We start from the raw sequence: 217114 nt of genomic DNA on the forward strand, positions 1-217114 counted from the left end.
GGAGAGTGTAGCACTTCTGAATTGACGAAGAGGGCCAAGACATTCACAGTGCTCAATTTCACTTCAAACGCTGGGTTAGTCTTATGACTGGTCCCATTTTCTTCCCTGTTGAGTTTAAGCTGCAATTACTCCACAAGCAAGGTACACATGCTGGTAGAGTTCACTGGGTTGTTATAGGTTCTTTTGATCAGCTATTTAAAATACTGTGACATAGAGTGTATAGAAATCACATTCAAAGCTCCCATTTAGACAGCTGTGGAATGCACTTTAGAAGTTAAATTTCTCCAGTAGTTTGATCTCTGGAAAAAACGGAAGAAAACCCCTAATTTACAGTGAATTGATTTTATCAGAATAAAATGTTTAAACCAGGCCTGCACAACATGCGGCCCAAGGGCCGCATGCGGCCCGCGTGCGCTCACTGTGCGGCCCGCATGGGGTGAGTAGGCAAGCGGCGGGTGAGGGAAGGGGGCTGAATAGGCGGGCGGGCAGTGGCGGGGGGTAAGTAGGCGAGCCGGAGGGGATGGGGGGCTCAGGAGGTGAGCGGGATGGCAGTGGCGGGGGGTGAGTAGGTGAGCCGGGGGAGGAGGGCTGAGGAGGCGAGTGGCGAATCGGTGGCTGACCTGTTCTACTGACCTGGTCTGGCTCCCATCCCCTCTCCAAGGGTTGCAGCTGTCTGGAGGTGCCTGCCTTCCATGCCTACCTCATTCAGTCAACAGGGCAACTGATTACAAAGTGGGGGGAAGATCTTATTCTACTTCTAGCAAAAAGACATTTTTCTTTTACCTTAATTATGCTACCTTAGGGGCCCGCTATAACATATTACCGAGGTTCAATACTGCTGTTTTGGTGGGGCGGCGCTGGGGAAGGAGGGTTTGTTTCCACGGGGCAGGAGGTTGTTTCCGTGGGGGGGCCGCGCTGGGGGGGGCGGGGGAGGTGGTGTGTTTCGGGGGGGGGGTTTGGCCCTCAGCTGTTTTCTTCGGAGTAATATGGCCCTCGCCGCTTTACGAGTTGTGCAGGCCTGGTTTAAACCATTAAACTAGCCCAAAGAAACTGTGAACTTGGTATATTTCTGCTGAAATTGGTTATACAACCAAAAGGGTGTTGGTTTTGCTCGGTATGGGCCCAATCCTGTAACCCCCTTATCATGTGTACAATCTTGCCCTATGCAACTAGTCCTAATGAAATGAGACTACTCCCATGACGGAAAGGCTGGAAAGTCAGGCCCTAACTACGGGCATCTCCACACTTAAAACGCTGCAGTGGTGCGGCTGTGCCACTTTAGCACAGAGGTTACTATGCCGATAGAAGAGCTTCTCCCCTCGATGTAGTTAATCCACCTCCGCGAGAGGTGGTAGTTATATCGACGGGAGAAGCTCTCTCATCAACGTAGCGTTGTCTACACTACGGGGTTAGGTCAGCATAACTGCGTTGCTCGGGGAGGTGGATTTTTCACCCCCCGAGTGACGTAGTTATACCGATGTCAGTTTATAGTGTAGATCTGGCCTATGTAATAAAACTCTAGTATCTGAATGTAGTGTGAAAATAAAGTGGGGAGACAGGTGGAATCAGATGGAAAAACGTGCCCAGCTCGATACACTTGTGTAAACATCTCGGGCTAGTTCTTCAACAGAGCTCCACACTCAGCTACCATCTAGGCACCTGAATTAAGGGGGAGAATTTCCAAAGAGCCCAGCAGCTGCCGTAAATGTCACTGGAGTGCTACCTCACCCACATATAAAATGGCCAAAAGTCTGGGCTCCGCAGTGCTCAGAAAATAGCCCCAGAAAATGTAACGTTTCAACATTTCACTGGGGCAATGTCTCCTTGTATTATATAGCTTGTCTTGGTGACTAAGGCCTGGGCTACACTAGCGGGGGGCGGGGGCGAGGGGGGGGATGTTGAACTAAGATATGCAACTTCAAGTTGAAGTATCTTAGTTCAACTTACCTGGCGATGAGTCGACCACCGCGGCTCCCCCGTCGGCTCCGCTTACTCCTCCTGCCGAGGTGGAGTACGGGCATTGATTCGGGGATCGATTTATCACGTCTAGACGAGATGCGATAAATCGATCCCCGATACATCGAACACTACCCGCCAATCCAGCGGGTAGTATAGCTGTACCCTGAGTTTGTTTATCTGTAGATTGACAATAATTGAACGCCCAGAATAATAAAGCCTTAACTTGTATGGCTCCTTTCTAACGTCTGGAATAAATAGCTACAGGTGCACTGTCTTTTACTTTCTTTTGTAATTGCTTTCTCTTAGTTTTTAACCAACTTTTACAAATTTTTATGGCGAAAGAAAAGTAACTTTTCATTTTCTTTTCAATCCATTCTCTCCCTGAAAGAGTTGCTGCTTAGGGCACATTCTGTATCTCTAGAGTCCTCTCTAGTCTGAGGTAGTGGGAGTTTTGCATGTATGCGGGGGCAGCTTTTAAGTTCTGAAAATTGCAGCAAGTCACATTTAAAAAAAGAATAGAGTACCCAAGTGACTTAGGGCTCAGATCCTCAAAGGTATTTAGCATCTCACGTCCATTGACTTAGGAATTGACCCTAGAACTAAATGGGAAAGTAGAATTATTTATAAAATTCAGAAAACGCCATGAATTGCACTGTTATCGAACATGAAGCCCCCAGCCCCTCTCCGCCACATAGCATGAAAGGCAAAGCCTAAGTTTCTTAAAGCCCTCACTTCTTTCATTAAAAGAGTAGTACAGGTACTTAGCTTTGATCCGACTTAAAGTGCCACGTTCCTTCACATTCTGAGCTTCACTTGCACTGACTCAAATAGGAGATGCGGGGACTCAGCACCTCAGAAAACTGGCTGCTAATATTCTCACTAAGTTAAAATGAGTAACACAACAAACTGCATCACCAACACTGCCATAGGCTGCATTAAACAGTCCCATTGCCAATGCACGCACCGTCACGCATTTGGAGTTGTTTGATGTGTTGAGCACAGTTGGCGCATGGCTTCTGAAAATGTGCCAGGTAATAGGTTTTGTGGTGTGGCTCGTTTTAACAGACTGGAATTTTTTTTAACAAAAGTGAAAACTTACGGAACTGCCTCCGTGTTTTCTTGTGCCTCAAGATAGTCTCTGACATGTCCAGAGGGCCCAAGACCTACATTTTACTCTGAAGGTATAAGTGAGACTGAAGTGGTGCGTAGGCTTGTCCTGAACGTCTGCACTGAGGTGAATCTCACTCCTTGTGGTTAATTATTTGAAAATGTAGCCCATAGGATTAACTTGCCCTATTAAGCAGATCAAGGTGCTAAGGGCTATGAAAGGAATTAGAGCAGGAATGTTACAAGAAATCCCTCTGCTGAGCTTGGAAGGGCATCTATGAAAGGGAGTAGGTAGGACAGATGTTTGAACCAGCGCAGACCTCCAGTTGGGGCAGTATAGCCGTCTGAATGCAAAGAACCCTAAAATTCAGGCTTCTGGGCTACTGAAAGATCCCAGAGAATCTGTAATGTCAATGAAGGACTCAGTTAACCATCTATATACAGTAATACAGTAGGCCCTCGTTTTCAAACTTAGCATTGTACACAATGGTACACAGCTATGTACGGTGTAACATTTAGTTACATATTCCTACCTTGTTCACGCAAACACGGAGAGTGTGTGCAGATAAAGTATCTGTACTCACGTGACTGGTTAGGCAGCTAATTAGCTGATGTCCATGCACAGTCTACTGATTTATGTGTGTGCACTGGCTGTCTTCACTTCTGTGTTAGGCTTACACACATGTATTTGTGCACCTTTGAAACCTGGTCCATTAGATCCCCAATTAGCTGTGTCGTGCTTGCTTTTCTGTTTCTGCATTTAGGCAGGGGTGGGGGGATGAATCTGCTTTTCCTTTTCCTATCACCATTCCTCAAATACTGGGTCTGACTCTCATGGAGGGGGAGGGATCTGACAGATGATTTCTGAACGGTTGAGGTCGGCAATACCTGAGACTTTACTTTTGTTCTTTAATGAAGTGAACAACCAGCTAAGAAGGAACATTTGGATTCAAAGTACTTGTTTGCTCTTTGGGTGAAAACACACAATAGGCAACAGCTTTAGAGGCATGAACAGCTCACTGGGGAACCCCCGCCCCCAACAGTGCAGAGTGTCCTTTGGGGCCTGCGATAGACCCCTGTGATTCTGGGCATCTGGAAGAGTTAGGGATTATGGAGCAGTGTAGTTAAGGCTTCAACTAAATTTCTGTTTAAGGCTGAATTTTGCATCCTCTGAAATCCATAAAAACGGTCAAGTCAGTCTATACATTGGTAGGTCTGGGGCTGGGGTAGAGTTTATGGTGAAAATCTAGGGTCTATTGAGACAGAGCATCGTAAAAAGGAGGCATTTGCACAGTTGTAAATGTTTTTTAATTAGGACTGTCAAGCGATCAAATTAATCACAATTAATTGCATGATTAAACAATAATAGAATACCATTTATTTAAATATTTTTGGATGTTTTCTCCATTTTCAAATATACTGATTTCAATTACCACAGAATACAAAGTGTACAGTGCTCATTTTATACTTATTTTTGATTACAAGTATTTGCACTGTATAAAAACAAAAGAAATTGTATTTTTCAATTCACCTACTACAAGTGCTGTAGTGCAATCTCTTTATCATGAAAGTTGAACTTAGAAATGTAGAATTATGTAAAAAAAAAAAACTGCATTCAAAAATAAAAATGTAAAATTTTGGAGCCTGCAAGTCCACTTAGTCCTACTTCTCGTTCAGCCAATTGCTCAGACAAACAAGTTTCTTTATATTTGCAGAAGATAATGCTGCCTGCTTCTTGTTTACAATGTCACTTGAAAGTGAGAACAGGCATTCTCATAGCACTGTTGTAGCCGGTGATGCAAGATATTTACGTGCCAGATGCGCTAAAGAGTCATATGTCCCTCCATGCTTCAACCACCATTTCAGAGGACATGCGTCCATGCTTATGATGGCTTCTGCTCAATAACAGTCCAAAGCAGTGTGGACAACGCATGTTTCATTTTCATCTCAGTCAGATGCCACCAGCAGAAGGTTGATTTTCTTTTTTGGTGGTTCGGGCTCTGTAGTTTCTGCATCAGAATGTTGCTCTTAAGATTTCTGAAAGCGTTTCGCACCTCGTCCCTCTCAGATTTTGGACAGGACTTCAGATTCTTAAACCTTGGGTCGAATGCTGTAGCTATCTTTAGAAATCTCACATTGGTACCTTCTTTGCATTTTGTCAAATCTGCAGTGAAAGTGTTCTTAAAATGAACATGTGCTGGGTCATTATCCGAGACTGCTATAACATGAAATATATGGCAGAATGCAGGTAAAACAGAACAGGGGACATACAATTTTCCCCCAAGGAGTTCAGTCTCAAATTTAATTACCGCATTTTTTTTTAACGAGCGTCATCAGCATGGAAGCATGTCCTCTGGAATGGTGGACGAAGCATAAAGGGGCCTATAAATGTTTAGCTTATCTGACACCTAAATACCTTGCAAAACCAGCTACAACAGTGCCATGCGAACGCCTGTTCTCACTTTCAGGTGACATTGTACATAAGAAGTGGGCAGCATTAATCTCCCATAAATGTAAACAAACTTGTTTGTCTTAGCGATTGACTGAACAAGCAGTAGGACTGAGTGGATGTATAGGCTCTGAAGTTTTATATTGTTTTGTTTTTGAGTGCAGTTATGTAACAAAAAAAATTACATTTGTAAGTTGCACTTTCAGGACAAAGAGATTGCACTACAGTACTTGTATGAAGTGAATTGAAAAATACTCTTTCCTTTGTTTATCATTTTTAAAGTTCAAATATTTGTAATAAAAAATAATATACACTTTGATTTCAGTTACAACACAGAATACTATGTGAAAATGTGGAAAAAACATCCAAAATATGTAATACATTTCAATTGGTATTCTATTGTTTAACAGTGCGATTAAAACTGCCATTAATCATGATTAATTTTTTTTAAGCGTGATAAATTTGAGTTAATTGCATGAGTTAACTGCGATTAATTGACAGCCCTATTTTTAATTATTTTTTTGTTTGTGCAAAACGAAGCCTGTGGCAGGCGACATGACATTTATGCCACAGACTCCTTTTGCTGGGAGCTAGTGCCTGGCATGAAAAACAAGGTCTAAAATTTGAAAAGTTCTTTGACCTTCATTTTGGAATGACAGAGTTGGCTGCCGTAGTGCAGGTGACCCAGGAATGGACTGGCAGTAGTGCGCACCCACACTGCTTAGCTGATCTGAACTCCTGACACAGCTGTAGCTACCAGCACTTCCCATTTAGTCTAACAGGCAGCCTGGAGGGGATAGGGAATGGGGAACTGGTGCTGGTGTCTCACGATCTCAGCTAAAAACTGGACTCCCGCTGCAGCTTCAGGGACAGGTCGTCCTTGGGGGGGGGGGGGGGGGCAGTGAGAGAGGGCGTTAGATCCCTGAGCCTTTCACGAAAGTGACTCCTACAGCTGTGGATCACCCGCAGAGGGAGTGCTGGGCTGGCAATCACAGGTGCCTCCTCAGCCAAGCACTGCCCGGGACATTTCTTGGTGGGGGCCAGCTAGGGTGACCAGGCAGCAAGTGTAAAAAATTGGGATGGGGGGAGGGGGAGGGTAATAGGAGCCTATATAAGAAAAAGCCCCTCAAACTGGGACTGTCCCTATAAAATCAGGACATCTGGTCATTCTAGGGCCAGCACTGGGATCATGGCCGATATGGGGGCAGGGAGATTTTACCCTCTGGGACCCCTCACCTGAACGAGTCCTAGAGCGCTGAAACTGCCACGCTTCACAGGGTACCTTCTTCAGTGTTGGAGCTGCCCTCTGGCGTAGCCACCTGCTGCTTGCCCTCCCTGTCCACCACCCAACCTGCAGCTCTAGGGCATCCATGCATTGGGAGATTCCCCACCCTAGCAGCCTGAGGGGCATCTATCCATAGCCCCATGCTCCCCCCTCACCCCACCTTCCCCGCTGACATCCCCTACATCCCTATACAGTCCCTGCAGGAGGCAATCCCTGCCTGCCCAGTATGCCACCGGCCTGGAGGGAAGTGATTCCTTGCCTCTTCATCAGCACCTGTCTGAGCAGCCTCCTGCCGCTCCTCAGACTCCACCTCCTTGCTGGCAAACTTGGTAGGTAGCTACTAGAGACACCTACGTGAAACTGCCTCCATTGGTTTGCATTGTGCATCCCCAGGGAAATGGGCAAAATGAACAGGCAGCAGAACGTTAAGTAGTACAAACTGGCCCCCACCATTCATGTTTACTAATCTAAGATGGTGTCAGGGATATGAATAAGGCACTGTTTGGGGTTGGAGAGCTTTCCAAGGTGACACTGTCCCTTTAAATCACTTTCCAGCTATAGCTAATCAGCTTTTTGTAGCTAAACCTGAACTTTTGCATGGCTACTACAACAAATAATCAGTAGTAAATTAGGGCAAACAGGCAACAACTGGAGCGACAGCAGCAGCAAACCTACACTGTGCCTTTTGAGAAGATCTTCATTGAGCTCTCTGGTATCACCTGAAAATTGGGGGGGAGGAAGAGGGCAGAATAATTTGATAACAACTCTTTTATGGTTACTGATAATAATTGAGCGATTCAAAACATTATGTACCACTAAATAATGTTTAACTTGGAGATAAGGCAAGGATCTTTCCAAGTATGCAGTATCCCTACATTGACACTAGGTGTTGCCCATGTACTTTAGAAGCAGAAAGCACATGATATTAGGAGAGTACCAGGCACATTGCATGCTGGCAAGGGTTTGGAGACTAATAGTCACCTGAATACAAGGTATGTGGATGTGCTAGCACTATCTCTTAAAGGCCTGGTCTACACTAACCCCCCAATTCGAACTAAGGTACGCAACTTCAGCTACGTGAATAACGTAGCTGAAGTTCGAAGTACCTTAGTTCGAACTTACCTTGGTCCACACTCGGCAGGCAGGCTCCCCCGTCGACTTCGCGGTACTCCTCTCCCCGAGCTGGAGTACCGCAGTCGACGGCGAGCTCTTCCGGGTTCGACTTATCGCGTCCAGACAAGACGTGATAAGTTGAACCCAGAAGTTCGATTTGCTTGCCGCCGAACTACCGGGTAGTGTAGACCTACCCTTAGAAACATTCCAAGAAGCATTTCAAAAAGGCACCTTCCCTGACTCATTTTATTTGACACCTGTTTTTCTTGTATTTGGCAGACTAACCTAACCCCTTCAGAAATGTGAATCTTATCTACAGAGAGTACTTCTAAATTGTCATCTGAAAATATTTGCTAAATTGCTTAATAGATCTATTGAAAGTAATCCGGGTGAGTTAAACTAAAATCAAACTAATATGACAAACGCAAGCAAACAGAAACATAAGAACTCAAATAAGCATTCAGGTCTCCAAACAACCCACTTAAGCCTTGCTCTGCCTTTCCCTTGTCCTTCTTTGGGGTGTCATGATTTATTTAAGCCATAAACTCTTTGGATCAGGGAGAAAGTTTGTAGTTATGGCACTGACACAGGAGGTCTAGATGCAGTTCCTGGCTCTGGCACAGATTTCTTGTATGACTTTGGTCAAGTCACTTTCTCACTTTGTGTCTCAGTTTTCCTTCTTTAAAAAGGAGTTAATATTGCTTCAAGGATATACCCTTAAAGCTGTTCAGATACTAAATTGATAGCAGCCACATAAGTACCTAGATTGTGATTAGCATATTTTAGCTGTTAAATAATAGATAAAAACCATCTGTATTTATGACAGGAAGTTTCACATAGGGTATTCAGTACTCTATTATATGCAATGGACTCAGAAGGAAATTAATTACTAATGTGCAATATTTGGCCATTGATTTCTTTTGAATATAGGCTAGACCACTCCCCCACACCTTGTCAGTGAAATCTACACATTCAGTTTATCTGCTAAAAATTCCAAACATTTCCCCCCACTTCCCTTTTAAAGTCCTGTGGAGAGAATGGAACCACATGTGCTCTGGATTCCAGCCTGACCCGCAGCAGGAGTCAGGCTGGCTGTTTCCCCATGAGACTGACTTACAGACACCCCTGGCTTCCCATTCCCAACATGACAAGAAGCTCCTTCCACTCTGATCTCTCACCACCCAATCCCAGTCCTATCGATTTCCATGACAAGGAATACATTTTCTTCCTGATAAACTGAGATGTTTACACATGTGGCTATTTGTTTTGTTTTGATGTGGAGTGGTACAGGAGTGCATATCAAATGAAATCACAGTGGTGCCAAACACAGCCTGTCTGAGAACTGTAATTCTAGAATTACACCCTCAGGGATGCTCCAGGCCTCCTCTATAGTCTATAATATATGAATTTCTGCAACTAACAGGCAAGACACCTCTAATATCTGCTCTCCCCCACCCCTCCCAGCAGCAAATGGAAGCAGAGATATGGGGTCCATGTCTCTTGGCCTATGTTATTACCGCCTCACTGTTGGTTTGGATCTCAGACAGGAAACCAGCGGGATTCATAGATTCATAGATTATAGGACTGGAAGGGACCTCGAGAGGTCATCGAGTCCAGTCCCCTGCCCGCATGGCAGGACCAAATACTGTCTAGACCATCCCTGATAGACATTTATCTAACCTACTCTTAAATATCTCCAGAGACGGAGATTCCACAACCTCCCTAGGCAATTTGTTCCAGTGTTTAACCACCCTGACAGTTAGGAACTTTTTCCTAATGTCCAACCTAGACCTCCCTCGCTGCAGTTTAAACCCATTGTTTCTGGTTCTATCCTTAGAGGCTAAGGTGAACAAGTTCTCTCCCTCCTCCTTATGACACCCTTTTAGATACCTGAAAACTGCTATCATGTCCCCTCTCAGTCTTCTCTTTTCCAAACTAAACAAACCCAATTCTTTCAGCCTTCCTTCATAGGTCATGTTCTCAAGACCTTTAATCATTCTTGTTGCTCTTCTTTGGACCCTTTCCAATTTCTCCACATCTTTTTTAAAATGCGGCGCCCAGAACTGGACACAATACTCCAGCTGAGGCCTAACCAGAGCAGAGTAGAGCAGAAGAATGACTTCTCGTGTCTTGCTCACAACACACCTGTTAATACATCCCAGAATCATGTTTGCTTTTTTTGCAACAGCATCACACTGTTGACTCATATTTAGCTTGTGGTCCACTATAACCCCTAGATCCTTTTCTGCCGTACTCCTACCTAGACAGTCTTTTCCCATTCTGTATGTGTGAAATTGATTTTTCCTTCCTAAGTGGAGCACTTTGCATTTGTCTTTGTTAAACTTCATCCTGTTTAACTCAGACCATTTCTCCAATTTGTCCAGATGCGGGATGTCTTTTAGCCTCCTGATGCTGCAGGGCTAAAATCCTCCTTTCCTTCGCAGAGCAAATGGGAAGGAGTGTGATGGCTGGTCCCACTCAGGCCAGCTCCAGAATAACATAAACCTTCGGCAAAATCCCCCCCATTAGCCCGAAGAAATAAGGAGGATGGGAAGTTTCTTTTGGGATTCTTGTGCTAAATTAATCTATTTAATGTTTACAAAATAGCATTTAAAAAAAATCACCGTCGCAAACGGCTTCATTGTGTTCATTTGGATTGAGTGAGTTTGTCGCTTTCTTTCTTGGAGCTGACAAACCTCCACCAGAAAAGCAAAGGTGTCCCTGTAAACCAGGTGTCCCGCGTGGGCTTCAGGGGCCAAGCTTAGGCACGGGGCCGGGGTTACCAAAGCATCGAGGCACCTAAAGGTGCAGCTAGGAGCCCAGTGGGATTTTCAAAAGCCCCTAAGCAGGGGGGGCAGTGACCTCCCCCCAGGCACGTCTGACAATCCCACTGGCTCCAACTTTAGGGCCTAAAGACCTTTAAAACCTGGCCTGGCCCGGCTCGAGCAGCCCGCACGTGCTGGGTGCGAGGGGGCACTGGGCTGCGGAGACCCTGCTAGCTGCACTGGGGTGAGCCGGGGGCCCCAGCCTGTATGCAAATGACCTACGTAATACATGCAAATATCACCCCGCATTATGCCAACACAGGCCTCGGTCAGGTCAGTGAGCGGCGCGGCGGGCAGGTGGTTTGACTCGCCCCAGCGCGCGGCGGGCGGGCGGGCGGGGCCGCCATGGGTTGAGGCGAGCGGGCTCCCGTTACCGTAGCGACCGTTCGCCCCGCCCCGGCCTGCGCGGGGGCAGCTGGGGCTGAGGCGTCGGGGCTGTTGCCGGGCGACAGGGCGCTCGCTGGGACCGGAGCCGCGAGTCTGGGGAGAGAGTGAGTGAAATGCCGCCTCCCGGCGCCAGCGGCTGGGACCCCCAGGAACCCCCTCGGCGGGACCCCCCCCGCATCCCCCGCCCGGGACCCCCCCTGCATCCCCCCGCCCGCCCCGCGACGCCCCCCTGCATCCCCTCGCCCGCCCGGGGACCCCCCCTGCATCCCCTCGCCCGCCCCGGGACCCCCCCCTGCATCCCCCCGCCCGCCCCGGGACCCCCCCGCATCCCCCCGCCCGGGACCTCCCCGGGACCCCCCCTGCATCCTCTCGCCCGCCCGGGGACCCCCCCCCCGCATCCTCCCCCCTGCATCCCCCCGCCCGGGACCCCCCCTGCATCCCCCCGCCCGGGACCTCCCCGGGACCCCCCCTGCATCCCCCGCCCGCCTCGGGACCCCCCCCCCCGCATCTTCCCCCCTGCATCCCCCCGCCCGGGACCTCCCCGGGACCCCCCCTGCATCCCCCGCCTGCCCCGGGACCCCCCTCCGCATCCTCCCCCTTGCATCTCCCCGCCCGGGACCTCCCCGGGACCCCCCCTGCATCCCCCGCCCGCCCCGTGACGCCCCCCTGCATCCCCCCGCCCGGGACCTCCCCGGGACCCCCCTGCATCCCCCGCCCGCCCCGGGACCCCCCTCCGCATCCTCCCCCCTGCATCCCCCCGCCCGGGACCTCCCCGGGACCCCCCCTGCATCCCCCGCCCGCCCCGGGACCCCCCTCCGCATCCTCCCCCCTGCATCCCCCCGCCCGGGACCTCCCCGGGACCCCCCTGCATCCCCCGCCCGCCCCGGGACCCCCCTCCGCATCCTCCCCCCTGCATCCCCCCGCCCGGGACCTCCCCGGGACCCCCCCTGCATCCCCCGCCCGCCTCGGGACCCCCCCCCCCCGCACCTTCCCCCCTGCATCCCCCCCCCCGGGACCTCCCCGGGACCCCCCCTGCATCCTCTCGCCCGCCCGGGGACCCCCCCCCGCATCTTCCCCCCTGCATCCCCCCGCCCGGGACCCCCCCTGCATCCCCTCGCCCGCCCCGGGACCCCCCCCGCATCCTCCCCCCTGCATCCCCCCGCCCGGGACCTCCCCAGGACCCCCCCTGCATCCCCCGCCTGCCCCGGGACCCCCCTCCGCATCCTCCCCCTTGCATCTCCCCACCCGGGACCCCCCCAGGACCCCCCCGCATCCCTCCCCCCGGGACCCCACCTGCATCCTCCACCCACCCTGGACACCCCCCTGCCTGCATCCCCCCGCCCCCCGGCTGGGATCCTCCTACATCTCCCAGCCCTGGATTCCCCTCTGCATCCCCCCTCCCGGGAATCCCCTGCATCCCTCTGCCCCCTGCTAGAGACCCTCCCTGCATCCTCCCGGACCCCTTGAGACTCCCCCTGCATTCCCCATCCAGCCGGAACCCCCCCTACATCCCCCGACCGGGAGTGACCGGGACACCCCCTGAATCCTCCGGCCGGGACCCCCAGTTGGGACCCTACCTGCATCCCCTCGGCTGGGACCCCCCCACATCCTCCCAGCCCCGGCCGGGACCCCTCCCACCTCCCCCCCGAGACCCTTCTGCATCTCCCTGCCCGGGACTCCCCCCATCTCCCCATTCCCCAACCAGGAGCCCCCAGGGCACCCCCTGCATCCCCGCACCTGGGATCCCCCTGCATCCGCTGGGCCCAAGTAGCTAAACAGTATTTGGGGTCTTGCTGGGTTGTTTCTGAGAGGAGGAGAAATTGATTATATGAAGCAGGTATTGCTTTGGTGCAAACCTGTGTATTTACAAAGAATGTACATAAAGTCCAATTTTTCTGACCACGGTAGGAACAAACAATAGCAGGGAGTTTCCTTGCTCACAGTTTCCAAGCCTGCCTCTCTAGCAAGTCCTGTGCCCCCAGGAGCTCTGTCCCTCTGCTTCCTCTGAGGGTTTCTCTCACAGCTGCTTCTCTCATTATCTGCTGGCTTTCTGCCTCTCTCAGGCACACAGCTTATCAAGTGCCTCTGTGGATTCACCAGTCCCAGGGAAACCCCTCAGACCATGCGGCTTAGCCGTACTCAGCTTCTCCAAGCAGCTCCTTGGGCAGTAGTTCCTATTGACTCCAGCTATTTTACATTAAAAATGGGCTTAATTGCTCCTCCCATTTAGCATGAAGGAAGGGGGGTTAGTACACCTATCAATTTTAACCAGGTCTGTGATTCAGAGAAGCCATTAATACCTTCTTCCAGCATAGCATCATTATTATTACTGGTATAATGCTACAGGTGTGCATGGTGCTTCATTTGTGTAATCCCCATACCAGGTTGGTGGTAAATCCTGCGTTTCAAGAGGATCATACCTTCCTTTTTCCTCCTCTGCTCTATTTGAACAAAGGAGAGAAGTTTCTAGTACTTGCAGAAGAGAAAGTTAAGGTGGAATTCCTGGCTTCCTCTACCCTGATATAACGCTGTCCTCAGGAGCCAAAAAAATCTTACCGTGTTATAGGTGAAACTGCATTATATCAAACTTGCTTTGATCTGCCGGAGTGTTCAGCCCCCTCCCCCCCCGGAGCATTGCTTTACCACGTTATATCCGAATTCTTGTTATATCAGGTTGCGTTATATCGGGGTAGCGGTGTATTCCCAGCAGGAAATGAACAGCTGCCACTCTTAATACAGTTTTCTTTAATGAGAGCTAATGTATTTGGGGCGGGGGGGAGGGAAGGGAAGGGAGTGGTAAAGAAAACTTTCCCACCACTACTAGAGGTGAAGAATTTGAATTTTTTCCAAGATAGGACATCTCTTGTTATAGTGAAACTGATTTATAAATTGCTATGTATTTCTCCTGAAGGGTAGTAGTGCAGAATTGAAATCCGACTCTTCTTCTCCCTTAGTTTTAACTTTTAAAATAAATTTGTAGGGTTTCCAGTTCTTGTGCTGTCTCCACTCTGGTAAAATCCATGGAAAACAGAACAATTTGAATTTGCGTAGGACTGGGGTTCTTAGCTGTGTTATATTTGCAGTACCAAAACTATAGACACTTTTCTCTTTCCACCTCATTTCTTTTGTGTCCATATTTCAGATGTCTTGAAGCTGGGTAGGTGGAGTGCTGGAAGTGGAGTGGGACAAAGGCTGTGGTCTGAGGGAGTGAAAAGAATGCTGTTTGCTTTATGCGGTCCTGCTCACACCTCCACAGAACTGATGGGTGGGGAGGAGGTTACACCAAAAAACATAGTGCCCCTGAATGCATAGAGCCCTGGAAATCTGCGGATATCCACTTTATATCTGTGGACCATGTTTGTGGATCGCAGATCAGATGCGGATACAAATTTTGTATCTGCACAGGGATCTATGAATGCATTCCAGCTCTATTCAGTTCCCTCCGGGCTCTTGGCAGCCACAGCACCTGCTGCAAGGGAGTTTGAGTGAGTTAATATCAATTAGCTACCGGTGATGACTCATTAATTTATTTATGTAATCCCTGCTGAGGTTTGGGTAGGAGAGAAATATGTTGCCATGGCCTCAGTCTTGTTCCTCCTCTTGTCCAACACCTCCCCGCCATCAGATCCTAATATCTGTGGACCTGCCAAGGGTGGTCTTCTGGTGGACCAGGAGATAAATAATGTAGGCATGGCGGTCTGCCCCTCAACCCCCCTGCCCTTGATCTTCTTGAGGAGGAAGGGGGAGGCTCTTAATAGTGACATAATTTAATTAGAATAATTCCAAAAGTCCTATACAAATGTATCTGACTGATAAAGAAGAGGAAAGATTTGGAGAGGAAGAAAATTGTAAAATTAGAGGTACACGTAGCCCCTCCACTTTCTACTACTCTCCCTTTTCCTCCTGAAACTGTTGGATATGTCTTTCAGCTAAACACATTCTCAAAATGCTTTGATGCTCACTCACTGCTTTTGTATGTAATGTAACAACCAGATTAGTATCTGCCCTATTATTTTAATATAGTTTGTTACAAACCTTTTTCTTTTCTTTTTTTGAGATAGTTGGTTAATATCTGGGCATTTTAAATTCTACAACAAAATGGATGTAGATTTGTAATACCCTCCTTTGTTTTACTTTAAAAATTATGTATGTTTCATTTTTAGGTAACTATGTCTAAGAAGCTGTCGTTGCCTTCTTTAACTACATCATCATCCACTGTAAATGGCAGAAACAATGAATATACAAGTGCAGAACGTCCTGCTTCAATCACTAATACCAGTAAGCTGAGGGAAAGACTAGTTTGTATGGCTCCAAAACAGATAGCAGCAAATCCTCAAGGTCTTAAATTCATACATAGCACAAAATCGCAAGAAAGAACAAGAAAGAGACAGCAAGCCATAAAACTGGAACCTTTGGTAGGTTTAAGAGAAATACGATATTTAAACTGATCTGTAAATGGGAGCTATTATATTTACAGTATAATAAAATGTTGTCCCATAGTCATTAACTGTAGTAAGATGTATATGCCAATTCTTCTAAAAAACTAGAAATGCAGGCCCAGATCCTCAGCTGATGCAAACTTGTAGCTTAACTGAAGTCCCTGGCACTGTAGTGATTTACACCAGCTGAGGGGCTGACCTGCAGTTTTTCATATAGGTAATATTAAGTAATCCATGAAGCACAACAGCTTTCTTTAGTTTTTTTTTTTTAAAGAACATCTTCAACTAATTAAAATGCTGATTAGCAAAGGTATTTTCAGTCCAAGTTTATATGCTGAGAGGAAGAACCAGGACACCAGAAAAAGCTAATTTCCACACAGTCCCCATTTGGTGTTACAGGCAGAGGAACATTGTGACATCATAGGTAACTCTGCTAGTCATCACTCACTCACTCCAGTTCAATTGCATACTTTAACCTCATTGTTTGAGTCAGCAAATGAAACTGCAGGTCAGGACTGAGTTGGTGGGTACAGGGGGCTCAGGATTGGGATAGCAGGTCTGCTTCTGGTCAGGAGCTCTATACGTTGAATAGGCATGAGGCTGCAGATTTGTTTCATGGCTCCCTCCACACTATACCTGGCTCAGGCAAGATCATTGACGTTTGCCCAGTCAACAGTTCCAGTTCATCTAAACGGTGCCCATTTGGGGCTGCAGTGAAACTCTTCTGCCTACAGCAGGAAACGGGCAGTCAAGGGGAGAGATGACCAAGACAGGCAGCAGTTTTAGGGTTAGGGTTTAAAGGTACGGTTAGGGATACTGGAGAATATGAATGCTGACTGGCTAAGTTACTTCTCATGTCACAGTGGTACTACTCAGGGTCCTCTGCCTGCGGCACCAAATTGATACTGTCAAGGGGAAGTTGTTATTGATATGAAATTGATAAAACAATGAAGAGGAGGAGTGGTTTAGGTGAATGAACAATAAATTTTAGCTTTAGTGTCAGTAGCCTGTAACATTGCACATTCACGTTCCTGCCATTCCTGCCAGCGCAGCAGCGAAACACGCAACTCTCTGATATAAGACTATGCAATTTTACTTTTGGATTCCTTTCCTTCAAATTAATCATTAACTTCCTCTATTTTTTTGTATTTTTTTCCTCCCCCAAGCCTGTGCTAAAGGTATATCAGCATCATAAACAGCCTGAATACATATATCAAAAGAACAGAGAGCGTTTATTAGCTTGTGGATTACTGCAGCCTTCTCTCTCAGCAGATAAAAGAAAACGGTCTGCTTCCATGGAACCGATGGCATCCTATGCTCTTTTAGCTGAGCTTCCAGAGCATGTAAGAGAAAAGCAGATATTGAATAGTGACCCTGATCATGAACTGTTACGGACCCCCACTCCTGTACTTCTCATTCTGTTGAAATCAGTGGAGTTTCTGTGTAAGGAAGGAGTGCAGCCTTTTAACATGAGATAATTACATTGGCCCAGGTTGATCCTTTTAGAGAAATCTGTGGGAGATAGCCTCAGGGAGAGGGAGACAAGTTTTCCTTTGAAGGGGCTGCGAGAGACCCTATGGAGTTTGAAAAGGTGAAGGCTCCCAGCCCCACAGGTCTCCAGGGAGGACACCTCTGCTCTTCCCTGCCCCATCCCCTTCCAGAACTTACAAAGATAGGAGCTGCCTGCCTTTAGCCGTGGAAATCTGTCTGACCCACAAGGAGCAGTGTCATGGAGCTTGGCCAGTCCCATGTTATGACTCCACAGCCCTTCGTTGTACTTTTGAGATTACTTGAAAACTCAAGAAAGGGTGATCACTTTTGGCCAGTCTTCATCAGGATGAAAAGAACCGGTATATAGAACAGTGCTAGTAAGGTAGAGGGAGCAAACTCTGACGCAGGCTTTAACAATGAGAAAAAATACTTGTATTTCTTCTGTTCATGGCTTTGCCCTTACAAGCATCTTTATTGAGAGCTATATCCGACAATAGCCTGGATATTCCTTTTCTTAATGGATTGCTTCCTTCTTTTCTTTCCCCCCAAATTCATTTCCCTGGGCTCTGATTTTATATTTAAATATTAATTTTGCAATTGTTAATATCCTTGAATTAAGAAAGTTATAAAAGGGCATTGTCATGACATAAGGATATTTTGCCATGTCTGATGTATTTTTTCTGTAAACTGATATCTAATTTTGCTTTTATTTTAAGGTACAGCAGCAAAGCCCCAGTAAGGTACTAACTCCTACTCCTCCCAAACAGCTCCGTACTGCTCTAAAGCCAAGTGCCTGTAAACCTTCCACCTCTCCACCTTCTTATGTTTTTAATGAAACAGAAGATGTAATTAAAGCTAACATTACAGATCCTCTGAAAATCATTAAAATAATATGTGAAAACAAAAATCTTGGATTCCTGTACATGACTCCAGCAGTTCCTAAGTCATCCATTAAATACGATACTTTTAATTTGAAGTGAGTTATTTTTTTCAAGCTGTTTATTCAGATTATGCATCGAAACTTATTGTTAAAGTTTATAACGAGCAATGTTGATGTATTATCTACTTTTTAATGCTGGCTAATTGTCTTGTGTTTAATTTTCCCCTTTATATTTTACCATTTAATTCTTTGAAAATAGTTGATATTAGAACTGTTACTTTTTAAGAAAGTTGCTTCATATTTTTAATATAACTATAATTGGATATAAAAAGAAAGTAGGACTATATTCTTTAGAGGTTATCAATATAACATGAAGTGTGCTAGATAAAGAGATGAGCACCTGTTTCAGGAGTGTTGTCAAGCACAAGACCAAGAAGTGCATATCTTAATGACAATCTGGCTGCAGAGTATGAGTGATGTATTGGTCCAGGTAAATTGGTATATACCTGCTGAGGATCTAGTCCTTTATCTGGTACCAGTAATATGGTAGATACAAGGAAACCATTAAGGACGAGAACAGCCATCTTGCCACAAATAGTATCTCCTGTTAATCACAGAGAGGATACTTCCTCCAGTAAAGCTAATAAAGGCACCATGAGTTGGAAGAAATTTCAAGAGGTGCCAGATCATCTGACTAAAGGCAGAAAGATTGAGACAAACAAGCAAAAACAGAGTCAGAAGGAGATAGATAAAACAATAGAGGAGAAAGTTGGGTCAAACCACTGTGCTAATGGTAACATTTTAATTTCTGGATTCTTTGGCTCCTTGTGCTAACGTTACTATGGAGTAGGGTGACCAGATGTCCCGATTTTATAGGGACAGTCCCGATGTTTGAGGCTTTTTCTTATATAGAAGCCTATTACCCCCATCCCGATTTTTCACACTTGCTGTCTGGTCACCCTACTATGGAGGCAGGCCACTGTACCTCAGGTGTGATGGGAGAGCTTTATATTATTCTGCAGAAATCCTTTTGGCTGCTATTGAAAAACTTGGAAAAGGAGTCATGTGCAGTTCTTCTCAGTAGGATGGTGGCTGTGATGCTGAATCTGAACTGAAACATTGATGGATTGCCCTTTAATACTCTGGTCTGAAACTAAATGATGCTGCAACATCCCTAACCTCTCACCAGAAGTTGGGAATTAAAAAAAACAAAGAACTCACTAACCTGTGTGCTGCCTAGAGAATTGATGCTAAATTAAGCAAACGTTCTAATTCCAGTTTCAGATTGAATCCACAGAATTCTGAGCATGTAAGAATGTACTGAACGCAATGTCCATGTGACAAAATCATCTTGGGGCCATATCAAAACATGTCCAGACCAATTGGCAACATTTGTGTAACTCTTTAGATGCCATACTCACTGCTGACCTAGGTCTTGGACCTTCGATCCCATAAATAAATGCATCATGGGTGTGCGTTGAAAATGTGATGTTACTGTGGCATTCACAATGTTGTTGAGGCCTTTCTGTGAGGAAATGAACGTCTCTTGAGTAATGAGTGAATGATGTTGCACTGTTAGTGGCTAAGTGATCATTGGGCTTGGGAAAAGACTAGAGTTAAAGCCAGAGACTACAGAGCTTGCTATCCAGCCAAACCTCTAGGGCATACATAATTCATCTCCCACTACACAAGTGGGATTGTGGAGGATGAAATCGACCTCCCTTGTCCGTCTGAAGGCAGGGTACAAGGCTGAAGACTAGACGATCTATGGCTACTTTTCGAGGACTCAGTCCTGCAAGGTGTTGAGCATGCTTTTCCAATCCAGAAAAGCACTTTCGTATGTACTTATTTTAAGCATGTGCATAGGCCTATTAAAGTAAAAGGGACTATCAGTTGATCAAAGTTAAGGTCCCATGCTGATTAGTGATGTCATAAGTGCTGCAGCCTTAGCGGCTGCTCTCTCTTTGCCTCTTGGAGAGTTACTCCAGTTTTAAAGTGATGTTACAGTGGAGAATCAGGCCCTAAAAGTGGGAGCTGAAAAGACAACCGAGAACAGATTTTTGGCTCCTGCTGCAGCTTGTGGCACGATGCAGTCACAAAGCCATCTTAATGGGCCTACTTCCTTAGGTTTTTTTATAGATTTTACTGGAGATCAGTGAATTCATTTGTATCCTATTAAAATCAACTTTGCATTTATTTTTAGAATTGTAAACTATGACTGCATCAACAAAAATGACTACTACACCATTAGCCAGAAAGCAGTTATCCACACATGTGATGGAGAAGTTGAATTCATGCAGCTAGATCGCTGGGAGCAGGAATATCTGTATCACAAAACATTTACTAAGATTCCCATATTTGCTATCTTTTGCAAACTGAAGTCATTTACAGAGTGGAGGAAAAATGTCCGTGCCAAGAAAATCAGTGCGTGCCGTAAAGCTTTGCAGGAGAACTTGTTCATCGTTAATGCTGTACGTATTTGCTAATGATGGTATTTCTGAAGGAAGTAGAAAGCTAATGTCATTGCTAAAATAGGGATGCGTCCTCTCAAATGGAGTTCTGGCCTAACGTATTTTCAACTAGTAGGAATCCTGTACTGTCTTACCAAACATAAAATCAGATACTAATGTGATTTTCAAAAAGTCGTAAATCTAAGCCTTTGTTTGGATTTTAATTTGTAAATATCTCTTGATAAACTATTCTTATTATTTGGCAGTCCTTGCGGCCTGCAGTGCTTAATGTTCAAGAAATGTGTTACCGAATCAGTGACATGGGGCTTTGTCGTATTGAGAAAGGTTACACGTACACCCTGGAGGAATTTAGAAGCACTCAGTTCAAACAACTGGATGAGGTGAGCTGTTTTCATTGGTTCCAAGTTCCTGACATGTTCTTTTAGAGATTAGGTTTACATGGTTCTTTATGCGTACTATCATTTTCAGGTGGCAAGCCGTCTAGCAGAGTTCAGGGAGCTAGCGAAAGAAGTTGTTAGAAGTGCTTGTCGAACTGCCCTGCTTGAATCTGGATTCACTCCTGATGATTATTTTTATGGACCAGGCAGTACAGGTATGAAAAGAAACTAAACATTTAGGAAATGACTGCAGGACATGTGGATCTTTCCTGTGCATTTTGTCCTATATGCCGGGCCACTGAACTGTTTCTTGAATGAGTCTAGTATTTTCCCCTTAATCTGGTAGGCATGGGGTTACAATTTTGAATATGTATTCTATTGTGGAAAAGGTGCATCTTTTAGGATTCTCTTCTTCCATGTCTATTTATAGTCCATTTGATAATAAATAATGTCTAACAATTCCCATAAGAGGCCACCTCAAAAACTATAATGTTAGCATCCAGCTTTGACTGTTTGGGTTAGGCCTCCATAAACAATTGATTCATAGATTCTTATGATTCGTAGATTCTAGGACTGGAAGGGACCTCGAGAGGTCATCGAGTCCAGTCCACTGCCCTCATGGCAGGACCAAATACCGTCTAGACCATCCCTGACAGACATTTATCTAACCTACTCTTAAATATCTCCAGAGATGGAGATTCCACAACCTCCCTAGGCAATTTATTCCAGTGTTTAACCACCCTGACAGGAACTTTTTCCTAATGTCCAACCTAAACCTCCCTTGCTGCAGTTTAAGCCCATTGCTTTTTGTTCTATCCTTAGAAGCTAAGGTGAACAAGTTTATTCCCTCCTCCTTATGACACCCTTTTAGATACCTGAAAGCTATCATGTCCCCTCTCAGTCTTCTTTTTTACAAAACTTGCGTTCTGTTCAAAATGAGGAGGAACACGGGCTCATTCTAATCTCCAGTGGCAGGAAGTTCTATAGCTAAACCTTAACCCTGTGAGCCCGAGTCGGCTGACTTTGGCCAGCCATGGCCATACCACAGGTCTTTTGTTCCAGTGTAAATATACCCTGAGTGCGCTGCACCACTAAAATATGTGCTTAATTGTAGCATATGAGTAGTCCCATTGAAGTCAATAGGGCTACGGACATGCTTAAATACTTTACTGGATTGGGGCCTAAATCAAGAAGAGAACCGTAACGATCAGTCATATACATATTTTCCACTTTGACCTCCATTAGATCCCAGTATGTAAACTGATAAAGGTGCACTCAGGATTTTATTAATAGGCTCATAAGTTTTAAACCCAAATGTGTGAGTAATTTTTTAAAAAGCAAAAACTATTTGAAAAGGACTACTTGTTTAAATGCTATGCATATTGCCAAAACCTCAGCTGATGCAAATCAGTGTTGCTCCATTGGCTTCCACAGCATTATACTGGTTTACACCAGTTAAGGATCTTGCCCATACTGTAAAATATTTTTTTTTAAAAAATTTTGATTACTTGTCTGTAATGTATATATTTTAAATTATTTAATTAGAAAAGAATAAGAAGTCTGAAGTACTTGTTGAAATGCTCTCCATTTGCTGCTGCTGACATTGCTACTTCAGGATGTTTAAGGGATGTTCTTTGGCTTGTTACTGTAAGGTTTTAAATTTAGTGGTGGGGTTTGGCAGTTGATTGGATCTCCTTGCTATCTTCTGCTCCTCATTACCTCTGGAGCTGCTTGGGCCCAGTTGTCATAGAGCTACCCAGAAATCTGCAGTGTACATTTAAATATTTATGTTCGCTATACCTTGTTTGTGTTACCTAAACAAACGGAACTGGGCCCCAGCGAGTCTAACGCTGGTCCTGCTTGGTAGCCCCCCTGAAACCTGCTCGCAGTCCCCCAGAGGGCCCCGGACCCGTGGTTGGGAACCACTGATCTACAGGGTTTGGGAATTGAGCTCTCTGCTTTCTCTGCAGGGGTTGGGATGAAGGGGGGATTTCCTATGAACCCTTCCATCAGGGAATTTCTGCACAGTTTCCCTGGTGGAGTTTCTTGGGTACTGTGCTGTATTTTTCCTCCCCCCCCCCCCCCCCAAATGCCCTTTGCTTTTGACTCAACTCAGACTGAATTGTTTTAGTGATAGTTTTATGTAACTATAGAATTTTCAGTTACACATGCCGTTGTACTTGCAATATTTTCATTAACGTGTTTGCATATCTTCCATACAGAACAGGTAACTATGGTAACTGGATTAGCTGCTTCAAGTCTCCTTGTTGTTCCTCATTATGAAAGAGAACTTTATGGAGAAACAGCTGAGAAAATGACTTACACAGAACAGGCCAACAAAAGGTCTCATTGTAGAAGGTTAACATGGTTAGTGTCTGTAGCAAAAGTTGTTCTTATGCTTTCGTCTCACATAATCACATAATAGTTAAAATTATACAATGCAGTGTTCCTTACAAACAATGCATTAGTATATGTTGGACTGATCATAAGCAAATAATAACTGCATACCAGATCAAGTCTATCAGTTCTTCTAATATATGGAAGGACCAAGTATCAAATGCTTCAGTGCATGTTGTTGGTGCTTAATAAATAACATCTCAAATAATATAATCATAAGAGCCAGATTAAAAAAAAAGGCAAAAAACCTCACAAGGCATCCAGCCAGTATTGCAGTGCTGTAAATAGGATGGGGAGTGGAAATCTGTCCTGATTCCTACAGGCAATCATCTTAGGTTTCACTTTTACAATCAAATTCTAGAGTTGCCTGACAAAACTATCAGTTTTTGTAAATGCCACTTTTAGCATTTATGTCAGTGCTGTTCGGTGACTCAGCTAATAAGGGCTGATCCTTGAGAAAAAGTTAAGATGTCTTAAGAAGTTAATAAAAAGCCCAGTTATACTGCCTGACTTTGAGAGATTCCTATTTTTTGTTATGGCAGAACATCCCTGCAGTTGAGGCTCTGTTGCTGAATTCACATAATAACATGTTTCTTGAAGTAACATTGCATTTTTCTAGATGAAACCAAGCTATCACTTGTGTAAATACTGCTGGACCAGATTTGCCAGTACATTCCATCAGCTTTCCGCGAGTGTGGCGATACAAAACCTAAACCCAGAGCAGCACAAAGCAGCTCCAATGCACTGGTGAATCTGGCTCACTCATCTTTGTCATAAACTGTTTCGAGTTTGATATGAAATATGAAGTAATTCAGAGTTTGGTCTATTATTTGTTCTGAAAGTCTATCACAAAACCATCTCTCAAAGTTCTTTTCTTCTGTATATTTATGCCTGCCGTGCATATTAGAGTAAAGATATTTTTCTGCTTTCTGTTGGAGAATTGTTGGCCCAAATCCTGAAATCCTTACTCATTTTTTACTCTGTTTTTACACGGGCAAAAAAGTTCCAGTAAGGTTAATAGGAATTTTGCCTGAGTAAGGAATGAGTGAGGACTTTAGGAATCAGCTCTTTGAAAGTATAATATACAGTACACCTTTCCGTAAAAATCAAACGCTCTTATCACAGAGACTTGTGGTATTCACAGAAAGTGACAAAGTATTGCGCTTCCTTCTTCTGTCCCTCAAGCTTTATCCGTCTTGCTGACTACCTAATAGTGAACACTATGCATGTCCTGGCAGTAAAATCAGTCACTACTCTTTTGAACTACCTTTCTGATAAGTTGAAAAGGACACCTGCTGCAGATGTCATACAGAAGTGGAATACAGAGGAAAAAATTGAAGTCTCTGAAAAAAAGGTAATTGTGTTTCAATGAAAACTGAGGCCAAGTTTTTTAAAAATGAGTGCATAAAATCCCTTTGGTCCATAATGAGGCATATCAATAAATGGCGTGATTTCAAAAATGCTGAGTACTCAGCAAGACCAATGACTGCAATCTTAGCCTACATGTAGCATAGTTTTCTGTTTATAGGTTGGTTTAAAAATGAAGCTTAGAGGAAATTTTTGTTAGGAAAGTTTACATTCTTGCATTATTCTCATTAAGAGGTGAATCTATGCTGATTATCACTTTCTTAGAAAGAGCTTCAACTTCCATTGTCCTGCAAAAGTGACTGTTAGGAAAGTAGTGCACTGTTACGTGTAATCTATGGCTGCTATAGTATTTACAGAGCAGTAAAGAAACAAAAATTACACGTTTGTAATCCTACTTTCCCTCCCCATCCCATTTGCAAGCAATATGTGCCAAATTGGCCTTTGCAAAGAAACTTATATTTAAATTCCTAGAACTGGAAAAATTCCTGTATATCTGAATGGAGATCTCAGACTTTAAATGGGATTTCTCTTCTTCCAGACTTTTTCTTTAGTGCCCCGTTTACCCTTTAATATAGTCACAAATTCTCGGCCTTTGATATGGTACCAAGGAGCAAAAGCATGCACTTACATGTATATATGGAGGCAAATTTCTGATCTGTAGCAAGGGGTGCAAAAATTGCTGCTATCTGACAAAGGCTTGATTCTGATCTTGCTTACCACAGTTTTACACTGATGTAATTCTATTGACTTTGACAGAGTTAATCTTTATTTATACCCAATTTAATTGAGATCAGAAGAATCTGTCTTTGCAAGTTTGTTCACAAAGAGTTTAAGGCCTGGTTTGGCTCCCGTTGAAGTAATGGAAATTTTGCCTTTCATTTCAGTGAATCCAGGATTGCCCCCTGACATTTATTTGTTGTATCAGACTTTTTCATTCTTCTTTTGTCTGCTTAAAAGAAATGTGCAGGGTCATAGAGAAAAAGTGATGTTTATTTTTCAACCAAGATTTTTAAAAATTTCCTGATCTTTTGAAATTTGTATTGTTTTGGTTTCATTGTTTCAGGCTGTGTCAGGGACTGCAGGGCAGGATGAAGAAGAATCATTTCTGCCCATGTTTCTTACAGAGTTAATTTTGGAGATCCATGCATTGTTGTTTGCACCATCTTTGGATGACTTCCAGGTCTGTTGTAAGAAAGTATCAATTTATCTTTTCCTTGCATGTTTTAATCAGTTTCACTGAACAGAAATGTCAGGATTGTGGGCCAGATTCACTGGTTTGCCCCGCTTGTTTTTATGGAGTCCAGAGACACAAAGCAGCTGCAAATCTTGTTTTGCTGCCTGGTCACTAGAGTGGTGCAAAATAGCTATAGCCTCCTAGTGAATCCATCCCTGTATGTTTGGGATCCACGGCTCTCTCGCTATGAAAATGGAACTGATTATGTGCTTTGAATCTCAAAGCTACCTGTATGCATTAGGGATTCATCCCACACTCACAGGTGACATCTCATATTTGTACATACTCTCTACCTGATCGTCTCCCCCTGCTGCCCTTTGGAATACAGACCGCTGCCTAATACAGTAGCCACTCAGGGGATGTCTACACTGCAGCGGGGAGTGAGCCTCCCAGCCCAGGTAGACAAATGTGGGCTTGTGGAGCTCACAATAGAGCACTAAAAAAGAGCTGTGTGAACACTGCAGCACTGGCAGAGGCTTGGATCCCGTGGGTAGGATGGGCTTGAACTTGGGTGGCTAGCCCAGGTCTCTGCAAGTGTCTCAACCTGCACATAGCTATTTTTAATGCAGTCGCACAAGCCGGCTACTGCATTAAACTGTCTACCTGGGCTAACTGAGTCCGCATACCTTTCGTCAGCTCTTCCTCCACATCCAATGGTGCAACAGTGATATTCTGCATCAGCTGTCGGTGGGAACAAGCTCTTCTCTACAAGAAGAGTGTCTTCTGGCTCCTACTGTATCTTTTGTAGTGGGGAATGATGGTTTCCTCTGGGTTCTCCCTGTTTGCTCTTCCTATGAGGCTCCATCTAGTATCTTATCTGGCAAGAGCAGTATTTAGCAGGTTGCCTCTCCACTACTCCCCATTCCTGCTGGTCTGGAAGTGAGACATATTGATAGTCTGCCGTAGACCTTTGTCTGCGTATGAATGCACTATATTTTGGAAATGTTTCACACCTAATTTGTTTCACAATTCAGAAGGATTCAAAGGGTGTTAATGATGTTTTCTGTTGTCTAACAGGAAGGTATTGCAGATATTATTAATCAGTTTCAGGCAACTGTGTTGTCTATTGCTAATCTTGTACCTGATCAATACTTTGATGCCTTTACTCGTCCTATTATTAATAACAAAATTGAAGAAAAGACTTGTGGTGAAGGACCAAGTTTATCAACCATGTTTAAAGATGATAAGCATTTGCAAGCTATCATCCAGCAAATAAAGGTATCAAACAGTTTCAATTTCAGATTTGATTTTTTTTGTTAAACATTAATTAATCAATACCACTGTGTGCCAAGTCTCTTCTGAAGGTAATGCCCCTAGGGATGGCTAAGGCTGATACAACAGGACCGTTTGCATGCCTATCCAATCTTTGCTGAAACTGGGCTAATAGACACCAGTTATGTTCATGGGCACCTGTCCACAAGGAAAATGGACTGACACTACCAAATATTTTCAACCAGGTCACCAAATTGACCTTAGATGGCAATGAATTTGATTCACCATTGATCTGAGTTAGATGCAGACTGGCGAGCTAGAGATAAAAGACCACTATTCCATTACCAATCCACTGAACCTTACAGTTCCTCCAGAAATTTTCTTTTAAAGTACCAAAAAAGAAGAGTCAATATATCACGTAGAATTGTTTTCATTTCTTCTATTAGTTTGCTCCAAGCAAATTCTTATGTACAATGACTTTTTTGTATAACATTTAGGAAACTGTGTATTCAGCATTTGAAGCAGCCAACTTATATGCAGACACTTTTGAACAGTTTCGGTTATTTTTCAAAGAAAATGAAAGTCTTGATTTGGAAGCTCTGAAGCAGCAGGAACATGGTGAGTTGTCTTTTTTTCTAATTTTTAACTAAGATTCTTGCAGATAGTAATATTTCATTGTTTGTTTTCTGTGTTATTGCAGCAAATATCTGCGGTATTTACTCTTGATTTGGTTATAAATGTTCTCTAAACCAATTTCCAGCGGAGTAGTGCGTTAGTCATGGGTTCAAATATTTATTTACTCTCACACAAAATCATCTGTGACTATGTGTGCACACAAGATAACATGGAATGAACTCCATTTGTATCTGCAACCGTGGAAAAAGCTGTACTTAAGCCCCGATCCTTCAACTGGATCTGCACAGGTGGCCTCTGTGGAATCCTTTTTAAGTCAGTGCTGTTCCATGCAGGGGTCTATGTGCATCTGATTGTGGGATCTGAGCCTTAATTTGCACCTTTTGACTTCTTATCTGTTCTGTCAGGACTACTCTGAACATCGATAGGCACAAAGCTGTTTTTACTCCGCTCCCATTTTCTTCTCTGCTCTTCTGTGCCAGCAGTGAAAGGGGTTGTCAGGGATAGGCACATATGAGCCCCTCTGAATTTTGAATTCTTTCTCAAGTGATTGTCTACATGCATTCCACTGATAGTGAGCATGCACCCCATGCATGTGAGATCAGCTTCTTTTGGCCAACAGTGGGCCCCTTGCCATCTTTGTGTCTCCTGTAGTAGGGTCCTTGGTGGGCTGCGTGGCCTAGGGTTAGGGTCCACTCAGTCATGGGATAGTGGTAGGCGAGCGTGGGCCCATCCAAGCCACCTGACTCTGACCCAGGGCCCTAGGAGTGTCAGTAGCATTGACCCGTGGAGTGGGGAGTGGAGCTTCTGAGTTACCCTCCCTGGGTCACTTCCTACCACTGCTCCTTCTGCTTCTGGTCCCAAATAAAGAAAAATCAAAAGGAAACCAAACCATCAGCCCCAACGGGCTCAGCATACAGTCCTGGTGCTTCAGGGAGGCATCTCTAGTCCCTTTTGGCAGGAAGCTGCAGGGTAGGTCTGTACTCCTCCCCAACCTCCCACCTTGTGAGACAGTTGCTCCCTTTTCAACCCTGCCTCCAGTTGGAGCATGCGCTGCAGGATTGGAGGGGCAGGGCTAGATGGGCCCAGTACTGTCGTTTAACGCCTCCCATCCCAGTGTGTTGTGTGTATACCCCATCACGCACTACAAGGCATAAAGTGCTAAGTGGACCAAACCATCCTTCAGTTCCTTGTTACCACCTTTGGCAGTCAGATGAACACCTGCAGTGTCCTCCTGCTTCTCTGCTCCTCACTAGCATTTGTTAGGCTAGGTCTACACTACGGGGGGGGGGTGAGGGGGGGTCAACCTAAGATATGCAACTTCAGCTACGTGAATAGCTGTATTTTAGGTCGATTTATCTGGCTGTGAGGATGGTGGCGAGTCAACCACTGCCGCTCCCCCGTCGACGCCGCTTCCGCCTCTCGCTGCGATGGAGTTCCGGAGTCGATGGCAGAGCGATCAGGGATCGATTTTATCGTGTTTACACTAGACGCGATAAATCGATCCCCGGTAGATCGATCGCTACCCGCCGATCTGGCAGGTAGTGAAGATGTGCCCTTAGTAGGTAATCTTATTCCTTAGTTAGTTGTTACTTCATACAGTTAGTTCTTTGCCTGTTAGCTATAAAACTTTGTATATAGAAAAAATAAATATGTCTTAGTTAGTTTAAAGGGCAGGTCTACATGGCCGGGGGAGGAGGGAAACCAGCAGTAGCTCGTGCACACTGGCTACTTGCACCAGCTGCCTGCATGGACGCTCGTACTTCACATGAAAAGTGTCTTTGTGCACAGTATCTTGATGCACTTTGGGCGTGTGTTAAACTAAACTGCACAGTAGGAATGTTTGTATGGGGGGTTAGTGCAGAGTAGCTAGTGTGCTTTTAATTGGCACCCTAGCTTACTGCACACTAATTTCCCCATGTAGACAAGCCCTTAGTCTTTAAACTAGACAACCCCCAGCCCTGTTCAGGGGCTCTAGCAAAATGGCAGAAGTGAAATCTATGGGTTCAAAACCTTCCCCTTGTGCAGAGCTTCAGTGCCACTTAATGATGGGAACACTTGGTTCCTATTTTGCCTACAGGAAGACATTCCACATTTCACTCCTCCAAGTATACTCAGAAAACTTGTTTCTCTCCCAGTGCTCAAGGCAAGCCTCCTTGGACACTGAGAACAAGGATGTAGCTAGACCACAGTCCTCTGGTTAGCTCCTCGGACCCTCTCTGGGAGTAACTGTTGAGCTGTAATTCCACCCTGAGTTCTTGGCCTACATCAACTAAGAAGACCCCAGTCACCTGCCTCCATTCTGGTGCTGACCTCCTCTGACAAACGCAGAAAGGAGCACTGTTCCAAAGACAGGCCAGGGTACAGGGCCCCTTCTCTGGTGCACCAGACTTCTGACTCATCTCAGGCTCAACCATTCAAGGGCAACCATTCAAGGGGGAGGGAGAGCTCAGTGGTTTGAGCATTGGCCTGCTAAACCCAGGGTTGTGAGTTCAATCCTTGAGGGGGCCACTTGGGGATCTGGGGCAAAATCAGTACTTGGTCCTGCTAGTGAAGGCAGGGGGCTGGACTCAATGACCTTCAAGGTCCCTTCCAGTTCTAGGAGATAGGATATCTCCATTAATTTTTTTTTTTAACTTGAAAAGGGCCCCTCTGGCACTAAGTACTGAATACTAAGAGAGTTACAGCAGTATACACTAAGCCTGCAGATCGCGTTTCTCTCAGTACCTGTTCTTCAGCCCCAACCTCAATACCCCGCATCTCGGTACTGAGAGCACTTCCATACTGGTCGCCTTGGAACCATGTTCCATATTACCCAGTGCATCAGTACCTGCTGTCTTGGTTCCCAGAGCTTATACAGTAATGAGAGATTTAACTGTGGGCCTTGTACCAGAGGTTGAGGGTGATGATATCTAAGCAACCATCTTCTGAGCTGTTGGTAGAGCCAGTAAAGGAAGTATCTCCAGTACCAATTTCATCCCTTCAGGGGGTAATCATGATTGTACAGCCCTCCTCCTCATCCCTGTCTGGACATAATAGAGAGTCAATTCCTATTCACCCTCCTTACCCCGCTTTGTAGCAGAATTGAGGTCAGGAGGGGACTCTAGGGAGGGTTCTATAAGGGACAATAGGAATTGACCTGGACTCACAGTGCACATCCCTCCTTGTACCCTCCTATACGTTCCCTATTCCAGTACTTGTATCCCAATCCTAGCCCTACTGCATGCCCTGTAGTGTGCAGTGTGTTCACACAAGTGTGCATCATCTGCCCCTTCCACAGTCCCTCTCCCCAAAGAAGCAATATAGACTATCCCAGGTAGGTCAACTAGTGCAATCTCAGATCCTGGAAAGGCAGGAGGAGGAAAGCAAAGAAGAGTATTGAATGCAAGGGGAAGAACAACTGGTTCCCATGGCAATCTGCTCATTCTTCACTGATGAGACAGTAAATTCATCTGCGCTTGCCGTAGTGGATAATTTTAAGGTGTCTCAGGACCTCATCAAATGCATTACAGAGACACTGGATATACCACTAAAAGTAGTGCAGGAGAAATCTCACAAGCTCCTGGAAATCTTGCAGCCTTCCATGCCCAACAGGCTCTGCATGCCAATAAACGAAGGACCGTTAAAGCCTGCAAAGGACCTATAGCATACGCCAGCATCAATACTGACCACATCCAAGTGAGAAGACAGAAGGTACCAAGTCTCTTCCATAGGATTTTTAAATACCTTTATTCCCAGCTGCACTGGGATCAGTTATAGTAGTTGCACTACAGAAAATGTCAAAAAACCAGGGACCTCCCAAATTCACACCTAGAAAGAAGGGCCGGGAGAAACTCAGCCTCTTCAATTGCAAATTCGTCTGTCATCCTCCCTGGCTTATTACCAAGTATTACCTCATTTCCGAGTATGATTACATGAACTGGGGATAAGCTGTCTCAGTTTGTGAACAAGCTACCACAGGACTACTGAGGAGAACAAAACCCATCACGATTGAGGGACAGCTGATGGCTCACATGTTCCTGCAAGCTGCAGTGGATGTATCTGATGCTACAGCATGTATTATGGTCACATAAGTGGCAATAAGAAGGTCTTCCTAGCTCCTGTCCCTGTCCCGGGATGTCAAAACTATAATCAAAGCCCTTTTTTTTGAGTGTAATGAACTTTTTAATTCTAAAATGGACAAAGTCCTCCATTCATAAAAGGAGCCAGGGTGACTCTGTATGGTTGGATCTGTGTGTTCCTGTCCCAAGACAGGAAGCAAAAAGACAACAAACTTATTTCAGGCAGCATCCCTCTGCCCAGTATCATTACCAAGCCCAGAGGCCCTCAGAGCCACTGAGAAAGAAGAAGAGGTTCCAGTGATGACAGCCCTGAGCCATCCGCTGCTGCACAGTCTGGACACACACTAGACAAAGGCTGGAGAGAGAATCTGCTGGACACTTGCCCACCCAACAACTGTGAGAGGGCCTTGCTGCCTTCTGCTGGATTTAAAAAAATCTTCACTGTTCAACAGCGATGTCACGAGAGGGGAAAGTATGAGAAAACTACCGTGTCTTTAAAAATTACTTTAGCCTTCTCTGGGGCCACAAGCACTAATGGCCATACAATTAGGCTTAAGCCTATTATTACATGGTGTCACTACAGCCAAGAGTTAAGGTTGTGTCCTTAGGTTAAAGGTGCCTGAACTGTGCCTTTCCATTCCTCAGTGTGCCAATTTCTTTGAAGTTTAACCTTAACTCCGAATTTTCTAGTTTTTGTAATGTTTGGGTTTTTTTGTGATAATTATAACATCCCTATAATGTGTGTTACCCTAAATTACTTCTATGTGATCTCAACTTTAACTCCAAGTTAGTGTGGTTCTTTGTCTGAGAATAATAATAATTAAGAAGACAGTTAAGGCAAAGAAAGAAATGGAAGTTTCACATCTACCCTTGAGAGACACTCAGTGGTCTAATGCAGTGGTTCTCACCCCGGGATACATGTACCCTTGGGGGTAGTCAGAGATCTTCCAGGGGGGATATCAACCCATCTAGAGATTTGCCTAGTTTTACAACAGGCTACATAAAAAGAACTAACGAAGTCCGTACAAACTAAAATTTCATACAGACAATGACTTGTTTATACTGCTCTATATACTATACACTGAAATGTAAGTACAATATTTATATTCCAATTGATTTATTTTATAACTATATAGTAAAAATGAGAAAGTCAGCCACTTGTCAGTAACAGTGTTCTGTGACACTTCTGTATTTTTATATCTGATTTTATAAGCAAGTAGTTTTTCAGTGAGGTAAAACTTGGGGGTATGCAAAACAAATCAGACTCCTGAAAGGGGTACAGTAGTCTGGAAAGGTTGAGAGCCACTGATCTAATGCCTTAAAATCCTTCCAACATCCAGACCTCAAAAGGATCCATCTACCCAGGGTGCATGCTCTTCTGATGTTTCAAGCTGACATTTGTGGTTTCAGAAGTGTTGATGCCAAAAGGAGCTCTGATACAGTACAGTCTCATAGAGCGGTGACCCTGGTGTACAGTCAGATAGTGCTTTGGCGTTTTGAGTATTTCAGTGTTTCTCCGGTGTGCTAGGCAGGTACTGATGTTTACCTGCACCATGCAAGGGCCACTGCCTCCAGCAACAGTGCACCTTTGTCCCTCCAGTAGATGGTTTCTTCCCTCGGCCCTGGCACAGCCTCTCCCTACCCACTGCCCTTTCATAAACCAGAGTAGGTCCCCATTCCCTTTATGTTTATTTACTCAGTGAGGACAAGTGTCATGCCTTTAAAAAGAAAAAGTTAATCAAACTTTATAGAACTTAAATTTCAAAAGGCTTGGTTTTAGCTTTGGGCGAAGGTTGTTTTATCCAAATTGAATGGTCTGTGTCTATCTCTTAAAACTGAACCTTAGAGTTGAAACACTGACACATAGCTCTGTCTGTAGTTTCAGTACATTGTTCTATTGAATAGCAGATGTTTGCATCGGTTTCTGTTTAGATGATCAGAGTTCTAGATATCTTTTGTTCTGTTTACAACTCTCTAATACAATTGTGCATACACTTTTGATAAAGCAGTTTTCAGACAAAGTGTCAGTTATTATTTTTAGTTTGACACTGTCATTATAATACACAGGTGTCGATTTCTTTGCGGAACAACTGGAGAAATATCACAGAGAACACAAAGATGCTTTGGCTATAAAGCAGAAAAGAAATTTAGGCTTGTTGTTTATAGATGCTAGAAAACTGAAAGAAAAATTAATACCATCACCAAAGCGCTGCTTGGAGGTAAGTCTACAGGCAATAGCAAGAATTTATTCCATTTCAGTTTTGCTAAGGTCAGTGACTGCCTAGCGATGCAACTGGACAAGCTGGCCAGTTCCTTTTGTTTAAAGTTCTACTGTTGTTTATATTCTAGTATAAAAATGTTATGACCTCTCCAGCAATATCGTGGGTTCATCCTGTTTTTAAACTCAGTTCATACACTAATTTCACAGGTACATTGCAACATCCTTTAAGAAGTACTGCAAAATATTACAATGTGGTATCTTGATTGTAAAGTGGAGTATCTTGCCATGAGCACACAGTGCCAGTGCTTTGGGATCTGTACTGGCTGCCTGTTTGTTATAGGATCAAGTTTAAAAAAATTATCTGCTCTGAAAAAGGCCTAATTGGCCTGGCACCTCCCTAACTGAGAGAGTTCACCTCTCCCTATGACATACTGCCACAGGTGAGATCAGTGGAGGGTCTCGAGCTGGACTCCGTTGGTTAAAAAGAAAGGAGCTGCCAGCAGAACATTCTCCATGAGGGCTCTTCATCTTTAGAACTCGCTGCCATCCAGGCCAAATTAGCATGAATTTATTGACCTTTCACCTCCAGCTTTAAGAATATTTTACACAATCTAGTATTTCCCTTTGCTTTCTAGGTCATTAATGATATGCTTCCAGTTATTGGGAAGAAAAAAGTGACTGACATTATAACTGAGGCACAAGATGCCAAATTTAAACTTGAGTTTCTCCCATCCACAACTACAGAATATGTGAATAGCCTGATATTCCTTGATGAAATTCAGGAACGAGTAAGTACATTCTGTCTTTCTGGAGATGGGGGGAGGGGCCACTGCCTTAGGAATCTGAGAGTATATTTTATATATGTAGTTTATTGAAAAAGGTGGGTAAGGAAGACCATATAGTCACATGCTGCAGACCCCCGCAAAAGTAAAAAATAAAGTTTGTACATTATCATTTCTCAATGGAGCATCACTAGAAATTATAAGACTGGATCAGAGTTAATATCAAACTTGTGTTATATTTTTTTGCTTATACGCAGTCAGTTCATTAGTCAGGAATGGACTACTGAGCTCACCACTCCCATCACGGAGATGTCTCATATCACATCACAGAGACAGCACAGTGGTGAGGAGTTTGGGTGCCACATTTCCCTCTTTATAAAATTGGGAACTGTGTCTCAAGCCCAGTGTTATGGTAGAAGCAGCTCAAGAAGAGAAGAGCTCTCTCTGCTCAGTTTGCTGTTGAATGGCTTTGGTCACTGGCTATGTCTGGAGTTCTTTTCCCTCCTCCTCACTCCTCTCCTGGCAGGCTCATGATGCACAGAGCTTAGTGGAGGATGTGACTAGAGAAAACAAGCATAGTAGGGCCACTATCTATGAGTATCCTCCTCCTCTAGCAGTGGGGTACTATCTGGCAGCCCCTCCAGCTTCTGAGACTGATGATTTTCTGTGCTGACACTGCATAGTGGTAACTCTTACATGTAGAGCCTCTTCAGATGCTCCTCTTGTCAATGGCCAAGGTCCTTGGACAACTAGTTCACCTTCCCAGGTTCAGTCCCTTAGCCTTTAAAAAGGTGGTGCAAGATCAGAAATCTGACACAGGAAAGGTCCTAGTTAGCAGGATCAAGTTGATATGCCTCCCTTTTAGGCTAGGGTGCACAAATAGAATTTCACTTGTGCCATGGGAAGTATTCGTACACAGTACAGGAAGAGGAACCTAATGATATCAGCTGCTTCTGTGCAGGGTATGATCAACGGCCAGGCCAATTGGCTTAGTCATCAGACACTCTCCCCTAGACAGTGAGGGTGTTGAACAGCAAATGCTTCAGTTGGTCTTCCTGGAGTGGGGGAATCCACAGATTGACTCAAATGGCAACAAAAGTGGTATCTCTTCTGCTCCAGGGAATGGGAAAGCAAGGCATGGAAGATAGATGCCTTCTCTTTTAGTCTGTCCTTGTTAGTGTTTATGGTCATCAAAGACCTCCTGGTGCCAGGAACACATGTGCTGCCATGACCAAGGCATAGTTTAATTGACAGCCTAAAACTTGGAAGAATGAATTGTGAATTTGGTCATCCCAACAAGCTGGAGAATGTTCTCCTTCAGACTATGGGAGACTCTACATCCAAGATTTGTTACCATATCTTCAGAACCTGATGTATTGTATGCAACATGGCCTCAGTGCTAAATCAGTTTCAGCCAAAACCTATATTTGGTTTTTGTTCAATCAATACATTAAGAATCCAAGTGGCTGTATTAGGAGCTCTCATGATTCCTTCAGAAGAGAGACGCTAATTTCTCATCCTACTGTGCTCAGATTTACGTATGCTGTGACAAAAATCTATCCTTCTAGCCAAACACCCATTGGCAGTCAGAAGTTGTTCTTGGATTAGCTGATGCAACAGTCATTTGAACTGTGGAATACAACCTCAATGTTTTTTTCCTCTTCATTTAAAGTAGCTTTTCTTATACCAGTCACCTCTGTGAGAAGGAAGTATTTTAATGTCTGATTAGTCATGGCAACGTGGTCCTACAGACAATCTTGGAATTCCTTTCTAAAGTTGTCCCTTATCAACTGCACCAAGAGATTTCTTTTTCATCCTTTTTGTACAAATCTTTCTTACCTCACTGAGAGAAGATGGCAGCTTCTGGACATGTTGTTAGTTGTTTCAGGGTCAGAAGCATTGGAAGTTGTCTGCTGGGCTTGTGATGCAGTTTACCAAGCATATGTAGGGGGAAGCTGTGATATTAGAAATCCTTGGCAGTGAGCTGCCTCTGCATGCTCATGGTGGTGTGGCCAAACTAATAGTCCATTCCAGACTAGAGGATTTCCTTTTATGAGGAGACAACTTCACAGGTAAGGACAAACCTGCCTGTTTTCATTTTCAAAATGTTTCTAATTACTGCCAGCTGAAAAATGTGTACTTATTGCATTCACAGGTGGTGACTGCTGCTAATAACTTTCTCAAATTCCTTTTAGACTGAAATTTCACACTTTTAGTAGCAGCAAAATCCATCTTCTCCAGAACATCCAGAAATAGACTGACTTGCAACCAGCAAAATAAAGCAAACTGAGAGAGTAACTATATGTGCCACTGCCTAATATTTTGGTATCAAAACTCTCTATAATGGAATAAAATGGTAACATAACATACTGTATGCTAAGGAAGGGTACATTGAAGAAGATGCCACAAGTCCAACCAAACATTTCTGTCTTCTCCAACAGCCTGGACATACTCTATTTTCAAACAGTAGTGAGATAAGAAACGAAAAAATTCAGGGACATGATTAACCTGTTAATTTTAATAACATAAAAAGATAATCTTTGGCTAGGACTTGTTTTCTTCCCCTTGTTAAAATTATTTTACTGTAATAACCATATTTTGATACTGTCAGCAATGTAACTAAGATTAAATAATGGTAAGGATTACTTACGAAAACATGGTTGATTCACAATAGTTGAAGTATGACTATTTTTGCAGATTGAAAGCCTTGAAGAAGAAGGAAATGTGGTAACTCAGATGTATCAGCTTATTGAACAGTACCAAGTACCGACACCTCCTGAAGATTTTGCTCTTTTTGCAACTCTGAAACCATCCATTGTTTTGGTTCGCAATGCAATTGACAAATCAGTGGGTGAAAGAGATTCCAGCATTACTAAATTTTGTCAACTTTTAGACCAAGATGTTGTAGAGCTAAATGAGGAAGTGAAAGAAGTGAAACAGCAAGCCCAGGTTTGCAAAGAGCAGTTTACATTATTTTTATACTGTATATTATTTCTGAAATTGTGTTTTAATAAAACAAGACAACTGAGCAGTAGTAAGGACTATAAAGTTATCAACAGTCTATTCACCAATGTGAAGTAAGGTGTGATCTGTAATCCGATGCCAATGCTCACATTTTAAATTGTGCTGTATGAGTTGAAGGGTTGCACAGTATTTCTGAGGGCAGGATTTGGCCTTATGGATCTAAACATATCGGACCAAATTGTATCTTCTGCACCCAAACAGAGCAGATCTTATCACAGTGGGTCACTCAGGGACTGGAGGGATGAAATCCTTCTCCCCAACCTATCTCAGAGCTTCAGCAATGTCCCCCATACGTACTGCCTCTGCATGTGATGGGGTTCATCAGCTTGGCACTTGCTCCTTCACCTTTCTGCCCTCGGACCCCACTTGGAGTCCCAAAATCCTCATCTTCCTACCACTGGCAAGGGAACCACACCAGTTCCATTGTAACCAGGGTGCTGTGGATAGAGGGGCAGGATTTGATCTGTAATGCTGAGACATATTTTGAAGTGTACATGTTTTTAAAAGTGAGAAGTAATTCTTTTGCTCTACTCTGCGCTAATTAGGCCTCAACTGGAGTATTGTGTCCAGTTCTGGGTGCCACATTTCAGGAAAGATGTGGACAAATTGGAGAAAGTCCAGAGAAGAGCAACAAAAATGAAAACATGATCTATCAGGGAAGATTGTAAAAATTGGGTTTGTTTAGTCTGTAGAAGAGAAGACTGAGAGGGGACATTATAACAGTTTTCAAATACATAAAAGGTTGTTACAAGGAGGAGGGAGAAAAATTGTTCTTCTTAACCTCTGAGGATAGGACAAGAAACAATGGGCTTAAATTGCAGCAAGGGAGGTTTAGGCTGGACATTAGGAAAAACTTCCTAACTGTCAGGGTGGTTAAGCACTGGAATAAATTGCCTAGGGAGGTTGTGGAGTCTCCAGCATTGCAGATTTTTAAGAGCAGGTTGGACAAACCGCTGTCAGGGATGGTCTAGATAATACTTAGTCCTGCCATGAGGCAGGGGACTGGACTAGATGACCTCGAGAGGACCTTCCAGTCCTGTGATTCTATGATTCCATGATTATGGGTATAAAAGGGACCATGACTTGCCTGACTGCAGGTTTTCCTCACAGATGTTGCCATAAGCAATCAGGTCCTGGAAAGATGCCCTTAATGTGTAGCTCTAGCCATGGCATAGTGAGGTTCCATGATCTATTCAGTTAGGGAGCTAACCTTCACCAACTGTTGGCAAATTGAAGATGGCGGGGAGAGAATATATTTTTCATTTATAAAGAGAAGAGATTTGATCTGGAATCTTTGATACTGGATAACTTTTCCATACCTATTTACATTGGTCATTTAAAGTAGATTAAATCTCATCACACATACGTTATGCTATACATTTGAATATTGAAATATTGGTTGTATATGTTACTGAGTTTAAAACTTATTTCCATTAGCCTGGAATATAGGATGTTTATCTCAACCTGGACTAAAAGCTAAATTTAACAAAGTTGGTTTTGCTAAACAGGACCCACAGATTTTGGATATTGCAGCTGACCAAGTCAAAGTAAAACAAACTCTAACAGACTTGCAAACCATTCTAGATGAGCTACAGAAACGGGCCTTCCAGTATAAATCCTACCAGAAGAATTTTAAGGTAATTTTTTCCCAGCTCTTTGCTGGACTTTTATGAAACCTGAATTGAACTGTATTTTTTGCAGTGTTAAACAAATGTTTCTGAATAGCAGAACTTTGTAAAGCCAATGCCCTGGCTAGTATCTTTTTGGAAATAGGTATTTCTTGCCCAAACCTGCTCATGCACAAGTGAAGGCTGGATTGAGGCTCCTTTGAAAAATTGTGTGTGATGTCCTAATTAAACCAATGGATTTTGTAATCTTTGTAAGCATTTTAAAGAGAATTTTATGAAAATCACAATCTTCATCAGCTACGTGTGGGGGAGTGGGAGTTCAAGGGACTAACAAAGACCCAGCTAGAAGTCTGGGGATTGTTTGTGGCTCACTTCCGATAAGGCTCAGCTAGACCCATGTCCTATTTCACGTTTACTGGTATATTGTTTCCTAGTCAAACAGGCTCATGAGGGAGTCCACATGTCCACACACTGTACCTTCTTTGATGTGTCTGCATTGAAGGAGCTAATCCACTGAGGAAGTACCTTGATTGATTAGAATTTTCAGATAATACCATGGAGCAGCCTATGGCAGCCACCTGGACTCCCCCATTGGCCTGTTCAGCTAGGAAAAAATGCACAAGAAATGTGCAGTAGGGAGCAATCCTCCATTGGCAGGGAGTTGGGCTACGTCTTTTAATAGATCTTTTTCCTCTTTAGAGTCTGTGAATCCGTTGGGCTTTGGGATTCCTTATAGGCTTGGAAACCAGAGTTCTTCTGGAGCATAACCCTTGTAAGAGCTACATTAAAGAAACAAAAGTGACAAACACTGACTTCATTTGTACTATCTATGAACCATCTGTTTTCTGAGGGCCTCATGAGCGTTAGATGAGAGCTTTGCCACCAAGCCTGGATGTTTGTGTGGCTATAAATGTAATGCTGATGAGGACTGCTGATGACAGGTAGTTTGTAAGCTTTGGAAGCATTCACCTTACAACTTATTTGCCGCTCAGAAGGTATCTACATTGCTGGAATGGCCACTAGAGCTTGTAACTTCGGTCGGTACAATATCTGACAGTACAACAGCTGAGACTTCTTTCAAAGGTTCCACTTCTAGTAGTTGAAAGCACTGTGGGTTACACAACTGTATGTCATAACTCCTGAGAACTATATTGAAGGAGGCTTTAATTTCCATGGGGTTGGAAATGTGCGTTAAGTGGATACATATGTACAGTTGTATCAGTAGGTTTAGAGGGGTAAGTAGCACTAGCGTGCTGTTGGAAAGAACAGACTTTTTTGGAAGATGTCCATTTGCTAGTTACTAACCTAATGCCATCTTTGGGTAGCACCTGGATCCTCATAATATTTAGGTGGCCACAATACCATCTGAAAACATGGGCAGTTGAGTTATCATAAATTTGCTTTGGTTATGGGTGATAAATTGAATTATTGCAATCTGTTATAGTGAGAGAGCTCCTCTACCTGTAATTAAAGGGAATGTCACTGATCCTTCTCAGGACTGGGTATACTATGGAAATCAAACAGAGCTGTTCCAGCTGCCTAAAGCATATCCTTGTTTAGTGTTGAATATTCAGCACAGATGGAGAGAGCTGGTTTAATGCAATGTATGTGCCTTGGCAGTTTTTCACAGAACTGACTAAAAATTATTCAATAGACTGCAGTGTTTACCGACTGCAGTAGATAAAAGGAGTCAAGACAACTGCATGGAGTTCACAATAATTTCATATCTTTTGCACAAAAGTATTTAAGAAGAAATATGGTTTAGAACAGATTATTTGCTCCTAAAGCAATATGATAAATTGGTATCCCCACTCCCTCCCCAATGTTAACTGTAGAATTTGGCAAATGTGAAGTGGGTATTTTTAAAAATATACAGTAGATTGTTTAATAAGAAATTATTAAAATGATTTTTTAAATTTCTCTTTTAAGGTGGAAATTTCAAAATTTGATGCTTTGGAGGAAGTTAGTGCAGAACTGAAACTCAAACAGCTGCTTTGGGATTCTTGTTCTGAATGGGAAATACTCCAAACAGAATGGATGGAGGTAAATTAAATGCTCTGATTCCTAAATGACCAAGTATAAAAATGATGTTTATACAGTAATACAGTTTATAATATAAAATTCTAGTTTATAATATGTAGAAAAAATACTGTTTCTTTTATTTTTCCAAAATAGCATTATAGATTTTTGCATCACAGAGCTTTAAAAGATTACTATGCAGCTAATATTTTTGTAAGTTATTCCAGGGGTTATGCTTCTTGAATTGCTCTATATATTATCTTGTGAGTATTGTGAAGCAAATTGTAAAGTTTGAATAACATGGCAGGAATTATGTAGATAAGTTTTATTCTAACCATTTAGAACAAACATTTGGGTTTTGAAGGCTACTTAATCTTTCTGTGTCACTATGGATATCTGCAGTTACTAAGGCTACTAAAGTAGAAAAAGAAAAACAAAACAAAACAGGATAGAAATAGTCTGCCCTTAGATAAAGTTTCACTTTCCTTCATTTGGCTTTCTTCAGGCTTCTCTTCAAAATATACATGAGTTACTCCCAGGGAAATTCTTTGCTACTGCACGTGCGCGGAATTAATGTCCCTCGCAGATTTCTTTGCTTCCCCACAGAAAAATGACTTTCTCATGCGTCCCTCCCCAGCAGTATGTTTCAGGTGTCCAGGGCAGCCAGCAGAGAGGTAAATGATTGTGGGGCAGGAGATGGGACTGGGGAAAAACTGGCTGGTGTCTCCTACCCTACACCAGGCTCCGCTGCTAGTCCCGGCTGGGCTGGGGAGAACGGGACTTCCTCTTCCCCTGCATGGCATCCGGGGCCGTGTCAGACACACCGCCAGATTTCTCCCCCAGCTGTAGGACGCACTGCAACCCTCCCCCCCGCCACACACACACTTCCTGCACCCATCGCTCCTCAGCTGCAGGGGGAGGGATCCCTGTACAGGGAGCTGCTCCCCCATCCACCCAACTCCCGGGCCTCCATATCCCTCATACCCAGACCCTCCCACCAAGCCTCAGGCCCCTGCACCCAGAACCCCCCCTCCAATGAGCCTCACTCCCCCTGCACCTGGACCACCCCAACGAGCCACCTGCACCTGGATCCCCACCCCACTGAGCCCCACTCCCCCAGCAACTGCCCCCTCCACTGAGCCCCCCTACTGCCACGCCCCTTCCGAGTGCTATCCCCCCACGCCCTCCATGCTGCTCCCCAGCCACCTTCACCTGGACCCCCCCTGCAGAGTCCCATTACCTTTGCACCCTCCAACAAGCCCATGTGCATCCAGATCCCCCCTGCACCTGGATCCCCCACTGAGCTTCCCACACCTAGATTGCTCCACACCTGGATCTCCCCATGCTAAGCCCCTCCACACTTGGATCCTGCCTTGCTGAGCCTGCCTGCCCACACCTGGCGCATCTGGCAAAGAGGGGCAGGCCCAGTCCTTGCGCTGTGTCAGGGTTGGGTGCAGCCTCTCCGCTGAGTCCGGGTCCCGGGGCGGGGAGCTGCACAGTGATCTCCCACCTCTGTGCAGACAGTAGCCTGTGCTCCCCAATGCCATGCTGGAGCCTCCACATTTATTTGACAAATACAATTTGCAGAACTTGACAGAATTTTAAAATATAGTACGCAGAATTTTTAATTTTTTGGTGCAGAATGCCTCCAGGAGTAATGAGTTGGACCTTGCAGTGGTCAGATGACGCCGCAAAGCATGAGTTTTGATTACTCATGTCTTGGCCAACAAAACAGCTAATATTCTTCTGGGTTGTAAAATTCTTTCACCTCCTCTTCACATCCAGCTATAGTTTTGGACATTCTGATTGCCTGCAGTAGTAATTTCCACAGGATGACTGCATGATTTGTGAAGAAATTTTTGTTTTATATTTACCTGCCAATAATTTAAACATCTCACTGATACCTTCTGTGTTCTAACCACCAATTGTCTCTCTAATAATATCCATAGATTGGAAATTGTTTATGGCCAGGGCCATCTTTTCATTAGATGGTGTACAGAGCCTGGCACACTGGGGTCCTGCACAATGGCTCTAGGTGCTCCTGCAGTACATATAAATCAATAAATAATATTATTATGAGACAGCATATAAAGCCTCAGTCATTATAGTAATGCCCCATTCTTGTGTGTGGGTGGGTTCCCAGTGCTGTACTGGTGGGAACTGCCATGACTTTAGAGGTTTAGGGCGGCCAGCACCTCCCCTCCAACGGATGGGATGTTCTCTTCCTGTTGAGGAGATGAACTAGCCCTTAGTGCCTCTAGCTGTCAGTTCCTGTTTCACTGCTGACTGGAAGAGGGGCTCCCTATCAGTGCTGCTGCAGCTGCATTCGTCAGAAAAATCAACATTTTATCTGCTTTGTGCTGATTTTTTATGAGTGTTTCCTCAAGGTATATAGTAATGTATGCAGCTATCTTAGATTCTGTCAGTGAAAACTAACAAAATAAATGGAGAAGAAAGGTTGATTTTGTGCTGCGCGAGGTGTCTCATACTTCTCAATACTAGTGTTTTGTAATTTCTGCCTCCCCCACTACTTTTAGTCTTTTCTGCTCGTTTAGATCAAATTTGGCTCCATTTGTGCCCTCCTATAAAATATTGAGGTGTGTTTCCTATTGTATATCAGGCTGCCATACACCCTAAGTGGGAGCCTTCTTCCACCAGAGCATAGAGGGATTCCGCATCTGAAAGGTATATGGTACATCTCACCCTACCTCTTGTCATGGTATGGTAGTTGGTGTCATGGTGTATTTACTTGCTGTATATTAATTACCTACTAGATGTCTGTGTGTGCTGTATAGAGATTTAGACAAGGCTTGGTCCCTGGTGAAAACAAGGCAGACAATGCTGGGACTTGAGTTGTGTGGAAACCTGTTTGTGTTTGTACTTTGTTGTTGTGCAGTTGTTTAAGAAAGACTGTGGTCATTCCATATATTGTGGCTAGGATGACCAGATTGCAAGTGTGAAAAATCAGGACAGGAGGTGGGAAGTAATAGGTACCTATATAAGAAAAAGCCCCAAAATTCGGGACTGTCCCTATCTGGTCACCCTAATTGTGGCAGTGGAAGACTGCAGGCATCAAAAGTGCCATCTTTGCCTATTATCAAACCACAGTAGAGCCTTTTCTTTTTAATTTGCAAAATTCACTGAGTCTCCCTATCATTAGTGTTCTATTGTAGTACCTTTCTTTTACCTGTGTTTAATGGATTACATGTATATAATAGTGCTTTGCTTAAGAATATACTGCCTTTTGAAGCCTTTGAGTGCCCAAGGATTGCAGGATCTGACCATATACTGTAACTGTTGGACGCACTGTGTGTCAGATTTTGCTATCCTTACTTATGTTGAGTAGTGCCTTACTGTATGAGTAGTGCCATTGATTGCAGTGATTTCTTTGTGGAGTGAGGTACTATTCAAAGTGAATGTGACCATTAATTAATATATTTTCTCTGTTTGGTTTCCACAGTGTAAATTTGATAGCTTGGATCCAGAATACCTGAATTCTCAGGTTTCCAAGTACGCCAAATTTGTGAATCAATTGGAAAAGGGTTTGCCACCCAATAATATAGTGCCCCGGCTCAAGGGGAATGTGGAGAAGATGAGAGAAAAGGTAAAATAGCAACTTGAAATTCACTTTCCAAAAAGCTTTTTAGAAAAACATGAAGTTAAAATATACTATTTATTTTTCAATAAACTTCAAAGATTCCCTCATTTTATATAACTCGTCCAGAGGCAAAATGGAAAAGGAGTGAAAAAACAAAAAACTGAAAACTTCAGTTTTTGAAAACTAAACGATTTTGTTTTTTGCCAAAAATTTCAAACAAAAAGAAACTGGGGGGAAAAGGATCATTTGTTTCTAAAAATTTTGATCAAAAGTCTTTTACAAGTTCTACTTACAAGCTCTATTTAAAAGATGGTGCTTTGAGAGAGGTCTAGGGTTGTAAAATACGTGAATGAAAAATAAATATATTGTTTGTTTTACTTTTCCAGCTTCCAGTTATCTCAGACCTAAGAAACCCCTTTTTGAAACCCAGGCACTGGGCAGTTTTGGAGCAAATAGTTAATGCACCACTGGTGGACGTGGAATACCCATTATCTTTGGCTCGACTGGTTGAGCTCAGTGCTTTTGAATTTTCTCAAGAAATTCAGGATGTTTCTGGACAAGCTTCTGGAGAAGCTTCCTTAGAGACCATTCTCAAAAAGGTAACTTTTACAAACAAACATTTGTCTTTGTTTTTGACAATGTGCTGAAAACCTTGACCTTTTTACGGACGACTAAGAATGTGTCTCTCAATATATAAGTATATACACAGTATATAAGTACCACATTAATGGTAAGTAGAATTTTTATATTTGAGCGAAATATAAAGCAGAAATACATTCTGTCATAATAGACCTCTGCCCTTCCAAGGAGCATGTTCTTGGGGGCTTACAAAGGCAGAGACTGATGCTGCAGGTGCACTGCCCACAGAACTGTCCTTGGCAGAGAATGTTGGGCCCACAGAACGTTCTGTGCCTTCTCGGCTGCCTCTCCAGTAGCACATACCCCCTGATGTCAGCAAGTCTGTGTTGAAGTCATGTTTTGGCTTGAAGAGTCTCTAGGCAAGTTGACATTATTGTAAACAGACAAAAACCATGCTTTGTTTATTATAGTTTTATGCAAAATAAGAAAAAGGTTGATGCTTGTTAAATGGAAAAGGACAAAATCAGCAGAGATTTTTTCCCTTTTTCTTCTGAGAAGAGAGAACAAACACCACAAAGTAAAACAATCATTTGACAGTGTCTGTTTAGCCCCATGCATCTGAAGAATTGGGTGTTTTACCCATGAAAGCTTATGCCCAAATAAATCTGTTAGTCTTTAAGGTGCCACTGGACTCCTCGTTGTTGTTGGGGTTTTTTTAGATGAAAGGGCAGTTTTTTCATTAGTTGGAATTAGACTTTCTACACTTTACTTTGTAAAACCTAAATGTTTTAGTATTTGTAAGTAGATTTACAAGGTTTATAATTTTCTCAACCAGGTGGAGGATTCTTGGAAAACAACTGAATTCATTGTTCTTCCTCATCGTGATTCTAAAGATGTTTTTATCCTTGGTGGTACAGACGACATTCAGGTAAGTCACTGCTTGTACTTAATAGACAGCTGAGAAAAGTTCAAGTGAAACTAGCAAAAATTCAGATGAAACTAGCAGTGGCAGGTTACATTTATAAAATTCTGGCAATGACCTGGTAATGGTCTATGTTGATGGAACATTTTATATTATTTTAAACAATGTATAAACAAAATATAAATTCACATTTTTTTTGCTTATCCATTTAATAACAAAATCTTTTCTCAAGAGAGTTTGTAATTTTTCATAAACATTCAGTTCTTCTTCGAGTGCTTGCTCATATCGATTCCAATTAGGTGTGCGCGCGCTGTGTGCACGATCGTCAGAGAATTTTCTACCCTAGCAACACCCGATGGGTCGGCTGGGGAGCCCCCTGGAGTGGCGCCTTCATGGCACTGGATATATACCCCAGCCGACCCAGCGCCCCCTCAGTTACTTCTTACCGCCCGTGACGGTCGTTGGAACTGTGGAGCGTGGCATAGCTGTCCTCCACTCTCCCTAGCTTTCCTTGTTAGTTATTGTTGTAGTTAGTTGTTAGTTATAGATTTAGTATAGCTTAGTAGTTTAATAGCTGTTACAGAGTAGTTATAAGTAGTTAGCGGGGGTAAGGGGGTTTTCATCTCCCTCTTTCCCCCCGGCGTGCAGCTGGGCTCATGCCCAAGGCTCCTGGTTTTAAACCATGCGCGACCTGCACTAAGCCTATGCCAACGGAAGACCCCCACGATTCTTGTCTAAGGTGTTTAGGGGAGTCTCACCAGACCGATAAGTGCAGGATCTGCAAGACTTTTCGGCCCAGGACCAAAAAGGAACGGGACTTTCGTCTTAAACAGCTCCTTATGGAGGCGGCACTTACCCCAGATCCTCCTTTGGCATGCCAACCTCCGGCATCGAATGCCTCGGTGCGCAGCGCCCCGGCGACGGCCTCGGGTACTGCACCGCGAGGAGACGCGGATAAGACCCCACGGCACGATCCTCCATCGGCATCGCGTCCACCACAAGCCCCTCGGCGCCGTTCCCTGTCTCCGGGTCACAAGAGACCCCGTAAAACACAGGAGACTGCCACGCAACAGCAGGCACCGGCGCCCCCCGCACCGGCTGCGGAGTCGCGTCCGGCATCGGAACGTCCGAGGTTACAGGCGCCATCATCGACACCGTTGATTCCGGCACCGGTAGTAGGGCCATTGAGTCCGGTGCGGACTGGCTCACCACCCCGTTCCGTGGTTGAGCCGTGTCTCCCGTCTACACCGGAGATGTTTGCGATGGCGAGAGACCTCATTGCCCTCACGGAACCGGCAGCGTCTCAGACCGCGGCACCGCATCCGCTCTGCACGGTGCAATCCAGGGGCAAGCCTGCCCTGCTACGCCCTCCATCTCCGAGCGTGGATTCTCGGCACCGCTCCTGATCTAGGAGCAGGTCCCGACGCCGCTCGCAGTCCTGGCACCGGTCTTCATCACGGCGCCGGTCGTACTCGCGGCCCAGCTCTTCCTCCTGGCACCGGTCCACCTTTCGGCACCAACCCGAGCATCGGTACTGCTCAGAGTCCCGACGCAGTTCCTGGCACCGGTATGAGCGCTGATCCCGTTCGAGAGGCCGCTCCCGGCACCGATTCTACAGACGGTCTTCTTTGCGATCCAGATCTGGATCCCGGTACCGGTATGGCCATCAGCAACGTTCTCGCTCCCGGTTCCGCTCCCCGGCATCACGCAGAGACTGCTCTCCTGTGGACTGGCACCGTTCGGCACCGTTCCAGGAGGAGCCAGGGCAATCACGCTCGGCATCGCCCTGGCCCTCAAGATCTGCGTCTCGCTCTTCTGAAGGTGTCTCCCGCTCAGCCTATCCTGCTCAGGGTCAGGCAGCGGACGACCTGGGCCATTGGCAGGATGGGGCAGAGGACCCTAGACAGGACCCTGCACATTGGTCTTTCTGGACCCCATGGGCATATCACCAGGCACAAGGGGCTCCACCAGCGGCCTCTCGCTCAGCACACTCAGAGCCCAGGGTACTGGAGGCCACCATTACCCGTCCTCCCCCAGAGGGTATTGAGGCTCCTGTGCCAATGCCCACGCAGGCCCCACACCCCGGTACAGGGGATCCTGGACATCAGGGACCCTCGGACCCAGACCCACCTCTGGATCCTTTACCCCCTGAGGCATCTTCCTCATCTTCCCCAGATGAGGCGGTGGCGGGCACGACAACCTCGGGCCCACCCCGATAGACTTCCGTGTCCACCAAGACCTGTTACGTAGGGTGGCACAGAACATGGATCTACAGGCAGAGGAGATGGTGGAGGACCCGGTGGTGAGCATCCTCTCTGTTGATGCCCCATCCCGGGTGGTGATGCCCATCATTCGCACGACCCAGGCTAACGCCAACACCATATGGCAAACCCCTGCCTCCATCCCACCCACTGCCAGAGGGGCAGAGAGGAAATACTTTGTCCCCTCTAAAGACCATGAGTATCTCTACACCCACCCTCAGCTGTGTTCACTAGTGGTCTCCTCAGTGAATGCAAGAGAGCGCCATGGTCAACAGGCGGCAGCGCCCAAATCGAAGGACGCCAAGCGGTTCGATTTGTTCGGACGCAAGATCTACTCGGCAGGGGGTCTGCAGCTCATAGCCGCAAACCAACAGGCGCTCTTGAACCGCTACGATTACAACTCATGGAACTCCATGGGTAAATTTAAGGAGTTGGTCCCGCAGGACTCGAGAGAGGAGTTTGGGGCCCTAGTAGACGAAGGTAAAAAGGTCACTAGACATAGCAGACTCTGCCTCTAGAACACTGGCGTCAGGTGTAGCCATGAGACGCATTTCCTGGCTCCAGGTGTCTGATTTGCCGCCAGAACTGCAACAGACCCTACAGGATCTATTTCATGGTCAGGGACTGTTCTTGGACAAGACGGACTTCCGGTTGCAGAGCCTAAAAGACTCTAGAATCATCATGCGCTCCCTGGGGATGCATGTCCCAGGACCCCAGCGCAGGCCCTTTAGGCCCCAGCCCCAGAGGTTCTACCCTCCTCCTCCTTGTCCAAGACAGGACTTCCCCAGAAGGCGTAGACGAGGTGGTAGAAGGAGGTCGACCGGCCCCCAACCCGGTCAGAACCAAGGCCCTCCTAGACCACCTTCAGGGCCTAGACAAAATTTTTGAAGGTGCGCTCGAGGATGGCATACTAGCCACCACTCAGGATCCATTCCCTTTATTTCGGGATCGCCTCTCCCATTTCCACCGTGCTTGGTCCCTTATAACCTCGGACCGTTGGGTTCTTCGCACGGTGGAAGGGGGATATGCTCTCCAGTTTTCTTCATCCCCCCCCTTCTACCCTCTCTCCCCGTCCCTCTTCAGGGACCCTTCTCACGAGCAACTCCTTACACAGGAGGTTTTTACGCTCCTTTCTATGGGGGCGATAGAGGAGATTCCATCAGAGTTAAGGGGCAGGGGGTTTTACTCCCGCTACTTCCTGATCCCCAAGACAAAAGGGGGTCTTCGACCCATTTTAGATTTACGCGGACTCAACAAATTCATGGTAAAGTTGAAGTTCCGCATGGTCTCATTGGGGACCATTATCCCTTCCCTGGATCCTGGAGACTGGTACGCCGCCCTCGACATGAAGGACGCATATTTTCATATAGCAATCTACCCTCCGCACAGGCGCTTCCTTCGATTTGTAGTAAACAACGTACACTACCAATTTGCCGTCCTTCCCTTCGGCTTGTCCACGGCTCCGAGAGTGTTCACCAAATGTATGGCCGTCGTGGCAGCATACCTTCGTTGACAAAGGATACAGGTGTTCCCGTATCTAGACGATTGGTTGGTGTGTGGCCACACCAGGGAGCAGCTTCAATCCTACGTCCAAATCACACTACAAACATTCCACAAGTTGCGCAGCTTTCTCAACAAAGAAAAGTCTACTCTGGAGCCAACCCAGAGAATAGAGTTTATCGGGGCAGTCTTAAACTCCAGACTTGCCTGCGCTCTTCTGCCAGACCCTCGGTTTCAGACCATCGCAAACATCATCTGCAGCCTCCAGGGCTTCCCGACTTCCACGATAAGGAAGTGCCTCGGACTGTTGGGACACATGGCTTCTTGCACTTACATAACCAGGCACGCCAGACTTCGGCTCCGCCCGCTTCAGGCCTGGGTGTCATCGGTGTACCGTCCTTGTCGGGACAGCCTGAACATGGTGGTCACGGTTCCGAATTCGGTCTTGATCTCTCTCAACTGGTAGCTGAACCACAAGTCGGTGTGCGAAGGAGTGCTGTTTCACACCCCACAACCCTCCCTGTACCTGGTCATGGACGCATCATCTCTCGGTTGGGGCGCTCACCTCGGGGAGCACCAAACGCAGGGCCTGTGGACTGCATCCGAACTAGCTCTGCACATCGATGTTCGAGAGCTGATGGCAGTGCGCCTAGCCTGTCAGGCGTTTCACGGTCTCCTACATGGCCGTTGCGTGGCAGTCCTCACAGACAACACCATGGCCATGTTCTACATCAACAAGCAACGGGGAGCCTGATCGTCCCTCCTATGCCAGGAGGCCATTCGCCTGTGGGAATTTTGCATCGCCCACTCGATACATCTCATGGCATCGTTCCTCCCTGGAGTCCAGAACACTCTAGCGGACCGTCTCAGCAGGTCCTTCCAAACGCACGAGTGGTCGATTCGCCTAGATATCATCCACTCCATCTTCTGGAGGTGGGGATTTCCCCAGATCGACCTATTCGCCTCACGCGCCAACAGGAAGTGCCACGTGTTCTGCTCCCTCTAGGGGCGATCTCCGGGCTCCCTGTCAGACCCTTTCCTGCTACCATGGAAGGACCAGCTGTTCTACGCTTTCCCTCCATTTCCACTGGTCCACAGGGTACTGCTCAAGCTACGCAGAGACAAGACACATATGATTCTAGTCGCTCCAGCTTGGCCAAGACAGCACTGGTACACCACGCTCCTGGAGCTGTCGGTACAGACTCCGATCACGCTTCCATTGTACCCGGACCTGATCTCTCAGGACCACGGCTGACTCTGTCACCCCGACCTGCAATTGCTCCACCTTACAGCGTGGATGCTGCATGGCTAACTTGGGCGGAGCTACAATGCTCACATTCCGTGCAGCAGGTTCTGTTGGGCAGTAGGAAACCCTCTACACGGGCCACTTATTTGGCCAAATGGAAGCGCTTCTCCTGTTGGTGCGAGCAGCGGGCCACGCCCCCCTTGCAGGCGTCGATCCCACTTATACTTGAATATCTCCTATCCCTAAAACAGCAGGGCCTGGCGATATCTTCGGTCAGGGTGCACCTGGCTGCTATATCGGCGTTCCACCCAGGAGAACACGCTTCCTTGGTCTTCTCTAACCCGATGGTCGTCAGATTCCTCAAGGGCTTAGACCGCCTATACCCACAGCTGCGTCAACTGGTTCCGGCGTGGGATCTTAACCTGGTTCTTTCCAAGCTCACGGGGCCCCCGTTCGAGCCATTGGCTACCTGGTCACTCCTTTACCTATCTTGGAAGCCATCACTTCAGCAAGGCGTGTTTCTGAAATCAGAGCGCTCACGTCCGAACCTCCGTATACAGTCTTCCATAAGACAAGGTGCAGCTTCGCCCCCACTGGTCTTTGGTTAATATCAAACATTAGAACTAGAAGAACTAATATCAGCTGGATGACTGCATAAAACCTATCTAGAACCCCTCTCCTGCAACGGTGTACCCTTTTTGCAGGCGCTTGGGTCTGTTGGGGGTTGGACTAGGTGACCTCCTGAGGTCCCTTCCAACCCTGATATTCTATGATTCTATGATCTGTGCAGAGCCATTGGCAGGATCAGGGCCTAATTTCTGTGATTTGGAAAATATGTTATGAAATTATAGCATACACTTCAGCCAAAGTTTGATTCAACTAAAACTTTAGGCAACAAACCATTTGTATTGAAATAACCTACCTTCATCCATTTTATTTTGATCATTGCTAGTGGAGAATCAGGTCCCCAGACAGTAACTGACAGACTGTGTACTTCTTATTTAAGGTTCTTCTTGATGACAGCACTATTAATGTAGCAACTATAGCCTCCTCACGATATGTGGGCCCTCTGAAAGCACGTGTTGATGAATGGCAAAAGCAGCTCTCCTTATTTAGTCAAACATTGGTGAGTAGCAAACAACAAAACAGCTTCTTAGGACTTAGCTTGAGTCTCAAATAAAGGACAAAGTGGCGGAGTTCTAGTTTATTTTATAATACTGAATATGTTGAAATTGCTTGAAAGGAGATCTTTTTTTTTAACCTAATTTTACAAGGTGCTGTCACAAAGTCCCCATTGATCTTATATTTGTTGGGAAAACCATCATTCAGAATGTGTCAGTGACTTACACAGTCCAAATAACAAGCTTATATTTGTTTAACTTTCACCCTGGGAATGCTATCTAACTGGCAAGTGAATGGCTTCTGCAAATTGGAAGTGTGTGTTGGCCGCAAGCAGAGAGAAGCTAGGGTGCATAGTAAGAGCGTTCAGTGGTAGTGGTATCAGATCTCTCCAGGTCTTGGTGTGGGTGGTGGGTGGGTCCAGCAGCCTATGGGAGGCAAGGTCCAAGCCCCTTGCAAAGTGGGGTAGCTGGTGCCTTGCTGCTGGAGTGGGAATGACAAGGTCAGCTTTGAGTTCTTGACATGAGGCACTTCTTGCCAGAAAGTGTGATAACTGGGAGCGATTCTGGGTTGGGTACATGTAAGTGAGGGAAAATAGTGGCCAGTTCATCAGCTGTGGGGTGGACAGGGCTAATGTCATGGGTAGAGGAAGGGTTCTGCACTGAAATAGTGGCCAGTTTATCGGCTGTGGGGTGGACAGGGCTAATGTCATGGGTAGAGGAAGGGTTCTGCACTGAAATACTGCAGATGATCAATTGAGGATCAATATACAAAGCCCCGTTGGCCTAAATAATACTTGAAGCATATGGACCTAAATTGAAATGCCCGTAGTATAAATGATTGGAAAATTATTCAAAATATTGAAACTAAAGGAAAATGTGAATGTGTGATTTTAAAATTAGCAACAGTAAAACATTAATATTAGAAAGAGAAGCAACACTGGCCAGCTCTCTTCCTCTGCAGACGTAGCACTGGGAGGGGCTCACACAGCACTGGTCAGAGCTGGGGGAGTTTTTTGCAACAGGAGAAAACAAGAGGTCCTAAACATGCTCAGGTACGGGAGAGGTAGCCGGGTCCCAGAGCTTGGGCTGCGGCCTGAGCCTGAATGTGTACACTGCAATTCAACAGCCCCTTAGCCCGAGCCCTGCGATCCCAAGTCAGCTTGCACGGGCCAGCCACGGGGTCTAACTGCAGCGCAGAGATATCCCCAGGGGCCAGTATCACCTGGAAGCGGGATTGTGCCTATTCTGTGTCCCCTTTGTGCCGGCCTAGCTGGTGCAGAGAGGCTGTAGGGTAACAATGAACAGAGCCTGAGGCTTATTTCTCTATAATTTCTCACTGTTGCTACCACCACTGCAACTCCACTGATCGCACCAATAGCTGCCGGTGCTCTGTAGACCTACTCTGAGCAGGGTTAGGGGACATGGTGCTGAAAATGCTGGCAGCCTGGAGCTCTGCTTACACCAACGCTTCTAATGTTGCTACCACAGTAGGAAGTTTGGGGCAAAAAAGCCTTGTGGAGATACCACCTCATAGTATGACATCTTTGTGCTGCTGGAGAACCTGATTGGCCTGCAATATCCAGCACCATCCTGTTAATCTTCATGCAAGGGAAGAAGGCAGCAGACCTGCAGTTAACCCTTTGTTTCCTGGTGGCCAAGTCAGTCTCTTGCAGCCTGTCACATGTCATAAAATAAAGGTTCTTCCCAAGCAGCATATATTATATCCTTTATTTTCTCCCTTTTTAAAAAAATAAATCACAATTTAAGAGAGAATCTGACAAATGTCCAAGAAAATTTGCCAGATTTTTCAAAGCAGCCTAGCATGTTATCAAATAGAGTTTACTTGGTGAGTGTATTGGAAATGTATGTTCTTCGTGACCATACAATTTGCCATGTAGAAAATGATCTTAGGAGATCTTTGGAGGGTGGGGGGCAAAGTGCACACTGTCTCATCAAATGTCTGATAGTTGAGCCAAAGGGCTAAAATTGTGTAATGAATATTGAAGTTTTGACAGGCTAAGGGTGGATATCTGAAATCTTATGGAGGATTCATGTTTAATATTTGTGGATTTTCTTCTGCTTCCTAATTTTAAAATTCATACTGTATTTCAATAATTCTCCTTTGTAAGGATGGGGACTAATTGCTCAAGTTTTCCTTTTTTTTTCTAGGAAGAGTGGTTGACATGTCAGAGAAACTGGCTTTACTTAGAAAGTATTTTTAGTGCTCCTGATATACAGAGGCAGCTACCTGGAGAGGCAAAGATGTTCTTACAGGTGGATAAGTCCTGGAAGGAAGTAATGAGAAAAGTTAATCGTCTGCCAAATGCTCTTCGTGCTGCTACTCAGCCTGGTATAAAATAATGGTGTATTATCCCAATCAATGTATAAGCCATTGTGGGTGATGTTAATCCTTATTCAGCACTTGCTAGACTAACACTTATGTCTGTTAGTAGGATGAAAAATACCTGTACTGCTCCTCCCCAAGGCCAATCCCCCTGCAGCGTAAAGGAATAAGACAATTGTGTCCTGTTTACTATGTACTGCATTTAATTGCAATATGTTGTCAATCAACTTTCTGTTTAATATATATTCAAAATGTGACTTGCTATAGCTCATTTGCTCTCTTTATGCATTCTCTCCCTACTTTCACTCTGCTTTCTCTTCTCTTCCCACTCATAATATATATCTTCCATTATTGTTTTCAGTATCCTGTCTCCTTTTTACTTTCTCTCCTTGCAACCGTTCTCTATATTATGTTCTCTACCTATTCCCCTATATCTGGTGTCTTTCTATCAATCAGTTTCCCTCACTGTCATCAAGTGGCCTTTCTACCTCCCAACCACACCCTGATGGCTTCAAGAAAGCTCTGCACACAGCCCATTGCCTCAGTTTCCCCTTTCAGAGGGCTCCTTAAATAAACTCCATACAGGCTTTTTTGTCCAATAATGCTCCTGCATCCAAGGGTCTGCATCTACTTGCAGATGTAGAGCACTTTGAGTTAAACCAGCCTTCGGAGAGCGAAAATTGTCCATGCATGCAGACCTAACCCTGCTCGCCCCAAGAGCCCGCACCGAATAACTTCCTTCCCAATATAAAAGCTGCTTACTGGGCACGTCCTCTGGTGTTTGTCCTTCCCCAAGCACCGGCCGCTGCGACTGGCTACCTTCCTCCTGGCTTGAGAACAGCTCCTGGCTGCATGCATCTAGAGATGCCGGGGTGTCTTCCTTCTCCTCAGCACCCTCACTCCTGCTTTCCTCCTCCTCCTCCTGCCTTGTTGAACTGGGCTCTGAAGTGTCCATGGTGGTACTCGGAGTGGAGGTGGGGTCGCCCCCCAGTATTGCATCCAGCTCTTTGTAGAAACGGCAGGTCGTGGAGGCAGCACTGGAGTGCCTGTTTGCCTCGCAGGCTTTGCGGTAGGCATTCCGCAGCTCCTTCACTTTAACCCTGCACTGCAGTGCGCCCCTTTCCATCATGTCCCTTCATATCTGCCCAAAGGTATTGTAATTCCTACGGCTGGAGCGCAGCTGGGACTGGACAGCTTCCTCCCCCCAAACACTGATGAGGTCCAGCACCTCGCCACTGCACCATACTGGGGATCGCCTGGCGTGTGAAGGCATGGTCACCTGGAAAGATGCGCTGAGAGCACTCCACGCCTGGCTGAGCAAACAGGAAGGGGATTTTCAAAATTCCCAGAGAATGTAAAGGGCGGGTCTGACAGTTGGTCACCAGAGGGCAGCGCAGTAGAGTTCAAAGTGATGACCAGAGTGGCTAGAACAGGCATTGTGGGACACTTCTGGCAGCCGATCAGAGCGCATTAATAGACCAGGGCGTTCACACTGGCGCCGCGGTGCTCCAGCAGGGGTGCATCAAACGTTATGCTTCTCGCCGAGGTGGAGTACCAGGAGCGCTGTAGCCGTGGAGTCAGAGCACTCTATGTGCCTTGCCAGTGTGGACACGTCGTGAGTTAGAGCGCACGGGGCTGCTTTAATGCGCTCTAACTCGCCAGTGTAGCCATGCCCCATGTCTAGTTAGTTTATTGATATAAAGCAGAAAGCAAAAATCAGTCTGGAGGCTTCTCTCCTCCCCCAAGTCTTTTCTTTGCAGCTCTTCTCTGCTTTGGCAAGCCACTTTCAATTGTACCTGGCTGGAGTCTTTTCTTACTCTTGTATCCAGTACTACCCTCCTTGTTTTATCCACAAACCAGTTCAATTCCATGCATTTAACCAATTATCAGGGTCCTCCCAGGCCTTTCGTGCCTGTAGTCTCAGACATGATCAACACTAGACAATTAAGTCGGCTTAACTACGTTGCTCAGGGGTGTGAAAAATCCACACCCATGAGCGGTGTAGTTAAGCCGACCTAACCCCCAGTGTAGATAGCACTGTCCTCTGTCAATCTAGCTACTGCTTCTCAGGGAGGTGGATTGCCTACACCCATTGGCATAGGTAGTGTCTACATTGAAGCATTACAACAGCACAGCTGCAGCGGTCCAGCTGTGCCACTGTAGCATTTTAAGTGTAAACACACTGTGAGTCCCAAGTCTTTCTGTTAGAGCCTGGTGACTCCCAGCAGCCTCTGATCTCCCTGAGCATCCTCCACTCAGCTTCCTGTTGCGCTTTATAGCGGAACCAGGCGATCCTTGTCACAAGCCACCCCGTTACACTCATCTTTCCATCTCTCCCCTACTTCACTAACCTGACTTGTAAACTCTTCCTTAAGGGCTTGATCCTGCAAATGCACACAGGAGAGAAGTGCACAGTGGGAGAAATCATTACCATTCTGATTATGAACTATTTAAAACTCACTTTGAATGGTGTCAATGACTTCAGAAGGTGCAGGGCAATGGAAAATCAGACTCAAGGTTTTCCATGTTAAGCATTAAGATCCAGGTACTAAGTGGCACCGGACACTAACTCTTTCATTTGCCAGGGTAGGAGAGTTCATTTTGGATTACAGTAAAATTTGCAGCAGCCAAAACATTCAGCTTTCTGCTGCTGAATCCACTTTTGTTTGTAGAATGTTAGGACCTTTTTACTGGTTTTTAGACTTCTTTGGTTGTTTGAATCACTTTCTGTCCATTGACATTTTTCATAGTCTACAGAATGTACAATATTTTAAGAAACAAAATGGATACTTGCTGGATTTTATGAAATATTTTCCTGCACAAGGCATCCAAGCCACAGGCAGGGGATCTCTCGTATTCACCACTGAGTACTGCTCGATCTTGGCTTTTTCCAGGGTGGCACAGAAGGATAGAGGGGGGCAAGGCGCGCTGGAGCCATAAAATGGCGCACATCCCTGTGCCTGGGTAGCTCATAGCCACTATTACAGCCCAGTGGTTGGAGTAGCGGCCAAGGAACAGCTGGGTGGCTGTCAAGTGCCCTGACTATGTTGTGAAGGATGAGTTCTTTCACCTATAACCCTGAGGCAGGATCCTCTGTTTGTTTACTCAGGCTTCATGTGAGGGATAGGAGTTTTGCCCATGTAGCATTAAATTGAAATGAGTTCAGTGGGTGAAGCAGTAATTGAATATGTGCCCCGGTTTCATAGGTGAATTCTTTGCAAGCCCTAAAATGTGCATTGAAATTATTAAAACGTAACAATATTTAGTTTTATCTGGTGAGAGGGTTTCAGCCATAGCTTATAAAAAACGGAGTTTTTCCTTGCACTTTTAATCACAGTATTTCTCTTTTGTTTTTTTATTCTCACTACACTGTTTTCTCAAGTAATCTTTTTTATCTTCATAGGCCTCTTAGAGACTTTTCAGAATAACAATGGGCTACTTGATCAAATTCAAAAATGCCTAGAGGCTTATTTGGAGTCCAAGCGAGTTATCTTCCCCAGGTTAGTAAAAGTCATTGCAAACAATCCGTGCAATCTGATGATTGACATCAATAGAAGGCATATATTTGATTTAATGTTCTACTGTGTGCTACTAATACAAAAGGCAAGAATCTTTAGTTATACTATAAAATTCTTCCAAATTGTACTATTTTTAGCTAACATGAGAATGTTTGTGGGGTTTTTTTTTTTTAATTTTTGTGTCAAATATTTTGCATCTAAAGTTCTTTTGTTTATCAAACAGGTTTTACTTTTTATCAAACGATGAACTCCTGGAAATCTTGGCCCAGACTCGCAATCCTCAAGCAGTTCAGCCTCATTTAAGAAAATGCTTTGATTCAATTTCTAAACTAGAGTTTGCCATGATGACTCCATCTGAGGGAGAAGAAAAGGTTTTTACTAATGATATTTTAGCAATGTTGTCGCCCGAGGGAGAGAGGGTAAGTAAATATTTTGATTACTCTTCTAATCTGTTTCCAGTAAATATATATTTTCCATATATACAGTACGTGAAAGGAAAAAGTTAGAAACACAACTGTTATATATGAATAAAATACAGAATAGGCCAGATCCATCACTGCATTACTCCAGGTTTATAAGGCTAGAGCTCCTTAGATTTCAGTGGCATTACACTGGCATAAAAATGATAGAATCACGGGGCTGGAAGGGACCTCGAGAGCTCATCTAGTCCCATCCCCTGCACTCATGGTAGGACTAAGTATTATCTAGACCATCCCTGACAGGGGTTTGTCCAATCTGCTCTTAAAAATCTCCAATGCTGGAGATTCCACAACCTCCCTAGGCAATTTATTCCAGTGCTTAACCACCCTGACAGTTAGGAAGTTTTTCCTAATGTCCAACCTAAACCTCCTTTACTGCAATTTAAGCCCATTGCTTCTTGTCCTATAGAGTAGTACACTGGTGAATCAGACTTAGTATTTTTTTGCTGTGCCATCAGTGATCCTAGAAAACACCTACAGTATCAAGGTAGGAACGTATAAACCTCAGAGGAAATAGTACCTCCATGGTTAACACAGCTTTTGATTGTAGGTTGGCTTAGGGAAAGGACTTAAGGCCAGAGGAAATGTAGAAGACTGGCTTAGTAAAGTAGAAGAAGCCATGTTCTCTTCTCTTAGACGCCTGACTAAAGCTGCTATTGCTGATTATCAAACCAGAGTGAGAATGGAATGGGTTGTTGCTGGACACCCATCTCAGGTAAGCCACACTAATTGTTGTGTGATCTTTCTTGCCTACTGTGATAGAATACACCCCTGTGTTCACACTTAAAGACATATAACTTGCTGACCAGTAATAGCATGGTAAAATGTGTCTGGCAGCTTTATGCCTAAAGTTATAAGTTTCCCTGTATGACATTAAAAACCCATGTTCAGAGTCGCGTAGCACCAAACTCGTCAAACATACCTGTCTTGAAAAAGGAGAATATGCTTGTCTTAATTTGGGTTTAAGCAATAAACAGAGTCATCAAGGGAGAAAATAAGGAAAGCGCGCACAGGTGAAAAAGCCATGCAGGAAACATCCTTCCTCTAGCAGACTGCCTGTCTCTTGGTTCTCACTGGAAATGATTTTCAAAGAGGGACTAAAAAACTATAAAAAGGAGGGGCAAACACCCCAAGACACCCTTTTCTGTCTCCCTGCCCACCCCATTCTCTGCACCTGAGAAGACAAAGGAAACAGCCATTGGACTCTGTGGGAGGGGTCCTGACTCCATGAGTTTTGTCAGTATTGCTACTAGAAGCATGTGGTGAGAAACTTTGTTTGAATCTAATATAGTTTGTTAAATTAGGCACTAGAAAGTGTTTTCTCTTTATTTTCTTGTAACCATTTTTTATTTTTATGCCTCTTTATTTCTACTTACTTAAAATCTCTTTGTAGTTAATAAACTTGTTTTATTATTTTGACTAATCCAGTGTGTTTGAGTTCAAGTGTCTGGGCAACTCTAAAGTAGTAAGCAGCTGTGTATTTCTTCCCTTAAAGGAATAATGGACTTAATATATTTGGAGTGTCCTTGGGGAAAATCCAGGACTGGGAGCATGTTGGGGCCACCCTGCAGTATAAAAGCCAGAGCATAACCCTAGTTACACACAGACACTCAGGGTGTGGCTTACATGCTGGACGGTTGTTTGTGGGAGCTACTTCAGCAAGGCATTGTAAGGCACCCAAGGTTGCAGGGCAGGGATGGCACAGCCCTCCATTGGTCTGCATAGCACCCTGGTATGTCACACCTATCCACTTACTTTAGCCTTGATCCTGCAAACATCTAAACATATGCTTAGTTTTAAGCCCATGAGTTGTCCAATTTAAGCCCATGCATGCTTGCAGGATCACGGCCTTGCTTATTTATGTGACCCCATCATTATTGTATCTGAGTTCCTACTCTGCCAACTTCTCTAAGACGTATCGATGGTATTTTTATGTTTCCTTTCTACAGGTTGTCCTGACTGTTTCCCAGCTCATGTGGTGCCGTGATCTGACTCAGTGCTTAGAAGGAAAAGATCATGATCACTTACAAGCTTTAAGTGACTTTGAAAAAATAAATGTTGATGTGAGTTTGTATGTGGGGTTTTGGCATCAAATGAATTTAACGTTTTGTTTGCCATGCTTGAAAATTAGTTTTGAATTAATTTTTAAAAAGAAAGTAAAATTCTGCTAAGTGGCTAAGTCTGTGTATCCAGTCCCGTTGTGAACCAGCTGATGTTCACGTGCCTGAGCCACCTTAGGGCGTACTCCACCAGGGGAATAGTCGTCTTAAGAACAAGTATAGAGATTGTGGCTTCAGCTGAAATCGGTAGGGCTTGCTGCATGGAATTTTGTTCATATGTTCACAAGTCACTGTCTGCTCGACATGACATCAAGAGCAGATGCTGGTTTTAGAAATGCTGTGCTGCAGTCACTGTTAAACTTGCCAGGTTCCTCAGGCCACTATCTCGGGGAGGTCAGTACTAACTAGCGTCCTGCAATAGAGCTTCACAGAAGCAAGATCATGAAGGAGAATCTTGCAAACAGTAACTTGTTCTCCAGCTGCATTGCCTCCATCAAGCCTCACTGACCCTTCATCCTTAACTCTGCTTTGGAGCCCATCTCCAAACAAGGCTTCTGGTGGCAGAAGAACTGAGGGATGGCTTGAGGGGCTGGGTATTTATACCCTGCTTCTATGGAATGATAGCTTTGAGGGAATTGTGAGTGCTCATCTCTGCCAACGTTGCTCAAAATGGTCTTGTGGCCGTGTGACTGGGGCTCAGAGTCTGATTCTGGTGAGCTATGCATAGGGCTTTTTCTATGAGGGTTAGCCAGAGTGGGTAGAGGGTTCAGTGTGTAGTGGTCAAATGCTAAGTGCCAATACTTTCAAGTTGGCATTTGATAATATTTGGCTTCCCAGTGGAGCTGATATTTGGGAAATACAGTAGTCAGCTTCCATGTCACCAGGCTGTTTGATTTTCTGTAATCTCTTAAATGATTTTATATACTTCAGTTGGTTTAGAGCTGCTAAGTTTATATATATATTTTCTTATCTGTGTTGAGAACCGTTTGAAAGCAGTCAAAAATGGGAAGAAATGAATGGAAGCTTTATTTTAATGACCCTCAGATGTAAAACAACTATATTCTAAATAACCACAATATCTCCAGAAATGGGCAATTTTATTTCTTAAACTTTTACAGCTTAGTTAGAGATGTACCCTGGAGCTGTGCTAATTTGTACCTGCTGAAGACCTGACCACCTATTTTAAAGTTCTGATATTTTCAGTGCCGTGAGAAAATACTTTAACACTTTATTTATTCATTTATAGAGGTTAAATGCACTGGCTGGATTAGTCCGTGGTAGTCTTCCAAAATTACACAGAAATATTATAACAGCGCTGATAACTATTGATGTACATGCAAGAGATATCATCAGTGAACTTGTGGCAGAAAAGGTAAAGCAACTGTTTATGCCAAAATAACGGATATTTTTGTACAAAATGCTAACTGCTTTGAATCACATTATTCACAAATGCATTGTGTATTATCTCTGTAGGTGGACACTGTTGACAATTTTGAATGGCAAAGACAACTACGTTATTATTGGGATCTTGATCTGGATAACTGTGTTGCTAGGATGGCTTTATCCCAGTATACTTATGGCTATGAATACCTAGGAGCATGTCCAAGATTGGTGATAACCCCACTGACTGTATGTATTTACTTATACTCTTTATCATTATTTAGATAGAGGTTTGTTGCGTTAGAAGTATTAGTAGTGAATAACCCGTAGATAGGTAGTTGGTATTTAGAAATCTTTTAGTATGGGATTGACGTGTAGCACTGTACAAAACAGGGGCTTATACTCCTTCATAGTGTTACCTTTTTGCAGCAAAATAAAACTAAAGTGCCCTGGAAGATAACAGCCTGTTACTATTACCAGTTACACCTTTGGTGAAAGGACTCAAGATGTTCATCTATACCTATGCAGAGATGTCTAATTCAGCCAATATTCAACACATCTGGGCATTTTCTATTACGTGGAAAATTCAGGCATATTTGTGGACAGTCTTTGTACTGAGTTTTTGGCTGCAGTGAACCGTCCAAATTGGCATATTGGAAAATCAGGCTCATGAGCAATACGGAATGTAATAACATGGGGCAATGGGAGTTTGACCAGAATGAGGACTTCCGAATTTAGCCCACTGTATGCTAATATACTGAGCTACACTTTTTAATGGTGTATTTTGCACAGTTTGTGCTGATTTAAATACATTAGAGCAGATCTTCAGCTGGCGTAAATTGTCACAGCTCCATGGGGAGCTCCAAGTGAGGATCTGCTCCATACTGTTTGCTATCACCTTATACATAGAGTATTTGTGAATATGTCAGCAGGCTTAGGAAGTGTTTAAAACAAATCAGAAAAAGTGAAAAGTAGCAGAAGCTTTGGCAAATACCTACTCTTCCCTACGTAACAATACTGTATGACTCTCATCAGGATCGCTGCTACCTTTGCCTTATGGGAGCTTTGCAGCTTGATCTAGGTGGAGCTCCTGCTGGACCTGCTGGAACTGGTAAAACAGAGACGACTAAAGACCTTGCCAAAGCACTTGCCATCCAGTGTGTTGTGTTTAACTGCTCTGATGGTTTGGATTACAAGGTATGAGAAGTAAATGTATTAATATGAGCAATCTCAATGCAGTCAGTGGGATTGCACAGACAAAACTCAATGCTCCATTTGTCCCTGTGAAGTTACTTGTCTACAGTCACATAGGAAATGAACGGTAGAGCTGAGAGTAGAATCCAGGGCTCTTGGGTTTGTAGTCATGTATCTTAACCACAAAGCCAGTCTTCCTTTTGTTTAGCTCTACTACAGTATAAATAGGATCAATGTGCCCAGCCTTTATGGAATCTCTCCATAGAAATGGCGCTGTAATTTTGCCCTACCACAGAATTAGCTCTTTGCACTATGACAAAGGAGAGGAGAGGGTGATGAAAAGAAAAAATAAATAAATTGCAGACACGTTAAAATTAACAAAAAAATCTTAATTATCATTAGGAAAGAGTGAGGCAGTCTGGGAAGTTTTTAAGAAATTAGAGCTATATAGATAAATATAAAATAGGTTCCCTTTCTCCATCAGGAAGAAAAGCATTGGCCGCAAGCATTTTGGATGTTTAAAAAGGCAGGTTTGGGGAAGATGTGTCCATAATAACAAGTTTCCCTATCCTTTTGAACTGCATTTAAAAATCTTACCTTGGGCTAGATTCTCTGTTCAGTTTCTAGGGGCTGGTGGTATCAAACTGCCCCAGCCCTGGTCCTGACATAAACCTGTTCTAACATGACAGCTGCCTATGGTTCCCTAAGGGACCATTCACTAGCTGACACTTGCCATAGGGTGTCCACTCCATCCCCTCCCGACCCGTTTGCCTTATCACACCCACTGCCTCCCTTCACCAGCCCCCTGTGCCAGGTCGACTAGGCTGGTGTAGGAGCTGGCTCCACCGCCTTGACACCACGTCGGAATGCCTTTCTGCCTGGGAAACGCTCAGCAGTGGCCAGATCATGTTCCCTTGTACCAACTGAGCAGTGTAAAGGGAAATCTGGGCACTTTTACAGAGAATTTTGTATTTCAGCATTTAACTTCTCAATTCTGAGCTGATTGGATCGTACTAATTTTATAAGAAAACAGTGTAGAATAGAGTTCAGGGAAGGTTTTGGATTTCACAAATCATGTGACATCTTTTTAGAGAACCTGGACTTTTTTCATACTATTAATTGTAATAAAGATATTTTTCTAAGAAAGCGTTGTAATATACAGCATGTGGCAATAAAATAAATTTTTAAGATATTCTATTTTTTTCCCCATGGGTGTATAATTCTCCTGTGGTCAGATCCGGTGCAGATACTCTCTGATGTCCGTTTTCCCTTGACATTTATTTCTACTTCCAAGGCCCATTTTTCTTTTTCTCTTCTATTTAAAGGATTGAGAACCTCTGTTTTAGGGCCTCTTTTCTCTCTCTCTCTCTCTCTCTCTCTCTCTCTCTCTCTCTCTCTGCTCCTTAATTGTCTTTATTTTTTTTTTTTAGTTTGAAATTAGCCCACAAGATGAAAGTATCTTGAAGTGCTTTACAACATAAAGCTGATCAGAAGCAAGTATGCATAAACATGTGGCTTACAAGTTGATTGGAATCATTCTGGGGTTTTTACTATAAACATTCTATTCTGCGCCTTGTGCGTATGCAGCTTTAATTACAGAATAACATGCTGTTTGTTCCCAGGACCCCTGCCTCATTCAGTGGTCTGGATGCATGTTCCAGTCAGAATGGGGGGCCCTTCAGTGTTGTATAAATAAGCCAGTTTTTCTTTCTTCCGCAAAGTGACATTTCTTCTTCCTCTCCATTTCTCTTAAACTGGACTAACTAGCTTCATAGCTTTTGAAGAACTTGAGACATGTCAGTGCAGTGCTAAGCTATGACTGTGCTGTGATTTCAGATGATGGGACGATTCTTCAGTGGTTTGGCCCAGTCTGGAGCATGGTGCTGCTTTGATGAATTTAACCGAATTGATATTGAAGTTCTGTCTGTGATTGCTCAGCAGCTGATAACTATTAGGAATGCTAAAGCTGCAAAGGTAATATCTTTTTTTATTAGATATTGAAACACACGTAGTGTTTTATGGAGATTTTTAATGAATGTCATGCTTGTGAAGAGATCTAGACTGACAACACTGAGATCTTAAATCCTTTATTGAAGCACGGTAGAGGGACAGCACGGACTGCAGCAATGCAAGCTTCTCCAAAAATGTGCCATAACCCTGACCTAGCGAGGTCACTGGTAAGGGTTCGAGGGTAGTTGAGTCTCTATTCTCCACATCCATCCAGTCCTTCTCCTTTATTATGAGATTTCCAGCAAGGGTGCTAAACAATGACAACTATGGATGGGCCTGATCCAGCAAAGACTTGCTACTGTGCATGTGACGAGTTGGATCACAGAAACCCCCTTTGGGACTGCCACCTGATGTGCTTTGACTACCTCTGAGTCTGTTTTCTCTGCCAGCTTAGGACTTCAGTGCCCTGCCTAGATTGAGCCAGACACACTTGCCTGCTACAAACCCAGACCCAGGTCTGAACCACGTCCCCCAGCAGCTGCAGGCTTAACTGAAAACAGCTTAAGAAGTGTTCCTGTTTCCAACACTCAGATGCCCAGCTCCCAATGGGGTCCAAACCCCAAATAAATCCGTTTTACCCTGTATAAAGCTTAAACAGGGTAAACTCATAAATTGTTCACCCTCTATAACACTGATAGAGAGCTATGCACAGCTGTTTGCCCCCCCAGGTATTAATGCATACTTTGGGTTAATTAATAAGTAAAAAAGTGATTTTATTAAATACAAAAAGTAGGATTTAAGTGGTTCCAAGTAATGACAGACAGAACAAAGTGAATTACCAAGCAAAATAAAATAAAACATGCAAGTCTAAACCTAATAGAGTAAGAAAACTGAATACAGATAAAATCTCACCCTCAGATGTTTCAATAAGCTTCTATCAAAGACTGGACGCCTTCCTAATCTGGGCACAATCCTTTCCCCTGGTACAGCCCTTGTTCCAGCACAGGTGGTAGCTATGGGATTTCTCATGATTGCAGCCCCTTTTGTTCTGTTCCACCCCCTTATATAGCTTTGCACAAATCCTTTTTCCCTCTCTGGGTTCCCACCCCTCCTTCTAAATGGAAAAGCACCAGGTTAAAGATGGATTCCAGTTCAGGTGACATGATCACATGTCACTGTAAGACTTCATTACACACTTGCCAGCACACAGGTATACAGGAAGACTTACAAGTAAAACAGAGCCATCTACAGTCAATTGTCCTGGTTGATGGAAGCCATCAAGATTCCAAACGACCATTAATGGACCACACTTTGCATAATTACAATAGGCCCTCAGAGTTATAGTTCATATTTCTAGTTTCAGATACAAGAATGATACATACATACAAATAGGATGACCATACTCAGTAGATTATAAGCTTTGTAATGATACCTTACAAGAGACCTTTTGCATGAAGCATATTCCAGTTACATTATATTCGCACTCATTAACATATTTTCATAAAATCATATAGAGTGCAACGTCACAGTGCATATCTTTATTCTTGCATGTAGTCCCATTGAAGTCAGTGGGATTACATGCTGGAGAAAAGGTACTCACTGTTTGTAGAATTGGGTCTGTGATGGCATGTTTCATGATGTTGAATTAAAATCACCAACTCATATGACAAGAGGAGTGGTCCTCCATTATTAATTTTATTTAATGTTCAGATATTAAACTTTTAGATTCTTCAGATTCTTATTTTTCAGGAAAATGTAGTTAAATCTTTATTTTTTTAGTGTTTAATAAAGTGGATTATTGTTCTAAAGCTTTTCCCAGCACAACTCTGTGGATGTTAATTAATTCTGACCTGTAACACTTATGCTATTTTCACTTAATTTCAGTGCCCACTAGAGACCATCAAATTAATTTCAGTTGAATTCTGTAAAACAAATCCATCTAATTTCTTGCCTAATTTAGTGTTTGTCAGTACTTTTCTTTCATGCACACTTTTAGTCACAGAATATTAAACATTCTTGCCTTCTGCCATTTTTAAGCTCCTCTCTAAAGAGTCTGATAAATTATTACTTACTTTTAATTCCATTCCTGAACATTCCAGTCTGTGGTCCCTCTGTGTGTCATCATACCAAATGAAGGATAGGTCTGTATACAGCAACTCAGATAATGCCCGGCTCCATTCTGAATTATGTAAAAGTATTAGGGGAGTTGGATTTATTCATAGTAGAAAAGAGTAGATCTTGAGGTGACCTTCCGTAAATGGAGATTTCGAAATTCCAGAAGAAATTAATAAAATTGGGAGAGAGAAATTGTTCACACTGGTGATGGATTCCAAAACTAGGAGTCTGCCTACACATTTGGAAACTTAGTCACAACTGTTGTTGAAAGATATAATTGCCAGTAACATATCTTACGTATCTACAGGGCTAAATCTTCTGGCTCAAACGAGAGCTGTGCACCCAGCATGATTTTATGTGTGGGGTGGGGCAGAGCATAGAGACCACAGCTTCACAGTGGCCCCCACAGTAGGCCTGCAGAGGAGAGAGTATGGGGAAGAGGCATGGGGAGGGCTATGGGTTTTCATCTACCTGAATCCATTGTTGTGACCCCACTGTGTAGGGGCTGCATAGCAGACCGTGGATGGGATTGCAGCCCTGAAGCTGAAATCATGGATGTGAGGGGTCTTTGTGGTTGTCCTCACTGTTTAACTTCCCTACCTAGAGTTAAAGCAAAGGCCAGGTAAATGGTCTGTAGGTTTGGCCCATCGGGCTTTTCATTTAGAGAGATTTCCTGTACATCTCCATAGATCCTGTCCTACACAGAAAACATTCAATGGCATTATAACTCCACTTTCCAGGAAGCAGGAACATAAAAATGATCCACCTCTGCCTCATCTCAGATCTCCTTTTTGAGGGATGACTTTTATCTTTTATTCTTATTCAGCCTTCCTCCACAGAGTGCAGATCTTCAGTTCCTAGGGTCAGGTTCGCTATGCACTGAAGACTTTCAGAAACCTGATTTCGCAACAGGTGGTCCTGATTCAGATGGACAATCAGGTCCCCATATTCTAAAGCAACAAGCAGTGAGGCATCGTGCCCCCTATGTCTTGGAATTCTTAGTGGAGAAGGAGCGGGGCTCCATCTCACAAAATGTTTCTGCTCACCACTTACCTAGCAGCAGAGGACCAGGAATCTCACCAGACTGATCCAACCTCTTAAAAAACTCAGTGCCTCTGTCAGCGTTTTCAGTTGGTTAGATTAGTGTTAGAAATTTTAGCTTTGTTTGTTTTATGTACGGAAGCTGTTTCTTTTATTCATTTGTATTAGTTCCAACACCTCAGTGTGGGCTCATGGATCCTACGATGGATCCAGAGGGGAAGAGGTGAGGATTTCAGAGATGTGCCTCTTGCTCTGCTGAATTCCCCACTTCAGATGCCCATAGGAGGTGTCTGGCTTAGCTGGGGGAAGAAACCCTCCTTCATGGTGCATGATCAGCAGCAACTTCACCCCAGGAGTGCTCAAGGAGCATCAGAGCCAGCTCAAGCTTTTCTAGTTCAGGCGGCTCTGGGGCCAAACCCTCTGGTTCCATAACTGCTGGTTTGATGAGAACTGAGAGGCCTGCGTTAGCCCCTCAGGAAATAAAAAGCAGCCTCACAACCCACTGACGGTACCGTCCTTGCATCTGAACTGAAAACAAAGCCTCCAATACTGAAGGATCCTAAACCAGCAAATCCTAATTCTAGACATGGTGGAACCTCAGAGGTGTCTTCCTCTGTTAGCAGAGCCAACTGTTGTGGAAAAGCCCTGCTTTATAACCAGCAATGCCACAAAGCTGTCTGCTGTGCTCCTCAGGATTTCATATTTATTTCTGTTTGTTTCACATTTAAAACCAGGTGTGAAGCCAGTAGTTTCATTTGGTTTTTCAAAAGCTTAGAAAGAAAAATGCATTATCCAAGTGTATTCATACTCAGATATAAATGCAAACCACAATTTACTCTCTGTAATCTGTCTTTTAAAAAAAAGCCCTAATTTTTAAAAAAGAATGTGTGATTTTATTTTTTGTAGAAATTTAGTATAAAGTATATTGACATTTCACTTTCTTTTAAACAGCTCTCTCGATTTATGTTTGAGGGACGTGAAATAAAGTTGGTTATGACCTGTGTGGCATTCATCACAATGAATCCTGGCTATGCTGGACGAACAGAGCTACCTGACAATCTAAAAGCTCTCTTCAGACCCTTTGCAATGATGGTTCCAAATTATGCCTTGATTGCTGAGGTACCTATAAATATAGGGAATGTCATATGGCCTGTGTGATTATCTAGTCTGACATTCTGCAAACCAATGATCCCTTTTGTCCTTAATCTATTAAGCTATAATATATACAATAAACATGTTGCAATTGTTTATTTGAGGGCAATATTACCGTTTAATAGTAATGAACCACAATATTATCATGAGTATCTATTCTCTATCTCCCTGGAGTCTTCTCAAATATGCCATTAATGAAGTTATGCTTGTGCATAGATCTCTTTGTAAACTATTTCCTGGAAAATTGGAGTTTCTTCATAAATACACCTTAGTTAATCCCGCACAACATTAGTCTGTTTGGACATGAAATATATTATGTCTGATGTCACTCAGAAATACACCTCTACCCTGATAAAACGCTGTTCTCGGGAGCCAAAAAATCTTACTGCGTTATAGGTGAAACCGCGTTATATCGAACTTGCTTTGATCCGCCGGAGTGCGCAGCCCCACCCCCCTGGAGTGCTGCTTTACTGCGTTACATCCGAATTCGTATTATATCGGGTCGCGTTATATCGGGATAGAGGTGTATAATTCCATAATTTAAAATATTTGCTATACTTTATTACATACTTTTGATTCTTTAGGGCTAGACTGTGCAACCCTTCCCCGCACTGGTGAGTATTTGCTCACACAAGTATTCCCATTAAAATAAATGGATCTATTGGTAAATTCTCACCAATGCAAGGCTTGTAGATCTAGCCCTTAATATTTTCCCAAAGTAAACTGATTTAATGCTTTATTTCCTGTAGACAGAAGAAGATTGCATACCTGAGAGTGTTTGTAAAAAACTAGAGTTAAAATAAATTAACGCAAAATTATATTATCTCTGATACATATATTAATATGCATACATTCAGTGCCAGTTGAAGACAATGTGAGAGCAGCACTGAGTCCCTAGAAATAAAAATTTCCAGTATTTAATAAAAACTGTAGCCATCTCTTGTTTACGTTAGGTGATTCTGTATTCTGAAGGATTTGAATCTAGTAAAATTCTTGCAAGGAAGATGACTCAAATGTACAAACTTTGTAGCGAGCAGCTTTCTCAACAAGATCATTATGACTTTGGAATGAGAGCAGTCAAATCTGTATTAGTCATGGCTGGGTAAGTATCCTCGTACTGTATGAGCTATAACATTAGTATGAATATAATTTTATATACTTAGAAATATTAACAGTTTTATGTTTTAAATCATGTTTGTGTTAAGCAATATTCCTTCTGTAATTACAACTATTGTAAATGAAATGTGGATGATCACTGCATGATTTTTACATAATACATTTATACAGTAGTGTAATACATGAAAATAGAAAAATTACCTGGTTATAGGGACAATGTAGCCTGGGAGCATAAGACAGTATATGTATTATTGCATACATTCTGACTATCTTCATCAGAAATATCTGAAAATGGCTTATTAAACATATGAATTTCAAAAGCTCTACACTTTTTCTACATTCTAAAAGGAAGACACATTTAGAGGTCCAAAAAAAACCCCCAAACCCCCAAACCAAACCCTATTAGTTACCTCCTGAAGATAAGTAACGAGCTTGCATGGAACTCGCTGTAGTCTTTCTGGATACACTTATTTCTGTTGGTGATGTGATTGTTTCCAGACTCCAGTATTACTGAATTCTGAGGAATAAATAATAGAAACATGGTGAGTAGTCAAAAGTTGGAGTTCGGATATAATAAGTGGATTTTTGAGTTAACACAAAATTTTATCTCGACAGTGTAAGTGAAATGTACTAGAATTCTTAAGGAGTCATTTTATGACAGGTTATTTACACAAGTTCACCTACAGTACCCCTGAATAATAGTCGGTATAAAAATAGATTGAGTGAAACTGAGACATCTTGTTTGCTTTTTATTAAAATTCAGGTCACTAAAAAGAGAGAACCCAGATCTGAATGAGGAAGTGGTATTAATAAGGGCTTTACGAGATTCTAACCTACCGAAATTTCTTGCAGATGATGCTCTTCTGTTCAGGTAATTTTCTATAATACTAGTTTGTTTTCTTCATCTAGTCATATCACATTTATGTTGCCATAGTGAAGGAGAAGACCCAACTTTCTAAGTGTAGTTTAATTTGTATTTTAGGTGTTGCACTTAATGTCTAACACAGCGGTTCTCAACCTAGTTACTATTGTGTTATGTGGGCCACATCCACACAAGATAAATCTACAGCTACCAAAAAAAAAAAAAAGGCTTATTATTTGTTATAGGACAGCGATATGATTCAAATCAATACAGTACCTTTCATTTCAACACTGGCAAACATCTACCAAGAGCATTTTTAATTAGCAAAATAAGTCAAGACATTAATGGTTAAAATGAATTGGCAGCATGGCTGAGTACCTGGAGAGCACAGCTGCAGAGCCTGCCTGCAAAGATGGGGAGCCCTGCCCGGTGCAGCCAGGGACTGCCTGCCATACACCCAGTCCCCAGCCAGGGACTGTTCCCCATGCACCCAGCCCCCCCACTCCCTAGGGACTGCCCCCCAGCCCCTCCCAGAATGCCCCCCATCACCAAACCCCTGTGGGACTGTCCACCCCAGCACCCCAACACTGGGCTGGCACATGTGCCTGCCCTGCAGAGACAAGGTGCCCTGTCCAGGACAGAATGCCCTCCCCCCAGGGATTTCCCCCTTCAGCATCCAGTCCCTCTCCATGTACCCAGCCCTCCCAAGGACTGCCGCACAACATCAACCTCCCCATCCAGGGACTGTGCCCCAGGATCTAGCCCCACATCCAGGGAATGCGCACAGCTACCAGTCCCCTCACTTAAAATCTGTCCCCCATGCACTGGATGCACGCCCTCCCCTAGCCCCCTGCAGCCTAGGCCCCTGCACCCCCTTCCCCGTGCCTGCTGGTCTCCTACTTCAGCTGCACGGAGCTCAGGTGTGCAGTCCACCTGCCCGCCTGCGACTGCAGTCCTAGTGCTGGCAGCCTACTCCAGCTGCGGTCACTGGACCCATGATCCTGCAAAGTGAGGGTGGGGGCTGATGCTGGACTCAATCCTGTGCTACCCCATTTTTTCACACACACACATGCCCGCTGGGTGTTTAAAGTTAGGCACCTAAATCCATATATTGGCACCTCAATAAAGCCCCAATTCAGGAAAGCACTTAAGCATGTGCTTTGCGTAAGAGAGGCCTGGTTTGTTTGGTTTTTTACATGTGCTGAGTACCTGGAGCTTCCATTGACACCAGTGGGGTCTGCAGATTTGCATTGATATCAGTGGGGGCTGCAGGTTCTCAGCAACTCTGAAAATTAGGTCACTAGTTCAGGTACCTAAATATGGGTTTAAGTTCTTAACTGTGGGCAGCCACATTTGCAAATGTTGGTTTAGGCCCTGGAGCAGTCGTTCTAGCACATTAGGTGATAGCTATATACAAGAGCTGTCCAAGTGAAAACAACAACAAACTAGAATGGATATGGAGTGCTTCAGTATGAAATGGATGTTTTTAAATATATAATCCATGTAATTTTTAATTAGTTTAATGTAATTAACAAAACAAAACAGTTGTTTTTTTTCTTTTTGTCTCCGACAGTGGGATTATTTCTGATCTTTTCCCAGGAGTCATAATCCCAGAACATGACTATGGGATACTACAATCAACAATTATAGAGGTCATGCTTTCAAAAGGATTGCAGCCTGAAGCAAGCATGGTTCATAAAGTCATACAGCTCTATGAAACCATGTTAGTAAGGCATGGTGTTATGCTTGTTGGGCCAACAGGGGGTGGAAAAACTACAGTTTACCAAATTCTGGCACAGACTTTAGGAGTTTTACATGAGGCTGGTGAGGAAAATCCTTTTTACCAGCCTGTCAAAACCTATATTCTGAACCCCAAATCAATTACAATGGGTGAATTGTATGGTGAAGTTAATAATTTAACTCTCGAGTGGAAAGATGGCTTGATGGGTCTTAGTGTTCGAGCAGCTGTTAATGACACCACTGAAGATCACAAGTGGATCATCAGTGACGGGCCAGTGGATGCACTGTGGATTGAAAACTTGAACACTGTTTTGGATGATAACAAGATGCTTTGCTTGGCAAACAGTGAAAGAATCAAACTCACACCCTCCATCCATATGGTGTTTGAGGTACTGTAATTTCTTGGATTTTAATATTCATTATGATATTTCTAGTTTGCTTCGCTTAATTTACTATATTGTTATATTGATAAGATATATGATCTTCAGCTGAATTTATCATAGAATCATAGACGATTAGGTTGGAAGAGACCTCAGGAGGTCATCTAGTCCAACCCCCTGCTTAAAGCAGGACCAACCCTAACTAAATCATCCCAGACAGGGCTTTGTCAAACCAGGCCTTAAAAACCTCTAAGGATGGAGATTCCACCACCTCCCTAGGTAACCCATTCCAGTGCTTCACCACCCTCCTAGTGAAATAGTGTTTCCTAATATCCAACCTAGACCGTCCCCACTGCAACTTGAAACCATTGCTCCTTGTTCTGTCATCTGCCAACACTGAGAACAGTCTAGCTCTGTCCTCTTTGGAACCCTCCTTCAGGTAGCTGAAGGCTGCTATCAAATCCCACCCTCACTCTTCTCTTCTGCAGACTAAACAAGCCCGATTCCCTCAACCTCTACTCGTAAGTCATGTGCCCCAGCCCCCTGATAATTTTCGTTGCCCTCTGCTGGACTCTCTCAATTTGTCCACAACCTTTCTGTAGTGGGGGCGGCCAAAATTGGATGCAATACTCCAGATGTGGCCTCACCAGTGCTGAATAGAGGGGAATAATCACTTCCCTTGATCTGCTGGCAATGCTCCTACTAATGGAGCCCAATATGCCATTAGCTTTCTTGGCAACAAGGGCATGCTGTTGACTCATATCCAGCTTCTCATCCACTCTAATCTCCAGGTCCTTTTCTGCAGAACTGCCGCTTAGCCAGTAGCAGTGCATGGGATTCTTCCATCCTAAGTGCAGGACTCTGCACTTGTCCTTGTTGAACCTCATCAGATTTCTTTTGGCCCAATACTCCAATTTGTCTAGGTCACTCTGGACCCTATCCCTACCCTCCAGCGTATCTAACGCTCCCCCCAGCTTAGTGTCACCTGCGAACTTGCTGAGGGTGTAATCCAGCCCATCCTCCATTAATGAAGATGTTGAACAAAGATGACCGACCCGGGGGCACTCTGCTTGATACCGGCTGCCAACTAGACATTGAGCCATGGATCACTATCCATTGAGTCCGACAATCTAGCCATATCTGTTTGTTTGTAATTTTTGTCCTGGCCAGTCTCTATTTTTCTCTCTCTGGAAGATGAGCATGGGGATTTCTCCAGAATGACTTCCCTTTCACATGTTAGCAATTCAGGGTCAAAGCCAAGCAATCTTTGACATCAAGTAGTTACCTAGAAGCTAATATTAGATCTGAGTAAATCCTGTTATCTCATTTTCTCTCTCCTGCTCACACAATCTTATTTTTACCCAGAAACTAAGTTGCCTTTCTGAGATAATAATATCATTCATAGATCATAAAAAGAGAGCTAGAAAGATTCCTAGCAGATTTCACTGTTTGGAATTTTTTTTCTGATGCCCTGTCAGGATTAAGTTTCTCCTCATTACCTGATTACCCTCAAAATTGTGCCACTCTAAGCAATTCTTTTCCCTCCTTTACGTTTAAACTGTCTGGTTCTTACATTCCACTTAGGTATCATTTAGCCGGTCTAGATATTTTAGGCCAGATTCATTCCTACTGAACTCCATTGGAATCAGTATTTAGTTGGATGAGACGTATGCTGCTGCAGCTATTCAGACAGCCATGAAAACGACTAACCAAAGTTAATCAAACTGGAAAAGCCTCATTACTGTTGAAAACGCATGCATTTTGGTGGTTGAATATGATCACTGACATGGTGATCTGGCTGATGTAACTGGGAAAATACTACAGATTATTAATGATGAGTATTGCATTGGGAGCCTAGCCATACTCAAAGTGTTCAAGGACTCTTATAGCTATGATTAAATAGAAATAACATCCGCTAAAGTTCTGGAAACAGTGAATTCTCCAAGCCAAGAGTGACCTGTAAGTATTCAAGAAATTGTGCATTAGCTTTCTCTCCAGCGTGGCCAAGGATTTGTGAGGTGTTCACGTTTCTAACTGTTCTAGAAAAGCTCTCTTGTGTAAAGAATAAATTAAAATGCAGTTATGAGTGCTCTCATGATTTATCATGTCAAAAACTTGATTTAGTTGCTATATTCAATTGTTGACACAGTTTTTCCAAGGTTTCCAAAACACTTCACTAGCAGACCTATTTATTGATGCTTAACTAATTTGTTTTTTGGTGTAACTGGTAAGTAAAGGTGTTCCCTGTGTGAATATGATAATAATTTACACACTGTTCATACTTGAATGCCTGTCCACAAGTTAACTCAGGGTGAAGGGAATTGGAAATATACCTTCTTCTTCGAGTGCTTGCTCATATCGATTCCAATTAAGTGTGCGCGCGCCGCGTGCACGATCGTCGGAGAAATTTTCTACCCTAGTAACACCCGGTGGGTCGGCTGGGGAGCCCCCTGGAGTGGCGCCTTCATGGCGCTGGATATATACCCCAGCCGACCCAGCGCCCCCTCAGTTCCTTCTTACCGCCCCTGACGGTCGTTGGAACTGTGGAGCGCGGCATAGCTGTTCTCCACTCTCCCTAGCTTATCCTGTAATTCTTATAGATAGTTTTAGTTATAGTTGTAGTATATTCTTAGATTGTTGTTAATAGTTCATTATTTAAATAGTTGTAAATAGTTAGCGGGCGTTAAGGGGGATATTTCTCCCCCCTTTTCCCCCGGCGCATAGTCGGGTTCATGCCCAAGGCTCCTGGCTTTAAGCCGTGCGTGTCCTGTGCTAAGCCTATGCCAACGGGAGATCCGCACGATTCGTGTCTGAAGTGTTTAGGAGAGTCCCACCAGACAGATAAGTGCAAAATCTGTAAGGCTTTCAGACCCAGGACTAAAAAGGAGCGGGACTTTAGACTCAAGCAGCTCCTCATGGAGGCGGCACTTAGCCCAGATCCTCCCTCGGCGTGCCAAGTTCCGGCACCAAGCGCCTCGGTGCGCAGCGCACTGGCGGCACCTACCAGTACTACACCGCGAGCAGACGCGGATAAGGCCTCACGGCACCGTGTCCACCACAAGCACCTATGCGCCGTTCCCTGTCTCTGTGACATAAGAGACCCCGCAAGTCACAGGAGGCCGCTGTCCTACAGGCACCGGCTCCCCTGGTACCAGTAGTACAGCCGCGTCCACCTCTAGAGCGCCAGAAGACGCAAATATCTTCTACACCGTTGACTCCGGCACCGGGGGTAGGGCCGTTGAGTCCAGTGCGGACTGACTCACTGCCTCGGTCCGTGGTGGAGCCCTGTCTTCCGTCTACTCTGGAGACCTTTGTGACGGTGAAAGACCTCATCGCTCTCATGGAGCCGTCGCCGTCTCAACACGCGGCACTGCCCACTCTTCGGACCGTGCAATCCAGGGGCAAGCCTGCCCTGGTACGCCCACCGTCTCCGAGCGCGGACTCGCGGCACCGCTCCAGGTCTCGGAGCAGGTCCCGACGCCGCTCGCAGTCCCGGCGCCGACTTTCACCCCGGCACCGGTCGTACTCGCGGCCTAGGTCCTCTGCACGGCACCGGTTGATGTCTCGACACCATCAGGATCATCGGTACCGGTCGGCATCTAGACGTAGTTCTCAACACCGGTACGAGCGCCGCTCCAGTTCGAGGGGCCGCTCCCGGTACCGCGTCTACAGGCGGTCATCTTCATCTCGGTCCAGATCTGGATCTCGGCACTGACATGGCCAGCGGCACCGATCTTGATCACGGTACTGCTCACCGGCACCGCGCAGGGACCGCTCGCCTATGGACCGGCACCGATTGGCACCGTACCGCACCGAGCTGATGCAACCGCATTCGGCACCGCCCTGGCCCTCAAGATCAGCGTCTCGCTCGTCCGAGGGGGCTTCACGGGGATACCCTCCCCAGGGGCAGGCCGCTGCTGACTTGGGACACTGGCAGGAGGGGGCAGAGGACCCCGCGCAGGATCCTACGCATTGGTCTTTCTGGACCCCGTGGGCGTATCACCAGGCTCGCTCGGCACAATCCGAGCCCAGGGTCCCAGAGGCCACCATCTCCCGTCCTCCCCCAGGGGGCATGGAAGCTCCCGTGCCTACACCACCTCAGGCCCTAGACCCCGGGGCAGGAGATCCTCCGCTTCAGGGGCTCTTAGAACCAGACCCTCATTTGGACCCCTTGCCCCCGGAGGCATCCTCCTCATCGTCCCCGGATGAGGCGGCGGCGGGCACAACAGCCTCAGGCCCGCCCCCAATAGATCTTCGTGCCCACCAAGACATGTTACGTAGGGTGGCACGTAACATGGACCTCCAGGCGGAGGAGATAGTAGAGGTGCAGGACCCGGTGGTGAGCATCCTGTCCGCTGATGCCCCATCCCGGGTGGCATTGTCACTGATTCATACGATTCAGGCTAATGCCACTATCATATGGCAAATTCCTGCCTCCATTCCACCCACTGCCAGAGGGGTCGAGAGAAAGTACTTCGTCCCCTCCAAGGACCATGAATACTTATACACGCACCCTCCACCGTGTTCACTAGTCGTATCCTCGGTGAACGCAAGAGAGCGTCATGGCCAGCAGGCGGCAGCGCCCAAATCGAAGGACGCTAAATGCTTCGATTTGTTCGGGCGTAAGGTGTACTCGGCGGGGGATCTGCAGCTCAGAGCCGCGAACCAACAGGCGCTCTTGAGCCGCTACAGTTACAACTCATGGAACTCCATGGGTAAATTCAAAGAGTTGGTTCCCCAGGACTCGAGGGAGGAGTTTGGGGCCTTAGTGGAGGAAGGTAAGAAGGTGGCGAGGACCTCCTTACAAGCCTCCCTGGACATAGTGGACTCGGCCGCCAGGACACTAGCATCTGGCATAGCCATGCGACGCGTCTCCTGGCTCCAGGTTTCGGGCTTACCGCCAGAACTGCAGCAGACCCTGCAGGACCTACCGTTCGAGGGCCAGGGGTTATTCTCGGACAAGACGGACTCTCGATTGCAGAGCCTCAAGGATTCGAGAACCATCATGCGCTCCCTGGGGATGCATGTTCCAGGGCCCCAGCGCAGACCCTTTAGGCCCCAGCCGCAAAGGTTCTACCCTCCCCCGCCTCGTCCGAGACAAGACTTTGCCAGAAGGCGGGGACGAGGTGGTAGACGAAGGTCGACCGGCCCTCAACCCGGTCAGAACCAGGGCCCGCCTAGGCCACCTTCAGGTCCTAGACAAAACTTTTGAAGGTGCGCTCGAGGACGGCGCCCCAGCCACTACCCAGGATCCATCTCCCTCCTTTCGGGATCGCCTCTCCCGTTTCCACCGTGCTTGGTCCCTTCTAACCTCGGACCGCTGGGTCCTTTGCACGGTGGAGTGGGGATACGCACTCCAGTTTTCTTCATCCTTTCCCCCCCCGTCCCTCTTCAGGGACCCTTCTCACGAGCATCTCCTTACACAGGAGGTTTTTGGACTCCTCTCTATGGGGGCCATAGAGGAGGTTCCCCCAGAGTTAAGGGGCAGGGGGTTTTACTCCTGCTACTTCCTGATCCCCAAAGCAAAAGGGGGTCTATGTCCCATTTTAGACTTACACGGACTCAACAAATTCATAGTAAAGTTGAAGTTCCTCATGGTCTCCTTGGGGACCATCATCCCTTCCCTGGATCCTGGAGACTGGTTCGCTGCCCTCGACATGAAGGACGCATATTTTCATATAGCAATTTACCCCCCACACAGGCGCTTCCTTCGCTTTGTAGTAAACAAGGTGCACTACCAATTTGCCGTCCTTCCCTTCGGCTTGTCCGCGGCTCCGAGAGTGTTCACCAAATGTATGGCTGTCGTGGCAGCATACCTTCGTCGACAAAGGATCTAGACGACTGGCTGGTGCGTGGTCACACCAGGGAGCAAGTTCAAGCTCACGTCCAGATAATACTGCAAACATTCCACAAGTTAGGCATTCTACTCAACAAAGACAAGTCCACTCTGGAGCCAACCCAGAGAATAGAGTTTATTGGGGCAGTCTTAGACTCCAGACTCGCCTGAGCTCTTCTACCAGACAATCGGTTTCACACCATCACAGGCATCATCCGAGGGCTCCAGGTCTTCCCGATTACAACAATAAGGACGTGTCTCGACCTGTTGGGACACATGGCCTCTTGCACTTACGTAACCAGGCATGCCAGACTTCGGCTTCGCCCACTTCAGGCCTGGGTATCGTCGGTGTACCGTCCTTATCGGGACAACCTGAACATGGCGGTCACGGTACCGAACTCGGTCCTGGCCTCTCTCACCTGGTGGCTGGATCAAAAGGCGGTTGCCGCAGGAATGCCGTTTCACGCCCCACAACCCCCCCTGCACCTGGTCACGGACGTGTCATCTCTCGGTTGGGGCACTCACCTCGGAGAGCACTACACCCAGGGCCTGTGGACCGCACCCCAACTAGCTCTGCACATCAGTGTTCGAGAGTGATGGCCGTACGTCTAGCTTGTCAGGCATTTCTTGGTCTCCTGCACGGCCGTTGTGTGTCAGTCCTCACAGACAACACCACGGCCATGTTCTACATCAACAAGCAAGGAGGAGCCCGGTTGTCTCTCCTATGCCAAGAGGCCATTTGCCTGTGGGAGTTCTGCATTGCCCACTCGATACATCTCATGGCATCGTTCCTCCCTGGAGTCCAGAACACTCTAGAGGACCGTCTCAGCAGATCCTTCCAGATGCACGAGTGGTCGATTCGCCCAGACATCATCTATTCCATCTTCCGGAGGTGGGGATTTCCCCAGGTCGACCTGTTCGCATCTCGAGCCAACAGGAAGTGCCATGTGTTCTGCTCCCTACAAGGGCGATCTCCGGGCTCCCTGTCGGACGCTTTCCTTCTGCCGTGGAAAGACCAGCTGTTCTATGCTTTTCCTCCATTCCCACTGGTTCACAGGGTACTGCTCAAGCTACGCAGAGACGAGGCACGTATCATTCTAGTCGCTCCAGCTTGGCCAAGACAGCACTGGTACACCACGCTTCTGGAGCTATCGGTACAAACTTCGATCACGCTTCCCTTGTGCCCAGACCTGATCTCTCAGGACCACGGCCGACTCTGTCACCCCAACCTGCAATCGCTGCACCTCACAGCGTGGATGCTCCATGGCTAAATCGGATAGAGTTACAATGCTCACATCCCATGCAGCAGATTCTGCTGGGAAGTAGAAAGCCCTCTACACGGACCACTTACTTAGCCAAGTGGAAACGGTTCTCCTGTTGGTGCGAGCAGCGGGCCACGCCCCCCTTGCAGGCATCAATTCCCTTTATACTCGAATATCTCCTATCCCTGAAACAGCAGGGCTTGGCGATATCTTCAATCTGGGTTCACCTGGCCGCTATATCGGCATTCCACCCAGGAGAACTCGCTTCCTCGGTCTTTTCTAACCCGGTGGTCGTTAGATTCCTCAAGGGCTTAGACCGGACGTACCCACAGCAACGCCAACCCATTCCGGCGTGGGATCTTAACCTGGTTCTCTCCAAGCTCACAGAGCCCCCGTTCAAGCCATTGGCTACTTGCTCACTCCTGTACCTATCTTGGAAGACAGCCTTACTGGTAGCCATCACTTCAGCAAGGCGTGTTTCTGAAATCAGGGCGCTTACGTCTGAGCCTCCATACACAGTTTTCCATAAAGACAAGGTGCAGCTTCGCCCCCACCCTGCCTTTCTTCCCAAGGTAGTTTCACCTTTTCATGTGAACCAGGATATATTTCTCCCGGTCTTCCATCCTAAGCCGCATGTCACCCGTCAAGACCAGTGTATGCATTCCTTGGACGTACGCAGGGCCCTGGCTTTCTATCTTGAGTGTACAAAGCCGTTTAGGAAGACAACACAACTCTTCGTTGCAGTGGCCAACAGGATGAAAGGCTTACCGGTCTCCTCACAACGTCTCTCATCCTGGATCACATCCTGCATTCGTGCTTGCTACGACCTGGCTGGTGTCCCGACGCTGCACCTCACCGCCCACTCCACGGGGGCTCAAGCCTCCTCGACTGCCTTTCTGGCTCGAGTCCCGATCCAGGACATTTGTAGAGCTGCGGTTTGGTCATCGGTCCACACCTTTGCCACTCACTATGCACTGGTACAGCAGTCCAGAGACGATGCTGCATTCGGATCAGCGGTTTTGCACGCAGCGATGTCTCACTCCTACCCCACCGCCTAGGTAAGGCTTGGTAGTCACCTAATTGGAATCGATATGAGCAAGCACTCGAAGAAGAAAGTCACCTTTGTAACTGTTGCTCTTCGAGATGTGTTGCTCATATCCATTCCGAACCCGCCCCCCGTCCCCACTGTCGGAGTAGCCGGCAAGAAGGAACTGTGGGGGGCGCTGGGTCGGCTGGGGTATATATCCAGCGCCATGAAGGCGCCACTCCAGGGGGCTCCACAGCCGACCCACCGGGTGTTGCTAGGGTAGAAAATTTCTCCGACGATCGTGCACGCGGCGCGCGCACACCTAATTGGAATGGATATGAGCAACACATCTCGAAGAACAACAGTTACAAAGGTGAGTAACCGTTTTTTCTCTGTTATGTGCATTTGAAATATACGGTATAATGTTTTACATGCAATATCCATACACTTCAGGTACAAGATCTGAAGGTTGCCTCACCTGCAACAGTTAGCCGATGTGGAATGGTATACATTGACCCCGATGAACTGAAGTGGGTCCCATACGTTCAGACTTGGATGGCAGGTCTTCCAAATAAAGTAGGTGTCAGAAAAGTTAGTTTTACGTACTGATGTCACACTTTCAAATCTCCCCCTGAAAGAACTTGTTAGCAACAGATATTTAATAAATATTAAGGATTTACATTTTATTTATGTATTTTAATTAATTAAACAAAATTATTATTAATAGTAACATTTTAATAAACCAGTAATTATAATTAACTGTAATAAAGTAGGAATCTAAATGTACAATATATCTAAAAATATGCAGAACATGCATCTAAGTGTTTTTCCACTTCATGAAACAGTCCAGATTATTATTTGTCTTCAGTGGAATAAATCATGCGAATAAGGATTACTCACATGAGTCAAGATTGCAGGAACAGGCCTGTCAGCATAATCCTTCATTTGTATATCTATAATATATAAAAATGCGTTGTGTGTACATGTGCACAAAATTTATCAGTATATTCTGGATGTCAAGGATGCTGTACAGTTTGTTGTTATAATGTGTGCTTTGTTCAAAACAATTTTTAAAAAAATTATTCATAAAAATATTGTTTTCATTTTAGTTAAATGAGGAAGCAAAACAGCATTTGTTTGATCTGTTTTGTCGCTATGTTGATGATGGTCTAAAGTTTGTCAATAAAAAGTGCTCACAAGCTATTCCACAAGTGGACATCAGTAAAGTTACTACGCTTTGTTGTTTACTGGAGTCTTTGCTGTTCGGAAAAGGAGGCCCTGATCTTAAAATGGTATAAGTATTTAACATACTAATATATAATACGCTCAAGATATGTAGGAAACACTTACTTACAATTCTTATATAAAATTTAAATGCGGAATAATCATGTTATGTTAAATAACGTTTTTGTTTTGTAGCTTGTGTTGTTTGATTTGAAATCATGAAATCTATTAATGATCTGAACTGACTGATATTCAGAAATGATAGTTTCTTTGTTTAGAAGAGCACTGGTACCTTTCTGTTCAGTGGTATGTTAGCTTTTAGACCAGGGGTCTCAAACTCCTGGCCTGCGGGCCATCTGCGGCCCGCAAACCTTCCCAATGTGGCCCGCAGATCGTCAGCAGTTTTGGGGCCTGGTCTCTCCCTTGGCCCCACATGCCGCCCCCGGGCACTCCCCACCCCCAGGCGACTTACAAGGGCTCGGGGCCCCGGCAGCGCAGCGGAGCTGAGCAGTGACTGCCTGTTCGCTCCACGTGTCTGCTGGCCCCTCCCTGCGGCCCCAGGGCAGGGCAGGGCTCTGCCTCCACGTGCTGCCCCCACCCCGAGCGCCCCTGCGGCCAATAGGAAGCTATGGGGGCAGTGCCTAGGGGCCCCGCAGCCCACCCCACCTTGGAGCCCCAGGTAAGCACCGCACCCCTCGACCCCCTCCCAGAGCCTGCACCCCCACCCCCTTCCCATACCCCCGTCCTGCCCCTAAACTCCTTCCTAGAGCCTGCACCCCCTTCCCACACACCCCCAACATCCAAACTCCCTCCCAGAGCCTGCACCCCCTCCCCACACACACACACCCCGCCCCCAAACTCCCTCCCAGAGCCTGCACCCCCTCCCCACACACACACCCCTTCCTGCCCCCAAACTCCCTCCCAGAGCTGGCACCCCTCCCCCCTCCTCCCACCCAGAGCCTGCACCCAGCACCCAAACTCCATCCCAGAGCCTGCACCCCAATCTCCTATCCCAGATCCCCTCCCCCACCCAAACTCCCTCCCAGAGCCTTAGGCAGGTGGGGGGCGGAGTTTTGGGGGGGTGCGTTCTGGGTGGCATGAGTAACATTATTGGCCCACTGGGAGCATTTGAGGACTGGCACTGGCCTAAGGTAAATTGAGTTTGAGACCCCAGTTTTAGACTATGTTGAAAAGTCATTTTAACTTAAGTAAATTGGAATTTGCATTTAAAAATACATTTTAAAATAAAATACTATCAAAATACCTCTCTCCCTGTGGCCCTAGTCCCCTGTACTCCCTCCTTATGCCCCCTGCGGCCCTAGGCCCCAGCACCCCTTCCCCATGCCTGCTGGTCTCCTACCTCAGCTGCACAGAGCTCAGTTTGTAGACTTGTGAAGTGTGTTATTCAGAATGACCAGGAGGGCTCATAAATTGAACATTTTAAAACTCTATTGGCCCTTGGATTGAGAACATGCAGAGTACTCTATACTCTCCACGAGTATTGTTGTTATTGAATACTAATTCAGCTTTCATGACAGCAGGACTTTTTTTAAGACACTGATGTAATGAAAAGTAATGTATAAAATATATGGATTAACTATCTTCTTTATAGGACCAATCAAAATTAAACACCATAGTCTGCCAGACTTTTGTTTTCTGCTATTTATGGTCACTGGGTGGAAATTTAACGGAAAACTACTGGGATATTTTTGATACGTTTGTGAGACAACAGTTCGAGGACAATCCTGAATCCAAGGTAAAGAAACAAGTTGACTCACGGCATTTACAGTAGCTTCTATACATAAGGAGGCAGGGGGATAATGTAACAAGCGGATGTAGCAGAAAGGATCTTTCCTTCTTAAACCTAAGGGTACAGCTATACTTACCTCCGGGTTCGGCGGTACGCAATCGATCTTCTGGGATCGATTTATCGCGTCTTGTCTAGACGCGATAAATCAATCCCGGAAGTGCTCGCTGTCGACACCGGTACTCCTGCTCCGCGAGAGGAGTAGGCGGAGTTGACGGGGGAGCCTGCCTGCCGCGTATGGACCCGCGGAAAGTACCTTGTAGTTCGAACTAAGATACTTCGACTTCAGCTACGTTATTCACGTAGCTGAAGTTGCGTATCTTAGTTCGAACTGGGGGGTTAGTGTGGACCAGCCCTAAGTCCTAACCATTTGTGGCCATTAAAGATGCTGTGGTACTTTTTTTAAAGACCCAGGGCCTGATTCTTCATTGCTTTGTACTTTGTGTAGTCATTTACACTGATGCAAAGTGAGGACAAAATGCTACCAAATTAGGTAGCATTTCACACCTGCTTTGCACTCACACTATACAGGTGTAACTCATGACAGGAGAGCTAGATTGGCAAAGAAACGTCGTCGTGGTGATGGGTGTCACCCTGGTAACTGGGATTCACAAAGCCTGAGTTCAGCACCTAGGCTCCCTATGCAATGAATGGGAAGAGAGAGGCGCCTCTCCTTGGGATTCACTAAAGTCAGCGAGCTAGGCGGCTCCTTGCCTAAACCAGCCAGTGGAAGAGGCCAAGCTGAGAGGTGTGTGCTAAGCCCTGCCACTTTCTCTGCGATAGATGCCTATGTCCATGCTGCAGGGAGGTGCCTCCCTTTGTTGGGGCTTCTCGGCTGACAACCCTCTCTTGGCGTTAGGGGCCTACTTGGTTTTGGCAAGAGGCCGGTGGTGGGGGAGAAAAGCGGGGGGAGGATTCTTTCATTGATTTTCACAGTGGGGCAGCTTGAACAAAAGAGACTGAGGGAGCCTCACCTCAGAATACCCCCTAGCTCAGTGGCTAGGGCACTCGCCTGAGAGTTGGCAGAGCCCCGTTCAAATCCCTTCTCCCTTCAGGCAGAATGGGGGTCTCCCATATCCCAGCTGAGTACCCTAACCACTGGACTAAAGGTTATGTGGGAGGTCATCCTCCTCCCCACTTCCACCCCTCCTGCCTTGTGTATGCTTCCTGATAGGAGCCCGATCTGGTAGGCAAGGTCTGAGCACACTTACTGGATTGGGCCAGGCAGGCAAATTAGACGGAGGAACACCTATCTTCCCCTGTTTCTTGCTCTGGGGACTTAGGTGTCTGGACACCTGGCATGGGGCTGCAATGCGTATGCTCATAAGAACGGCCATAATGGGTCAGACCAATGGTTCATCTAGCCAGTATCATGTCTTCCAACAGTGGCTAATGCCAGGTACCCCAGAGGGAATGAACAGAACAGGTGATCATCAAGTGATCCATCCCCTGTCGCCCATTCCCAGTTTCTGGCAAACAGAGGCTAGGGACACCATCCTTGCCCATCCTGGCTAATAGGTCCATCAATGGCTATCTTCCCTGAACTTATCTAGTTATTTTTTGAACCCTCTTATAGTCTTTGCCTTCACAACATACTCTGGCAGAGAGTTCCACAGGTTGACTATGCGTGAGTGAAGAAATACTTCCTTTTGTTTGTTTTAAACCTGATGCCTATTAATTTCATTTGGTGACCCCTAGTTCTTGTGTTATGAGAAGGAGTAAATAACACTTCCTTATTTACTTTCTCCACACCAGTCATGATTTTATAGACCTCTATCATATCCCCCTTAGTCGTCTATTTTCCAAGCTGAAAAGTCCCAATCTTCTTAATATCTCCTCATACAGAAGCTGTTCCATACCCCTAATCGTTTTTGTTGCCCTTTTCTGAACCTTTTCCAGTTCCAATATATCTTTTTTGAGATGGGGCGACCACAGAAACATAGGTGCCTAGGCAACTTTTACTTCAAAAATTTAGGTTCTGGAGGGTTCAGGGGCAGCTGAACAGGGACTTTGTGAATCCCACTGGGGCCTGATCCTGGCATTTAGGCACTTAAAGTGGCACCTAAGTGCCTAAGTTCTTTTGTGAATGGAGCCCAAGGTGCATGGCAATGGAGAATCATTAATCATAATGTCCTAAATTCCTCTGGCAGCTTCATTTTTATTGTTTCTGTTTTGTTAGACAGCTGCCCCTTCCACCCTAGAAGTAGTGACATCCATGAGATACAGTGTATTTTTCTGGATCCTGATCTCTCCCCTAGTCCAAGACACTTGGGGTTCTACCTCTTCTCCAGGATATGCAGGAAGCAATTTAGGGCTTGTCTGTCTGGGGATATTAAGGAAAGTTAAGGCGAATCAACTAAAGATGTGAAGTGAATGTTCGTAAATTCAAGTGTGTTAACCTCCACGTGGAGGCTCTCATTCAGGAGTAAAGTGGTTTAGTTCACTCTAACTTAATTCTCCCAACTAAGGCCATTTTGCTTCTGAATGAGAGCAACCATACAGGGAGAAGGGTTAACATGCTTTAACTTATATGCATTGACTCCACAGCTTTAGTTGATTCGCCTTAACTTTTCTGAATGTCCCTATGTTGACATGCCCTTAGAGTTCTCCATGAAGTCTCCAGGGTTTGGTCATCCCCCAAGTGATTTCAAAGCCACTTTGGGGTCATTGTTGAGCAGTTCCCTTCTCATTCCGTCATTGGAGGAGATTTGAAAACAAACAAAACGCAGGATTTTTCTGGGAATGGGCCCACTGGGCTAGCTCCTTGCCTGCGTTTCAACACTACCAAAAATGGTGGAGCTGGGGAAGCAGATGGTGAGATGGTGCTTCAGCTGTAAGGAGATCTTCTCAGGAGCCACAGAAGAGGAGCTCTGCCAGATTGATGCCAGTTCATGGAACTTTGCTCTGCTGAAGGAAGGGGTTCAGTGTGTGGGTGGTTTGTTGGCCTCTCTGCAGCACCCCCATCAGCTGACACTCCTTCACAGATATCTTCACAAAGGTGGGGCAGTCCTCAATGCCAGTGATCCAGCAAGCAAGGCTGCCTTTAATACTTAGTCATTCAATCAATCAAATACTCTTCAGTTTGGTGCCATTTTTGTATGGAACCAGATGGGCATGGTACCTGCATGCTATTCATTATAAAGAATTACTAAAATATTTAAATATAAGATTCTGCATTCAGTTTGGGCAATAGCCGAATAGAGAACAGCATGGAAAAGATGGAAATTCATTTGCTGGTTTACTACATGTCACTGCAGAATGCAGAGATGTAAAGACATTTGATTTTTAAGATATAATCTTTTTATTATTATTATTATGAAGTACTGTTTAGGATTATTTTGTCCTTCTAGCTTCCAACCTCTGGAGATCTGTGGAGTGTTTACATGGATTTTGATAGTAGGCGACTGGATCTCTGGGAGAGGATTATACCTACATTCAAGTACAGCAGAGAAGTGCCATTTTTTGAAATGCTTGTTCCAACCACGGACACTGTGCGTTATGGCTACCTGATGGAAAAATTGTTAGCCGTCAGACATTCTGTATTGCTCACAGGAATTACTGGGGTCGGCAAGGTAAGAATCCTTTGGATAGCAGTAGGGTCACTTGATTAACACTGAAGAGTCACACACTAGGTTGCTTATGAGCTATAGAATCATAGAATATCAGGATTGGAAGGGACCTCAGGAGGTCATCTAGTCCAGCCCCCTGCTCAAAGCAGGACCTAACCCCAACTAAATCATCCCAGCCAGGGCTTTGTCAAGCCTGACCTTAAAAACCTCTAAGGAAGGAGATTCCACCACCTCCCCTAGGTAACCCATTCCAGTGCTTCACCACCCTCCTAGTGAAAAAGTTTTTCCTAATATCCAACCTAAAATCCAACCTAATATCCAACCTGTACACCCTGCCAGACCCCCACCCCCACTCCAGCAGGATCCCTCAACTCCCTCCCCTCACCCCCAACCCTGGTCAGAGCCCACTGAATTGGGTGAAAATTGGAAAATTCTGGTGTCCACTAAAATCAAACTTTTCCAGTTTTCAGATTGTCAGATTATCCCCCAAATCAGTAGGGGTCTGACCAGAGTGGGGGTGGGGTGCAAGAGGCCCGGTTGGAGAGAGCCTGACAGGAGCAGGAGCAAGAGGTCCGGCTGGGTGGTCAGGGTGGGGTGACCAGAGTGGGGAGAGGAATCTGCCCTCACTCTCACCCTAACCTTGAGGTGGCTGCCTTACCCCTGTATCCAGAGTGACACTGCTCCTTTCCCACAGGCCTCTGTAAGATCACTATCTGCACCCCTGTATCCAGGCCTCTCTGAGGTCACTGCCTGATGGGCCAAATGGTGATTTTAGTGGAAATCACGCATTTCACCAAAATCAGTAGGGCCTGTTGATGCCTAGGATCTTCCCTGAAGTTCTAGAATTGATCTGAAGTGGTTTTCAAAAGTTGCGGCATTACAGACAGACAGAGAAAGGGCGCCGAGTCGAGTGTAGGGCCTACCTTCACTCAGCCAATCAAAGGAATTACATTTAGTATTAATTAAGACAGAGCTGTTAGGGGATTGCATTTGGGGATGTGGGCAGGGGCACTTCTGAGGGAAAGGGACAACTGGGATACGGGTTTGGGGATTCCTGAGGTTAGGGGGAGAGGTGGTTGGGCAGCTGGTTGGTGGGTGGATTCCTAAGATGCAGAAGCTAAGCGATTGCTTTACTATCAGTCTTCACCACAGAAGATGTTGGGGAGATACCGATCGCAGAACTACTCTTTTCCGGTAACACTAATAATGCACTATTAAAGATTCAGAAATCTAAAGAAAAGGGGCTGGAACAAACAGATACATTAAAAAGCAAAAAGTCACCTGGTCCAGGTGTTTTTTACCCAAGAGTTCTGAAGGAATTTAAGAAAAAACTGGCTGAGCCGCTAGCTAAAATATGAAATGTCCCATTAAAATCTGCTGCTGTGCTGGATGATTGGAGGGTAGCAACTGTTGTATCTATATTTTTTAAAAGGTGCTTGAGATGATCCAGGGAACTGCAGACCAGTAACCTTTACTTTTATATCTGGTACATTGTTTAAAACCGTAATTACAAACAGAATTATGACATATTTAGGAAATCATAATATGATAGTGTCTAATCAGCAAGGTTTCTGCAAAGGAAAATTGAGTCTCACTGATCTGCTAGAATTCTGTGAAAGTGCCAAAAAATGGTGGATAAAGGAGAACTAGTTGGCATAATTTACTTGGTCTTTGACTAAGTCCCACAGAAGAAGTTGCTAAAGAAAATAAGCAGTCAGGGTTTGAGAGTCCAAGTATTGTCATGGATCAGAAACTTGCTACGAGACAGAAACCAAAGAGTGGAAATAAATGGGCAATTTTTGTCATAGCAAAGGGTTAACATCAGGGTGCTTCAAGGTTCCATATTAGGTCCTGTGTTGTCTAATACCTGGTGAAAAGTTAGGTGTCCAGCTTTGCAGGTGATGCAGAATTATTTAGATTAGTCAGAACTAGAGAAGACTAAGGAACTTCATGGGACCTGACTCAGCTCAGTGAATAGGCGACATGATGGCAGAGGAAATTCAGTGTTGACAAATGCAAAATAATGCTCAGTGGAGGGAATAATTTGAACTACCTCTCTACACCTTGCTGGCTTCTAAATTAACAAACAGTTTAGGTTGGGGCCTTGGCATCATTGCATACAGCTCAATGAAGAGCTCTGCTCAGTGTGCAGTAGCAGTCAGAAAAGCAAACACGAGGTTAGGATCCACAAGAAGAGAAAATGGAAACTAATAAAAATAAAAGCTAAACTCTAACTATTGAGAGTTAGAGGGAAACTTTACCTGCAGGCAAGTTATCATATAATTGCATACTGCAGCACATACTTTCTCTGAAGCAGCTAATACTGACCACAGTCAGAGATGGGATTCTAGAGTAGAGGGATGATGGAGCCTGGTCCAGTCTCGTATGGTGATTCATTTGTGCCTAAGGAGCAGCCAGGCAGGGGGGAGGGATAGCTCAGTGTTTTGCGCATTGGCCTGCTAAACCCCAGGTTGTGAGTTCAATCCTTGAGGGAAACCACTTAGGGATCTGGGGCAAAATCAGTACTCGGTCCTGCTAGTGAAGGCAAGGGGCTGGACTCAATGACCTTTCAGGCTCTCTTCCAGTTCTGTGAGATAGGTGTGTGTGTGTGTGTGTGTATATATATATATATATATGTATATAAACAGTGTAGGACAGAGCAATGGCTCCTGTACTCCCATAGCTCAAGGACAGATTTCAGCAGTACTCACTCTGCTCTTATGGAGCTAAAGGGGAGGCTGAGAGTGGACGTAGGATCTGGCCCACCATTCTACTCATTTGATTAATTTCATTATATTATTTGTTGTAGGACTGTGCAATTTACCAAAGTGATTGCATAATAGAACCACAAAGAGTGTGTGTGTATGCAACGTTGTGTATAATGAAGTTACTATTACTTATTTTTTATCATTAAAGTCTGTAGTTGCAAGGGGATTGCTAAACCGAATACAAGAAGAAGCAGGCTATGTTCCTGTTTACCTAAACTTCTCTGCTCAGACGTCATCTGCTAGAACACAAGAGATTATCGAGTCCAAATTAGAAAAGAAAAGAAAAAATATTTTAGGTAATGATTTTTAATTATCTATTTGCTTATCTTAATTGCAGTAATGTAAAAATGTGTGTATGGTATTTTAGTTCAAAGTATGATGTTTCTGAGGGCTAACTTCAAGGAAAACTTATTGTTCTATTGGAATACAAGTAAAGCTTCAGTTCTATCATTAAATGATGTAGTTCTTGCAGTCTTGCACTTGAGGGCAGTATTGAAGTACAAAAGCTTTAAAATCTGTTAACAGCTATTATAATATTAAGTAGTGTGAAAAGTTGTCATATATAATGATTTATGAGGGGATTCTTGAATGATCATAGAATCATAGAAGATCAGGGTTGGAAGGGACCTCAGGAGGTCATCTAGTCCAACCCCCTGCTCAAAGCAGGACCAATTCCCAACTAAATCATCCCAGCCAGGGCTTTGTCAAGCCTGACCATAAAAACCTCTAAGGAAGGAGATTCCACCACCTCCCTAGGTAACCCATTCCAGTGCTTCACCACCCTCCTAGTGAAAAAGTTTTTCCTAATATCCAACCTAAACCTCCCCATATTTACATTTTCCACACTAAAAACATCCTTTATCAGAGTTAAGTTTGCTCAAGTATATTTCAACAACATCCACACCAACCTCAGTTCACACTTTTTCCAACCTCACAATTATAAACTCTTTCACTAAACACAATTATAGACTCTTCCACTCCGCAGCAAATTTCCTTTCAGTTTTAAGATGTAACCACCCACAGTGCAAACATCCCCTTCTTTGTAATTATACTCACATGCACAACCAGAACTTTGGATAGATTAAGATACATATGTTTACTGCCAAATCTACAATGTATTATTTGTACATGAACATGAAAAAGTATGCGGTCAGAGATTAGGTTATGTGTTTGAGTGTGATTATGGGGAATATGATGTATACATTGTGGATTCTTAAATGTAAATAAAATAAATAAAATACATGAATATTAAAATTATTTCAGTGTAGAATAGAGTTAGAGGAGTAGGGGGAGGAAGGAGACCATGGAACTAGGGAGCTGGGCAGGCATTGAGAGCCATGGAACTGGTCTAGATAAAGAAGTTGGGGTGAGTGTGCAGAAGAGGCTAGGGAGTCAGCTAGGAGCCCCAATGCCCAGGCCTGATCCTGAACCCCCTTGCCCCACACACCAATGTCCCTGCAATACGATAATTAAGGCTACAATTTTGTCACGGTTATTTTTAGTAAAGTCATGGACAGGTCACGGGCAATAAACAAAAATTCATGGAGCCCATGACCTGTCCGTGACTTTACTAAAAATAACCAGGGGACAGGGCTAGGTAGAGGGGAGGAATGGAGTCCCATGGGGCGGATGGGGGACGGACTGACAGGCCGATCCCCCTGCCATGCCAGGGGGCAGACCCATGGGGGGCACACATCCCCTGCTGTGGAGATGACCACTGCTGCAGGACAGGGGTGCACGGCCCCAGCAGCAGGGGGAGGAGGGTGTACGGCCCTGGAAAGCTGCAGCCCCCGGTGGAAGACTGGGGCTTGAAGTGGGGGCCACAGCCACGGCTCTGGAGCTGGCCACAGTTGATGTGGGGGGGGAGGGGACTGTGCACGGCCCTGAGCCGCAGGGCAGGGGCTGCAGGGTCCTGGTTCCAGCCCCAGTTTCAGGGCGGGGTGCACAGTGCCACCTCCAGCCCTGCCTTCAGCCCCTGACAGCCGAAGAAGTCAGGGAGGTCCGGTAAAGTCACAGAATCCGTGACTGCTGTGACCTCCATGACTAAATTGTCATGATAATCCTTGGCTGTTGGAATGTCAGTCTGATAGATTCCCGCCGGCAAACTGCAAAAGGTTTTTCAGAGAGATGAGCTGGCTCCCTAGTGGAGCTGCAGGTTCTACTTCTCAAGCAACTTTCTCGGCAGCTCTCTCCCTTTCCCTACCCCCATCATGTCCATGATGTGTAATATGGGTCAAGACATGGTGGCAGTAGACAGGAAGGATGGGAGTCATGTAGCCAATGCTGCCTCAGAAGCAGAGCTTGTAGCTCCACTACAAGGGCAGATTCTCTATCTGGCCCGTATCCTGTGGATCACCAGACTGCAGACCCGGTCTCATGGATCTGGTTTGGTACGTCAGCCTGGGACTTCCAGTGTGGAATGTTTTCATGTTCAAGACAGTCTGCGGGGCAAGGACAGCACAATGGCATCTAGGGTGAGGAGCTACAAAGGGATGAAGCCTTGGAACCAGGGAAACATGGCAGTGAGCTGTGGAGGCAATGTGTGGGGAAATAAATCCTCCATGAAGATGCAATGCTTCATTAGTCTCCCTGGCAAAATATTAAACAGGTTTGTGATGAAGAAGCCCAATAACTGTATTTTGAGTTTTCCCAATAAATTACCATGTGTTGGGCATTTTTTTAGGTTGAAATCCTATTTGAAATTTGGTATTTTTGATATTGCTACATTCTAGGGACCCCAAAAAACTGTTCAGGTCTCTGGAAAAATTTCCAACAGGAGTGATTTAATGTCTTGCAAAGTTCTACAAAGAAGGCTCTAAAGAGTGTGACAAGTACCAGAAAAATGAAAGTGTGTTCTTCTTGAAATAGACCATGTTTAAGAATGATTTCTATGAGCAGTTTAGGAATTCACAAAACAATTTAAGTGGGAAACTTAATGCAGCCTTAACTGTGGAGTTGCTAAGGCACATCCATAATGTCTTCTCAACATTTTGGAGCAAGTCTCCCAGCCCGGGTCAACAGACTTGGGCTGGTGGGGCTCACGCTAGTGCTCTGAAAGTGGCTGTAGAGTCGGCACTTTGAAGTTGTGCCTGGTACAGCTGTGCTGCTGTCGCACTTACTGAAGACGCGACCTATGCCAATGGGAGAGCTGCTCTCATTGGCGTAGGTATTCCACCTCCCTGCGAGGCAGTAGCTGTGTCGAGGGGAGAAGCCCTCCCGGCAACATAGCGCTGTCTACACCACGCATCGGTCAGTATAACTAAGTCAGGGGTGTGAGCGACACAGTTATACTGCCGCAAATTTGTAGTGTAGACCACGGCTCAGTGTAAATAGCCTAAGGCTCTATTTTTGTACCTGGAATTTTTATTTCGTAAGTGGAAATGCCCAGCACTGATTTGTCTGCCTTTTATATTTGTATTTCTTAGGAGCACCAGGAAACAAAAGAGTTGTTATTTTTGTGGATGATCTAAACATGCCGAAATTGGATCGGTATGGTTCTCAGCCTCCCATTGAGCTACTTCGGCAGTACCAAGATTTTGGAGGATTCTATGACAGAGAGAAACTATTTTGGAAAGAAATACAGGTCAGCCCAGCTTTTAGATTATCTAACTATGCTGTGAATTTGATCAAGTTAATTGTATTCTTTGTGTACGGTTAATATGCTCTAACTCTGCATTGCTTCTAAACATCACTTAGATTTTTTTAAAGTACCTTTGTATTCAGACTCCAAAGTTTTGAGGGGGGTGTGTGTGCGTGTGTGTGTGTGTGTAATCATCCAGAACACTTCCATTTTCATCCCTCTGCATTGCCTACCATTTAGCCCCGTTTAGCATTGACACCACGTCTGTCCAAGGAGGACACATTTCCCTCTGAAGCCTGTTATCACTGCTCCTTGAGGCAATACCATGAGAGCAGTGTGAAGTACGTGCTGCCCCTGTAGTTTTCAAGCTTCTATCAGTCCAGGGAATGAGGGTCTGAGATTTTCTTCTAACAACCCTTGAAGGTGTTTGCATAGGTGTCAGTTTCTGGATTTAGTCCCTCTATCCGAATAATGACTCTGATATTAGCCAGTAAGGCCTGGGCTACACTAGTGGGGGGTGGAGGGGGTTTCGAACTAAGATACGCAACTTCAGCTATGCTATTCGCAGTCGAAGTATCTTAGTTCGACTTACTCAGCCGTCCTCACGGCGGCGAGTCGACAGGCGTAGCTCCCAGCACTCAACCCCTGCCCCAGCCTGGAACCCCCCTCCCGCACCCTGAACCCCTCATTTCTGGCTCCACTCTGGAACCTACATCCCCAGCCCAGAGCCCATATCCTCTCCCACATCCCAACTCCCTGCCTCAGCCTAGAACCCCCTCCCAGACTCCAAACCCCTCGGCTCCAACTCCCAGCCTGGAGCCCCCTCCTGCACTGCAAACCCCTCATCCCCGCCTCAACCCAGAGCCCGCACCCCCAGCCGGAGCCCTCACCCCCTCCCGCATCCCAACCCACTGCTTCAGCCTGGGGCCCCCTCCCGCACCCCTGGCTGTAGCCCTCACCCCGCCCAACTCTCTGAGCCAGCCTGGTGCAAATGAGCAAGTGAGTGAGGGTGGGAGAGCGAGCGACAGAGGGAGGGGGGGATTGAGTGAGTGGGGGGTGGGGCCTCGGGAAGGGGCAGGACCTTGGAGGAGGGACGGGGGCAGGGGGTGGGGCAAGGGTGTTTGGTTTTGTGCGAGTAGGAAGTTGACAACCCTAGTTGATTGAGTGTGGATCTGTGACACCCTGAGGGAGCATCAGGAAATATCCTGCCACAGAATGCCTCCCAGAGCTCCCTGGGTATGCTGTGGGGAGCATGGTCTACTTTAGCCTTTAAGTGGCTATAGCATCCCTCACTTTGCTGCCAGCCATGGCTCTGCCTACTCTCCAGCCTTCTCCACACCTTTTTCGGTCCATTGCTCCTAGGAGAGAGCAACACAGTAGCAACCCCGTGCTCTCCTGAGTGCCTCATATGGGCCATGCTATAGGAAGGGAGGTTCCTTATTTTCCCCTGCCCTGCGACTGTGTGGTCAGTTGGGGGCAATCAACATTTAGCCCACAGTGAGAACGCTATAGGATGGGGGACTCAACTACTCTAGTTAATTTCACTCTTATGTGTGACTGTGTGAGACAAAACATGGGCACTGGGGAGAGTAGGGAAAGAGGAGTAATGAGCCGGTCAGCACTGACCATGTCTATTCTGGGACATGCCTTTGTGCTTGAAGGACTTTCATAAATGAATTATTTTGAATACCAGTTTAAAAAAAAAAGTGGGAATGGGGGGAAAATCACATTTGCTTTGCCAGTAGCTTGCTAAAGATATGGGCACTAAATGTATAAGCAACAGTGTCTGCATGATTAAACAAATTACTGAGTATTCTGTTTGACGCAAATTGTACCTGAATTTCCCCTCTGTAGGATGTAACGATTGCATCAGCTTGTGCACCCCCAGGCGGTGGTCGCAATCCAGTAACTCCGCGTTTCATAAGACACTTTGCCATGCTGTGCCTTCCAACACCCTCGGAGCACAGCCTTAAACAAATTTTTCAGGTCAGTAGCAACTTCTGCTTGGCCCTAAGGGATCGAAAACATATTCATCTGTGTATTTGGTCATAGCGCAATGTGGTCCTATCGTTAGACAAGAATATGTGTCACGTTGGAACTTTTGCAAATTCTTAAGGTGAACTGAAATTTGTTTTTGTAGACTGAGGCCAGATGCACAAAGAGCTTGAGCCAAAGCCCTTTGAAGTCAAGAGGCGTCTTTCCACTGACCTCAATGGACTTTGGATCAAGCCCATAGAGCCAGGCAGAAGCATATATTTAAAATTATTAGTCATTAACCTTTTAAGGTGTTTTTATTTCAGTTGTGTTCAGTGTCTTTTTCTTTATTTAAAAATAACCTTAAATATTTCCTTCTTCTCTTCAGTTTCTGTAAACATATTACTTGAATTGGCTAAAAATTGTCTAACGTGTGCATTATTCAATAGCTGCCATGCATAATTAAACAAACATAAGGATGGATAAATATTGATATTTATTATAGTGCTCTGCTTCTAGGTTATTGGGAACACTCTCATAACTTAATATTTTTTCTAGGAGTTTTCCTTTTTATGGGTCTGATCCTGCCACCTTTCTGCCCAAGGACAGTGGGTCTCTATGTAGTCACTGGTTTCCAGTAACTCAGTCAACACCTTGTTGACAAACAAGTATCACTACTCTGTTTATTTTGATAGATCAGATGTTGTTCTTTATATGTTTTTTCATGTACTTGACGATTTTGTGTTTTTTTTGATTCACCAAAATATTTTCTTAAAAGTCACATTTGTTTGGGATGGTTGATTTAGTTTTCCCCCAGTGGACTTCTTTTTTATCCTGCACACTCATTTTAACCCATCACTCAATACCCTAGTTTGCATCTCTATTCTCTGGCCAAGGAGATCCTTGGGCCAGTTTCTAAGCTGTGCCTCATAAGAGGACTCTGCAAGTGCGGTAAGGGTAGCTTTCAGCTGCCCTTGCTTCTCCCTAATTCTGGCCTGTTCTTGGGTTTGGCATGGACATCAGCATAAATTAGCATTGTCCCTGAGACTGCTCCAACTTACCGCACCCTTGTGTGGCTCCCAGTATGCTACCCTGCAGCCTGGAAGAGCACTCTAGCTTCTCCCCTTCCCACCCCAGCTAAGCCCACAATACTTGATTGAGGGCTGCTGGGTGCTCTGCACTTTGGAAAATCCAGCCACTTATTGGGGTGTCTAAACATGGCTTTAGGAGTCTAACTCTAGGGTACCCATTGTTTAAAGTTTTGGTCAAATTAATATAGTATCTTTACCTCTTTTGTGTGTGCAGCTCTGGCTACATTTTTCTTTATGATAAACTTTTCAAATTAAATTTCTTGAACTTATTACATTGGAATCACAGCTCATTTGAATAAAAACCAAACTTTTCAGCATTTTATGACTGCAAAGAAAATGAAAATGTCCCTTATGTTTTGTTCTAAAGTGTCTCTTATTTTTTGTGGTGTTGTTCTGGGTATAGGCAATCTTAAAGGGCTTTTTGGCTGAATTCTCTCCAGCAGTAAAGCAGACTGCAACCAGCATAGTGGATGCTGCTGTTGAAATATATCAAAGAATGAGCATTGATCTTCTCCCAACGCCTGCAAAATCCCATTATGTATTTAATTTACGTGATTTGTCAAAGTGTGTGCAAGGTAAAACGTGTTTGATTTTGACATGGTATTTTTTCTAGTTCCTCTAGTGTATTTTCAGGTGTCTGTGGTGTTTCTGTCCAGCGAGGACTCTCTAAACAGTTCACATTCTCTATTTCAGTATTATATCGTCTTAAATTTGTTATTTACTAGAGCAAAGGATATAACTTGCAATGAATAATTTCTTTGTTCAGCCATTTTTTCTGCTTGCAGTATATCTAAGAGCAGATCATGATTTCCTCCAATTTCCACATTTATACAGAAAGAGGCAAACCTTGCCCTGTTCAAAAGGTAGGAGAAATTAGTCAGGAGTTGTGTAATTGCTCACGAAGCTAATTGATTGATTCTAAGGAAGGTGGCTGAATGAGTGTATGAACATTGTTGCTTTTTACAGATCCAGACTAACATGGCTACCCCTCTGATGTATGAATTGTGTAAGTTCAGACTGCATATTTTGCATCCAATAGCCCTAAGGAAAATATGCTCATCTGCTATTGGTGAAAGTGGGAGAAATGGTCCCTGAGTCATTGTAAGTTAGAGTAGTTCCTCCTCATGCCCTAAGATAAATAACAGCCAATGGAAAGTCCAGTGGATTAGATAAAAACTCCTGCTGTTGGTGCTACACTGGTATGGCGGGAAACAGAGTGGGAGGGGTGGTGCTGGATATGGGAGAGATCATCATAAGATGCCTGACTCCAGTGATGAAGGCACAGACATCCACTTTACCTTATTTTCCTTTGAGAGAGGAGATGGTTTGTTTGGGGAAGGCTACCATAGTACAGTGATTAGTTCTATTGAGCAGTGTGCCTCGGCATTGGTCTGTGCTTGTGGAAGAGCTCTGTATAACTCAAAGGCGTGTCTCTTTCACCAACGGAAGTTGGTCCAATGAAATATGTTACCTCATCCACCTTGTCTGTCTGAGACCCCTAGTGTCTTTGATGGTCTTCTGAAATTTCCTTGTGGCTGTGTATTCCAGAGCCAGGTTGACTTTGATTACTACAAACAGGACATAGCACCACCGGATCTGGCTCTTCTCCCCTCTTCAGTCTTCTTACAGAGATGGTGGCGCATGTGTGTATTCATTCTGTTCCTCTGGATCACCTGCACAACTAGTCTGCACACCTTGTTCTTAGGGTATGAGCATCTCTCTCTCTCTCTCTCTTTCATTGGCTTCCTCTGGCTTAGTGCAGACAGGTGCAGTAGTTTTGCTAGTATCTCTGCCTGCTATCTTTCTTCTTCTCTTCTTCCTTCCAAACTACGTTTCTCTCTCACTCTCAAACACAAATGCTGTGCATGTGATTCCTAACTCAGCTGCTACCTCTTTTGCATGGCAGTGTTTTAACCAGACAGTCTACACGGAAATGACAATAAGCCTCGTGATACCTCTTGCTGTCAGGCTTAAGCTCCATATGCCTAATGACATCTGCACAACTTTAAAATTAAATGACGCGTGCTTGTCTTCTGAGCCGTGCCCCCAACCTGCCTCAGTTGAGCATGCTCCGTCCGGCTTTAGGCATGCACATGCTTTGTTTGTCCCTAAACACATTTCTCATGTTATGTGCACCACCACATCCTGTTTGTTCACTTTCTTGTTTACATGCACATCTCTACTTGCACTTCTCAAGTCTTCAAACATTTACCCCTTCGTGTGTGCCTCTGGTAGCTGCTTAGAGAGGATAAATGGTGTTCTAGTTTCCCTATTTGTTTCTGCCCTCCCTTTGCTTTTTCATGTAGTTGTGTTTCTGTGTTTTGTTTCCCCCATAATTGATTGTGCTGTTTCTAAAGATAAACAGAAGAAAGCGAAACAGCTCAGAGAAATATTTTATTTATTTATTTAAAAAGGCATCAACGACTGTAAGAAGTATGATTGGATTTACGCACTGCACAAGAGATTGTGAGGACTAGGATTATTCAGATTCTAAATGAGAAAAGTTAGAGGAAGTTTAATAGACTGTTCACAATTATGAAAGACAATAAAAGAGGAGTTGTTCTTCCTTTATTACCTGCCCCAGAATAAAAGAATGAGTGGACATCTAAAGTCCCTAAGGAAATTGAAGGATAATAAAACTAGTACTACTTAATTCAGCTATGGACAAACTATGGAGTTCATAGTTGTAGGAATTCTTCACTTAAGGTAGACTGCTATGGCAGGACAGTTTTATTGTTTATTAGGTTATCTGAGCTAACCTAATACGATAATCAAATCTTTTGCTTCAGGGCATAAAATGATTGATTGCTGGAGTCGAGAAGGAATTTTTTCCTTCAACGTATGATACTACGCAATGGGCTTGGTGTATTTTTTTGGAGGGGAAGTCTTAGTCTTCCTCTGAAGCATCTGACACTTGTCAATATTGGAGGCAAAATACTCGATTAGATGTCTGATCCATAAAACCAATTTTATGTTCCTAGTATTTTAATCTCTGCTTCTGTTTCACCTCAGTGCTTGTGTGCAGTATATATTTTTATAAGTATGATAATAACATTATAAATAGTTTTATGGTGTTTTGTGTGAGATAGATGATGTTGGTGGATGGTATATACATACAATATTGTTAGAATTAATAACAATCATAATAAATTCAATATTCCCTCCACTTTTACTCTGCTGATCTCTCCTATATAGGCCATATCCTTTATTAACATCCCAGTGGTGATTTTTTTGGCCACCATCTCTGTAAAGCTAGTCAGTTCTTAGCTCTGTTTCTGTGTACATAATAATAGGAGCTTGATTGCTTCATTCCTGTTCTTGTACTTTTGCTGTATTTACATAGAGACGTCTTGCAATTTAATTACCTCCTTCTTTCCTTCCTGCTACAACCACCTCATCTTGTGTAAACACTCTCTCCAGCTGTTCATGTGTACTTCAATATTCAGTGTAATACGCCCCTTTTCTTCACTATGTTCCTTTCTAATTAGCATCTCATCCTGTTGAGGCTCTCAGAACCTTCAGCTGCCGCAACTGATCCAGGAAATTCTCTTCACAATCGTAAATTATCTTTCCAGTGTTTTTAAAATGTTTATTTCAACATTGTTTAGAAAGTGGTGATCAGAATTTGTTATGTTAGTGAAAGTGTTATTTGTGTACTGTACACACAGGCATTCTCCAATGTGATCCTGGAGCAGTCAGAGACCAAACGCAGATCTTCAGACTCTTTTGCCATGAGTGTCAGAGAGTCTTCCATGACCGCCTCATCAACAGTGAAGATAAACAGTATTTTCATTCTATGTTATCTGAAATGGCCAGTAAGAAAATCAACTTACTCCATTTATATTACATTAGACATGTAAATATATGTCACACAAACCTATCTAATCTAGAATTTTAATTTGTAGGCAAACATTTTGCAGTCCCAGTTGACCCAGATTACTTTGTAAGAAAACCAATCATCTTTGGAGACTTCCTTAAAGTGAGTCTATCATAAGCCTAAGTTTTCATAGAATACTGTTTACTTTCCGTTTGCTTAGTTTGTTTAATGGAACTTCAGGGTTTGTAAAGTATAGAGGCAAAATATAAACACTATAATTTCAGCATAAAGGAATCCTAAATTCAATGGGCTTGATTCACTGACGCAATAAGCAGGAACATCTCCAGGGAAGTGAATAGCGTTGTGCCTGTAATACCAAAAGTGACTGTGGCCCTTTATGTTATATTTAGAAGAGAAGTAGTCCTTTTGCATCTTGATAAAATGTCTGCATTAGCAAAAATGGGATTTCAACCACCTTTCAGGGAACTAGCGTACTATTGTGAAAAGACTAAGCTGCATACAGATAGTCCTAGAACCGGTCCCCCTATATTAGGAAGAAGTGAATAGCCTTCTGCCTAAAAGTCAGATATTGTAGCTAATGTACTTTCACTGGAGGAAGTTGTTAATGTTTTCACAGCCTCTGTTACTAGTGACCAAAGAGAATCATTCAGACTGAGGAATGGCAAAATTTAAGTGATCCTAATTATAAAATAGTTGGCTGAAATAAGTCTGGTTCTCCTTCATAAAGTTGCTTCCCCCCAAGATACCTGGGGACAAGAGGAAGTGATTTCACCAGGTGCTTTCCATTACAGAATGCACTAAGAAATGGCGATAAGGGATAGCAAATATTATTTTGAAGCAATATGGTATTCGAGGGGCAGAAGTAGATTCCAGGTAGATATTTGCTCTTTGGATCCTGATGGGAATGGATAGGAAAGGAAGCCATCAGTGGTACAATTTATGACTCATGACAAGGGCAAGCTAAATCTTTAAAGGATATTTTTAAAAAACCTAGTGGCATTTAACAAAGATTATACTAGGAAAGGATTTAAGTTGCACCATAAGCACTCAACTAGATAGATCAGATAGCAAATTGGGGGCAGTTTAAGGGACAAGTGTGCATATTGGCAAACATATCCAGGATAGAGGTTTCAGGGACCTGTGGAGAGAAATTATTTCTCTCACAGAGTTTACATGTTCAATTTTCATTCTTTTTCTCTGTACACAAGGACAGCTTTTACATTACTTTGATTCACTTCTGCAAGCAGTAACTGCTGCCTTGTGAGGAAATCTTTTGCAATTAGCCCCAGCTGAGATCTCATTATGACGTTTACTGGGTACGGAAGGATTCATATGGAATGCAGGTTACAACCAAGTAAAAGAGGCTAGTAAGTGAGAGAAAAACACAACAGCTGAATTCTTGGAACTAAATGCTAGGGGTGGTTTGGGAAAAAATGAGGTCTGGAATACAGCTAAAAGTGTGGTTAGAGGTCAATTGCAAACTTTAGCCACAGGCATGAAAGAAGTGGAGAAGTGAGACTGCTCTTAACAGAGTGCAAAACTAAAATGAAAATGGATTTAATCCCGGAATTTTTTTTTTAATTTCCCCAATGAACATGTTGAAGTCAATGGGAACTGCTGGGTATTCAGCACTTAGGGTGCCATTCAAATGCCTAACTATGAATTTAGGAACCTACGTCTAGGACCCAAGTATTGAAAATCTTGAGTAATAATTTGTGGAGATTTTAAGCACTATAACTTCTGTCCATTCATTTTGATCTCATTTCTCTTATTCACAAATAATTTCCTTTCAGATGGGCGCAGATAAAGCTGATCGAATATATGAGGATCTGACTGATGCAGAGAAGATTATATCAGTTTTACAAGACTACCTGGATGACTACAATATAACAAACTCTAAGGAGACAAAGCTGGTGTTCTTCCAGGATGCCATCGAGCATGTTTCAAGGTACAGGACTGTTTAGTTAATACCTTGGCGGTATCATTGTTTTAAGGTAATAATCAGACCAGTGTAAACAAGTGAATTTAAGTCATTTTGAGAAGCATTTAAATTGTGTGACTAATCACAGGTTTATACACTGAAAGGATGCATTAAAATACATACAGAATTAACCATGGAGTCCCTAATAAGCAAACATATTAAATTCATCCTGCCCTCAAATATAAACTGGTGGTCAAGCTGAGATGGAAGGAGGTAACTGTCAATCCATGAAAGTGGTATAATCCCATGCTGAACCCTGAATCAAGAGTGTGCCCAGCTGCATAAGTGGAGTGAACAACCATCTGCCATAGCCCTCTGATCATCATGATACCCAGGAAATCCTGTGCCACAGGGGTGGCCGACCTGTGGCTCCGGAGCCACATGCGGCTCTTCAGAAGTTAATCTGCGGCTCCTTGTATAGGCACCGACTCCAGGGCTGGAGCTACAGGCGCCAACTTTCCAATGTGCCGGGGGGTGCTCACTGCTCAACCCCTGGCTCTGCCACAGGCCCTGCCCCCACTCCACCCCTTCCCACCCCCTCCCCTGAGCCTGCCGTGCCCTCGCTCCTCCCCCTCCCTCCCCATCCTCCTGCACACCACGAAACAGCTGATCGGGAGGTGCAGGGAGGGAGGGGGAGGTGCTGATCAGCGGGGCTGCCGGTGAGCGGGAGGCGCTGGGAGCAGAAGGAGCTGATGGGGGGCAGCTGACTTATTACTGTGGCTCTTTGGCAATGTACATTGGTAAATTCTGGCTCCTTCTCAGGCTCAGGTTGGCCACCCCTGCTATGCTGCTTCTGAAGACTTGTCATCAACATGGACATTGAAGTCACTAGGCACTGTCAGCCTCTGCAACTCCATTGGCACCTAGATTTTTACATACAGATTTAGGAGTCTAATTTAAGGCACCCAGACATAGAAGTTTTGATCAAAACATGGTCTCCATTTGTGTGTATGAACTTGGCAGATGCAATCCGCGGCTAGACAGATACTACAAGGATATGTGTTTCTGGAACAAATCTGTATACTTGTCACTTGTGCACACAAAATACAGAATTTACAGAAACCACTTATGCACTCAAACCGAACCAAATTAAGTGCACATCTTTTGGCATGTATAAATTCTGTCATTTTAAAAGGACACAAAAAGTGTGTGTGCTCATAGTGTGAACGTGCACAAATAGAGGCCAGATTGAAGAGGCTTCTTTGAAAATTTGGCCAACAATTAATTTGTAATGATGTGGCACAATTGGTAAAGGATTTAATCTGAAAGGGAGGTTTGATGTTCATGAGATAAAGCTTCTAGAAAGCTGAAGTCCTTCCAAAATCAGTCAAAAATGGAAATCAACAGTGGGGTCCATCAGTATTACACTTGGTTAAGTGGCATGTTCTTAAAGACAACGGAACGTACCTTGAAGTCCCTGTTCAGTCCAAACTCGAGCTGTGCTGTTTATTTTCTCTACCCAAATACACAATTCTATATCTATGTATTAATATAATTCATAAATATTTAATAGATATATGGCACATATTTACAGTGATTCACTTGCACCCCTCTACAGTGTAGAGCAACTTGAAGTGAGAGTAAATATAATTTATGCCCATTTTGTGTCCCCTTTATGCTTCCAGAGCAATGTAAATGAGAATAACACCCTGAATGTGCTTGGTAAAGTAAGCAATTAAAAAAGAGTATTTTCCCAGCTGCCTGCCCTGTAAGATCCTCCTGCAAAAAGCCACATAGGATTCTCCACTAGTGTTTTCTTGGAAATTATCCATAATAACCAACTTGTTGAAATCAGAATATGTCCAAAGCGATTTTGAGTTAAAGATTCCCTCTATTCAATAGCCCGGCTGGGATGGGAGATCCAGGGTACACTGGGTGGGTTTTGGCAGCAGTGTGGGGCAGGGCCGGCTCTAGGATTTTTGCCGCTCCAAGCAAAAACAATTTTGGCCGCCCCTCTCCGCCAGTTCTTTTCTTACCCCACCCCCAGCCCCGCTTCAACTCCGCCCCTTCCCCAAATCCCCAGCCCTGCTTCCTCCCCCCAGGCTCTCAAGCCTAGGAGGGAGGGAGGGAGAGAAGCGGCGCACGCATCGCAGTCACTCGGAGTCTCCCCCCCCATCCCAGGCTCTCAAACCTGGGAGGGAGGGTGAGCAGTGGCACGCGAATCAGCTGTTTCGTGCGCCGCGGCCGCTCGGGATCTCTCCCTCCCTCCCAGGTTTGAGAGCCTGGGAGGGAGGGCAAGCAGCGGCGCGCGAGTGGCAGCAGCGGAGGTGAGCTAGGGCGTCCGGGGCACATTTTTAGGGGCGGCAGGGGCGGCATTCTGGTGCCGGCCATGCCGCCCCTAAAAATGTGCTGCCCCAAGCACCAGCTTGTTTTGCTGGTGTCTAGAGCCGGCCCTGGTGTGGGGATCCCAAAAGGAGATTGAGTTTTGGTTGTGGTGAACTCATCCTGAATTAATGCAGCTAGGTCAGTGTCTGAAATGTCCCTCTGAGCTTGGCTTGTGTGCAGCTGCATGTGTTCCCTGCCAAAGCCACTGGGCAGAGCAGGGAATGTTGTTTTCCATTGGGCCCCTGGCATTGTGCAAGAGAGGCTTCCGTTGTTTGGATTGCAGAATTATAGGACTTTCACTATGGTATCATGCCTATGTGATGCTCCTGTGATGCCATAATGAGACTCCAAGAAATAGTTGGAAAATTCTGTCATTATTACTACTTTACATTCCATGCTTGATTTTCCTATAGAATTGCTCGGATGATCCGTCAGGAAAGAGGAAATGCCCTGCTTGTTGGAGTAGGAGGTACTGGCAAACAGTCTCTCACTCGACTTGCCTCTCATATATGTGGGTACAAATGCTTTCAGATAGAACTTAGCCGTGGTTATAATTACGACAGTTTTCATGACGATCTGAGGAAGCTGTATAAGATGGCAGGCGTAGAAGACAAGGATATGGTTTTCCTCTTCACAGACACACAGGTATGTTTAAATGGGTCGACCAGAAATGCAGTTGGCTTTATCATTAAAATGTTGTGGCTTACACAATAACAAGCTATTTATTTTTATATGGTGTTGTTTATATGAAGTAAGAAAATGCTTTTGAGTGAGGATCATAAGCTTAAATCAATCAATACAATCTTATAGTAATATATAAAAGGAGGAAGTGACTCAGAGGAAGGAAGAGGAGAGTTCTTGGTAACTGAGGTAGCGTAAATGAAAGAGCTTTGGAGAATTATGGGAAAGGGGCACAGGAAGAAGGAAGAACAGACTTGAGACTGCAGGTGAATATAGCGTCTGATAGGAAGAGTGGGTTAAGATCATGACAGGACCAAGGACAGAGTTTCAATCTTGTGCAGTGGAAAGGATGAACGGAAGGTATAAATCTTCCCCCAGAAGTGAAAAATGAGATCAGTGGAACTGTTCTGATTTACACCAGTTGAGGATCTGCCCCATTAACTTCTTGTTCAAGGCTCTCAAGAAGTATAAAGTGATTGATATTAGTGAAAACCAACAATGTGATCAAGTAGGATGAAAAAAGGACAGGTCATGATCAGAAGCCAGAAGTGAATAATTAACTATGCAAAGGAAGGTATTCTCAGTATTGAAAAAAGATACAACATTAATAATGTACGTAAGTTGTTGTATCTGTTTACTTACCATAGAAAAGTGTTAGATTTTTCCTACTGGAAATAGATCAGGGCATCTAAAAAATACATCTGAATCTTATGATTTATTCCCTGAGCTCAGACAATATCATTTCTATGAATAAGCTGTGATCTGGAAGAGCGGGCTAGGTAGTGACTCACAAAATAAGCATGGCAAATATCCCTACCTTCACAGTTTCTGTATCCTAGAATGTATCTGAATCCAGGTATCCCTGCTGTGTGTTCGTTAACTTCTGAGAATTGAATATGCTTTTCCACATCCCAGCTAATTTACAGGCACGCTTTTGTGTGAGCTCTGCTAGGAAACAAGCAAAATGGCTCTCGTTCTTTTGGATACGCTAAGTTCTTCTGTGTATACTTTCAAAGCCATAAGTGCAAAAGGAGTTTCTCACATTTTGCCTTCAGAAGATTATTTTGCTTGGCTCCTATTTGTTAATAGGAATTGCTTCAACTTTGTGCTATAAAGCTTAGAAGTAGCATCCTCTGAAGTTGTGATGAGTTCAGCTATTGTACAGTAAACTGCTTTTGATCTTTCTTTGGGAGCTGAAGGCCAGATTGTGAACCTTTCACTTCCAATGAGGAGCCGGTAATGATAAGTATTCCCAGGAATGGTAGTGGGACGCCGGGAGTGAGTAACTGCTCACCAATGAGAGCAAGGGGTTCTGGCCCTGAGAAACTGTTCTTTGATTAGTGCTGTAACAACCACAAATCAATGACTTAGAGCCAGGTTGGGGCTAGTCTCTGCACAAAGGAGAGGGAAGAGTTCAATTTACTGTTGTGCTCCCATTCAGTACCCACAAGGTGGGCTGAGCAGCACCGGCCCTGTTCCGAGCTAGCGGCTCCCCAAGCTGTTGGAATGGGGTTGGGGAGAGGGCAGGGTTGTACCCAACTCGCACCTGCGACCAGTGTTGGCTATGCGTAGCGTGGTACATCTATTGTACCCTCTCCAACGGTGGCAGAGCCTACTGCTTTAGTGTGTGATTCCCAAGAACCCCCTGGAGGAGTTCTGCCTAACAGGGACACCAGCTGCAGCAGAGCTCGCTGCACATGCTCCTGGGTGCTTCTGCCCGCTGAAGGCAGAGCCTAGCCCTTATCTGAATGAACAATTCCCTGAACTACATCAGGCAGCTTATTTCTTGCTTGAAAACTTATCATTTCCTGTCTATTAAACCTTGCATTCAGAAGCTGTATAGAATTTATTTGACTGTATGATTTTCTTGAGTCTTAAGATGAATAATAGAAAGTCATTTTAATATATTCATTTACTTTTAAGGCTCACAGTTTTCACAAGTATATTAATATTAACATGTACGCTGCACGAAAGCTTGTTATATTTGTGTGAATGAAGTCTCTCACAAGTCCTTAGCACAATCAATAGCTCTGTTTGACAAGGGGAGAAAATAGGTTGCACATAAAGAAACGCAAAAGAAACTACCACAAAGTCAGACAGCGTTTGAAGAAGTGGGTGGCGTACGATGAAATGAACTGCACACGATTACTACTAGTGTAGGGAAAGCCAAACTAAATGAAGAACCAAGATTCTGTATTATTCTCAAAATGCAATAGAATTCAGTGAAAATGAGGGAATACAATGTGAAAACCTTGAATCTACTGCAAAGAGAGATTTTGTTTCTGTGGAAAAAAGCCTTTGCAACCTCTGTTGCTCTTTACACATTTCACAGGAGTTTAGCTTCTGAACAGAGATTCTACTGGCATTATAACCCGTTGGCATTATCGATAGTTTATTGCTAAGTAATAGCAATAAAGTCTCAATGGCTGGATGAAAATTAGAAACATGACAGAAAATTTTAGAGATATGTTGCAAACTGACTCATTCCACACTCTAGAGATATGAAATTTCATCTACCTGCTATTATGCTCTCTGCATGAGAGGTCAGAGTATGCACAAAACCAGCAATAGTAGCAATCAGAGAGACCTGAACCTGTTAGGTTCCTGATATGTGCATCATATAAAAACTAGAAACCTGATTAAGAGGTAGAGTTTGCACAGGGTTGCTGGGTTTCTGGTAATTACCTGAACATTTTGCAATAATTATTAAAAATCTCTTTTGGTTAATCTGAAAAGTGGCAATTTAACAACATCCCATTGCCATAACATGATACACTGACACAGCAATATTCAGCCTTTGTGCTGGTTACTCCAGTGTTTAATCACGCTCAGTGTTAAAAAATTGTACCTTATTTCCAATTTGAACTTTGTTAGCTTCTTCTTCTTCTAGACATTTAAAGTTATGATGTCATTGTCTGCTAGATTATAGAGCCCTGAACCATCGACTGTTTTCTTCCTGTGTCAGCACTCCTAGCCCATGATCAAGTTACCATTTAACCTTCTCTTCTCTAAGCTAAATGGACTGAGGTCCTTATGGGTATGTCAAGCACGGGCTTGAGACCAGGCTCAACCTAATGCGCCTTGTGTCCACACACCAATTGTGCTAACCTAGGGCTTGGACCTAGGGTCCCAGGACCCTGCAGGCTGGAGGTTCTGAGCCCATGTTAAGCTGGAATCTAGGGTCCGAGCTCTATTGCTTTCCTGTGTGTATGTGGCCCCAGCTTGATTTGGTTCACAGAAGTCCTCTGGATGTATCCCAGAGTTCTTGCTCCCAGACAAGCAGCACTGCAGGCAACCAGCACAGCAGCCGGAAGCACCATTAATGCCTGGCCGAGCACGTTCCCCCTTCCTGGTCGTCCCACAGCTACTCCAGCTCCTCCTCCTCAGGGCTGTGTGGAGCTTGCCCAGAGCAGGGAGTAAATTTGCCAGACGAGAGGTGGCTCTTGGCCACCGGGATGCCAGGGGTCATTCCTCCCCAGCTGCGCTGAGCCGGGAGCCCTGCCATTACTCCTCTCTGCAGGGCAGCTGCTTGTCCCCCACTCTGATCTCTGGCTCTTGCTCCAAGGCCCTATCCCCACCCTCGTGGGGCTGCGAGTGCAGAAACACCCAGTCTGCATGTTGTTACTTCAGTTAATTCCTCCTGCGGCAGAGGCTCTGACTCCGGCTGCTTCTCATTGCAGAGAAGTTTGGGGGCTGACTCCCACTCGCTGGCCTCACAGTGCACGGAGCCCAGATGCCCCTACACATGCAGCCTGAGGGCGGGCAAGGGGGTCCTGGGAACAAGGGACAGAGAACGGAATGGGGACCAAGCAGCTTCCACCTGTGTGTGGGCTGTCCCTTAGGAGGTGGGCTACGTCAGGAGAGCAGGGTGCGGGTGAGAAGAAAGATCATAGAAGTGGGAGCACTGATTATTTGCAAAACAGGAAGGGCCGTGTTGTGAGGTACAGAGGGAGAAAAAGGCTATTCACCTGTTCAGAAGCAGCAGCTTCTGATGGTTGGTTGGCGGATAAAAGTATTGGCCCTCAGTTTGAAGAGTTAACGCAAAACTGACTAATATCAAAGTAGTAAAGTGACCATGAGCACAATAAACTTGAGCAAATGACAAGATCCTACAGATAATATCAGTAACTTTGAAAGACCGCAATCAGTGATCACACTGAACAGCGTGTGTGAATCAGATCAGAGGCCACACATTTGTTAAAACTTCTGGATATAGGGGAGAAAACACATGGGGAAGACCTGTTTTGTTTTTGTAGGTAATATTTTGATGGCATCTGTTTCAAATATTTAACAGATAAGGATTTTCAAATACATTTTTCAGTTAAAAACAAAGGTTTTTCTTACAATTTTTATAGCTTATGAATTCAGCACTGTTATTTTTATTTTCCTGATTGTTTTCTCCATATTTACATTTACAGAGGACACACACATTAATTCATTTGACATCTAATATTTATAAAATCTTATCTATAGATTGTTGTAGAGGAGTTCTTGGAAGACATAAACAATATTCTCAATTCTGGGGAAGTACCTAATTTATTTGAAAAAGATGAATTGGAACAGGTTCTGGCACCTACGAGACCCAAAGCTAAAGAGGCAGGAATACCAGAGGGGAGCAGAGATGAGGTAGGAGAAGTATTGCAATTATTAGTTTATTGTATCCAATAACATTGTAAATAGATGTTACTAAAATTCTTATTTTCAAAGAATTAAGTATAGACATTCTATCATATGCCTTTTATCTGTCTCTTATTTATCTAATGTATCTAATGTAAAAAGAGGAGAACATTACATTTTGTTTACAGTCAGGAAGATCAACTTCCAGGACTTTTAATAAGCACTTCTGTTCTGTCATGTGTGGACAAAATATTCATATTCCACCCTTGGAGAGAAGAGTTCAGCTGTTCATAGACAATTTCTGAGACTAGCTATAGAGGTTAGAGATGGAAATGGCCTGTTAGATCATTCAGCCAAAGCAGGGTTGTTTCCTGCAGTACGTGACTGTACTAGATTTCCTTTGCGCAAACAACCTCATTGTCATCTCCTTTATTTTTTCTGCACGCTGTGTTCTTTTAAAACAGGTATTTCAATACTTCATTAACCGAGTTCGTCAGAAGCTGCATATCGTTCTCTGTATGAGTCCTGTAGGTGAAGCTTTCCGATCGCGTTGTCGGATGTTTCCATCCCTTGTGAATTGCTGTACTATTGATTGGTTTGTGCAGGTTCGTACTAAGATCCACAGAGTAATAACTTTGAGATGTCTCAGTAATAAACATTGCTATTATATATGCTATCTTATAAAAAAAAATCAAGTAAAAATCTAGCCTCCTGAATGTCATCTGGGATTATGTGGCCTATGTGTTAATTTTCAATGACAGTTAATTCCAAGATTCTCATTAACTAGAATATCTCGAAAAACTGATTGTGGTTTCTACTCAGCTGATGATAACATATTGGATCCTGGCCTCTCCTTCAGTCTGAGACATTTGACAAAACCACAGGCAGCTCAGACTTGTCCGCAGGGCTCCAAGGATTGACATCCTTTCATTCGTTGACCAGATTCTCTGCCTCCAGTGAGGCAGACAAAGCAGTTCAGCAATCCTGCTTTATCCATTGCAGTCCTCGCTTTAAAAGCTGATATGGGAGCAGAAGCCAACAATCTCTCCCCCCCAAACACACACACACACACTCTCTCTCTCTCTCTCTCTTTACTGTCCTGTAGGGGACTCAGATTTCCAGGGCTTTGCTCTCTAAACGAGACAAGATGCTGATCTTGGTTTGGTCCCCTGTCCTCAGTCCTGGTGAAGCAGGACAAACAGAGCAAGCTGAAGGTCTAGATGACCTTCTGAGGAGACACACAAGAGGATCACTGGCATGATTTCTGTCAGCTTGCAAACCTTTGCTTTGTCATGGGATGGGGTTCAACGTCTACATGGCTTGTAGGAACCACTAAATCCACCCCAGCCCACTAAGTCTTATCCAGAAACATCTCATCAAAGGCTGGCCAGTTTCAATATCAGTGGGCTTGTGGAATTCAGAGGGCCATTTGATAAGGTTTTTTTAATATAATGTTCTCTTTCTGCAATGGTCCAGAGAAAACATCTAGTTTGTATTGAGAATTTACCATATTTCACCACAAATGTTGGCTTTGACCGTGATGATGTGAATGACTGTTATTCAAATAATCTTTTCCCTTTTGCAGTGGCCCAGAGAAGCACTTCTTTCTGTATCAAGGACATTTTTCCTGAATGTTGATCTTGGAAGTGACGCGTTGAAAGAGAAAGTTTCAGTAATGTGTGTAGATATTCATATGAGTGTGACTGAAATGGCAGATCGATATTATGCTGAGCTGCGGCGACGATATTACACAACACCCACTTCGTATTTAGAATTAATCAATCTCTACTTGACCATGCTGGGGGAAAAAAGGAAGCAGTTGGTTTCAGTAGGTTTAATTTTATTAAGCAAAATCTCTGCTTATTGCGTCTGAGAAATGTGTCTTACTTCCCCTCAGATTTTTGTATTACTTTTCCTTCATAGTGCAGCAGCTTCAGGGTTTACCATAAGTAAAATGGCTTGTAATTCTTTTGTGGTAAACCAGCCCAATTTTCCTTTTCCATGTACTGAGTATTAAAACAAGGAATTTTTAGTCTAATTTACTTTCTACTATTGGTGATTTTTGTTACCGTTTTGCACTTCATTCACATGGAAAATGAAAAAATAGGAGTCATTTCACTTCCCCCATCTTTTGTCCTAGGACAAGACACTTGGGATACAAACATTGCAGCACAATGATTAAATCAAAACCAAAGAAAAACAAACAAACATTTTTATTGATTTTTAAACATTGCATCAACAGATTGCAATAATATTCATGTTTTTAAAATGTTTTATTTAACAAAAATCAATGTTGAGCCTAAACATCTGGCAGCTTTTGTTTGATAAGCATGATCATGTTTCCAATTTAGATGGTTTTTCTTTTATATCTGTATAAATATTGTTACATCCATACTAACATAGCATTTTTATTACAGCCACCCTTAAAATAAATTTATTATACAAATTATTTATAACATAATTTACAACTGAGATAAAACTTGCATTACATGGTGTTAAAATATATTTGCGCATAAGTTTATATTTTTATCATGTTAGAACTTTTTGGAAGTACAGTGTTTGGGAAAAGTATTTAGATATATGAAATGTTTTTATTGGGCTGCAGGCTCGGGATCGAGTGAAGAATGGCTTATCCAAACTGTTAGAGACGAACGTGCTTGTAGATAAAATGAAATTAGATCTCTCCGCTTTAGAGCCAGTCCTTGTAGAGAAATCAGTGGATGTTGAGGCTTTGATGGAAAAATTAGCAGTGGATCAAGAAAATGCTGATCAGGTACAAAGAATTATCTTGTAATATTTCTGAGATAGCACGTGTTACTGCTCAATAATTCATAGATACAGTAATGGGTTTAAAGATTAATAATTATGGGCTCTATGCTATCCTCTTTTATGTGACATACTGGCAGGGCTGGCTCTAGTTTTTTTGCCGCCCCAAGCAAAAAAAATGTTGGCTGCCCCCCGTCACAGCCCTGGGCTCCTCGCCGCACCCCCCTGCCACCCCAGCCCTGGGCTCTCCCCCCCGATCTGCACTCCCCTGCCACCCTAGCCCTGAGCTCTCCCCCACTACCCACACCCCCTGCCACCCCAGCCCTGAGCTCTCCCCCACTACCCGCACCCCCTGCCACCCCAGCCCTGAGCTCTCCCCCACTACCCGCACTCCCCTGCCGCCCCAGCCATGGGCTCTCCCCCCACACACACACACCCCTTGCCGCCCCAGCTCTGGGCTCCCCCCTACCCACCCACCATTGCCCTCCCACACCTCCTGCCGCCCCAGCCCTGGGCTCCCCCACACACACACCTGCACCCTCCTTCCTCCGCAGCCCTGGGTCACTGGTAACTCATTCCCAGGGCAGGTCATTCAGCAGGAATTTTAGATGTGCACAGAACACAGACAGGATTGGTTCCCATATGGTTACAGAACTGCAGTAAAGTGGAACAGTTTTCAGCTTGTGTGATTGGAGGATATCTGGATGCATATTATAAGACTGTCCTATGTAAATGAGGAAAAGTTGAGGTGCCTTTATTATTCTTTTGTTCCACTCTTTCTTTCTATGGGGAATTTGCCAATGCAATATCACTGTTTTCCTTTTAAACAAACAAACAAACAAACAAAAAAGGCAATGGCTGTTGAAAATAGTAATTCCAGTCCTAATAACCACAGGGAAGCATTTCTTGCTCAATTTTATCCTACTTTTTCTACAGCAAGTTACAGTGGATCAGTATATTTGATTTGGGAGAAATGAAGTAACAGCTGCCCAAACTGAGCTTGAGCACTCCTGAATTTTGAGGTGTTCAAATCTGGAAGGCAGGTGCTGGGGGTGGGGGGGCAGCGCTGTGGCTCCGCAGGGGAGCATAGCAGCATGTATGCAGCAGCGTGTCTGGTGCTGCACGAAGCCAGACACACTGGTCTGAGTGGCACGGTAAGGGAGCTGGGGGGTTGGAGAAGGGGTAGGGGGTTCTGGGGGGGCAGTCAAGGGACAGGGAGCAAGGGGGGTTGGATGGGGTGGAGGTTTGGGGGGGCAGTCGGGAACAGGGAATAGGGGGGGTTAGATGGGTCAGGGGTTGGGGGGGCAGTCGGGGGACAGACAGCAGTTGGATAGGCATGGGAGTCCCAGGGGTTTGTCAGGGGACAGGTAGGGGGTTCGGTCCTAGGGGGGAAGTTGGGGGGGGGGGGTCTCAGGAGGGGGCAGTTGGGGACAAGGAGAAGGGAGGCTTAGATAGGGGGTGGGGTCCCAGGAGAGGGCAATCAGGGGACAAGGACCAGTGGGGCTTAGATAGGGGGTGGGATCCTGGGGGGCAGTTAGGGGCAGGGGTCCCAGGAGGGGGTGATCAGGGGACAGGGAGCAGGGGGGTTGGATGGGTTGGAGTTTCTGTGGGGGGCAGTCGGAGGGAGTGGATGGGGGCAGGGTGGGGCTACCCTCCCTCCCCGTGGAGTGTCCTATTTTTTGAATGTTAAAATATGGAATCCCTACTCACAGCGCAGCTCTCCATTCACAGCAGGCTGCAGCATGAGGTCTCAGCTTCCTCACTCCCTCCCCCTCTTTCCTGTTGGTAGTGGCCAAGGGAATGCTGGGAAATGTAGTTCTTTCTCTGCTCCAGGGCTGGCTCTATAGGCAGGGAGCTAACCAAGGAACTACAGCTCCCAGGGCCCCCTGTTGGTTCTCAGCTCCCAGGCTGGATCCCTGCCGCCCCTGCAAATGGGCTGCCCCAAGCACGTGCTTGCTTTGCTGATGCCTAGAGCCGGCCCTGCATACTGAGGAGCACAAGGGCCTAAAAGCGCAGAACTGAGCCTTGACAGGGATTGCAGAAAGGGAAAGGCAGTTAGACTGTGTCCTGCTTTTCTGTAGTGTAGCTTCTACCAGTACAAATGTTTCTTCTGTGGATGCCGCAGAGTTTATGCAGACCTTTCCCATGTTAGTTAATGCTGCTCCAAGAAGCGTTAACATCGCTCGTGCTCTCTGTGACACACATCTTAGCGGTTACGGCTGCTGAGGTAAGGTCAATAGCAGTGCAGACAGCTATGCTGCCAGTGGTAGGCCTGAGCCTGAGGCCTACAGGATTTGGTCTGTCCTTGCAGATCCTTGGCCTTTGCGCCTCAAAAATAATGGGATTTTAGTATCTTTCACCAATTAATAACTTTCTGGGCATGTCAGGACCAGTGACGCTCCTCTATAATTCTATTTTGCATACTTTATGTATAAAACCAAAAATGCAGAAGTGAGTGTTAAGCAAACCCGTTAAAGAAATAAGACAGAACAAGTTAAGCCATTTAAATCTTTGTTGTGTTTTGCAAATATTTCACTGCACCTTTAATTTTGAGGTTCGCCGTGTTGTTCAAGAAGATGAAGCTATAGCCAAAGTGAAAGCGGAAGAGACTCAGGCAATTGCCGATGATGCTCAACGGGATCTGGATGAAGCTCTCCCAGCTTTAGAGGCTGCAAACAAAGCTCTTGACTCTTTGGATAAAGCAGATATATCTGAAATTAGAGTTTTTACCAAGCCTCCGGATCTTGTCATGACTGTAATGGAAGCTATCTCCATTCTTTTAAATGCAAAGTAAGCCATTCAGAGCTATATAGTATTTTGTTTTAATTTATTTTAACCCATTATTTGTTAATATTTTTCTTTGTTTTTTCTTTGATTTTTCTCCCCACCCCCTCTCCTCCCAGCTCTTCCTTAGTGAAATGTTTTGTATAATGGTACCTACTTCTACAGTAAATTCACATTTTAATAGGAAGAGTACACTAATGTGGAGAATATCATGGTTGAATCAGAGCATTGTCTCTTTGACAGCTGTAGTCACAACTGCTTAGCTGAGCTTTGCTTTGTGGGTCTCTCACGCAAAACACCTTCTACACGTTTCTCAGAAAAATGGTATCATCATCCACCGTGATGTGGTGATTATATTTATGAAAAAGATTGGCCTGAACCAAAACCCTGAGTCAAAACACCCCTGAACTTTGGGGAAGTTCAGATCTAGATTGGCATCTATAGTTCATAACTGGTTTCATTCTCTGTAGTGGGCTGGACTAAAACCGCATGTCAAACTTCTTGAACTTTTTCAAAGTTTCAGAACCAGTTCCAAATTATGTGTCTTGAGTCCATCGCTAATTTATAGTAACAGACCACATATATTCTTTGAAACCAGTTCTGAATGAGGAGAAGGAAGACTAAATTATAGGGTTACATTTAATTTTGCATGGCGTACTTTGTGTCTTTGATACAAGCAATTATTTTATAAGAGTTTCCAAAATCCCTAATGATAAAACTTGTCAGCTTTGATGTGCTTGGGTCAAATTCTAGTTTCTTGAAGCATAAAGTTGTGGTATGCTTCAAGCAATGGAGCAATTAACGTCCAAAGAGGATGTAGAGATTGATTACATCAATAAGATAGCATAACAAAACAAAACAACGAAAAGCCATATTTTAGATAATGATGCTAAAATATCTGGCATGGTAAACAATCCACATTTCAAAAACTGAACATTCCACAGGTCAAATTCTCCCTTTTTACAGAATATTGGAGTATTTTTTACTTAAAGCATAAGTACCACTGAGTTATTTACTCCCAACTAGATGGATTTTTAAATCGTGACTATAAATAAAGTAGTTTTTCTTCAAATAAACCAAATGTATTATTTAATTTGAGATTGAGTTACTTTTTAGTAAGCCTCCTCTCACTTCTACTTTGAGAATTTCTCACTGAGCTCTCGGAAGCTGCTTTTTTTAACCATTAAGAGACTGGTCTTCTTATCATCTTTTGCTGATGAGTTTTTCCTAACAGATATCATGTCAGTACAGAAGTCTCTTGGCCAGATCTTGAGTTGGTGTAAATTGGCATAGCTCCGGTGACCTCAAAGAAGCGACATGGATTCTCACCAGCTGAGGATCTGATTCGCTGAACTCCAAGTTGGCGGTGGATTCTCCATAAGGAACACATCCAACATTTTTGACTAAGGTGGCTTTGCATTTTCATGTGAGCCAATCCAGTTTTTTACAAGCTTGTGTACCAGGGAAGACTAGATTCCATGGTTTCATTGTGAAAAGAGTTTATTACCTTGACAGGACTAAACCATATAGGAAATTCACATGGTTGTTGGAGAGAGAAACAAAGGCCCAACTCTTTGGTTAAAAGATTGTCTCAGGAGATTAAAGTACAGATTCAGACCTGTTGTGACTTGGCTGGAATTTCAGAGTCCGAAAGCCCATAGGGCCCATTCTACTAGAAAAGTAGCAGGTTTGGCAGCCTGCCTTTGTCTATAGATTATTTGAAATCCACAGAGGTGCTACCTGTAGTTCAATTCACACTTTCACAAAGCATTAGTCTCTCAAGTCTAAATGCCAATTTGGAGCAGCAGAGCTACAGTCTTCTTGCAATAGCGCTTCTTAGCTTTCATTCGGAGGCCTAGCCCTTTGCTTACATGTGTCCTACAGAGGAGATCTAGTTTATAGCACTTTTATGTTAATTACATGTGATATCGAAATGTAAATTCTGTTGCTATGTTTTTATCAAGCACTGGTTGTGGTCAAGCTCTTCAAAACACTGTACCAAGCAAGAGGAAATGGTCTGAAAAGTGCAAATTTGTTATTTAAGATCATGTTCTCAGGGCATGTCTCTCTCAAATTCTGTTACTGTTATTTTCTTTCAGGCCTGACTGGGCAGCAGCAAAACAGCTCCTTGGAGATTCCAATTTCCTCAAAAAACTTTTAGAATACGATAAAGAAAATATAAAGCCTCAAATATTGTTAAAGCTTCAGAAATATATAAATAACCCAGATTTTGTGCCTGAAAAAGTAGAGAAGGTGTCCAGGGCCTGTAGGTCAATGTGCATGTGGGTGAGAGCCATGGATTTATACTCTAGAGTCGTCAAAGAAGTTGAGCCAAAGAGGCAAAAGTTAAATGCTGCACAGGTGCGTGTTTATGTCTCTAATGTCTTTTATTTGTTAGAATGATAACTTTCATTATATTGTTAATTTTTTTTTTTACTGCGGTAACGCCTAGAAGTCCCAGTCATGGATCAGGACCCACTGTGCTGGGCCTTGTACACCGACCAAAAATCAGTTTCTGCTCCAAGGAGCTTCTGATCTGATTTGTGGAATCTCCGTCTCTGGAGATATTTAAGAGTAGGTTAGATAAATGTCTATCAGGGATGGTCTAGACAGTATTTGGTCCTGCCATGCGGGCAGGGGACTGGACTCGATGACCTCTCGAGGTCCCTTCCAGTCCTATAATCTATGATTCTATGATCTAAGTAATAAAAAATTTTTCATCCATAATTGTTCTTTTAACTCTTTGGGCCAAATCCAGCAGAAAGTAGCCTCTTGGGCTGCTGTCCTGCCTTGCTACAGAAGCTACTTCCAGTTCCAAGGATGACGTATCTTCTCCCTACTGTCTGTAAGTGCTGAATTAAGCATCAGATGGGTACTCCATTCGTGGGGCACATGGGGCAATCAGGTATTGTACATGACATTATCACTGAGTTCTTCCAAGACTGACTAAACACAAGTCATCGGGGAATGAATTTTCAAAGAGCTGTGGCCCAAGGGAGACTTTCCCCAGCCATTGGTCCTGTGTCAATGTTCAGCCAACCTGGTTACAGCAGAGACTAGAGGGTGTGACAGTTTCATAGCCTACTCTCTAGAAAAATGATGGAGGCGCTCGTTATGAAAATGCCATTTTATTAATAGGACAAAAATGTTCTGGTTTAAAGCCACATCTTTCAAAAAGACTCTTTATTCATGTGTAGGCACCTGAATAAGTGACCTGATTTTCACAAGTCCCCTGTACCTGTCACTTCCATTGACTTCAGCTCTTCTAAAAATCAGGCCACCAGGTTTGAAAGCCTTCACCTAAAGATTTCCTTACATTCTTAGGCTGAGCTCGATGCGACTATGGCTACCCTTCGCGACAAGCAAAAGAAATTAAAGCAGGTGGAGGATCAGATCCAGGCATTACAAGACCAGTATGAAAGAAGCCTTGAAGAAAAAGAGAGCCTTGGTAAGTGATTTCTCTTGAAGTCGTTAAACAGTTAAGTTAGTCTTTTACTTACATGCCTTCACTATACAGCTAGCTGGATCAGGGGAAACTAGCTAGCCCTGACCCAGACAGTCTCATACTATACACAACACAGTGGTATGGAAATTAATATGCACATCAGTAGGACTCCATTGAAAGGGTCAAACACATGATTTACTAGCACTCTGTCCCCCCAGTGCTTCTCTGGCCACACAGTACTGTGGTGAGGAGACACTACATCTGCTGCCAACAGTTAGGCTTGTGACTATTCCTTCAGGCAGCTTCAACTGGAGCAACCTGGTTCCAGTAGCAGGTGATGATAATATCACAGCAGGATGATTGGAAGAGGCTGTGCTGGGAGTTTGGCGAGGTCAAGATATGGGTTCATGGACCATAGTCTGTCCTGAAGTACCCAATCAATAGGCCAAAAAGAACTTTGCCAGGAAGCCACTGTAGAAGTTAAGGCTAGAGGAAAGGGTATGGGAAGAGGGAGGCTAAAATAGAAAGCAAGGGAAAAGATTATTAGGAAAAATTGACTTTTTAATACTAATCACAGTCCAATCGTTTTATAACTGTTTAGCAAGGACCATGGCACTTACCCAAGCTCGCCTCACTAGAGCTGGAAAGCTCACAGCTGCATTAGGAGATGAACAAGTTCGGTGGGAAGAGAGCATCAGGAATTTTGAAGATGAGATTTCAAACATCATAGGGAATGTGTTCATAGCAGCTGCTTGCGTTGCCTATTATGGGGCTTTTACAGCACTTTATAGGCAACTGGTGAGTAAAAATAATCTCCCTTTTCTTTTTTTCCTCCATAATGTGGTGCTTGTGAAAGGTACCAAACTGGCATCACTGTAGAATTGCTCTAGCTTCTGAACAGGTACAATATGGACAGTGTCAGTCTAAGCATTCCCCCACAACTGCATTAATGATCCTCAGCCTTGCTGTCCAGAGTTCAGTTTAAATACATATTCAGCCATTAGTGACAATTGTGAAGGGGGTAGGATTATTATTAGTACAAGACAAGGACTCCTGTCTATTCTGAAATGAATTAAAGACACTTACTTGTCGCCTTCTAAGCAATCAAGCAGCCATCCAATGATGATAACTTTTAATTACTACCAACTAGTTCCAACAGGCTATTGTTACATTCTTCTTCGAGTGATTGCTCATGTGTATTCCACTATAGGTGTGCGTGCTCGCCACGTGCACCGGTGCCGAAAATTTTTCCCTTAGCAGTATCCGTAATGGGGGAGCACCGCTGCGACCCCTGGAGTGGCGCCGACATATCGCGCCATAAAGGGGACTGCGTGCTCCCCCCACCCTCAGTTCCTTCTTGCCGCCAGTGAAGGTAGTCGGAACTTGCTCCAGCCTTGGCTGCAGCGTTATCTAGTTCTAGTATCTGGTATCTAGTTCACTGAACTGTTTCTTTGCTGAACTTTTCTTCTGTTAGTGTCTGGCTCGGGGCATGCCCCATGGCCCAGGCTTCAAGTCGTGCAACTCTTGTCGCAATTCTATATCCAGAAGTGATCCACACTCTGTGTCTTTGCTGTCTGGGCGAGTCTCACATTAGTGAGAAGTGTAAGATCTGCCACTCCTTCAAGCCGCGAACGAAGAAGGGGAGCGTGAGATCCGACTCCAAGCGCTCTTAATAGAGTCGGCATTGGCCCCGGCACCGGCGCATCGAGCCGGCACCACGCCGGGATCCGCGTCGTCGGCACGCAACGAAGGGCCTCCCGAGCGCCTCTCTGAATCTGCTCCCGGTACCGCATCCTCAGTGCGCAGTGAGGCACCTTCAACGTCTCGGCACCGTTCCCCAGCTAAGAGGATGGGGAAATCACAGAGGCACCGGGAAAAGACTAGGGGTGAGGCTAGACCCGAGTTGAGCAGCCCACGATCCCCATCAGGACAGAGACCTCCAACTCACGCTGAGTGGAGTAATCCTGTCCCGTCCACACGAGCCTCTCCAGAGGTGTGCATGCTCTCGACGCCAAAGGCAGCTCAGGCCGCGTGTGAGATATTGACGCTTCTGGTGCCCGCAGCGCCGCAGCACTCGGTCCCCCGGTCTCACGGGAAGCTGTCCTTGATTGCCCACCAGCCTTCCCCGAAGGAGTCGGAGATTGAAGCACCTTCCCGGGTTGAGGCACCTAGCAGGGGTTCACGACGCACATTGACCCCGCGTCATGATTCTGCCATGAGTGTATCCCATTCGTCGGGTCCTGAGCGCTGTCGTGCCGGAAGAAAGAGGCGACACCATCCCTCTTCTTCTAGCGACTCCGAGAGGAATAGGTCGCGACTCTGTCGGCACCGACGCTCCCACTCCAGGACCCGGCACTGTAGAGGTCAGGCTCGCAGCGCATCCCCGCATTCCCTAGCACCGAGGCACTGGGCCCACGGGTGCCACGGACAGTCCAGATGCAGCTCCTCGGACGTTTACATCTCGTCCTCCTCCAGGTCGAAGTCCTGGAGCCGTCACAATCGGGACCGTTCCAGCCGTTCTTACGGCACCGTTCACTTTTCCCGAACCTCGGTGTCAACGCGCTGTCGTCTATCCCGGGGCTGACCCGTGCCGCCGGACCAACCTGCACCTCCGGCGCCCGACGTGCCTCTACTCCAGACTGTGCCATGGCAGAGTCAGTGGTGTCAGCTAGCGCCGTGGCCTCAGGCTCCGGCGCACCTCGGTCCTCGCTCCGTGGTGGGAGCTTCCCAGGGCCGCCCCACATCGCCGTGGTACCGGGATCAAGCTGTGGGTGCCGATCCTCCGACACCGGCTTCGGCACCGGACCCCAAAGTAGAGCTCATGGTGCCGCTTGCTGTTGACGGTGCTGTACCTTCCACCTCGACGGCGCAGGGCGATTTGGTTGTGGTACCGCCTCCCTCTTCGCAAGAGGACTTTAAGGCCCATCAAGAGCTGCTTCGGAGGATGGCAGCCAGTCTCGCGCTCCGGGCCGAGGAGATGGAGGAGCCCTCTGACACACTTTTTAATGTCCTGGCCTCCTTGGTCCCGGGGCGTGTGGCGCTCCCGTTTCATCAAGAAGTTGCCAATATTACCGCTGGCCTTTGGCAAACGCTGGCCTCCCTTGCCCCTATTTCCAAAAAGGCTGAGAGGAAATACTTCTTCCCTGCCAAAGGTCTTGAGTAGCTCTACACTCACCCAGCCCCTAACTCCCTGGTGGGAGAGTTGGTCCACCACCGCGAGAGGAATGTTTAGCCTGCGCCCACGCCCAAGGACAGGGACGCTCGTAGACTTGACTCTTTCAGATGAAAGTCTTACTCATGGACAAGTTTCCAACTCCGCGTGGCCAACCATCAGGCGCTTCTGGGCCGCTACGAGTTCAACCTTTGGGGATCTCTCCCAAGTTTGAGTGCTTCCTCCCTGATACCGAGGCGAAGGAGTTTCGGGCGCTTGTCCAAGAAGGGGCGACCGCGGCCAAGGCGGCTCTCCAGGCTGCTTCGGACGCGACGGACATGGCCGCTCACTCCTTGGCTACAGCTGTCTCCATGAGGTGAGCATCGTGGCTTTCTCTCTCAGGACTCTCCTCTGAATCCCAGTCAATAGTGCAGGACCTGCCGTTTGATGGCAAGGCCCTGTTTGCTGATCAAACTGATACCCATCTGCATGGGATGAAGGATTCCCGTACCACCCTTCAGACGTGGGCCTGTATGTTCCACCTGCAAAGGACAAGCCCAGGCCTCAACCGCCCGCTCCACAAGCTAGGGGTAACTATGAACCCCCGCCTAAGCGGCAGAGGGATCAGAGGCGTCGGTCACAGCGCCAATCCCTTTTGGCCCAGCGACCTGGTGCTTCGAAGGGCAAACGCCCCAGGAAACGGCAGTTTTGACTTGTTGAGCGGGATCACCGGGCCTGTTGCCAGTGTTCCCCCCACCCAGTTAATAAAGTTGCTTTTTTTCAACTGTTTATTAGGTTTCCGACTCCAATGGTCCACTATAACAATGGATCAATGGGTCCTCAGCACCATCTCCCAGGGGTACAGGCTCCAGTTTGTGGCAACCCCTCCCAACTGCCCCCTGTCACGGTGCCACACGGTGGTTCCGGAGCATGCCCTCCTCCTCCGTCAGGAGGTACAATGCCTCCTTTTCTTGGGAGCGGTGGAAAGGGTGCCTCGAGAATACCAGGGCAAGGGGTTTTACTCCAGGTATTTCCTCGTTCCCAAGGCGAAAGGCGGACTTCGGCCCATCCTCGACCTGCGGAATCTCAACCAGTTCCTGGTGCGTTACAAATTCCGCATGGTGTCCCTGGCCTCCATTATTCCATCCCTAGACCAGGGGGATTGGTTTACGTCACTGGACCTCCAGGATGTGTATTTTCACATCCACATTTCCAGGATCACAGGCGCTACCTCCGTTTCCTGGTGGGACAGGACCACTTCCAGTTTAAGGTCCTCCCTTTTGGCCTCTCTACGGCCCCCAGGGTGTTTACGAAATGTATGGCGGTAGTTGCAGCCCACTTCAGGAGGAAAGGGCTGCAGATCTTCCCCTACTTAGACGACTGGCTGCTCAAGGGCCGGTCTCAATCCCTGGTGCAGCAGCAGACGAGTTACCAGCTAGGCACCTGCGGTGTCCTAGGCCTGCTGGTAAACGAGGAGAAATCCACATTAATCCCAGTTCAGCGCATAACCTTTATAGGCGCACTGCTAGATTCCCGGGTAGCCTCGGCCTTCCTCCCAAGGGACAGGTTCGAGGCGCTCAAAGTTCTCATCGCCCGGATCACAGCCTTTCCGGTAACCACAGAACAGGTGTGCCTTCAGGTCCTAGGCCACATGGCAGCATGCACCTATGTAGTGCGACATGCCAGGCTTCGAATGAAGCCCCTCCAGCTGTGGTTGGCCTCCAGGTATTCGCAGGCCAGGGACAGCCTGGACATGGTGGTCAGAGTGCCGCCCAGGGTGGTGGCAGGTCTCCAATGGTGGTCCCTCCGGGGCAACATGCTCCGGGGTATCCCCTTCCGGGACCCTCCTCCCTCACAAGACCTAGTGTCGGACGCCTCGGACCTGGGCTGGGGAGCGCACGTGGGGTTGTAGTCCCCAGGAGACTTAGCCCTCCACATAAATGTCAGGGAGCTCAGGGCCATACGCCTCGCCTGCATGGCATTCCGCCACCATATCCAAGAGAGGGTACTCAGAGTCCTTACGGACAACACGACCGCCATGTACTATGTCAACAAGCAGGGCGGTACGCATTCCAGGGCCTTATGACAGGAAGCCCAGCTCCTGTGGGAGTTTTGTACAGCCCACAATGTACTCCTGCGGGCTTTTTACCTGCCGGGCAAGAGCAACTCTCTTGCGGACCGCCTGAGCAGGGTATTCTCCCAGCAGCACAAGTGGTCCCTTCATAGGGACGTGGCCAGGTGGATCTTCCTACAGTGGGGCACTCCCCACGTAGACCTGTTCGCCACTGCCCAGAATCGACAGTGTCCTCGATTCTGCTCCAGGGCGGGGCAGGGCGACGGGGCGATGTCGGATGTGTTTTTGCTCTCATGGTCGGAGCCCCAGTTGTACACCTTCCCGCCCTTCCCCTTAATAGACAAGGTGTTGCAGAAGCTGAAGTCAGACGGAGCGAGGATGATCCTCATAGCCCCGGATTGGGCCCGTCAGCATTGGTACAGGTCCCTCCTGCAACTCTTAGCGGCCCCTCCTTGCAGGCTGCCGCTATGCCCGGACCTCCTCTCCCAGGAGGCAGGACGTCTCCTCCATCCCAACCTAGCTGCGCTCCATCTGACAGCGTGGCTGCTTCATGGTTGAATGCGGAGGAGGGCAGGTGTTCTGAGGACGTTAGGAGGGTCCTGCTGGAAAGTAGGAAACCCTCCACATGGTGCACCTACCTGGCTAAGTGGTATAGGTTTTCTGTGTGGGCGAGGGATAGAGGTTCCTCTCCCTCCTCTGCACCTATCCAACAGGTCCTCAATTACCTCCTGTCCCTTAGGACTCAAGATCTCGCGCCCTCCTATATCAGGGTGCACCTGGCGGCCATCTCGGCCTTCCATCCCCCGGTGCAGGGCCTGTCTGTGTTCTCATATCACATGACGGCCCGGTTTCTGAAAGGGTAAGACCGGGCATTCCCTTATGCCAGACCCCCAGTCCCGCTCTGGGATCTAAACCTGGTACTCTCCCGCCTCACAGGGCCTCCTTTTGACCTCTGAACCCTGACCTCTGAACCGCCATATACGGTCTTTCATAAGGACAAGGTTCAGCTCTGCCCTCACCCTGCCTTTTTGCCGTATGTAGTCTCGGCTTTCCACATGGATCAGGATATTTTCCTCCCGCTCCTCTGTCCTAAGCCCCATTCCTCCAATGAGGAACGCCGCCTACACATGTTAGGCGTGCGCAGAGCGCTGGCCTTTTACCTGGACAGAACCAGGCCCTTTAGAAGGTCCCCCCAGCTTTTTATTGCTTCGGCTGAGCGCAATAGGGGACGACCGGTCTCCACCCAGATCTCAAAGATCTCCCGCTGGTTCACTTCGTGCATTCGCACCTGCTATGATCTGACAGGGGTTCCCCCGCCTCCTATAGTGAAGGCTCATTCGACGAGAGCCCAGGCCTCGTCTGCGGCTTATGTGGCTCATGTCCCTATCCAGGACATCTGTAGGGCTGTTATGTGGTCCTCTGTCCACACTTTCTCATCGCACTATGCGATCGTCTCCCAATCATGGGATGACACTGGGTTTGGTAGAGCAGTGCTCCGCCCAGGAAACCCTTGACATTTCATACTTACACTCCTACCTGCCTCCATCAGGGATAGGTTGGAGTTACCTATAGTGGAAAACACATGAGCAATCACTCGAAGAAGAAAGGACAGTGACCTGTTCCGTAACTGGCGTTCTTCGAGATGTGTTGCTCAGGTGTATTCCACGTCCCACCCTCCTTCCCCTCTGTTGGAGTTGTCTGGCAAGAAGGAACTGAGGGTGGGGGGAGCACGCAGTCCCCTTTATGTCGCGATATACCGGCGCCACTCCAGGTGTCGCAGCAGTGCTCCCCCACTACGGATACTGCTAAGGGAAAAACTTCCGGTACCGATGCGCGTGGCGAGCACGCACACCTATAGTGGAATACACCTGAGCAACACATCTCGAAGAACGCCAGTTACGGAACAGGTAACTGTCCTATTCCCATGAAGTAATATAATCTCCCATGAATCTCTTTTTACAATTAATATCTCTCTGTCTCAGCTGATAGATTGCTGGATCAAGAAATGTCAGAATCTAGAGATTCCTATCAGTCCAGACTTCAGTCTTATAAACATTTTGGGAGATCCCTATGAAATTCGCCAGTGGAACACAGATGGGTTACCACGTGACTATGTGTCTACCGAGAATGGGATTCTTGTGACTCGAGGGCGACGCTGGCCACTGATGATTGACCCCCAGGATCAGGTGAGCACTGATTGTAAACTGTACTGATGCAGCTCCCTTTCCAAAAATTCAACTCCTCCGGAAGTTTTTGTACCAGACAATTCTAACACTTGACACCTTTTTCTTTGTTGGCTTGGGGCCAGATCCTCAACTCGTGCAAATCAACATTCTTCAGTAGAGCTATAGTGACTAACACCAGCTGAGCATCTGGTCCATACGTTTTCAATATGAGATCTGTGATTAAAAATAAAAAACACGATAGTGTTTCAGGTATTGCATGGACTCTAATTTAACATTCTCATTCCAATCAAAATTGGAATAGGTTTAAAATAATTAATAGAGTACTATGAATCTTTACCAAGAGGTTTCTAACTATAAATAACATGGAAATGATTGTGCAAAATGTGTGCTATTAAAACCCCTCCACAATATGAAAACTATAAACTGTATTGCCAACGGAGGAAAAACAGGATTGTGTCCAGTTTTTATTAAAGGCCCAGGGATGAGTCTCAAAGATGGTCAAAGCTATGAAAGGAGTTTCATAAAATGAAAGACTGTGAAGACTATTATTATTGTTTAACCTAAAAAGGAGGAAAGAAAAAACTGCATATTCCTGCCTCACAACTGGAGTTTATTTTGTGCTATAACTCTTTCACCACATATTTTTGTGGTTTTCTGAATCCCCTTAATTGACCTAGTGCTAAACGACCATTGAACCACAACCAATTTTGTTAGGACAATTCCCTGCATTGTTCACTCCTTTTCCCTAACTTGTGATTATTGGAAGCGGTAGGTGAGCACAATGAAAGAATTTAGAATGAAAAACCTTTTTCAATTTAATTTTTACATTTAAAACATTACAAGTATAAATCTATTTTAGGGTCCAATCGTGACAGTGTGGATATTCCTTCCTTCTTCACTCAACCCTGCAGCACCACCCTTTCCTCTTCCCTAGACATCATACAGGTCTCTCTTCATGGCCTGGTGTCCTTGTTGGAGGAGAGGGGCTGCCGACTGAATGGGCCAGGTCGTATGGGTGGGTCAGGTGAGCACAGGGATTGCTCCTTCCTAGTGCACAGCTCGTCCTAAAGGGGATGAATGGGAGGCCAATCCTGCCTCTCCACACCAGCCTTGGGTGCAGCAGGAAGAGTAATCTACCCCACACAGTGTGTGTAATCTCACTGGAAGCTGCCCTCTGAGATATAGTCCCTCATAGAGCTCCTCTTGGTGTGGTGCTGCCTCACGCTACTCCCCAAAATGATTCTATTCCTTGAATGGCACAATCTGGACCTATAAAGGCCAATAAAATACGAGCAGTACCAGCACAGTTGAATATCACACCGTGCAGTGTAAAAGCCTTAGATATTACAAATACAAGCAAAAACCTTATTTTCTGGTGATGCTTCTCAGGTGTAAAGAGTTAATGCAATTAATTTACTTTTCCTGATCAAAGCAGTGGTCTTAAGAATTGCACTTCTGAATATTGAGGCAAACATGCTAATTAACCTTCTGGTCAAATGTGACACTTAGCCAACCTTAGTGATTACTCTCTTGTTTCCTACATAGGCAAATCGGTGGATAAGAAACAAAGAAATGAAATCTGGTTTAAAGATAATTAAGCTTACAGATGCTGGTTTCCTGCGTACTCTTGAGAATGCTATTAGATTGGGTTTACCTGTTCTTCTAGAAGAGGTATGTATCTTTTATCCATAAACTTAAATTATTATCATTGTATTTCTATCTCTTTTAATATGTTGGAATTAGTAGGAGCGTCGTAATCAAAATTTTCGTCTATGAACTTCAGTTTTTTCTGGCCACAAAATCCCAGAACCACTGGGGATGTATGGGATGTATTAGCAGGAGTGTTCTAAGCAAGACACGAGAAGTAATTCTTCCACTCTACTCCGTGCTGATTAGGCCTCAACTGGAGTATTGTGTCCAGTTCTGGGTGCCACATTTCAGGAAGGATGTGGAGAAATTCCAGAGAAGAGCAACGAAAATGATTAAAGGTCTAGAAAACATGAGCTATGAGCAAAGATTGAAAAAATTAGTTTGTTTAGTCTGGAAAAGAGAAGACTGAGAGAGGACATAACAGTTTTCAAGTACACAAAAGGTTGTTACAAGGAGGAGGGAGAAAAATTATTTTTCTTAACCTCTGGTGATAGGACAAGAAGCAATGGGCTTAAATGGCAGCAAGGGAGGTTTAGTTTGGACATTAGGAAAAACTTCCTAACTGTCAGGATGGTTAAGCACTGGAATAAATTGCCTAGGGAAGTTGTAGAATCTCCATCACTGGAGATTTTTAAGAGCAGGTTAGACAAACCCCTGTCAGGGATGGTCTAGATAATACTTAGTCCTGCCGTGAGGCAGGGGACTGGACTAGATGAGCTCTCGAGGTTCCTTCCAGTCCTGTGATTCTATGATGCTAAGTGGCCAAATGGGGATTCCCCTGGCAGAGGGGAATTCCTGAGGTTGCTTTAATATATGTTGGGGGTGAACATGGTATTTCCTGGGATCATGGGACTCCCAGAGGTGATGTAAAGCTACCGTTTCTCACAACTCCCTCCTCTAGGGTCCTGTGGTTGGTGTAGCTGAGCTAGGCTTGAGGATTATGGATGTAGTACAAGTCTGTTATTTATTAGACTAAATGCAAAATTTTTAAGTCATTTCCTATGGAAATTCGAATCTTGGAGGGTTTTAAGGAGAAATTTGAAGGAAGATAAATGAGGTAGCTCTATGGATATTTAAGGGGAGCTCCTCCCAAGGCATCATGAGAGAAAGCGTGAAGGTGCTTTTTTTAGAATTTAACAAGTGGGCAATGGAGGCTGGTAACATGAGGCGATCGGAGGTGAGAGTCGACATCTTGATAGAGAATGAGTGATAAGTGGGGGGGATAGGCCGTAAAGGCCCTCGAAAATGAAGACAAGCAGCTTGTGTTTGATGCGATAGAGAAAGAGAAGCCAGTGGAGGAATACAAAGAGTGGGGTGACATAGTCAAAGTGACATGCTAGAAAAATGATCTTTGCAGCATCCTTCTGAATAGATATGAGCAGGACAAGATTGCATTTGTCAAGGCCAAAGAAAAGGATGTTGCAGTAATCAAGATGTGAGATGATGAGAGCCTGGATGAGGGTCTTAGTTGTATGGATGGATAGGAAAGGCCATATCTTAGAGATGTTATGCAGAAAGAATCTGAAAGATTGAGATAGAACCTGTATGTGCAGACCTAGAGAGAGGACCAATTTGAAGATGGCAGCCAGGTTATGGGCCTGAGTGACAGGCAGGATGGTGTTGCCCACAGTTAACAATGGGCATGTGCAGAAAGATTCAGAACTCTGTTTTAGCCGTTGTTGAGCTTGACCTGATGGTTAGACATCCATGAGATGTCAGAAACATACTTCTTCGAGTGATGGTCCCTATGCGCATGGATACGTGTGTGCCCCATGCACCTGAGTTTGTAATTTTTTAGTAAGCAGTGTCCGTTGGTCCACACGTGCGCCTTAACTGTCCTCATGCTCTGAACAGAGTGTGTAAGGGATGGTGCGGACCAACACCTCTCCAATTCTTTCTGATCACCGCATGGTCTGAGTCGGAGTTCATACAGGTGGTTATATGGCACAAGGCATCCGGACCCTTCGAGAATCCAGAATGCATACCAGTTTACTAGATCTCAGGATAGTCCATCAAGTCTGTAATGCATTCCTTCCACTCATCCAATCCCGACATGTTCAAATAATGTCAACATAATAAGGACAACATAACAACTGTCTTATATATAAACGAGTAGAGGTGAATGAGATCCCTTCCTTTTTGTATAGTGTCAGTTAACATCTGGAGTTGGTGCAACCACCATCACATAACCCTGTCAGCAGCATATTTACTAGGGGTTCAGAACTCCCTAGCGGACAGTCTCAGCAGAGATTTTTCCATGGACCACAAATGGGAGATTCACAATTCAGTTCTCAACAAGGTCTTCACCCAATGGGCAATGCTGTCCTGGGACCTTTTTGCCTCACATGTGAACAAGAAACTTCCTCTATCCTGCCTAGGCAAGGGCTCAAAGAGAGATACCCTCCAGCTATCACAGACGGATCACCTGAGTTATGCCTTCCCTCCCATTCCATTAATACTACAGGCCTCATGGAAAATCCATTAAGACAGAGCTCAAGTCATCCTCATTGTGCCTGACTGGCCAAGACAGTTATGGTTTATAGATCTACTGAAGCTCTCAGCTCAGCTGCCCATAAACGTCTGCCCATTTCTGGACCTTCTAACACAACACCAGGGCACTTTCAAGCACCCCAATCAGGAACTGTAGCCTGGTATTTGGATGGTCACTGGATGTAAGAGCACTTGTGTTCCAGAGTGATGCAATCCATCCTTAATCAAAGTAGGAAAGACTCTACTAGGATATGTTCTTATTCAGCTAAAAGAAGGTGTTTCTCCTCTTGTACTCAACAATACATTATCTCCAGAATCTGCTGGGTTCCCTGCTATCCTGAAATATTTACCCGTAAGTCTTTGGATATCTCATTTAGTTCTCTTCAGGTTCATTTAGCAGCAATCAGTGCTTTTCATCCTCCTGTTGATAACCATATGATCTTCATTCACCCTGTCAAACTAGATTTTTGAATGGGCTTCTTTGACCCTTTCCACCACTGGTGAAGTTTGCACCCCAGTGAGACCTCAATTTTGTTTTTTCATCTCTCAACAGACCTCCCTTTGAACCTCGAGCCCATTTGACTATGAAAGTGGCCTTTCTAATCATTGTAACATTAGTTAGACAAGTCAATTAGCTGAAAGCATGCATGGTGGACCCGAGTTTCATAAGAGTCAAACCATCCACTTACTGGTATTTTTTCCAAAACCACATGCCTCTCAGATGAAGAAAGGAGACTGAATTCTCTGGATGTCTGAAGGGCACTGGCCACTTGATCTCTATTTCATCCTTCTGTGAAAGTGGCCTTCGCAGTGGCAATAACATCAGCCAGGAGAGCTGTTGAATTACAAGCATTGTTAGCCAAACCACCTTATTATACCGTCTTTCATAAGGATAACGTTTCTCTGAAATCTCACCCTAAGTTTTTACCAAAGGTGGTTCCAGAACTTCAATTAAATCTATTCACATTGCTGTTGTTTTCCCTAAGCCACATGCCGAGCATGTAAAGCAGAGCAAAAGCGGCATTCGTTGGATGTAAGCAGAGTTCTTCCATTCTATCTTGACAGAACTGCACACTTCAGAAAGTCTCCTAAACTGTTTGTAGCACATAGAGGAAAGGACCAAAGGTGAAGCTGTCTCAGAGCAAACGATCTTTAATTGGATTTCCACATGTATCAAACTTTGTTATCAGGTGACTGGAAAGACTCTATCTGGCAAAATAATGGTTCATTTGATGAGAGCTTGGTCCACTGTGATGGCCGTTCTCAGGACATTTGTAAGGCAGCAGCCTGGTCCTCCATCCACACATTCACTCAGCAGTACGCAATTGTACAGGCTTTCAGAGACCATGCAAAATTTGGCAGAATTGTGCTGCAATCACTGTTCAACGACCCCTGGTACCCACCTCCAACAAGGGTCACTGCTTGTTGAGGGGGGTGGGGGAGAGATCATCAGCAATAAAATATATGTATACAGCTCATCATTAGAAGTAGAGATGGTTACTTGCCTGCACAGTAACTGATGTTCTTCCAGATGTGTTGTCTGTATACATATTCTATGACCCAACCCCCACCCCCGCTACTCAGTCTTTGACATTGGGCTCTGTAGGTGGCAAAAGAACTGGTTTGTGGTTGAGGCAGCCCCTTCCTTTAAGTCCTCAGTTGCTGGTGTGAGGATGTGCAGTGGATGTGCGCATACCAACAGTGGAATATGTATACAGTGTACACCTCTCGAAGAACACCATTTACTATATAATAAGTAACCATTTCTTCCCATAACATCTGCGTGATGAATTTCTGAACTGGCAACACTTTCAGTGCAACACTCTATTTTCTAAGAGAAGATTTTAATTTATATCCTCTGTCATTCTGTAGAAAGAAGTCCATCAGCATCATACCTTCTGTCTGTTCATGGCCAAAGCACAAAACAAAAGCTTTAGCCCAGTCGGGATGTGTGTTTAGAAGCTCATACACACAAAGTATGATAAAGCACTCAGAAAATCACCTGTTTTCTTTCATTCACCATGTGTATGAGCCAGGGTCTCAAAATAGTCTCTGGATAGATAGTTAAAAGGTTTGTCAGGAAGGCATATACAGCTTCTGTTAAACCAGATATTTTTTCCTATTCCTTGTTATGCTCTGGTTCAACCAGAAGTTATTGGGTTAGATGCAGGCATTATTGGGTGAAATTCTATGGCCTGTGTTAGGCATAGTCAGACTAGATGATCACAGTGATCCCTTCTGGTCTTAAAATCATTGAACATTTAGCAGCCAGGTTTTGGGCAAAGGTCAATAGTAAACTCCGAAGAAACTTGCAAAGCCACAATGTGGGTAAACTCCTTTGTCTTTCATAAAGCACTGTAAGATAGCTCTTCAGGTGTTTGATGCATTTCTCCCCACCCCCCAAAAAGCCTCCATTTTTCCTAGCACCCGAGCATGGATTATTTATCTTTATACTCATCTTTTTCTTTCCCTCCCTCTGAGAATCTTATTAATTGCCACATCCCTGAGTAAAGGACCAGTGTACATGTTGGGATGCAGGATGGGAAAATTGTTACCTTTTTAAAATTATTTTCCTTGATTAACATCTTCACTAGTCTGTCACTCACCAAAAGAATACATATATAACTGAATGGCATGTTTGTTCTGGGTGCATGTTTCAAAATTCATTCAGAGCTAAGTGAAGTTGAAGTTAGAATTTTACTGACATTAACCTTGTTTGAGAAATTATTTATTTGGGATTTGGGAGTACATGACGAGGGGCCCGGCCGAGTGACTAGGTTGCTAGGCAATGAGCTAAGGTTCCACTGCAGAGGGGTTAGTACTGAATAAAGGACTAGTGGAGATATTAATAACAGAAAGGAAATGATCATAGAATACATTTTCCATTCTGCCTACTCAGAGTTGATTATGCCCTAGGTAGGAACTCAGTGAGTTTAAACTCAGAACTTTTTGAGTAAAATATCGCTCCCTTGAACGTAAGATTTTATTGTGCTTGAATAATTCAATCCCGAGTTAATTTTTAAACTTCAGACTTGCTACTAGGCCTGACTCAAACACCCTTTCCCCCCCTTTCACAAGCACTGAAATCAACCCTGACAAAGAGTCTGTGGCTATAGCCCATGTATCATGACAGTGGTGTCACAGAACTGTAGTTTACTCAGCAGGAATAACTGTCCAATTTGTGAGTTACCCAACAATTTCTTTGAAAGTGAAAGCAGCACATATAGTTAATTGTTCACGGATATATTAAGCCTCCGTTATAATATTTTTCATTTGGCCCACAGACAGATATTTCTTGAATCCCATAGGCATGTCAGAGAAGCCATTCCTAGTTCCTCTGGCCCCAAGCTGTGACTATAAGCAGTCAGTACACATTGACTCGAGACCAAGGTTCCGATTTGAGTAGCCGTCAGGATCAGTAACTGCAGGAAAGAAAAAGATATGCATAAGTGAATTTCCACCAATGTGTCGTATGTTTGTCCGTTTTCAATACCAGAGGTAAAACTTCAATGCTGTATTCATTGGCATGATATATATGGCACTGGGATCTGATGATTCACAACTCCCTCAAAATTCAAATATATTTTTATTTTGATTTATTTTCTTACTTTTTATAAATGTGCCTCTTAAAAATTTGTATGCTCGTTTAAAAAAAAAAGCATCAGCAACACCATAATATGTCCTGTAGCTAATGGATAATAGAAAACATGGCTTTGTTTGCATATTAACAAATGTAAACAAAAAGTCCCGTACCCAATCCAAGAATTCCCAAGACACAATCATTCCTCTCAGAAAAGTGCAAGGTGAACACATATGCCCTGCACCTTGCCCTGAAATCAGCAGATCTGGAAGTGACAAAGGCATGAATAAATGTACTGAGAGCCATGTCCAAAAAAAAAGTCCCATTCTTCTCAATGAGCATACACGAAAAAAGCACTCTAGCCCATCCCTGCTATCTGATCATCCAGAAACAAACACGGATCCAATGGAACCCCCATATCTTCATGTCAACTAAGAAAAAAATAGTCATATCCTCTAAACTAAGGGACAGATGTTATCCTTGCATTTTCCCGTGCCTTAATGCTATATGTATAGCCCTCAGCAAAGACTTTGATTAAGTGTGCTTAACTATTTTGCTAAATAGAATTGATGTAAGCACACGTTGAAGTCTTCTGTTGAATTAGGACCATAATTCTGCCCAGTTTCCTGTTTCTGGTTCCCATAGTATAATGATTTTCTGTCTTGACTGTAGCCAGTCAGAGATACAGGAAGAATGGGGCCCCGGGCCCATAACACAGATAATAAAGAGCAGTGAGAGTGGGCAAGAGAATCCCGTTATTGGACACCACACCCTCAGGTGCTGAGCACTCTCCAGCAAAACACTTAAAGCTTAAAGTTAAACGTAAGCGTAATACAGGATTGGGCTAGAGTGCACCGCATTCTCCAGGATTGAGCCCATTGAGTCGTAGGATGCGGGGGTGTATGGGTCCTTCCCATATTTTGATCAAGTTTTGGAAATAACGTTTTCATTACCATTCTGTTTCTAAAGGGACATGGCTATTTTTTAAATGTCTCGTGCCTTTTTTTTTTTTTTTTTGCTAATGTACCATAATGAAACGTGGTTGAACATCTGGAAATTATGGACAGTGAGTTTGGAATTTTATGACCAGAAAAAAAGTTAGGCCCAAATCCAGCAAAGACCTTCGCACGTACATAACTTTATGGACCCGAGTAGGTCATTGACTTCAGTGGGACTATTCACGTGCATGAAGAAACGGTTACTCACCTTCTCGTAACTGTTGTTCTTCGAGATGTGTTGTTCATGTCCATTCCAAGCAGGTGTGTGCGTGCCGCGTGCACGCCAGCCGGAAGATTTTACCATAGCAGCGTCCGTAGAGTCGGCTCCAGCGCCCCCTGGAGTGGCGCCTTTATGGCGCTGTATATAGGGGCCAGCCGACCCCCCACTGCCTCAGTTCCTTCTTGCCGATACTCCGACAGAGGGGTAGGAGGGTGGGTATTGGAATGGACATGAACAACACATCTCAAAGAACAACAGTTACGAGAAGGTGAGTAACCATTTCTTCTTCTTCGAGTGATAGCACACCTGGATGCAGGCTCTGATCCAAGCCGAGATCCTCTGTGACATGACTGGGAGCTCCTTCCTACTGTCGGCCACAGCGACGAAAAGTTGGGTCGACTTCCTGAAGGGTCTCGTCCTTTCTATATAGAACGCAAGAGCCCTGCGAACATCCAGAGAATCCAGTCTGCACTCCGAGGAGTGCGGTTTGGGATAAAACACGGAGAAAAATGTCTTGACCCATGTGAAAAGGGGAAACCACCTTAGGTAGGAACGCAGGGTGCGGCCTGAGTTGGACCTTGTCCTTGTGGAAGACGGTGTATGGAGGCTCGGATGTCAGAGCTCTGAGTTCCGATACTCTCCATGTTGAGGTGATAGCCACCACGTACACGACCTTATATGAGAGGTATAACCGCGAGCATGAAGCCAGCGGCTCGAATGGGGCCCTCGTGAGGACAGACAGGACCAAATTGAGGTCCCAAGCAGGGACAGGTTGACAGATATGCGGGAACAATCTGTCAAGACCCTTAAGAAATCGTCCCACAAGTGGGTTTGCAAATACTGAGGTCCCCCCCTCCCCAGGGAGGAATGCGGATATTGCAGCAAGGTGTACTCGAATCGATGAGAGATTTAGTCCCAGGTGTCTCAGATGTAGCAAATAGTCCAAGATGAGAGGGATCGGGGTGAGCAAGGGGGACTGACCGTGTTGTGTAACCCAGAGGGAGAAGCGCTTCCACTTGGCCAAATACGTAGACCTTGTCGAGGGCTTCCTGCTGCCCAACAGGCTCTGTCTGACCTGATGGGAGCATTGTAACTCCAGTGGGTTTAGCCATGGAGCATCCAAGCTGTAAGGTGGAGCGACTCCAGGTTCGGGTGAAGGAGGCGACCGCGATCCTGCGTGATCAAGTCCGGTAGTAGGGGCAACCTGAGTGGAACCCTCGTAGACATGTGTAGGAGAGACGCGTACCAATGCTGGCACGGCCACGCAGGAGCTATGAGGATGAGTCGAGCGTGATCTCTGCGGGCCTTGAGGATCACCTTGTGAATCAAGGGAATCGGGGGGGAAGGCGTAAAGCAGCCCGTCTGCCCAAGAGAGGAGAAATGCGTATGATAGGGATCCCTGACTGCGTCCCATGAGGGAGCAGAATTGACGACACTTCCTGTTCTCGTTGGAAGCAAACAAGTCTACCTGGGGATGACCCCAGAGTCGGAAAATTGAGAGAACTACATCCCAGCGGATAGACCACTCGTGACCCTGGAAAGAGTGGCTGAGAGTGTCCGCGAGCGCGTTGTGCGTGCTGAGGAGGTAGGATGCTATCAGGTGAATTACATTCTGTACACAAAAGTCCCATAATGCCTGGGCCTCCTGGCAAAGGGGAGAGGAGCGAGCACCACCCTGTTTGTTGATATAAAACATCATTGGAGTATTGTCTGTGAGGACAGAAACGCACTTGCCCGCGAGCTAGGACTTGAATGCCATGCATGCGAGGCGTACCGCTCGTAATTCCCTGACGTTGATGTGCAATGAAAGATCCTCCGTCGACCAAAGTCCTTGGGTCCGGAGGTGGCCCAGATGTGCACCCCACCCCTGATCCGACGCGTCCATTACCAGGGTCAGGGAGGGCTCTGGTTTGAGGAAAGGGACTCCCGCGCAGACCACCCGTGGGTCGAGCCACCATTGGAGGGAGTCCCAACACCGGACGAGGTAACGTCAGCACTGAGTCTAGAGAGTCCCTGACTGGCCGATAAACCCCTGCCAACCAAGATTGGAGAGGGCGGAGTCTGAGCCTGGCGTGTCTGACGACATAGGTACATGCTGCCATGTGCCCTAGTAATTTGAGGCAGCTTCTTACTGTGGTGGTAGGGTAAGCTTGGAGGCCAAGAATGATGTTGGACAAAGTTCAGAATCTGGCCTCTGGGAGATATGGTCTGGCTTGTGTCGAGTCCAGAAGTGCTCCTATAAATTCAAATCTTTGTGTTGGAGAAAGAGTGGACTTGGCCTCGTTGAGTAAGCGGCCGAGGGAGCTGAAGATGTGCCTGATGAAGACCACTTGAGCCTCCACGAGAGCCTTGGTCCTGCCCTTGATGAGCCAATCGTCCAGGTAAGGGAATATCTGGATCCCTTGTCTGCAGAGGAAGGCTGCCACGACTGCCATGCACTTCGTGAAGACCCTTGGGGCTGCTGAGAGACCGAAGGGTAGAACCGTGAACCGAAGATGCGTGTTGCCGATGAGAAACCTGAGATAACGCCTGTGGTGAGGGATTATCGCGATATGGAAGTATGCATCCTTTAAGTTGAGGGCAGCATACCAGTCTCCTGAATCCAGGGAAGGAATGATGGAGGACAGGGAGACCATGCGGAACTTGAGCTTCTTGACAAACTTGTTGAGACGCCGCAAGTCCAGAATAGGTCTAAGGCCCCCTTTCGCTTTCGGTATTAGGAAATATCGAGAATAGAAACCCTTGCCCCGTAGTTCTCGAGGCACCTCCTCCACTGCCCCTGCTGTAAGGAGGGATTGAAGTTTTTGAAGAAGAAGTTGCTCGTGAGAGGGGTCCCTGAAGAGGGACAGGGAGAGGGGCTGGTGGGACAGGAGGGAGGAAAACTGGATAGAATATCCCTCCTCTACCGTGCGAAGCACCCAAGCATCTGACGTGATCCGGACCCACGCACGATAGAAGGGGGACAGACATGATGAAAAGGTAAGGTTGGGAGGATCCAGAGATCTGTCCGGTAGGCCGTCCTCGACCGAACCCTCAAAATGGTGGTCTAGGCCCCTGCGGAGGCCTTGGTTGGGTAGAAGACTGGCCGAAGGGCTGCTGTTGTTGCCTCCTCCTGCCAGTCCGCGGTCTTCTGCGCACGGCATCACCTCGATTTTGAGGTTGATACGGATGCTGGGCCTGCGGCGGCCTAAACTGCCTACGCTGAGTAACAGCGGTGTGTAGGCCTAAAGAACGGAGGGTGGTCCGCGAGTCCTTTAGGCTATGGAGCCGTTTGTCTGTCTTTTCTGAGAAAAGCGTGGGCCCTTCAAAGGGTAAGTCCTGTATAGTCTGTTGAACTTCATGAGGAAGGCCGGAAACTTGAAGCCAGGCTCCGCGCCTCATGACCAGACCAGTAGCCAGCGTGCGCAAGGCTGAATCGGCTGCGTCCAAGGCTGCCTGAAGGGAAGCTCGAGTAATTAATCTGCCCTCCTCGACAAGGGCTGAAAACTCGGTTCGTGAATCCTGCGGGAGGAGGTCTGCAAACCTAGACAAAGCCGAGCACGTGTTGTGTCCATACCGGCTCACTATGGCCTGCTGATTGGCAATACGCAACTGTAGGCCCCCCGTTGAATAGACCTTGCGTCCGAAGAGGTCCAACTTTTTAGCCTCTTTATTTTTAGGAGTGGATCCCTGAAAACCTTGTCGCTCCCTCTGGTTGGCCGCATCCACCACTAGGGAGTCCGGTGGGGGGTGCGTGTAAAGATGTTCATAGCCCTTGGTTGGGACAAAATACCGCCTCTCAGTCTTTTTGGCTGTAGGGGCCAATGAGGCTGGAGTTTGCCACAAGGTACGGGTTGTGTCCGCAATGGTTTTTATGAGGGGTAGGGCTACCCTAGATGGGCCCAACGGGGCCAGGATATCAATTACAGGATCGGTGTCCACCTCGATCTGTTCCGTCTGTATCGAGAGGCTCTGGGCCGCTCGAGTAAGGAGCTGTTGGAGGAGTCTATTATCCTCTAAAGCCGGAGCAGCTGAAGTTCCCGCTACTGCCTCATCCGGAGATGAAGAGGAAGATGTCCCAAGTAGCTGCCCTTCATCTACCACGTCTCCTTCTGTAAGGGCCTGCGGCACACGGTACTCCGGCTGCGTGGCCGGTGCGAGCTCAAGATGCGGCACCGCGGCCGGTACCGGGGTCGCCACCGAACGCCGAGGAGTGCTGGGCGGTGCCTGCGCTGAAGGAAGCAAAGCCCCTGTCGGTGCCGTTGTTTGACCTGGGGGTACCGTAATGCCTTGTGGCACACTCCTGTCGGACAGCGCACTAACCACTAACTAATAAACTATGTACAAAAACTATAGAACACTGCCACGATTGCTAAAGAGCAAGAGAAGTTCCAGCCAGCCATCACCGACGGTAAGAAGGAACTGAGGCGGTGGGGGGTCGACTGGCCCCTATATACAGCGCCATAAAGGCGCCACTCCAGGGGGCGCCGGAGCCTACCCTATGGATGCTGTTATGGTAAAATCTTCCGGCTGGCATGCACGCGGCGCGCACACACCTGCTTGGAATGCACATGAACAATCACTCGAAGAAGAAGTTATGCTTATGTTTAAATCATTGTAGGATCAGGGCCTAGTTTTGTACTTTCAGTTCTCATGTAAGTCAAGAATATTTTCTTCTCTCTCTATGTGTTTGCTTTAACACTGTCTAAATTCTGTTACATCACTGATTTGTGCTCTGAGAGAGTTCTGCAGTAAAACATGTAGGCTTGCTCCTGTTTAAAAAACAATGCATAATTTGGAGTGTATTTAATATCCATGGGATTTGGGCACATAACTCTGTTAGGCTCCTTTGAAAATCCAGCCACATCCTATAACAAAAATTAGAAAAGCAGAGAATAATAAGTGAACAGAAGAATATCATTGGGACCATCTTTTTGTTCTGTGTTTGTTTAACGCCTATCACAATGGAGTCCTGGTCCATGACTATGCTCCTAAGCACTACAAAAACAACGAGGTGTCCTTGTGGCACCTTAGAGACCAACACATTTATTTAGCCAATACAGTAATACAAATCATAAATAATAATAATTATTCTTCTCCTTGCATAAAGTGGAGAGTTTAATTTAATTTTGCATTTTAGTAATTAAGTATTTCAGTTACCAGTTACATGTAGAAAATACCTTAATCTGGTTTCTTTTTCTAAAGCTGAAGGAAATCTTGGACCCTGCACTGGAGCCTGTTCTTTTGAAGCAGACCTTTGTTTCTGGTGGAAGAATGCTTATTCGCCTTGGAGATTCTGACATTGATTATGACAGAAACTTTAGGTTCTACATGACAACTAAACTACCAAATCCACACTACCTTCCAGAGGTATGATGCAGCATTCTAAATTAATGGCATACAAATCATAATCAATATTACAAGAAGGACATTATCAACTTCTGTTGGCCCACATTATTACAGACCTTCCCATGGTATCTTTTATAATTAAAGTTTTAAAACAGGTGAACAGAAAAAAAACCCGTATCCTTTCATTCCATGAGTGAATGTAGCACAGTAGAGTCCAACATGGCCATGCTAGTGTATGTGAAACCATTCGTGGACGTATCGACCGTTCTGACGAAGAGAGGTTTGCTCCTGCTGCACAGCATCACCAGGGTTGAGTCATGCCTCAGGGCTCAACCATTGTGTTGTGTCCCATATTGGAGGTTCAGAATACAGGGCCACTGGAATTGTTGGAATCCTGTATGTGGGATCTTCCAGAAGATCCTGCCTCCTGGAGGGGAGAGCTCTGTCACATGCTTCTCAAATATTAACAACGTGACAGCATGACTTGCAGTGAAGACCCTCATTCACTAATGGACAAACTGTATGGCCTATTTGAAGGACCTGTGGAGGGTACTCCTAATGGGCTTTCTTAGGAGATCCGACTGTCTGAAAAGGGATTGTTTCATTAGTGGTTCCTCTGAAAATCCGCAACTAGTGAGAGCCTCCACAATCAACTCCCACCCAAAAACCCCACTGCAAAAAGGGTAGCACAGCTAGTAGGATTTCCTAGAAAATGTACAGATGTCTAACCCTTTCTAGACAGCTATGGGATCTAGCCAGATGCTGGATGGTGTAGGACGGGTAACTGTGATGTAATTGCTTTGATTAAGGAGGTACTTGCAGGCAACTGATACACATTTTATTTCATAATTCTGTTACTTTATTTTGAGGTTCATATGGTCCTGTATTTTGTATTTATATGCTGTATCATCCAGTTTCCACACATAATATCAGCTGTTACTTTATTTTGAAAGCATTTTGAAAATCAAGCAATCTGTTGAATTGCCTAACAGTAGAAACTCAGGTTTGAAAAGATGCACTGTCCACTACATGGGCCAGGGGATAAGGAGACCTCCATTCGGATCCTGGTTCTGATGTTGACTTGGAGTGTGACAGTAGCCAAGTCATCTAAGCCCTCTGTGTCTGTTAATTTGACAGTCACAGCAAATTAAAGATGCCCCAATAGGCCTCATGGTCTAAAGGACTAAGAACTGGGGTGGAAGCCAGGAATTTAGGAGTTCGTTCTATTCCAAAATGTAGGCAACTGGTCATAATCATTCTTTGTTCTTATGTAGCACTTTAAAGGCATGTTTTATTTATGTTCACAGCCTCCCAGGAGACAGACAACTAAATTCCTTTTCTTACTACTCTAGCATTTAAGTCATTGCAGTAGGCTGACTTTCAGAATAGCTGAGCACCACAACGTCAATTGAAGTCAGTCGGGAATGTTGGTGCTCAGCACTTCTCCAAATCCAGCCCTGCATGTTTAGACCAGCTTGTGTGATTAGGCCCTTCACTCTTGTCAGTATTTAAACAGCCACACACGTATGCATGCCACATCCTTCTTTAAGATCACGGCTTAAAAGTGATCCCTGTTTCTTACTGTGCATGCCCCAGGCTACTTTTCAAATATTCGAGTCTTTTGTACTTTATAGCTATATTTTCTCAAACTTGCCATCCCTTATACTAGTCACTGCAGACTGGTTTCATGTGAAATTCAAAGTTTATAGTTAGGGCCTGTCACGGTGTGCACAGCCGGCCCCTCTTCTGAAGGCCCAGTTGCCTTCCCAAATAAGTCCAGGGAGACATCAGCTTTGTGCAACACCCGTGTCCTTTATTCTTTAAGCATTTTCCCACCACCAGTGTCCAACTATATACAATCTTTACAGGTTTCTCGTCTATTGCAGGCTGGGTCAGTAACCAGGACTTCCACTTCCCTTTCTGACTGACCTCTCTCTCTGGCTGTCCTGCGCCTTCTGACTCCTTCCCAGCTTTGTAGCTCCTGGCCTACCAGGCTGGCAGGTGTTGTCAATTGCCAGACAGACATAAGGCTTTTCATCCAGCCCCAATCAATCCCCCTTGATTGGGGCTGGCAGGCAGGGGCTGATTAGGTGTGTTTGCAGCAGCACCCTGCCACAAGGCCCATTTTGGTCAATTTCACGGTGATGGGATTTAAAAAATCATAAATTTCATGATTTCAGCTATTTTTCCTGGCTGTGAATTTGGTAGGGCCCTATTTATAGTTTCAGCCTTTTTTGAGCTATGCCACTGGAAATGATTACAAGAACAGTTATTGTGCAAAGTGAAAAACATACTTTTATTTCATCCTCTCATCCCTCCAAAAGTTGGATCAAACTCCCAAAAAATCACTTTTGGACATAAACCAACCATGTGAAATTTCAGCTCAAATGGAAATTTTTGAGTAAGTTGTGAACAGCTGTAAATTGAAGTTTAGATTGGAAAAGCCTTCTCAGCCATAACTATATCTTCACTGTGGGTGCCATTTTTATTCTTAACTAAATCCCTTATTCTATTGTATTAACCTACATAGAAATAATTTTTGTCATTTGTTGTGTTTATTCTACAGGTGTGTATTAAAGTTACTATAATCAATTTCACTGTAACCAGATCTGGCCTGGAGGATCAGCTGCTAAGGTTTATAACTTTTATTCCCATTATTTATTTCACAGTAGTTGCTTTTAAATGTTTAAGGTGACACCCAGATAAAATGAACAAGGAAAACAATAAAGAAAATGTTTTTCCACATATTTATATAAAGTACCAAGTTACAATCACCAATAACTTAAGGACAACCTATTTCTTGCCTTAGTATGCATGTTTTCTAAGGTACCCAGATGAGTACCCAGAAATCACCTACTACAGGACAGGCCCAACAAGGACAATAACAGAACACCACTGGCCATCACATACAGCCCCCAGCTAAAATCTCTCCAGCGCATTATCCACGGTCTACAACGTATCCTGGAAAATGATCCCTCACTCTCACAGACCTTGGGAGGCCGGCCAGTCCTAGCTTACAGACAACCCCCCAACCTGAAGCAAATACTCACCAGCAACTACACACCATACCACAGAAACACCAACCCAGGAACCAATCCCTGTAGCAAACCTTGTTGCCTACTCTGTCCCCACATGTACTCTGGTGACACCATCAGAGGACCCAACCACATCAGCCACACCATCAAGGGCTCATTCACCTGCACATCCACTAATGTTATATATGCCATCATGTGCCAGCAATGCCCCTCTGCCATGTACATTGTTCCAAACCGGACAGTCCCTCCGCAAAAGAATAAATGGACACAAATCGGACATCAAGAATGGTAACATACAAAAGTCAGTAAGTGAACACTTCAATCTCCCTGGTCATTCTGTTACAGATTTAAAAGTCATTATCATTGAACAAAAAAACTTCAGAAACAGACTTCAAAGAGAAACAGCAGAACTAAAATTCATTTGCAAATTAACACCATTAATCTGGGCTTGAATAGGGACTGGGAGTGGCTGGCACATTACAGAAGCAGCTTTTCCTCTCCTGGAATTGACACCTCCTCATCTGTTATTGGGAGTGGACTACATCCACCCTGATTGAATTGGCCCTGTCAATACTGGTTCTCCACTTGCGAAATAACTCCCTGCTCTCCATGTGTCAGTATATAATGCCTGCATCTGTAACTTCCATTCTATGCATCTGAAGAAGTGAGGTTTTTACCCACGAAAGCTTATGCCCAAATAAATCTGTTAGTCTTTAAGGTGCCACCAGACTCCTTGTTGTTTTTGTAGATACAGACTAACACGGCTACCCCCGATACATGTTTTCTAAAGCGTCTTATGCTGGGATAGGGTATATCTAATTCTTTAAGTATTGTAGTAGGAATCATCTATTTGTAAAGTATTGTAATAGGAATCAGCTATTTGTAACTCAGGATACATAATTACTTACATTTTTCTAATACTGTGTCTAATAGGCTAGATTTAAAAGTCATGACCCACTATTTGACTTTAGGGGGAGCTGAATCAAGCCCATATAATGAGCATTGAACATGCAGATGTGACATATGTGATATTGTTTGTATTAATACCAAATGACAATATCCTAAATTTACTCTGGATTATAGGACAAGATCAGACCTGCATTGATTTTAAAGTGAGAAATATACCCAGAACATGGGGTTCTTCTTTGAGTGGGTGAAGACATGTATTATATTCATGTGTTCATGTCCAGTGCCCTGAAGCTAGAGAACTTTGCTTAGCAGTACCCATTGGAGCAGCGCTCATGCCCTCTGTCCCCTGTAGCCCCTTCCCAAGCTATATAAGGGTGATGCTGCCCCGACCCCTGTCAGTTCCTTCTCTCCACCTGTGGCTTGAGTCAGAGTGGTGTCTCACTTCATGTTCTTCGTCACTTTGTGTTTGGTACTGATACCCGCTTCAGTACCACATGTGTGTGTGATACATTTACCTCTGCTCAAAGTGCCTTTGACTGTACATCATCAGTGCCAGTTAGGCTGGTGTGTTAGACTGCAGATGAGTCAGGCTGTTTATTGGCTCCCTCTAGGGTAGCTCCTCCATTACTGACAGACAGCTTGGAAGGAACTTCAGGATCGAGTGCAGAAATGCCTTCCTCTCCTTTGCCTTTGCAGTACCACTCAGAGACTTTCAAGACCTCCTGGGATCACCATTGGTACTGGGATTGGTGCACTCCTGCAGTAGGGACAAAGCTTCCAGGCCTATCTCCTACTCGTCACTAATGTTGTATCCCTATCCACTGTAGCCTCCTAGGAATCCGTGGGTGGTTCTTCGTTCAGCGAGGTCCTGATTGTCGGCTCAGTCCAGGATTAGATCACTTGTTCCTCAGATGGTCTCTCCAGGTGAGCCACCTGTGCTACAGCCACAGAGTAAGGGGGCTTCCTCTGACCTGATGCAACCTGATCCGTTGATTCAGTCAAATGTATTACCACAAGAGATTCCAGTAGTTCCACTTCCCTCTTCTGCATCTTCACCAGATGATGCTACAGTGCCTAAATCCGCTGTACTGGAGGATTTTAAATCTTATCAAGCTCTCCTGAGATTAACGGCATCGTCATTGGGTATTCAGGCTGAGTTTGTTCAGGAGAACACCCATAAGTTAGTGGATATTCTTCAATCCTCAGCTCCTGAGAGAGTCACTCTTCCTATGAATGAAGTGATATTGGAGCTTGCCGTATCTCTGTGTAGACCTCAGCATCTATAACACCCATGGCTAAGCATACTAATAAGAGATATTGTCTTTCAAGGTTTCAAGTATTTTTTTCTCTGATCCACCCTCTAATTCCCTGGTTGTGACTGAGGCAAATGAGAGGGTACGGGAGTGGAGATATGAATTTACACCTACAGACAAAGAATCTAAAAGGTTAGATTTGATGGGGAGAAAAGTGTTTTCAACCTCCTTATTGCAAATGTGAATTGCCAACCAGCAAGCGTGATTGTCTAAATATGGCTTTGCAAACTGGGATGCCAAGTTACCAGAATTCTTCATGGAAGAGTTTAAGGCATTTATTGCAGCGGGCTGTTTGGTGGCCAAGACGTCTGCACAGTCAGCACTGGATGTAGCAGATATTCCGTGCAGATATGTGGCTTCAGCTATGATGATGAGAATGGCCTCATGGCTACAGATCTCTGGCCTAGCTCCTGAAGCTCCACAGACCATAAAGGACTTACCATTTGATGGTCAGTTTTTGTTTTCTGAGAGAACTGATGAGACTTTACATTCTTTTAAGGACTCTTGAGCTACTTTACAGTCTTCTGGGGGTTTCTATCTACACCACAAAGGGATGTCATTTTGTAGGTCAGCAATAACACTAGCAATGTCGCGCTGAGTGAAACATTCACCAGTCATCCTACTCTGCTAGGCTGCAAGACTTCCCCAGAAAAGGACATCATAGAGGAGAAGATCTTCTGAATCTAGTGTTAGCCAACCAACCTATCCTCCTCCATCTTCAGGGGGGCAGCCTGTTTGATTTTGTGATCAAAAGCAGCACACACATTGTAGATCTCCCACATCTCTTCATCTGCTTCCTGAGCTGATGACACAGCACCATGGTCAGGTTGTTCATGCAGTGCTGAGCAGTCCACACCTCACGGCATAGATGGTACATGGCTCGATGCGTAGGTAGGGCAATGCTTGGAAGCAGTTCAGAGGATCCTGCTTAATAGTAGAAAACCACCTACTTATTTGGTTTGGTCAAGATCTAAGGGAATTCAATCCATGCCAGCTTGTGTTCAGGACATTTTGGAGAGCCTGTTATATTTGAAGTCCTTGGGTCTAGGTCTTAGCTCACTGAGGGTTCATTTGGTGGCAAATCTCAACATTCCATCCTCTGATCCAAGGAAAGTCGATTTTCTCAAACTCCATGGTAGTCAGATTGCTGAAAGATATTGTCCACCTGTTGCCACTTGTGAAGGAAATGGTCCCATTCTGGGACATTAATACTATGCTGGCTGCCCTCATGGATCCTCTGATTGAGCCGATAGCAACCTGCGTGTTGTCTCTCCTCTTGTGGCTATAACATCCATAATAAGAGTCGGCGAATTACAAGCCTTAATGGAAGGACCTCCATATAATCAATTCTTCAGAGACAAAGTTTCCTTAAGACCATAGCCAAAGATTTTGTCCATGGTGGTTTCAGTTTTACCTTAACCAAGTTATTTACTTGCCTATATTCTTTCCGAAGCCACACTCAAATGCAAATGAGCAGCATATCCAGATGTTAGATGTGAGGCTGTGCTTGATGTTGTATTTGGAAAGAACTAAACTATTTCATTCCACACCTTGACTTTTTGTCAAACGAAAGGTCAGCTGGTCTCCACACAGAGGTGGGTAACTTACGGGCTCACTCAATGAGAGCCCAACAGACATCTATCTCATTTCTCAGCAATGTTTCAGTATTGTACGTTTGCAGGGCTGCTACATGGTCTTCCATGAATATTTTTATCAAATATTGTGCTATTACCATGACATCTAGGTCAGATGCAAGCTTTGGGATGGCAGTTGTGCAGTTACTGTTTAAGTAGACACTGAGTCCCATGTCTTACAAGTACTGCTTGAGAGTCACCTGAGTGGAATACATGTCTGTAACCACTTGAAGAAGAAAAGATGGTTTCTGACCTGCATTGTACCTGTCGTTCTTTGAGATGTGGGTGAAGACGTATATTGCACCACGTAACCTCCATTCCCACTGCATCGGAGTCTCCAGCCTTGGCTTTGAGTGCGAAGGAACTGAGCCCAGTCAGGGTGGCACTGCTGTTAGATAGCCTGGGCAGGGGCTACTTGGGTCAGAAGGTGCCAGTACAGGTACTGCCCGTACAGGTACTGCTAAGCAAAGTTCTCTGGCTTCAGTGCGCTGGGCACGCACACACCTGAGTGGAATACCTATCTGCACGCACATCTCGAAGAACAACAATAACAATACAGGTAAGTAACCGTCTTGTTTGGGTGGATGGTGTCAGATGTATTTTTCTGTTCTGAATAACTGACTAACAATTATGTTTAAAATAACTATTACTATTTGATATTCTATCAATTATATCTAGTTTCTTTACATATAGCTGTAAGTAAATGCATTTTTAAATTATAAAGAGTGATTTACATAAATATTTATCTTGTGGGTGTATCTATAAAGCCCCATTTCATCACATATCTTAAGCCTGTGCTTAACTATAAGCATGTGAGTACAGTAATTCCTTTAAAGACTATGGAGTTACTTGGGCACTTAGATTTAAGCACGTGTTTAAGTGCTTTGCTGGTTCTGGGCCTCAATTTCTGTTCTGTTCAGATCCTTAAACAGTGCCTATCACCTTGTACCAATAATTACCTTACAGAGCTAGCAAAGATTACAACAGGTTACCATGTTCTTAAAGTAGGAAGTACCTGTCGTGACCCTGCGGTCATACTTAGCAAATAGTGACTTTTTAATATCTTCTGCAGTATTTTCCTATATAGTCAGTTAAAGAAGGTTATTAATCTTACACCTCAGCTAGGCAATAACTTTGTGTTCTCCTGGGAACCTCATGGAGCTGCATGCTCCATGCCAGAGGGCCAAATCCCCTAACTTCCACTGCTGGACTTAGGGTGGGAGGGAAGGTTCTGCTCCCTCCCTGATCCTCAGCTTGGCCAGGAGCTGAATGGCTCTGATGTAATTTAGAGTAGCCTAAGAACTGCTGTAATTTATGTTGGCTCCTTTGACTTGGACTGCCAGAGGATATTACACTCTGGTTTCACTCCTAGACTGCTTAGTAACATCCCCTGTGCCACATGGGGATTCTCCCTATTTTAGGGGAATCCATAATTACTCTGCATTCCCATTATGCCACTGGAGAAGCACAGAAGGGATGGAGTGAGGGGCCAGGAGTGTTTGGGAAAATTTGTTGGAATGAACTGGATCACTAAACAAAAAGGCAGTGAGAGCAGGAGAGAACAGGTGATACAGCTATTAACCAGAACTTCAAACTTCTTTTCTAGTGATGTTGTGCGACTGGAGAAACCTGAGCTTGAGGAACAAAGAACCCAGCTCATTGTGAGAATCAATGCTGATAAAAATCAGTTGAAAGCTATTGAAGACAAAATTCTAAAAATGTTGTTTACTTCTGAGGGAAACATCCTAGACAAAGAAGAACTCATCAACACACTCCAGGAATCAAAGGTAGGAGACACTTTTACAATACCCTGTTTTAATTAAAAATAAGTGATATATTTAGGGCTGTATGAAATGTTACACAGGGAAAGAATTCTCAGATTTATGTTTCTCCTTTATACATTAACTTTTACAGATCCACAGTTCTAAAATAATAGGCCAAGCTTTCAAAACCCAGACCCATGTAGTGCAGTTAGTCTGACTTAGGGGTCATGTGTCCCAATATAAAACCATTTGAAAAATCTAAATGAATTATATCCAGTAGTTTCCTATCTGTTGTTTTCGTTAATATTTTAATATTGTAGATTAGCATTTTAATATTGTAGGTTAGCTAGGCAATATTTAACCCTACAAAATTCATGCTTGTTTATTACTATCGTAAAAATATTCTGCTAATGTGGTTGCCATTTTGCTTCATCAGCACATATACTAAAATTGGAACGATATAGAGAAGATTAGCATGGCCCCTGCGCAAGGATGACATGCAAATTCGTAAAGCGTTCCATATTTGAGGGGGAGGGAATGGATAGCTCAGTGTTTTGAGCATTGGCCTGCTAAACCCAGGGTTGGGAGTTCAATCCTTGAGGGGGTCATTTAGGGATCTGGGGCAAAAATCTGTCTGGGGATTGGTCCTGCTTTGAGCAGGGGGTTGGACTAGATGACCTCCTGAGGTCCCTTCCACCCCTGATATTCTATGATTAAAAAGTACCACACTGTGTTTGAGACACCACAATAGTAGTAATACCTCACAATCTCCCCTTACCACTTACAATAGGGAATAGCTGTTAACTGTGTGGAATCTGTTGGCAAATGCTAACTTTATTGGTTGTCACTCTAAGTATATTTGGCTAGAGATTTTTTCTTTATGAAAAAATAGTTTTCTTATTTAAAGAATTCATGTGCGATAATTATGTAGCGGTTTCACTTTGCTTATCAAGGCTAGGTTCAGCTAATATTGAATTGTATCTTACTCCACAAGTAATCCCACTGAAGTAAATGGGACTCTGCCTAATTGCTCCCCAATGTGAATAAGGACTATGCAGTCTTACCAAATGGGACTGTTTGCAAAGTAAGATTCTACTCGGTGTGAAAGCTGCAGTAAAGATCTAGCTGTGAATTGTAGAATTCCTTAGGTTGGCCTCGTTCTTAATGGACAAAAGTCTGCTTTACAAAAACCAGTCCCAGTTGGTCAAAGCTGGCCCTCTAGTTGGTGGTCTCAGCCACATATTGAACACGCCATGAAGAATGAACTACCATTTCACTCCGAAAGATGGTCCTTTCGAGTCAGGCCTGAGACACACCAGATGGGTAGTGTGGGGAAGCTCGCACTACTGTTACCCTTGTAGTATCAGTACAGTGCATCATTTGGGTTAGGAAAAATGTAACCTCTCATTCTAAAGTCTTTCTGGCTGATTTTGGCCCATAACATTCACATTCTCAAAAGTGTAATAAATTAAACTAAAAGCCGGAAAATCAGACCCATCTGTTATACATTTATTTGCATGTAGAGTTTTGGAATAGTCATCTACATTTCGGGGCAGAGCTTCAGATGGAGTAAATTGGCATAGCTTCATTGAGGCTTAGGAGCCGGCCCATAATTTCCAGCAGAGCCTAGGCCATCATTCTAGCATGATGTTAAGCAAACCTCTTTTTCCCATTCTCTCCAGCTCTCCAGCACTGAGGCTGATAAGTTGCTTGCTTTGTGTATGGTTATATTCTTCAATTAATTATTTGGTAAACATTCTAAATATATTTTCCTCTTTCTTTTTTTCCCTTGTCATAATTTTTCATGATCTTCTGGGATAGTGCCTCTGCTAAAAACCTACCAATTATTCTTGGGGATGTAAACTGGTGTTGTTGACTAATGACATTGTCAATATAAGTTACAAAATGCAGCATAATACATTGATTTGCATAAATGGTTGGCATTTCATTTTAAATTATCAAAGGAACGAATATTCTCTTCTAAAAGTATCCAATAGCTAAGACATAACCAAACCTGGATCTTGAGTTTCTGGTTTGTGACAGACAAAAGTTCTCTGTAGCTCTTGGAATAGAAGAATGCCTCCCTCAGCATGAGATGGCGCTTACATGTCTTTGGCGAGTAATGCATAAAATTACACCAGTGCCACCAACATCAAATGAGGAGCTTGCTCCTTGTGCTCCGAGCTTTCTCTCTCATGAAATGTTTTCTAAAATGCTATTAAAACTTGTTTCTTTTAGGTTACATCTGGTGCCATTAAAACAAGGCTAAAAGAAGCAGAATCTACTGAAGAGAAGATAAACACTGCTCGTGAAAAATACCGCCCTGTTGCTACTCGAGGGTCTGTCATGTACTTTGTAATTGCAAGTCTGTCAGAGATTGATCCCATGTATCAGTTTTCCTTAAAATATTTTAAGCAGGTTAGTTTCATTTTTCTTTGAAGTAAATAGCATTTAGTATATGAATAGAAATAGTTATATATAACAGGCAGCAAAATTTAAGCCTTTAAGAAGTGTTTTTTCATTACACCAAAAAAGAATTAATTCTGTTTCTAATGTTATGATACATTTGGAAAATTAGTAATGTTATAAAACTTCCAAATATGATTCTAAGTACTGTTTCCAAATTTAGACATACATTTAGGTGTCTAGAGATAAGTTGTCTGATTTTCAAAATTGCAGAACACCCAGAGACTCTACTAAAGTCAAGAAATTTAACATGATGGTCAGCACCTCTTAAAATCATTGTTGTTTAGGTGCCTGAATTTAAATAACCGAGTTTTATAATATTTAATGTAAGCAATTTTGCCAGCGTCTCACAAGAAGTCTGCACCATGAAGAGTACCTGACTCTTCAAAGTTAGCTTATTTTTCTAGTTCAGTGGTTCTGAAATTTTGGTCCATGGAATGGTGGTGCTTGTTAGAGCATTTCCCTGTAGACCACAGAGCTTTCTATGTCACAATGGTGAATAATCCCTATCAGACAAAACGAGAGGATGTAAGCCACAACCATCATATTAAAGCGAGTTTATTTTCTCATCTTATCTTCTTACTGTTCTCTTAATATTACTTCTTGAAAATTCCATGCACTGTAGTGGTTGCAGAAAAAAATGGGAATCGTTACTGAGAGGTTGGGAGGAGACATGCTCCGTGTATGAGAGGCTCTCTCACTTAAGAAGTATTTGTACAGTATGACATAGTTTGAGAATCATTGCTCTAGTCCAGTGAATTAATCTAGAAGTGTGCTGTTATTAACAATTAGAAATAAGCTCATCAAAACTGTTTGTTTTTTTCTTGCAGTTATTTAATACAACTATTGAGACTTCTGAAAAGAATAAAAATCTGCAGCAGCGCCTGGCAATACTGCTTAGCCAGACCCTCTATGCAACTTATACCAATGTTTCCCGCGGCCTTTTTGAACAACACAAGCTCATCTACAGCTTTATGCTGTGCATTGAGATCATGCGGCAGAGAGAAGAACTTACCGATACAGAATGGAATTTTTTCCTCCGGGGTTCTGCTGGCTTAGATAAGGTGCACTTGGAGTAGATGGATGATAAACAAAATAGTAAATGATTATATATTTTTGGTTTTGCAAAGCGATTTGTAGATAGTGAAAGGAGGTTGGTGTCTACATTTGTCTTTACAATAGTGACTTTGGTGACTTCTAATTATGATTTTCCATCACGTGATATGATACATTTTGAGGCATGAAACATTTGAACAGTTATTTTAGATATTTGTTACTTATTGGTTCCAATCAAAGAAAGCATCATTATTCAGGACAGCATTTAAACATATACTTAATTTTAAGCATGTCAATGGGACTTAAACACATACTTAAAGTTGAGCATCTGCTTACGTGATGTTCTGAATAAGAATGAATTTAAGATCATGCTTAAATGCTTTTCTGAATTGGGGCCACTATTAATAAACTTGTTTCTTGTGCAACTTTCACATTTGGACTATTAAAAATAGTCATATATTTGTTGAGCTTTTATTTACCACCTTCTTCTTTCATATTTTCACTGATCCTTTCATCTTTCCAACAGCAACGCCCTGCTAAGCCCGATGTTCCATGGCTCGAAGACACCACCTGGTTTATGTGTTGTGACTTAGAGGAAACACTCCCGTGTTTTCAAGGAATTCAGAATGACATACCGTCCACACACATTTTCATTAAATTAGGTAACACGATAAATAAGAAAGTGGATTGGAAAAGCCATTTTGCGTCTACCAAACCCTGTGCTTCAAGGAGGGTTTTCTTCACTGATTCTACTTATATTTTATCAAACCTATTTTTGAACAGCTTCAGAAACAGTAACTCAGCCACTGCAGCAAGTAGTTTATTCCAAGCCTTAAGACGCTTATGTGTACGATGCACTTTTCCATTTTCCCTTTGACATGACGGCTCCTTTTCCCGTTACTCTCATTTACACTCTCTGCTGGGGGACTTGGCAGCGACCTTCTTTCAACAGGCTGGAGCTCCCCACATTGGAAGAGTGGGGACAGCAGCAGGGGAGGCCCCCTATCTCTGCCCCACAAGGGGCAGTAGGGGTCCTCCTGACTACTTGGGAGAAGCAGGGCAACAGTATGATCCCTTCTCTCAGAACCAACAGTGCCCCCTTCTTTCTCCCAGTGATGCAGAGGTAATAGCCAGGAGGCCCCCCCGTAGTCTACCTGTAAACGTCCGGTGCGGGGGTCGGGCCCTCTCAGGGGCCGTTGGGGGCCAGGCCGCCTCACTACACGGCCTGGATCGGTCTCAGGGTTCCGCCCCTCTGGCAGGGACTAGGCCAAAGGTACACGGCCTCTGCAATGAGCTCCTGCTCTCCGTCAGGGTCCGGCAGTAACTCAGGCCCGGGCTCCGGTCCTCACTGCCGGAGCTGGGGATTACAAAGTCAGTCAAGCCCCCGCGCTAGCTCAGGGCGGGGCAATAAACAATAGTTCGGGTGCTCAGCTCCGTGGATCAGGAGCTGAGCCCTGACAAACTCAGGACGTCCTAGGCCCTTATTCAGGGGAGGGCAACCCCCAATAGTCCAGGGCGCTCAGAACCTTCCTTCAGGCTGAGCAGTAAAGTCAGGGGTTCAGGCCCGGCCCTCAATCAGGGTGGGGCAGCACACAATAGTCCAGGGGGCTCAGAACCTTCCTTCAGGCTGAGCAGTAAAGTCAGGGGTTCAGGCCCGGCCCTCAATCAGGGCGGGGCAGCACACAATGGTCCAGGGGGCTCAGAACCTTCCTTCAGGTTGAGCAGTAAAGTCAGGAGTTAAGGCCTGGCCCTCAGTCAGGGCGGGGCAACAAACAATAGTCCAGGGGCTCAGGACCTTCCTGCAGGCTGAGCCCAGGCAGAGTTAGTAGGCCCAGGCCCTCAGTCAGGGCGGGGCAACAAACAATAGTCCAGGGGCTCAGGACCTTCCTGCAGGCTGAGCCCAGGCAGAGTTAGTAGGCCCAGGCCCTCAGTCAGGGCGGGGCAACCACCAATAGTCCAGGGGCTCAGGACCTTCCTGCAGGCTGAGCCCCAAACAGAGTTAGTAGGCCCTGGCCCTCAGTCAGGGCGGGGCAACAAATAATAGTTCAGGGGTTCGGGCTCAGGTCTGGGTATCAGGAGCTGAGCACGGACAAACTCGGGACGCCCCAGACCCTCAGTCAGGGTGGGGCAACAAGCACTCCTTCAGGGCAGCAAACAATAGCTCAGTTGCGGTGCCAGGGCGCTGGCTGGAGGGGGAGGCTGCCACCCGTTAAGTGGGGTGGCAGGGGGGACACAGGCCCACCCACTCCACTGTGTCCCAGCCCGGGGCCCTAAGAGCGGCAGTTAGTCTGCCGCTGTGTCGGTGGGGTCCTGACCGCAACACACCGACATTGGCTCCTCTGCTGTAGCCAGACTGGGGTCAGCTACCCCCGGGCTGCTTTCCATTTCCCCCTCCATTGGTACCTGCTCCTCGCCGGGCTCGACAGCGGGGTCCCACACCATGGGTTCCTCAGCTCGCAGAGGGTCGTCTGGGTCGGGTCGCTCCTCCAGTCTCCGGTCAGGGGGGCGCTCGAGCCCCTCCTCGGGGTACCGTGCTCGGGGCAAGTGCGGCCAGTCTACGTCAGGGTACCTTGCTTGGGGAAGGCTTGGCCAATCCGCGTCGGGATACCTGGCTCTGGGGAGGTCCAGTCGGCCGGCGTCCGGGTATCTGGCTCTGGGGAGGCTCGGTCCATCCGCGTCGGGGTACCTGGCTCTGGAAAGGCTCGGTCTAGCCGGAGCTCGCACCGGCACGTCTGGCCTCTCCGGCCGCTGGGCTCTAACTGAGGGCTGGGGCCTGGCTCTTATACTTCCTGTCCCGCCCCTTGACTTCCGGGGGGGCGGGAACAGGTGGCGGTGGCTCCGCCCACTTGGGTGCCAATTCAGGCTCCTCTCCCTCAGGGGCCGTTGGGGCCCAGGCCGCCTCACTACAGGTTGCAGGAGCTCTCTGTGCTCCCTTCTCCCTCCGGCCTTTCCTGGCCCTCTCCAGCTGCTGCTTGCTGCTCTCCTTGTTGCTGCCGCTGCCGCTGCTGCTGTGTGAGTGAGTGAGTGAGTGAGTGCGGAGGGGGGGGCCTTGCCGGCCTGCCCTCCCCCTCGCCCTCGCCTCCGGAGGGAGAAGCGTCGGCCCCCCAACGCCAACACCGATACCATCTGGGGGCCCACCTGTCTGCTTGCTTGCCTGCCTGGCCGGTTGCCCGGCCGGCTGACTGCCGCTCGCTGCTGCTGCTGTTGTTCCTGTGTGGGAGCCGCTGCCTCCGTCGCGGAGTGCGAAGAGACTGCGTCCCTGGTTCGGGAGATTGTGGAGGGGGTTGTTTGAGGACTGTGTTTTGAGTGACTTTGCCATCTTTGCTCCTGGGGTGGTGGTGCCCCCAGTCGCGTTAGGAGTGTGGACGGTACTGAGCCTCTCGTTTGTAATTCCTCGGACTGGAAGCCGTCGCTTGCCAGGAAGCTCCGAGGTCGGCTTGGGAGCCTGCTATCCCGTCCCCCGTAGCGGACTGTTGAAGGGGGTGTGTGGGGGGGTGCGATGCCCCCCCCCTTCGTCCATCTGCTCCCCCTCTACCACCACCCCCACCGCCGACAGCTGCCGACAACCCCTCCACCGCCCCGCGTGCCACCTGGACCTGCTTTTCGACCCTCGGCGGGGCTGTTTGCTCCCCCCGCCATTTCCATCGTCCGGGACTGTTTACTTGCAGCAGTGAACGGCAGAGCCTGCGCTTCGCGAACGCTGTGGGTGCACCTTTTCCCCCGCCCTGGACTTCTCCTGCCCCCCAACTACGTTTCGCTGGTGGGGTCCTCTCCCTGTAGCCCCCTTTGTATTAGTTGGCCCTATTTTACCCCCCTCCTTTTGAGCCCCTTCGGTTTATTTTTTTTTTTTGGTGCCCATTCCCCCCCCCCCTCGGTTCCTAGCCTGCTGGCCGTGTTCCCGGCCCTGTCCTTGGGCTGCGGCTGGCTGGAGTTTTTCCTCCTACCCCTCCTTGTCCTTGGGCTGCAGCTGGCTGGACATTCCATTCTGTTTTCGAGTCGCTGCTTCGGTGCACCCCCCCCCTTCGCCCCCCCGCGCGCGCTTGTACCCCCGTTTTGTTGCCCCCCCCCTTTTGCACTGTTCACCCCCCCCCTTTCACTGTTGTAGTCCCCCCCCCCCTGCCCCAGTGTAGCCGGGGAAGCCGGCTTTCTTTTTTTTTGGTACCTGTGCCTCACCCCTCTCTTTTCGCTCCTGTGTGCCCTCTCCATTGGTACCCTCCTCCCCAGCCTGCAGCCTAGCGGGGGGGAGTGGTTGCCTTTCCCTCGTTTTGTCTTTTGCCTAGAGGGGAGGAGCGGCTGCAGGTTGTAATGGCGGGGGACTCTGCCCCTGCCCCTGCCCCTGCCCCTGCACCCCCGCCCACCCCAGTGGCCGGCCCCTCGGCTGGCCCTGTCCCGGATACTGCCGCTGCCACGGCTGCCCCTTCCACCGGCAGGAAGGGCCAAGGGAGGAAGAAGGGCAAGGGCCCTGCCCGTGGAGCCAGACCTCCTGCGGGCGGGGCTATGGTCCCCGCTGCGGCCCCGACACCGGCCGCGGCCCCTCCCTCTCCTGCCGTCCCTTCCACCAGCTCTGGTGGTGCTCCACCTCCGGCCCCCAGAGCATACGCCCAGGTGGCCGCCGCCTCTTTGCGTGCCGCCGCGTCGTCCGCCCCGACCGCCGCCTCTGGACCTGTACCTGGTGACCACGGCCCCTTCCCCTCGCTGACTAGGAGGCATGGCGTCCGTTGCCATTTGGTGCCTGCCTCGCCCCACATTGAGACTTATGTGCGGACGTTGGCGAGGGTGGTGGGGCCTACGGCCATCGTGGCGGCCTCCAAGATGTACGGGAAGGCCGTGTTCTTCCTGGCGTCGGTGGCCGCCGCGCAGGAGGCGGTGGAACGAGGCCTGGCGGTGGGGGGCGTGTTTGTGCCTTTGGAACCCCTGGAGGACCTGGGCGTACGGGTGCTCTTGACCTCTGTCCCGCCCTACCTCCCCAACGCCGCCCTGTTGCCGGCCCTCTCCACCCTGGGGAAGCCCATTTCCATTCTGAGCTCTCTTTCATTGGGCTGTAAGGACCCTGCCCTCCGGCACATCCTGTCTTTCCGCCGGCAGGTCCAGCTTCAGCTGCCACCGGCGGCGGGTGCCGGAGTGGCGCTCGAGGGGTCCTTCCTGGTGCCCTACCGGGGGGCCCATTATCGGGTCCATTATTCGACGGGGGAGGCCCGGTGCTTCCTCTGCCGGGCGCCGGGGCATGTCCGGAGGGACTGTCCCCTGGCCCGGCCTGGAGGGGCGTCCGAGACCCCCGGGGCCCGGGAGGGTGCCGGCCCTGTCATCGCCGGCAACCCTGGCGGTTCGGACACTGCTGCTGCCGCCGCCCCTCCTCCTTCTGCCGCGGTTCCTGCTCTGGCCGCGGAGACGGCCGGGCAGGCGGGCCTTGCCGTCGCCGACCCTGGATCGGCGGGGCATGTGGAGGAGAGGGCGGGGCAGCTTCCGCCGGCCGCGGGGAAGGGCCCGCCCCAGGGGGAGGTTTCCCTCTCCCCTGCTGTCCCTCCGACCCTGCCGCCCCAAGCCCCGAAGCCATCGCCCTTGCCCTCTGGCCCTGCCCCTGCTGACCGGCCCTCCACCTCCTCTTCCACCTCGGGGGGCTGGGTGACCGTCCGGGGGAAGCGCGGCGCCCGCAGGTCGCGGGCTCTCTCCCTCCCCTCTGATGAGGAGGGAGAGCAGGCCCCCCGAAAGATGCCGCGGGGGGCCGCCGTTGTTAGTTCTGTTTCCGCGCCCCCGGACGGTGCCCAGCAGGAGGTGCCGGCCATGGAAACCGTGGATGCCGTGGCAGCGGCTGGGGACACTTCTGTCCCTTTTGTTGGGCCCACACCTGAGGAGGCTTTAGCAGCGGTTCTCCCGGCCCTTGCTCCGTCTGTCCCCCCCGCCGCCGCCGCCGACGCCGGGGCGGCCCTTGTTCCTGTGACTGGCGGGGAGGTGGCCGGGGCCGAGGGGACCGCTTTCGCCTCCATTTTCGATGAGATCGAGGCCCTGGGTCTGACCCCGGTTACCCAGGGGGAGGACGACCCTCCGCCAGCGGGCCCCGATCCGGGTGCTGGCTTAGTCCCGCCCCCTTCTCCTGCTCCCGGTTCCTCGCCCCACTCTGCCGCTCCCGACTTAGTCCTGGGAGAACCCTTAGCCCTACCTGCCAGCCCGGCCGCGACTCCCATCTCGTGCACGGCCGCCGAGCCCCTCGGGGCGACGGCCGTTGCTGAGCGGCCGGTTCCTGTCCCCGATCTTGCCCCTTCCATCGTTCCTGCCCCTGAGGCTTCCCCTGTCCCTGCTGCCTCCGTCCCCTCGGATGCTGACCTTGGCCGAGGGGAGCCGCAGTCTAGCGGCTTGGCAGCGGGAGATGAGGAGCCCGTTCCCGCTCCCGTCCCTGATCCTGTCCCCTCTCCTGCCCAAGTCCCTGTTCCCGCCTCGAGCCCCGCCCCTACTCCCACCCTTGCCCCAGATCCTGTCCCCGAGGTGTCTCTGTCTGCCACCTCTGGTGTTACTGCCGCCCCCGGGGTTGTCGCATTTCCGTTGCCTGCAGACAACCCTCAGGGGGCGGTTTTCGTGTCTCCCCTTCCTGCCACTGTGGGGGCTGTGTTGTTCCCTCAGCCGCCCTCTCCTTTGCCGGGGATGGGGACGGGCTGCCCGGCGCAGCAGCGCCGGAACTCGGCCCCTTGTATGTCCATCACCGTGGGCTGCGAGGACCCTTCAGGGGCCCCGCCGGCGGATGGCGGCGGCTTGGCCGCTGCCTCCCCCTCCGCGCTGCGGGATGAGCTGCGCCTCTTTCTATCGGATTCCCGTGGTTCCCAGGGTAAGGTGCAGCTCGCCCTTCAGCGCTGGGGGGACTTCCATCTCGTCCTCCGGGCCGTGCAGGCGCTTTTGGGGGAGGGGCGGGGGTCCGGTCGGCGGGACATCGCGGCCTATCGGCGGGCCCGCAGATTCCGCGACTCCCTTTTGACCTTCGGAGTCGAAACCGGGATCTTGCGGGGCCCACTGGGGGCCGATGGTCCCTCCGCCCGTGAGGATCTGCCCCAGCCCTCCGCATGACAGTTACCACCTTTGCCTCGCTGAACACTCGGGGCTGTAGGGTGGGTCTCCGCAGGAGCCAGGTGCTCTCCTTCCTTCGGGAGGGGGGGTACTCTGTGATTTTCCTGCAGGAGACCCACACGGCTCCGACCGTCGAGGCTAGCTGGCGGCTGGAGTGGGGAGACGGGGTTTATTTTAGCCACCTCAGCGCCCATTCGGCTGGGGTGGCCACCCTGTTCTCCCCGGGGCTGCGGCCTGAGGTACTGGGGGTCGCCGAGGTCGTGCCGGGCCGCCTGCTGCACGTCCGGGCCCGTGTGGAGGGGCTGGTTCTGAACTTGGTCAACGTCTATGCCCCGAACGCGGGCCTGGAACGAGTGCCTTTCTATCAGCGGGCGGCGGCCTTCCTCGGCACTCTGGATTCTCGCGAGTGCCTGGTCCTGGGCGGGGACTTTAACACCACCCTCGAGGACCGGGACCGCTCCGGGCTTGAAAATTCCCAGGCGGCCGCGGGCGTCCTCAGGGAGATTGTAGACCATCACTCCCTGGTGGACGTCTGGCGCGAACACCACCCGGACGACGACACCACCTTCACCTATGTCCGGGTGGAGGACGACCGGTCGCGCCACTCCCGGTTGGACCGGATCTATCTGTCCCGCTTTCATCTGGCGCGGGCCCATGCCTCCAGCGTCCGGCCGGCCCCGTTCTCGGATCACCATCTGGTGACCGTGACGGCTTCTCTCAGTTCCGAGCGGCCGGGGCCGGCCTATTGGCATTTTAATAATAGTTTGCTGGAGGACGTGGGCTTCGTGGCATCCTTCCGGGAGTTCTGGCTGGCCTGGCGGGAGCAGCGGCGCGCCTTTCCCTCGGCGCGGCGGTGGTGGGACGTGGGGAAGGTCCGCGCGCGGCTCTTCTGCCGGAACTACACCCGGGGCGCCAGCCGGCGGCGAGATGCGCTGATAGGGCAGTTGGAGCGGGAGGTCTTGGAGCTGGAGAGGCGTCTGGCCTCCGGCCCCGAGGATTCACCCCTCTGCGCGGCGTACCGGGAGAAGCGAGGGGAGCTCCGGGCCCTGGAAGACCACCGGGCCCGGGGCGCGTTTGTTCGATCCCGCATCCGTCTCCTTCGGGAGATGGATCGCGGCTCCCGCTTCTTCTACGCCCTGGAGAAACGGAGGGGGGCCAAAAAGCATGTCACCTGCCTCCTGGCGGAGGACGGCGTCCCCCTCACTGATCCGGAGGAGATGCGTGGTAGGGCCAGGGCCTTCTACGCCGCTCTTTTCTCCCCGGATCCGACCGACGCCGAGGCCCGCAGGGTGCTCTGGACCGGGCTCCCGACGGTCAGCGCGGGCGACCGAGACCGGCTGGAGCTGCCTCTTTCTCTGGTCGAGTTCTCGGCAGCCCTCCGGCTCATGCCCACTAACAAATCTCCGGGCATGGACGGGCTGACCGTGGAGTTCTACCGCGTGTTCTGGGACGTCCTCGGCCCAGACCTCGTCACCGTCTGGGCCGAGTCCTTGCAGGGCGGGGTCCTCCCTCTCTCGTGCAGGCGAGCCGTGCTCGCCCTGTTGCCGAAGAAGGGGGACCTCCGCGATTTACGAAATTGGCGTCCCGTCTCGCTCCTCAGCACGGACTATAAGGTCGTAGCGAAGGCCATCTCGCTGCGGCTGGGGTCCGTGCTGGCGGACGTGGTCCACCCCGACCAGACCTACACCGTCCCGGGCCGGAGCATCTTTGACAACCTGTACTTGGTCCGGGACCTGTTGGAGCTGGGCCGTAGGGATGGTCTGTCGTTCGCCCTCCTGTCTCTGGACCAGGAGAAGGCGTTCGACAGGATGGACCACGGGTACCTCCTGGGCACTCTGCGGGCGTTCGGCTTCGGGCCCCAGTTTGTGGGCTTTCTCCAGGTGCTGTACGCTGAGGCGGAGTGTCTGGTCAAGCTCAACTGGACCCTGACCGAGCCGGTCAGCTTCGGGCGGGGAGTACGGCAAGGGTGCCCCCTCTCGGGCCAGCTGTACGCTCTGGCGATCGAGCCCTTCCTCTGCCTCCTCCGTCGGAGGTTGGCAGGGTTGGTGCTCCGGGAGCCGGAGCTGCGGCTGGTCCTGTCGGCGTACGCCGACGACGTGCTCCTCGTGGTCCAGGACCCAGCGGATCTGGTGCGGGTGGAGGCCTGCCAGGCCGTTTATTCGGCCGCCTCCTCCGCCCGGGTCAACTGGGTCAAGAGCTCTGGCCTGGTGGTCGGGGACGGTTGGCAGGCGGGCTCCCTCCCACCCGTGCTACAAGCCATTCGGTGGAGCGTGGGTCCGCTGCTCTATCTAGGCGTTTATCTTTCCGCCACGCATCCTTCTCCGTCGGAGAACTGGCTGGATTTGGAGGCCAGGGTGCGTGAGCGGTTGCGGAGATGGACGGGACTGCTCCGGTGTCTCTCCCTGCGGGGGAGGGCGCTGGTGCTGAACCAGCTCGTCCTGTCCATGCTCTGGCACCGGCTCAACACCCTGAGCCCGGCCCCGGAACTCCTGGCTAGGCTCCAGAGGATAGCCCTGGAGTTCTTCTGGCCTGGACTGCACTGGGTCTCTGCAGGGGTTCTGAGTCTTCCCCTGGAGGAGGGGGGACAGGGCCTGGTCTGCCTTCGTAGCCAGGTCCATGTCTTCCGCCTCCAGGCCCTGCAGAGGCTCCTTTACGGTGCGGGTAGTCCGGCATGGAGCACGTTAGCGCACGCCTTCCTCCGCCGCCTCCGAGGGCTCCGATACGACCGGCAGCTCTTTTTTCTTCACCCGAGAGGTCTTCCGCGAGACCTCTCGGAGCTGCCGGTCTTCTACCAGGACCTTCTCCGGACCTGGAAGCTTTTTTCGGCGACCAGGTCCACTGTGGCCACCGAGGGTGTGGATCTCCTCGCGGAGCCCCTGCTGCACAATCCCGATCTCCATGTGCAGGTGGCGGAGTCACCCTCGGTGAGCCGGAGGTTGGTCCTGGCGGAAACCACCAGGGTCGGAGACCTCCTGGACTACACCAGAGGGGACTGGGTGGATCCCCGCGCGCTTGGTCGGCGCATGGGGCTCTCCACCCTCGCGACCCCTCTGCGTGTACTCCAGGAGGTGGGCGCTGCATTGTCACCTCTTGCTCTCGGCTTCCTGTGGCGGGCCCTGCGGGAGGGCGCTCCCCGCCCACCCCTCACCCCAGGCCCTCCGGACCTTTTTCTCGGGCCCTTGTTCCGTGAGCCCCCCCGGCTCCCCCGTTCCCATAATCCGAGCCGGCTGCATACTTTGCAGCCGGTCCGGTTTCGGACCGCGTCCAGAGACCACCTGTACACGCTCGTGCTCCACACGTTGCATCACCTCACCCTCGTGTCCCGCCCCGACACCAAGTGGAGGGACTATCTGCTACCTGTGGAGGGTGAGGAGCCCCGGTGGGCCAGCCTTTATTCCACCTTAGTTCCAAGGCCCGCCGGGGACATTGGTTGGCGGCTCCTTCATGGGGCCGTGAGCACGGGCGTGTACTTGGCGCGGTTCACCCCTATTCCTGAGGCCTGCCCATTTTGTGGCATTAGGGAGACCCTGGCGCACGCTTACCTTGAGTGCGCCAGGTTGCAGCCCCTTTTCCGGCTTCTCCAGAACCTCTTGTTGAGGTTCTGGCTACACTTTTCCCCGCACTTGTTTATTTATGCGCACCCTGTCCGTGGCCCCACTAAGTCGCGGGACCTCCTCGTCAACCTCTTCCTGGCCCTGGCCAAACTCACCATCTATAATACCAGGGAGAAGATGTTGGACGAGGGGGTGCTCTGCGACTGTGGGGCCTACTTTCATACCTCTTTGGTTTCACGTCTTCGGGCGGAGTTTCACTGGGCAGCGTCTGCTGGCTCCCTTGCCACCTTCGAGGAGCAGTGGGCGCTGTCCGGGGTTCTCTGCTCGGTGTCCCCATCTGGTTCCCTGATTTTGAACCTATGACCGTCACCTTGCTCCCTGTTTTTTTTTATTAGTTGTCCCACGTAATCATTTGGTACTGGGTCCAGTGGTCCCTCCCGCTAGGCTGGGGGAGGGGCCTTTCGTAGTGGGCGGCTAAGCCCGCCCACTTCCCGGTTCACCAATACGGCCTCACTACAGGTTGCAGGAGCTCTCTGTGCTCCCTTCTCCCTCCGGCCTTTCCTGGCCCTCTCCAGCTGCTGCTTGCTGCTCTCCTTGTTGCTGCCGCTGCCGCTGCTGCTGTGTGAGTGAGTGAGTGAGTGAGTGCGGAGGGGGGGGCCTTGCCGGCCTGCCCTCCCCCTCGCCCTCGCCTCCGGAGGGAGAAGCGTCGGCCCCCCAACGCCAACACCGATACCATCTGGGGGCCCACCTGTCTGCTTGCTTGCCTGCCTGGCCGGTTGCCCGGCCGGCTGACTGCCGCTCGCTGCTGCTGCTGTTCCTGTGTGGGAGCCGCTGCCTCCGTCGCGGAGTGCGAAGAGACTGCGTCCCTGGTTCGGGAGATTGTGGAGGGGGTTGTTTGAGGACTGTGTTTTGAGTGACTTTGCCATCTTTGCTCCTGGGGTGGTGGTGCCCCCAGTCGCGTTAGGAGTGTGGACGGTGCTGAGCCTCTCGTTTGTAATTCCTCGGACTGGAAGCCGTCGCTTGCCAGGAAGCTCCGAGGTCGACTTGGGAGCCTGCTATCCCGTCCCCCGTAGCGGACTGTTGAAGGGGGTGTGGGGGGGGTGCGGTGCCCCCCCCCTTCGTCCATCTGCTCCCCCTCTACCACCACCCCCACCGCCGACAGCTGCCGACAACCCCTCCACCGCCCCGCGTGCCACCTGGACCTGCTTTTCGCCCCTCGGCGGGGCTGTTTGCTCCCCCCCGCCATTTCCATCGTCTGGGACTGTTTACTTGCAGCAGTGAACGGCAGAGCCTGCGCTTCGCGAACGCTGTGGGTGCACCTTCTCCCCCGCCCTGGACTTTTCCTGCCCCCCAACTACGTTTCGCTGGTGGGGTCCCCTCCCTGTAGCCCCCCTTTGTATTAGTTGGCCCTACTTTACCCCCCCCCCTCCTTTTGACCCCCTTCGGTTTATTTTTTTGGTGCCCATTCCCCCCCCCCTCGGTTCCTAGCCTGCTGGCTGTGTTCCCGGCCCTGTCCTTGGGCTGCGGCTGGCTGGAGTTTTTTCTCCTACCCCTCCTTGTCCTTGGGCTGCAGCTGGCTGGACATTCCATTCTGTTTTCGAGCCGCTGCTCCGGTGCACCCCCCCCCCCTTCGTCCCCCCGCGCGCGTTTGTGCCCCCGTTTTGTTGCCCCCTCCCCTTTTGCACTGTTCACCCCCCCCCTTTTACTGTTGTCGTGGTCCCCCCCCCGCCCCAGTGTAGCCGGGGGAGCCGGCTTTCTTTTTTGGCACCTGTGCCCCACCCCTCTCTTTTCGCTCCTGTGTGCCCTCTCCATTGGCTCCCTCCTCCCCAGCTTGCAGCCTAGCGGGGGGGAGTGGTTGCCTTTCCCTTGTTTTTGTTTTTTTGCCTAGAGGGGAGGAGCGGCTGCAGGTTGTAATGGCGGGGGACTCTGCCCCTGCCCCTGCCCCTGCCCCTGCCCTGTTGTCCCCGCCCACCCCAGTGGCCGGCCCCTCGGCTGGCCCTGTCCCGGATACTGCCGCTGCCACGGCTGCCCCCTCCACCGGCAGGAAGGGCCAAGGGAGGAAGAAGGGCAAGGGCCCTGCCCGTGGAGCCAGACCTCCTGCGGGCGGGGCTACGGTCCCCGCTGCGGCCCCGACACCGGCCGCGGCCCCTCCCTCTCCTGCCGTCCCTTCCACCAGCTCTGGTGGTGCTCCACCTCCGGCCCCCAGAGCTTACGCCCAGGTAGCCGCCGCCTCTTTGAGTGCCGCCGCGTCGTCCGCCCCGACCGCCGCCTCTGGACCTGTCCCTGGTGACCACGGCCCCTTCCCCTCGCTGACTAGGAGGCATGGCGTCCGTTGCCATTTGGTGCCTGCCTCGCCCCACATTGAGACTTATGTGCGGGCGTTGGCGAGGGTGGTGGGGCCTACGGCCATCGTGGCGGCCTCCAAGATGTACGGGAAGGCCGTGTTCTTCCTGGCGTCGGTGGCCGCCGCGCAGGAGGCGGTGGAACGAGGCCTGGCGGTGGGGGGCGTGTTTGTGCCTTTGGAACCCCTGGAGGACCTGGGCGTACGGGTGCTCTTGACCTCTGTCCCGCCCTACCTCCCCAACGCCGCCCTGTTGCCGGCCCTCTCCACCCTGGGGAAGCCCATTTCCATTCTGAGCTCTCTTTCATTGGGCTGTAAGGACCCTGCCCTCCGGCACATCCTGTCTTTCCGCCGGCAGGTCCAGCTTCAGCTGCCACCGGCGGCGGGTGCCGGAGTGGCGCTCGAGGGGTCCTTCCTGGTGCCCTACCGGGGGGCCCATTATCGGGTCCACTATTCGACGGGGGAGGCCCGGTGCTTCCTCTGCCGGGCGCCGGGGCATGTCCGGAGGGACTGTCCCCTGGCCCGGCCTGGAGGGGCGTCCGAGACCCCCGGGGCCCGGGAGGGTGCCGGCCCTGTCATCGCCGGCAACCCTGGCGGTTCGGACACTGCTGCTGCCGCCGCCCCTCCTCCTTCTGCCGCGGTTCCCGCTCTGGCCGCGGAGACGGCCGGGCAGGCGGGCCTTGCCGTCGCCGACCCTGGATCGGCGGGGCATGTGGAGGAGAGGGCGGGGCAGCTTCCGCCGGCCGCGGGGAAGGGCCCGCCCCAGGGGGAGGTTTCCCTCTCCCCTGCTGTCCCTCCGACCCTGCCGCCCCAAGCCCCGAAGCCATCGCCCTTGCCCTCTGGCCCTGCCCCTGCTGACCGGCCCTCCACCTCCTCTTCCACCTCGGGGGGCTGGGTGACCGTCCGGGGGAAGCGCGGCGCCCGCAGGTCGCGGGCTCTCTCCCTCCCCTCTGATGAGGAGGGAGAGCAGGCCCCCCGAAAGATGCCGCGGGGGGCCGACGTTGTTAGTTCTGTTTCCGCGCCCCCGGACGGTGCCCAGCAGGAGGTGCCGGCCATGGAGACCGTGGATGCCGTGGCAGCGGCTGGGGTAACTTCTGTCCCTTTTGTTGGGCCCACGCCTGAGGAGGCTTCAGCAGCGGTTCTCCCGGCCCTTGCTCCGTCTGTGCCCCCCGCCGCCGCCGCCGATGCCGGGGCGGCCCTTGTCCCTGTGACTGGCGGGGAGGTGGCCGGGGCCGAGGGGACCGCTTTCGCCTCCATTTTCGATGAGATCGAGGCCCTGGGTCTGACCCCGGTTACTCAGGGGGAGGACGACCCTCCGCCAGCGGGCCCCGATCCGGGTGCTGGCTTAGTCCCGCCCCCTTCTCCTGCTCCCGGTTCCTCGCCCCACTCTGCCGCTCCCGACTTAGTCCTGGGAGAACCCTTAGCCCTACCTGCCAGCCCGGCCGCGACTCCCATCTCGTGCACGGCCGCCGAGCCCCTCGGGGCGACAGCCGTTGCTGAGCGGCCGGTTCCTGCCCCCGATCCTGCCCCTTCCATCGTTCCTGCCCCTGAGGCTTCCCCTGTCCCTGCTGCCTCCGTCCCCTCGGATGCTGACCTTGGCCGAGGGGAGCCGCAGTCTAGCGGCTTGGCAGCGGGAGATGAGGAGCCCGTTCCCGCTCCCGTCCCTGATCCTGTCCCCTCTCCTGCCCATGTCCCTGTTCCCGCCTCGAGCCCCGCCCCTACTCCCGCCCTTGCCCCAGATCCTGTCCCCGAGGTGTCTCTGTCTGCCACCTCTGGTGTTACTGCCGCCCCCGGGGTTGTCGCATTTCGGTTGCCTGCAGACAACCCTCAGGGGGCGGTTTTCGTGTCTCCCCTTCCTGCCACTGTGGGGGCTGTGTTGTTCCCTCAGCCGCCCTCTCCTTTGCCGGGGATGGGGACGGGCTGCCCGGCACAGCGGCGCCGGAACTCGGCCCCTTGTATGTCCGTCACTGTGGGCTGCGAGGACCCTTCAGGGGCCCCGCCGGAGGATGGCGGCAGCTTGGCCGCTGCCTCCCCCTCCGTGCTGCGGGATGAGCTGCGCCTCTTTCTATCGGATTCCCGTGGTTCCCAGGGTAAGGTGCAGCTCGCCCTTCAGCGCTGGGGGGACTTCCATCTCGTCCTCCGGGCCGTGCAGGCGCTTTTGGGGGAGGGGCGGGGGTCCGGTCGGCGGGACATCGCGGCCTATCGGCGGGCCCGCAGATTCCGCGACTCCCTTTTGACCTTCGGAGTCGAAACCGGGATCTTGCGGGGCCCGCTGGGGGCCGATGGTCCCTCCGCCCGTGAGGATCTGCCCCAGCCCTCCGCATGACAGTTACCACCTTTGCATCGCTGAACACTCGGGGCTGTAGGGTGGGTCTCCGCAGGAGCCAGGTGCTCTCCTTCCTTCGGGAGGGGGGGTACTCTGTGATTTTCCTGCAGGAGACCCACACGGCTCCGGCCGTCGAGGCTAGCTGGCGGCTGGAGTGGGGAGACGGGGTTTATTTTAGCCACCTCAGCGCCCATTCGGCTGGGGTGGCCACCCTGTTCTCCCCGGGGCTGCGGCCTGAGGTGCTGGGGGTCGCCGAGGTCGTGCCGGGCCGCCTGTTGCACGTCCGGGCCCGTGTGGAGGGGCTGGTTCTGAACTTGGTTAACGTCTATGCCCCGAACGCGGGCCTGGAACGAGTGCCTTTCTATCAGCGGGCGGCGGCCTTCCTCGGCACTCTGGATTCTCGCGAGTGCCTGGTCCTGGGCGGGGACTTTAACACCACCCTCGAGGACCGGGACCGCTCCGGGCTTGAGAATTCCCAGGCAGCCGCGGGCGTCCTCAGGGAGATCGTAGACCATCACTCCCTGGTGGACGTCTGGCGCGAACACCACCCGGACGACGACACCACCTTCACCTATGTCCGGGTGGAGGACGACCGGTCGCGCCACTCCCGGTTGGACCGGATCTATCTGTCCCGCTTTCATCTGGCGCGGGCCCATGCCTCCGGCGTCCGGCCAGCCCCGTTCTCGGATCACCATCTGGTGACCGTGACGGCTTCTCTCAGTTCCGAGAGGCCGGGGTCGGCCTATTGGCATTTTAATAATAGTTTGCTGGAGGACGTGGGCTTCGTGGCATCCTTCCGGGAGTTCTGGCTGGCCTGGCGGGGGCAGCGGCGCGCCTTTCCCTCGGCGCGGCGGTGGTGGGACGTGGGGAAGGTCCGCGCGCGGCTCTTCTGCCGGAACTACGCCCGGGGCGCCAGCCGGCGGCGAGATGCGCTGATAGGGCAGTTGGAGCGGGAGGTCTTGGAGCTGGAGAGGCGTCTGGCCTCCGGCCCCGAGGATTCACCCCTCTGCGCGGCGTACCGGGAGAAGCGGGAGGAGCTCCGGGCCCTGGAAGACCACCGGGCCCGGGGCGCGTTTGTTCGATCCCGCATCCGTCTCCTTCGGGAGATGGATCGCGGCTCCCGCTTCTTCTACGCCCTGGAGAAACGGAGGGGGGCCAAAAAGCATGTCACCTGCCTCCTGGCGGAGGACGGCGTCCCCCTCACGGATCCGGAGGAGATGCGTGGCAGGGCCAGGGCCTTCTACGCCGCTCTTTTCTCCCCGGATCCGACCGACGCCGAGGCCCGCAGGGTGCTCTGGACCGGGCTCCCGACGGTCAGCGCGGGCGACCGAGACCGGCTGGAGCTGCCTCTTTCTCTGGCCGAGTTCTCGGCAGCCCTCCGGCTCATGCCCACTAACAAATCTCCGGGCATGGACGGGCTGACCGTGGAGTTCTACCGCGTGTTCTGGGACGTCCTCGGCCCAGACCTTGTCACCGTCTGGGCCGAGTCCTTGCAGGGCGGGGTCCTCCCTCTCTCGTGCAGGCGAGCTGTGCTCGCCCTGTTGCCAAAGAAGGGGGACCTCCGCGATTTACGAAATTGGCGTCCCGTCTCGCTCCTCAGCACGGACTATAAGGTCGTAGCGAAGGCCATCTCGCTGCGGCTGGGGTCCGTGCTGGCGGACGTGGTCCACCCCGACCAGACCTACACCGTCCCGGGCCGGAGCATTTTTGACAACCTGTACTTAGTCCGGGACCTGTTGGAGCTGGGACGTAGGGATGGTCTGTCGTTCGCCCTCCTGTCTCTGGACCAGGAGAAGGCGTTCGACAGGATGGACCACGGGTACCTCCTAGGCACTCTGCGGGCGTTCGGCTTCGGGCCCCAGTTTGTGGGCTTTCTCCAGGTGCTGTACGCTGAGGCGGAGTGTCTGGTCAAGCTCAACTGGACCCTGACCGAGCCGGTCAGCTTCGGGCGGGGAGTACGGCAAGGGTGCCCCCTCTCGGGCCAGCTGTACGCTCTGGCGATCGAGCCCTTCCTCTGCCTCCTCCGTCGGAGGTTGGCAGGGTTGGTGCTCCGGGAGCCGGAGCTGCGGCTGGTCCTGTCGGCGTACGCCGACGACGTGCTCCTCGTGGTCCAGGACCCAGCGGATCTGGTGCGGGTGGAGGCCTGCCAGGCCGTTTATTCGGCCGCCTCCTCCGCCCGGGTCAACTGGGTCAAGAGCTCTGGCCTGGTGGTCGGGGACGGTTGGCAGGCGGGCTCCCTCCCACCCGCGCTTCAAGCCATTCGGTGGAGCGTGGGTCCGCTGCTCTATCTAGGCGTTTATCTTTCCGCCACGCATCCTTCTCCGTCGGAGAACTGGCTGGATTTGGAGGCCAGGGTGCGTGAGCGGTTGCGGAGATGGACGGGACTGCTCCGGTGTCTCTCCCTGCGGGGGAGGGCGCTGGTGCTGAACCAGCTCGTCCTGTCCATGCTCTGGCACCGGCTCAACACCCTGAGCCCGGCCCCAGAACTCCTGGCCAGGCTCCAGAGGATAGCCCTGGAGTTCTTCTGGCCTGGACTGCACTGGGTCTCTGCAGGGGTTCTGAGTCTTCCCCTGGAGGAGGGGGGACAGGGCCTGGTCTGCCTTCGTAGCCAGGTCCATGTCTTCCGCCTCCAGGCCCTGCAGAGGCTCCTTTACGGTGCGGGTAGTCCGGCGTGGAGCACGTTCGCGCACGCCTTCCTCCGCCGCCTCCGAGGGCTCCGATACGACCGGCAGCTCCTTTTTCTTCACCCGAGAGGTCTTCCGCGAGACCTCTCGGAGCTGCCGGTCTTCTACCAGGACCTTCTCCGGACCTGGAAGCTTTTTTCGGCGACCAGGTCCGCTGTGGCCACCGAGGGTGTGGATCTCCTCGCGGAGCCCCTGCTGCACAATCCTGATCTCCGTGTGCAGGTGGCGGAGTCACCCTCGGTGAGCCGGAGGTTGGTCCTGGCGGAAACCACCAGGGTCGGAGACCTCCTGGACTACACCAGGGGGGACTGGGTGGATCCCCGCGCGCTTGGTCGGCGCATGGGGCTCTCCACCCTCGCGACCCCTCTGCGTGTACTCCAGGAGGTGGGCGCTGCATTGTCACCTCTTGCTCTCGGCTTCCTGTGGCGGGCCCTGCGGGAGGGCGCTCCCCGCCCACCCCTCACCCCGGGCCCTCCGGACCTTTTTCTCGGGCCCTTGTTCCGTGAGCCCCCCCGGCTCCCCCGTTCCCATACTCCGAGCCGGCTGCACACTTTGCAACCGGTCCGGTTTCGGACCGCGTCCAGAGACCACCTGTACACGCTCGTGCTCCACACGTTGCATCACCTCACCCTCGTGTCCCGCCCCGACACCAAGTGGAGGGACTATCTGCTACCTGTGGAGGGTGAGGAGCCCCGGTGGGCCAGCCTTTATTCCACCTTAGTTCCAAGGCCCGCCGGGGACATTGGTTGGCGGCTCCTTCATGGGGCTGTGAGCACGGGCGTGTACTTGGCGCGGTTCACTCCTATTCCTGAGGCCTGCCCATTTTGCGGCATTAGGGAGACCCTGGCGCACGCTTACCTTGAGTGCGCCAGGCTGCAGCCCCTTTTCCGGCTTCTCCAGAACCTCTTGTTGAGGTTCTGGCTACACTTTTCCCCGCACTTGTTTATTTATGCGCACCCTGTCCGTGGCCCCACTAAGTCGCGGGACCTCCTCGTCAACCTCTTCCTGGCCCTGGCCAAACTCACCATCTATAATACCAGGGAGAAGATGTTGGACGAGGGGGTGCTCTGCGACTGTGGGGCCTACTTTCATACCTCTTTGGTTTCACGTCTCCGGGCGGAGTTCCACTGGGCAGCGTCTGCTGGCTCCCTTGCCACCTTCGAGGAGCAGTGGGCGCTGTCCGGGGTTCTCTGCTCGGTGTCCCCATCTGGTTCCCTGATTTTGAACCTCTGACCGTCACCTCGCTCCCTGTTTTTTTATTAGTTGTCCCACGTAATCATTTGGTACTGGGTCCAGTGGTCCCTCCCGCTAGGCTGGGGGAGGGGCCTTTCGTAGTGGGCGGCTGAGCCCGCCCGCTTCCCGGTTCGCCAATACGGCCTCACTACACTACCCCAAAAGCCGAAATGTATCTGCTTTATTGGAAGAGTGGGCTGGGCCTGCTGCACTACTCTCCTGCCACACACACCATCTTCTGCAGCAGTGATGTTGATCCGGCCCCCCAAATCCGTGATACTGCAGGAAAAACCTGATTAAGATGAATGGGGCAGCTTACCCCCTCAGAGCTATTGTTTTAGGCTCTCTGCAAGCTCTGGCAGACCTCTCAGTTACGCTTGGGTCACCTTTTCAAGCTTTTTTTTTTTTTTTTGAAACCATGAGAGATAGAAAGCCACTTACAAAAAATTGAAGCTCAGATTCTGCCATAATTATGTGACGGCAGGAGCCTAGCATGCCTATGCCTTAATCCAACATTGTCTGTCCCCAAAATAGAATCCTACAGCTGGTCACACAGTCACCATGATTGCATGCAAAGAGCCAGTTAGGCCTTTAACTCATGTACAAAAGAGAGCCTTTGCCTTTTTGAAAATTTGCTCTTACATATCACCGTATCATTGTGAACGGTTTGTGCTTGGCAAATTCTAAATTTAAGACGCTGCTAATGACCACGTCATTTGTAGGGTGCCTTGAAATTCGTGTCAACCCAGAAACGTCGGAAACGTATGATTCTGAACCCGCCCCTTCTGCAGAGCAAACTGAAGAAGAAAAAAAGGAAGGCACAGTGAAAGCTTCCTGGGACACAAGACTGAGCATGTTTCAGAAATTAATTATTGTGAAAAGCTTTATGGAAGAAAAGGTAAAATCCAATTGTACAGAAATTTGCATCCACACCAAAGCTACAAGAATTTGCAAAATTGTGTCATTTGGATGTTGGCTTGAAGAGGGGATGATACAGAGATGGACCTTCCCAATGGAAGCTTGGATCTGTATGGAGAAGAGGGCTAGACTGGTCTACGCCTTCCCTAGCTTCTTTGGGACTGTGTGAATCTGCCGCAAGTGCGATGTCTGTACTCTTCCAAGTAGAGGGACTGAGATTTGTGACTGGCCCATGGGTGGCAGGATGGAGAGGGTCCTTGTACCAGTCACAATCTCTCCCTTCGTAATTAATTTATATTTACTATGGGTCTGCTGCAAAGTCTGAATTTAAGAGTGCAGTGGGAAGTTTGACTTCATAGGGGCTACTCACATGCCTCTGTGGATCATGGCCAGTTCTAGTTTGCCAATTCTTATGATCTTATCCAAACTTTTTGGATGTTGAATCAAACTTTTTGAAATGCCCCTAGTACTAACTGAGGCCTGTTTGAGTTAACAGAATGCAGTGAATGTTTTCTGTTTATGGGTTTCGGGAGGTGGTTGCTTGAAGGGATCGTAATGATTTTGAACTTGGAGGATTGATGATTTTCACCACTGATTAAATTAGTCTTTGTTATTTGTATTTGCCCCAGTGAAGACTGGGCCTGATGGTACTGTACAAAGACATACAAAGATACAGTCCTGGCCTGGAAGGGTTATACAGTCGAATGTAAATACTGTTCTCTGGGCCTCTTTCTGTTTGTAAATTGGTATGTTTTCATATTTTCAGGTGGTCTCTGCACTTACTGAGTTTGTAATAGAGAACCTTGGAAAACAATTCATAGAGAATCCCCCAGTTGACTTGGGAACTCTTTATCAAGACATGTCCTCTTCAACGCCTCTGGTGTTTATCCTAAGCACAGGCTCTGACCCCATGGGAGCTTTCCAGAGGTTCGCAAAAGAGCGAGGATATTCAGAACGGTACAAAGAACATAGTTTTTTTAGACATGGTATTCAGCTGGGATGTTCAAAGGACCCCAAGGAGTTTAAGGAAACTGGGTATCGGGTATCAAAGAACCCTAAGGATTTTAAGGGAACCTGCGTAACTAATTCCTCTAGTCTTCTTTGAAAATTCCACCCTCTTATGCTTGTACATTTATTCCATTGAGTTATACTGTAACATGTACTGTCTGTGGGTGAAATGCGGGCCCCACTGACTTTTACCATTGACTTTAGTGGGCTCAGGATTTCACTCTCTCTATACATTAATGTATGTTAAAATATATTATTTTGGTTCTCCTCCAAACTATATACTATAGCTATGTTTCAGAGATCTCTATATTTGTAATAATAGCCAAAGCTGTCGAATCAGACTCCTAAAACCATACTAGGCACCTAAATTACATTGGTACAGTTTTCAGAGATTATGAGCACTTTCAGCTCCCACAGACTTCAGTGGATTTGTAGGTGCCCAGCACCTCTGAAAATTAGGCCACTTTTATTTGGGGTCTAAATATGTATTGAGGAGCCTAAATTTCAGCACCCAAGTTAGGAAATTTTGGCCACTATCTTTAAAAGCTACAAATCCTAAAAAAACCTACCATTTCGAAAGTCACTGTATGTTCAAATATTTGCGTCATGAACGTTGACAAAATTTTCTCTGTTTCAGGGTACGGTCAATTTCACTAGGGCAAGGGCAAGGCCCTATTGCAGAAAAGCTGATAAAGGATGCAATGAAAACAGGAAATTGGGTTTTTCTGCAAAACTGTCATCTAGCGGTTTCATGGATGTTAGCTATGGAGGAGCTTATAAAAAGCTTTACCGAGCCAAGTATGTCATTTTCCTTCTACAATACAATCTGCTTCCCTGAAGGTAGTGCCAAATCAGAAGTGTGCTTTTGCCTTGTCTTGCCGATGAGAAGGGAAAGAGCCAAAGAAAAGGTCGTCTGTAGGTTTAAGAAATTGCTCATCCTGTTAGAGAGTATTACCCTTATTCTATGCGCTGTAGTGCTCATTTGTTTATTAGCTTCATTTGCTTGTTTATAGGCGTGCACTATTGTATCTGTTCACCTCACGTATATTAAAGAATATTTTCACATTAATGAATTTATCCTCAGAATGCCAACAGCCTGTAAGTCAGGGAAATATTATCCCTATTGTGACAGACCCAGACCAGTGGGGTACAGGAGTCTGGTAGAGGGCAAATATACTGGTCACTGGATGAGTAGTTTTCTGTTCCCTGAGTGACCAGAGCAGGGGCTGCACTAGAGTAATCAGGAACCTGCTAGAACCAGTTAAGGCAGGCAGGCTAATTAGGACACCTGGAGCCAATTAGGAAGAAGCTTCTAGAATCAATTAAGGCAGGCTAATCAGGGCACCTGGGTTTTAAAAGGAGCTCACTTCAGTTTGTGGTGCGAGTGTGAGGAGCTGGGAGCAAGAGGCGCAAGGAGCTGAGAGGGAGAGGGTGTGCTGCTGGAGGGCTGAGGAGCACAAGCATTATCAGACACCAGGAGGAAGGTCCTGTGGTGAGAATAAGGAAGGTGTTTGGAGGAGGCCATGGGGAAGTAGCCCAGGGAGTTGTAGCGGTCATGCAGCTGTTACAGGAGGCACTATAGACAGCTGCAGTCCACAGGGCCCTGGGCTGGAACCTGGAGTAGAGGGCGGGCCCAGGTTCCCCCCAAACCTCCCAATTGACCTGGACTGTGGGTTCTCCCAGAGGGGAAGGTCTCTGGGCTGTTCCCCAACCCACATGGTGAATCTCTGAGGCAAGAAAATCCGCCAATAAACGCAGGACCCACCAAGATAGAGGAGCAACTTTGTGACACTATCCACAGATTGGGAACGGAAGCACAGAGATATTTACATATTTACATATGATTCACCACAATCCTCAGCGATCTACTCCACCCAACACACCAAACTACTTTGCCAAATGTCCACTACTAATGGTGTTTGGAAGCGGGTAGTTTGGTAAAAGGATACGTGTAGACAGGAAGGCTGTGGCGGGGCAGAGTTCAAGTTGTGGTCTGTTGTAGTGACCAGGTGTGTGCTTGTAGGTGACTACCTGTCTGTTACTTCGTCCTGCTAGTGAAGGCAGGGGGCTGGACTCGATGACCTTTCAGGGTCCCTTCCAGCTCTATGAGATAGCTATATCTCCATATATTCGTATATTATTAGCTGGCTTACACTGTCATTTCCTTGCTTTTAGTGGGTTTGTTCCATGTATGTAATGTCGGCCGCATCTTTAACTGCTTCACAGTGAAGTTTTTTGTACATTATAAAAATTAAGGTCTGGGTTGCTTCAGCCAACTCCCATGGGAAAACTCCAGCCACTAACCAGAGTCCCTTTTTCCTTGCTAGGCCTTCTCCAACTACATTCACAGACTCACAGGGAGCTGAACTCTTCTCTCTTTGAGAGCTTCCTTCTCCCCAGCCTCCTCAAGTCCTCCGAAAACCAATCCTTCTATAGCAGCAGCTGCAATTGAGCCCAGCTGATCTGCTTTTTCCCTCTCCTTGGCTCCCTATTAACCCTTCCTCTACTGTCGTAATGCACAGTTTGGTTATACTCCTTCACTTCCCTATAAGTTAATGCTTAGCCAAGCTGTGCATAGTGGGGTTGATTTTGAGGGCATTTAGAAATTCAACTCCCGTTGAAGGTCAGTGGAAGTTGGCCACCTGATTTCTTTAGACTCCTTTGACAATTCCAGCCATTTAGTTCTTTTACGATTTCTTTATATGTCAGCACTTCCATCCCCTTAATTATTGTGTTGCTTTTCTCTGTACCCCATTCAGTTTTTCTGTAGCTTTCTATTACTTAGGTGCCTAGAACGGAACCCAGCATTCCAGCTTTGGCAGCAATATAGACACGTACCAAGGAAGTGTTATTTATGACATGATACTTCTGCATATATAGCTCAAAATTACATTAGCATTTCCTGCTGCCATATCCCATTGCAATCTCATAGCTAGCTTTCTGCTATCATCCCTCAATCTCTTTCAGCATTATTGCTTTTCAGGTTTTTCATTCTGAAGTAATATCTGTATTTCTTATTATTTTTCTCCATATGCATTTTCGTCTCGCTTTATCTCCTGACTCCCCTGTAGTCCCTACTGTCCAAGCTTTCTGTGTTCCTTTTTTACTATCTGTTTATGTTCACTGGTGTTTGAAACACTTCCCAAATTATCCCCTGTAATTTAAATATAATGCTGTTTACTCCCTCTTCCAGATCATAAATGAACATTAGGTAGTATATGTAGTTCCAGTACTCCAGTCATTGGAAAGATAGATCTCATGGCAAATTGCTTAAGATTTGTGTATGAATGTTAACAAGTAAACTCTTTCACAGGAGTGTAGTGAATGTACTTATCCTTTTGGTTTTCAGATGTTTCTATTCAGGAGAGCTTTCGACTCTATTTAAGTTCCATGCCTAGTGAAACCTTTCCTGTCACTGTCCTTCAGAACTCTGTCAAGGTAATATATCTGGAAATAACCCTAAGCAAAATGAACAATGCAAGGACGAAATAAATTGTTTACAGAGTATCTCAAAACAAATGTCTAATCTGTAGTTTCTTATTAATCAAAATCCAAAAAGCATATTATACAAGTTGGAATGTTTGTATCTTTTGCTCTTATATTTAGGATGGTCAGACATGTCATTTTCTTTAAAAACACTAAATGGGATCAGCTGACAATCAGCAATCCAACCAGTGCAAACTTAAGGTTTTTATTATTTAAGGTGTCCAAAGTTCTGACGAGCCAAACTGAGTCCAAAATCCATCTTCTCCACTGTGTCACCTGTAAATACAACATATTCAGCAATCACCACCAAAACCACGCCATCAGAGGGAGTGTGATATTTCGAGAGAATGCAGAATGAAACAGGAAAGGACCCACCTCTGCCCTGCAGAGCTCTTTATAGACAATTTTGATCCTGCATGCACCAATTCTGTTGCTAAGTGGCTGCAACTTTATCAGCTCTTGTAACTAAGTCCTGTGTCCTCACCCCAATTTTGTGGTTCAAATGGTCTCTGGTTTCCATCTCAATCTGTCCATTAACTCGCCTGTATATTATTCAGCTTCATTGGCATCCAGGGAAGTCATGCTCCATGCCTTAGACATGCAGAGGGCCTGAAGTTATTATCTATATAAGGCCATATATATCTCCAAGTCCTTCAAACTTTTTGTGGCGTATGGGGAATAAGGCCTGGGTTCAGTCCATTGCAGCTTACAGGCTGTCCAAATGGATCAGAGTATGTATACATGATTTTATGACCTGACAGGTGTTCAGACACCTGAGGATATCAGAGCATACTCAACTAGGTCCAGAACAGCTTCTAAAGCATCTTTTTGCACTGTCTTCACCAACAAAATATACAAGGCTTCTCCTTGGAGTTTGAAATGTACTTTGCACAGCATTACTCCCTCAACTCGATCTCTAGAACAAATTTGGTGATAACTTTTATCTCCTCTGACCACCTTCTAAACAATTACTGCTGCTGGCTAATCTGCCAAGGGAGGGGATCTATCTATTCTTCTTCAAGTGCTTGCTCATGTCCATTCCATGTTAGGCGTGTGTGCTCGCCACATGCACCGGTGCCGAAGTTTTTTCCTCTGGTATCTGTAGGGGACCGGCTCTGGCGCCCTTTGGAGTGGCGCGCATATGCCGCGGTATAAGGTGCACCGCTGCCCCCCATTTCCCCTCCCCGTTCCTTCTCACTGCCAGTGATGGTGCTGGACCATACCTTTGCTTCGGCAAACTTTTTCTTCTCTAGAACTGCTCGTTGCGAACTTTCTTTTGTAAATAGTTATAACAATTAGTGTTAGTTCCCTTAGGGTACATCTACACTACAGCGGGGAGTCGATTTAAGATACGCAAATTCAGCTACGTGAATAGCGTAGCTGAATTCGACATATTGCAGCCGACTTACCCCGTTGTGAGGACGGCGGCAAAATCGACTTCTGCCGCTTTTTGTCGGCGGCGCTTACTACCACCTCCGCTGGTGGAGTTAGAGCGCCGATTCGGGGATCGATTGTCGCGTCCCGACGGGACGCGATAAATCGATCCCCGAGAGGTCGATTTCTACCCGCCGATTCAGGCGGGTAGTATAGACCAGACCTTAGTGTGTTTTAGTTAGTTTATAGTTATCCCAGAAGGGACTTAGGCTCGGGACGGGGCATGCTCCGGTCCCCAGGCTTTAAGAACTGCGACCACTGTAGGAAGCCTAAGCCGGTCAGTGACCTCCACACCAGTTGTTTAAGGTGTTTGGGGGACTCTCGTATCAGCGACAGGTGTCGCATCTGCAGGAACTTTAAGCCTTGCACTAAGAAAGAGTGGGACATCTGACTTAAAGCACTCCTTATGGAGTCGGTGCTGGAGCAGGCAAGATCGGACTCCGTGGCTTTGGTGCAGAGCGCCCTGCTGGTGCCGCCATCAGACAGGCGAAATTTCACTTCCACATCTTGTCCCTCCTGGTGCCGCCCACACCGGTGACGGCAGCTCCCAAATCAAGGGGTCAGCCTGTCTTTGAACCATTCCTTTGGTCCCTGTCAGTGCGGCTCCACTTGCCACTTCAGGGAGCGTCCTGCCAGTGCTCATCCACACAGAGCCACTGCACCATGGACATAGGGCTGCCTACCAGTTGGAGCCATCGGTGCCAGTCTCCAGATTCTGGTCCTCGCTCTGTGGGGTTGAAGCGTCGGTTTTCGGTAGTATGGCGTAGACCTATTGAGGCACGCTCAACCCCACAACCTCGGTACTGGGAGCGTCGTAGCCACTCCCCTTCAGTTAGATGCCACTCCAGCAAAAGCCTCCGTCGGGACTCTCGGTACCTGTCACGAGCTGACTGACATAGGTTATCATACCAGCGTCGACGCTCAACATCGCAACATTGATCACGCTCTTGCTCCCGCTCCGTGGATCAGTGCCTGTCAGGAAGCGTTCGGCATAGACCGCCGGGGTACCATTGCAGATCCGTCGGACACTGGTCACTGGGATCTCGGTGCGATGCGTGGTCGCCCGCGTACAGATCCCACTCAGAGCATGGCGGTGGACACTGCTGGGACCGAGACACCTGGTCAGCCTCGGTACAGTCCCGGTATCTGGAGCAGGGCCCTTCATCCCAGGGCTTGGAGTCAGACTAAGAGCCCCTGCAGGCAGGTCAAAGTCCTCCATTGGCGGCACCGGTCCTTCCGGTGGCACCCACAGGACTGTCGTAGCCTCGGGGTCAATGGCCCATGCGATGGCACCCTTGGAAGCCGTGGGGGTTCCCGCAGCCGTCCCAAGGGCATCAGTCGGTGTTAGGAGTCTCCAAAAAGCCATCTGCCATGGTCTCCCGCCCATCTGAGATGGAGGCCATGGTGCTTGGGGGAAGAAGGTCCTGCCGAGCAGGTCACAGAGGTGGTGGCACCTGCTGCAGCCACATCCTCTTTCTCATCCCCTGATGAGGCCATCATGAGGCCCCCACCTGTGGTCCCCTGGATGATGCCAAAGCTCATCAGGAGTTTTTGAGGAGAGTAGCCTCGAACTTGGGGCTAGAAACTGAGGAGCTGGAGGAGTTCTCGGACACCTTCAACGTCCTCAGCTCGGCAGCCCCCACTAGAGTCACGCCGCCAGTTCATGAGGGGGTGGCCAAAATTACCAAAGCCCTCTGGCAGACCCCCTCCTTGCTACCCCCAATTTCCAAGCGGGCAGAGCGCAAGTACTATGTGCCCGCAAGAGGGTATGAGTATTTTTATACTCACCTTGCCCCGAACTCATTAGTAGTGCCTGCAGTCAACGAGCGGGAAAGGCAGGGACCACCTGGGTGAAGAAGCTGGACTCTTTGGGGAGAAAGGTTTATTTGTCATCAAGCCTACAGCTGAGGGTAGCGAACCATCAGGCCCTCTTGGGCTGTTACGATTTTAATGTTTCCCAGAGGACCCCAGGAAAGAGTTCCAGGCCATCCTGGAAGAGGGGCAGGGAGTGGTGAGGGCGGCACTGCAGGCAGCTTCAGACACGTCTGATTCTGCAGCGCGGACCATGGTCTCGGCCATAGTAATGAGGAGGGTGGCGTGGCTGCAGTCCACTCCTCGGGCTTGTTGGTTGAGGTCCAAGAGTCCCTCCAGGACCTCCCATTCGGTGGCCAGGCCCTGTTTGCAGAGAAAACAGACGATAAGCTGCACGGGTAAAGGACTCGCACACCACACTCAAGACCTTGGGCCTGTACACTCCGGGGCAGCAAAGAAAGCGACTTAAGCCACGGCCTCCCCATCAGTAGCGCAGCCAACCTAGTCAGGAGCCTTACCATAAGAAGGACAAGGGTTACAAGTGCTGTCAGGGCCAGCAGCCATCTACCTCAACACAGGCTGGTGCTTCCCGCTCCCAGCAGGGGTCAAAGCGAGCATTTTGAGGGTGTGCCCAAGGGCGACATTCCAGCCACTGTCCTCGATCCTGCTCCCCTCCATTTTTCCAGCTGCCTTTCTTTTTTCCTCCCAGCCTGGGCGTCTATAACTTCGGACCGCTGGGTCCTCAAAACTGTGGCGCAGGGTTATGCCCTCCAATTTGTTTCAAACCCCCCATCCCACCCTCCCTCACCACCCCTCTCCAGGGACCCCTCTCATGAGAGTCTACTGCACCAGGAGTACAGGGCCTGCTGCAGGCAGGGGCTGTGGAAGAAGTCCCCGTAGACCTCATGGGCAAGGGGTTCTATTCCCGTTACTTTCTGATCCCAAACCCCAAAGGGCAGGGCCGGCTTTAGCAAGAGCGGGGCCCAATTCCTGGGGGCGGGGCTTGCTGCAAGCCCCGCCCCCAGGACCCGCGCCGCGGGGTGGGGGGGACGGGACGGGGGGACCCGAGCACCGCCACGGAGGGGACGGGGGGACCCGAGCCGCGCCACGGGGGGGGGACGGGGACGGGGGGGAGCCGAGCCGCGGGGACGGGGGGGGACGGGGACGGACGGGGGGACCCGAGCCGCGCCGCGGGGGGGGACGGGGGGACCCGAGCCCCGCCGCGCCGCGGGGGGGGACAGGGGGGAGCCGAGCCGCAGGGAAGGGGGGGAGCCGACCCGAGTCGCGCCGCGGGGGGGACAGTGACGGGGGGGACCCGAGCCTCGCCGCGGGGGGGACCCGATCCGCGGGGACCGGGCCGGAGCCGGGCCCCGGGGGCCAGGCCCCGGGGGCCGGGCTGGAGCCAAGCCGGGCCAGAGCCGCTGGGGCCTGCGGGAACGGGCCGCGCCTCCCCGGAGCCCTTCTCCCGTCCCCACCGCAGCTTACCTCGTGCTGCTGGCCGCCCCTGCTTCGTCTCAGACTTCCCGCGAATCTCTGATTCGCGGGAGCAGGGGAGGGGGCGGGGCGTGCAGGGGAGGGGAAGAGGGGGAAGTGAGCTGGGGGCGGGGCGGACAGCTGCAGCGCGGGGCCCTCTTGGCGCGGGGCCCTCTTGGCGTGGGGCCCAATTCAGCCGAATCGGCTGAATCGGCCTAAAGCCGGCCCTGCCAAAGGGGGCCTAAGGCCCATCCTGGACCTGCGACTCCTCAACAAGTTTCTCAAGAGGTTGAAGTTCCTCATGGTCTCCCTGCCCTCCATCCCCTCCCTGGATCTAGGAGACTGGTACTCCGCCCTCGACTTGAGGAACGTGTACTTTCATATAGCGATCTTTCAAGGACACAGTCACTTCCTCCGCTTCATGGTGGGATCCGCATACTACCAGTTCGCAGTGCTCCCCTTTGGCCTGGCAATGGCACCGAGGGTGTTCACAAGGTGCATGTCGGTGGTGGCGGCTCACCTCAGGCATCGAGGACCTTCTCCCGCAAGACCACGGTCGCCTCCTGCACTCCAGCCTCACCTCCCTCCACCTCACGTGAATGCTGCATGGTTGAACCTGGAGGAGTAAGCCTTCTCCAGGGAGGTGCAGCAGGTCTTTTGGGGAAGTAGAAAACCCACCACTAGAGCAACTTGCCTGGCGAAGTGGACAAGATTGTGCCACTGGTTCTCCCCGACATGTTCTTCTCTGCAGTCAATCTTGGAATACCTGCTCTTCCTGAAGAATCAGGGTCTGGCCCTCTCTTCTATCAAGGTTCATCTAGCTGCCATCTCGGCTTTTCATCCGCTGATCCAGGATAGATCGGTGTTCTCGCACAAGATGTCCATCAGGTTCCTGAAAGGCCTCAAAAGGCTCTTCCCTCCCGTTAGGGATCCTGTCCCACAATGGGACCGCAATCTGGTTCTTTCCAGACTCATGGGTCTGCTCTTTGAACCCTTGGGCTTTTGTTCCCTTTCCCACCTATTGTGGAAGGTCGCCTTCCCTGTGGCAGTGACGTAGGCTAGGCGAGTGTGGGAGATTAAAGCCCTAACCTTGGAACCACCATATACGGTCTTCTACAAAGATAAGGTACAGTTGCAACCCATCTGGCCGTCATGACGGAGGTGGTGTCTTCCTTCCATATCACCCAGGACATCTTCCTCCCCATGTTCTGTCTTAAGCTGCACAAGACCAATGAGAGGCGGCAGCACTCCCTGGACGTCCGACATGCCTTGGCGTTTTACCTGGAGCATACCAAGCCCTTTCGCAGGTCGACACAGCTTTTCATCACAACAGCGAACAGGATGAAGGGCCTTCTGGGGTCCTCTCAGAGGATCTCCAACTGGATCACTTCCTGCATCTGAACCTGTTATGAGCTGGCGCAGGTCCAACCGCCACCTCTGGTGAAGGACCACTTGACAAGAGCACAAGTGTCCTTGACGGGACATTTGCAGAGCTGCAACGTGGTCTTCGGTTCACACATTCACAGCACACTATGCCATCACACAGCAGGCCAGAGATGACGTGGGGTTCAACACAGCTGTTACAAGCTACACGTCCATGAACTCCTACCCGCTTCCGTTGGTACTGGTTGGGGTCACCTAACATGGAATGGACATGAGCAAGCACTCGAAGAAGAAAAGACAGTTACCCTTTTCCATAACTGGTGTACTTTGAGATGTGTTGCTCATGTCCATTCCATGACCCGCCCTCCTTCCCCACTATTGGAGTTCTGGCAAGAACTCCTTCCCTTTGATAAAACTTTAGGAATGCTCTCCCTTCCCCAGTGGAACGTACATTAAGAAAAAACAGAAAAAATCAGAAAGGTCCCCCACTCTCACCTTCTTTGATGAAGCCAACACATTGATTCTATCATAGTCTGGTCCATTTGATTCTGTTCTATGTAGGTTCTTATATTATATTCATCACCATAGTATGTGAGCACGTTCCAGTAGTTCCGTAAGTAATCTTCATCTAATCCAGACACTCAAGACTGACACTAGCTTCTTACAAATGTAGCCTGGGACAAGAGCAAATGGAATAACCTAGCATGAACTCTGATGTCCCTCCTGATCTTTGTAACCCTAATCCATTTAAATCAAGATACTGACTACTGCTGGCTGGACAGTCTTTCTGCCCAGTAAGACAGCCATCTGCTAAATTAAGAGCTGGAAGCTGGAAGCTGTTGTCCAAATAAAGCAGTTAAATTGCAGTAGTGTGTACTTCGCATAGTGAGAGCGCTTACTTTAATCACCTTCTTGCAATGTTTATTTATTTATTCTAATTTGTGCCTGCAAATTTTTTCCAATTTCTTTCTGCTCCAAATTTCCTTATTTTCATAACATATCTTTTCATTTCCATATATTTTCTAGGGTAAATAATCAATGTGTTCATTTGGTTAAAACCTAAAGCATAATGTAGAAAATACAATTTACATACAGATAGCCATTCAAGTGATAACTTGACAGCTCTGCATAAAAAAATGGAGAGGAGACTTCTGTATAGAACAAGAACTGGTTATTTTTCCCAATTCAGGTAACCAATGAGCCTCCAAAAGGACTTCGTGCAAACATCAGGCGAGCATTCACAGAGATGACGACTACGTTTTTTGAAGACAATATCCTTGGCATAAATTGGAGGAAAATGATTTTTGGCATTTGCTTCTTCCATGCTATCATTCAGGTATACCTGATGATATTAGTTCAGATAGCAGAGGTATTGAGATTCCATTACAAAATTAGTTCAAGAAGTCTGTTATATTCAGAATATGTCTGATGTAATCATAACTGTAATAGCAGTATTTTGTGCAAACCTTATTTAGCCATTAATTTCCAGAAACTAGAACTGGTAAGTTATATTACTAATTAGGGCTGTCAGTTAATCACAGTTAACTCACATGATTAACTAAAAAAAAAATTAATCGCGATAAAAAAAATTAATCGTAATTAATCGCACTTGAAACAATAGAATACCAATCAAAATTTATTAAATATTTTGGATGTTTTTCTACATTTTCAATATTTATTTCAATTACAACACAGAATTCAAAGTGCACAGTGCTCACTTTATATTATTATTTTTATTACAAATATATGCACTGTAGAAATGATAAAAGAAATAGTATTTTTCAGTTCACCTCATACTGTAGTGCAATCTCTTTATTGTGAAATTGTAATTTACAAATGCAGATTATTTTTCGTTACATAATGGCACTCAAAAACAAAACAGTATAAAACTTTAGAGCCTACAAGTCCACTCAGTCCTACTTCTTATTCTGCCAGTCGCTAAGACAAACAAGTTTGTTTACATTGACGGGAGATATTGCTGCCTGCTTCTTATTTACAATGTCACCTGAAAGTGAGAACAGGCATTCGCACAGCATTTTGTAGCTGGTCTTGCAAGGTATTTACATGCCAGATATGCTAAACATTCGTATGCCCCTTCATTCTTCGGCCACCATTCCAGAGGACATGCTTCCATGCTGATGATACTCGTTAAAAAAATAATGCATCAATTAAATTTGTGACTGAACTCCTTGGGGGGAGAATTGTATGTCTCCTGCTCTGTTTTACCCACATTCTGCATATATTTCATGTAATAGCAGTCTCAGATGATGACCCAGCACATGTTTGTTTTAAGAACTTTTTCACAGCAGATTTGACAAAATGCAAAGAAGGTACCAATGCGAGATTTCTAAATATAGCTACAGCACTCGACGCAAGGTTTAAGAATCTGAAGAGCCATCCAAATCTGAGAGGGACGAGGTGTGGAGCTTTTAGAAATCTTAAAAGAGCAACACTCCGATGCGGAAACTACAGAACCCAAACCACCAAAAAAGAAAATCAACCTTCTGCTGGTGGCATCGGACTCAGATGATGAAAATGAGCATGTACCAGTCTGCACTGTTTTGGATTGTTATTGAGCATAACCCGTCGTCTGCATGGACGCATGTCCTCTGGAATGGTGGTTGAAGCATGAAGGGACATATGAATCTTTAGCGCATCTGGCACGTAAATATATTGCAACGCCGGCTACAACAGTGCCATGTGAACGCCTGTTCTCACTTTCAGGTGACATTGCAAACAAGAAGCAGGCAGCATTATCTCCTGCAAATTGTAACCAACCTTGTTTGTCTGAGTGATTGGCTGACCAAGAAGTAGGACTGCTTGGACTTGAAGGTTCTAAAGTTTTACACTGTTTTATTTTTGAATGCAGGTTTTTTTTTACATCCTTCTACATTTGTAAGTTCAGCTTTTATGATAAAGAGTTTATACTACAGTACTTGTATGAAGTGAATTAAAAAAAAATTTTTGTTTTGTTTTTTACAGTGCAAATATTTGTAATAAAAAATAAATACAAAGTGAGCACTGTACAACTTTGTATTCTGTGTTGTAATTGAAATTAATATATTTGAAAATGTAGTAAACATCCAAAAATATTTAAAATAAATGGTATTCTATTGTTGTTTAACAGCATGATTAATCGCACAATTAAGTGCGATTAATTTTTTTAATCGCTTGACAGCCCTATTACTAATGCAAAGCATTTCTTATCAGTTAAGCTAATTATAATTTAAAAGGAAAGGTCCATACAAAGCACAAGACTTCTTTTCTCCTAAAAGATTACATTAAAATGTCTGTGCCATATTAATTATATCAAATGTAAGTGTGTCTCCTGAGATTTCTTATGGATAAATATGATCAAACATTTCGTTTAAGTGAAACTGTAGTTCCTCTTTACTGTGTTAGCAAACAATTCATCAGAAGAATTCTGCATGTTTTAAATTAAATGAACTCATAGACTACAGGGGGACACATGGCGGTAAGAGGAAGGAAATGTGCTGCTTTAATTATTCTGTTTTCATTTTGGTTGTTGAACGACTACACAATACTTTATTTAAATAGGCAGAGAACCAATCCTCACTCAGTTTTCAATCAGTCACTACTTGAGCAAATTTCCATTAAAGTCAATAGACTTTTTCTTGAGAAAGGACTGAGTAAGGACTTCAGGGTTTGTCCTGTAATGATTCGAATTTCTGATTGGATTAAACTAATAACTGAAACATTAGATTACTTTATCGTTAACGCACTAGCTAATTGCAATTGAATTGGAAGTGGGAAGACAGAAAATGGAAATTCACAAAATTTAGATACAGCTTAAATTTTGTGAATTTCCATTTTCTGTCTTCCTACCTCCAATTCAGTTGCAATTAGCTTGTGCGTTAACGATAAAGTAATCTAATGTTTCAGTTATTAGTTTAATCCAATCATCTTAAATTTTGTTCCTCTTCCTAAACCTTGCAGTTTGTTTTTACTCACTCTCTACTAAAACCTCTTGGAAGCATGAAGTGAAATCTGTTTACATACCAATGTTACCCTTGCTTAGCATACTAGGTTGCTGCTGTCAGATTATTCATGAATGTTGCGTCATTTGCATTCATCTCACTTAGAGAAAAAATCACAGAATGATTTATTTTGAAAAATAATGCAATATTTGGAATTACATGAACTGGGCAGATGGAGAGCTGTAAGATTAGACGTGTAAGATTAGAATTCTGAGACAACCTTCCCCATCTGTAATAGGGAGATTTATCTCCTAAGTGACCAGGAGCTAATCCTTTACTTTTAATAGTACTGTACTGTAAGGGGTGGGGAATGGATAGAACTGAAGCTCAGCTGACCCATTGCTGGCGGGGGGTTGCAATGTGCTCATGGCATAAGACAACTGGAAATCACTACCCTCTCCTGCCCTGAGAGCCAGAAGAAAAATATGACTTGAGGGGGGAGTGTCCCTGAGGACCAGTGCCTTCAGGTGCTACTCATGGGTAAGGCTGCGATTTAGTTATGTAGGTCCCAGAAGTCATGGAATCTGTGACTTCCAAAGACCTCCTCGACTTCAGCCAGCACCAGCTGGGAGTGCAGGGTCCCTGGCTACCGCGGGAGGCAGGGAGGACCCCTGCAGCTCAGAGCTGTCAGCAGAAGGAGACCCTGGAGCTCTGAGCCCACACAGGTTTTGGGGGCCCCTGGAGCTCCCAGCCCACCAGCAGCTAACCAGGCTCCCCATTTTGTCATGGATATTTTTAATAAAAGTCAGGGACAGGTCACCGGCAACAATGAAAAATTCACAGAAGCCCATGACCTGTCCCTGACTTTTATTAAAAATATCCTTGATAAAATCTTAGCCTTAGTCATGGGGCAATAAAGCTTACACATCGCCCCTTGCTAAGGTCTGTGCTAATCTAAAATTTGAAATTGCTATCTGAAGACAACCCCACATTAACAGTACAATAGCTCTGAGCGTCCTGAACAAAGTAATCTTATTCAGTTTTGCTTTTAATTTAATATTCAAGGAGAGGAAAAAGTTTGGACCTCTTGGGTGGAACATCTGCTATGAATTTAATGACAGCGATAGAGAATGTGCCTTACTGAACCTAAATCTTTACTGTCAAGAAGGAAAGATACCCTGGGATGCCCTAACTTACATAACAGGTACAGTGCTTAGATATTTTATTTTAACAGTTCCGGTATTAGCAGTTATCTACTTCTAGCATTCCTCAATAAACACAAGATATTACTAAGCTATATAGCTACTTGCAACAACTTAGCAGGTCTAGGTTGATTATTTGTATAGGGCCATATTATGCTTTTACTTATAACTGTGGAACCCTACTGAAGTCAAATACAATTATCAATCTTCACCTTTTATAAAAAGAAGAACAGGAGTACTTGTGGCACCTTAGAGACTAACAAATTTATTAGAGCATAAGCTTTCATGGACTACAGCCCACTTCTTCGGATGCATATGGCACCTTTTATGGCATTTTAAAGTTGGAGTCTGGGTAAGGCACTAGCTAAGTGTATGTCTACACTGGAACTAGCGGTGTAATTTCTGGCTTGAGTAGTCATAGCCACGCCAGCTCTGCTTGAGTTAGTGCACTAAAAATAGAAGTGTAGGCACAACAGTGTGAGTGGCGGGATGGGCTAGCTGTCCTGCTTATGGTCCAGTCTACAACCCTAGGTACCCTCACCCATCCCGCTGCTTGTGCTGCCACAACCACACTTCTATTTTTAGCATACCAGCTCGATCAGAGCTAGCATGGGTATGTTTCCCTGAGGTGGAAACACCTTCAGCTCCAGGTTAGACATACCCATTCAAATGCTATCTACCAGACTGGCATCAAGGGCATGGGCCAAACAGCAAAAACCTGTGTGGTTTTGAAAGGTCCTAAGCTATGTCCATCCTGCAGAGTTTCTGTTTGGAAGGATCTCCTGATTGGAGAAAATTAGCAGCCTTCTAACTTGATGACGCTAGTCACCTTGAACAGAGAAGTCCCAGCATTCAGAGCTATTGTGGACACGTAGGAGCATCAAGCTATGACCCCTCCAATGGAAACCTGCTATCAAAGTAGCAATATCCAAACAGCTGCTTAATTACCCATAGCAACAAGATAATCATCCTGCAGATTATATCTCGTTAACTCCTTGGGCAAGAAGAAAAGAAAATTGCCAACTCTCACTTTACAGAGTCAAATACAAGTGATTTAAAAATTCTTCAGCAACTGTGGAGAGCCTGATAAATCTAATCTAACCATTAGTAATCACCATTGTATAGGATAGCAAACCAAAGCCTCTGTTCAAAAGCAGTTTTTTATACTTCAATAAATCTTTTCAGGAACACAAAGGGGCCTGATTCATCACAGTGTTACTGCAGCTTCTCATGAGTGTAACTACATTGATTTCAGTGCAGTAACGACAGTGTAAAACTGGAGTAAAATAGTAGTGGGTAGGCCCTTCCTTCTGAAAGTAAAACAACTTGGAACTCCGAGCTCATTGCATTCTGTACTGGTACCATGCAGTCAGCACTGATTATTAGAGAGATTAGATTATAATTTCTGGTTTTTGACAGCAAGAATTTAAGGTAATTTTTCTTCACAATTTTAGTAATGTTCCTGTTTGCTTTGCTGCTTAGCTGTGCTAAGTAGATTTTAGTTTGCACAATTAGTTAGACAGGAAACAAAAATGGTAGTTTTATGATAAAAATAATTAAAGTGACTTATGAAGGAATAATGACTATCTTCCAAAGAGTAAAGTAAAAGAAATAGAAACACATTCACAGTGGTTTAGGCACAACATATCTGATCCCTTATTCTAACATGTCCTTCTAGATTACCCCTGAAATGTGAAAATGCATTTCACCTAGCTATTTCATGGTGGTTTATAATTTTTTACTTAATATGGCCTTTATCACAAACCCTGTAGTTTGGTTGTAGTATTCCACAGTTTTAGAATTGCTTTCATAGTAGTTACTTCACAAGATAGATATGTGAACATAACAGTTAAAAGAACAGGAGTACTTGTGGCACCTTAGAGACTAACAAATTTATTAGAGCATAAGCTTTCGTGGACTACAGCCTACTTCTTAAGTACTCCTGTTCTTTTTGCAGATACAGACTAACACGGCTGCTACTCTGATAACAGTTAAGGGTCTCTCCTTGCCTAGGTTTTACATTTTCCCCGTTAGTTACCTGTACTATACAGCAAAAAATCCTTTCCCAATGTAAATGAAAAATAGGCCCCATTATTCTGTTCTGTGTTTTGTCAAGCTGAAGATTAAAACTACTGTAAATTCTCTGAGATGAGAATACAAGTGCTTTCAAGCTTGCCTACTAAGTGAAGCCCTTTCTGTGGCACAAATTGCATCTGAAAGTGTTCTGTCAGTTTGAGTTGTAATGATTTGTTCATTCACCCATGTATATTAAATGCTTGTTTACAGCTAATTGATTTTACTTCAGTATCAGCCTCATGGACGTTACTTCAAAGTTGTATTGGACCAAATTCCCATTATCTTAAAATTACCTTTGGTTCACTTCGTGAACATTTATTTCATATGTTTTTAAGGAGGATGTTTGCAGTGTAGTTGTAGCTGTGTCAGTCCCAGGATATTAGAGGGACAAGGTGGGTGAGGTAATATCTTTTATTGGACCAACTTCTGTTTAAGGTGGATGGATATTTGAACACTGGTTCTTCTGTTTTGTTTTTGTTTTTCCTGCATGCAGAATGAAATGCTGCCGGAGTTCAAGTTTCAGACATCTGAGCAAAGTCTCTCCTGCTCCATTTCTCCTCCCCCTTACTCTGCCCCTTCCTTTTTCTTTTTGATCAAGCATAACTTAACTTTAAATGGCCAGGTTTCCTAGCACTTCTGTGGTGTTGTTTTTTTAAACCCTGTCTCCTAAAACACCTGAAAAAAAACATGGTACCTGTTGTTAAATGTCTATAGAGCTGTTCAGATTTATCTTAGGAGAACTGATCCATTCAGAAACACAACATCCCTATTTATCTCCTTCACCATAAATGTCTGGTTCTGAAAGCCTCAAACTCAACTCTCGCTAGGGGAATCAAATGAATTGCCAGTGCATATACAGCTGTGGAAAACTGACTGCAGAAGGTATTCTGAGCAGAAAAGGCCTAGGCCACTGAAAATGAAGTCTGTAAAGCTGCCTCCTGCTCATTCATCAACACCCTTGTAAAGGGCTTGGTCTTCATTCCTTCGTAGCACAGTCCTTCAGCAGCAAGCTGCTCCAAGCACTGGCCCTAAAATAGATTCATTCTACCAAATTTCGGAAACGGGAACCTTCTTTTTGTTCTCCTTATCTCTTCCTCCCCAATAATTCTCCTTATTTCTTGCTGTGTATCCAGTGTCTCAATTTAAGGCAAAGGCCAGGTGGCAGGATGGAGTATTGGTTACCTGATTACAGGGCCAATGCAAGCCCGTACGGGACCATAAGCAGGAATATTTTGGTGGGCCCCTCACCCATGCACAACACATACTAATAATTAATAGGAGACTCCTTTGAGCTGCTCGGGGCCCTAAGTAATTGCTTAGTCTGCTTGTGCCTAGCGCCAGCTCTGCCTGATGACTCCTCCCCTAATTTGCCCCACAACATGAAAGTTCTTTGGATCTCCCTATGATGGCTGCTTTTCAGATCCCTGTATGTAGTTAAATACTGTTGAATATGATGTTACTCTTATGAGCTTATATATAGCTACTAAGAAGAAGGCGGTGTTTCTGTATAGCTTTGAAAGTACGAAGATGATGTGAGTGTAGAGTCCAAGCTGTCTAGCTTCATGGTCAATCTGAGCTGCCATTCAATGTCTGAGATTAGGGCAGAAGTCAGTCCCAGAAAGGAGATCATCAGATAACAAATTTCTGTTACCACATTAAGGGCCAGAGTTTCCCGGTTCAAAATGGATCATGAAAATTGTGTGTACCATTGTATGTGTATCTTGCATATGCAGTTACTCCATTACGCAGCAAATTCAGTGACTGTGAATACAGTTATTAGGTTAATTAGTAAAAAGCAACAGAGGGTCCTGTGGCACCTTTAAGACTAACAGAAGTATTGGAGCATAAGCTTTCGTGGGTGAATGCCCACTTCATCAGACTCTTGCTTCTGATGAAGTGGGCATTCACCCACGAAAGCTTATGCTCCAATACTTCTGTTAGTCTTAAAGGTGCCACAGGACCCTCTGTTGCTTTTTACAGATTCAGAGTAACACGGCTACCCCTCTGATAGGTTAATTAGGCACATGATATGCAGCTACCCAGTTTACATAGATCTAGAAGGGACCTCGAGAGGTCATCTGATCCAGTCCCCTGCCTCATGGCAGGACTAAGTATTATCTAGACCATCCCTGAGAGGTGTTTGTCTAACCTGCTCTTAAAAATCTCCGATGATGGAGATTCCACAGCCTCCTTTGGCAATTTATTCCAGTGCTCAACCACCCTAAGAGGAAGTTTTTCCTAATGTCCAACCTGAACCTCCCTTGCTGCAACTTAAGCCCATTGTTTTTCTTAACCTCTGAGGATAGGACAAGAAGCAATTTTTCTTCCTCCTCCTTGTAACAATCTTTTACATAATTGAAAACTGTTATCATGTCCCCTCTCAGTCTTCTCTTTTCCAGACTAAACAAACCCAATTTTTTCAATCTTCCCTCATAGGTCATGTTTTCCAGACCTTTAATCATTTTTGTTGCTCTTCTCTGGACTCTACAATTTGTCCATATCCTTCCTGAAATGTGGTGCCCAGAACTGGTCACAATACTCCAGTTGAGGCCTAATCAGCATGGAGTAGAGTGGAAGAATTACTTCCCGCATCTTGCTTACAACACTCCTGCTAATACATCCCAGAATGATGATTGCTTTTTTTGCAACCGCGTTACACTGTTGACTATTATTTAGCTTGTGATTCACTATGACCCCCAGATCCTTTTCCGCAGTACTCCTTCCTAGGCAGTCATTTCCCGTTTTGTATGTGCGCAACTGATTGTTCCTTCCTAAGTGGAGTACTTTGCATTTGTCCTTATTGAATTTCATCCTGTTTACTTCAGACCATTTCTCCAGTTTGTCCAGATCATTTTGAATTTTAATCCTGTCCTCCAAAGCACTTGCAACCCCTCCCAGGTTGGTATCGTCCACAAACTTTGTAAGTGTACTCTGTATGCCATTATCTAAATCATTGATGAAGATATTGAACAGAAATGGACCCAGAACCGATCCCTGTGGGACCCCACTCGTTATGTCCTTCCAGCATGACTGTGAACCACTGATAACTACTTTCTGGGAATGGTTTTCCAACCAGTTTTGCACCCACCTTATAGTAGCTCCATCTAGGTTGAATTTTCCTAGTTGTTTATGAGAAGGTCACGTGAGACAGTATTAAAAGCTTTACTAAAGTCAAAATATACCACGTCTACCGCTTCCCCCCTATCCACAAGGCTTGTTACCCTATCAAAGAAAGCTATCAGGTTGGTTTGACACAATTTGTTTTTGACAAATCCATGCTGACTGTTACTTATCACCTTATTATCTTCTAGATGTTTGCAAATTGATTGCTTAATTAATTGCTCCTTTATCTTTCCAGGTACAGAAGTTAAACTGACTGGTTTTTAATTCCTTGGGTTGTCCTTATTTCCCTTTTTATAGATGGGCACTATATTTGCCCTTTTCCAGTCTTTGGAATCTCTCTTGTCTTCCATGACTTTTCAAAGATAATCGCTAATGGCTCAGATATCTCGTCAGTCAGCTCCTTGAATATTCTAGGATGCATTTTATCAGGCCCTGGTGACTTGAAGATATCTAATTTGTCCAAGTAATTTTTAACTTGTTCTTTCCCTGTTTTAGCCTCTTCTGATCCTACCTCATTTTCACTGGCATTCACTATGTTAGACATCCAATCACCACCAACCTTCTTGGTGAAAACCAAAACAAAGAAATCATTAAGCACCTCTTTGATTTCCACATTTTCTGTTATTATTTCCCTCCCCTCCGTTGAGTAACGGGCCTACCCTGTCCTTGGTGTTCCTCTTGCTTCTAATGTATTTGTAGAATCTTTTCTTGTTACCCTTTATGTCTCTGGCCAGTTTACATATACAGCTGCAGTAATTACATGCTCAAATTAGGCACATAATTGTGTGCGCAACTTGTTTGAAAACCTGATATTTTTTTATTAGTCGACTTAGATGTATTGCAGTGTCAGATTTTATTAGTTATCACTTCAATGATTTAAAAAAAATCTTTCTGACAGTTAAACACTCTTATTTCCATGAAAGTGACGCACAAAAATCATGCTGTGCTGGATTCTAGAGAAGATGAAAGTTAAAATTTTAAAAAGTAAAAGCTTTTTTATATGTGAATCGATATATGAAATTGTAATCTGTAAAACTCAAACACTGTTGCAGGTGAAATTACTTACGGAGGGCGAGTTACAGACACCTGGGATCAGAGATGCCTGCGTACAGTCTTAAAGAGGTTTTTTGCTCCTGAAACATTAGAATATGATTACAAATATTCCGAGTCAGGTAAATACAATTAGAATTATAGAGGATTTCCATTTAGGTTAATGCAAACTATGTTTGTCCCATTTTTTTATGATTTTGTGTGTTTAATTCTGTATTTGTGTTTTAGAAAAATTCTGATCTTTCTGTGATGAATCTTGCATCAGTCAATGGGGTCTGGTTCACTCTGTGTGTCTAAGAACTGGATAACAAGCTTAGTTAATGTCTTCCTAGTTTTTTATTGAGAAAAACGTCTCTTGCCCCACAGAGGACATTATTGGTAGTGTATCTCCTTCCATTCCCACAGACAGAAGTCTCTGACTCAGAAGTGCAGTTTCCAAAAAGAAGCTTTTGGCCCAAATTTTGCAGTATTTGAGAAGAACCTTGAGCTCTGTTGTGGACTTTCTAAGATTTTCAGGGACTCCGTAGAATGTGGTTCTTCTCTCAAAAGTCACTATGTAAAATATTACCTTCTTACTCTGAGCCTTGCACCTGATTCTCTTCTCATACTATTTTTACACTAGAGTAGTCCCTGACTTCCATGATTTACTCCAGCATAAATGAAAGGAAAATTAGTCCCACAATATGTATAAAGAGTTATATCTGCCGAATTTAGTGACAAAACTATTTTTGCTTGTGTTTTATACTTCCGTTAGCACTGCTGAGCCAACACAATTAACGGTAATAATTGTCCGTGCTTCTAACTTCTAGATCTTAGAACACATTGCAAAGATGAATAAACATTATCTCCATTTTACAGATGGGAAAACCAAAGCACAGAGAGGTCAAGGGTGAGATTTTCAAAAGTGCTCAGTCCACTCAGTTCCCATGGTTTTCAAAAGGGCTCATCTTAATCTAAACACTTAATCTAAAACTAATCTGGCACCGCAAATGGGAACTCATAAGTGGCTCATGGTCACATAGTGAGCCAATGGCAGCTTTGGAAATAGAACCCAAGTCTACTGACTTTCCTGTCTAGTGCATATTTAGTGGATGATGCTACCTCCCGTAAGAAAGAGAGAACTAGATTGTATCTAATCCTTCTTGCACATCAGCAGACTTGTTTGCTAAAATCCAATAAATTACAGTTGAGCAAACCCATTGAAGACAATAGGGTTTCCCAGGTGTCATCAAGGGCATAATCTAAAGACAAAGGGTTCGTGCATGTGTAATTGAGGGCAGAATTTGGCCTGCAGAACCTTTATCCTAGGTAATGGTGCATGAGAATCTATCTTGACTTGCATATTCCAGGGTGAATGGCAGGAATGGCAGATTAGAAAAAAAACATTTTTTTACTTGTGAACTGAGCATATCTGATCTGGAAATGCCAGAGAGATGACAAGCCTAGAACCCCACTGCTATTTTTACAGAGCCACTTCTCTGATTAGAGCTGTACTTTAAAGTCCTTACCAGAACTGGCCCAGGGCTAAAAGTTTAGCACAACCAGGAAGATTCCAGTATTGCTGCAGGGTTTATAATGAGTCCTTGTATTCCGCTGATGGTGCTAAATCTTTTTACCCTGGCCATCTTCAGGGAGAAGGGAAGCTCTCTTGCTTCCCATTAAATATGGAAAAGATGCATAGCACCATGCTCAACAGGTGTTTGAGGTGGATCCCACTGCTACAAGCACTGCACATTGTCAGCATTCTCTGCCTGAAATGGGGCCAGAGCGTCAAACGAAGAGTTGACCAGAGGGACATTTCTCACTAATTTGGGAGCATTTTATACCCCCTTTGCGCTGTTGCAAATGACTACACGAGGCCCAGTGCAATGGAGCATCGAGCCCATGGAGTTTGAATCTCTCCTTCTTGAGCTGGGCTACTCCTAAGATTCCTTTTTTCAGGACTGCTCCGCTCACTCCCTCCCCAGAAAGGCTTTTCTACCTCCCTTGTTATCAGTGTGAGGCAATGAACCACCTGTCTCAGTGACTCACCAGAACCCACATCACCATTTCTCTGCAGGAACAACTGGGAGCAGTTTTTCAGACGTGCTGCCACCCATTACAAATCGATCTATTTTTGGTACTTGTATGGCACCCATCATTGTAGCCTCTGAGTGCCTGGCAATCATTATTGTACCTATCTTCCCAGAATCCCTGGGAGGTAGGGCAATGCTATGATTCCCATGGAACAGAGGTACCCAGAGGGTAAGTGACTTGCCCAAGGTCACATAGCAACTCTGTGGTGGAGCAAGGACTTGGACCCAAATCTCCAAAGTCTAAGGCTAGTGCCCTGACCACTGGACCCTCCTTCTGCTCTATCCTACATATACAACTTCAATGCCTTTAATGTCATTTATTCGTGTCCCTTTATATGTATTTCCCTGGAAGAACAGGGGGAGCGGAGGAGAGAATTTAATTTCAGTTTGCTGAATATCCATCACAGGCCAGTGACAGATTGCACTTACTTCAGTCCAGCACTTATCATCTCAGCCACACCAGTCTTTCTTTCTTCCAGTCCTGGTAGTTATGCTGTTAACAGATGGCAATTAATTATGAGTAGTTAACCCTAGTTGTGTAAGTTGCTGAGTAGCTAGAAGCCTCCAAAGAGGAAAAGAACTGTAATGACCCACCAGAGAGTTGGAAGGCCAGTCAGGAACTAACCTGGGGCTCACTCTACCTGTGTGAGTTGCCACTTGTCAGGTTTTTAGCTCCGCAGTCAAGCCTGTGAAAGCCATTTGATTCTTTTTATTTTAAATAAAGTTTGTTCTGTCTATGCGATATAACAAGCAACATCCCTTATCCTGCTCAAGTTTTTACATTGTTTCCTCAGGCAACAAATATCCAGTTGTTTTTCTGTTCCAGAATATAACCCATTTGCTTCAAAAGTTCTAGTTCCTCTGAAATGCTAAGACACGCTAATGCAAAACATGAACATGTGGGACTTTTGGCCCTACCTTTGTAAAATTCTGCCTCTAACAATTTTAGAGTGTCAGAATCTGGTATATGCCTGTCACTCATAATGAAAAATGTTACCATCCAAATGTATTTTAAAGCATATTCGTATTGATGTTTTGTTGTTTATGTGGTGAATTCCTTTACTTCTTTGGATGTGCTTTCAATAATTTAAGTTTTTCCTAATAATATACAATATATACATTTTGACATTTCCATACATTTTTGCTCATTTATTTCACAATAAAACATTTTAATATGGAATCTGTATGTGTATTTGTGTAACAGGTATATATTTTGCCCCTATGGCTGATAGTTTGCAAGATTATAAAGACTATATTGAAAATTTTCCTTTGATCGACGACCCAGAAATATTTGGAATGCATGAGAACGCCAATTTGGTTTTCCAGGTTTGTAGGCTTTTCTTAAATACATGTTCTAAATTAATTATATTAAACGAATTATACTTTGTAGTTTAAAGGGAGAATTTGATTTAATAATTATAGTTTGTTAAGCAGAAATAACAAGAATTGCTAGGGAATCCACCTCTACTCATTAGATTTATTTTTTCCCATATGTAACTCCCGAATATGTTCTTTAACCTGTTTCCGGTCAAGCTGCGTTTTTATGAAGTGCACCATGATTTATGCTGGACTGTTGTTTATTGACATTGATTCTATCCTTAGATTTACACAAATCAGCCTCTTCTTATGGGACATTATAATTCTGGATTAGACTGAGAGATGTGAAGGAATACTGACAACCTGTTCAGAACACGTACATTAATATTTATTAAAACATATGCATTTTCCCTGGAGGGACCCAAACAATCTTCCAGAATCCTTAAATCCACCCTCATAGTAGTCTAGGAAAAACAGCATTACACACATACAAACACTCATTAAAAATAGTTAGATAATGTGGTTGAGATTTTGAAAACAGACTAGGGGATTTAGACACAGATCATAGAATACCTGGGTTGGAAGGAACCTCAGGAGATCATCTAGTCCAACCGCCTGCTCAAAGCAGGATCAATCCCCAAACAGATTTTTGCCCCAGATCCTTAAATGGCCCCCTCAAGGATTGAGCTCACAACCCTGGGTTTAGCAGGCCAGTGCTCAAACCACTGAGCTATCCCTCCCCTGAGCTGGGTGGGACACAAGTGATCTAGGTTCAGGTTCTGGCTTCACCAAAGAATTGGTGGCCTTAGGCAAGTCACTTAATCTCCGTGTGTCTTTGTTCCCTATCTGTAAAATGGGGATAGTGATACTTCCTTTCTCCCACCCTTAGAATTATCTATTTAATTTGAGAGCTCTCCAGGAGAGAGACTGTCTCTTGTGATGTGCATGTACAGCACCTAGCACAATAGGGCTTTGATCTTGATGGGTAACTCCAAGGTGCTACTATAACATAATGATCTTAACTTCCACTAAATTAATGAAAGTGTCTAAGTCCCCTAGACCAGCAGTTCTCAAAGCCAGTCTGCCGCTTGTTCGGGGAAAGACCCTGGTGGGCCGGGCTGGTTTGTTTATCTGCCACGTCCGCAGGTTGGGCTGATCGTGGCTCCCACTGGCCGCGGTTTGCCGCTCCAGGCCAATGGGGGCTGCGGGAAGGGCGGCCAGCACATCCCTCAGCCCGCGCCACTTCCCGCAGCCCCCATTGGCCTGGAGCGGCAAACCACGGCCAGTGGGAGCCGCGATCGGCTGCACCTGCTGATGCGCCAGGTAAACAAAAGGGCCCGGCCTGCCAGGGGCTTTCCCTGAACAAGTGGCGAGCCAGCTTTGAGAACCACTGGCCTAGACTGCTTTGAAAATCTCAACTACACACTCTCTCTTCCACACACAATACACCATTGAAAAGCAATATCTTTTGTCTGTCATAAGCACTGGATTAGAAAAACATCCACTTTTGCTTGTAGTATAATATTAATTCTAAAAACTAGACTAACGTCGCAATAAGCTTATGGCACAGCACTATAAAAGCAAAAGCCTGTCATACCACCTAAAAAAACCAGAAGATAAACTACACATTATTTAATAAACTTTGGTCCTAGGGGTTTGAAGCAGGGATTTTATAACTTCCAATAGTAAGATAATTAAAAACATTAAAATTTTAACTCAACTCCCTTAATTTTAGAGTCTCATTCAGTATATACTGCAGTAAGTTTAATTAACTAAGTTAGAAACGTACTGAGAAAAAATGCATTTCACACTTCTTTCTGCAGAAAGCAGTAAAAATTGTTACTTTTAGATAGGTCAATGGGGAAAATAAAAACAAATCTTTTTTATCTAATTTTAAATGTTTATACTGAATTCAAGCAGCATCAAGGTCTGGAATTCAGTGCAGTGGAATGGATGCATTTTATAAGAGATGGAGGTTGAGAAAAAACTATTCCCATGTTTTCCAGCTTTTTTTCATATATATATAAGATATATATATGACTCAAAATAACACACTCAGTGATCATGGTGACTTATTTCTTATGGTAACAATAGCTGGTCAAAAAAGCCACCTAAAAACAGAGCAAAGTCCTATTTACAGATTTCAATTACATTTTCAAGTAAATTCAAGAATGAAAATATCGTGAACAAATTATAAAATTTTCCTTGGAAGAAATTGGTTCTGAATATAAACACCTAAAAAAGAGAGAGAGATTAATATATTTAAGTAATAACTTGTGATGGCAAATTTTTAAAGGTTCACTGCTTTTCTGTTTTTCTCTTTGCAGCGTAAAGAGACTAGCACTTTAATCACGACAATACTTGAGGTTCAGCCAAGATCAACTGCACAAGGATCAGGAAAAAGCAATGATGAAATTGTTCAAGAGCTTGCTAGCACTATCTTGACAAAACTGTCTGGTAGGATAGTGTTTTTAATGGGTTTTTGCCAATATTACTGCATATATATATAATGGTATTTGGGAAAAATATGTTTGTTTGTTTGTTGAAGAACCTTTTGCATATATAGGAAAACTGTTATCACCGGAGGTGTCAGGGTTCCTTCCCCACTCTGAACTCTGGGGTACAGATGTGGGGGCCCGCATGAAAGACCCCCTAAGCTTAATTTTTACCAGCTTAAGTTAAAACTTTCCCAAGGCACAAGTTCCACCTTGTCCTTGATCGCTGCCACCACCAAGTAATTTAAACAAACATTCAGGGAGGGCCACTTGGAGCTCTACCTCCCCCAAAATATCCCCCCAAACCTCTTCACCTCCTTTCCTGGGGAGGCTTGAGAATAATATCCTAACCAATTGGTTACAAAGTGAGCACAGATCAAAGCCCCTGGGTCTGTAGGATACTGAAAAACAATTAGGTTCTTAAAAGAAGTTTATTTAAAAAAAAGATAAAAGAATCACCTCTGCAAAATCAGGATGGAAGATAACTTTACAGGGTAACAAAAAGATTCCAAACACAGAGGATTTCCCCTCTAGACAAAACTTTAAAGTTACAAAAACAGGGACAAACCTCCCTCTTAACACAGGGAAAATTCACAAGCTAAAACAAAAGATAATCTAACGCATTTCTTTGCTATTACTTACTATTTCTGCAATACTAGATGCTTAGTATAGGGAGATGTATTTACCCTGCCCTGGCTCCTTTGCTGACTCCGAGAGAACAAAACAAAGACACAAACAAAAACCTTCCCCCATAGATTTGAAAGTATCTTCTTCCCTTATTGGTCCTTTTGGTCAGGTGCCAACCAGGTTATCTGAGCTTCTTAACCCTTTACAGGTAAAAGAGGAATTAACCCTTTACAGGGTAAAGAGGGATTTTATGCTACCCTTAGCTGTATGTTTATGACAGGAGGTATATGGTGGTATCAGATGTGAATGTATCTCCACACTAACACAATAAACATACACGTAACTACATGTAAATAGAACTTGTTAAAATGGATCAAAAATATACTGTACTTTAAATGATAAAAGGGGAAAAAAACAACAATTCATAATTAACCTATAGCACTTGCTATAGGGGGAGATTTTCATAGGGACAAGGCACGGTTAGGCACGTAACAATCATTTGTGCCTTTGAAAATCGTGCCCCAAAGTGTTACTGAGACAGAAAACATACTAGAATTTAAAACATTTTGCATGGATAATCAAAATATCCAGATTTACACTGGCTAGACTATACATTTATAGAGATGATAACTTTTATGCTTCAGAATGTAAAACAATCAACAGCTGTGTGGGGTCATAACTATAATGTTATTGCACAATGGTAATGGTTTATGCCTTCCTGTAAAGCATCTGATACCGGCCATTATTGGAGACAGGATATTTGACTAGATAGACCAGTGGTCTGATCCTGTATGGCATATCCTACTAGTTGTGTGTGGCATATAGACACAGCGGGGAAGACATCCCCAGAGAAGGGTGGTGATTCAGGTGCTTAAATCCTGTAAAAGTCAATGGAATTTAAGTATGTGCTTTAAAGTAAGGCACACGCGTACGTGTTTTCCTGATTTTTCTTAGTCAAAAAAATCTCTTCCTTTATGTTTATTCATGAGTGTGACAGGGCAGCCTATAAAACGAGAACAGAAATAGAAAATATTCTCAGCTTTGGGCTAAACCCAGTGCTGTATGGCCTGGCTGTGGAGACTTGCCTTCCCAAAGGCATTCTCCCTTTTCCATCTTCTAAGCAGCCACTCTTAAATATCTTCCCTCCAGTACCTATTCAAGAAGAGGGACAAGCTTAACTGGTGCTAACTCTCTGCGAACAAAGGGGAGCCTCTGCACATGGGGACAGGAAGTTTTAAGATGTGCAACTAAAGCCTCAGTCCTGCAATCAAACCTGCACAGGGAGTCATCATTTACCCTCACAGAAACTCCTGCGCAAGTCAGTGGGATTCCATGCTGGCAGGCCCTTATGCATACACAGAACCCCATTGACTTCAGTGGGGTTCCAGGCAGGCAGGAGGGTCCATCCATGTGGTTCTGATTGCAGTGTTAGGGCATAAATTATGTTGTGAGATTTAGCTATTGCATATAAATGCAGTGTTAAGAGATCCTTCCTAATGCACCTAAGAGCTGGGGGAACGTGTCGTTAAAGCTGTTCACCAGAAAACAATGAAGATTCCCTTGGGGAACAAAGGATGAAGCTTGTTGCTATGATATCCTGTCATACCAATTAGTTTGTCAGAACATAAGATTTTCTAAACAGTTGTAACTGTTAAATCCATGTACAATAATTACATTTTTTTAAAATTATGCACCATTGTGCCGGTAATACGCAAACACGTCAGGTGCAATTATCTACATGTGGTGTTTTTTTCCTAAATTCTTGCCCCAGATAGCGAAATATCACTGAAATTCTCTGCTCCGTAATCATTGTGAAGATATTTAATTTGTTCCCATTTTAAGAAGAACGTGTTTCAATATGTTTTTAATGTCAAATGGTTTAATGGTTTCTCTTTGGAGAGAGGTGGAATGTCTTGATTTTCAAACATGTATTTTGGAAATCTTTCTCAGTAATATGTACATTTTATTTTCAAGGGAAAATGTTGTTTGTAGACTCTGTATTTGGTGAACTGTTTTCATGCTCGCAGTGCTGCATGTTAAACAGCAGCACCATGAGAAGAATCAAATTTAATCTAATAACAAGAGGCCAGATCTTCAACTGGGGTAAATTGGCACTGCTCCGTTGACTTCAGTTCAGCTGATTTGTACCAGCTGAGTCTCTGGGCTTTCTTGTCCAAACATGTATATTGTTAAGGACAAACCCTGCCCCTCCTGTGAGGCCACTAGCTCACGAGTGGTCCTGCTGCCTTTCTGCCCCAGGGAAGATTTTGGGTGCCGGTGGGGCACAGACCTTCGCTCTACCCAGGCTTCCCTGCACATCGCTACCCAGCAGGGGTTCAGAAGGGGATTGGGACTGGTGGTGCACCACTCAATGATCCATCGCTAAGGCTAAGATTTTGTCATGGATAATTTTTTTCAGTAAAAGTCATGGACAGGTCACGGGCAATAAAGAAAAATTAACGGAAGCCTGTGACCCGTGCCTGACTTCTACTAAAAATATCTATGATAAAATGGATGGGACTGGGCAGCTGCGGGGTAGGTGGGAGCTCTGGGGCCCCCACCACCTGCGGAGGCTCAGAGTTCCAGGGTCCCCCTTCCCCCTCACCAGCAGCAGGGAGCGCTGTGGGAATCCCCCTGCCACCACCGCAGTGGGGAGCTGCGGAGGTCCCTCTGCCCCTCATGGCAGCCGGCTGCTGCGGGATTCCCCCTGCCCTTCTGTGGTGGCAGGGAGCAGCGGGGGTCCTCCTGTCCCACCGTGGTGACAGGGGAGCTGCGGGGTTCCCCCTGCCCTTCCACATCAGTAGCAGGGAGCTGCCGGAGTCCCCCTGCACTGCTGCAGAGGGCAGGGAGCTGCCGGGGTTCCCCTGCCCCGCGGCGGTGGGCGGGGAGCTGCCGGGGTCCCCCTGCCATTGGCAGCGGAGGTACCCTACTGCTCCGAGCTGCCAGGGCTGAAGTCACAGATTCTGTGTCTTCCATGACCTCCGTGCCATAACCGTAACCTTATCCATCACTCATTCTCCCTGTGTGAGGGAAGGTGGGCATGGGGGAGGCGACTCCAGACCCAAGACTGCTGTAGCAAAGCTACTCCCAAAACTTGGATGGGAGCAAGCAGGGGGGTTATTTCCCGCCAGTCCCTGAGGAGCTCCCCAGCAGAGGTGAACTTGGAGACAGCTCATCAGGAAAGAAACTGGCAGTTTTCGATTGAGGGATAACATTGTTCCTCTCCTCCTTCCCTCGCAGTAGTGACACCAGATCTTTCTGAGTGATAAACAAGGGCTTCTATTGCAGGAAAACTGGATATAGACACTGCTTCAGAAAGCCTTTTTGTCAAGGATGACAAAGGACGTGTGGACTCTTTAACTACTGTACTTGGACAAGAAGTGGATCGGTTCAACAATCTGCTCGACTTGTTAAGAGTATGACACTCAATTGAATCATTTTACATTGGGTGGCAGTGTTACTGGAAGCTCTATAGCTAGATTGTACCTCTGCCCTGTGCTCTGTCGGGGTGTAAGGGCCCCCCTTCGTGGTGCAGTGCATCTAACGGTTACCCACAATCACAACTCCTGCAGGGGCTCTTACTGAGATGTTCCTCCCACGGCAGGTGAGGGAGTAGGCAGAGCTGGCTGGCTGCCAGGGGACGAGTATGCTACACTCCTTAAATGGGAGTAGTAAATTACTCCCGTCCTCCCTAGTGAAAGTGACTAGACGGAGCTGTGTATAGACTCATAGTGTTTAAGGCCAGAAGGGACCACTAGCTCATCATGGCTAACCTCCTACATATCACAGGCCACCAACAACTGAAATGAGACCAAAGTATGTCAGCCCACAGGAGACTAGGCTGTTATGTGCCACAGGCAGCAAAGAGGAGGGACCAAGGTGTAGATAACAAATAATCTAGCCCTAAATAGCTGGTTCTGTTATAGTGTGGGATCACCTGTTTAAATGTTTGCAACCATTGCATACTTGTCCACTTGGTAGTTTTGCTAGGTGGATTTCATCATTAGCATCTAGAGAAATTATTTAAACTCCTTACCTAAGAAGGGCCGCACAGATTGTTATGGGTGCAAGGGATTATGCTTACTCTTGCTGTCAAAATGTTGTAGAAGAGAGTATTCTTTAAACAGTACTAATGTTGAGTGGAAAAACGTTTGACCGGAGTACAAGGAAAATAAAAGGTTCAGGCTAGTGGTTTGTGACCGTAAATCATATGAAAATCCACAATCCGATTATATGGGGAGGGAGGCGCACAGTGCCAAAAGTCACTGTATACGTTAATTTGATCAAAATATCCTTTATTTTTGCAGTAAAACCTATCTAAAATTATTTAAACACATTCCAGCCAGTTAAAATAACCATCTCTAGTACCTGTTGCTTCTATTCCTCGGCAGCCAGAGTCCAGGAAGGTGGGTAGAGGAGAGAGATACTGTATCTTCTTCTGCACTGCTTTCCTGCCTCTGACAGTTCTGTAAACTCAGTGACTTTTTCCCTAATCCCAGAGAAAACACAGAGTCTGAGACCCACCTACAGGGGCCTTGTGACAGGCTACTATATCCACTGAGGAGATGTCTTGTTCTCTCATTGGCCAACTCTGACTGGGACGTGAGAATGGTCATGGCTCTGCAGGAGGTGGTCATGATCAGGCACTTAGCTTCCCAGATTTTAACTTGGCAGTTCTCAGTGTTCTGTGAAATTGGTTCAAATGTTTATTAGCATGTCCACACATCTGCATTTAAAAGCCATGAATGTTATTTTAGATGAAGTTCATGGGATCCACAATTTCCATAACAGCCATTGCAAAAAAATGCAGCTTCAGTAAAGGTATTTATGGTTTGGTACATTATAACATTTTTATTTTTCAGAGCTCTTTAGAAACCCTCAACAAAGCTATTGCTGGTTTTGTGGTGATGTCGGAAGAGATGGAGAAAGTATACAACAGTTTTCTTAACAACCAAGTTCCCACACTCTGGGCCAATGCAGCATACCCTTCTCTGAAGCCATTAGGAGGATGGGTAAAAGACCTTGTACTAAGGACAACCTTTGTAGATGTAAGTAAGTTGCCTTATGATGAGGTGGTGTGCTAGGTCCTTGCTCAAGGACTGAATTTGGTCATTCCAGAAGCTTGAAAGAGAAGCTTGGCCCAAAACCACCGTACCCAAACTTCCCACCTAATCCTCTCCCCAGAATTTTAAAATCAAAACTGTACAACATATAACGCTCTCGGAAATCCTGGATAAAGGGGAAAGAGGTAACCCAGATCCAAATACTGGCCTTATCCATTTCTGGAGACATGGTTTCAATCTGCCTTCAGTCACAAATGCCATTGTGCTTCATAGGAAAGGCATAATGCCATCGGGGCACTGGGAGGGGCGCACTGGGGAGCTGCTCTTGCTACTCTCTTAAAAAGGAGCTAATTGCACTCCCCACAACTCAGCTATCTCAGCATTTTCCTGTGTGCCAGGGTGGGTGAGATCATGCCCCATCTGGGACTGGTAGCCATGCCAGTCGTGGTAGGTTTTCCTTTCTCCTTCCCCTTCAGTAAGACATGTACTGATATTTATTAACGGTTTCCCGATCTCCACCATAAGCTTGTTGCTGTTACTAGTACCGGCATGGACTCACTGGTACTGCAGGCACTGCCATTGCCTGTAGGCTCCCTCACAGCCCTTAGCTTTCCCTTCCCATAACTCCTTCCACCTTCAAAGTCCCATTTTCAAAGTCTCTTCAGAGGTGATCAGTGGGCCGCGGGAGGATTACATGATGGATCTTCAAAAGGTTTGGCTAGGAATTGGACGAGCGGTTGAGATTGTGGTTGCTTCGCAGACCTAACCTCTGGAGTTTTTCCTTTTGAGATGTGCTCCTCCCTGCCGTTAATGTAGAAATATCACTTTTTCCACTTCAGTTTTCACCAGGCTCCTTGTAGCGTGCCTATGCCAAGTAGGATGTAACATGCCTATTGGCCGTGTTCTGTATGGCAGCCTGGCATTCTGTAATTACCACTTTGGGAGCTTTGAGATCTGGATCCAAATTTTGTGGCTTAGGATTATCTCTGATTCAACTGCAAAGTCAAGGGGTGTTAGGATCAGGGGACTTGGGGCAACCTGTTATGGAGTTACATTGGTCACTGTTAAAACCTTCCATTTTGCCCTAGATAAACAGATGTGGTTAACTCAGTGTTTGCAGTGTTCCCTGTATTTCTCTCTGTTTGCCACAGGGAATATCTAAGAAACAGTACAAATACTATGATACATTATTTATTTCTTAAGGCAGTTTGACAAGATTTTAATGATAACCACTGTAGGAGCCAGCTGTAGCATGCATACTTTATAAGTGTAAAGTAAAATGGACATGTCTGTTACATAAGATCTTTTTTTCTGTACCATAATGAAGTATAAAATTAACCGTACCTGGTTTGAATCTTGTGGAATGGGGTTCTGATCTTGGGACCAAACTCAACTGTGCTGTATGTGGGTGCAGTTGAAGTCAATGAGGTTGTGCCAACTTACAGCAAGTTGAATTTGGCCCTTAATGTAATGAGAATGTGCAGGAAATGTGAAGCTTCATAAATAACATCCACTAAAATGTTCTGGTTTTAGTCCTGGCTCAGAAGGGGTCAACCGAAGTCGTTCTGGATCTCTGGTTTCTTTTTTCCACAAGGATTCCTGACAGGTAAAAAAAAAAAGTCAATAAAAGTAATGTACATGCGTAAAAGCTTGTCTTTCCTGTTGCCTGCTCTACAAAACAAAATGTGCCAGGACACAAAGTTGCCAAGTCCGGGGTGCTCCGAAGCCCTGCATGTGTTTTCCAGGACTTTCGGGGCTTTCTTCTTTGCACATAGCTGAAAAATGGCCTGGGTTTTGAGCAAACAATAGCTCTTTTGGGCTGCCATCTGCTGAGCTGTAATCAGGATTGCCAGTCCTTGTGGTACATCCTCCCTAGTGAGACATGCAGAGTGTCCTGTTTTGCCCCACCCCACCAAAGAAGAAGAGAAATAGAGATAATTTCCTACAGCCCAATAACTCTCACTAAAAGCAAGTGGAGCCTTTGTATGAGAAATAGAAGCGGAAGAGTGTGCAGCCCTTTCTGGCTCTGTCCTTTCGCTTTTACACCTATACAGAGAAGCTGGAGGGGATGGTCTTTCCAAGCCTTAGCCCTGCAAGAACAGTACGTATAGGAGGAAAGCCTTTGCTAATTCTCCCCTCTCTGAAGCAGAAACCAAAGATTGAAGACAGCATCACTCAACCTGATTCTTTTCCTCCCCTGAAAGAGAGAGGTCTCATAGCCCTGTCTCCAGCCGAATCCCAGAAAGCTGAAAGACTAGTATAGTATTTCATTGGAATACAAGTAAAGAAAGAAAGTACATGTAAATGAACACAGTTTGATTTGTTTTAGGCAGACTGTTTTCAAGTAGGCAAAGAAAGCATCCAGATCGTTGTTACACACTATAAATAGTTATTACTGAGAGCTCTGCTTCCTTGATTGCAGAGTAGAGTTAATAATTGCAATACTTAGATTATAAAACTCCCACTTGTCTGTCACTAAGATATAGGGTTCCATGTGTCTGTGTGCAAGTTTGTATGTTTCCAACATTTTTCATGCACTAGTCACAGCTAAAGGAGTGTTCTGTTAGCTTGCAGTTTTCCAGTTCGGATGCAGAGTAAGGCCGAGTGAAAATTGGAATTTCCATCCCATGGGAAATTCAGATGTTTGAACATTTGTTTTCATCACAAACCAGGATGAAAAGTTAAAATATCATTGTCACAGAACGAGATGTTCCAAAACATTTCTATGCAGCTATGGCAAAACATTCCAGTACTCCCAAATGCAAATGTTTCATTTGGATTTCTTGCATGCTCAAAACATTTGGCCTTGGGTCAGTTCAACATTAAACTATATCTCCTTATGCTGTCACATTTCCCTATAGTGCTTAGTATCCTCTTTTTCCCCTGTAGGCTGGGCTTCCTGGCCAGACTACAGCTTCCGTGATGCACCACAGTCATGTGATTCCCATGCTGTACCACACAGTTTGGTTGGAGGACAGTTCACGTTACCTCATGGGAGATGTAGTCTGGCTAAGGAACCTGGCCCATCAGAGAGAACGGGGGGGCATCAGGCACCCAAAGCTACAACCTCATGAGGTGATGTGGCATGATAGGGAAATGCAGTTTAATCTTGAACTGACTCAAAACGTTTCAGGTCAATTCAACAAACCAAAAATATTTAGATTCAGGCTGAATTGACCCAAAATGACATCATTTGTTTAGATTTTCCAAATAGAAATTTGAAAAGTTTCAGCAAAATGAAAATATTCCTATAGAAAATTTCAGTTTTGCAGAAACTGCATTTTCCACCAAATAGTGATTTTGATGGAAAATTCCCAGCCATCTCTAATGGATAGCAAGATGGTAGCTTTTAGCATTTTTATTCTCAGTGATAAACATGCAGGCAGCTCTGTTGCATGGGTGAAATGTCTTGTTCCCATTTACAGTTGGTCAAGTGAACTTTCTTGACTGCACACTCCAGCTGACCCCTCTCCCAATTTTATTTAAAAAATACTTTTTTTCAATCTGCCAGGCACTCTTCAAAATCATGCTCGGAAATATAACTTACCAATAGATGAGCTTAGTTTCAGCTATAATGTCATCCCTGTTTATCGAGATCAAGCACAAGTTACAGAAGCATTAAAAGTGTGCCAATTTGGACAAGAATTACCTATGGATATGCAGGTATTTTGGAGTTTATTATCAATACTGAAGTAAAAATAAAAATCCTTCATATCATCTCTTTTGAGCAAAAATTGACATTGACTCTGCATAAACTGAGATTAAAACTACTGTTCAATAACACACAAAACTTTGAGCATCAGGACTTTATGTTCTGTTTTCCTTAGAGTAGGTTGAAAAATGTTGAGAATTTGTGTAAAAAAAATTTCATCCAAAATTTGAAAATTAGATAATTTTCAGGCAGCTGTATTGGTAGAGTTTTCTAAGTACATGTCCTCTCCTCTTCCCCCAGGAAGCTAGAACTTCTTATGGTGATGTGAACGTGTCATTCAACTTTGATCATTCAGTTCATTTTTGTTTGTTCATAAATTTAGGAGATTTTGCATTCTTGTCACCTGCTGTTTATTTCAGTTACCCTCTCCAGAAGATGGTGTATTGGTACATGGTATGTTCATGGATGCCAGTCGTTGGGATGATGAAGAGATGGTTATAGAAGATGCCTTACCTAGGCAAATGAATCCAATGTTGCCAGTGGTGCATTTTGAGCCCCATCGAAATTATGAACCAAATCCATCTTTGTATCAATCACCACTTTATAAAACTGGAGCCAGAGCTGGGACACTCTCCACCACAGGTAACCGTTTCTTTAAAGTCATAGTTCTTATCCAGATCAGAAGGGTATAATGTGGAGATTCTGAATGGGGAGTACTCAGGCATTAACTTTGTCTAAACTTTTAAATGAAAGTCATGCCCATAAGCCATTTAAAAAGGAATTTTCCTAAGTTTGCAATAAGAGCTCAAATTTGGCCTGTGGCCTCTTTGTCCAAACAATTCCACCTTTCCGTATGTTATTTACTTGCTGTGTAATAATCTAAGAAGACTGAGAAGGAAGAGAGACACGGGTCCAGTGGGAATGGCTGAGAGCAATTGAGGCTTTCCTGGCTCCGAGGGAATGCTCTCAGGTTAAGCCTTAGAGAAAGACAAGCAAGCATGTGGTCTGTTTGTTGTTTTCATCTCTGTTTTCTCTGAAATGCTTTTGTTCTAAATAAATAATACTTAGCTTTTTGATAAAGCCGTTGCAATCTGGAGTTATTAATGCAATAGTATAACTCCGCAAAAAAATAACTTTCTCCAAATACAAGTAGATTTTATTAGCTCCACACTGCTAGGTTTCCGCTTCAGATGCGAGATTCAGAAGCTGACTAGTCAGCTAAAAGAATTTAGTAATATCAGGAGTTACAGAGGTCACGTGAAATAAGTGTGCCTTCTGGAAACCACAACCACTGACGTGCATATGCAGCTCTTTCACAGTTTCCCCTTAGAACATTGCCTGATTTTCCTTCTTATTGTTTGTGTCTTCCATGTTCAGTCTGATTTTATTACAATGGTCACTCTTAAAAAACTGTGAGTTTCCTAAATAAAATTGCCTTCGTATTTTCAAAAAAATCCCTAGGTATTCGCAATAGCAAATATAGTGATTTCTGTAAATATGACCAAATAAATTTGTTAGTCTCTAAGGTGCCACAAGTACTCCTCATAACCATATCTGTTTGTGAAAGGCAAAACTCTCACATTTTGAATGGAGACTACTGAAGTCCTGATAAAATTAATGGAGTAAATTCCTCCAAATGTATGTAGATATTGCAATTAAGATAACAAAAATAATACTTAAAAACCACAGCAAGCCATGTTGAGGTTGTTGTGCTTTGATGAAATCGACATTTCTTTATATTGGAGAAAACAAATGGGACAGATTCTGATATGCTTACATTGAATAGCACCTTACCTGAAATCAGTGGGACCACTTGTGGAGTAGGTGCTACTCAGCGTGAGTAAGGATATCAGAATCTGGCCCAGTGTACTTGCTTATTACATGGATAGAGTAAGATTTCTGATGCCCTTGACTATTCATTTATTTGTTTTTAAGTGCTTAGGTTTTGTAAATGATATTATAGGTAAGTACCCTGTTGGCATTTAGCAATTTTGAAAGTAATCAGTTTGCTTGTGAAATTATATAATACTTTGCCTGATAGTATGTGACACTGCCCACTGATAGCTGATGAGAGATGTATTGTAATGCAGTAGGCATGGGATGTTGTAGCAACCTTGGTTCTGAATGTGCTGGTGGTGAGGGTTAAATTCTCCGCCATAATGTGGCGTTGACATACCGATTTGCATTGCTTAGGCAAATGGTAACAGTTTTTCTCTTTGCTTTTTTAACTAGGTCATTCTACCAATTTTGTGGTAACAGTCTTATTACCCTCCAAAAGACCAAGTGACTACTGGATATCGAAAGGATCGGCCTTGCTCTGCCAGCTGAATGAGTAAGCAGGGTGCCGTTACAATCCAGCAGGAGTATGTGTAAATCACATTCACGATGTAGACCAGCAGAATGGTTTTACCATTATCACAACCCTCGACTCCTGACAGTATAATAATACTGACTACTAATCTATAATTTAGTTTTTCATTTGTATTAGATTTTATAAAATAAAATGTTGCCTGATATTCATTTTCCATTGTTATTTTTAGGCTAGTTCTTATCCTCTTACTGCTTCTAAGATTTATGCACCACTGCTCCAGTTAAAAATACTCTTCCACAGTAGCTGCATGTTCCATGTAAAGGAACATGCTTTGCATTGGGATGCTAAGTTACTGTGACTGCTGGGCTTTACTTTCCGCTTTTAGGCCTTGTTTTCTGTCTCTGGAGATTGCTTATGATGACAAAAGGCTTTAAGCAAAAATATTAAGAGTCCTTGAGTGACTGATTCTAAAGGTCATTCACTGTCCTGCCTACTATATTTTAGCCATAAAAGCTGCAGAAAGAAATGGGTATCTAACCATTTTAGAAATACTCCGTCTCCATCACTGAAGCAACTGGGTACCTCACAAGAATCAAGAGTCCATTACAATGATAACTATACGCCTTTCAACTTAGTCTCGATAGCAGGGCCCACTGGTCACTAACACCAAGCCCCGTTCCACGTTATTTCTGCAAATTAGCCAAAGGCTTATACAAGACAAACAGCTCTAGCACTGTGTCCTGCAGCTCACCACGCTCAAGCGCCAAAGGAGCAGTAGCGAAAGGCACTGAGAACTTCATGGTGCTGGCTTGGGAACGTTCAGAAAATTCAGCTCTGGAGCATACGATGGAACAGTAGGATCTCTCCGAAAACTGACTCAGAGATTACTTAGAGCTTTATACGGTATAGGTCATGGTCAACACCTTGAACTACACCTAAAAGTGCAACTAGTCCAGTCATGGAGCACTGCTGTTATAGCAGAGAGAAGATCTTCTCACACAAGTCAAACCACTGTCATCAGCACAACTTCTGGATGCGTCTCCAGCACAGCCCCAGGTAAAACACAGGGCTGTAATGATCTAGCTTTCAGGGTATAAAGGTGTGGACCAGTGTGTATCCTGGGGAGAGGTAACCTTCCTAGCCAATCATAGATGTTAAAAGGCACTACATACTATAGTCACATGCAAATCCAGGGGAGCAAAGGATCCCTATGACCAAAAAACTATTGGCGAGGTTGGACATATACCTGCAGCGAAAGGTGGACTAATAACTCCAAGCTGTTCTTTTAGCTATTTCAGCTTTATGTCCATCTATCTAAGAGGAACTTAAGCCAGTTTAGTCCCATCTGCTTGCCTGCCTCTTTCAATACTAGGAGATCAGGCACCATAATATACAGGATAACAGTGATACAATATAGATCTGATTGTCATCCTCACATTTATGGTACTGCAGGGAAAAACTTCTTGTTGCCCTAGCAGCGCTATATAGACACACAAGAGGAGAGGTGACAACTATGTCAGACCTCACATATAAAGGCCTGCACAGAGGATGAGTGAATGCTCTCACCACCATTTGGGACCTCTCAAAGAATGGGAGAACCCACAAAAGACCTACCTGTCAATTCCTGCAAGATTAAAAAGGTACTCAACAAAGGTTCGTGGTCAAATCAGCATGGACTCTTTACCCATGTCCATTCTCAAAAGCAAACCATCAGCAATAGCTAGTGTGACATTACACTCCATATTCTTTATGAAAATGTGCTTATGAAATGGATATGACATGACTGAGATGTATATTATGCCAGGTGGCTCATGTAAGATACCATTGGAAAGGTTATGATTTACTGAATGTGATTAGCCAATTTGTCTGCATGTATCATTTCTATATCTGAAGTTAGGAATATTGACTATGTAGCTGTATTTCAAATGGGTTACTTTGGGTGTCACCCCCAACTAGCCCTTCAGGTACAACAATGGAAAAGCCAGACCGGGCTAATGGGCCATTAGCAGAGCCAATGGTCTGTAAAAGAGCTTAATCTTCCTGTGGACGCTCGAGACAGCTTACAAGCAATGGCTGCCACAGCCCTGCAGAGACATGGGTCCAAGTCACTTGGTACTGGATACCTCTCTTCCCTTTTTGGAATGCCAGACAAAGGGTTCCCACCTTACACAAGAGCGATATAAGGCAGGGGAGTGACATCATCGTGGTTCTTCTCTGCCTCCCCACCCAAAGAAACACTGAAAAACACCTGGAAGCAAGAACTGAACTGGGGGGAGAAGGGTTGAGCCCAAGCTGGAAGGGCGTCTAGCTTGTAAGTAATAACACCGGAGGTCTCAAGCTGGAGACCAGTGCAGCTGCCTTTCAAGACTTTCTGTAATCTGCCTGCAACAATATCTAGGGTGAGAAATTACTATTTCTAACCAATTTCTTTAGTGAAACTAGCTTAGTGTGCGTATTTTGTTTTATTTGCTTAGTAATCTGCTTTGTTCTGTTTGCTAGCTCTTTAACCACTTAAAATTCACCTTTTGTAGTTAATAAACTTATTTCTTGTTTATAATATAACCCTGTTTGTACAGTTCATAATTGGGGGTGGGGAAGAGGCTGTACATACCTTCCTCCACATTGAGGGAGGAGGCGGATTTCATAATATACCTTTGGGTCTGCGTTCCAAGGGAGGGCACCTGAGTGCTGGGGCAAGTCCCTTAAGATGAGTCTTCCCAGAGCTGATCTCAGTGTCCGTGTCGTTCTGCAGTTGGGTGTGGCCCTGCCTGTGTGTGTGCCAGAGGAGGTTTAATAGCCTGGCTCAGCAGGACAGGTGAAAAGGATGTCCAGGCTGGTAGAACAGGCAGGCTCAGTGGTATCCCAGAACATCAGGGGGCATCTTAAAGGGGGGCAACCCGTGACAGATAGTAATACCTTTCTCTACTAAAACCACGCCCAAAAGCAGCCTGCTAGAGGTCAAGGACGCTGAAATATCCAGAAACCACAGGAACTGCTTCAGCTTTACTTTACCAATTATCTTCTCCAAAAACAACTGGTTATATACTGAAGGGAATAAGTAAAGCTTTAAGGACAAAAGATAGTTCCTTTGGCAAGCAGCCTCACCACTACCTGTTTGAATGGAATTATTGA

At 46.4% G+C, this 217114-nt stretch overlaps 1 protein-coding gene and 1 non-coding gene across 6 annotated transcripts; both read left to right on the forward strand.

Moving 5' to 3' along the window:
* Nucleotides 1-11092: 11092 nt before the first annotated feature.
* DNAH6 (dynein axonemal heavy chain 6) lies at nucleotides 11093-214191 on the forward strand. Of its 5 annotated transcripts, none has more exons than XM_065549807.1 (77): nucleotides 11093-11229; nucleotides 15289-15540; nucleotides 16731-16907; nucleotides 17772-18031; nucleotides 20139-20406; nucleotides 20652-20786; nucleotides 20875-20998; nucleotides 23006-23150; nucleotides 24366-24534; nucleotides 25612-25728; nucleotides 26800-27000; nucleotides 27492-27612; nucleotides 33756-33907; nucleotides 34545-34697; nucleotides 37389-37640; nucleotides 39224-39352; nucleotides 41273-41386; nucleotides 44823-44966; nucleotides 45347-45559; nucleotides 46375-46467; nucleotides 52475-52594; nucleotides 54759-54939; nucleotides 58337-58433; nucleotides 58675-58870; nucleotides 59481-59645; nucleotides 60880-60993; nucleotides 62237-62362; nucleotides 62464-62619; nucleotides 63406-63567; nucleotides 65401-65538; nucleotides 69622-69789; nucleotides 70776-70924; nucleotides 71702-71809; nucleotides 73374-73929; nucleotides 82499-82621; nucleotides 83155-83337; nucleotides 84882-85025; nucleotides 88427-88648; nucleotides 91562-91709; nucleotides 94839-94996; nucleotides 96848-96979; nucleotides 98462-98633; nucleotides 101727-101873; nucleotides 101964-102037; nucleotides 103690-103844; nucleotides 106616-106847; nucleotides 111357-111509; nucleotides 111965-112105; nucleotides 113086-113328; nucleotides 114106-114273; nucleotides 116821-117056; nucleotides 119150-119411; nucleotides 120375-120498; nucleotides 121097-121293; nucleotides 127703-127906; nucleotides 129452-129577; nucleotides 142029-142193; nucleotides 144739-144806; nucleotides 150670-150850; nucleotides 153065-153244; nucleotides 154123-154356; nucleotides 154875-155010; nucleotides 174262-174437; nucleotides 175224-175414; nucleotides 176103-176263; nucleotides 178815-178903; nucleotides 186243-186389; nucleotides 190057-190195; nucleotides 196445-196564; nucleotides 199722-199843; nucleotides 202162-202291; nucleotides 206245-206372; nucleotides 207819-208004; nucleotides 209553-209625; nucleotides 211531-211682; nucleotides 212091-212313; nucleotides 213904-214191. In XM_065549807.1, exons 2-77 carry the CDS (start codon nucleotides 15295-15297, stop codon nucleotides 214005-214007), a joined length of 12498 nt encoding a protein of 4165 aa, XP_065405879.1. In that variant the 5' UTR covers nucleotides 11093-11229; nucleotides 15289-15294; the 3' UTR covers nucleotides 214008-214191. The 5 variants fall into 5 exon arrangements, with proteins under 5 accessions (XP_065405879.1, XP_065405881.1, XP_065405882.1 ...); XM_065549808.1 differs by having other exon boundaries at nucleotides 11101-11233; XM_065549809.1 differs by lacking the exon at nucleotides 196445-196564.
* LOC112060190 (U6 spliceosomal RNA) lies at nucleotides 151251-151353 on the forward strand. The gene has a single exon (XR_002889503.2). It is a non-coding gene; the product is annotated as a U6 spliceosomal RNA (small nuclear RNA).
* Nucleotides 214192-217114: the final 2923 nt, after the last annotated feature.

Source organism: Chrysemys picta, chromosome 6, assembly GCF_011386835.1.
Source record: "Chrysemys picta bellii isolate R12L10 chromosome 6, ASM1138683v2, whole genome shotgun sequence".
NCBI classification, from domain to species: domain Eukaryota; kingdom Metazoa; phylum Chordata; order Testudines; family Emydidae; genus Chrysemys; species Chrysemys picta.

Excerpts from the sequence above, each read along its gene's own strand:
- DNAH6 (XM_065549807.1), top strand. The coding sequence starts at position 15,295 with ATGTCTAAGAAGCTGTCGTTGCCTTCTTTAACTACATCATCATCCACT. Across the intron at positions 186,390-190,056 it reads TCTTCCATGCTATCATTCAG|GAGAGGAAAAAGTTTGGACC; the intron begins GTATACCTGATG and ends TTAATATTCAAG. Across the intron at positions 190,196-196,444 it reads TGCCCTAACTTACATAACAG|GTGAAATTACTTACGGAGGG; the intron begins GTACAGTGCTTA and ends ACACTGTTGCAG.